The 238,524-nt window shown below is 30.0% G+C and overlaps 3 protein-coding genes and 1 long non-coding RNA gene across 6 annotated transcripts; all 4 read left to right on the top strand.

The window, feature by feature from the left end:
- The first annotated feature begins 25,213 nt into the window (after window positions 1–25,213).
- On the top strand, window positions 25,214–29,337 carry LOC147806993 (uncharacterized). Its single transcript, XR_015435431.1, has 2 exons — window positions 25,214–25,393; window positions 29,159–29,337. It is a non-coding gene; the product is annotated as an uncharacterized LOC147806993 (long non-coding RNA).
- A 17,448-nt stretch (window positions 29,338–46,785) lies between these two features.
- LOC122273621 (nose resistant to fluoxetine protein 6) lies at window positions 46,786–102,562 on the top strand. 3 transcript variants are annotated; one of them, XM_087167649.1, is made up of 16 exons: window positions 46,786–46,801; window positions 46,876–46,999; window positions 63,902–64,131; window positions 67,463–67,571; window positions 69,348–69,435; window positions 74,285–74,385; window positions 75,396–75,575; window positions 77,934–78,018; window positions 80,443–80,535; window positions 83,638–83,803; window positions 88,620–88,699; window positions 90,054–90,176; window positions 91,980–92,100; window positions 95,951–96,125; window positions 98,240–98,382; window positions 101,572–102,562. In XM_087167649.1, exons 3-16 carry the CDS (start codon window positions 64,036–64,038, stop codon window positions 101,887–101,889), a joined length of 1,878 nt encoding a protein of 625 aa, XP_087023775.1. In that variant the 5' UTR covers window positions 46,786–46,801; window positions 46,876–46,999; window positions 63,902–64,035; the 3' UTR covers window positions 101,890–102,562. The 3 variants fall into 3 exon arrangements, with proteins under 3 accessions (XP_087023775.1, XP_087023773.1, XP_087023774.1); XM_087167647.1 differs by lacking the exons at window positions 46,786–46,801; window positions 46,876–46,999 and adding an exon at window positions 51,772–52,245; XM_087167648.1 differs by lacking the exons at window positions 46,786–46,801; window positions 46,876–46,999; window positions 90,054–90,176 and adding an exon at window positions 51,835–52,245.
- Window positions 102,563–106,955: 4,393 nt separating this feature from the next.
- LOC147806992 (uncharacterized) lies at window positions 106,956–113,494 on the top strand. The gene is made up of 2 exons (XM_087168735.1): window positions 106,956–107,440; window positions 113,425–113,494. The coding sequence occupies exons 1-2, from the start codon at window positions 106,956–106,958 to the stop codon at window positions 113,492–113,494; spliced, it is 555 nt and encodes a 184-aa protein (XP_087024861.1).
- A 621-nt stretch (window positions 113,495–114,115) lies between these two features.
- LOC107436170 (nose resistant to fluoxetine protein 6) lies at window positions 114,116–169,740 on the top strand. The gene is made up of 15 exons (XM_087167646.1): window positions 114,116–114,503; window positions 119,016–119,245; window positions 124,644–124,752; window positions 125,710–125,797; window positions 131,608–131,708; window positions 132,623–132,802; window positions 135,125–135,209; window positions 137,896–137,988; window positions 139,389–139,554; window positions 143,293–143,372; window positions 145,192–145,314; window positions 150,444–150,564; window positions 153,997–154,171; window positions 159,368–159,510; window positions 168,937–169,740. The coding sequence occupies exons 1-15, from the start codon at window positions 114,185–114,187 to the stop codon at window positions 169,159–169,161; spliced, it is 2,238 nt and encodes a 745-aa protein (XP_087023772.1). The 5' UTR covers window positions 114,116–114,184; the 3' UTR covers window positions 169,162–169,740.
- The last annotated feature ends 68,784 nt before the right edge of the window (window positions 169,741–238,524 follow it).

Raw genomic sequence — 238,524 nt, 5'->3', positions numbered from 1 at the left:
TTAGAAATGTCTTAGATGTCACCATATAGGGAGCTTCTGGCATCCTATAAGATCATCAATGATTTGAGCAAGGCTCTGACACGCGTGCTTCGGATACGGAGATTAATCTCCGGCTAATGCCCTATAGTAATGTGTTAAATAATATTGCTTCCTCGCTTTATATAAGTTTATAATATTGTTTGTATTAAAATTGGTTTATAACTCTATATAAGTCAATAATGCTGATAATAAGCACCTCTGACATTTTACAATCCAATCATATTCTCTCTATGTGATGTTGGTGCAGAAAAATTGGCTGCTAGTCTCCAGGAAGACAACCTTAATTTTGTTCGCGAAGCAAACAAAAATGTAATTGCATGACAATTATCGGGGGTTGGCGAGCGGTAGAGAGCAGGGGGCGGAGCCCTCTAGTATATATATATATATATATATATATATATATATATATATATATATATATATATATATATATATATATATATATATATATATATATATATATATATATATATATATATATATATATATATATATATATATATATATATATATATATATATATATATATATACGCATAAGCCTTATGAAAGAGTATTATAAAATGCATAAATGTGAGATCGCATTTACTTAAGTCAAAATTCTAACTTGAAGCACCTACCTAACCAATGTTTCAAGTTTATCTAACTTGGCACCCTTGTTTTCGGAGTTAAGTGCAATATTAGAGAATAATAAACCTACAGCTTTTGCTATTCGCCACGTTGTTATGACGGAACCCAGCAGCTCTTTAAAAGGTATGCAGTGTTGTTAGCTGCTAATGAATTACAACCCTTTTCATTTCATATTTCATATATATATATATATATATATATATATATCAGAAACTTGGAAAGCTGATGAAAGAAACACTTTCAGCCCCCGATCTCCAAAATAATTCAGAAATTTCGTTTAAATCCTTGGGGAGAAAAATTTAAAACGCAGAATTTTCTTATTGGTTCAGCATTCGTTATTGTTATAAAATTTAGTAGTGAAAATTCTAGTTTTCTTTCACGAATATTTAAAAGGCAATATCGGAGATAATTGCAAGCTTCTCCAGTTGCTCAAAATAAAAGTTTAGTGCACATTTGTTATATTTTATTGTTTTTTATTCGTGACGTCAGGTAAGATCAATTCATGATCGCATATCACGAACTATACTATACTCACGAACTATAGGGGGCGTCGTTGTAGGAAACGAATACCTGCGATTTCTATATGAACAGTCATTTAGTTACTCTAGAGACGTCTTTAATGCAGCGTGTAGCATTGCAACGTTCCTTCTTTATTTTGACTTATTAAGTTCAAAGAAGAAAAATATTTGATATTCTTTCTTATGCAAACGAAAACAAAATGGTATCTCTTCTTTTTAGAGAAAGAACATCCAAAACACATCGGAAAAATATTTGTGCATAAACAGAAAAAAATATGTATATTCTTATAAGAGTTAAAACCTAATGATTAAACCTATACATAAGCCTCATAATTTTACAAAATTTAATTTTGTAAAAGAAATGTTTTACAACAACTTTTATCAAAAAATTTTAAGTTTCAATAGAAATCATTATTTAGAAACTAAAAAACGAAAAATAAGGATTGCTTACGAAACAAAACAAAAAAAATTCTTTTTTGACGCCATTTTTTAGTGCTACGAAAATTCGTCTTTGGGATTTGCCAAAAACAAAACAAGATGCAATTTCAGTTTTTGAGGAGCGAAATATTTTACCAAAAAAACGAAAATGTACCAATTCCCATGACATGAAACTTTATCTTAGTAAACGTACGTTTTAGAAACGTTATTTCATTTGGAATCAAGAAGTATGCATAAACTCATAATGTTATACCTTTTAATTTTTCAGAAAAAGTATTTTGAGAACAATTTTTATCTAAAACTCGTAAACTAAAAAACGTAAAACAAAAAATTCTTAGGATAAAAAAAAACGATTTTAAAAATTCCTCATATTGAAGTAAAAAACTTCTATATTGTTTATTTTTTTATTCTTATAATTCTTAATCAGACGTAAAAAACCAATCTGTAGAGAACTATCAAATATGAAAAAAAATAATTTACAAATAAATTTTTCATTATAAAAATCATAACACTCACCTTCTTTATAAATCCGGAGAATTCCAAATGAAATGTTCTTCGTTTTAAAATTTTATTCTCAAATAATATATACAAAGATTATCCCTTAATAACTTTTAGATAACATACCACACAGCAAAATTTTATAATTGTAAGATCTCGATATGAGTTTTAATATGTAGTTTAAAAACAGAATAGCTGAATTCTAGTTGAAATTATTCTTTCAAAACTGAAAAATTTTTAACAAGAAAACGATAAAAATGTATTAATAATCATCACAAATGACACTATTTCAAGTAATTTGGATGAATTTTTATTGTTGTTTTCCGAATTATAAAGATAAAAAAATACTATTCTATAACGAAGAAGAATATTCTACAACTATTACGGTTCTGAATTCACATTTATTCATTGCAATGAAGAAAGCAATGTTGACTTCACTTTGATTTGTAAAGAATTGAAGACAGAAAAAAAATTTCTTTCACCCTTATACACACATCTGTAACAGTATGCGATTCCGAAATCAGAAGTTATCAGTTGCAAGTTGGTTTATAATAGAAGTTAAGAATTATTGAGGAATTTTTCTTCAATTGTTTAGCGTGTTCTGTTCTGAAAGATTTACCAATATTCTGGAGAGTTTTTCCAAGTTCTTCGGCCTTTTCCTTAGGGAAATTTTGCTTCTTATTTGCTGCTGAAAATGACGTCTGATTCTGTCGATGATTTTGATGGAACTAAATGAAAAGTTAATAAATTAATGCTTGATATAAGGGCATACACGAGCGTTGCGATCGCGAATGATAAATGTGGATGACATATGTGGAGACATATATATTGAGATGCTTGTTTTTAAGGTTAACATAAGCATTAAATGTAGAAGCAAAATTCCCTTTAACTTAGATATATATTTTATTTTTTTACCGTCATTGAACAGCCGAAGCAATATTTTGGGTTTAAGACTACTAATATACCAATTCAGAAGACAAGGGAACTCCTGGATAAAGTTTTAGGAGAAATTTGCCCTCGTGGAGTACTTTTTGATGTAACTAACCCGCATTTGCGTTACACGGAGAGGAAAACCGGTTAGATGGTTAGCCTACCGGCAAGGGGACTTAAGCCAAGATCGGTCAACCCCTAATGATATTTTACGTCAGCACTGTGGTCGGTGCGAGCAATGTGCGGAATTCGTATCTACCAGCCTTCACTGGGATTCGAACCCGGGTTATTAGGAGGTGAACACTCTATCGCTTGTGCCACCAAAGATCTGATTTAACATTTAGGGTTGATATATATTTTACAATTTTCTGGTGAAAAATTTCTGAATTAAAAATACAGAAAGCGATTTTCTACAGCGTTAAGATCACGCCAACGAAACAATTCAGAGAAAAAAAAGAATTTCCTTTAAAATTTCAAATTTAAAAATTTATTTTTCAGGATTGATACAAGGGCTCCGTTTTCAGTACCGCCCAGGTTGCGTGAGCAAATTCCGTCTGCACAGAATAAATTAATTATGGCTTTTTGGAGTCAATAATAGTATGGTGATGTTTCACGGTTTCTCCCTAAAAGAATAAGTATTTTTTCTCCTTTAGTTCTGATTTCTAGAAAATGGAATTTCTTTAATTAAGATAATTTGGCGTCAATAAGAAAGAAGCAATTTTTTATGATCCACCTGCTACACGAATTAGTACTATCTTTGAATAATTTTACTTCTCAATACATAACTTAACATTCCTTTATTTAATTATTGTTGATTTTAAAATCATTTAGTTTTATAGATTCAGGACATTTATAGGACATTTTGATGGAACTATCCCGCATTTGAGTTACATAGAGAGGAAAACCCCGATAGCCTCCCATGTTTAGCCTCATGGCAAGTCGACTCTAATTCCTGATCCACCTATCTCTATGGATATTTTACGTCAGCACTCTTCTCGGTGCAAGCCGGGTGCGGAGTTCGTATCGACCAGCTATTCATGGGATTCGAACTCGGTTCACCACATTAAAAAATGAATGCCCTGTGTCATCACGGCTCACTTAGATATGGAATAATTGTGCCATTCTCAGAACTGTGGTGGCTCAGGGGATAGAACCCTCGCCTCTGAGGTTAACCGGGTTCGAATCCCAGCCATGCTGGTCGATACGAAAGTGTGATTTTATAAAAATATAATAATAATTTTATCCGAATCAGGTTTATTTTTTAATGTTTGCACTTATTTTGAGATGCTTATTTTTAAGCTAAACATAAGCATTAAACATAGAAGTAAATTTCACTTTCACTTAATATGATAATTACGTCGTTCGAATCAAGGAATGTTTTCTAATTGCTGCACTTTTTTTTGAGACGCTTATTTTTAAAGTTAGCATAAGCATATAATGTAGAAGTAAATTTTACTTTCTTTTAATGATATATAATAACTAAATCATTCGAAGTGAGTCTTTTTTTAATGTGTGTGTCTAATTATCATTTTACTTCTTTGTAAGTTTACTTTTTTGTATAATTTTTATTTATTTTATTATCTTATTTAATTTTCGTGATTCGCGATCGCAACGCTCGAGTACGCCCTCTATCGGGAGCCTGTAAATATCAGACATTAATTTATCACGTTTTCATTTAGTTCCATCAAATTCATCGGCCATGACGGACGCCATTTTCTTAGCAGCAAATAAAAATCAAAATTTCCCTAAGGAACAGCTGAAGAACTTCAAAAAACTAACCAGAACATGCCAAATATTGAAGCAGAACACGCCAAGCATTTGAAGAACAATTTCTCAATAAGTTTTACCTTTCTATTACCAACAACATAACTTACAATTTCATGATCACTTTCTGTTACAGATGTGTATATTACGGTAAAATATTTTTTTCTGTCTTCAATTCATTACAAATTAAAATGAAGTCAGCATTGCTTTCGTCATTACAATAAATAAATGTGAATTCAGAACGTCAAGAACTGCAATAGTTATAGAAATCTTCTTTGTTATAGAAGAGTATATATTTCTGTATCTATATAATTCGGAAAACAGCAATAAAGAATCAACCAAATTACTTGAAATAGTGTCATTTGTGCTGATGATTAATAAATTTTTTATCGTTTTCTTGGTAAGTATTTCTTAGTTTTGAAAGAATAGATAATTTCAACTAGAATTCAGCTGTTCTGTTTTTAAGCTACATATTCAAATTCATATCGAGATCTTACAATTATGAAATTTTGATATGTGGTATGTTATCTAAAAGTAATAAAGGGATAATCTATGTACATATTATTTGAAAATAAAACTTTCAAACGAAGAACATTTCATTTGGAACTCTGCGGATCTATGAAGAAGGTAAGTGTTATGATTTTTATAATAAAAAATTAGCTTGTAAAACTTTTTTTTTTCTTATTTGATGATAGTTCTCTACAGAATGGTTTCTTACGTCTGATTAAGAACTATAAGAAAAGAAACTATATGAAAGTTTTTATTTCATTGTAAAGAATTCTTAAAATCGTTTTTTATCCTAAGAATTCTTTATTTTCCGTTTTATAGTTTATAATTTTTTGATAAAAATTGCTGTCAAAATACTTTCTTTGAAAACATAAATGGTATAACATTACGTGTTTATGTATACTTCTTGCATATTCTAATGTTTCAAGTAATATGATTCAGAAAAGTATGAATAAAAATTCGGTACTTATGTATTAACGCCACAACAGCTACAGATTTGGCTGTTTTTAAGTGCCGCCAATCTACACCTAAAATTTTTGTGACAAATCATAAAACGAAACACTTTATTTAAAATCAAAGTAGTTTATCGGATTTCGGTGGACAATGGGCAAAATATTTCGCTCCAGAAAAAATAAAATTGCATCTTGTTCTATTTTTGGCAAATCCCAAAGACGCATTTTCGTAGCACTAAAAAATGGTAACAAAAATCGAAGAACAGATCATTTTGGAATTCTTCTGATTTATAAAGCAGGTGTAAAAGTGTGCACGTGAACATTAATTATTTTCTTATTGTATATTTAGTATTCCATGTTTTGGCAACAGCTGTTCTTGTGTACGATATAGATTTTGAGTTTTTAGAATAACGGTGTGTGTAAATTTTAATAAAGTATTGATTTGTTTTTCTTTTAAAAGTTGTTTCTTACATTATCAGAAGTGGGATAAACAGGCAACTGTAATTAATTTTGAGTTTTGAGTTTGAAATGGCATTTTTATCGCGACTTCGCAAAGATCAGTTACGTTACGTAGCTAATGAGTTATCTGAAGATGTTTCGTCTACTACGTTGAAAATCCCTGACTTGAGAAAGTTAATATTGAATAGCGAGAAATACGATGAAGAAATGGTTCGAGGAATGGTAGAAAATTTAGTTGAAGACGCCGAGCGCCTTCGTCAAGAGGAGAAAGAAAAAGCCGAGCGCCTTCGTCAAGAAGAGAAAGAAAAAGCCGAGCGCCAACATGCATATGCATTGGAAAAAGAAAAAGCCGATCGCCAACATGCATTGGAAAAAGAAAAAGCCGATCGCCAACATGCATTGGAAAAAGAAAAATCCGATCGGGAACATGAATTGGAACTCAAGAAGTTAGATATTGCTGCTAAAACTTCAGAAGTAGTCGAAACTGAAGTAATAACATCGTCGCCAAAAGTTGATTGGCAGTCACAACTGAGAAAGTTTTCTACGAGTAATGAGGATATCAGCCTTTATTTAGTACATTTCGAGAGAGTAATGAAAAGAGTACAAATGCCAAGTTCATTGTGGATGGCATGTTTAATTAACCAGTTACCAAGTGAAATTGTCCAAATGATAATGAGAGAACCAGAACAGTCAGAAAATTATGACTATGTTAAATCTCTTTTGCTTAAGTGCTACAGACTAAGTCCTGAAAAATTTAGACAACTTTCTTATTCTCATGAGAATACTGATGGAAAGTCATGGAAAGAATATTACCACGAGCTTGAAACGTATTTTAATGGGTGGACTGCAGGACTTAAAATAAGTAGTTTTGAAAGTTTAAAAGACCTGATCATCACAGATCGAATGAAAGCTCGGGTGCCGCCAGATATACGAGAACGTTACTTGGATCTGTGAACCCATATAATTTCACCCTATACATTAGCTGAAAAGGTAGATGAATTTATTGAACTCAAAGATGTTTTTAAGAATCATATTCAGCATAATAATAAATATAGTAACAATAAGTTTTTGAAAGAAGAAAATATCGCCAAGGGCAAACAAACAGAGCCAAGTCGAAGTACAACTAATAATCAAACTGTTTGCTACAATTGTTATGATACCGGCCATTTTGCCCGTGATTGTGTAAAGCCGAAACGTCCAAAGTTTTGTACTGCCTGCAAAACAGAAGGACATGGTACAAAGGAATGTCCAAGGAGAGCGTCTTTCCCATTAGTCAATGCAGTTTCGTTTTTACCCAGTTCCAGTAATAGTACAACATATACATATAGTACAACATATACAACATATACAACATATACATATACAACAACATATAGTACAAGAATATTATCATAGAAGAAGTAAATACTAGTGCTCTTATGGATACCGCTGCTGATATATCTATGTTAAAATATAGTTTTGCACAAACGCTTAATAAAAATATTCATAAAAATATAGTTACACGAGTTCGAGGTATTGGAGGTGTAAGGGAGTCACTAGGAATTATCATACTTAATGTGACTATAGACAGGGTAAAGCTGAAGGAAGTTCTGTTTTATGTAGTAACTGATGATACATTTGAAGGCCCGGATGTTCTCATCGGAAACGACATCATTGACTCACCCGAGATAATAATGGTTAGAAATCAAGGCAGGTCCAAGTTAGTTCACGTGGAAGAGCTGGATTTTTTGCATGATTTCCAGATTAATGAAATGCCTGATAGGGTTGTGTTGAAGACCCTCGAAAAGTGCGCGATTGAACCGCGTACAGTTCAAATGGTAACTGTCTTCAGTGCACGCAAATCTCAAAACGGATTTATTTCCTGCAGTGATTGAGATGGTCTATGCAAGGAAGTTACGTTTGCTATCCACGATGGTAAATCCCAAGTGCCCGTCGTGAATCCTAGTAGCGTAAAATTACAATTAAAGAAAAATCGTGTTATCTTGCGAGGAAATTTGGTATCTGAAAATAGTTACAATTCAATGGTTAAAGAAGATGCGGATTCAACCCCAGCCGTTTTATTAGCAAAAGAAATTGTGCGAAATCCTATCGATAGAGAATGTGTTAAAATTGGACCATCAATAAATAAAGAACAGCAGCAAATTTTATGCGATTTGTTAAATGAATTTAGGCTGTGTTTTGCTTTAAAACAAGATGAACTAGGATGCATTAATAATACTATAATGCGTATCATTGAGACACCAGGTAGTAAACCTGTTTCTCGTTCACCCTACCGAGCTTCGAACTACGAGAGACAAGTTTTAAGAGAAATCGTTCAAGAATTAAAAGATCAGGGTGTTACTCGTGACAGTTATTCTGAATACAGTAGTCCTGTTTTGCTTGTATCTAAGAAAACTGGTGATCATCGTATGGTAATTGATTACAGACATTTAAATTCACAAACTATTAAGGATAAATTTCCATTACCCTGCATCGATGATTTGCTTGAAAGACTGTCTGGTTTTAGTTTATTCTGCATCCTTGATGCATGTCAAGGATTTAATCAGATAGCAATGGATGAAGAATCCTCACGAAAGGCAGCTTTTACAACTCCTGATGGACATTATGAGCCTACACGTTTGTTTTTTGGCTTATCGAATGAACCACCTGTTTTCCAGCGAGCGATGTCATTAGTTTTGGGTGATTTGCTTTGGAACGGTGTATCGTGTTATATTGACGATATATTCTTTGGTTCGATCGGCTTTGATGATATGATAGTGAAGCTTCGACAAGTACTTGAAAAGTTGCTAAAAGCTGGGGTAACACTGAAGCTATCTAAATGTGAATTCGGAATGTCAGATATTGAGTATTTGGGATTTGTAATTGATAAAAATGGAATACGACCAGATCCAAGAAAACTTGCTGCCATTGCTGAATACCCCGCTCCTAAGACCAAAGATGAATTGCGTCGTTTTCTTGGCTTAACAAGTTTCTTTCGCCGATTTATAACACGATATGCTTCAATTGCTGAACCCCTCACAAGGATGCTAAAGAAAAATTCATCGTTCACATGCACTGATGATCAAAATGATGCTTTTGAAAACTTACGTTCTAAATTAGTATTCGCGATCGCAACGAACTATAGGGGGCGTTGTTGTATGAGACGCTTACCTGCGATTTCTATATGAACCGTCATTCAGTTACTCTGGAGACGTCGTTAATGTAGCGTGTAGCATTGCAACGTTCCTTCTTTAATGTGGCTTATTAAATTTAAAAAAGAAAAATGCTTGATCTTCTTTCTTATACAACCGAAAACAAAATGGTATCTCTTTTTATTAGAGAAGGAACATCCAAAACACATCGGAAAAATATTTGTACATTAACAGAAAAAAATATGTATATTCTTATAAGAGTTAAAACCTAATGCCCGAGAAATAGTATTACTACATTTAATGATATAACATGAAAGGCCCATTTAAACTTTACATTCTATAGTTTTAAGAATCATATTAGTTCAAAAATTAAAATGAACAAAAAGTATACATAAGCCTCATAATTTTATGAAATTTAATTTTGTAAACAACGTTTTTTGACAACAATTTTTATCAAAAAATTTCAAGTTTCAATAAAAATCATTATTTAGAAACTAAGAAACGTAAAATAAAGAATGCTGACGGAAAAAAAATCAATTCTTTTTTGTCGCCATTTTTAGTGCTACGAATATTCGTCTTTGGGATTTGCCAAAAACAAAACAAGATGCAATTTTATTTTTTCAGGAGGGAAATATTTTACCGAAAAAACGAAAATGTACCAATTCCCACAACATAAGACTTTATCTTGGTAAACGTACGTTTTGGAAATGTTATTTCATTTGGAATCTTATTTATCAGACTTCATATGGCGATATGATTGTTTTGAATCTATGCTAAACTCTATATCGGCTCATTTTTCACCGAAATCCGATTAACTATTTTGATTTTAAATAAAGTGTTTTATTTTATGAATTGTCGCAAAACTTTTAAGTGTAGATTAGCGGCTCATAAAAACCGCCAAATCTGTAGCGGCGGTGGCGTTAATACGGTAGTACCGAATTTTTATTCCATACTTTTCTGAATCATATTACTTCAAACATTGGAATATACAAGAAGTATACATAAACACATAATGTTATACCATTTAATTTTTCAAAAAAAGTATTTTGAGAACAATTTTTATCAAAAAATTATAAACTAAAAAACGGAAAATAAAGAATTCTTAGGATAAAAAAACGATTTTAAGAATTCTTTACATTGAAATAAAAACTTTCATATTGTTTCTTTTTTTATTATTCTTATAGTTCTTAATCAGACGTAAAAACCCATTCTGTAGTGTAGAGAACCATCATCAAATGAAAAAAAAAATATTTACAAGCAAATTGTTTTATTGTAAAAATCATTGCACTTACCTGATTTATGATTCCCGGAGAATTCCAAAATGATAAGTTCCTTGTTTGAAAACTTTATTCTCAAATAATAGATACATAGTTTATACCTTCATTACTTTTAGATAACATACTACACAGCAAAATTTTATAATTGATATGAATTTGAATATGTAGCTAAAAACAGAATAGCTGAATTCTAGTTGAACTTATTCCTTCAAAATTAAAAAAAACTTATCAAGAAAACGATTTAAATTAATTAAGAATCAGCAGAAATGGCACTATTTCAAGTAACTTGGATAATTTTTTATTGTTGTTTTCCGAATTATATGGATACAGAAATATATACTATTCTATAACTATTACAATTCTGTATGTTCTGAATTCATATTTATTCACTGGAATGACGAAAGCAATGTTGACTTCACTTTAATTCGTAATGAATTGAAGACAGAAGAAATGCATTTTACCTTAATACACACATCTGTAACAGTATCCGAAATCGGAAGTCATCAGTTGCAAGTTTGTTGATAATAGAAATTAAAAATTATTAAAGAATTTTTCTTCAAATGTTTGGCGTGTTCTGTTCCTGAAAGATTTACTAATATTCTGGAGATTTTTTTCAAGTTCTTCGGCCTTTTCCTTAGGGAAATTTTGTTTCCTATTTGCTGCTAAAAAATGGCGTCTGATTCAGTCAATGACTTTGATGGAACTAAATGAAAACGTGATAAATTAATGTCCGATATTTACAGGCTCCCGCTAGACGGCGTACTCGAGCGTTGTGATCGCGAATCGAGACCAGTGTTGAAACTATTTGATCCACGCGATGAAACTGAATTACACACTGATGCAAGCTCTGTTGGATTAGCTGGAATGCTCTTGCAACGAAATAAGTCTAGTGCTTTTCAGTTAGTTTATTCCGTAAGTCGCCGAACAACTCCTGAAGAGGAAAAGTATCATTCAAGTCGTTTAGAACTGATAGCTGCGGTATGGTCAATGACTAGACTTCGTCCTTTGTTGTTGGGTTTGCAATTTACATTATTTACTGATGATTTTGGTTCTCCGAGGCGAATCATTACAGACAGAGGGAGCTGCTTCACGTCCTCGGCGTTTGAAGGCTATTGTAAGCAATTAGGAATCAAGCATACATTAAATTCCAGTCAAAGACCACAAGCTAATGGACAAGTTGAACGCATCAATCGTATACTTATTCCAACTATATCTTCCAATGTCCAAACGGAATCTCACAAGGATTGGGATAAAATATTACCAGAAGTACAACGGTGTATTAACTGGTCTCCGAGTAAGTCGACTGGAAAACCTCCTTTTGAACTCTTGTATGGATACACGCCAGTAAAGCCTAGATATTTTCCTCAAGATCTACTACCAACATCAAATGACTACGTAAATCCAACAAAACTGCAAAGAGATGCCCAGGAACGTATTATCATTGCACAGGAAAAGATGAAAAGGAATAAGACGATTACCTGAACAAACTGCCTTATCTAACACTAAAACCCAAGTTAAGTACAGAGGTCCTTTAACAGTCATCAAAATATTACCATCCGACACTTATCTAGTCACTGATTTACGCGTAGTTGGACAAGGAAGAAGAAGGCAACATAATTATACGACTACCGCCCACGCTTCGCAAATGAAACTATTTCATCTGGTCAACGACGAAGATCTGTCTGATGATGGGGACAATATTACTGGAAGTAAGGAAAACTTCATTGCTTGTGAACCCATAAACGACAACAACAGTACAAATCAATGCAACGACGATCCAAATAAAAATTTAAGCCAAGATAACAGTAGACCAAAGAGATGTAAAAAAGTGCCGCATTACTTGAAGGATTATAAGTTGTTTTGAAGGGACGAGGTCGTCCAAAAGTCAGGATGGTCGAGTGTAAAAGTGTGCACGTGAACATTAATTATTTTCTTATTGCATATTTAGTATTCCATGTTTTGGCAACAGCAGTTCTTGTGTACGATATAGATTTTGAGTTTTTAGAATAACGGTGTGTGTAAATTTTAATAAAGTATTGATTTGTTTTTCTTTTAAAAGTTGTTTCTTACACAGGTAAGTGTTAATTTTTATAAAATAAAAAATTTTACTTTTAAATAGTTTTTTTCTCGATGATAGTTTTCTATAGAATGGTTTTCTACGTCCGATTATGAATCAAAAAAGAAAAAACATGAAAGTTGTTTATTTTAATATAAGGAATTTTTAGAATTGTTTTTTTTTTGTTTTGTATCGTAAGCATTCCTTACTTTACGTTTTTCAGTTTCTAAATAATGATTTTTATTAAAACTTAAAATTTTTTGATAAAATTACTTGTTAAAAAACTTTATTTACAAAATTAAATTACATAAAATTATGAAGCTTATGTATACTTTTTGCTTTATTTGAAGTGATTCTTAAAACTATGGAATGTAAAGTTTAAATAGGCCTTTCAGGTTATATCATTAAATTTAGTAAAACTATTTCTCAGGCATTAAGTTTTAACTCTAATAAGAAGATACATATTTTTTTCTGTTTATTTACAAATATTTTTCAGATGTGTTTTGGATGTTCCTTCTTTAAAAAGAAAAAGAGATACTATCTTGTTTTCGGTTGTATAAGAAAGGATATCAAGCATTTTTCTTTTTTAAATTTAATAAGCCACATTAAAGAAGGAACGTTACAATGCTACAAGCTACATTAAAGACGTCTCCAGAGTAACTGAATGACGGTTCATATAGAAATCGCAGGTATGCGTCTCATACAACAACGCCCCCTATAGTTCGTTGCAATCGCGAATACTTAAACAGTGTAGAAAATTATAATCTTGGCCACCGCGACATTATTTACTTTATTTCTAAAAGCTATGAGTGGCATCAGTTGACTTGTATATAATTTTCATGGAACGTTTGTGTTTTGTGCTTGTCGTTAGTTCTTACCTGTTTTATTTGTAATAAATGTTTTGTCCTAGTTAACTTTTAGTATTTTAGGGTAGACTATATTTGAGGGTGCCCCTTTGATTCCCGCCAAGTTGTGATCGCGATTGATCTCCAAGCTGGGTGATGTTGAAACCCAATCGAGATTCTGATTGGTTTAAATTTCAGCGTTATTTTTAAATGTTCAACGGTATATGTAATTTCCGAGGTCCGTTAGTTCTACGTTGGAAACAGACTGGTAAAGTATCGAAGGTATGTGGGCAGTCACAAAAAGGGACTTTAGGAAAAAATTTCACAGCTAATCCGTTACCACAGACGCCATTTTCGATTCTTTTTTTGCCGAATTTATTCGGCGATGGAGGTACACAGACATGATAAATTTAGACAGTATCTAATTGCTATTAGAATATTCTGTATACCTAAAACTGATGATATTCAAGCTTAATGAAGAAGTGAGTTGTTTTTTTTTTTTTTGTTTTTTTCCTTTTCTTTCTGTGCTTAGTCCATTAATTTTTGTTTCGATTCAAAATGCATTTTATTGGGTTTATTAATTTTGCTTATATTGGGTTATTTGCAATTTTATAAAGTTTTGGCTGATGTTTTGTTCAATTTTCTAATGTTTTATTGAAATATCATTATGTTTTGGCCGCCATTCCAGTTACCACGGTGTTCCGCGTAAACAGAAATGGTGCCAAGCATAAGTCACCAATTTCGCCAAGGGGCATCCTCAAGCATATTTTTACCGTTTTTTTGGACTAAGAACATGTGTAAATCTGAAAATACACATTCTTTCAGCAGCAATACTTGCAATACTTACTTAACTAAAGCATTTCCTGTGCATTATCCTTAGCAATGAAAACTTTGAACCCACTTATCTCAAAACATGTTTTTTTGAGTAGTGCCGCTATTGCAGCCCATGAGCGATATGATGTCACCGAGTTATTCTTTTAACAGTTGTCTGAAACCATGAGGTTATATTGTTTACAATTACCCATTTGAAAGGGTTTTCTTGTGAAACTTAATCATTTAAAATCAGCGGTAAGTAAAATACAAGAATACGTTATGCACTAAAAAGCAAAATTGTAAAGCCAAGTACTTATTCATTTCCTGAAACCATAAAAAAAATCGCCAAAATTGTTGACGCCATTGATTATTACGAACTCCAATTATGTATTCATTTATTATTTGTTGCGCTTCTAGGTGGTTTTAAGTTATTAGATTGATCAATGAGAATTTTGAAGTTCATCCTAAGCCTCCAAAAACAGGATTATTTATAGTATTATATGGCATTATGTTTTTATTACAACAGTACTTACATTGAAGGTCGATATTTGTATAGTTGATATTCGCACCTATTACCATAATATTACCATAGTACAAATTCAGATATATATTACACCCCAGTTTTTAAAAAGAATTTGTACGTCTATACATTGATGTTACTGACACTTTCTTATGCGTATCTTATTTTAATATAATTATAAATTTTAGCAACTGAATGCAACAAAAATGTGGTGGTTACTTTGGTGGCAGTGATTTTATCATTCGCATCAAATTCAGATATATATTACACCCCAGTTTTTAAAGAGAATTTGTACTTAAAAAATATTTTAATTGGCTATTTTCAACTCGAGAAGAAGGAGATCACTGATACACTGTCATATGTGACCTATGACTTCAGTGCCAGCTGATGGTTTATGAACAAGATGGCCTGCTAAAGTCAAACTTAGTCTCTTCACTTAAGTTAGAATGTTAATAAACGTGAAGTTAATTAAATACAACGCCGCATCGCACATCAAATTTGTTAATATATAATTATTTCTCTTCTGCGTCTTTTACTTAACTTAGATTTATTATTTTTATTTGTATTTCATTGTAAGTGTGATATATTTTTGCTTCGTGCACCTGGCAACTTCGATGCATAATTATTTTGTTTATGTTCTGCATTATTTCGTGACAGTCTTTGTGTTAAGTAGGAAATATCTAGTGAAAGAATTTAAAAGAACTTGCGAAAGAATCTTTGTAAAAGAAGATAGAACGTATCACTTAACAGAATGAATGCTTAGCTTTCTCGAAATAGAATGAAAAAAAACAGTAAATAACGTAAAAAAATGCCACGTTTCAACCACCAATCAGGATCGAGATAGCTACACTACGTCACTTCCAAGTATCTCATTGGGATGAAAAATATAGCTCTTAAGAAAAGCATGAATAAATATGACATTTATGGAATTTAATTAAGAATTTTGAACTAAATAAGCATATAATAAGACATATTAATGTATTTTGTAGTAAACAAACTGATACAGAATATAATATCTCATAAATTGGCTGAAATTAAAGCTAAGTTTCAGCTTTAAATTCATCATACTTTTATTATTTATTTTAGTTTTCATAGGTAAGATTTATTGCATAGTAAGGATAAATTAAATCAAGATTAATTTTATTTCAAGATTAATTAACACTTATTAATTATGATAAAATTATTAATTATTGTGCGTTTCTTCCTTTTTGATTTAGTTTCTTTAACTAGACTTGTTTTTACTCTACAGTATATTTAGTGAAATACTGTAAGTATTTACCTTAGCATTTTACAAACAAATTATTGCTAAACTTTTATTTTTTTATGTTCAAAGCTTATTTTGTACTTAATGTGCTTAAATATATTTGTTGTATTTTACTGAAAGTCCCGAAAATCTAAAATAAAGTTTCGGAAAACTGAAGGAAGATACAAAAATTAACCATTGAAATTGATATTGTAATTAAAATAAATCTTTATTGAAATTATATAAATGGATGCTAGATTTCTGCCAGGAAATATGAGATTTAAATAATAATTTATTTCAAATCTAATATTTTCTTTTTTACGCATATATTTGGAAAACATATTCAAGTCAAAAGTTACAGCTAGTAACTTTTGACTTAGGTACTAGGTAGATAGGTATTGGAAGGTAGGTACTTAATTTACGTCGGAACTAGAGCTGCACAATGGGCTATTGGTGTGGGTCTGGGAAACATCTGAGGATGATCTGAAAAGGTGATGTCACAATTTTGATCCTCTGCAGGGGGGGGGGGATTGACTCCTCCTCTTTGGTAGCCTGATAACCTGGGTGTTAAGTCGAGCACTTTACAACAGAACAGTTTAACGAGGACTGATACCGCACTACCTAGGTCTCTGCTCAGGTTAATCAAAGTGGTCATCCACCAGCTTACTGACCGCAGCCAGTGATACTTGACTTCGATGTTCTACTGAGAACAGTGTTTTTACGGTCAGCTTATTGCGGGACCAACTAGTGAAGGATATTAAAAGTGACACTTAAGAAACTGTAAGAATTATTCGATAAATAGGATTCAAAATATAAATTATATGTTTCTAGAAAGAAAAAATGCTAATACTATCCCACTTGCACTGTTAGAAATTTCTCGAAAAAAATGGTTAAATAACAATTTAATTTATTTTTATTTTACCATATTCAAACAAAACAGTGAAATAATCATATATAAGATGGTATTCAAACTGTTAACTGAGATAAAAGCCGTTCATTAACTGCTTCCACTTAATACTGTTAAACAACTAAAATTTCATCGCACCAACTAGGCTCACCTGAGGAAGCCACTAAGTTTTTGCAGATTGGTACATGTTATAGACTATAGGGCTAATCAGTCAATTTTATTACTGACAGGACGAGGATTCGAGTCCAAGAGTTGATACCAAAATATTTTCTAGATTCCCTTCAATACATAAAGATTTCCCATTGCTCTGCACTCCCCAGTTTGTTACCCTGGACTATTAGAAAACAGTACTCTTATTCATGAGCTTCATGGCAGCTCCATATCTATCTCTAATGTCCTGTTGAATTTCTTTTTCGTGATTTTAAAACCAAGATAACTGTAAAGGTTTAAAAAAACATATAGTTTTTTATTTATGGTCATTTAACCATACTAGTTGTAAATGGTTTCGAAACAGTATTGATGAAAATGGTCCTTATCAACAAATCAACAATAAATCAATGAAAAATATTTTTGCATGCACTTTGCTCTATCATTTATTCTATTTTCTTGTAGAAAACTGTTAATTTTTTTTCTTCAATTGTGTACTAAAAACTTACCAGTTATTAATTCCAGAGAATGTTAAAATCTTTTATCCCACTCAGTGTAATACCTTCAATTAAATACTTTCATATTTTAGAGTTTTATAATTTTTGAGATGAAAAACCAAACATTACATAATGTTGAACAGCCAAAATAGCATTGGTGTCTCTAAGGATTCTTCATAAAGAGAAAAAATATTTTAATTTAGATTCTTAAATAAACAGTATTTAAAAAAAATGACATACTTTAAATCAAAAATAAATTGTGTATATAAAAAGCTTCAAAAATACGCTGTAAATATGCTTATGAATTCCTTTCATAAAAAGGTGGAGTTGGTCTAGAGAATAAGAACATTTATTTTACTTAATTTCCAAGAACTCGTTTACTAGTGATAAGAATGATTTGAATTTCATGTTTACCTTGAAATAACTTTCAATATACATTTTTTTCTCGTTATCTGCAGCATTTTAAAATTCTGAGAATTCTAAGACAAGTCTTCATAAAGTATGACATATTTATTAAAATACCATTGAAAATAAATATTAACTTAAAACAAAGAAAGATGTTTTAAAATTCCTCAGAACACAATAAAGGTTTTTGTAAGGCACTGCATGTTTTTTTTTCCAATAAGCTGCCATGAACAGATATCTTCTTAGCAAAAACAACTTGTCGTTCGCGTAGAAATTTAATTTATAAACTCAAATTTTTTTGTTTTTTAATTTTTTTACTTAAAACGATCATTTTTTTTAATTTCAATTTAAGTGAAGTGCGTTAATGAACTGAATAAATTAAGCCTTAAAATAAAAAATAAAATATATAATGAAAACGACGATTTAAAGAAAATATATAATGAAAATGATCCTTTATCACATTACATTATATAACACACTTTTAAAATGCCTACACCTTTTTGTTTTGTTTTGATGTTTATACTTTTAATATTATAGTAATTTTTTTATTGTACTAGATGTGCAGTGGGTAACCAGTAATTACCCGGATCTGATCAAAATTTCATTACCCGGTTATACTCCGGTGAATAAATTTCACTACCCTGTATTAGATACCCGGACCTGGCATTTTTTACCGGGTGTACAGAGCCGGGTAAGATTAGTTTATGTTCGACACAACCATATTCATAATTAATAAAAACTATCCATAAAATAATTGTAGGTTTGTTAATCAATGTATTTCACCAATTTCTTAATAATCAAGCTGTAAAAACTGGTTCTGATACGACATGTACCTGAATTAAAATTTTGCACTCTTGTACAAAATTTAAATTCAGGGTAACATTATTTAAGTGAATATAGAACTCGATTAGAATATAGAACTCCAGTTAACTGTAATATCTTTACCTTTTAACCCACTTCAGATAGTCTAAATTTCAAATGATGTAAATTTCTTATTACTGTTAAAAAAAATAGTTTGAAACTTATATTTTTTTGAAGCCTTGAAATGCAGTCACAATTTTAATTCAGGCTCGAGTTGCAAATTAAATAGTTAAAAAAATTGGTCGGAATTTTGATTGACGATAAATTTTAATTCGCAAGAATATGCCAAAAGATTCTGCTCTTAGCGATAAGAACACGACTGAATGTCATACAGCACACAGTTTCAATTAAAATTATAGAGATCTAATTTATAATTTGATTGACGATAAATCAATATCGTTAATAATTTCGTGATAAATTTAACAGGTTGCACTCAAACTAACGATGGGAACTTGCATAATCGCCTTATCATCTCATAGGTATATTTTAAGAACTCTAGTTAATCTTGAAATCTTCGGAAATTTTATTAATAATAAACTGAATTTTTCGATAAAATGAAACTCTGTATTTAGCGATGGGAATATGATTGACGTTTGTAATGTCAAGCAACACAGAGTGGCAATTAGAAATGTTAAGTCCTAGCAAATTTATTTCGATGCATGCTGGTTTTGTGATTGAAAAATGAAATTTCTCCGTTTTCCTGTTTTATACTATTATGGCTAATCAGTTGGGGTTTTTTTTCAATAATGTTTTGAAGCGAGATTCAAATTTTCATATGAAATAATTTTCAAGTTAGTAAATTTCCATACACAATCGTGATACATATATTAGTACATATATGTGTGTACATATATATATATATATATATATATATATATATATATATATATATATATATATATATATCTATATATATATATATATATGTAGAATAAATGTGAAATGTAGAATAAAACAAAGAAAAATATAGACATATGGAAAAAAAAGGGGGGGGGAGATAATAAGTAAAAAAATAACAAACAACAGTTTTAAAAAAGAAAAAGAAAAGAGGAAAAAAAAGGATGAAATTTTATTTAAAAAACCGGGAAAATACCGGAAAAAAAGATATAATCTTTTCATCAGCCCACACGAAAGAACTCTGTTTTGCGGATATAATCGTGTGGGCTGATGAAAAAATTATATCTTTTTTTCCGGTTTTTTAAATAAAATTTCATCCTTTTTTTTTCTTCTTTTTTTTCTCTTTTTTTTTCAAAACTGTTGTTTGTTATTTTCCTACTTATTATTTCCCCCCCTTTTTTTTCTTCATACGTCTATAATTTTCTTTGTTTTATTCTACATTTTGAACTTATCTAATGAGTTCTGTTTACTTGCAGCTTAAGTGCAATAAATGAAACTTATTGTTTTTCTTAACTTTCTTCGTGTTTTCTTGTATTTATTTATATATATATATATATTATGACCACCCTGCTAATAACGTGTAGGACCACCTTTAGCCCTCAAAACTGCTAACACCCGCCGTGGCATTGATTCCACAAGGTGCTGATAGGTAGTCTGAGGTATCTGGTACCAAGCGCTCACCAACTGGTCCTGCAATTCCCTCACATCGCGAGGTGGTAGAGTGGCAGCACGAATTTGGTTTTCCAAGTAGGACCACAAATGCTCTATTGGATTAAGATCAGATGAATTTGGGGGCCAAGACATGACTTGAAAGTCACTGGAATGTTCCTCGAACGATTCGACCCTCCATGACGATTCGACCCTTATGACATAGTGCATTATACTGTTGGAAAACACCATCCCCCGCAGGAAAAAACTGTTGCCATGAAAGGGTGAACCTGGTCTGCAACTATGTTCAAGTAGTTTACAGACGTCAGGGATTGTTCTATGATGATTATGGGTCCTAATATGTCCCATGAAAACATTGTTCCTGGGCGAGAAACCATGAAAACCTGGGCGAGCCCATTGTTATAGATGGAGGGTGGTGATAATGTAATGGCTGTTCGGTGCATATATATATATATATATAGTATTAAGTGTTAAATCGAAAATGAGAGCGTATACTTGTATATTATATAAAAACAACTTTTTGATGAAAAATCGTCATGACTCAGTGGAGACAAATTACGTCTACATATGAAAGAATCGATAGATAGTTAAACTTTATTTTGCTCCCTGCCAGCAGAGATTGCCGAGCTGATATAAATTATACTTTGGTAGAAACTTATCAAGGCTCCATTAGAATCAGGCTAACCACGAGAGGTCTTTTGAGATTTTCACCTCTATTTTGTGCAAATACTGAATAGTTTCGTTTAAAAGAATTCTTTCCGACCAAGAATGCGACCTTGTTCCTTAAACAAGTGCTGTCGTGTCTTCTAGATTAAAAGCTAAGAAGTTGAAAATGAAAAAAAAACTGCATATCTACTGAGTGGATTGGTTTTCGATGGCGAAAATTCTTGAAGAGATAACCTAAGTTCTGAATAAAAATGAGAGTCGCGTAACTAATCATGATCGAGTGGTTTACCACGACCTAAAAAATACCCAAAACTGTTTTATAAAAATTTTCATAAATCAAAGTATGCCATTTTTGCCTGTAACTGCAAATTTATGTTGTGAATAATTTATTTGACTCAACAACTTAACCTAGATATTTTTCGTATTAAAACTACTAAAAATACTTTTATTTTGTTTCAGAAATACCTTTCGATGTAATCAAATAAATAAACATTTTGACCACAATCAACACTATTTGAAAGAATACTTTTTTTGAAATCAAAAATTACCGCACTCTCGCCAATTAACGCGATACATGCCTGTGAAAAACCAACTCCCCTAAAGTTGATCTCACGCTGACTCTGAACTTTTTTTGACCAGTTTTCGCACTAACAAGGTTAGTAAAATTTTATTCCAGCTTGTTTTAAATTGAGATTGCAAAAATATCATTTCATGAATATAAGCTTCATATATGCATATTTATTTTATCCTCTCAAACAAAATGTTCTCTAAAAAATTATTATATATTTAAAAGTATTAAAGTAAAGGTCACCCCTGAATGAAACACACTTAAAAGTAGATTTCAAAATTTACTTCAAACTACAAAGCTCGGATTTGTAAGAATAAATCAGTTATTTTTCTTATTTGTTTAAATTACTTGTCTGATTTATTTCTAAGTCTCAAAGGAAAACATTTTTCAGAATATTTCTTAATTTAAAAAAATTTTAAAACTTGGAAGTTTTTTCTGTAGCATAAAAAAGTTCATCGTCCTGATTTTTTATTTTTTACCACACACTTTCATTGCTTTTTTTTCTTTTCCTTTCGTGAATATTCGTATCCTAATGCCTTTCAATTCCTTCTATTATTTTACTCTTTGAAGTGCTTGTGTGAGATCAAAAAATAAAACCCTAGTCAAATACTATATTTATTAGAAAAAAATAAATTCCTCGCCAACTGAACTTGAGGCTTGGATTCTGAGAGCAAATATTTAATTTGATTTCTTTTGTTTTTAATGGCGAGAAAAAATAATCTAAAAGTAAGTACATTAATGATTTTCCCAAGTAGCACAGGGATATTGTAACAGCTTTAATCTACTTCGACCGACATTGTCAATATTGGCGAAAATCGAAATTGTATGTACGATATTGTACAATTCCCGTCGATTTCACATTAAAAGTCTGTTTGTAAAACTTTTCATTTTAAACTTTATTGCGTTCTTAAATCGAAATTAATCATTTAAAAGACAAAAAATGACGTCAAATAGTTATAATTCCAAAAAATAAATTTAAAATATAAATTTAGAGATATCCGAACAACACTCGGAAATATTTGATATCAATATTGCAATCGTGTTTTTGTCACGACATCGATTGTTTTCTCTAAATACTGAAATCTAGGATATTCCACTCGAAACCGCAACCGTAATCCGTTAAGATGCTGTTTATCACTGTCCGCTATGCCTGCGGTCTATTTATCTTTTGTCTTGTTATTTTTAAATCTAATTTCGTCTCATAAGATTTATATCTTAGCTCATAATGTAAGTGAAATGAAAGTGTTTCGATTAAGCGAGCCCGAAAACTCAAACCAGCTGTAGATGAATCTGAATTAATACACCTTGTTGAAGTGAGTGAATTCTCTGATCTTGGCAGGTATGTGCTGTTTTTAATATATATAATTATATATAGCAAGAATTACATCGATTTCCTCTTTTTTCATGTCCAGGCTGCTTAACTATTTAATTATATCACATTATTCAATTCTCATATTCGCAAACAGTGACGTAATTTTATAGTATGTTTGGAGGTGTTAAGCCTTCTGACATGCTTATGTTTATATTTTTTCCACACCTGCAACTTGTACGTTCGATAAAAAATATTTTTTTCTACACTAATTAAAAATTTAAGAGCTAAGCGAGCTAACAAATAGATCATATTTGCATATTTTTTAATTATTAATTTGTCATGGTAGATTGAAATGTTTTTTTTTTTTTTTTTCGAAATGTTAAATTGAAGATTTAGTATGTCTACTAGATTGATTTAATATGTCTACTGAAGATTTTATAAGATCTCTAATGTTACTGATAGTAAGAAGTTTTTTTTGCGCAACCGTACAAGTTTGTAGTTATATATATATATGTTTAATTATTATTTAATATTATGTTTAATGTAGTATTTAATTAATATATAATGTTTAAATTACAAAGCAAAAGAATTGTATCATGAAAGTTTTATATATCTACATCTTACTTACCGAACCGAATAGCTCATTAATCAATTAATGAATAATTTCGGAAGGGTTTTTGATATGTATATATATATTTGCCAGAATTATGCCAATTACCTATTGTTTTTAGTCCAAGTTTGTTAACTATTAAATTATATCACATTATTCAATTCTGATATTCCCAAAGACCTTGTTTAGGTACTTTTATTATTTGTTTTCTTTAATTGGTTCTGTGCATTATAACAATTTGTCTGCAAGACTTGAAATATGGCGAAAATTACCGTTATTTATTTTTTGACAGAAATTTACCCGTTATATTTGAGTTATGCATTTAAATAATAACTTTTTGACATGCTCAATATACGCCGATAGTATCGTAAATTGATGTATTTTTTCTGTTTTATTTCTGTCAGTTATTGATGTTGATTTTCACGTGGATTTTAAATATCCTGATAAACAACCTGTAAAATTGGAATCTTGTATTTGGGTACTTACTTTTTAAATCAATAATTCTGTCGGAATTTTATCAGTTATTGCTACTGATTTCTCCATAGTTTTTCTGATATTTTTATACAACAGTCTAATCCAGAAACGAAACACTCATTTGAGGCAACCGATTCGTGTGAATTTGTTGTCAATCTTTTTTTATTTTCGCCAAGTACTACTGCGGATTTAATGATTTGCAATTTTTTTATGTGATGATTAGTTACAAAAGAAGAAGGAAATAATTTCTGTTTTCCCCCACCTCCCAGCAAAATGCGAAAATGTTACATGTAATGTTATTTTAAAAAATTACATGTTCAATTTAAAGAAAGTAATATATAGGTATTTTTATTTTATAAACACGGCACTTTTGTTATTTTAAATTAGTAACATACATGTTTATTATTATGAAAAGTATCTTGCAGAAAGATATTAGTGCTAGAGAGTTTTGTCGCAGATAGCTCGAAAAAATTCTGCCTCAAGGATTCAGAGTATAACAGCTTTGGTTATACCTATCATTTCAATTAATGTTATTATAATGCTTTTTTAAATTTATTATTGTGTTTTTGTCGGAGATAATAGTAACTTCGGTAAGTCATGACAACTTCTTGGAATTATTGATGGAAAGTCAGGGATTTGAAAATCTAAAATGTCGCAGATACCCTGTACATATCAAAATGAAAAGCAATCCATTATCCATCCCAACTTTGCAACATATTTTAACTTATGTGATTCTTAAGTCAAATATGGCTGTGATAAGTGTTTTGATGGTATAGGTATTTCTCCGCACACAATTTATGCATAGAATTCGTGATAATTGGATTCGTAAACATACAATCTGATACTGCAATGTTTAATATGTTTATGCGAAGGCCATTGCTTTGGAAGCTTCTCATATACAAAGTAAAGAACTAATGCAAGAACTCTTTTAGAGAATAAAGTGACTGAAATAATAAATAATATATTATAAAAATGAAAAATTTAGATAATTACTTTCTTCAGCAATCCCATGTCAGTTTTACTTGTTTGGTCTTAATTAATGATAAAATATGAGATACATTTTGTAATGGTTATTAAAACATTATGTATGTATATATTTTTTTTCTTCTTTCAAGTATGTTATTTTGAAACCATCTGTGAAGGCTATCTATGCTCTTTTACTTCAGCACCATCTTGGAATTGGCGATGACGTATTGTAAATTAGAATGAAAAGGGAAACAGTGTTTTGAAAGCCTCTCAGCTGTTACAAACACCATCTTGGGTAATTTTATAGACATAGAATTTTAAAATTTGTAATAAGACTTTACTTTTTTATGAGTCATTATCTTGCACTAAAATGGATCAGTTATTCCTTAAATTAATTACCCTGGTCCTTCCTGTTTTATTTTGTTTAGTTTGTATTCTAAACTCTAATACTTTTACAGCATTGTATGTTTCAAAGGTTAGCCACTCTTAAAGTTTTGTAATGTTTTTCATGGCGTCTTTTCTCAACTACTAGCTATCAGGGTTTGTTGATTTAAATCAGCTTGATTCAAATCATGATTTAATACATGATTTAAATCAAATGATTTTTTTTAAATCATTTATTTTGAAAGTTAAAAAACAGTGTTTTAAATTATTGATACTTTTATTGTTTTCTTTTCTTAGTTTTAAAATTTATTTTAAATAAATTGCTGCATTAATTAATTTTAGTTATTGAAATTACTTTCTTTCTTGGTGTATGTTAAATTCCAACACATTTGAAATTACATTTTTAAAAATCTTTTTGATTCTTGAGATTGATTGGATAGCATTAAATGTGTACAGATTAAAGTACACATTTAATGCTGTCTTAATATAGACTTGCATAGCTGTAGAAAGTAATTAATAAACATGAATTTTTTAAAAATAAATGCAAATGTTAATTAAAATTCTACCTTTTGATTGAAAAAGCATGGAATTAAAATCTACATTATATTTCATTGGTGGAAAATGTCTATTTCTAAAGCTTGAGGTTATATTAGAAGGGAAAAAAAGGGGGCTGATGAATTCAGATGTTGTTTTTTCCTGAAATAGTGTCATTCTTCCCTTTTAAAGTCTATTTGAAGCAGTAGAGTTAACTGGTATTTTTTTCCTCATATGTTTATAGTATCTTTGACATTATCAGATTTTCTATAAAGAAATTTTGTGAAAAAAAAATTCCAATGAGTACATATTTTTAAAAAGAAATTTTTTTAGCTTAACTTATCTATTTTGATATAAGATTAAAAATGAATATTTTAATATAAAAATTATTAAATATTTATTTATTTATTGATGAATCTATCATATTAAAAATCAAGAGAAAAAAATCTCACTTTTTAAATAAAATTATGGTTTGCTAATTGAAACTTTGTTTTAATAGTTAAAGAACAGGGATCTGTGTCCAAGCCAAATTTATTACCACTTAGCGGTACCTTTACAAAATACTTCACTATATCTGAATCAGCACTGTGGTAAGCACATGTTAGATGTGGAATTCGTATTGACCCAGCCGGGTTCCAATCCCTGCCGATACTGGGATTGGAACCCGGATCACCTCATCGAAAGGTGACCAAATAATTTTTAAAAATTATTCAAAGAAAAACTTTTTTCCATCTATTATATTATAAAATATAATATTTTCCATATGTTATAAACTTACTCGTAAAGGGTCGTAAGGTTCTTACTGTAAACTTACTCTTATTCCATATGTTATAAACTTACTGAAAACACAAAAACTGCTCTGATTCTATACAAAAGAATTGTCAACCTAGGGGTTAGCATAAACGCTGCTAGTAGTACTTGCGTTATACTTATGTCCACTTTAATGTAATGTTAATGTTTTCAATATAACTATTTGTCTTTTAATTTAAAAATATTCGCGATCGCAACGCTCGAGTACGCCGTCTAGCGGGAGCCTGTAAATATCGGACATTAATTTATCACGTTTTCATTTAGTTCCATCAAAGTCATTGACTGAATCAGACGCCATTTTTTAGCAGCAAATAAGAAACAAAATTTCCCTAAGGAAAAGGCCGAAGAACTTGAAAAAAATCTCCAGAATATTAGTAAATCTTTCAGGAACAGAACACGCCAAACATTTGAAGAAAAATTCCTCAATAATTTTTAATTTCTATTATCAACAAACTTGCAACTGATGACTTCCGATTTCGGATACTGTTACAGATGTGTGTATTAAGGTAAAATGCATTTCTTCTGTCTTCAATTCATTACGAATTAAAGTGAAGTCAACATTGCTTTCGTCATTCCAGTGAATAAATATGAATTCAGAACATACAGAATTGTAATAGTTATAGCATATTCTTCTTCGTTATAGAATAGTATATATTTCTGTATCCATATAATTCGGAAAACAACAATAAAAAATTATCCAAGTTACTTGAAATAGTGCCATTTGTGCTGATTCTTAATTAATTTAAATCGTTTTCTTGGTAAGTATTTTTTAGTTTTGAAAGAATAAGTTCAACTAGAATTCAGCTATTCTGTTTTTAGCTACATATTCAAATTCATATCAATTATAAAATTTTGCTGTGTAGTATGTTATCTAAAAGTAATGAAGGTATAAACTATGTATCTATTATTTGAGAATAAAGTTTTCAAACAAGGAACTTATCATATTGGAATTCTCCGGGAATCATAACTCAGGTAAGTGCAATGATTTTTACAATAAAAAATTTGCTTGTAAATATTTTTTTTTTCATTTGATGATGGTTCTCTACAGAATGGTTTTTTACGTCTGATTAAGAACTATAAGAATAATAAAAAAAAGAAACAATATGAAAGTTTTTATTTCAATGTTAATAATTCTTAAAATCGTTTTTTTTATCCTAAGAATTCTTTATTTTCCGTTTTTTAGTTTATAATTTTTTGATAAAAATTGTTCTCAAAATACTTTTGAAAAATTAAATGGTATAACATTATGTGTTTATGTATACTTCTTGTATATTCCAATGTTTGAAATAATATGATTCAGAAAAGTATGGAATAAAAATTCGGTACTTACGACGCCACCGCCGCTACAGATTTGGCGGTTTTTAAGTGCCGCCAATCTACACTTAAAATTTTTGCGACAGTTCATAAAATAAAACACTTTATTTAAAATCAAAATAGTTAATTGGATTTCGGTGGAAAATGAGCCGATATAGAGTTTAGCTTAGATTCAAAACAATCATATCGCCATATGAACTCTGATGAATAAGATTCCAAATGAAATAACATTTCCAAAACGTACGTTTGCCAAGATAAAGTTTTATGTTGTGGGAATTGGTACATTTTCGTTTTTTCGGTAAAATATTTCCCTCCTGAAAAAATAAAATTGCATCTTGTTTTGTTTTTGGCAAATCCCAAAGACGAATATTCGTAGCACTAAAAATGGCGACAAAAAAGAATTGTTTTTTTGTTTTTGTTTCGTCAGCATTCTTTATTTTACGTTTCTTAGTTTCTAAATAATGATTTTTATTGAAACTTGAAATATTTTGATAAAAATTGTTGTCAAAAAACGTTGTTTACAAAATTAAATTTCGTAAAATTATGAGGCTTATGTATACTTTTTGTTCATTTTAATTTTTGAACTAATATGATTCTTAAAACTATAGAATGTAAAGTTTAAATGGGCCTTTCATGTTATATCATTAAATTTAGTAATACTATTTCTCGGGCATTAGGTTTTAACTCTTATAAGAATATACATATTTTTTTCTGTTAATGTACAAATATTTTTCCGATGTGTTTTGGATATTCCTTCTCTAATAAAAAGAGATACCATTTTGTTTTCGGTTGTACAAGAAAGAAGATCAAGCATTTTTCTTTTTTAAATTTAATAAGCCACATTAAAGAAGGAACGTTGCAATGCTACACGCTACATTAACGACGTCTCCAGAGTAACTGAATGACGGTTCATATGGAAATCGCAGGTAAGCGTCTCATACAACAACGCCCCCTATAGTTCGTTGCGATCGCGAATTAAAATTAACCCCAGTTCATGTCATGTCTTATTTTTTTTCAGCTGCTACCTTCAGACTGTTTGAAGAAACTAGCTGACTAGAAAAAGCTGAAAAATTTGGTGAAGTTCTTGCCACCGCCAACGACCGGGAAGGCAGGAAGACTAAGTTTGTCTCAACTGACAGTTTTGTTTTAGAAACAATTGATTGTATTAAAGAATATAATAAATTATAGAAATTAGTATATTATTCTTTACTGTTTAATAAAAACTATATTTCATTTACAGATTTGACAACCGTAGAGAATAGATAATAAGATAACCGAATAGATATTTTGGCAACACTTTAATGGACAAAGGCTATAAGTAAATTAAATCGCAGCTTATTCTGCCATGCTTACCCTTTTTTAAATCAGAAATCTGAGGAAGTGACTCCTGTTATTTTATTATGACAATATCAGTGTAAATATTGCTTTTTTTTCTTTTTAATCAGTTTTCTTAAAATCAAACCTGATGCTTTGAAGATAAGGAATTTTGTTTTCCATACATACTATTTAAGTAAAATACAGATTATATAGTACTAAAACGTCACAGCAAAAAAGTTTATCGTTTTAAATTAAACATATTGTAATTTTAATCTACATAGTAAAATATAGATGCTGTGAAAATTATTGCACAAATCACTTAAAATATTAAAATTATTTCTCAGTATAAATGGCTGCTTGTACCCTGAAAAAGAGAAGAAATATCTTAACAAAACTATTTACTTTCTAGCTTATTTTCTAGAATATTAGTAAAATATACCTGCCTACCCAAACTTATTAAATATTAATAACTAAGCTGCAGACTTTAAAATGCTATAAGTTTTGGTAATGTCAAATAATTTAATTTTAAACAAGCTAGAATGGTTTTGTTATCAGCTTTTTCCAGGTTACAAACAGGCATGAATATTTTCAAAAGCTAATTTTTACTTTCTCAAATAACGTAATTTTGGCGATTGTCGGCATTCCACAGCATTCGTTTTTTGAATATCGTGTTGACGATGTCGGTTGACATAGTACAGCGTTTGTAAATGCAGAGAGATGTCGATCGACGTTCCCCAACGTTTTTACAATATCGAACAATATTGTTTTGCAATATTGAATATACGTTATAAAAGGGGTCCATTTTTATATAGTACAATATTTCGTTACGATATTGTACAATGTTCAAAGCTAAGTTTTTACGATATCGTTTTTGTGAATTGTGCTACTTGGGTTATGCTGTTAACTTTCTGTGTAGTGTTTTATTCTAGGAATAAAATCTAATTAATTTTAATTAAAATATCGCTGTAATATACACTTTATTCTAAAAAATGAACGAAAGTACTGTTCAATAGAGATAAATTCTATTTAGCAATTATATTTTATTCTTAAAATCTTCTTATAGCGATGTAAATCAAGTAATGTGATAAAATAAAAAAGTAAATAATATTCCAACTTGTTTGAATATTATTTAATAAATAAAAAGCATTGATGCCAAATAAGATTAAAAATTTTTGATATAGTTGTTGCTTTTTGTGTAATGGATTACGCTTTGGTTCAAATTTTGTCGGCGTTAATTAAATAATAGCATTTTTTTGTCTGGAAAATAAAAGAATATTCTGTTTGATAGTGTTAAAAATCTCTTCAAGTATATTATAATTTTTAAATTTAAGTTATACGTCTCAAATCGCAAATATTATGCCAATTTTTCATCATTTATTCAATAAATAAATTCTATTGATGCTCAAAAGAGGTCAAAGTTTTAATTTATTACCTTTTAGTTTAGCAAATTAATTACCTCTCCAATTTGAGACATTCAATAATGATAATAATTCAGCTCATTATTAAACATGATCTTACGAAAGAGTTATTTTTCTGAATTCACAGAAACAGAAATTCTCAGAAATTTTAAAAATTTTAATGAAGCTGTTCCATTTATTTCATATGTCTGTTATTGTATGTTTAATTAAATATTACAAGAATTTTTGGATGACTTTCTTAATTTTCTAGACATTATTATTTGTTTAGAAAAACTTTTAATTGTTTGACTCGTTGAAAATAACATTAAACATTTATGTATTAAAATCGTTATTTAAATGAAAGCGTTTTGAGTTTAAACTTCATAAATTTGTAACTTTGTTTCATTAATTAGATTTTTTGGCGTTGAATTTAAGGAGTATGTCTTAATAGTTTTCATATTTGTTAAGAGATAATATAGCTGACTATAATAAATAAACATTGTGAATGATCATTTAATAGCAATTTGAAATAAAGAAAGATACATTTTAGTATTATTTCAAAAGATTTTATACCTAACTGCTGCACTTTTGTTTTATAACTTTCTGTTTTCAAATGTACTTATTTATATGAAGTAACCTAAAAAATAATAATTTTATCACTGTAAGCATACTTTTATATATGATCTTATGGGTCTAATTAAAATATTTGATTTTGACAATTTTTGCGGAATTTCTGAGAAATCTAATTAAATATCGAAAAAGTCCTTGTTTTCATTTAATTTCGTTGGAATCGATTATTGTTTTGAAATGTGCAGTGAAATTATTCTAAATAAAAATACAACACATCAGTAAAGGTTGCTCGTAAAAGCTGTGAAAGATGTTTGGCTTGTGCTTCTCAGATGCTTTACCAAATATGAATCCTGAGTTGATGATGGTACGCTGTTGGAATTTTCCTTCTAAAATTATGGTAAAATAACCATCAGCAGTCTGCCTATCCAATTAATCGTTAAGTTTACGTTAAAAAAACATTATTTATCTTTACGCTTTGAAACCGTTTAGAACTAGCATGGTAAAATAACCATGAATACAAAACTATGAGGTTATTTTACCGTTTATCAACTAGCAAGGTTTCAAAACCATAGGAAAGAAACTTAACTGGACATTGCAGATTGTTTAGCAGCTTTATGGTGCTGCCATCTATGCGTGAATGAGAGTACCGTGGTCTAATAGTTTGGAGACTCAAATTGAGGAATGCAGGGCGCTGGATACTCCTTACGTGTTGAAGGGAATGGAAGAAATATTATGGTCAACGTTGGACCATCGTTTTGCCGATCATGAGATTGATGGACTAACCCTCTCGGCTATAATATATAACCATCTGCAAGGAATTAAGTGACTTTATTAGATAGGCCTTGTTGGTGCGATGAACTTCTGGTTGATTAAATGTATTAGGTGAGTTAATGAATAGTTTTTCCCACAGTTAACGGTTTGGATATCATCTAATTTATGGTAATTTGACTGTTTTATTTGAATATAGTTAAATAGCAGTTAATTAAATTGTTATTTCGCTGTTTTTTCTAAGAAATTTCTAACAGTGTACTCTAATTAAATATCATAGCAAAAAAATATGCTAAAAAATTAAAACAAATAAGTCTCAATGCATTTCAATACATCTCAATGCATTTTCTGAGAATATTTAAAAGTCAAAATGAATTTCGATTTGAAGATGTCATATAAAATTCAATATCTTCCGATAAAGCATCCTTTTTGCTGCTAACCGCCACGTGACTCTTTTGAAAGTATCGAGATCGAAGCAATAAAAGTTATTGCTTTGGACCACCACTTGCATCTCCACCAAGCGAAATATGTGATAAATCTCACTTCCAAAACCACTGAAATAAAAATACTATTTGTACGTGATGATGTGTGATACTTTTCGATATACTGCATGAAATGTACTACATTTATACATCATATTATCAAATTACGGGCAAAGCAAGTAAGAATAAAAGATTTTTAGATTCACATGCCAGGTTTTAAAATCATGCAAACAATTAAGTATGCTGATATTCGCCAAAACATACTGGATAATATTGTTAAAATTAAGTACGCTAAGACATAGTAAAAAAGTTTACGAGAAGTGTCCGTATTACAATTTTGAAAGCAAAAATATTGTTTAAGAGTTAATATTACCCTTTAATTTTAGCTATTTTAGTTTTATCCCTATTAGGACAATAACGTAAATGAACGATTTGTTTACACATTTTACATGTTTTTTCTGATTGTGGCATTTTTATCATTAAAATTATTTCTTTTAAGAGGTGGGACATATTTTCCTCCTGAGTTATTTGGGATTCTTGTTTACGTTTGATTACAGAATTCTCTTTATTGGTTCGTAGTATAACTCTGAAAATGTTCTACCTTTAGAAAAGAATCAGTTATCACGGAGCTGTTTGTTTTGACCATCACCTACCTAATTACTAAATTTTAATATAGCTAATCTTTTAGTTAAGCCTGATCTACGCATTTATTATTCAGTCACTAACTACTAATTCATTAAGCGTCTCAAAATTGTTAATCTTTCTGAGTTGATGGTAGAAATCCCAATATGTTCTAATTCTACTCGCACACTGCAGATGATTTTCATTTCTTAACTTTCTAGCTGATAGAAAATTTTCCAAACATGCATACTTCTGGCGTCAGCTAGAGCTTTTTAAGAATAATATTCTTAACTTTTTTATATTCTTTGATAAACTAATAAATCCCCCCCCTGATTCATTCAAAGATTTAAATAAAATTTCAACTTTATATTGTTTATCAACATTTTTAATTTTAAACGGCCTTTCTAGAGAAATAAAAAGTAAATTCCAAGTTTCCGGCTTACTCGGTAGAGGAAGAATTAATGTTTTCATACTTTTTAGGGGAAATTCTAACGAATTAACATTCGCGTTTTGTCTATCCAAACCAGTATCGAATCTTCTACTTTCCATCTGAAGTTTTGATATTTCTAACTGAGCCTTCACATGCTATTTTTTTCTCCTCTTCCTAAAGCTGCATTTGAAATCAGAAACGATGTTTCTTCATGTACTGATTTTCTTTCTCCTTCGTTCAGCAATAGCTGTTATAATTAATATATTAATAGCTGTTTAAAGCTATCAAATCTTAATGATTCCCTTTTCTCTATTTACACAGAAACTGTTGAATTTAACGCTTCCACAACGAAAACTTTGTTTGTCGTATATCGCAAGGTCTCTTCTGTCAATACCAGCAAATCTTTGGTTCTATGACCTGGCCCCACCTTTTGTTCTAACTCATTAGCAACAACAACTAAATCTTCTTCTTTTGAACCTTTCATGTTGAACATATTTCATGTTTTAAACCAAATAATCAATTTTCAAATTTAATCAACTTCCTCTCTTCACTATAATATTAATGTTCCTATGTTTTCGTTCTCCTTAAGACAATATATCCTTTCATTTTTCAATAAATACCACTTTCCTCCACCTCAACTTTTTTTTCTTTCAAAGAGAGAAACATGTGGAGAAACATGTGAATGGATGCCACTAGTTGATTCATTGCTGTTTTGTGCGAAGCCGGAGAGGTGTATTAAGATCACCGTATTTTTTGAGTGCTGAATGTGAGAGGTGTATTAACTTCACGGTCGTAGTCGCTCCTCTGTTGCCGTTAGCAGTCGAGTAATCACAAGTATGCACGCCGACGTTGTGTGTGATCGAGATGAGACTGAGTAGCAACTGCGTGAGGAGGTGGATAATATTATATAATGGATAATATATAATGGATAGTTGTAATTTTGTAGTGGTAGATACGCTACAAAACATAAATCGTGTTATCCTTAGCGCTTGAAATGGAGCGTGTGATATATAATCTACCTTCTTGTCTTTAATTTGACTCAGACGCTTCGAAAGTGAAATTAAACTACACTTCGAATCAGCTTATTTGCTACGTAAAAAAAATTATTTAACAGTGGTTAAAAATATTAAATGATCAAATTACGAAAAACCAAGAATTGATTTCAGATACAATCGCACTCTCCTGGAGTTTTACCTCCTCTGCCTGCACTTCTCCACTGGTCAAGTGTGACATTACGAGGCATCACAATAGCATTCCTTTGCCTTGTCATTCCATGGATCAAAATCCTAACAAACTCACAGTTTGATCCTTCGTAGTTTCAAAAGTTTCCCATTAAGAATTGAGTTCTAACAAGCACAATGAATGAAGAAATCAACCAACAAAAGAGAATTAAGACAAAAAGAGAAAATAAGACGCAAAAATGTTTGAAGCAATATCCGAATCCTTGCCTTATGGATTAACTGAGTGGTACGCTAATTCCAAAATCAATATCTCGACTTATTTCAAAGTTATTTGAACAAGTTATTTTAAAAAATAGTTTTTTAAAAATATTAAATTTTAAAAACAATTTAGTCTCATATTTCGTTACATGAAGAGTATCTAGCTACTTAATGAAGATAAAAAAATATTTTAAGGATTAAGTATACATTAACATTGATTCAAAGTTCAGGAGCTTTAGAAATGTACTTTTAAAATAGTTACTCTCACTGTTTTTAGAAACACATTATCAACTTAAGTCATTCTTAACGTCTAAGCTTTAAAAGTATTTTTTAAACATTTATAGAGGTGTTAAGCAAATGTAAATATTTTTTATTTACTATTTTATTTGCTGAATGCAAGTCTGTTTTCACAATTTGTTCATATATTTTCAGAACTTTACTTTCATTTAACAATTAATTGCTTCTTAATGAATTTTTCACGAATGCTACAGAATATTTCCATTTGAAGAAAGCAAATAATCTCCATTGATTGCTTTGCGAATGTAAATCATTTTAGATATTTATTGCGCATAATTTTGATTTTGAATCTATATATATATATATATATATATATATATATATATATATATATAAATAAAAAAATGCAAGAAGACACGAAGAAAGTTAATTTTAATATTAATAAACTAATTACTTGGAATTCTAATGTTTCCAGGAGCATTTACTTAAATATCACTTTTACTGAAATGAACAGAATTAAAAGAATATGTAGTAATATTTATTTATCCAAAAAACAAATCGATAAACTCTTTCAAAATTTGATTAAAAACAATGGATACCCAACTAAAGTTATAAAATTTTATATAAAATCATTGAATTAATCGTATATTTTTGCGGATATATTTACTAAACATTTTCTTTGACAATTTATATAATTTTCCCATGTGTAAATCCATTTCGGGTAAATCCATTGCCAAAATTATTTGCTAAATAATTTCTTTGCTAAGTTGTATATTTTTTCCATGTGCAAATCCGTGGGTAAAATTATTTACTAAAAATTTCTTTATTAATTTACACAATTTTTCCATGTGCAAATCCATCTCGGGCAAATCCGTGGCTAAAATTATCTACTAAAATTTTTTTCTTTGTTAATTTTTCCATGTCGGGCAAATTCATTTCGGGTAAATCCGTGTTAAAATTATCTATTAAAATTTTTTTCTTTGAAAATTTATATAATTTTTTCATGAGCAAATCAATTTCGGGCAAATCCGTGGCTAAACCTATTTTCAAAACAGGCAATTTATGTTTTTTTTCTATTTTATATTTTTTCTTAAATAAACATCTATTTTTTAAAACTATTTACGGTCAACTTTTTTAAATTATCCAGTATAATATTGCCTTGTTCACATCCATTTCGGGCCCATCCTTGGTAACTAACAAATCAATGCACAGAATAACAAATCACTTCAGCAGCGCAGTATGAACGGCACTTTAAAACCCTCTAGTTACACTCAATTTGCGCTTTTGTTTTCATATTTTGTAATCTGGCAATCATGTTGCGAAATCATTTTTAAATCATTCTTGAAAAATTTCCCGTCCATGTAAGTACATCTGATTTCACTTATCGCTTTATAGTCTATGTTTTATACTGTTTTATTTTCTTTTTCTTTAATTTTATTTTCTGTTTTTGCATGTTCTAGTTATTACATGTGTTCTATTTTATTTAGTGTAATTTCTGTAAAAAAAATTTTTTAGTGCTCCTCACACTATTGTATTAATATATTTTGCTTTGGCTATATTGATACAATATCAGAAAGCAATACAATATCAGCTCTTTTTTGCGGATGTAATCGTGTGGGCTGATGAAAAGATTATATCTCTTTTTTTCCGGTTTTTTTAAATAAAATTTCTTCCTTTTTTTTTAAGCTGTTGTTTGTTATTTTTTTACTTATCATTTCCCCCCCCCTTTTTTTTTCGTATGTCTATAAATTTTCTTTGTTTAACCATCATTTTGAGCTTATATATATATATATATACATATATATATATATATATAAGCTCAAAATGAAGGTTAAACAAAGAAAATTTGTTTAATTGTCGTTGAAAATTGTCACGTCACAATAACGAAGGGGCGGGTTTCGTTATTGTGACGTGGCCAACAGCAAAAGCTGTAGGCTATGTTGCTATTGGCTGGACCTTGCACAAACATAAATAGCGTGGTGAGAACTCAAAGATAATTAAAAAAAACTGTAAATAATTAAATAATTATAATAAAATTATTAAAATAAATAATTATAATAAAATTATTAAAATAAATAATTATAATAAAATTATTAAAATAAATAATTATAATAAATAATATAATAATAATACTTTTTTTTAATCTGTAGTCAGTGCATAAACTAACTATATCCAAGTCGGCGTTTCCATATACCATCACATTAACAACCATCCTCAAAATTATGGGATTGAAGATGGTTTCGTCATAAATGATATAAGTGACGGTTACGGTTTAAGCAATTGTGGACAGTACAAATCCCAAAATGTAAATTTAAACTTAAATTTAGAATTGGTACAAAAGGTGGTTGACAAATTTAATCGGAAAGATATTGCAAAAAAGGTACAGCTTTGAAATTTTCCACTCTCAACGTAAAGTTGGTTTTGCTGATACAGATTCTTTTAAAACCGATAATTTGAGAAATAACTCTTTAACACTCTGACACTAATGCTACTAAAATGGAAAAGTTTGCAGTATATTGGTTTCTGAAAGTTTTTTTTAAAAAATTTTTAAAGGCTAGTAGGCTAATGAAATGTTGTCTCAAGAGTCATTACATCGACCCATGTTATGTCTACTCATTATGTCTGCCAAACTACACAGGAAGCAGTCAGAAGACGAAAACATTCCACTGCGATGGATATGCTCTGCCAGATTGTTATGTTCAGTCAGATCAATCTTCAGAGCACTATGGTTAAGTTTCAAAGCATGGTAGAAATGCCATAGAAATTGCCGAAGACTGGCAGATCACTTTACCGTTACTTGATTGCTACATGGAATGCACCAAAGAGGAGGCAAGTCTGAATTACAACACTGAAACTAAATTAAAAATGGATATTTTGAAACAATGATATTAAGAAAAATATTCCGCAAAGTGATTTAGAACGTGTTTCGTTGGCGCAGTAGTTTAAGTCGTCACTCACATCACTAGAGTAAAGTTTGGATACGTGATTTCGATCCTGAAAACTAACTAAACAACCAGCTTTTATATACTGTAAGGTGCCCGTTAAATCTATCGTGCCTGAATCTATAGTGAGCTCATCAGTTGTGGTATGGAAGTTTGAAGAGTGGAGTAACATCTCAGTTGCCGGGATCAAAATTAGATGGTAATCCTTTAAAAAATTTAATCCTAAAAATAAGGACTAGGTACTTGAATATGGTTGGGTGCTGTGTGTAATGCTTTCTAAAAGAATATGATGAAAAAGTGCAAAAAATCTAAATTTTTCGTAATGATTTCTTTTAGTTATAAGGAAGATAACTTAAAAGAAAGAAAGAAAAAGGTTTTTATAATTGGATTAAATTTTAAATTACATAAAAAATTCTATTCGGTTTTCTTTCCTTCGATTTTTATTTATAGTGTTAATTACAAATATCTGAATAAGATTAACTTATTCTCTGCTTAAGGGTTACTCGCGTGACCCTAAAGTTTAAAACTGATATTATACTAAACAAGCCTTTACGAAAAATTTTAATGTAAATTTAAATTCCTATCATCCAAAGCAAATTTTTAAGAATGAAAACCATATGTTACTTTTATTTAACTGAGATTCCGTATATCATTACGCGATTTATATATGAGATCAACTGATGCAAAAGGGAATGGTGGCCACAGGCAATTTATTTTATTACTTTTTCTGCGATATTAGAGCATGATAAAATGAAACACAGACATTCTATCATTGCGTCATAGGCTCAACTGTTTTATTTCAACACACGTCTTTTCAAGGAATTGACACTTCTTAATAAAAATTTTCCAACTTATAGGAAATTGGTCTCTTTAACTGCACAAATTTAAAAAAACAATTCTTCCTGGGGAGTTGTTTAGTTTCAAATCCTGCTAATTTCAATTCAAAAAGTTGTGAGTTAAGCACATTTTATCAGATTTCAATCAGTTTCAATTTGGATCTTTTCGTTTTTTGCTTTTGTTTTAATTTTATATTGGGATGACGTAATTGTAACGTAACGAGCAACAAGTTAAATTCGACTTTTATCTTAAGTGCAGGAGTCTAAGTGAGGTAAGCATTGTTTCTGACGCTTTAATTTAAAATTTTGAGAATTAAGTTGAAAGCTTACAATTAAGACGTATTTACTCTGATTGCTTCAATTCTAGAATGAATATTTTGCCGAAAGCTGAAGTATTTAATTATTATACTCATTTTATTGAAATATTGATCCTATATTAGAGATATAACTAAACTTGATATAACTAAGTAGTATGAGATGGGAAACCTTGGAACAATCCAAAATACCAAATAATTGCTCAGAATATGCCTGAATGCATTTGATTATAATTAAATTAAATAATGAAATTAAGAAATTTAATTAATTTGACCTACTAATTTTTTAAATATCTCATTTATCAATTATTTTCATGGTTAAATCTCCATAGTTTGCTCTTCTAAATGAAAAATTAGAATGAAAACAAAATTGTTAAACTCGCAAACACTTCATTTTAAAAATATTTGGCGGGTATCTTCAAAACTTTATGTTTTATTCCAGATAAAGCAAAGACGAGATGGTTTGATCAGATGTAGAATAAGAAAGGACACCAAAAGTAAGATTTGAAGAGCTCTGTACTAAACAACAGTATAACTTGTACACAAAATACCATTTAGGTATGCAACACGTATACGGAGAAAATCTTCAAGTGCATCCCTTCGACCAAAATTTCTACGTTTTTAAAGTAGTTAGCTGTTGCCGCATGGCAATACTTTGACTTCATTTCTAACTATTTTCAAGAGTAGGCCTCAGCACGGGTTACCATAAATATCCTTTAGTAGTCCAAACGTAATGACATATTTCGTATTTTCAGCCACTGCGCAGCTTAGTACCCCGAACGTAATGACATCTTCCTTATTTTTCATCAACTGCGCAGTTAACTTCGTCACATCGGACTACTAATTTGATCCGTGCTGAGGCCTTCCTTATTCTAGGAGGTGTTGGTTACATACTATAAAGATCGTAAGACAACAGAACAAAATGAATCTAAAAAAAAACTTCCTTTTCCTCAATGTGTCTAAATAGAAGTAGTATAAATAGGAGCAGTTAGCAGGAAGGGAGTACACATAATAATATTCTTAATTGCTCAAGTAATCTTTCATTCAAGTAACATCAGCTCATTTCCTGTAATTACGTAAAATTTGTATCATTTTGAAATTTGATCCTGTATAACAGCATAAAAAATATTTATTTTAAATTTTTTGTATTTTACAACAAAAATATAAAGTAACATAATATATTAATAAAAATTTCTTCCCTAAACTATTCATAATGGTTAAATAATTTATGAAACAATAAAAATATTTATAATATTTATTTAAATGAAGAAAATACTTTTTACTTTTTTTTTCACTTTTAAACTACACTTTTTTTACCTTGGTCAAAACCTTGGGTCAGAAATGTTTACTAAAGCACTCGAAATTTGAAACATTTAGGAAATATGTCAAAGTTTTTATGTGTGTGAGAAAAATGAGCAAAAAAATCATTATTTAGCAGTGAACATATTGCTTTGAATAGAATATGGAAAACAAAACATTAAAAGAGTATTTTTAAAATAAAGTTGTTGGTTTAACAGACCAAAACAGGGAAATGAAAAAAAGTATTCTTGAGATTTTAGAATTAAACATGCTTTATATGCAACTAAATGGAGCTTTATTGATGTTTAATTATACTGCTATGATTCCCTACTTTAAACTATGATTCCCTAATTTAATTTCCTAAAATATTAGCTTAGATAATTTTCTGTAAAAGTCGAAGATACAATATGAGTACACATAATATTATTTCTCACATTCATTTTGAGACTATTATAAAATAAATAATACACCTACGCAAAATTATTTGTACAAAATTATGTTACTCTTAACATAAAAAATCGGATGTTGTAGTATCAAAATATTTGTTTACTGTCAGCAGTATAATATTATTCATGAAATAAAGTGTATAGAGTCGAAAGCACATATTTTTCATTTAGTAACCTAAACACAAAATAGAAAGAGTTCTTTAATGACTTTCCGCCAAGTTTTTTTATTCATATTTTACACATTTATTTTTTTTAAACAAATATTTACTAACAAAATTGAAAATCACCTGTATAAGGAATAACTTAGGATTTTAGCAAATATTTACAATTTGCTAACAAGAGCGAACTTCTTTGAAAAAGCCTTTTACGATAACAACAACAAAAATGTTTTTTTAAATATATTTTTGAGCATTAAAAATTGCATTAATTTGAAGTTTGCAGTTTTTTAACTGTCCTATTTCTAGATAATATCATTAAAATTCACATAAAATCGCCAATCTAAGAATATTTTGTAAATATATTAATCATTAAAAAAGTGAAAGATTGCCTAGATTAGAATAATAATCCAATGTACTTAAGAAAAAATAGAAATTCGGGAATGAACAAAGTTTTACTCGAGATGAAAAAATAAAGGAGAGTTAATTTTACTTGTTATCGATACATAACGACAAACCTATATGAACATAACAGTTCAAATTGGAAATGATTCTTATCTCGTTTGAATTAAGATCTTACATTTTCGAAAATTTCAAAATAAAAGTTAAGATTTATATCTATCAACATCTATTTTCAATCTCTCCCGCTCCCTCTCTCTCTCTCTCTCCATCTTCTTCTTCTACTTTTTCTTCCCATACATTTGACATAAGTTTATAAGACAAAGATCTCGAGAGAAAGAAAGAAATGTAACTACCCTGTTCGAATTTTCATAAAATAATTAAGGTAAAGTAACGTCAAAAGTTTGTCCTTTCAATTAAAAGTAAGTTGGGAACATTTCTTTACCTTTACTCTTTTGAAATGGTTTAAACTGTTATATTGAAAAAACATAGATACAAAACTATATGGTTTTGTTTTACTACTAACATTGCTTTTAAACTGTAATAAGGAAATTTTATTAGACATTAGAGTTGCGTTATCTTAGATTTTTCTTTACGGTACAGACATTGGAGTTTGGTTGTTGTTGAGTTGTAATTTGTCACGCTAGCCATGGAATGTGGCTTAATTAGTTCATTTAGTGGGGCCATCTATCGTGAGTACTAGAGTAGTATCGGGGAATACTAGATTTTTTTTTGTGTTAAGCCGCTCTGCTTCTATGCGAAAATTAGAGTTTCGCATTCCAATAGTTCAGGATCACCAATTTGACGTTCAATTAATAATTCTAGAAATATTTATCGAATGTTAATTTTTTCATTGAATATTATTACCTACACATTTTAATATATATTCGCAATTGAAACTTTTAAAGTCTTATAGCTTTAGCAAAGTAAAAAGAAAAAAAATTCAAAGTAAAGCTGAGCACACAAAACAAGGACGATTTTTATAATATAGAGAAGATATTCAATGTGTAATGAAAAAACTCAATTTTTCCTCTCCCCATTTGAACGATTTGTTTCAATTTCGACAATCAATTTCTTCGTCCCTCAAATTAACTGTGGGCTAAACTTCATTGCAATTGGCTAAATTATTTAAGAGATTATACGAAACAGACAAACATTTAAGTTTTATGCAGTTCTCAAAAGCTGGACAACAATTCAGTTCAAATTTAATTCAAACTCAAAATTGTAGAATTAGTTTATAATTCTGTCTAGGAATAGGTATTAGCATAAATTATTACAAAAGATTTTATAAATAACTAAATGGGATTTATTTAATTATATAAATATTTTATTATATAATAAAATATAAAATAAATATTTTTATTCTAATAATAATTATATAATTTTTTTTAAATATTTTTTTTTCAGCCGAAAGGGTTTAACATTCATAATATCAACTGAACCAATGAGGCATCAAAAAATGCTATTGAAGAATATTTTTATTCTTACAAATAAAAATTGGTGCAGTATTACTTGATAATATCCTAATCAGATTGCAGCGAGGGATAAGATATTTTACTGTGTGAACGAATTTCAGAAAAAGCAATAAAGTATATACTTATCGGAAAAAAATTGCATTTAAAACAATACTATTATTTTAACAAAAAATAGATGAAAATAAGTACTTTAAACTTACTTACCTATACTTTTAAATAACTTTTCAAGTACTGTTTGATTAAACACTTCATTTGCATCAAAAATAGACAAATTAGAAATAGCAGGTGACATGTTTCAAATGCTCGAAATTAGATACCCATCTCCAAGACTTGCCATACATACCAAGCAGTATATACGGTAAGGTGACCCGGGGTAATTCACGATCACTCTGTGCCTGGGGTAAATAATGATCACTTAAGTTTCATTTTTAAAAAAATTATTTTTTTTAAATTTGAGACATGGACAAGAATGCTTGTACACTTTTCTAAAGCATAACTACATTTACTTAATAATAGTTTTTTGTTTCATCTGACAAAATAAGTATCTTTTAAACTGCTTTCTGTATTTTCCATTTCAAAGATGGATTTCATAATGAGCACATTTCTGCAAAGATCCCCTTCCTTCTCTGAGTAATAAATATTTTGAGTTACTTTCTTTTTCTTTGATATTAAAATAGTGTAAGCTTTTGTTTAATTGTTTCAAATCTACTGTAAACATTATAGTTGATTATAGGAAACTGTATCAAATGTTGCCCCCTACAGATGGGATAATTATTGATCACTGGGGTAATTCCTGATCATTGTCATTTCTTCTTATAAATAGCATAAAAAATAGCTAATTGTCTTTTCTTAAATAACAGCTCATATTTTTTTAAGTGGAACAACTATAAAACATATTTTAACTGTAATCAAAAAATTCGTTTTTAACTGTATACAAGACAAATGTGTTCTGATTTGCACCATTTCTAGTTTGTCTTACCTTGCTTCTATCTTAATTTTATGTGTGTACATTGTTAGAATAATTTTTAAGTTTATAAAATAGCCTAATAAATATAGTGAGAAATTATAAGCCTAAAAAGGATACTAAGCTTTTAGTAAGAAAAAATTTGTGAATTTCTTTTAATGATTGAAAATGAAAATTTCAGCGTGAGAGTTGCTGCCAGAGCTGTTGACATACTTTACTTAACTTTACACTTTTACTTAATGAAGTTAAAAAATCCAGCAAAAGTAACCCATGTGGGAACTCTTTCTTATATTCCATCAGAACATGAGAATGAGTTGGCTGCTTGCCTCAAACGTATGTCACAATGCAAAGATTTAATCTTTATTTGTGCTAATCTTTATATCTTTATTTTTAATCTTTAAAGTGTTAATCGTTATTTCTGCTTTTAAATAAATCTTTTTTAAAGTACTTAAACATATCTTTTTGGTTTATTTGTTTGATTTTGATGTCTTATTTGTTAATTAACATTGTACAATTATTTTTAAACAGCTCCTTTACTATAAAAAACTGGTGATCAGTAATTACCCCAGAAGTGATCGAGAATTACCCCAGAAATGATCAAGAGAAGGGGTAATTCCTGATCACTAAAAATTTAACTAGATATTCAAACAAAAGAAGGTAGCATAGGACTCATCTCATATAGCCTCAAACTTCCACTAAATATTGAAATTCTATCTTGAATAGTTTTTTCACGAAATAGATGTTTGCATTTTTTGATCAGGAATTACACCAGGTCACCCTACATTTCAAACTTCATATATTTCCATAATGCCAGCATTGCTTACAACCTGAGGTACCAATAATAGTATGGCGACTTTTTGCAGTCATCCATAATAATAAACAAGTATATTTTCTCCATTAATTTTACACTTTACAGCATGGCCATTTTTTATATTTCAATTATGACCTATTAAACTAAGTATCATTACCAAAATAAGTATCATTAATGTCGATAATAGTTTGTCCTCTTGTTTAGCGCTCTTAAAGGAATTAGTTCAATTTCTCCATTAATTTTGCTTTTTAGTACGAAACTTATTAGTTTACTTGAATTAGTAACTGTTACCAAAATTAATTATCTTTGAATCAATAGCAGTATTTATTACGTGTATCCGCAACGACTCAGTATCATTTCTCCATTAATTTTGATTTTCAGTACAAATTTTTTTTTATTTCAGTTACAGTAAATTCTAATGTCTATGGAAAACGATCCGGTTGATCATTCTTATAACCTGACATAATGAATAAAAAATGGCTAAGTAATGCAGTACGCGCAATAATCTATTTTTTTAGTAGAGTCATAAGCTAAATGTTTTCTGTATAATATTTGGCAAAGCTGAATAGTTTATAGTTTACTCTATAAAAATGGCTTCTGTTGAGTACGGCAAGAAATGTACCCTATTTCTTCCACTCCTATATTTTATTTAATCAAATCCTTAAAAGAAATACAAAATTTTCTACACATTTTGAAACATAAACTAGAGTTCTATTGTACAAGTTAAAAGTTATTGAAGATATAAGAAAACGCTTTTACCTAATTCTCCATAATACAAACATTATCTAATTCTTATTTCAAAACGTAACAGCTTCCACTAAACCAGTGAGAAAATTCCATTTTTTTAAATGTCTGAAATAACCATGTAATAATTTTAAGGCATAACAGATGAAGGTTCTAAGTTACTGAATTAGTGTCAATAAACTTTCAAGTTTCTACATTGACGGGAGAAGTAATCATCATAATAATTATAAAGTCATCGAGTATAATTTTTGAGCTCAACTGATGAAGTTTCAAAATTGATGAATTAAAGTAAATAAACTTTGAGAATACTACATTGACAGTAGAAATTAATCATAAAATACCCATGTAGTAATTTTAAAGCTTAATGGTTGAATATTCTAAAGTGCCTAAATTTGAGTAGATAAGCTTCGAAAATTCTTCGTTTACAGTAGGAAATAAACATCATGATCATTACAAAATCATCAAATAATAATTCAAGAGCTCAACTGATGAGGACTCAAAATTGTTAAAGTGGATTAAATAGTCAGATTTAGCAAATTTGCGTTAGATTTCGTACACACCCATACGTAAGATTCGAAGAAATTGAGCATGCGCACTTTGTTGCTATAATTTACCTAAACTTCTTAAATACTTTTTTCTGTCACAGAAGCTTCTTAAATTTAACAAGAGATAAGTTACTAGCATACGTTTTTAATTTCTTTATAAGTCCCAAAACATTCAAATTTATGTATCTAATACAGGAATTCAACTGCTCTAATGTTTCTAAAAACCAGTAAGTTAAAAACTCAAAGGCAGTGCGATATCATTTTAACTTTGCCCACAAAATTAAAATATTTACAATGGACGTGGATGATAGATTCAAAGTTGTGACATATGATTCAAAATGCTTTGCTCCACGTAAGACTGCGGTTCTATGAACAGAAAAAATTGGTAGCTTAAAGATTTAGAAGGAATGCAGCTTGTTATTCAGATTTGTGTTCGAAGATTTAAGTACAGTATTCGCTACAAGCTACAGGTAAGTAATTTCGTACAATGAGTATTTATAAATTTTTGATTAAATTAACAAAAATGAAATTATACTTTTTGTAGGAGTTGAAAGTTTAGCTAATTTGCTTAGGAAATTGAATTACCCAAACAGAATATTGATTTAGAAAGAATTTTGTGGAATTTAGCTTTTTTGTAAATGCATCATCACCAACGATTTTTAATTATGGTATGTATTTTTTACTCTAATATCTGTTGATATAATTTATCTAAACTTCTAAAATACTTTTATTTATCATAGAGTCTTCTTAAATTTACCATGCTTAAATTTAACAAGATAAGTTACTAGCATGCGTTTTTAATTTCTTTATGAGTCACAAAACATTCAAACTTATGTATCTAAGGCAGGAATTTAACTGCTCTAATGTTTTCAATTTTCTTAAGATTGCAACTCATTTCTCGCAAATAATATCTATTACTACTTTTTTTTCTTCTTAGTGCAGTAAAATTTTTCTGGGATTAACCACACATATTTTTCCAGAAAGACATAAATTGCTATTAAAAAAATAATTGTACTATTAGCATTAATTTCTATTTAAAAATTAGCAATGTGTTATTAGGATTTGTGATTATTACGTCATATGTATTAAAAAATTCATATGTATGTTACCTATGCCATTTTATTTTATTTTATAACAGGCTTTGAACAGCTGACATAATTCTGAGTTTACAACTATGAACGTACCTTGTAATTTTGAACCCAACCTAAAAGGCAAGATAACTTCTGGATTAAATAATAGGACAAACTAGCCTTCGCAAAGGGCATTTTGATGATACTAATCCCCCTTTGCTTTACATGGAGTGGAAAATCACAAAAATTTCTAAAGGTTCTAATGCATGAGACTTCTACCACTGAGGATATTTAACGTTGGCACTGTGGTCGTTACAAGCCAGGAGCAGAGTTCGCATCAACCAGCTATCGCTGGGGTTGGAACCTGGATTACCTCATTGGCAGACGAATACTCCATCTCCTGAGCCACCGAAGCTCTTTTACTTATGCTAGAAGAAAATCTTTCTTTACAAAGAGAACTGAAATTACGTGTTAAAAATTTATCTAGGATACATTCGTATTTCCCCCTGCTCACGAAAACTAATATCGCATCGCCAAAGAATCAAATGGTTTAGGTACGCGTAGAAAATTTTATGATAAGTAGTGATTTTCCCTGGATTGACTACGAGTTAGTCACCTTTTTTTTTTTCATTTAGCTTTTTATAAACAGCCGTCTTGTTATTTCCAAAATTTTAACTAATATAATGTGTGATTGCAAATAAATTACATGGCAACTTTGGCTGTTGTTGTGTACACATTTTCTTGAATTGAAAAAAGGCGATTTTTAGTCTTTTACTCCAATAAAATCTCACATTTATTTTTCCCAATCAGATATTTTGTTCCCTCTTTGATTAGGTATTACATTTATGTATTTATTTTATCAACTTATAATTTTTAAAACGGACCAACAATATTAGTTCTTTATTACAGGTAAAAAAAAATAGGGGAGAATTTTTTTTTGAGAACAAAAACTTCATTTGGTTTCAAAACAAAGCTCAATCACTATACTTTTCATTGTAAACATATAACAGTGTATTTTTGTTCTTTATAGGCTTTATAATTGATAATTTCGAACGGCGCAAGTTTATCAAGCTTAATCCTTTCGTTTTAGACAAAACGAATAAGACTCTTCTCTCAAAAATCCTAAAGATTGAAATAGTCAGCTGATTTATTGGAATCTAATAATTAAGAAAGACTGAGTTATTGTGTGGTAACAAATATTTTGTTTTTAAATTCAACTCACATATTTTTGTGAAAATCTTCTAAGCTGCTTATTCTTCATAGTTAATTCATCAGAAGGACATGGAAATTTACCATGGTTGAATGAACAAAGATTTCAGCATTTTGCGAATGCCATTTATGATAAAGATTTATTAATATAGATATATTTCATAAGTAAAATGGAGTAAAAGAATATATATATATATATATATATATATATATATATATATATATATATATATATATATATATATATATATATATATATATATATATATATATATATATATATATATATATATATATATATATATATATATATATATATACATATATATATATATATATATATATATATATATATATATATTGATCCTCAGATGTTAGCTGAATATCTGTCAAACTAATCTTTTCCTTTAATTTTTAATGCAAATGTATCTGACGAATGATTATCATGAAATTGTAGTCGAAAGTTAGAGGAAATTTCAGTTTTTCCATTTAGCATTTAGAGTATTTTTAGTTTCATGTAAAATTTGAAAGTCGGATTTTCATTTAAGTCATGTGATTCTAAAAAAATATTTTTCCTCTAAACTAACTGATAAAAAATTTTGCATTGCAAAATAGTATTCAGTATCCACCCTCCTATATGCATGCATGATGATACAAAACTAAAGGATCAAATTTCCAGAAGAACACTAAGAATTGTAATGGGGGTTTAGAAATTCAATCCTAACAAGCTTGTAAGGGCTGTTGCACAGATGTATTGATGAAGAAATATTCGTCGAAGCAAATCAATATTTAAAGACTATAATCAAGGAATTTCTTGATAATGATAATAAGTAATATCTGTAAGTAATAGATTTTTATAAGTAATATAAGTTTCAATAATGAAAGTAAAAAGTATTACATAAAAAAGACATATAAATGTAAAGTAGGATGATAATAAGTTTTAAAAAAATTGCAATAATATTTAAAAATATTCTTAAAATTATCTAGAAGTTTTTTTAATGAATTATTAAGCTTCAGATCGAAGCATTTTTACATACCCGTTAAAAAAAAATACAAAAAATGCATTGTATATTAAATTTTTAAATGTAAAAAATATGATAAAGTGTAAACCCTTTTTAAAATAATTAGATTTTCTTCTTTATTATAAGAGTTAATTAAACACCTCAACAAAAACTTCTCAAATATTTTTTTTCTTTTTTTTTCTTCTATTTTCATTAGAGTTTTTATGATCAGCTTTCATAATTTTCTTCTTTAATACTGAATGGAAATTATTAGCTATGATTTTTTTTAGGTCTCTTACAAAATATTTCACTTCCTCATTCTTAGATCTTTTTGTGAGATGTTTTCATTATTTTTTTATAATAGAACAAGTATAATCCATTGCATTAAATTTAAATAAGCATTTTTACTAATTATAAAGAGTTTGGCTTTATTTATCTATATGTAAACAAGGATTGCTTTTTCTAAATACTTTTTGTAATGAATGGTTTCGTAATAATAGTCATACAAGTACAAATTTTTAAGAACTTAAAATGTTATTACAATTGAAATCCTCAAGTTAACTATTTAAAACTAAAAATAAAATTCATCATAAAAAACTTGTATTTGTGATAGTTACGCGATTTTTTTGATGCATAATTTTTTTTTTTTTTTTTTTGAAATGTTTGAATTGTATTAAGAAATTGTTTCAATTTTGCACCAGCATGAAGTTGAATATTTTATTCCAAAAAAAGCTTCATGCAATAAGCATAAATTATTTGCATTGTTCATTTAGAATGTTTTTCTTTCTTTTTATTACCATTAGATTGATTTTTTCTTAATTATTGCTGGACTTCAACCCCTGTTCACTATCACTTGCCAAACCCCGAAACTGATGCAGTTCATTTCTAAGCTCATTTTGCAGTCTTTTCTCTTTAATCTCCTTAATACTTTAATATTTTATGCCGTTTATTTAAATTACATTAAAAGCTATGTCCTAAACTGGCTCGCCAATCCACAAAACTGTTGGCGCAATTCATTCTCTCTTTCTGCCTATCCAATCCGCTATGGTACGGATAACCAATGCTGGGATTAAAAAAAATAAAGATATTAGAATAGAGTTAAATTTGTGGAAAAAGTATTTTCAAATCAACTGCAACAATTAAAATATTGTTGAAATAAAGGGAATGCCTATAAAGACTATATTCCTTCCAATTAATCCCCAATTGATAAAGTCATATTGATGATAATTAGAGCCCGGATTTTGATGACCTAAAAAATCTCAATTAATGCCCTTAAAAAGTGCAAAAAACGCACTTATGAACGGCAAAAAATGCCCTTAAAAGTGCAAAAAATGCCCTTAAAATGTGAAAATTGCGCTAAAAATGCCTTATGACATGACTTAAATAGAAGTAAAAATATTGAACTAAAACAATGTTTTACTCTTTACAATTATTATGAGTCGTTTCAAAAAATATAAAGCAATGCAATACTTGTTCTACGTTCATTAAAGTTTGACAAATATGTTTTATATCCAAAAATAACAACAAAAAAAGGAAAATATATTGACTCCAAAACATTTTCATTTTGTATAGAAACTTAAATGAATATAACAACTTCCATCTCATAATATTACTAAATATCAGAATTACAGTGGATTATTAAATTTTTTTTTAATATTTTGAAATGCAAACGAGCGTCTCTTGTCTGAAAGCAAATTTTTATACCAGGAGAAGCTTCTTTCAACGTCTACTGATGTTATTAGTGCGTACTTGAAAAGGACGGTCACACTTACTGACAATTCTTCTTCAATTTGAAAAGATGTTGCTCCACCTGTTAATATCCTAGAGATGCACTATAAAAAAATTTACTACGATAAGGGAGGCACATACTTTACACCAAATTGGTTATCTATTAAGAGTTAACCCAAAGAATATTCTGTTACACTTCTTAATGTAAAACAGCTGCCAGCATTTTCTGTATTTGAAGCCGAGTAATTTTAATTAGCATTCGTTAAAATAGTTTTCTCATCATCACTGAAAATGTTTCATTTTCCTCGTTGTCCTAATCCTATGAAACAAAAACACTCCCAAATGTTTTTCTAAGTATTTACTTATCCCTTTGAATAAAGTAAAAGTAACTAAAAATAATAATTTTGTGGATTTCTCGATTATCCTTAAATAAGGAAAATGAAGCAAAATGAGGGCGTTTAGCTTAAAAAGGTTTGGCACATTATATGGAATATTACAAAGATGTTCCTTATAGGATTTAGATTTACGTTAGCGTTAACTCAGGAATGTAGGGACAGGAGTGTTAAGAACAATTAAATACCTGCATAATGTCTACTCTTTCCCACAATAGTAAATGTTTGGAATGTTTTATTTTTATACTAGTTTCCTTATGTTTTATACAAAACTCTGTTAGTCAGAACCTCTCAAATAGATCTGCTTTCTCAAGTGTTCTCGCAACAAAAACTTTTTGGGGAAAATCAGATTCTCCTGCCACAGATGAGTTTGAAAAAAGTGATTTTAATAGACCGTCGTTTGCTTCCCAACTTTTCAAACACTTTTCAAATAGCAATACAAGCAATCAGTGTAAAGATAGTCTAGTTATTTATTTTAACGAAGTTATTAATTTAAAGCCATGGGCATTAGAAAGTAAGTACATAGTTTTATTTCTATTTCTATCTTCCTAAGATTTTAATCTGGATCTATCTTTTATCTTATGTAAATTACTAAGCGCATTTTGCAAATAAACAACTGAAATATCAAGTGAGTGAGTAGTCTTAAGCATCAGCTCTAAACGTACAGTTTCCATAATTTCTGAATTTATTTCTCGCGTTTGCAAGAAAAAGCTGAAATGAATAAGTTATCTAAAATATTTTAAGAAGACAGAAAAGAACAAAGCTAAAAGCAAACATTTGATATAATAGCCAACATTGTTGGCCAACAAATGAAAATAATAGCCAACGAAGTTAAAAGCCAACATTGATTTGCTAACCTGATGTACCAAGCAAAAGAGCAGTCAAAAGCTTGAAAATGGGAAGGATGTCTGAAGTACCGCAGCCCACTTAAAGCTAGAAGACAGGGCTATATATACATTTTTAATTATGCCTAATTAACTTACATAAATTAAATAGTAATTAAGAACTGTTCATCGAAGTGAACAAATTGATTTACGCTGCTTACATAATAAGGTGAAACTATTTTTCAACTTTTTAATGATGTTTAAATTTTATAGAACTCTTAAACATATTCGAATTCTTGAATTAAAATACTTTCCTCGCATGAGTAGCAAAACACTGAAACAGACTGATTTAAAAATTAGGCTTAAATGTGAGGTTAAAAAATTGAATAGCTCATATCAATAAAAACTTGTCTATAAAATTATGCGTATTAATTTACACAGGTTACAGCTAGGTTCAGTTACAATTTAGAGCTTATATTTAAGTTTTATCTGTGCTTCATAATTCCCGCTAAATTCGGATGCTGTTTATCAATAAAGATCAATGAACTATGTTTTTTTTTTAAAGAAATTTCTTTATTTTTTCTCTTTAGATTTTTATTCTATTTACAAATTCATGTAAGAATAAAGATGTCATTAGTTATCGTAAAAATAAAGAGTATGTTGTATTTTATTGTATTAACGTAAATTGCGTTTTAAAGATCTAATTCCCGATTTAATTTAAACCTAATCACTTTGTTTGGTTACCATTTCAATTTCATCTAAAAGATTTGTTTTTTTAAATATTTAAAAAGCAATATTAGAGCTAATTGCTAGCTTACAACTCTATTTGTTCAAATAAAAGTTTAGTGCACATTTGTTATATTTTATTGTTTTTTATTTGCGACGTCAAGTAAGATCAATAATAAACGTGGATGACATATGTGGAGACATATATTTTGAGATGCTTGTTTTTAAGGTTTACATAAGCATTAAATATAGAAGCAAAATTCCCTTTAACTTAGATAGATATTTTATTTTATTACCGTCATTGTTACCTAATGACCCAATATTTTGGGTTTAAGACTTCTAATATACCAATTCGGAAGACAAGGGAACTCCTGGATCAAATTTTTTGAGAAATTTGCCTTCGTGGAGGATATTTTTATGAAACTAACCCGAATTTGCGTTACACGTTGAGGAAAACCGGTTAGATGGTTAGTCTGACGGCAAGGGGATTCTAAACCAAAATCCGTCAACCATTAATGATATTTTACGTCAGCACTGTGGTCGGTGCGATCCGTGTGTGGAATTCATATCGACCAGCCTTGAGATTCGAACCCGGGTCATTGGGAGGTGAACGTTCTATCATTTGTGCCACCTTGGCTCTGAATTAACATTTATGGTTGATATCTATTTTAAAATTTTCTGGTGAAAATTTTGTAATTAAAGATACAGAAAATACAATTTTCTACAGCGTTAAGAAAGTAAAATTCAAATAAGAAAAGAATTTTCCTTCAAAATTTAAAATTCCATTTAAAATTTTGAAACTTACTTTCCAGGATTGATGCAAGGGCTCCGTCTTCAGTATCGCCCAGGGTGCGAGAACAATTTCCGCCGGCATAAACTTCATTTAGCCTTATTATCAATAATAGTATGGCGAATCAATAATAGTATGGTGATGTTTAACGGTTTCGCTAAGAGAATAAATACTTTTTCTCCTATAATTCTGAGTTCTAGAACATAGATATTTTTTAATAAAGATATTAACTAATAGGAAAATTTTGCGTCAATAAGAAAGAAGCAATTTTTTATGATTCACCTCCATGAATTAGTACTATTTTTGAATAATTTTACTTATCAATACATAACTTAATATTCTTTATTTAATTACTGTTGATTTTCAAATTATTTAGTTTTATAGATTCAGGACATTTATACTACATTTTAATGGAACTAACCCGCATTTGCGTTATATAGAGAGGAAAACCGCGATAGCCTCCCATGGTGAGCCACATGGCAAGTGGACTCTAACTCATGATCCACCTATCTCTAAAGATATTTTAAGTCAGCACTGTGCTCGGTGCAAGCCGGGTGCGGAGTTCGTATCGACCACTCATCCATGGGATTCGATCTTGGTTCACCTCATTGGAAGGCGAATGCTCTATCCCCTGAGCCATTACGGCTCACTTAGATATAGAATAATTGCGCCATCTTCAGAGCTGTGCTGGCTCAGGGAATAGAGCATTCGCCTCTGAGGTGAACCGGGTTCGAATCCCAGGAGTGCTGGTCGATACGAATTCACCCGGCTCGCACCGCGCTGACTTAAATATTCTCAGTGGTAGACGGATCATGGGTTAGAGTCTCTTTGTTGTCAGACTAACCATGATAGATTTTCGCTGTTTTCCTCTCCATGTAACGAAAATTTGGGTTAGTTCCATCAAAAAATCCTACAAAGACAAAATGCTACCTTGATTCAGCAGTTCCCTTGTCTTCTGGATAGAATTCAAAATTACAAAGATACGGAAATGAACATTGGTAGTAGAAAGTCCTGAAACGGGTGGGAAGTTCAACGACGATTTTAAAATAAAATAAAATTATTTTATCCGGATAAGGCTTGTTTTTTAGTGTCTGCATTTAGTTTGAGATGCTTATTTTTAAGGTTCACATATGCATAAAATACAGAAGCATACTTCTCTTTCATTTAATGATATATGATAATTATGTCGTTCGAAGCAGGCTTCTTTTTTAATGTTCTCACTTATTTCGAGATGCTTAATTTTAAGGTATACATCAGCATTAAATATAGAAATAAATTTTACTTTCACTTAATGATTTATAATTCGCGATCGCAACGCTCGATTATTCCCTCTAGCGGGAGCCTGTAAATATCAGACATTAATTTATCACGTTTTCATTTAGTTCCATCAAAATCATTGGCAGAGTCAGACGCCATTTTCTTAGCAGCAAATAAAAATAAAAATTTCCCTAAGGAAAAGCCGAAAAACTTGAAAAAAATCTCCAGAATAATGAGATATCTTTCAGACCCAGAACACGCCGAACATTTGAAGAAAAATTTCTCAATAATTTTAAACTTCTATTATCAACAAACTTGCAACTGATAACTTCCAATTTCGCTATCACATGCTGTTACAGATGTGTATATTAAGGTAAAATGCATTTCTTCTGTTTTCAATTCAATACAAATTAAAGTGAAGTCAACATTGCTTTCGTCCTTCCAATAAATAAATGTGAATTCAGAACGCACAGAACTGTAATAGTTATAGAATAGTATATATTTCTGTATCCATATAATTCGGAAAACAACAATAAAAAATTATCCAAATTACTTGAAATAGTGCCATTTGTGTTGATTCTTAATTAATTTTTATCGTTTTCTGGGTAAGTATTTTTTAGTTTTGAGAGAATAATTTCAACTAGAATTCAGCTATTCTGTTTTTAGCTACATATTCAAATTCATATCAAGATCTTACAATTATAAAATTTTTCTGTGTAGTATGTTATCTAAAAGTAATGAAAGGATAATCTATGCATGTATTATTTGAAAATAAAATTTTCAAACAAAGAACATTTCATTCTACGGATTTATAAAACAAGTGAGTGTTATGATTTTTATAATAAAAAATTTGCTTCCAAATATTTTTTTTCTCATTTGATGATAGTTCTCTACAGAATGGTTTTTTACGTCTGATTAAGAACTATAAGAATAATAAAAAAAGAAACAATATGAAAGCTTTTATTTCATTGTGAAGAATTCTTAGAATTGTTTTTTAACCTAAGAATTCTTTATTTTCCGTTTTTTAGTTTATAATTTTTCGATAAAAAGTGTTGTCAAGAAACTTTTTTTGAAGAATTAAATGATATAACATTATGTGTTTATGTATACTTTTTATATATTCTAATGTTTGAAGTCATATGATTCAGAAAATTATGGAAAAAAAATTCAAAGTAGTAAATCGGATTTCGGTGGAAAATGGCCGATATAGAGTTTAGCATAGATTCAAAACAATCATATCACCATATGAACTCTGATAAATAAGATTCCAAATGAAATAACATTTCCAAAACGTACGTTTACCAAGATAAAGTTTCATGTCGTGGGAATTGGTACATTTTCGTTTTTTTCGGTAAAATATTTCGCTCCTGAAAAAATAAAATTGCATCTTGTTTTGTTTTTGGCAAATCCCAAAGACGAATTTTCGTAGCACTAAAAAATGGCGACAGAAAAGAATTGTTTTTTTGTTTTTGTTTCGTCAGAATTCTTTATTTTATGTTTTTTTAGTTTCTAAATAATGATTTTTATTGAAACTTGAAATTTTTTGATAAAAATTGTTGTCAAGAAACTTTTTTTTACAAAATTAAATCTCATAAAATTATGAGGCTTATGTATACTTTTTGTTCATTTTAATCTTTGAAGTAATATGATTCTTAAAACTATGGAATGTAAAGTTTAAATAGGCCTTTCATGTTATATCATTAAACTCAGTAAAATTATTTCTCGGGCATTAGGTTTTAACTCTTATAAGAATATACATATTTTTTACTGTTTATGTGCAAATATTTTTCCGATGTGCTTTGGATATTCCTTCTCTAATAAGAGTAGATACCATTTTATTTTCGTTTACATAAGAAAGGATATCAAACATTTTTCTTTTTTAAGTTTAATAAGCCACGGTAAAGAAGGAACGTTACAATGTTACACGCTACATTAAAGACGTCTCCAGAGTAAATTAATGACTATTCATATCGAAATCGCAGGTATTAGTCTCATACAACAACGCCGCCTATAGTTCGTTGCGATCGCGAATATTGGGATGCCTGCAGTGACGAAGTGTGGCTATCTCGATCCTCATTGATTTTTGAAGCATGGCATTTGTTAACATAAGCAACTGTTCTTTCCATTCTTCTTCGAGTAAGCCAAACCAGTCAAGTATCAATTCTCGTAAGTGACACATTCTATTTTCTTTCACAAAAATTCTTTCACAAATATTTCAATCCTTTCACTACATATTTCTTACTTAACACAGAGACTGGCATGAAGCCATGTGGAACATAAACAAACTAATTATGCATCGAAATTCTCTGATACGCAAAACAAAAAATATATCACGGTTACAATAAAAAACATCAGCAAATGATAAATCTAAGTTAAGTAGTAGTAATCGTAGTAGTAAGTTAAGTAGTAGTAGTAGTAAGTAATCTAATACGTAGACGAGAAGGAATTATATTTCAACAAATTCGATGGGCGATATGATTCTGTGTCTAATTAATTTCACGTTAGTTATTTAGTTTCACATTCTAACTTAAGTGGAGAAATTTAGCTGAACTTTAACACGCCATTTTGCTTATAAACTATCGGCTGGCACTGACGTCATAGTTCACATGGGTGGGTATCCGTAATCTTCATCTTCTGAAAGTGTGATTTTATCCGAATATAATAATAATTTTATCCAAATCAGGTTTATTTTTTAATGTTTGCAGTTATTTTGAGATGCTTATTTTTTAGTTTAACATAAGCATTAAATATATAAGTATATTTCACTTTCGTTTATTAAAATATAACTAGTGGACTGAGCCCCCTGCTCGCTAACGCTCGCCAACCCCCGAAAATTGGTACGCAATCTTATATGGTTTGCTCGCAAACCAAGCTCGCTTCGCTCGCTACTAACTTAGGTACATTGCAAATGCGCAAAATTCTAATAATTCAAAACAATCATTCAAATCCATATAACAACTTTTTTTTTAAAAAAAATTACATCTTTTTAGTAAATACTAAGTCATTAAAATAAATTTGAATTCAAATATATGACATGTAATTCGTTAAACCTATTAGAAATGTGCTATAGTATAATTCGTGATATAAATCAAAAATCGTCAAATGAATTTGTAATATATAAATTCGTGAAAAAAAAAGCGCTTTCGACAAAATACTAAAATAGAGATCAATTGACAAAGACTACTCACGTCTGCCTAGGTTAATAGTATGAGATTACCGCAGCTGATGCTCTCTGGTTATTTCAGTTTCCGCTTTTAAAAGCGCTACATGTTGAGCCACCTCAACTAGATTTGGCATGTGACATTTTTAGCGGCAATCATTGGTCGATTTTCTAGCGTTGTCATTAGGGAAATTGTAATGAGGTTTTTTCTGTTGCCGTGTAAGAGAAATAGTAGCGTACACAAAACAAAGCAAACGTTGCCTACGGCGGAAAAGAAACACAGCCAAAATTTGGGAGCCACGTAAGAGAATTATATATATTGGATAACTATGTCGTTAGAATCAAGGAATGTTTTCTAATTTCTGCACTTTTTTTAGATGCTTATTTTTAAAGTTAACATAAGCATTTAATGCAGAAGTAAATTTCACTTTCATTTAATGATATATAATAGTTGTATCATTCGAAGTAGGTCTTTTTTTAATGTATGCGCTTTTTAAATATCATATTACTTCTTTGTAAGATTACTTTTTTGGGAAAAATATACTTGAGGGTGCCCCTTGTCGAAATTGGCGACTTATGCTTGGCGCCAGATTTGTTGTCCGGAACGCCGCGGTAACAGGAATGGCGGCCAAAGCATGATGATATTTCAATGAAACATAGGAAAATTTAAAGAAAACTTTTTAAAATTGCAGTGAACACAATAGAGTCAAAATTAATAGACCCAATAAAATGCATGTTTAATCGAAACAAAAATTAATGGAGTTCTTCATTAAGCTTGAATATCTTCAGATTTTGGTGGGCAGAATTCTCTAATTGCAGTTAGGTACTGTCTAAACTTATCTTGCATTGAATCGCTGTACCTCCATCGCCACATAAATTCGGCAAAATATGAGTCGAAAATGGCGTCAGTGGTACCGGACTGGCGGTGACATTTTTTTCTGAAGTCTCTTTTAATAACTGCCCACAGACTAACTGCCTCAGAGTGGTTTACCGATAAGTGCACGAACCCGCTATCCGAAAGACAGTCGTACGACTTCCAGCAATCGGACATTATCGTTGTTCCGGGTAAGACATTTTGTTGAATTATACTCAACAAAGTTTTTTTTTACGATCTGCAACAACTTCAAAAAAGCACCTTCTACTCCCTCTTTCAACACCAACAACCACCCACTTTCCATCCACCCGTTTACCCCTATTGTATTTTCGTTTCCCAAATTTACTTTCGTCTATTTCTACAATCATGCCAGGTCCCCCAATCATTTCACGCTTTCTTGTACATATATCCACACAGACATCCCTACAAAAATTCTTCCAATCCGTTATAGTTTTGTCATTGTTAATATTGAGTTCCGTTTTAATAATTTCGCTATTAGCTTCATACGCCCACATCCAAGTAAAAGTTAAAATATCAATCATACTCAAATGACTCTCCTCAAACCACGATCCCTTTCTAATGGATCGTTTTATGTGGTGAGCATTTGAACCTTTCACACGACAAAGTCATCTGATCGATCTTTACGTTCAACCAGAGACATATCTTTCCCACAAACAGGACATTTATATCTATTACTAATTAAACCTTCATTCATACACCAGTCAATCACTGGTTTTTGTCCATTGTTATTCAAATCGTACAGAAACTTAAGATTTATCTTATTTACAGTATTCATTCTTAGTACCAGAAGCAAAAGTTACCTTACCAGCCGGTATCCAAAGTAGAACTAACGCATCTCTGAAATTACATTTAAAAATTCATTTAAAAACAACGCTAAACTCTAAACCAATCAGCATCATGATTAAAATCTAATCCAATCAGAATCACGATTGGTTTTCAACATCGCCCAGCTTGGCGATCAACCGCGATCACAACTTGGCGAGAATTTAAGGGGCACCCTCAAGTATAGTCTACCCACTTTTTTGTATAATTTTTATTCATTTTATTATCTTATTTAATTTTCGTGATACTTGAGCAGCGTGACACATATGATGTCACCGAGTTACTCTTTTAAAAGTTGTCTGAAACCATGTGGTTATATTGCTTACGATTAAGATTTTCAAAAAGTTTTCTTATGAAACATTTAAAACCAACGGTAAGTAAAATACAAGAATAATTTCCGTACTAAAAAGCAAAATTGTTGAAGACAAGTACTTATTCATTTCGTGAAGCCATAAAAAAGTCCCCAAAATTGTTGACGACATTGATTATTACCAATTCCAATTGTTTGTTCATTGATTATTTGTTGCTCTTCTCGGTGGCTTTTGGACTAGAAAGACTGAAACTTAGTATATAGTACCTATATTGCCCAAAAGCAGTCAAAATGACTGGATTGTAAAAGAATAAATAATGCGTAAAGAAATTTGTTTAAAGTTAATTTTCTATTTTTAATATTTAATTTTTAATATTTTTTATATTATTTACAGTTATATAACAAGTTATTAGTAAATATTAACAATAAAAAAATTATATGTTGTACAAAACTCAAAGAAATTGTGCAATCATATACATCATTATTTTTCTAATTGAAATTAAATGCAGTCAAAATGACTTCCTTAGGCAATCTAGTGTTAAGCTATTCGATCGATCAATGAGAATTTCGAAGTTCATCCTAAGCCTCCAAAAAAAGGATTATTTATAGTATTATATGGCATTATGTTTTTATTACTACAGTACCTACATTGAAGGTCGATAATTACATAGTTTGACATTAGCACCCATTACCATAATATTAGTGCTAATTACCAAAATTATTTATGTATCAATTACGTCATCAATTTTGGGGTAATAATTTACAAGCGGGGGCTCCTCATATTTTTGGTAATTTGCAAATAAACCAATATATATTATATACATATATAAACCAAGAACCAATCACATAAAGATAAACAAAAGTTGTGGTATCCTGAAGGTTACGTCATTGAAAGCTAAGACCTCAAAGTACATCATGGTAACCAGAAATGAGATTCTACAAAACTGAACAAAAATTATCGCCAAACCAAGGGCCCCCCGATTCTACTCTAGAGCCTTGGAATTAATAATTGTTTTAATTGCGTCGGTATATGCCTTAATAGTTTGTACATGAAACATAGTATTGATTAATACCAATTTATTATTAACTTTTCCCCCTCATGAAGGACGAGTTAGTTGTTTAATAATTATAAAACGGTTCTAAGTTTAGTCTTTGATTTAAATATGCAAACCATATAATGTTGCGGATATAATTCTGGATTACATTATAATAAAGTATTTATTTTCAATCTTTCAATTTGAAATAATAAAGCAGAAAGGAATATACTGTAGTGCATCAAGTCCAACAATACACAGCATCAAAATAATCAAAGTAAGAGAAGAAAAAGAGATGCAATAAACAAATATTTCAATACATTTAAAATAGTAGTGGTATGTTGTGAGTTTTGAAACATTTTGCTTCATAAAAATGCCTCGATAGCTCTTATGGCATTAAATCATGGGTTATTTCTTTAAATTGACAATAAGGAAATATTTTTCAGACAAACAATGATGTCATCCAAAAACAAAACCATTCATATTCTTGCTGAAACACCATGTTATATCATATCATTTATCTGTACAATGATAATGCACAGGCCAGTCATCATCTTCATCAGATTTATATTAATACTAGGAGGCTTCGCCCCCTGCTCGCTGGCGCTCACCAACCCCCGGAACTGCTTTCACAGTTCATTTCGGATTGCTTCGCAATCCAATGCTCGCTTTGCTCGCTCATTGGATACGTTCTTAACGTCTAGTTTTTGTATACTTTTTTGAATACTGAAGTTCCGAAAACTTTTCACTGTAGAAAATTCTAAACCTGTACATTTCAATATTAATTTGAAATTGCAAACAGTTCACATATTTTTCTTAATCACACTATTCTAAATTTCAGTTGTTGAGAAAAGTAACTATTGTAAGTTTTGTTTTAAAGTCTTTCCCACCAGAGAGCTAAAGCCATGTGTTGTAAAACAATATACGAAATAGTTGTCTGCCACTGAACGCCGGATGTAAAGCATCGGCTTTGATGAAGATAATTTTGTATTTTTAATTCTCTGAAGGGCGCCACCTTAATAATATGGAATTTGTAAAATAAATGTATATATTTTTGAGTGTTGATGAAGCCCATCATTTTGTGTTTTCATCAGTGTTCAGAAGCAGAACAACTATAAGTTTTTCATTTTATCACAAAAAAATAAAATGTATAAAAAACAAAGAAAAGCGTAAGAAAATGAGTATAGTCATAGAAAAAGTTAAAATTATAATATAGTATTTGTCAGTTAAAATAAAACTTTTTGTTTAAGTCATTGCTAACAATTCAAGTTTCTCCGAGGCAATTCTAAAGTATAAATTAAGGTAGTATTGTTAAGTTGAAACACAATATTGTTAGTTTTGATGTCAACAATACAATTCACTTTTTCACAAAAACGATTGTTTCCATTGTTAAGTTCAATGTCAACAATTCAAATTTTTCTGAGGCAACTCTTAACCTCTAAATATTATTTTTTTATGTACACATTTCTAAATGTCAGTATTCAGCCACAAAACAACTTAAAGTCCTCAAATTTAGCATGAAGTAGTAAAATGTAATGAAAGAGGGTCATAACAATAATGAAAGTAGAAGTAAAGTTAGTACTGTAAAATTAAAACAATATTTTTAATCAATGAGCCAAGTTCTTCAAGAAGCAGTTGTAGAAGTAGGTTGTTTATTTAAAACTTTTTATAGAATTTCTTTAAGAACACAATTGTTAATTTGGGCATTTGGCGATACAACACTTTTAGAATTGAAGGATTTGTTACGTCAAGCGCTCAGGTATCATAATTTTGATCTAGTTGCGTTTCTATGTCATTTTGATTTATGTTGCTAAGTTAACTTTCAAAAAATTCTATGGCTGGCAACAGCATTTTTATTTTTTAAGTTGTTTATTTTTATTTCTTTTAGAATTCGTTATTTTTTTAGCGAAATGTTTATTAACCTAACAGAATTCTTTGCCGACTGTTTTCTCTATGAATGAAGAAAATAAAGTAAGTATTTAACTGTTGTGAAAAGAATCTTATTTAGTTGTACGAAGTACTTCAGCCAAAATTAGGGAGCCACGTAAGAGAATTATATATATTAGATCAGAAACTCATCATTAAAAGGCAGAATGCTTTGGTGTTTTCAAAACAAAGCAAACGTTGCCACCGGCGGAAAAGAAATACAGCCAAAATTTGGGAGCCACGTAAGAGAATTATATATAATAGATTTTCGACACTGTAAAAAAATATATTTGACACTGCTTTTGATTTCATTTTTGATTATTTCTCGTAATTTAAAATATTTAGTGATTAAACTTTTAATGAGATTTTAGGTTCTAAAAATGTAATTATCAAAGGAAATCATGAAGCGCCAAACTTTTCTTGCAGTGCTGGATGCGTCAGGAAAAATATCGAGCAGTATTTTCAGTCTAACCGTGGTCGACTACGGATCTTTGGACGACTGCATCAAAGTAAGGGCAACTTCAAACGTCGAGGAAGAATTATTTAAAGGGAAGTTTTGTATGGTGCACTTGAATCATCCTCTTTTCCAAACACCAATCCGTAACCCATTAATTGGAAAAAGCTACGGTGAAGCATTCGGTGTACCTCCTGATTGGGTAAAATTTTGCTCATTATTTATTTAAAGTGAACTGTATTCATTAAAAATATAACTCAATTGACAGTTTTGTTAAATATTATGACAACGTTGATACTAGTTATTGTAATAACATTTTTTTAATATTATGAACAATTAATATTTATCATCAATTCTTGGTCTAGTCGTGGAGTGAAAAGCAGAGAAATTTAGGGAGAGTTTTTATCTCAACTTATGTAAAATTTGTTAACTTTGATACATCTTTTTTCAGAAAATGCTGAAATGATAATCGAAAAAAAATTTTATTCGTTATTTTTGTAATTTGAAACATTAGCGATTTCTTTCCGTTTTTTGAAATTTAAATTTTTTTATCTTGCAATTCATACAATACATCATGTAAACCATAATGCATTTAAATTATGTAATTAAATTGCGAAATAGAGATTAAAAAAAACATGTTAAACTGTAACTCGTTGCATGCACCGATGCTGAATAAGTTAAGGGTCCAGACAAGATCTTTTCACAAACCCAATTCTAGTATTAAACTTTCTTAAAGCGACAAATTGCATTGACCTAATTTAGTGTTCCAAAACAACGGAGATATGCAACAACACCACTAATAGGTGGAACAAATAAAAAATATAATACCATTCAGCATTGTCTGAGAAAATCTTAATCAAAATTATATCCTCGAACACACACTTGCAGAAAGCAACTGACTACCATTTATATCATTTCAGCTAGTACAGACAACAGAAAAAATAAAGCTGCGTCACATACAAGTTTATTTAGAAATTAATCCACATAATTATAACAGTCTACTGCTCCAAAAAGAAGCAAAAAGAGCAATAAGTAATTAAAAGCGAGGAATAAACAATTTCAAATTTGAAAAGGAACAATAAACAGTCAAGAAGTGATAAAGGACAGTTAGGATTACAGTCTGATCCCTGAAAGTTAATTATTGTTCTTCTTTTCAATATAATTTGTCTTTCCGGTGCCCTGGGAACTCCTTTTTAGTCCTTGATAGGTTAAAAATGGCTTGAACTCAAAATATGTACTTGGAAAATTCCGCATACATTGATAAAGAGTACCCCTATTTTTAATAGCTGTCATGGTCATTCACTAGTCTAAAGGAAGCAAATAAAAAATAAAAAGAATGAGCTTCATCTCTATTTTACTTTATTATTTTCTGTGCATAATAACAATTCTCTGAGAAATAAAAAATGCGTTTACTTACTCAGATTTTGAAGAACAGCTCTAAAAACTTTTTTTTATGTATAATGGATGTAAAAAACATTTTGCTCACCACTTCGTTGTACAAACGATGTATAACTTGGCATATGTTTACATACTATCGAAATTTATATCAGCTCTGATGTGATATTGTTCATCATGCATTCACTTATTTATTTAACACTTAAAAACTTTAATTTTTAGCTTAGTTTTGATTTAAGATAATATCTTATCAAATTGACAATTTTATTGTCAAACTAATACTCACAAAGACATTGTAACGCGTTGAACTAAATTTTAAATTTTGATACTTATTGCGAGTTGGTGGTAAATGGCGAATATCAGCATTATTATTTGAAAGTGAGATCTTGTTTGAGCATATTTTTTAAACGAGATTACTAACACAGATGTCTATAGATTTCTGGATTGCTGATACGGGAAAACCTAAACGCTAGAAACTCACCAAGCTCTGTTATTCACTCTAAGATTAGGCCTAACTGTAAGACTGTTCTTCGAAGGCTCTGTAATCACATAAAATTATGCTCTTCTCTTGAATAAAAGGATATTTTCATAACTGATGTATGTTCGCAACAGTTACTTATGTCTTTTAAGTCAAATTTAGCTTATCTTTAGCCAGCGCCCTCTATGTTTAATCTGAAAATGGAGCAAAACGTCAATATGGAGAAAAGCCACACTTTTCAGAAAATGAAAAAAACTTTTAGTCTAATTTTTTAATATTTAAAAACTTACTTTAATACTGCATTATTTGGGCCATACGCACGCAAAAACCAGCAGGTGATTTAAGGTTGAAAATTATGAGACCAACGAAACAGTGATAAATTCTAGTGTACTTCAACTTTTAACAACTTTTCTCTGCACAACTTTTCAACTTTTCTGATGCTTTGAATAAGCAATCTAGCTGAAAGGTACTAACGTTCTTTACATCATTAAAATACAATTTGCAATACGAAGGCTAAATACATCAACTAAATATGACCTGGCACACATACGTACAAAGCAAACAGCAGATTTCTTTTTCCACAAGGAAACATCCCATGCCCACAGCAAAAGCAATGGTTTTCCCCTCTTAAAAAAATATGAATAAGCTAGTTAACTTAAGTTAAACTAGTTAAGCGAGAAAGGTTAACTTGAATTCTTGAATAGTGCTGTTCGTATTCTATTGTTGCCAAGGCAGCTAGAACACGTTTCTTAATAATGAAATTCAATATGTTATGAATCGTAATTATGTATCATAAGCGATTGGTTAAGTTGGTATGTTGGTATCATTATTTGCGCTACTAGAGTTACGATGTTAAAAAAGATTATATTAAAACAAATTAAATTTAAGTAATGATCAAACCTGTATATAGATTGTCAGTATGAAGTCAGGCATTGATTTCAGTAAATGATGGAGAATGAGCGAAGCAATTCGAAACGAACTACGAAAGCTGATTTGATGACTGGCGAAGGATAACCAGTATATTCAATGAAAGGAAATTAATGGTGTAGTAAAAGATTATGTTAAAACAGATCAAATTAATGCGCAAATCTGCACTTAGACGGTGCAATCACGGTATTGGCTTCAGTAATTAATGAAGAGTGGGGGAAACAATTTGAAAAGAACTTCAAAAGCTGATCTGGCGTTTGGCGATTGATAGCAAACTGAAGGCAGTAAATTAAATGAAAAAAAAAATGCCGTCTAACTTTGTAAGCACTTACAGAAAATATTTAAAATCAAAGATTCTTAAATTTCTTGTGTCCCATTACTACAAATATGTCTATAATTGGAACTCATTGTTCGTGTGGATAAGAAAAGTCGAGCTCAAAATTGAAACGGCATAGACACTTAAAAACTAAGTACTTATCTTTAAATTGAGCGCATGTATATGATTAGATGTTGTTTTCAGATTTGAAAAAAAGTATTAAATCCAACATACCCATAATCATTTTTAAGCCCATTAAAACAACGTCTCCTTTGTAAAAAAGTTTTTCCATTGTTGTCAGGCATTTAGTGGCATTGAATTTTTCTTTGTCTTCACAACTAGTTTTTGAGACGTAAAAGTGTTTCAACTCATGGCTTACTACTGTTTGGCATTTATATAGCCTTGAATACTTTGTAGATTAGGCATGATCTTGAAAGTTACATGCCATTAAGATTTGCCTACCATGCGGGAATATGCATGCCATCTACCTGCACAGATGAAGATCTTCACAACGTCATCAATACTCGTAAGACATTACTTTATCATCTATTTCTACTGTTTCTTCAAAATCTATGTAATATATTTCTCTATTTATCACTAGAATTGACGGCAAGTTAAAACTCTATCCTGAAGTCATAATGTAGTTTTGTATGCAAAAGCCGAGAAATTTTTTTGAAGTTTTCTGCTTTCTTTTGTTTTGTTGTTTTTCTAAAGGTCTGGTTTCTTAGGACAAGCGCCTTATCTGGGCGTCAGCGGGACGTCAACGTCACGCTGACGCCAACAAAATACTGGTTTGTTAGCTCAAGGCCTGGTTTCTTAGAACTAGCGCCTTATCTGGTCGTCAGCAGAAAGTTGACGTAGAGCTGACGCCAAAAAAATACTTTTTTGTTAGCTCAGCGTGAGCCGTCGGTCCAACGCAGACATTATCTCTCATTACGCATGCGTTAATAACGTAAACAAATATTTATTTTGAATTTGTATTGATTTTGTGATTGTCGACCAGTGTTTTAGAGAACAAATAATGACTTTGTCCAAGAAAAAACACATTATAGCTGAGCTAAATGGAGAGTGCTATGTTTAATGAAGAAGCTATGTTTAATGTCAAAATCAAAATCTTGGCTGATTTTAATGTGCTGTTGGATGTTGTCCGCCATTGCTTCTGTGGTTAACGTGACGTTGTAATCCAACTGCAGTTGAGTTGGACGGCAATTGTAGTTCAAGATGAGCTTTCGATGACGTATACTATCAAACTCACAAATGGACCAATCAGAGGTTAGCGCTGATTTCCAGCTGACGGCGTCCTGTCCTAAGAAACCAGGCCTTAAGAAGTGCAATTGTTTCTGAAATTTTCCATTTCTTTGTCTTTTTTTCATGGGCAATGTTCAACATAAATGAATGCAGATTTTATTTGCATTTTCGTAATTAGCATATCGTATACTTTAACAGTTATTTAAACTAATATGTTTAGATTTAACTCTCAGATTAGATTAACTCTCAGATTTTCCATTTCTTTGTCTTTTTTTCATGGGCAATGTTCAACATAAATGAATGCAGATTTTATTTGCATTTTCACAATTAGCATATCGTATACCTTAACAGTTATTTAAACTAATATGTTTAGATTTAACTCTCAGATTAGATTAACTCTCAGATTAGATTAATTTAAAACATCAGCCTGCTTTATTACAAAAGTATTAAACTACGGTTGTGCACTCATCAGGTTTGTAATACTTTAATTTTAAATATTATTTTAAAAAATGATTGCTAAGCAACATTATTTATGTTCCCTTATAGATCTTAATTAAGTAACCAGGGAAATGTTTGGACATCTGAGGACACAATCGTAAGCAAACAGAATTAATTTTAGTGCATGTACTTTAAGTCGATAATTTCAACTGTTTCATGCAAAAGGAACAACAACTATTGCAAAATAATTATCGGAATGAGTGGCAGAAAACATGATCCCTTTACCCCTTGTAAAAAAAAAATTGTTACTCACAAAGAGTAAGCTTTTTCTACAATATTTATATTTCACTATGATTAACATGCAATTAATTTTCCAATTGCTGACTGAAACAAGAAGTTCATACAGTTATAAAAAAAAGATAGATTTTCTGCTTCATGCTACTATAATTAACTTGCAGTTAATTTTGTCAATTGTGGAATACTGACTATTTAAGTAATGTTATGTGTTATTGACAAAGATAAGACAAGCACTTCAGATAGTCATAAAAAACTAGTTAGATTTCTCTTTTATATGCTATTTCCTAAATTATAATTAACATGCAGTTAATTTTCTCAGTTGTGGAACCATTGGATTTAAATGCAATTCTCACAGACTGCCAAATTGAGGAACCTCTAAAAGTACCTATTTCAGCAATACTTTGTATGTAAGTAGAATATTTTGATAAAAATAGGATGCAAGTGTTCAAATTTTTTTACGTTAATGTGGCTAATATGTTATTTTTAAGAATAAAATACGGGGTATTCAGTGAAAATCCTTCTTAATCTGTATTTTAAAATAAACCTTGTCTAAAATGACGACAAAGAGTATTCTCATTAAAGATTTGAAATTATGTATGCGAAGATAAACAAAAGCCGCTACTGATATCTGAAAAATCACATTTTAGAAAGTTGGTTGTATGACACATAATGACATTTTCGATTGCTGGTTAAAACTTTAAAGTGTTTCCGATAGCTGTCTCTGAGCTTTTCTCTATTTATTCCGATGATCAAACATGTTTGAAACAACGAAACATGCTTATTACCACAACAACAGCAGCCTTCAACAGTCTTCGTTAGTCGTGATTAGGCAAATTTGGATAGGAATACTGTTTTTAATTCATTTCTGCTGCAAATTGAAACTGCCTGTCTGTGGCATATACAGTACTATTGAGTAAGGGTTTTTAGGGATTCAATCTCTCCTCCCGAAATGGAAACACTATTCCTAAGTTCGTTTTTTACCTCATTTATTGCGTTAACAGAATGTTTTAATATTAATTCTTATTTTCTAAATAAATAAAAACATTTAAATACTAAAAATAATAATAAATAAGCGAAATAATATAAAAATTGAGCAGCTCTTTTGCTCTGTTGTATTTTCCTTATTCTGTTATATTTTTGCTTCAGTTATATTTCTGTTCTGTTATATTTTTTACATCTACTTTGATTAGAGGGGGTAATAAAATAGAAACCTTTATATAATAAAATTTCAGTATTTAAACTTGTTACTTTCACATTTGTTGCGACTATATTTAAATTTTAGCAAAGAGTGGTTTTAAAACAGAGTATCAATCTGATGATTTTTGTTTAAAGAATTGTAGTTTGTTAATTGATTGAGCTACTGAAGTTACGAGAGCTTTTAAAATTGAAATAAGGATTTATAAAGCTTTACATTTCAGGTCTATTATGTCTTTACATTGCATGTGCATTAAAGTTATTTTCAGTATAAGTAAATTCATTTTCATTTAAAATAAATTAATTTTTAATTACAAATATTAGTTCTTTTATTTATAACTAATTATATTAAATAGTACTTAACAATTGTGTTACATTGGTTGTTTTAATTTAACGATTTTTAAATTAATAAATACTTATAATAATAGATTTAGTTCTACCTTGAACCTCTTACGCCGAAAAAGATTCCTGGCTACAGCTCTGCTGCTGAGGATACCTATCACGTTTTCTCGTGGATTGAGATCCGGGGAAAAAGTGGATCATTCCATGACATGCATCTTATTATCCAAAAAATCGTACTTGTGAAAATTATAACAGCCAATACAACTGAGACCAAAAATTATCAGTACAAATAGCAGTAAATGGACTTCTTGCATCGTTTATCATTTGATTACCTATATGTAATCAGTAGGAAAAGCTAATTAAGAAATCCTCTTATTTTCTCATATTTTGCCAATCAAGAACGCAAACTCGTCTGTTCCATCCCGATTGCTTTCTTTTGATTGCGGTGAACTTTAAACGCGGACTACTTTTCCCTACCTTCATATTGCAAATAGTTTGTAGGTTATAAAAAGCAAAACAATAGAAGAGAACTAAAGAAATATTCTCCAATGGACAGCAATGCAAAGGACCATTAATAATGTGAGGAGAATTTGACTATTGGGGAAAACTTAATGTGGTATTTCCTCCAGCACGTTTGAAGCCTGTCAATGACCAGAAAAGGCTACAAACAATTTTTCTAAAATTTGCTCAGAGAATTTGGTGGATCTAGTTTTGATTTTAAACGAGGACAACGATTCTCTTCTCATTGTAAAACATCTACTGAGATAGCTTTATAATGATAGAGTGAATGTCATGGAATGATCTATTTTTTAAAAATCTCATTCCCCATTTCAATGGTAGGCCCATTCAGTGTATGGAAGAATTGAACAGTGCAATCAAGGTATGGAATTGATGCTATCGTCCCAATACGTACATGGTATGCAATATCGTATATGTCAAATCATCTACAGTGCGCAAAATGAAAAATGGACTACCCTAAATTACATTTGTTCTAATGATTGGGTTTTCACGTTCTATGACTCGTTCAAGGGAAGCAAGACGTTTTCGATGTCGAAAAAAGGATTTTTTCAACCATATCGGCAAGCCATTTTTTCTTAATATTAAATACAGTTTAAAACTTTAAACTTTACATTTATGAAAACTACATATTAATATCATTCAATAACAATAAAAAGGAATTTAAAATGTTTATAAATTTAATTTTTATAAATATTTGAAAATTTAATGTATATATAATTTTTTTTTAACCAGACATAGCTTTCGGTACGCTCAAAAAATTTTCTACATGAAATATGAACAAAAAATTGGCATACACTCATGTAAATATGTTTGAAAAATCAGTTAAAATAGTTTGTTTCATAACATGTACAGAATATATTATATATAAGCAAAATAAATGTAGTATTTCTGAAAAAAATGCAAAATTTCGTTCAAATTTTGAAAAACTTCCCCTGTATAACGAAATTATAATGAAAAAACGAAACTTTATATAGTTAATTAAATGTAAATAAGGTATATGTACAAGCATAGAAATTTTCATAACTTTACTATGATTTGTTTTTTGTACGAGCGTACCGAAAGTTATGTCTGGAAGAAAGAGAGTAAAAAAAATTATATTTACATTAAATTTTCAAATATTTATAAAAATTAAATTTATAAGCATTTTAAATTCCTTTTTATTGTTATTGAATTATATTAATATGTAGATGTCATAAATGTAAAGTTTAAAGTTTTAAAATGTATTTAATATTAAGAAAAAATGGCTTGTCGATAAGGTTGAAAAAATCATTTTTTCGACATCGAAAACGTCTTGCTTCCCGTGAACGAGTCATAGAACGTGAAAACCTAATCATTAGAACAAATGTAATTTAGGGTAGTCCATTTTTCATTTTGCGCACTGTAGATGATTTGACATATACGATATTGCATACCATGTACGTATTGGGACGATAGCATCAATTCCATACCTTGATAGGGTGATTTCAGATATGCCAATTAGTGCAGACGATATTTTAACCTACAAAAATCAGACACACAAGAGCTCTTTCTATGAATAACAAAAAAATTTTGCGAATTTGAATTTATGACTCCCAAAGTATAGGGGTAATCACACTGTGGAAAATCAGGAAAGTGGTTCAAAATTTGGATCCCTTAATGGTAATTTTACTTTTTGCGTATTTCGCTATATCTCAAGAGCTTTTTAAGCGAATTGAAAATTTTGCCTACAGTTATAAAATTCATTCCTAAATATTCATAATTTTTAATTATTTTTTATTAATGGTCGAAAAAAATTTGATCTGTAAGGTGTACAAGTTTTTGCATCATTTTGAAGAGTATAATTTTACATGGTAAAATACAAAATTTGAGCGAAATCAGACAAATAGTTTCTGAGTAATCAAATTTTGAAAAAGTTCTATGTTTAAAATTTGATTTTTCAGGAATTTCTCGACCGATCGTGAATATCCAATCTTTAGATCAAAAGTTATTTATGGTGGTAATGATTTTTTTAACATGCATGTTTCTCTATCTTTGTTTTTCTTTCTGTCCAATTACAGCAGAAAATCAAGGCAATAGATCTTTCGATTTGTACCCAGATGTAGAAATTTCTGGCCCAAGAATGTCTTATTAATATACAAAAGTAGAACAGTAGAAGAAAACTAGATTGATTTTTAAAATTTGTTAAGTCAAACATACTATTTTAATTGATTTATGTATTATATTTTGAAGATACTTGATTGTATTTTAACTTAACAAATTGATTATCACTTTTATCATTATGAGCTTTTCTAAGCCGTTATCTGTTTTTTAAAATCATTTCGATGATCAGCACGTGTTTTTTTCAAACTAGTCCTTAGAAAGATTACTAATGATAAAATAAGATCCAAGAAAAAGTAAAACAAAATATTGAAGGAGGGACCCTAGTGAAAATTCGCAAAAATATTCTTATTTTTAAAGTAGATTTGTAAGCAAACTTTAAACTATTGTCTAATAATTTATGACGAAAGTATAATAATAGTGCTTTTAAAATATGTAATTGGATAATTGTAATAGCTTTAAAGAAATATTTTTATGACAGACTTTCATACATTTCTTTAATACATATTTTCTGAAGAATAGAAAAATGTATTTGAGGCGATCGACATTCAAAATTCTTTACAATGTGAGTTATCCAAACTGGATATAATATAGTAAGGATATGTAAGCATAATGTAATGCATTTTAGGCTGTTGTAAAATTATATTGCTCAATATGTTCGGGGCATGTGAATTTTCAATCAGAAATATCGCAAAATGAAAGGAGTCACTGAATGAATATCACTAAAAAGGGAGGGGGAAAATGAAAATCAGTTTTATTTGAAAACGCTTAAATATTTTTGAATTTCACTATATAAATAATTTATTAAATAAAGTAATATTTAATACCTCTATTCATGTTCGTTTTTATTTTTTGTTTTTTTAAAAACCACTCGCTTTGAAGACTGAAGATTTATATGGAGAGAACAGTCTTAAAAGAACAGGTTGAAAGGTTAATAAAAGTCTTGATGCATATGTATTTTTTCAATGTCCCTTATTTGATTGATATGTACTATAATCATTCATATGTTTAAATTAATATATAACTGAAATTTATATTCGGGCCTGTATTTCGTAAACTAATTATGCTCATATTTTATCATAGAAGAAAAATTTCATTCCTTATTAAACGTAATATTTTTCTTAGGATATTTTTTGGGACAGTGTTATTTGTTTGCATGTGTGGTACAATATTAGATTTAAGTGACCGTAAAATGAAAGAGAGTAAAAGGAAATATCCAGATGAAAGTAAGTTTTTACTTTAATGTTTTTTCTGTAAAATATTGTGAACTATCAATATAAACAGTTTATAGTGTATTAAGAAAAGATTCTAATGGTCTAATACATGAATTTTTAGATAATAATTAGGAAAAAGCACGAAAATTTCTCAATAAATTCATTAAAAACAAGAATAAATAACACAATTTGCAATAAAGGTTTGAAAGATTTGCTAAAAGAGCCCTCAAAATTTTAATAAATTTAAGATAAATTTTAACTTAAAAAAAAAACTCACTAGTTCACAAATCAAAATGGCCTTTTCACCACACAAATTTCAAATCTGTGGGCTGCACAGAGTTCTCCGAGTATTTCTTTATTACACAAATTTAAAATTCTGAAACTAATTATGAAATGTTATTTTTTTTTACTCCATCCTACTCCCTATACATTTTTCCTCCGAGTAATTTTCAATTTCCAAGTTTTATAATTCTTGCGTAGCAAACCCAAATGTAACACAAAGTTACAACAAAAAACTGACAAATTATTTGAGGAAAAAACACTTAAAAACTCAATAGTTTTCAAAGAAATTAGAATTTTAAAATAAATCTCAGGCTTATTTTATAAAACAATTACCCTTTCAGCAAGTTAAATTTCAACTCTTAATTAATATTTCTGTGGACTGTATAATAGCTCTAATTATTTAATTTTAAACTAAACGGTTATTAATTATCTAATTAATTCTTATATAAAAATTTTTTTCATAAGTCACTTATTTTTCACTCAACAAAACAAAATGTGAAGTTGAACATAAAGTTGAATGAAAAGAGATATATATTTAAACAACACGAATATATTTAAACAACGAATATATTTAAACATTCATATTTACGAATATATTTAAACAATATATACTATACTAGAAATAACTGATCCTCATTTCTTGCTTAAGTTCATGATAATTAAATATTAATCTATTTGTTACTTACTTTCTATGTACTTTTTACATGTTTGTACAATGAACTTTTATTCTTCTTTTACAGGCTTTACTAAGCGATTGCTGAAAGCTTTCTCTCTTTATACTAATACAGAAAAGTTATTCACAGAGAATTCCAAACAAGTGTCTCTGAATTACACTCAAGGATTTCGGGTGATTTTATCTTTCTTCATCTTGTGGGCACATCTTATTCTATTTCCGACTCCAGGGAAAGAAATACAATATAGTAAGAACATTATTGTTCATTTTTCAAATCCATCCTAAGAAAAAAAATTTTAAACTTATGTTGTTGAAAATAATGGGGGAGAGGAATTAATATTTATGTCAGTTCAAAAGAATTTTTTAAAAAAGCCTTTATATTATGAAAATTTTCTGTATAAAAAAAAACAATAGATGGTTGAGAGTTTGAACATAGTAAAAAGTACAAAGCAAAATCAGTAATCAGTTAAAGTTTTTGATATGTCCTAGCATTTATACATATTTCGATATTTTTAAAAAAAACTGGGTAACAAAGTCTAAAATTGATTATTTTACTAAAAAAAAATTTAAAAAAACGTGCTTATAAATCTTCTAAGAACTATTAAACTAAAAAAAAATTTCACTTTCAACAGTTTGGCTGAGGAAGAGGTTAACTTTCGATTTTCAAATTCGGAAAGACGTCATGACTTAAGTCATAGGAAAGTTTAATTCAAAATAAGTTTCAAAAACAACTATTATTATTTTATAACGTACACTAAAGATATGGTTTACACTTGACAATCAGAAAAAAAATTTCTACCGAAGTAAAGGTGAAAAGTTGCAAAACTTCGCATATAGGTTTAAGAAGAAGAATAAAAAAAAAAGGTCAAATAAAAATTAAATAGTGATAACAACACAAATATAGTAAAATAGATATATTTTTACGCTAAATAGAATGAGATTAAGTACGAGGGTAGAATGAATAATTTCAAAGTTATAATGGTATAAAAACTATAAGTACTTACAAAACGTTCAATGCTTGACTTGTGCTTATATACACACTTGAAGTTTCTATCTTAATAAATATAGTATTGTTTGCAATGCATTCTTTACGGTGAATAGAATGAACCCAAACACGTTTCAATGTGATGAATAGTTCATAAATTACAAAACTTATTGTGTGTTATAAATACCCTTTTTTCTGACTTGCACTTATTTATACTTTTCTTCTAAATTATTTGTCCTATTTACCCAAATTTGATTTAATTTAAAAAATATTTTGAATTTAATGCTTAACTTGTCTTTATAGTTACAAAGTAGTGCCAAAAACGTAAATAAGTACAAATCAATAATAACACTTTTTATAAATAAATCCCTCGCAACTTGTCATTTACTACTTCTACAGACATAACTTAGGTTACACCTATGATTGTAAAGAATATTAGTGCCTATGATTGTTACACCTATGATTGTAAAGAATATTAGTGCCTATGATTGTTACACCTATGATTGTAAAGAATATTAGTGCCTATGATTGTTACACCTATGATTGTAAAGAATATTAGTGCCTATGATTGTTACACCTATGATTGTAAAGAATATTAGTGCCTATGATTGTTACACCTATGATTGTAAAGAATATAGTCAGTATTTTCGAGAATTATGATTAAGATTACGGAAACTTTTCACAGCAACTAATAAGCTTTTGTAAAGCTGTGCGTAAAAATGTTTTCTTTTATAAATGATGGTTGTCTTTTCAAAATGTACTTTGATAAATCTGAAGGCAATAAGTAATAAAAAAATTATGTATTTGTGTCAGTACAGGGAAACAGTTTATAGAAGAACTAATGTGAAGGAGTCTAATCAATACCAATTCAGAGGGATTTAAAACAGTTTACAAATAATAATTATTCTGAATTGTGTGGGGACGTAAAGAAATGGAAGATTTGGAATAAGCGCCAATTCACCAAGTCTTATGAAATTAAATAAGAATTTGAATGATGACCTACGAAAAGGCTTTCTTATAAACTTATAAATACAATGAAATGCATTGACAATATACGTATAAGCAATAATAAATATATAGTTAAATTATAAATAGGCAATGAGGACGACAACTAAATGCATACAGTTTCTAATAGCCTTGAAAAAGATTTATTATTATTATAAACAAAAAAGGTAATTACGAGATAATTTGAAATCGGACTAAAAATTAGAAGAAGTAGAATTAGTAGCACCACATGACTTTGTTTAATGAGCAAACATGCAAATAAGTAAAAAGTGCGAAAAAATTTTAATACAAGAATTACAAATCTGTCACATTCCTTTATCAATTATTTGCCTTTTTATTTTACGCGATTTCGCCCCTATTCCTTTTATATATCATAAATATCGTTCAAATTGCTTTTTTTACAGTGTTAGAAGGTAGTTAAGAACAAATTAATAATAAAAGAAATAAAATGATGGGATATGAGAAGTTTTAAAAACATAGCTGCAAAAATGGTTTTAGAATAAGTTTTAATACTGTACTTTATCATTTTCCTATGATCAATGCTGAATCAAACATGTTCTTTTCAAAATATCTATGTAATATTATTTCAAAAATAATTTCTTTTTGTTTTCATAGAGAATTTGCATTTTATATATGAAGTTTTGGATCCCATTGTGGAAAATAATGGGGTAATTTTTGTGGATTGCTTCTTTGCTCTCAGGTACATAGCATGTATGGTATTCTTTACTATATTGTTATCCCTTCTTGCATTTCAATTAGTATTTACTTATTATTATACTGGGTGTCCGAAAAGTATGGACTTAGTCTAATATTTCCAGAAATATTGGATCAAAAATCAAAAAATGTATGCGGCAAATATTTTAGAAAGATGTATACTATGATGCTAAACCCGAACTTGCAAATTTAAGCTGTAGAGGAAGAGAGGATGCAACTTCAAAAGATTAAATTTAAAAAAAATTTTTGTAAATTTAGATTTTCCAGTAAAAATACCTTAAGTTGACTTATAAGTGTTTGTATTTTGATCCACAGGTCTATCTACAATCAACAAAACAATAAAAGAAATTTGTTACTAATTGTTAAAAACAGCTATTTCAAGAAATTCGAGTCAGATCAGACCTACAGACGAGTAACATCATTAAAATCGTACCAATTTCAAGTGAATTAATATAAGAAAGCAAAGCTAATTTACAACATTTAACTACGCTTCACTTCTGCAGGAGTCATTAGTCATTTTTTTAAAAAAAAATATACCCATCTCTTTCTTTCATGCATTTCCCAAGCGATTTGCACCTCATTTTTATTTCTGGCAATGGTATCGTCATACAAACATTTAAGTTAAGTGTAAGTATTTTCTTCTGGAAAATCCAAATCTGCAATTAAAAAAGCAGTAATTTTTACTCAAAATTCCAAAATTGCAACCCACACAACATCTAGGGAGTGAGATTGTGCGTTAAGTTCAATATCATTGAATAGAGCTTTGGAAAATGTATGACACTCATATTGCGTATTTCTCGAAATATTTAAACCGTTTCCATACTTTTCGGACATTCTGTGTGCACTATCTTGCAACAAGAGTTTAATCAACTGTAAAGGAATAATTGATTCACTTACATTGTATGGGTTGTGTCTCCACTAGAGACGATTACAACCTCTACATTTCAGCGCAAAAGGACAATCAAATTCATAAGCATCAGAGAACAATTTTCTGCTGAACCAAAGTACAGAACGAAGACAATTAAGGAAAGGTTTTTTTGTAATAAACCATTTAAAAAAGTTCTTTTTGGAAAGACAATCTGAGTGCCCTTAAGTATTGAGACTCTTAACAGGCCAGTTTATTTAGTTAACCCCGTTATCACCTTACCAATCCATGTTGTACTTTGTAAAATGGCAGCTAGCGTTATCGTTATGGAAGAAACATTGGCAAAACCAGCAAAGTTAACGAACACACTGTCGAACAAAATTGTGCAATAATTGTCGGTATTGAGATTACCACAAGTTTTAAATAAGGGTTCCAATCTATACCGATAGATTCATCCCCAGACCTTAGTGCCACATCCGTAGAAATATCCAAGTTTTAAATAGTGATGCTTTAAAATTAAGTATAGTAAATGTTAGATAGTACATACTTGTGTGTTATATAATTTTAGATATTGTATCGCTTAAGGAACTATCTACAAAAATCTTATTCTCTTCTTTTTTCTTGTAAATATTTTCATTTGTTTAAGAAAACCTTTTCACATCATACTGAATTTATTTCATCAAGGTTTTAATTAAATTGAAGATTTATGAATTTTTAATTGAAAAAGACCAAACCATTCATTTTCTATTTTAACTGAAATAGCCGTATTTAAACATCTACTTTAAAATTTATCGACTTTAACATTATTCAATTTAAGCGATATTTTATTGCATTGATAAGTCTGAAATCAAGTCTCTTTATCTTAATCATATTGACAAATAGATTATTCTCATTTTTAGTTGTTGTTCTTTTCAAAGGTCAATTATTTTCGTGAAAACTTTTCGATTAATTAATATTTCATTTTTCTTAAAAAAATAAAACAAATACGCATCACTTATTTTTATATGCAAAGTAAAAAAAAAACGTTAGTCGCTCATAAAAGGATTAAATATTTTCATGGAATTCGAACCTTTAAATAAAATAATTACTTATAGTCGGAATAAGCAAAAAACGCTTAACATTAACGATAAACATTATTTGGTCTGATTTACTGTTAAAATGCATTCAAATTATTTTTTCAATCTATTCAATATTATTTTTTCAAATATGAATATAAAATTCAAACAAATTTCAGGTCATGAGATGATAATAGAGATTAGGTTAGATAACAATCACGAGGTTTGCGACATTGTTAGGTTTCGTAATTTTCAATTCCATTGCTTCAATGTATAATTTGTTGAAAATATAAAGCGCTTCAAAATTGTATACAACTCCTGAGCTATTATTGCAACATCTGGATGGATCAGTGCAGAGATAGCATCTGTAAAAATACTTTTTAATCTTTACTTCTTAAGTAAAAATTATTTAATTTCAATTCAAAAATAAAGTGGTAGAACAATATATGTAAATTTCAATTGGGATTAACACTTTTCCATTATATTTTAGTGCCTTTTTGCTTAGCTATCTAGCATGGCAAGCAATTGAGCAATCAAAAGGACGTTTGAATGTTTTTGGAATAGTTGTATACAGGTATTTCAGGTATGTAAATTGAACATGAATATTTATCAATATTAAGTCATGTAGGTATATGAACTTATCTTGAATGAATGATATATCATTTTAAATAAATTAGTATTTCACAAACGGCAGGCACAGCTTGCTTCCATCATTCCGTTTGAAATATATCAGTAATTTAGTTCAGCTTAAGATGCCATATGTAATGGTTCAAGGAGAATACTGACACATTTTTTCACATATTTCACTGTTCTTAAAAGAGTAGCAAATATGTTACCTGACTTCTTTCCTTCTTTAGTAATTTACTATTTTTGACCGTTATTTTAAAATGATTAATTAAATCCCCAAATCGCAACGCTCTCCTATTCCCGTGGTTACTTCTCATTTATCGTTGCTTTTTCATTCATAAAAAGATACAAAAAAAAATTTTTTTTATAAAATATTTCCTCTGAATACCCGTTCTGTGTATGGGTGAAAAAAGAAGATAATCAATAAATCAGTACTAATTAAAATCAAGCACAAAACTAAAAGATATATACCGACACGATTAATGAACCTGAAATAATTCCTTTTTCTTTTAATTATTATTTGGTGCCCTTCAGTAACTTTATGTTATTATAATAATCAAAACACGACTTTAGAAATTCATCCCATCAAAATAAAGATTTAAGTGTATTCAATATTATATGGAATAATTCTGATTCTGGAGGCAAACTTTTGATTTTCAAAATTAATTGCAAGCAAACAATTTCCCCCGATATTTAGCGGTCGATAAATCCTATTGCCCCAGTATCTATATTAAAACTATACAGTATTAATGCACTTCTAATAGGTTCAATATACACTTATATAATACTTTGTACCTGTATTAATATACTTGGTATATATTACAAGCGTGCCAATTACCATAAAACCAAAATTAAGTGAGCACCATTGACGACAATACTATCATGGCGATTTTTGATGATTTCTCTGAACGATAAAGTTCGTTTTCTCCCATACTGTACTGTAGCAGATACTTATTTTTTTATTTTAACTATTACACATTACTAATATTAATTAAACATTGGTGTCAACAATATTAAAGCGTTTCGTTACGCATCTCCTAAACGAAATAGCAACATTTCCCATTTTGATTTTGATTTTTTTAGTACGTATCTTTTTCTTATTTCGGTTAATACTCTTTACCAAAACTAATGAATCATCATTCGCACCAGTGTTTGTACGGCCATTTTCATTTTTCAAATGACTCTACCGAGTAAACAAGCATTTCAAACGAATTTTAGGTTCAGGAATTAAATTTACTCTTTGCAGCCGTTGTCCAAATTTCAAGACGATAGCGCAAATAGTTCTGAAGTTATTAAAAAAAACACACGAGCTTTTCATATAATTATTTGCTTAGCCGTAGATGAATAATTTAACAATAACTTGTTAGAAGAAATCTTTTCTTTCTTGTTATTTGCTGCGCTGTAACACTTGCTCTCTGAAACTCTTGCTAACTGGAATATTTTGTCTGCTTGTCAGTTGGATTAGCGATTTCGCATAACGTGTTTACCTTAGAATTCAATCGTCGAATTCTTCAAGGTTTCATTTTATTTTTATTATTTTTAGCTTTTATGCGAGCTTCAGAGCGCATAGTTCCTTTTCCCAACTATTTTAGAAGTTCAAGTATGCTCTAAGTTTTTTTTTCTTTTAAAGTTTTTAATAAATAGTTTATTTTCGCAATTTAGTTTTATTTCATTATTCGATTGCTCATGTTAGTTTAATTCATGTTAGTTTTCCCCCACATTACTTTACATAATTATTATAATATTATGTAAGTGCATTTTGTTAATATGTTAATCGTATTGAATGATCAGATAGGTAATCACCTGTGCTGAATAATAATCAAGTATACTTTGTTTAAGCTTATTAATAGATTCTGTATTAATGATGAGAAATAATTTAATTATTATCTATTTATCACGTCACATAATATCATATAGGAATTCAAATTGAAAACAGCTTTTATACCTCTTGAGCAATTTTCTTCTTTATAGTTTGTATACCTTTTATATTTTTAAAAATTCCGATAACAATCTTAAGATTTATAACTGGCCACATGTAAACTTTCCCTCTCTTATTCTTTTTTCTATATTTATTCATTTTTCTTTTGTTACTTTTTATTTGAAGTCAAGGAACCTTATGAAATGAAGATCACGTGAGAGCTAAATTTTTCTTCAATAATGAATGAATATTTATTATTTAAAACAAAACAAAAGGAAGGAATATCACCAAAAATTGCGATAACTTTTGAACAAATTAGTACTAATATAACATTATATAATTTAGAACAAATAGTTCAATAAAGCTCGTCTTAAGTTCATAAATGAAAATGGCCCTTTCCACATCTCAAATTTTAACTTTGTAGTGGCTTTTCTGAGGAATGAAAAGAGGTTCACATGGTATTTTTTTTATTTCAAGTTTAACATTTAATAATTATTGAACATTACATTTTTGTTGTACATTTTCCATGTGCATTTTTCTATAAAGTTTTGCAATTTCAAGTTTTTAAGTTTTTCAATTTCGTGTAAAAAATCTAAATGTAACGTCAAATAAAAAATGTATAAAATGTTCGCGAAATATCACTTAAAACTGCAACAACTTCCAAACAAATTAGAATATAGAAAAAATTCAAGTTCATAAATAAAAATATCTCTTTCAAGACATCAAAATCCAATTCAGTAGTTTGGTTTCTGTGGCCTGCAAAGCAGCCCACCTGAACTTTTTTATCTCAATTTTAACAGTTTATTAGTTGATGTATCTCGAATGTCAATTTTTTTTTCATCATGCACCCTATTCATTTTTTTACAAATCAACGTAATTTCAAGTTTAGAAGTCTTATAGTTTTTTCATAACAAAACAAAATGTAACACAAAGCTAATCACATAAAAAACAGTGGCGTTGCTGCTTACTTTCCTTTAATATTGTGAGAAAAATATACATTTTTAGAAATCTCATTTAAAAATGTTTTATTTTTTCATTAAGTGTCACTGGACTTGAATTTTGTATTCAATAAGTTTGATAAAACAAATATTTATATTTTATTTAGTTATTTATTTTATTTTATTTGTATTTATTTTGCAGGTTGAATCTTCAAATAGCTGCAGCAGCGCTACTTTTTCTAATCCTGCCGATATTGAGTTCGGGTCCGATATGGAAATCTTCTTGGGAATCAGAATTTGAAAATTGTTACCAAAATGGTTGGAAAAATGTGATGCAAATTCAAAATTATGATGCCTTGAATGAAATCGTGAGTAAACGAGACGGTGGGCCGAGAAACACATTTTTTTTTAAAACAAATGCTGCTTTCAAAACTGCTGTTCTTGTTAGAAAGAGTTATTTATGAGGAATAAAAATCATCGGAGGCATCAGCAGATTCTGGAGACTGGTTTATTGAAAAACTAGGTGTAGTGTCACGATTTATAGCCAGATACGCAGCAATATTCGAATGCAAAGAAATCAGATACGAATTTATGTATGAGTCTGCAAATGGCAATCACGCAGAATTGAGTAATTAGGAGTAATTAGGGTGCTGATTTATCAAATTAACGTGACAACGACAAGCGTTAGAAGAATGCCAATAACTTTCCAATGTTTGTGTGATTTAAATTGTCGTCCATTACAAATTTGTATTACAGCGTGATCATGTATTCATTTGGTTATTATTTAATTTTCAATGATAAGGGCACTTTAACCTTATTCGCTGGTATGTTAGATAACCCTTTGACAATTATTTTTGAAGCGAACTATAAGTTTATTTCTATGTGCACTTCTGCACATTTAAATCCTTTGTATTTAATAAAGAAAATATATGACCGTGCCAGTCAACTCAACGTTTCGTGCAATTCGATAAAAGCTACGGAAAAGATTTATGAGTACCAAAGGAATGTGGATTCATTATGTCCGCATTTTTCTTCTTAAAAGGCCTGGTTTCTTAAGACAAGCGCCATATCTGGGCGTCAGCGTTAAGTTGATATTACCCTGACGCCAACAAAATACTGTTTTGTTAGCTCATCGGGAGCAGTCGGTCCAGCGCAGACATTATCTCGCATTGCGCATGCGTTAATAACGTATACAAATATTTATTTTAAACTAGCTTTACCCTGCGAACGTTGCAACGCTTTCAGTTTGAATTTTAATTTTGTATTTAAGTGTGTAAATGATATTTGCAATTATGATTTGAAATGAGAATTTTATTTAATGGAGAAAAAAACCAGTGATAGTTTCAGCACTTAATTCTCTAGGATATCGTTAGTCCGTTTTAAAACAGACATGTATGGTGATGCCAGGAACTATGAAGCATATTTTGGATGATGATATGAAATAAGTTTGGATCAATGGCGACTTCAGGTATTTCTGCTGATATGAGCTGACCAATTTGACATGGTGTGATTTTTTTCAATAAGCCAAATCAGAATGTGTGCATGTGGCAATCCTCTTTTTTGCCATTCCAACACCGTGTCTCTCCAAAAACATGACGCTTCACAATGAAATCAAGTAAAGATTTCAATCTTTGTTTGAACACACGTGCGGTAATATCCTGACGATCCGATGATGATTGTCCTGGTAACAACGGCTCTTAATTTAATCCCAAGCAGGATTGCATGTAAATGTACTAAATAAATCCGGTTAGTGCTTGAGCAGTGCGTAGTTGATTTGTGAACAGTCTTCTTTTCCGTTACTCTGCAGTTTCCAACGATCGGGCTTGAGTAGTCCGTAATTGATTCGTTAACAGTCTTCTTTCTTGTTGCTCAGACGTTTCTAAGGAACGGGCTAAAGCATTGTTTTCTCAATTAGTTTCAAGTTTTTTTTTCCCGTTGCTCCGATCTTTCTGAAACTCGGGTGTCCTCTTTTTGCGTTCTTGATATGTCGATCGACTAAGAGCGATTCGTTTAGGTGATATATTTTTGCAAATATTCTCTCTCAAGCAAAAAGAAATGTAAAAGTTGACAGTGGTCGCAAATTTGCTAAATCGAAAATTCACATATATATTTCAAATAATAAAAAGAGCAATAAAAATATCATAAATAAAAAATACAAAAATGATAAAATTCAAAACAAAAATCTATTTTTTAAATGAAATAAATAAAATGAATGTGAATTCGAAAACTTTGTAATAATAAACAATCTAATAGTTTTCAAATGTTAACTGTCATTAATGAAACCTTCAAAAACTATATTTAACTGCACTAACCTAAAATTGCATACTAAATATAAATAATTATATAAAACGTGAAATTTGCTTTTGCCTTTATTTTTATTAAACAGTTTTCACAATACTAAATCCGTGATACGACCAATAATTGGGTATAATATGAAAAAAGCACAACTACTTCCACTTACTAGGAATAACATTAACTTTTAGTTTAATTAATAAACTGAGTTTTAAATATGCTTACTAAATTCATAAACTTCGGTAAAACAACAATATAAATTATTTCCAAAGGAACTAGACTAATACAATTCCAACCTGGCGAGTAGCGACTTATAACAAGACACTTCGTTTGATGCTTTTACTTGTTGCTAGAAATCAGGTTCGCAGAAAATGCTGTTTACTAGTTAAATTTAGAAGGAATAACACGATCTGTGACGTAGGCTATAGTATACCCAATTAAGAAATCTATTCTCGTTGCTTTTACGTGCTTGTGCTCACCTTGCGTAAAGAATCTTGCGCTAATTATAGTTAAATATTAAAGTATATGTAATTTACTTTTCTAAATGAATAGAGCTATAAGATAGAAAATATCACTGTTGTTATCTTCAAGATAACTGAGAACTGAATCGTTCAGAAAAGCAAAATTTTAAACAATGGTTAACTTTTAACCAATCTAAAAATTGCATTTCGATTTTCGTTCATGCAGCTGGAACAGCTTTTTGCAGAATGTTCGAATGTCGACAGTGACCTTCCTCGTGCTTTAACTACCTGTATGCCAAGTTTCATAGCATTTGGTTGGTTGGTTTAGGAGTCTATAAAGGACAGACAGTAACACACTCATATATATATATATATATATATATATATATATATATATATATATATATATATATGTATATGTATATATATATATATATATATATATATATATATATATATATATATATATATATATATATATATATATATATATATATATATATATATATATATATATATATATATATATATATATATATATATATATATATATATATATATATATTAGTATTAAGGTGGTTATCGTCGACAAGTGTTTTAGAGAACAAATAATGACTTTGTCCAAGGAAAAACACATTATAGCTTAGCTGAATGAAGAAGAGGAGGAAGAAGCTATGTTTAATGTTAAAATCAAAAATTTGGTTGATTTCAATGTTCTGTTGGCTGTTGTCCGCCGTTGCTTCTATCGTTAACGTCACGTTGAAATCCAACTGCCCTTGATTTGGACGGCAGTTGTCGTTTAAGCAGAGCGCTCGATGACGTATGCTGTCAAACTCACTAATTGACCAATCAGAGGTAAGCGTTCGTTTCAAACTGACGCCGACCTGTCCTAAGAAACCAGGTCTTTTACACCTATTTTCTCATTCAAAAATTAAAAGTTTCTTCAAATAACTTTTGGGTATTGGAATGTCATAGCATTCTATTTCGAACATATATTGCTTACAAACTAATACATTATTATTCTTAATGGTTAGTAAATCAGTCTCTGACAACACATTTCTTGGTATTATGCATAAATAATAATGATAAGTGCTTGGATTTATTTATTTCAACTTGCTTATTTATTTTATTTTTTTACATCTGGAACATTTCAAGTGGGTGCTAAGGCCGAAGATAATATTTCATTAAAAAACAAACATTATTTTTTTCCTAATAATAGCAATTTCCCTCTATCTTACTACAACAATGATGTCCGAAAATTAAGTTCGAGGTTGGTTTTTCAAATGCAAGTGTGAACAGCAGGGTTGAAAATCGATAAAAAATCATGCGTTAGGATCCTAAAAATGTGAAAATGGGAAAGTAAATAAGTTGCAAAAAATGTTTTCCACAGTAACAATAAGGAACTTTATTGAAATATAGGTTTAAAACGCAATTGTACAAATGACCAAAATGTCAATGTTACACGGGATTGTCAGGGAAATTTTCGCCTTTAATATGGGGCTTGATCAAATCTGACAGCTATGTAGGATTGACAGCGTCTGCTCATGCTGAGGACTAGGTTACTAAGAAGCTCTTGAGAAAAAACTGTCCATTCCTATTACAGTGCTAATTGCAGCTGCTGAATTGTTGCTGACGGCTGGGGACGTGCTGCCAAGCGTCTCCCTAAGTGTCCCTCACGTGTTCAATCGGATTAAAATCCAGGAGCCTCACCGGCCATTCCATGCGTGCAATATCTTCACTCTCCAACAGTTCTGTGACAGCCACTGTACTATGAGGTGTAGCATTATCGTCCGTGAAGATTAACTCGACCCCATTATGCATCTGCCCAGTAGTTGTGTTTCTGGCACAACATTAAATGGCATCTCCGGTGGACTGGCGTTAATGGAAAACACCTTACTGGCCGTCATGCAAATAGACCACCCTTGTTTAGTCGCCTGACCACGGCAAAGCATATCGGGGTGTCTAGTATTTTGCTGTGAGGGCCAAGCGTTTTATCCTGATGTCAGCCGTCTGTGCCTTCTAGACTGTAGGATTATACATCGGTCGTCCGTTTCAATGGTTGGGCAAAGACGACCTCTACTAAACCTATATCAAAAAACTAAACTTATACAATATCAAAAAAATAATTTTTGTACTCACTCTAATCAAAATGTGCTATATTTTCCCCGGAATGAAATGCATTTAGAAAAAAAAAATATTTCTCATTTAAAAACTACATTCCACCATTTTTATTATACTTAAATATCCTAACAAGAACAAAAGCGATTTCAAAACAAAAGCGTAATTTTTGTCCTACCCAAAAAAACAAATATATCTTACTCTTTACTTTTACATTTACATTTTAACCTTCTTTATAGCGCAATTAGATATTTTTAGTGTTCTTTTGAAATTAACTTGTAATTTCTAAACAAAGTTTTGCTTTTTATTTCAGTGTATGGTGCATACTTGGTTTATTGCTAACATAATGCAGCATTTGGTAATTTCCCTTCCTTTGATGATTGCGATTTACAGGTAGAATTTTTACTCTAATTATCAGTATTTTTTATTTATGTTTCAAGAATTATTTTCAAGATAAGTACACTTTGCAAGTGCTGTAACATAAGATGTAAGCACCGAGGAAGAAACGAGAACTCGATTGAAATCTCTCAGATTACAGGCGGTAGATATAAGTGATTTTGCGCGAAAAGCAATACCTGCCATAAACTAATTATAGAATTCAAAGCACGCAATGATTTCCTTCCATAAATTAGTTTTCTACGTTTAATCTGGAACGCTCTATATAATCCAGGTGAAAAACCTACCTACTACAGTAGACCAGTAGCGTGCTGAAGTCAAAGGCCCACAGCAAAAGGGAGCATCCAATCATAGCCTTCTCCAAAGTGATTCGAAGCAAATAGGAGGTCCGAACAAAATTGCAGAGATAGATGAGAGTCTTTTTACATACTGCATAAACAACGGTATTTTAAAAAGTAAAGCCGGTACTTTTCAGACAGTTAAACTTTGATGTAGTACGTGACTTTAAACCCAGTATATTGCTGTAGTGAGAAAAGAAATCCCATTTAAAAAGTGATGATACGTTTACATTTGAACTAAGTGACTGTTTTCTTCTGCTTGGGACAACTATAGATTAAGATGCTCAATGGTGACTAATTAAATTTATTTTTCATGAACTCAATTAAAAAATACATTTTTATCGCTTTTTAATACCACTTTATTCAAATTTTTATCATAAAATTCCTTAAAATCCATTCAATATATGTAAATGGATTAATGAATCTTATGTAAAACTCTCGTCAAAGATAAAAAAAATCCGTAAAAAACCACTACCCAGACTATAGAGGATTAACTAGCTCTAAACTTTGTGGATCAAAAATTTGTTCTTTTACGGGTATGATCCAGCTTCTTTTATTATTATGTTTTAAATCAAAACTAACTTAATCCAGCAACAAAAAAGGAAAAACAGAGAATAATTTTAGAATTAAAATAAAGTAATATTTTTTATTTCAACTTTTTTTCCATTTCAAACCGCTACACATAAACTACTCTTCAACTCGTATGTGAAACGATGCAGTTAAAAACAAAATTTTACTTATGTATGTATTTCACTCACTGATTTCAAACTCAATTAATGACTTGAAATTTCTACTTCGTTGCTAAGATTTTAAAAAATTAAATGCTATTTTAAACCCTTAACGTAATTCCTCAATCAAGTTAGCAGCGTATATTATTCTGAGCACATGTCTCATGTGGCACTTAAAATATCTTGTGTTTTATTTCCTCTCTCTCTCTCTATCTTTGTTTTTCTTTTTACTGATAAAGTTACTTTGATTTCGTTCATCTGACTTACAAATGCATTTTTTTGTAGGTACCCCAAAGCTGGAATATTTATGGGGTTGCTTTTGTTTTTTGTACCATGTTTTTATTACGGCTATCAACTCCTTAAATTCCAATGTCCATTTCTGTCATTTAACTCAATCATATTAGTCCAGTAAGTTTAATGTTTTATTAATATTTTTAAATGACTTTTTTCAACCCTATGGGTTCTCGCTTGGTAATTAGTGTCAAACTTCCGTTACTAGAAAAAGCTCTCTCAAATATGAGAAAAGATAACGGAATGACGCCTTACTCACAAGACCACACCACCAAATCAATGTACCTGACATAATTCTAATGCAGTTTTCAATGACAAAACATTTCTTCTTTACAATACTCTGCAATCCAGTTTTCTTGACATTTCTTAATTGGTTTCCAAATTTTAAGAAAGTTTTCATTTTTCAAGTAATATTTAATCAATATATATTTAATCAGATTTTTATACCAATTTTTAAGATGATTTTCCAACATTTAATATTAGTATACAAAATGTAATTAAAGTATTTAATTGGTTAAAAAAATAAAGAACAACAATAAAATGTGTTCAATGAGAAAAAGTAAAGAGAGATTCTTTATCTAACTAAAGTTACAGAGCTGTAACAATAGCTTCAAAATTGTCTGAAAAAATGGATATTAGAAGAGAGAGAGATTGATCACTGTCGGATACTGCACTTAGCGAAGTTTCTCTTAAAGTATGCTTCCTTACTCCACGCCAGTGGTTATAATATTGCTACACTATTGATAGGTAGTGATAAAAAAATGAAATAGAGTGCAAATTATGTCAGATTTTATACTTAAGACGCATTTTGTCAAGGGTACAATTGTGATCAAAAGTTAACACTGAATAATGATAGCTAGTAATTTTTAGTCGGTAAAAGTAGCAAAAAGGTAGGATGACATTCTGTCCTAGTGGTACTTTGTTGGAAAATAAGTTATTTACGATAAACTGGAAGAATTTTATTTTTAAAAAAAGATTTAATTTTAAGAGGAAAGTATAAAAACAGAACGTACCCGAATTTAGAACATGCCAAGCATAGAGCTTAGAGCTGCAGCCTTAACAATTCCAGGCAGACCCGCTCTTCTTATATCAAAGCAGATTTTTCCTTCAAAAAAATAAATTCTCTGAACATCTTTTCTCAAAACCAACATCTCGTTCCGTCATTACTCTAACCTGAACCATTTTCTTTCATCTTTTCTGCGCGAACAAAGCTTTCCATCAAAAACTATCCTTACAGAGTCATTAGATGATGAACACAGATATTTTGTGAAAAGTCAGATTAAGTTAGCAAATGACTTTCTTATGTGTACGCGCATCAGAAGTGGATATATGTGCTCCTGTAGCCAGTTAGGATAACGATGTGATTTGTTTTATTTCTAACTATATCAGGGAAAAATATCCAATAACCTAAAAGTTCCAATTACTATTTCTGGTATGGCGCTAAAATAAAAATTCAATATTTATGTTTTAAACGCTACACTTCAATTTTGACCAAAAAGAGAAAAGGCGTTAATTTTTTTTATATATGGAAATTTATTTCCCCAAAAGCTAAGATGAGCGGTTTTAATTATTATTACTATTAATCTCGAGTATCTTAAAAAATATTTTTTGGAATGTGAAAAAAAAAATTTTGAAAGTTGTAAAATATTTTTTTATTATTATTATCAAAAATAGTTAGGGTTACAAACAACAAATTCGGAATTATATTATTAGACAATTTAAAAACATTTAGCTTTTGAAAACTCTCTACTTGAAGAGTTGTACTTATTTACAAAGAAATATTGGCTGCGTTTAGGCAATGAAGAAACAATATTTTATAAATAGTTATTTAAAATTATATATTTATTTTACCTACAAAAATGACTTACTCTTAAATTTACCAAAAGATAAGATAAATACCAATTTTTTTTCCTTTTTTAGCGTTATTGAAGAAGTAACACGAAAAACTTATTTATATCAATCGTTCCACCTTCCCGCCCAATTAATTGGAATGCTTTCTGGTTGGGTCTGTCTTAAATATGGAAAACAAAAGCTACCTAAAGTGAGTATAATATCATAAGGCACTTGTTAGGGCACTTTGTAAACACTGAGAGCAAAAACATTAACAGCAGCTGGTCATGAATGCCATTGATATTTATATAATAAGCGCTAAATATTCACTACTTATTTCATATACTATTTAAATTTAAATAAAATTTTAAAAACTATAACTTTTTTCGTAGAATTTCAGAACATCAGATTGTTGAAAAATAATGCATTTATAAGGAAAAAACTATCGAGGTTGTTTACGTAACATCTTTGAACTATCTTACATTTAACTTATAAGAATATGGCATTTTGTTACACATATATTTCATAAGAACACACAAAAATAAATTTAAATTTTTGAAAAATTAATTTAAGAATGGGTAACTAAATTTAAAATGCTTACAGTAATCTAATTTATATAAGAGTAATACTAGGTATCCGTGTGCTATGTTTTTGAACATGCATCAAAATACTAAATTGCGTTATCTTAAAATATTTTAAACAGCATTGTAGCTTATATATTGTTGTCATTTGTTGAATGTATAGTCAAGTAACCATCCTATTTAAGTTTTATACTATTATTTTCATCTGTCTAGGTACTATTATTTTTCATCTCCATTTATTCTTATATTCATTTTATTTGTTTTATTTCTTTATGTATGCTATACGTATATTTCCTAAGAACACACAAAAAAAACTTAAATTTTCGAAAAATTAATTTAAGGATGGGTAACTAAGTTTAAAATGCTTACTGTTATTTTTTATTTCTGTCATTTGTTAAATGTATAATCAAGTAACCGTCCTATTTAAATTTTATTCTCGTAATTTTATTTGTTAACAACAAGACACTATTATTTATTTTATTTATTTTATTTATTTATTTATTTATTTATTTATTTATTTATTTATTTATTTATTTATTTATTTTATTTTATTTATTTATTTATTTATTTATTTATTTATTTATTTATTTATTTATTTATTTTATTTTATTTATTTATTTATTTATTTATTTATTTATTTATTTATTTATTTATTTATTTATTTATTTATTTTATTTATTTATTTATTTTATTTATTTACTTTATTTATTTATTTTATTTATTTTATTCTATTTTATTTATTTATTTTTGAGTTATTGTCTTAGTTAATAGCTTGAATGTCCGAGATAGGAACTTTTGATTCCAAAAAATGGATTTTTAAAGTACACGTGGAATATTTTTCAATAATTTATGTGAATTTATATCACTAAACAGAATTATAAATTTACTCTTAAGCATTTTACTATGAATTACAATTAAGCTTTATTGTTGTCAGAGCTATAAATTTCGAACTCTGTCATGATCACACCTTTTGAGAATTGCCAATTACTAAAATAATCTGTCTTAATAAAGCTTATCAGGCGTATGTTTATTATAGTGCAGACAGCTTTATTTATTATTCAGGAATAAAATAATGTTTATTAAATTATATTACATACTTGAGGACAAACCGAAAGAAGTACGGCAATCATTGCTTTAAATTTATGTATTCAAAATGCTTGTCAGAAATGAAATTGAAAATATGTATACATTTGTTAATAAGCATATTGATGTTTATAACATTATGACTCACGATGAAATATAAAATTTCTTCAATTTTCGATAATTTATGTAAGCCTGCATATGTGTTCCTAGCAAGTATTAATTCGCACTTAAACTATGAGCTTATTGAACTTTAGGGTTTTTTTTCCTAATGGTTACTATTTCTTCTTTTTGTTTTAAATATTTTATGAAAATGCTGTTTCCATGAGAAAGCACGCTTTAATCTATGTTTAAATTTCAAGTTTTTTCTTTAGTGAGTTTTTCCGTTTTAATCTTTTTCATCAGTGAAATTTCAAACTTTCGATACTATGCCTGAACTACATAATACCGGTAAGAGGTGATTGTTTACAAACCACCCCATAAAAGTTGGAAAACTGCAAAAAAAAGAAGAAAAAAACATGATCTAAATCGGCGCTCCCGTTCTCGAGTAATTAGTGAACAAACTTTCAGACATTTCGCTTTTATATGCAGAGATAGATACTAAGTGTCAAAAAATACAAAATACTTACTGACCTCAAATAAAACTCAAAGGACTTCGAATCAAATAATTAAAACTCTATTACGTTTAATATAAAAGGAAGATTTATTAACTAAACAATAAAATTACAGCATCGCAGTTCCAAAAAAAAAAACAAAAAAAATCTCTTACTCTCTCAAAACTATTTACGTTCTAAACTTACCATGGCAACCACAAAAACTCTTCTCGTTGCCATCTTCAAACTGATATATAATAAGTAAGTTATTTTACAAAAAATACGATGCGCATAAGCACATAATATTTCACATCCTCCCACCTAAGTTAACAACATTAACAAAGTTAACTTACATAACTTAAAGATATCTTATGTTGAAATGACACTTTGCAAGAATTTGAAAAATTAAAGTTCTAAATCACTATGGAGTTCTTATAAATATAGTTTGTCAAGCCCTTTTAACAGCTTGTCCACTCCCTGTAAAATAAACGGCACATGTAAAAATACGTATCCAGCCCTTTGAATTGTCTTTCAAAATCACAGGACCAGCAAAGTCCACACCCGTTACTTGGAAAACAGATGCATCTTGAGCTCTCTCACTTGGTGGAGATGCAGTTTGTGGGTCTACAGGTTTGGCAGAAAAACGCTTGTTATAAATATATAGCCAGAATTACAACCGAATAGCCTCTGTGGATGCCAACATGCTTGCCGCTACCTGGCGTGAAATTAACTATCGACTTGATATTCTCCGTGCGACGAAGGGGGCACACATGGAAGTTCATTGACAAGGGTTATGAAACTTTTTTAGTCTATCTAACCATTTATGCTATTAATTTCTATCTATCTTTATTATTTTAGGAGTTATAAAACATCAAAATGGGTCCGGGAGTTTATAAACACCCTGTATTACGCAGACAGTTAAATAGTTAAAATCTTTCGAAAATATTTTTTTTTAGCTAAACGCAATTTAATCTGTATTAGGCGTATTATTAACTAATATCCACATATCATATCATGTTAAGAATGGTTTTTATTAATATTTTTGTAATAAGTGAAAGTCAGCATGCCATTCGTTTACTTTTCAAAATTCAATATTTTCCTCTCAACTCAAATTGAATCCAGAAATATATGGATATTGTGTGTCATTAGACCTAATTCACCAGACATATTTGAGCACTAATTTCTTAAAATAGTTCAGCTATTTAAAAAAAATTTTAAGTAAAATGTCTTTAGGAAGAAACGCACTTAAATCTTAAACTTTTTTCTTATGAAGAACGAAAATGTCCTAAGAACTAATAATCTGAAAATATGGCAAAAAATAAATAATAAAAAATACAGATTTTCATTTATAGCAAACTAAGCTCTGTTTTGCTTGAGACAAAAAAAAAAACTTACATTTAAGATTATATTTGACAGAAATCTTTATCGAAATCGGCCTGCCAAATTCCACTTTTATGATGAGTTGTAAGGTATTAAACAATAATGTAGGGATATCGTGTACTTGTACTGATTTATTCCATCAATAATTTCAAAATCCTTCTGAAATGTATTTACCAAAGTTGAATTTAGTTTAAAACTTTTGCTTATTACTGCATAACATCAAATTCGGCTTAAAAATTAAGCATTCTACTGCATAACATCAAATTCAGCCTAAAGCTTATGCTTACTTCTGCATAACGGATTAAAACTTTTGTGCAACTTAAAATTCGGATTAAAACTTTTGTTTACTACTGAATATCATTTTACATCAATTAAGTACAATGATTAATGATCCTTCATATGTCATTTAATTTTCCATTTTTCATAGACTTGGGTTATTACTGGATGGATTTTTTCTATACTGTGCTTCATCGCAGTCACAGGTTCAGTATTTTTACCCATAAAAGACTTGAGAATTATTACATTCTATAATATTGCTAGAATTCCTGTCATGGCTTTCATAACTAGCTGGATACTATACTCCTGTGAGGCTGGTCATGGAGGTACAAAATATTTTTTTATCATATATATAATTAAAAAAAGGAAAAAATTATGTACTTCTTGCTTATAACGCCAGAGCCGTTTGTACAAGCGTCTAGAAATTTCCGCCGCAAAGTGAGGGAAGGAATTTATGCCACCGATTTTCTGTAATTGAAATTAACGTTCGTGAATTTAAGATGAAATAGTTTCAAAGAAAATTCGGATTAAATAAAAACATTACTTTAACATTGTTGCCTTATATTATAGTAGTTCAAATAGGAAACGGCCTTTCTCTCTCTTAATTTATTGATTAATTAAATTATTTTTGTTATATTTGACGCGTGAGTTTTTTCAACTATTTTTTCAAGTTTGAGCTTATTAATTGAACATCTGAGAATAAAGTCAAAAAAAAATTTTCTAGAATGGATAAATAGACATTTTTGAAATTAAAAAAAAATTATAATAAATAAAGCACTTAAAACAGCAATAACTTTTAAACAAACTGGTATTTCAAAAGAAAAAAAAATTATGCAAAGTTCAAAAATGGAAAGATTTCCTTCATAACGAAACATTTTAATTCCGTCGCAAATTTTACGGGATGTAGATCGGCCGTTTCGTATTTTTTACGTGCGCGTTTCGCAGTTCACAATTCTCGAACTAATGATCCAATGTTAATTTTTTCTGTCTCTTCTGTGCATTCTTTTAGTCCCAATGTGATTCCAAGTTTTTAAGTCCAATAGTTTTTCCGCAACTCTTCTAAATGTAACGTAAAAAAAGCGTGAAAAAAATGGCGAAAAAAAATACTTATAATTACAATGACTTTCGAACAAATTGAAATTCGCCTGTCCTGTACCTTATACACTTTTCTACACGTTATAATAATTTCAAATTTTTAAGTCTTAAAAAAGTGTGGGAGAATAGCAAAAAAAAAGCATTTAATATTGCAGTGATTTTCGAACAAATTAGAACAAAGAAGCATGGTGCTATATTTATAAGCAAGTATGGCAATTTCGGCATGTTATATTTCTACGGGCTATGGAGCTTCTCTCTGGATATTTTTTACTACAAGTTTACCAGTTAATAATGCTCAAACTAACAATCGATTGGAGATTTTTTTCTGTCGTATTTCCTAAACATTTTTTGACACGCCGTCGAACTTTTTGCTGTTGCACTTAAGTCTTATAACTTCATCGCAACAGAACAAAATTAAATGTAAAATTGAACACCCACAATGGAAGAGGCGCAGTGCTCACAATTTTTTAACATAGTTCGAAAGTTTATGTATTAATGCATTTATATTGGTTCTGGCATTTTGTAGAAAATTCATTTTAATAAAATTTGCAAATATCCCTCACGTTGCGAATTTGTCCCATTAGGAATACTTTATATTGAAATTTTTCAAATTAATATTTCACAATAAATTATACATGTTTAATTCTCACTATATCTTTCCTTCCAAAAAGTTTTTTTATTTGCAGTTGTATTTTCAATGGAACAGAGATGTTACTTAGTTCGTAAAAAATTTTCAAATGGTGGATTTTAGACGTTTTACTCGTGACCAAGCAAATTAATTATTTTTCGTTCATAGAAGGATGCCATTCAAGTGTATTCTCGTTGCATTGTGCTGAAAAATTGAAAAATGCTTTATTAATTTTAGATAAAGAAATTTGGTTTTTAAAAATATTAAGTACAGCGCAGTAAGTAGGCCATCTGAATCGCAGCAACTAAAACAATATATTGAAAATTTAATTTAATTTTAAAAAAACATTCTTTTAACGCGGTAAAGGTGGTTTGACTAAAATAAAAAAGAATCAAAATCACTTTTTAAGTAAATTCTAAGCTAAAGATAATGGAAAACTTTTAAATTGTCTTTAAAAGGGATTTTTATCTATTTTTATTAGCAATTGGACATTTATCTATTATTATTAGCAATTGTTACCTTAAATTGAGATGCAAACGTATTAAAATTAATTTGAAAAATATACTAGAGGCCAATTTCATTTATTTGTACAAGTTTTAATTAATTTTCAATTATTCCGAATTTCTTATTCAGAATTTTTTGGATACTTTCTTTTTGTTTTGTTTTGTCGCACTGTACAAAACAAATTAATCTACCTTTTATAAATATTATTTATAGGTGTTGTCAACAAAATACTTTCTTCGAAGGCATTCCTTCCACTAAGTCGTATAAGTTATACCATTTACATAGTGCACCCTTTATATTTGATATTTAGGGATGCTATTAATGCTGAAAGACGCTACATGGATAGAATTTCCCAAGTAAGTTTGTTTTATATTTTCGCTCCAGAAAATGCGTAAATCTTTTGACATGGTTTTTGAATTCTCTTTCCCCAAGGAAAATAAAAAAGCCTCAATTTAAGGTGCCTTACACACTTGAAGGAAAATATAATTTAAACTGTATTCTCGCCGCAAGAATTATCTGGGTTGTAGAACGGACAAATAACTTAAATATTTTAAAGTTAAACTTTATGGAGAAAAAAATTTTTTTTGACGTATTTCCACCCAGATGAAAATTATCAAAACCAATGACATATTCTCTTTTTTTGCCATTTTTAATGAGTTCAGATCATGATTTATTGGCGTAAGTTTTTAAATATTAAAAACTATACCACAAACTCTTCTCATTTTTTGTTTCAAAATTATGGCTTTTTTCATATTGACATGTTGCTCCATTTTCAGAATAACATAGAGAGAGCTGGATAGACTAAACTTGATCTAACAGACTTGAAACTATATCTATATATCCATCTCTCTCTCTCTCTCTCTATATATATATATATATATATATATATAGAGAGAGAGAGAGAGAGAGAGAGCCGGCGAATATCCTCACACTCTAGAAATCCGTGTTGACCAGAAGAGCTATATCTGGCCTAGCGTTATCGTCCATTAAAATGAACTCAGGGCCAACTGCACTCCTTAAAAAGCAAACGTAGGGCTTCAAGACCTCATCCCTATACCTCATACCAGTCACAGAACCTCTGTCAAAGACATGGAGAGGTGAGCGGCCATCCAACATGATTCCTGCTTAGACCGTTAAATCTGCTCCGCCATAATGGTCGATTTCACAAACTTTAGAGGGTAGGTAGTGGATCCCTGGTTTTCTCCATACGAACGTACGGCGAGAATCGGTGTTTAAGCTGAACCGGGACTCATCAGTAAAGAAAACGGTCGCCCATTGATCCACACTCCAATCTCAAAGCTCTCTGAACCATACTGAACGGACTCTCCTATTCGTAGAAGTGAGCAGGACGCAAACAGCAGGTCTTCTCTCTCACGAAATCGTTTGGAAACAGTCGCCCTTGATACACACGGGATCATGTGGCTGCATACAAGTCACGAGAGAGCTGAGAAGCTGTAGTCCCTTTGTTACATCTCGCTATATTGGACAAATAGCGATATTCTCTGGAAATTGTGGCTCTTGGACGACCTTGCCCAGGCTTTCTCTCGATGAATCCAGAGTCCTGGAACTGTTTCCAAAAGTTTCATATGACGCTGGGTGTTGAATTGCACTCTCTAGAAATCTGAGATTGACTTGCTTTTATCCTCCCCACAATTCGCCACCTCTTTCCATCATCTGAAAGTTCGAGGTTGCTCATTTTTACTGTTACAATTTGAATTTAACCTATTGCTGCAAAGTAACACCGAGAAATTCATGGATGTGCGCTTGCGAACGAAATGTGTATTAACTTACGCACACTTATAAAGCCTGTTTCTTTACTGGCTTCTCCTACTTACACATGTACGCTTACGCATTTGATGTACAAGATTTGTATTCTTGTCTAGAAACAGTGGTTTTACATTCAGTTCCGTTCCTCTTATGAAATTCGATAAAATATGCAAATTCTCTTAATTTATTTCACCAGTGTATTATACAAATACAACATCTGGTGTATTACACTTTGACACTGCCAATTTTACCTGTGACAATATTCCAGGGCCTTTACTATGTTTAATATAAATGCAATATTTTGGTGAGTTGATCTTGGATCACTGGCAATTGTTATTCTTCTGAAAATGTTCCAGGACCTATTCTATGTATTACATAAATACAATATTTGGTGTGTTATTCTTACGAAACTGTTAATTGTAATACTTGCGACAACATTCCAGATCCTTACCTATGCCTTATATAAACACAATATTTCGTGTGTTACCTTTATGACACTGTCAATTGTAATTGTGACAATATTCCAGGGCATTTACTACGTATTATATGAATACAACTTTTAGTTTAAAATATGTCTTACTTTACTAATTCTGAAAATAACTAGTTTGAAAAAAGGATTTAAATGGCTTTCACAAGATGCAGACTTTTAGATGTTTCTGCTACCCTTGTGACATTAATTTGTTGAGTCATAAATAAACAACCAAAAAACTTAAATTGTAAAAAAACGGCGTTTGAATTATTCTGATATGATTATAATCTATAAAAAAAAATAGATATTGAGTTATTTCATTTCCTAAACAAAAATGGGGAAGTTTCTTATTTATATGGGTATAGGCCCATATTTAAATAAATTAACGTTTTAGAAGTCTTCCATGTCCAGAAGAAAATAAGTATTTTTGAACACCCTATGCTGAGAAAATCAATCAATAAGCTTGTAACTTGTATCGATTACTTAAGTTGTCATTTTTAACAATCGCATAAAATTGCGTAAAACTAGAGTAAATATTTATGGAGATATGGACATTTTTATATAATGTAGTAAATCGTATTTGGGAACCAATAAAAAGGTTTGAATTGAATATCTTGAAAATTTAAAACGTTTCAAGTAATTTTCTAAGTAGTTTTTCTATTTTTTTAAAGAAAGCTCATAACGATCAGGGGTTTCCCAAAATTGGGGATCATTGCCCAATTTTGATATGTAAAAGTATGTTTTCTTTCCTTATACCATCACATATCGATTTCCGGACTATTATTGTAAGGTATGATCATTTGTTATTAATTTTGCATTATGATACGAAATGAAATTTATGGAAAACCCCTGATCATTTTGAACATTGCTTTAAAAAGTGCAAGAACTACTTTGAAAATAGCATGAAACTTTTAAAATTTTTAGGATATTCAAATCTAACTTTTTTCATTAGCTCGCAAATGCGATTCACTACAAAATAAAGAAAAAAAAATTCTAAATAAAGTCTTATGATCTCACTTTATAGAATGATTTATTAGATAAATAAAAGTTTCAAATTTATAGGCACTAACTTTTTTAAAATTATGTATTTTGGTTTTTAAAAAAAAAATATCAGTAAAAGCTATTTCACTGCTTTTTACTTACTCATAAATTAACTCATAAAAAATATTTATTTAAGATAATAATAGGACATCGTACAAAACTGAATTCTTATCTTTATATGATTTATTAGTTCAATTTATTCAAAACGATTAACTCGGACTTCATATTGTTCCCATATTTATAAATTGTATTTTTTTTTCTTTTTCAGATTGGAGAATTCATATTTTTTTTTCTATTCTCAATATTCGCGGGCTTCCTCTTGTACATCATAATAGAAATTCCTTTTAATAAAATTATAAGTCTATTGACGAAAAATTTTAGAGTTTCAACACCACACAATGGCAGAAGGGAAGAACCTTTCAATAAAATTTATGATCCATTAAAGGAAAAAGCTAAAGGTTCAAAACCATCCAATGGCCCACTGGAGGAACCTTTCAATGAAACTAATGATCCATTGAAGGAAAGAGCTACAAGTTCAACACCGCCCTATGCGAGAGCTCAAATCGGAAACTGGTTAGGGTATTAAATTAAAAATAGAACATAAAATCACTAATGTACAACCATTTTAATTTCTGTATTGCAAATATTCAGCTCAGAAAAAAAACTAAAAAGCATCCGTTAATTCTCTAAACGGGTGAAAAATTTTATTAAAATAAAATTTTTCAAAATAAAATACTTCATGATGTTAGAACAGTTTTAACATTACGAAATGACATTTTTTGTAAATATATGCTTTCTTTATACATTTACATTGGCTAATGGCTGACTTAAAAAATTTACCTTGAATATTGGCATAGAATTTCTATGATTGTAGATTTATTACAAAAAGATTATATAAGACGCAAAACACACTATAAAATAATGTACTTTTAGAGAAATTCAAACCAATGCCACATAAAAGTTGTTTTTCCTTCAAACCTGATTTAAATCGTCCGTTTGTTGTCAATAGCGACAAGACGTTTTTTTGTGCGATGTTGTGAGTGTAAAAGAAAAAGACCTTGTTGCCTTCAGCAACTACAATATAGAAGTAAGTCGGCTTTGTGGTGAACTATGTAGTTTAAGAGTTTTATGCTGGACCAGAGATATATGTAGATACACAGAAGAAGAAAACTTTGCAGGAATGGAATTCGACAAAAATTTGTTTGGCCTCTTTGTAAAAATACGATTCGAAATGCATTAAACATTTATCAACTACTTGATTGATGCAACTTCTTTTCGTATTCTTCTTTCCTTTTATTTTTTCTCAAATATTAGAAATTTAAATAGTATTAAAACAAGTTATTTTTACATTTTAAATTTTTCAATGTTGCGAATACTCTAAAATAGTAAATGAAGTCATTTGCAAAGTAAAATGCAAAATTTCGTAATGCGTCACTTAACCTATTTTAATGATGGGTAAAAAGTATCACTACTTTTCACCCATCAGAATGCGATTTATCACTTTCAGTGACTTCATACTTTTTTTCAGCTTTGCAACCCAGTATCTCTTAGTTAAATCAATTGCAAAAATCACGTTTTGTTTACCAATTTGGTTCGAATTAACCTCATTGAGATAGAAAAATTCGCAGAGTTGTTCATACTAGTTCTTCTATTTCATCTTGCCTCTCTAATACTATACCCACTCTTTGTATTCAAGGAATAAATTTCTATATTTTATTTACTTATACCAGAGTTGGCCAAAAATGTAATCGATTACATTTTTTGATTACAGTAATCAATTACTTGTAATCATGATTACAATTTTCAAAAATTTTGATTACAGCTGTAATCATGATTACAATATTGATTACAGTAATCAATTACTTGTAATCGTGATTACAAAGTTTGATTACAGCTGTAATCATGATTACATAGTCGATTACAGTAATCAATTACTTGTAATCATGATTACAACTTTCAAAAAATTTTGATTACAGCTGTAATCATGATTACAATTTTGATTACAGTAATCAATTACTTGTAATCATGATGCCAAGTAATTGCGATTGCAAGTAATCACAACAAAAACGATTACGAGTAATTATGATTACAAGTAATCAAAATATAAGATTACATGTAATCATGATTACATGTAATTTGATTACATGTAATTATGATTACATGTAATCTAAATACACGATTACAAGACTATTGTATTCCTATAAATGATTATATTTTACAGTAGATAGTAGATTTTTGCACGTATTAACATGTACTGCATTTTGTACGTATTTGTATACGTACAAATAAATGTAACTAAAATGTATACACATATGATTTTATCTAGTGCATATGTTCAGACATTTTAGTTTCACACGCATGTACAGTCCGCAAAAAAAAAAGATATCACCCTGAATAACTTTCTTTCTAATCATCGGATTTTCACAAACTAAGTATCAATCTTAATGGTTTCTGGGGGTGACCTCAAATATGCTAATTAATTAGTGCTAACTATTAATTAAGTTACGAAATCAGACACAAAAACGTACTTTCTCTGAATAAACATATATTTTTTTTTACATATTTGGAATCTAGACACTTGAATTAGGGGGGGTAGACAAAATTTTAAAAAAATTGGGTGGTAAATTGGGTAGCAATAAAGGTTTATATATTTGGCGATAGTCCAGAAAACAGCCAAAAAAAGTCGCCTGCGCAAATGAATATTTTAAGATAACCCATTGACTAATTCAAAAGAGGAATGCTTAATTTTACTAGTTTGCTAAGCAACCAAAATCTGACCGTAAAAAAATTGAAATAAAGTTCTGTGATTGCTTTAAGAGGTTTTATTAATTATTAATAGAAAATATCTCGAAGTTTCTAGGCAATAGACAATTTTTAAGCTGATTTCTGCCCAAAAAGCAAAAAAAAAAATTTTTTTTTAATCCCCTTTGAAAAGAAAATTTGAATCGATTTATAAATTATTTATTACGTTCTGAGTTTTTAGTATTTAAACACATGAACTTTTCATCTGATATTATTTAGATTATGTTGTTTTTGCTATATTTATTCGAGGATTTCATACTAAAATCAAATTAACATAACTTATTATAGCTATATACAAAACTTTAGGGATTATCATTTTTGAAGGATGAAAAAGTGCTTGAAAAATAAAATGTAGATTGTATAGTAATTCTAATGCACATTCACAGAGTTTTCTATAATTTACGATATTTCTTTTTTCTATAACTCAAGGAATTGCTGAATGTTTTGTGGCATTTTAAAAACATTGAAATATGTTATGTTTAAGAATAAGATACTGAAATAATATGTTTCATATTGTATGATTAATTGTTTAAAAAATCACTTCATTCTGCTAGATATTTAGGTTACATGGTTTTCTTTGGATAAAGATGATTAGAAAATAGCATCCTCATGTTTCGATACATTCTGAAACTTACGTTCTCAAATTCACCATTAAGTGTCGCACAGCATATTCTTCAATTACGATAAGCTACATTTACCACCAAATACTGCTCCTATGATTATTTTTGTTTCCCTTATGTATATCTGATACTCTCTTTCTAAACAGAGCTTGTAAGATATTTAAGATACTGAAATAGGGGCACAAAAACTTAAAAGATAAAATATTTAATTTCATTAACTGAAAATATCTGGTCACAAAATTTTAATTTTTAAGTTAAATATAACTTTTACAATATTGATGCTCTTACGTTTTTAAAGACCACATGAATCCTGTTAAAATATTAAAATGCATATGTTTACTTTAACGAGTGTAAAATCCTTATCAAAATAATGATCAAGACTCAACTGTAAAACAGTATAATTGACAATAAAAAGTCAACTGGCATCAAAACATATGAAGAGGGTACTAAAAGTCGACAAGTTTCGAGCGTTCAAATATAATCGTCCATTCTCAAGACTTGTCAGGTTTGAATAACTTGTTACTTTTATTATTCTACGCTCAAAACATGTCTATTTTTACTATTATCTATTATTTTTTTAAATCAATGAAGTTTTTATATTTTCGATTCAGTTTCTTGGGATTATCCATTTAGTTACACAACATATTAAATCTTTATTACTGCTTTTACTATGCATGAACTTGACTCTGTTTTGAGTGATGTCAATCCAAAGAGATCCCCTGGTCCCGATAACATTCATGCTCATATGATTCTGCATCTTGGACCAAATGGCAAACTCAAATTATTGGATATAATTAATCAGTCATGGAAAAGAGGTCGTATACCACTTGACTGGAAAAAGGCGATTGTCATCCCAATAAGGAAGATGGACAAAGATGCTGGATCTCCTGAGAGTTATCGTCTCATCTCCTTGACTAGCATCCCGTGTAAAATAATGGAGAAAATGGTATTAAATAGGCTTATTTTTTATCTCGAAACAAACGACTTGCTCCCAAAAGAGCAGTACGGTTTTAGAAAAGGCCATAGTACGATTGACCAAATCTTATATTTTTGCCAGAGTGTAAGAGACGCTCAGAACATGCGGCCCACTAATCATACTGTGGCTGCATTCTTGGATTTAACAAAGGCTTTTGACCGAGTGTGGCGAAATAAGCTAATGATCAAGCTTTTTGATGACTTTAGAATTAGAGGTAACGCTCTCCCTTGGATTTCTGATTATTTAAGGGCCAGAACCATCAGAGTTAAATTCAATCAGACCCTCTCAAGAAATTTTAGACTCGGCCAGGGAGTCCCCTAGGGTTCCGTCTTGGGGCCCCTTCTCTTTTGCCTATTTTTTGCTGGCATCGAAAAGGTGATATCTAAGAGATGTAATGTTGGTATTTTCGCCGATGATGTCGTCCTCTGGCACTCTGGCGCTGACATTAAGACTATTGAAGACAATATCAACCTCACTCTAAAAGATGTGAGTGACTTTGCTCGAAAACACAAACTGGTTTTTAACTCATCTAAATCTGTTGTTAGTTTTTATACTACCAATAGGCACATATACAATTATAAACCTACTATTAGTTTTAACGGTCAAAATTTGCCTTACGAAAAGAATGCAAAACATTTGGGTTTTATTATGGACCAGGAGATTCTTGGGAATAAGCACATCGAACTGCTGGAATCGAGGTGTAGAAAGAGGTTAAATATCCTAAAATATATTTCTGGGCAAGACTGGGGAGCAGATGCTACAACTTTGAAATTAACATACACTGCACTTATTAGACCCATACTGGAATATGGGGCACCTATTTATTCCTGTGCTTCAGAGACAAACCTGAATAGATTAGAAAGAGTCCAAATTAGTGCTGCAAAAATTATTACAGGTTTGAGGCGTAGCTGTCCAGATAAAATTGTTCTGTTTGAATCTGACCTCCAACCGTTATACATGAGAAGGAACTCCAGTCTCAAGAAATACTACAATAAGCTCATCAGTTTTGGTGACCAGAACAGAACCTCTTACAATCTCAAAAATTGGAAAAATAGCCATAGACTGAAGAGAAACAGTCCCTTCTCTTTGGCTGTTTCAATTCATCTTGTAGACTTGCAATATCCCTGCTGAATTGAGCCTCACTCCTTGAGGTCATGTTTTAGCCCTGTTACTGATTTTTCAGGTATCCATTTCCATACGGAGCTGTTGTACCCGGCCTATAAAAGTAAAGACAACCCAGAATTTATGAGACAAATGGCTCTTGAAACTTTTAGCCAAATACCATCAGATGCTTTACAACTATACACAGATGGCAGCAAGAGCGACGAAGGTCATTCAGGTAGTGTGGTTTTTATTAAAACACCCACTAACACAATGAGTCTCAAAATTAGAAATTCTGAATTTTGCTCAGTTTTCAGATCTGAGCTTATTGCGATTGAAAATGGCCTGAGACATGTTGAGAATATTGCTGAGCCTGACTTTAAGCAAATATGGGTACTGACGGATAGCAAATCTTCAATCCAACACCTTAGCAACTGGAGGAATGTTGGAGACAGGGTTGCGGCTACAATTTTGGGGATGCTCTTCAGACTCTCTGCGGACTTTGGAGTACACTTTCAATGGATTCCATCACACGTTGGAATTAAAGGTAACGAGATGGCGGACTCACTGGCTCAAGATGCTTCTTTGGAACCTCTACAGCCAGATCTACCTTCCACTTTCAACGAGGCCTTTTCAGAGTGCAAAAAAATGTTTATGGACCTCTGGAGGGTTCCTCCTCCGCATAGTTGGTATTTCAGAAAACGACCTGGAAGTGTCTTGCTTTTTGAGGGACCTAGAAGCCAGCAGACTTGTTTATCTCGCTTTGCAAGTGGTCACTTGAGGTGTCTCTCGTATGTTCAGGGGCAAAAGACTTTTGGACTTTGCACTAAATGTAGGACTGCTCAGGCTTCGCCCGAGCATATTCTAAACTGTATCGATTTTAAGATCGACGGGGTTTTTTCAAAACCTCATCTGTTTTTAGACTTACTGGACAGTTTTGGACTTATGGAATTGGTCTAATTGGGATGGACCTCTTGGGGATTAGAAACAACACAACACATATTAAATTATTTCACTCGATATTAAAATAAGTTTTACATAAGTTAGAAGCACAGGTTCTTAGATTGAAAAAATTAATAATTCACTGCTTTGTGAAAAAATCAATGCAGTAAAATTTTTTTTGCTGCAAACCTTAACATTTTAATTCAAGGACATAAAAAAATTCCGTTTACAATTGAAATTTCAAAAGTCGAATGTGAAAATGGTATGTCCCCTAGCACCAGGAATTGAAATTAAATAGTTACAAGGACAACTATTTAAAACAAGTTAGCGTTCCTGTCCTACTCGAAGTTGTTTGAAAAGGTATTTTTTATATATCGATTTCAAAGTTTATTCTACATATATTTTAGGGTATACATTCAGAATATTCCGATAGAGTTTATTTTTACACCTTTATTTGCTTAAAATTATTAAATAATTTGCTTGAAATAAATTATTCAAGCTACATGATTTAATGCATTTATAGTATAATAGTAAACGGGGCTTCCATCGCATATCCTTAACCTTAATACCGTTATAAATGGAATAAGCTTAGATAAATAATAAAAGTTAATTTTCAAGGAATAATATGTTTCGATCAAACAGATTTCATTCTGGAAATAGCGAAATTATTGAGTAGATCCCTTGGAGCAATATAAGTCTTTAAAAAAAACTTGACTATAATTTTGAAAGGAACTTTACTTTAAAGAAAACCTAAATTAAAGTACTAAAAAAATTGATTAGTATATCAATGAGGAAATAATAAACTTAAAAGGGTAAAGAATAAGATTTTTAAAAATTTAAAACTGTAATTAAATAGTTGGTAAAATAGTTCTGCGAAACACTTCCGGAAATTTCTTTTAAGATTAAGACGATATAGGGTAAACCAACAAGTGAAGGAACACACCCCAGTGAAGGAACATTTCATAGATATTTTTTAAAAATACGATTTTAATCGTTTTGATTTCGATTGATTGGTAACAATAGCTTACTACCTAACAATAGGAAGTCATCTAACAATGCACTGAGTTACCTGGTCTTAGAGTCTTCTCTGGAAAAAGTTTTGAATTTGTTAGTATCTGTTCAACGCCTTCTTTCTTTGACAAATTATAAGGTCAGGGTTTGTAGTTATCCGTTTAAAGTACAATTAATTGCATATAATAATGTTTTTTTTTTCTCATTGTGAAAAAGAGAATTCAAAATATGGTTATTGCAGTTACGTTTTATTTATTTTGAGCATCATAACATAAGCAAGTACTGAAATTAGGGGGTGTTTATTAACTGGATTACCAAACGATGAAAAACCAATGAATAAACAAGTGTTCCTTAACTGGGATTTTTTCAAGTTAATGAAAATAAAAGAAAAATTTTAATTTTCTTGTACCTTTAGTCATATTATACATCAAAATTATGTTAAAAATACAAAAATCAACTTCTAACCAGTGAGGGAACAGACATGTTCCTTCACTGGGAATAGATTTCCCAGTGAATGAACAATATGTGTGAAATATGATTTTTCATGGATAATAAGTAACTTTGAGGTATAGAGGACATCCAAAATTCAGTTAAATGTTGTATGAATAGTTCCTATAACAATTTCATTTCAAAATGCAAATTTAATTACTAAATTTATTTAAAGAATTATAATAATAATTTATTTATTATTTATCTTTATAAATGTAGTGATTAGTTATTACATCATACCTTAGACACCTTGATAAACTATGTTTACTGACTAAATATAACAAATAAATATAATAATAAAAGCTTGAATCGAAAATTTCTTTGCAGGTTTTTGTGCCAATAATTAGCTAAATTATTATCTTATTGCGGTCCTTAATGTCCAGACTGGAACTGGTAGGAAAAATCCATTTAAAGACAATCATCCAGGTGAAAAATGGGTGAAGTTTTTTTAAGGTGACATCCACTGATAACTCAGTGCAATGCGAAGATAATTTCAAAAGGCAAAACTTTCCTTAGAGAATAATATTCGAAATACTGGTTTTAAGAACTTTAGAAGAATCTTTAGGAGGGAAGTAGCCCTGGCACCCTTTTAGAAAGTGATTGCATTTACAATGCGAACGAAACAAGAGTTGAATACTGCCCTTAAACGGGAAAAATCTTCTGCCCAAAAAATTTTAAGGATTTATATTCTAAAGTACCTAGGAAAGAAAAAAGTACCTCCATTGGTAGTTTTTCCTTACTGAAGAATTCTTTGAGATATTACAGAATCAGTCACTACTATATATTTCATTGGAAAAAGCGATTCATGAAATGAAACGATGACCGCAGCAACATTTTACAAATATATTGCAGATGTTTCTACCCATGGCTAATTAAAAATGTTATCAAATTCCCTATTTTGCTTCTTCTGGATAGATATAAATCTCATATCAATTTGAAACTGAGCAAGTTTTGTTCATCAAAACAAATTTTCTGGTTTAGTACCTAATTCATGGAACTCTCCCGTTAGATCTTGAAAACAAAAGAATTGTAAAACATATGCCGGGAAAATTTTACATCTATTTTTAAATAAGATTTTAAGGCATCAACTGATGAAGTTAAAATGCTTTTATGAAATGCGATATTTTTCCATTCGATGTAGAAAACGTTTACTTTAACAAATGCATGTGAGACAGACACCAAGAGTTAATGAGCAAGACAGCTTATTAACAAAACACATGCTTCGAGAGTAACGATGCTCTAATTCTTCAGAAGCTTGAGAAGGAAATCTCACAAGTTATGTTGCAAATTTTTAAAGGAACATTGACAGAAAAATTTAATCTCCCAAACATCCAATAGCCTGTGCTTTTCTCAATATTGAAGAATTTATTTCAAAAATAAAATTTGGTTAATCAAATTTTGGCACTGAAGCTGATACAACTAACATTGATAATGAAAGTATCTTGAAAACTGATTTTGAGATAAGCCCTCTTGAGGCATTGTTAGTTGCAAAAAAAAATTGGTTCCATAAGTAAATGGTAAGTACTGCTGAAGATCCACTAGATATAAGTCAATGGGAGATGGATTTTACTCAAATTTCGAAACTCCTTTTTCTCATTTATTATCCAGTGAGGAATTCTAGAAATGGTACTGGAAAAATCAAAAGAAATTTCGAAGATACATTTACATTGGCCAAAAATTTGGAAAAAAGAGGAAGGTTAAATCAAAAGAAAAAGAAATAAATTACTTTTTTGCATTAACTTCAGAAAAAGAACGAAAATTTAAAGAGATTGAAAGAGCTGGAAAAAAAAGTTAAAGCAGAAAGTATGACGAAGAGAAGAAAAATACTTAAAAAGATTTTAAAAAAAGCTTAAAAAATATAGGGAAAAGAGTAAACAAAAAAGTGATCTAATTATAATAGTAATAAAAACATCACCGGATTACACAATGATTACGCAGTGATAAACATTCATAATTTAGAACTGACTATTAAACTGTGAGAAAAAAACTGAAAAACATTTTTTTTTTAAATTATGTATTCAAACATATTTTACTTTCCATTCCATGACTGAAAAAAAAAACATTTTCCTCGTTAACTGTGATTATATGTTGTAATTCCAAAAAAAAATCTTGTTTTTACACATTTGTGTGGCCTATGGATTCCTAACGAGCATCAAACATTCTCTAAATTAACTGTTCATTCACTGGAAAATTTAGTGTTTATTCACTGGTAAGAACTGTTCCTTCACTTGGTTATCTTACTACTTATTATTTAAGCCACCAAAAGCTTAAAACAATATTATATAAGTTATCTAAATTTTTTTACATAATTTGTATTTAATAACAAATATGTCGACACCATCACTTAGCCAAAATTACAAATTTGAAATTTTTATGATTTTTTCTTAAAGGCAAGCTAAGCTTAAGTGTTCCTTCATTCGTTAATTTACCCTATAAGATGTTGAGAAATTTGCGATGTTGTGAGAGATACTAAAAAATGTTGACTACGTATTTTTATTAATATTTATAAGATATATATTCAAGAAATTGATAAATATATTATTCCAAATCTATGCATACGTATGTATATTATTGAAATTGTATCAGTTATTGAAAAACAAAATCAAAAAATAAAAAATAGTCATATTAAATAAGCACAATCTGGTGTATAATCATATTATCAGAAGATCATATCATATCCTATTTTATAAAACTAGACATTCCTTGAATAAAGTGTTTTTTATTCAAAATGTTTTATTCAAATTTCTTTACTAATTAGCAAAGAAATTATTAAGCGACTAAAAAGGAAACATTGTATTTTATAGTTAGAAATAAATATAAATAAAAAGATTAGCAAACGATTATTAGCGAAAAAAATATGAATGAAATTTTACACTACGCGCGCGAAGTCAAGTTCCTCGCAAGTTTATCATATTTTAATATTAATCGCCCCATTTAACCATTTCTTTATTGTCGTCAAATTATTTTTCTTAAAATAATTAATTTTAATTTTTCTCAGCTTCTAATAAATAAAAACAGTTGAAACTTTGGATTTTTCAATTGAAAAATATGTAGATTAATATGGTATAAAAAAATTCATACCTTATAATTCAAAATTTTTTCATCCTCAATTTAATTAAATAATAAAAACTAATTAATAATTATTAAAAATTAATTTTTTCATGAAATTATCTTTGAGTAAATGAGTTTTATGAGTGGGGGCAATTTTCTTTAAATTGCTTTATTAGTTTTAAAAATATGACTAGAAACGTGAAGAGTGAAATTAACATTAAGGGGTACGAACTTTGGATCGCTCTCCTGACCAAACTATGGGGACCATATTTCCCAGATTGCGGCTACCCCCTATATTTTGAAGGTTAAAAATCCAAATATGCAAAGAAAAATATATGTTTATTCGGAGAAAGTACGTTTTTGTGTCTGATTTCGTAACTTAATTACTAGTTAGCACTAATTAATTAGCATATTTGAAGTCACCCCCAGGAACCATTAAGATTGACACTTAGTTCGTGAAAATCCGATCATTAGAACAAAAGTTATTCAGGGTGATTCGTTTTTTTTTTTTGCGGACTGTACATAACTATTTCAATTAAAGATTTTTAGACTATTTAATTATTTCCGTTACTTCCTTTCTTTTTAAATCCAATTTTCCTTATCATTTTCCATTCATTTTCAAATCACTATTTGATATTTTAAGTTGACCTGCATTGGTCGTTTTCCAGCATATATCGTTCGTAATGAATGGATGGTCCCTTTAAAAACAATCGATCGAGATTCTACTGTAGCTTTACCGTGATTAGTTTTATCCTCACATTGAAAAATGTAAAGAACCGTCAATATAAAGTACTTATTAAGTTACTCCAGAAATGATTTGAAATTTAATCAAAGTGTGACGCATTGCGTATTTCCCGTCGTAGAAGTAAGTAGGAAAAAAATGATGATTCCTCTCCTAACTAAACGTTTTATTCATCAATAAAAAGGAAATTATGAGAGCTTAATTGTGATGAGAACATAACATAATTGTAACTGTGAACTGTGTGCAATTGTAATTAGAAAATAATTGTAACTGTGTAATGTTCACTGTGAACCGTGGTAAACGGCAAAAAATTTAACTACGCCATTGTGTATGAACGCTAGATTTGTTATTAACTTGAAATAAAGTAATCGTTCACATAATTTTTAGAGTTTATAAACACCAAATTTGGATTGGTATTACACCACAGTTTTTACAGTATAGATCCACTTGGTGGTGAATTTAAACTTGTTTGTTGATACATTGTCCTACTGTTATGCATTCGTAATACATTGAATGTTTCGTCTAAATATTTTTATACACTATAAGAAAATTTCGCGCATCTTATTATCGAAAAGGGAGGCACTTACTTTACGCCAAAATGGTGCTCCACTAAGCGTTAACCCAAAGAATGTTCTGTTACACTTCTTAGTGTAAAGCAGATGCTACCATTTTTTTGTACTTGAAGCTGATTAATTTTAAGTAGTATTCCTTAAAATAAGTCTTTTCATCAGCACTGATATTATTTCACACTTCGAAATTTATTTCTCTCATTAAATCCGGAAAAAAAGGAAAAAATTGTTGAAAGATTAACCTTTAATGCGTTTATAATATACTAATACGCAAAATATTCCATTTTCCTCGTTATATGTGTGTCCTTCTCCTATTAAACAAAAACACTCCTAAATGTTTTTTAAGTAATTTTTTATCCCTTTGAATAAAGCAAAAATAACTAAGAATAATAATTTTGTTGATTTCTCAATTATTCTTACATAAGGAAAAGGAAACAAAAAAAGGGCGTAAAACTTTAAAAGATTTGGCATACTAAATAGCATATTACAAAGATGTTCCTTATAGGATTTAAATTAACTTTAGCGTTAAATCAGGAATGTAGGGACAGAAGTGTTAGGAACAATTAAATATCTGCATAATGTCTACTCTTTCCCACAATAGTAAATGTTTGGAATGTTTTATTTTTATACTAATTTCTTTATGTTTTATACAAAACTCTGTTAGTCAGAACCTCTCAAATAGATCTGCTTTCTCAAGTGTTCTCGGCGCAAAAACTTTCTGTGAAAAATCAGATTCTCCTGCCACAGATGAGTTTGAAAAAAGTGATTTAAATAATGCGTCGTTTGTTTTCCTATTTTTCAAAAACTTTTTAAATAGCAATACAAGTAATCAGTGTAAAGATAGTCTCGTTATTTATTTGAACGAAGTTATTAATTTAAAGCCATGGGCAATAGAAAGTAAGTACATAGTTTTACTTCCATTTCTATCTTCCTGCGATTTTTATTTAGATTTATCTTTTATCTTTTGTAAAATACTAAGCGGATTTTGCAAACAAACGACTGTAATATCAAGTGAGTGAGTAGTCTTAAGCATCAGCTCTAAACGTACAGATTCTGTAATTTCTGAATAAAAAAAATTGTCTCGCGTGGTCAAGAAAAAGCTGAAATGAATAAGTTGGATAAAAGAACTTGTCAAAATCAATAAAAACTTGTCAATAAAAAATCAATAAAAAAAATATATAAAATTATACGCATTAATTTGCACAGGTTCAGTTATAACTTAGAGCTTATATTTTAGTTTTATTTGTGCTTTATAATTATCACGTTATAAGGATGCAGTTTATCAGTAAAGATCAATGAACTATGTTGTTGATTTTTTTAAGAAATTTCTTTATTTTTTTTTTCTTTAGATTTTTATTCATTTTACAAACTTCTGTAAGAATAAATATGTTATAAGCTATCGTAAAAATAAAGAGCATATTGTATTTTACTGTATTAACGTAAATTGCTTTTTAAAGGTCTGATTCCCGAATTAATTTGAACCCAATCACTTTATTTGGTTACCATTTCAATTTCATCTAAAAATTTTGTTTTTTTAACTTTGGTTACTAATTAACTTTTTTTTACTCTAAAATTTCCTCGACTGCTTTTTCGCTGAAGGGATTATTTAGGAATAGTACGAAAAGGTAATCTAATCATTTTTTACAATTATTTTTCATTATTTTAGTCGCATATGTTGACTGGATACATTTAATTGAAAGATTATAATAAAAATCCTGTTAATTAATTAACTTGTTTATCTATAATAATAAACGAAAAAGTTTTTTGCCTGTGAGTATTGAGTATAGTAAAGTGCGGCGTGCTCTCTGCTTTCGCTTATAGCACTGCGTTTCAATAGGTAAGGCTTAATTTAGCCTAATAAGATTTATTTGAGCTCTGAGGCTCTTCTTCAAATTCAACCAAAATCTCCAGATTTGACGTGTTTATTGTTTTGTTTAGGAGAATTTTTTTTTTTGCCTGTGTGTATGTCTGTATGTCAGGACGATAGCACAAACTCTTAACAATTTGTGCTATCAGAAACTTAGGAAGCGGGATAAAGAAATACTTTTAGCCCCTGATCTTCAAAACAATTCAAAAATTTCGTTTAAATCGTTAGGGTGAGAAATTTAAAAGGCAGAATTTTCTCATTGGCCTAGCTTCGTTATCGTTATAAAATTCAATAGAGAAGATTCTAGTTTTCCTTTACAAATATTTAAAAAATAATATCAGAGATGATTTCTAGCTTACAACTCTATTTGTTCAAAAAAATAGTTCAGTGCACGTTTGTAATATTATATTACTTTTTATTCGTGACGTCAGGTAAGATCAATGATAAACGCGGATGACATATGTAGCGACATATATTTTGAGATGCTTACTTTTAAGGTTAACCTAAGCATTAAATGTAGAAGCTAAATTTACTTTAACTTAGATGTATATTTTATTTTATAACCGTCGTTGAACAACCGACCCAATATTTTGGGCTTACGACAGCAATGTTCAACTTCATACCCTTGTAATTTTGAACCGAATGCAGAAGACAAAGGAACTCCTGTATCAAGTGTTTTGAAAAATTTGCCTTCGTGGAGGACTTTTTGCTCGAACAAACTCTCATTTGCGTTACATAGAGAGGAAAACCACGAAAGCTTCCGATGGTTATCCTCATGGCAAGTGAACTCTAACTCATTATCAACCTATCTCTGAGGATATTTTACGTCAGTACTGTGGTCGTATCGAGTCGGGTGCGGAATTAGTATTAACCAGCCATCCCTGGGATTCGAACTCGGTTCCCTTCATTGGAAGGCAAATTCTCTATCCCCTGAGCCATTACGGCTCACTTAGATATTGAATAATTGCGTGATCCTCAGAGGTGTGGTGGCTCAGGGGATGTAGCCTTCGCCTCTGAGGTGAACAGGGTTCGAAACCCACTCATGGCTGGTTGATACGAATTCCACACCCGGATCAAACCGACCACAGTGCTGACGTAAAATAGTCTCAGTGGCAGACGGATCATGGGTCAGAGTCTCCTTGCCTTCAGACTAACAATGGAAAATTTTCGTGGTTTTCCTCTCCGTGTAACGAAAATTTGGGTAAGTTCCATCAAAAGATCCTACAATGGCAGAAGCAGACTTGTTTTTAATAGTTTTAACTTATTTCGAGATGCTTAACTTTAAGATATACATAAGCATTAAATATAGAAGTAAATTTTACTTACACTTAATGCTTTTTAATAATGGGATACCTGCAGTGTCGTAGGTATATCGATACTCATTGATTGTTGAAACGTGGCATTTGTTAACATTAGCAACTGTTCTTTCCATTCCTTTTCGAGTAAGCAAAACCAGTCAAGTATCAATTTTCAAGTATAAATTTTGAGGTAATAGCTTACAAACGGGGCCCCCTCTAATTTTTGGTGACATGCAAATAAACAAATGTATATTATACAAATAAATAATCCAAGAACCAATCACGTAAGGAAAAACGAAAGTTGCAGTAACCCGAAGGTAACATTATTGAAAGCTAAGACCACAAAGTATATCATTGTATAAGAAATGAGATTCAAAAAAACTGAACAAAAATTATCGCCAAACCAAGGGTCTCCCGATTCTACACTAGAGCCTTGGAATTAATTATTGTTCTAATTGTGTCGGTATATGCCTTAATTTTTTGTACATAAAACATAGTATTGATTAATGCCAATTTACAATTTACTTTTTCCCCCTCACGAGGAACGAGTATTCAGCTATAGTTGCTTAATAATTATAAAACGGTTCTAAGTTTAGTCAGTGATTTAAATATGCAAACCATATAATATTGTGGCAATATTACAGGATTACTTTATAATAAAGTAATACCGCTTTTATTTTTAATCATATAATTTGAAATAATAAGGCAGAAAGGCATATACTGTAGTGCATCAAGTCCAACAATACACAACATCGAAATAATCGGTAAAAATATACTTGAAGATGCCCCATGGCAAAATTGGCGACTTATGTTTGGCGCCATTCCTGTTTGCGCGGAGCACCATGATAAAAGGAATGGCGGCCAAAACTTAATGATATTTCAATAAAACATTGGAAAATTTCAACAAAACATCGGCCAAAACTTTATTAAATTGCAATGAATAATAAGCAAAATTAATAGATCCAATAAAAGTATTTTGAATCGAAACAAAAATTAATGGAGTAAGCACAGAAAGAAAAGGGAAAAAAATACACTTCATCATTAAGCTTGAATATCCTCAGATTTAGGTGCACAGAATTCGCTAATAGCTGTTAGATACTGTCTAAATTTATCATGAATAGAATCGATGTACCTCCATCGCCACATAAATTCGGCGAAATAGGAATCGAAAATGGCGTCTGTGATACCGGTTAGTAGGCAAAAGTAACCTTACCAGCCGGTATCCAACGTAGAACTAACGGATCTCTGAAATTACATAAACAGTTGAACATTTAAAAATAACGCTAAAATCTAAACCAATTGGGTTTCAACATCGCCCAGCTTGGTGATCAACTACAATCACAACTTATCGAGAATCAAGGGGCACCCTCAAATATAGTCTACAAAAATAATCAAAGTAAGAAAAGAAAAAGCGATACAATAAAGAAATATTTCGATACATTTGAAATAGTAGTAGTGTGTTGTGAGTTTTCAAACATTTTGCTTCATAAAAATGCCTCGATAGCTCTTATGGCATTAAATCATGGGATAATTCTTTAAATTGACCATAAGGAAATATTTTTTAGACGAACAACAACTTAATAACTTTTATAATTTTGTACTCATGTCAACCACATACAAAACCATTGATTTTCGAGCTGAAAAACCATGTTATATCATATCATTTATCTGTCCAATAGTAATGCACTGGTAAGTCATCATTTTCATCAGATTTTCTGTAAATAAATATTTTTGGCACTGCTTTTGATTGCATTTTCGTTTATTTCTCGCTTAAATAGTAATTTAAAATATTTAGTAATTGAACTTTTGATGAGATTTTAGACAAAGGTTCTAAAAATGTAATTACGAATGGAAATTATGGATCACATAAAGTCTAAAAATATTAAATAAATAATTGACTAGCAAAAGCATGAATAAAAATAAAAATATTAAAAAATAGCGGGCTAGCAAAAGCATGAATAAAATAAAATAAGCACATAAAGAGTTAAACAATAAAATAAAAGCAGACGATAAAATTATATGACCTTTTTAGAACAACAAAGTTACTGTTTTTTTGGAAATTAGTTTTATTTTGGAATTTGAGTTTTCTTATAACAGGTTTTTTTAGTTTGTTTTATAATATTTTAACTATCCCGATTCGGATACTTCATATTTGTTACTGTTTGTGAATAAAAGTTTTCTATAAGAAACAGAACTGTTATTTATATAGCTTGATACGTTACAAGCACCAAACTTTTCTTGTAGTGCTGGATGCATCAGGAAAAATACCGAGCAGCATTTTCAGTATAACCATGGCCGACTACGGATCTTTGGACGACTGCATCAAAGTAAGGGCAACTTCAAACGACGGGGGAAAATTATTTAAAGGAAAGTTTTGTATGGTGCACTTAAAACATTCTCTTTTCCAAACACCAAACCGTAACCCATTAATTGGAAAAAGCTACGGTGAAGCATTCGGTGTACCTCCTAATTGGGTAAAATTTTGTTTATTCTTTATTTATAGTGAAATGTATTCAATAAAAATACAACTCAATTTACAGTTTCGTTAAACATTTTGACAACATTGATACTAGTTATTGTAATATCATTTTTTAATATTATGTACACTTAATATTTATCATCAATTCTTGGTTTATTCATGGCGTTTTCTGAATGAAAAGCAGAAAAATTTATGGGGAGTTTTTATCTCAACTTATGTAAAATTTGTTAACTTTGATGCATCTTTTTTCAGAAAATACTGAAACGATGATCGAAAAAAATTTTATTCGCTCTTCTTCTAATTTTGCACTTTTGCGATTTCTTTTCGTTTTTTAAAATTTAAATTTTTTAATCATACAATACGCACAGTACATCATATAAATTACAATTCATTTAAATTATATAATAAAATTACAAAATAGAGATAAAAAAAAACGTGCTAAACTACAACTAGTCGCATACACCGATACTTAATACGTTGAAGGTCCAGACAAGATCTTTTCACAAACCCAATTCTAGTATAAGACTTTCTTAAAGTGATAGATTGCATTGACCTAATTTAGCGTTCCAAAACAACGGAGATATGCAACAACAACAGCAATAATGGGTGGGACAAATAAAAACTACAATACCATTCAGCATTTTCTGAGAAATTCTAAATCAAAATTATCTCCTCGAACACGTACTTGCAAAAAGCAACTGACTACCATTTATATCATTTCAGCTAATGCAGACAACAGAAAAAATAAAGCTGCTTCACATACAAGTTAATTTAGAAATTAATCCATATAATTATAACAGTCCACTGATCGGAAAAGGAGCAAGTACAGCAATAAATAATTAAAAGTGAACAATAATCAATTTATAATTCGAAAAGGGACAATAAACAGTCAAAAAGTGGAAAAGGACCCTTAGGATTACAGTCTGATCCCTGAAAGTTCGTTATTGTTCTTCTTTCCAATATAATTTGTCTTTCTGATATCCTGGGAACTCCTTTCTAGTCCTTGAGATCTTAAAAATGGCTTGAATTCACAATGTGTACTTGGAAAATTCAACATACATTGGTAGAGAGTACTCCTATTTTGAACAGCAGTCATGGTCATTTACTAGCGTAGAGCTAAATTTTAAATTCTTATACCTATCGAGTGTCGGTTGTAAATGGCGAATATTAGCATTATTATTTGAAAGTGAGATCGTGCTTGAGCTTATTTTTTAAACGAGATTACTGGTCTCAATAAATTTCTCGGTTTCTGATGCTGGACAACCTAAACGGCAGAAAGTAAAACTCATCAAACTAGGCTTAACTCTAAGGCTGTTTCTCGAAGGCTCTGTAGTCACATAAAGTTATGCTTTTCTTGTGAATAAAAGGCTATTTTCATAACTGATGTGTGTTTGCATCAGAATTTTCTCACTAACATATTTAACACTTTAACCTTAATTTTTATCTTAGTTTCAGTCTGAGATAATATCTTATCAAATCGTCAATTTTCCTTTATATTTTATTGTCAAACTAATACTCTCAAAGACCTTGTAGAGCGTAGAGCTAAATTTTAAATTCTTATACCTATCGAGTGTCGGTTGTAAATGGCGAATATTAGCATTATTATTTGAAAGTGAGAGCGTGCTTGAGCTTATTTTTTAAACGAGATTACTGGTCTCTATAGATTTTTCGGTTTCTGATGCGGGACAACCTAAACGGCAGAAAGTAAAACTCATCAAACTAGGCTTAACTCTAAGGGCGCTTTTTCATTACACGACACGATAACGACAAAACGGATCCGATTGTCGGCGAACGACAGAGGGTCAAGTAAAATACATGGTCAGCAACGGAGCGCTTTTTCACTCACCGATACGATAACGATTATGTCGTATCCGACAAGGCGATATCGTTTGTCGGAATCGAATGTCGGTTAGGCAAGCAAATTTCTCCTCAAATCGTGGCGATTTTATTAGTTGTTGTGTATCTTTCCTGTTTTATCTCCTCTTTTGATATCATTATTTTATTCTTTTAATCAATTTTAATCTTTTATTAGATCATGTCAAATGTCAAATTTGAAAATAAAAGTTTTATATAATTTATTCTCATGTTTGGTTATAAATTTTTAATTTTATGAAGTTGCATTTTTTACATTATAGTGAGGTTGAAAGACTTAAACAATCATAAAAGTTTCATTGAAAATTTTTATAAATTCATTATATGCTTTAATGAAGAAATGGTATTTTGTATAATAGTAATGGTTTGATAAGAAGGTGAATAAAGACCATTATGTATTTCAAACAGAACTCGATCTAACTACTGGTTTCTGCTTGATTGAATAATAAAAAGTCTGCTCCCTGATTCAAGTGAAAAAATTTTTGAAACATGGTAGAGCGGCTTCATAAGATAAATTTGATAAAACTCATTTAAACAATCATCTAAAAAGATTATTCTAAATGAAACTAATATTTTAATTCGATTTAAAAAAAACTTTAATACTTTAAAACATTTAAAGAATTTAAGTAATGTTAAGTGATTACAGACCTAAGTTGGCGAATAGACGCCAACTCAAAAGCCATATAAAAATTATTTCTCATTAACATCATTCTTGTTCTTGGTTTCTCTCATTCGGACGTAATTAAAAAATTTATTTGGGACTTTTTGTAGCTTATGGAAAAGCACATAAAAATCTTCTTCAACATATCTTGCCTCATTTATTTCGTTCGTACTTACGTTGTTGCAGAAGTTGCGCCAATAAAGGCTGTAGATTAGCGGAACTTAAAAACCGCCAAATCTGTAGCTGCGGTGGCGTTAATACGTAAGTACCATTTCGTGCACCCAAAACCGCTTCTGCACTGCTAGCTTTTTTCTTCTAAAATAAAGTAAGAACTTTGAGACGACGATTATCGTCCGGCATATTTAAAGTTTGCAGAAAAAAATCACAGCAGAACACAAGCAACTGCTCACTTGTTGGGTCTTTGTGCCAACTAAATTAAATGAATGACAATTTACGATACTACAAATAATTTTATCAAAAAAATAACATATTTTATTTCCTAAGCATTTTCGAACACAACAACATTTATTATATATCTAACTCCGTTGCCAAAACGAATTCAAAACTAAAACTTATAATTTTTCAAAACACGTTCAAATAAATTATTTAAATTTTATGTCTCTACATACTCAAACTCAATACATTGAATGAACAAGAATTTCTACTTCTCGGACTAACGATATCGGACAAGTGAAAAAACAATTGCTTGAACGATCCGGCAAAGACATAGTCGTTCACACATTTGTCGTCCGATTTTGTCGGTATCGTGTCGTGTAATGAAAAAGCGCCCTAAGGCTGTTTCTCGAAGGCTCTCTAGTCACATACAGTTATGCTTTTCTTGTGAATAAAAGGCTATTTTCATAACTGATGTGTGTTTGCATCAGAATTTTCTCACTAACTTATTTAACACTTTAACCTTAATTTTTATCTTAGTTTCAGTCTGAGATAATATCTTATCAAATCGTCAATTTTCCTTTATATTTTATTGTCAAACTAATACTCACAAAGACATTGTAGAGCGTTGAGCTAAATTTTAAATTTTTATACCTATCGAGTGTCGGTTGTAAATGGCGAATATTAGCATTATTATTTGAAAGTGAGATCGTGCTTGAGCTTATTTTTTAAACGAGATTACTGGTCTCTATAGATTTCTCGGTTTCTGATACGGGACAACCTAAACGGCAGAAAGTAAAACTCATCAAACTAGGCTTAACTCTAAGGCTGTTTCTCGATGGCTCTGTAGTCACATAAAGTTATGCTTTTCTTGTGAATAAAAGGCTATTTTCATAACTGATGTGTGTTTGCATCAGTTACTTATGAATTTTAGGTCAAATTTAGCTTATCTTTGGCTAGCGCCCTCTATGTTTATTCTGAAAATGACGCAAAACGTCAATATGGAGAAAAGCCACAGTTCTCAGAAAAAGAAATCTTTTTATTCTAGTTTTTTTATATTTAAAAACTTACTTTAATACTGCATTACTTGAGCTACATGCACGTAAAAATCAATAGGGGATTAAAGGTTGAAAATTATGAGACCAACGAAGCAGTGATAATGCTACGATTCTGGGTACGCTATACTTCAACTTTTCTCTGTTGTTCGACAACTTCCCCTTTAAGATTGATGCATTGAATGAGCAATCCAGATGAAAGGCACTAACGTTCTTTGCATCATTAAAATACAATTTGCAATACCAAGACTGATAATGGTGCTAAATATATAAACTAAATATAACTTAGCACACATACTTACAAAAGAACTAACAATTTTTTTTTCCACAAGAAAACATCCCATATCCACAGTAAAAGCAATGATTTTCACCACGTAAAAAAACATGAATAAGCTAGATAACTTGAGTCAAACTAGTTAAGTGAGAAAAGTTAACTTGAATTCTTGAATACGGCTGTTCTTATTCTTTTGTTGAAAAGGCAAACTAGAACACGTTTCTTAATAACGAAATTCAATCGTAATTATGTATCGTAAGCGATTGGTTAAGTTGGTATGTTGGTATCATTACTTGCGTCACTGGAGTCGCGATGTTAAAAAAGGTTATGCTAAAACAGATTAAATCTAGGTAAAAAAATATATAGAGGTCATTGTATATTTGTATATAGATTGTCACTATCAAGCCAAGCATTGATTTCAGTAAATGATATAGAATGAGCGGAGCAATTCGAAACGAACTACGAAAACTGATTTTAAGACTGGCGACTGATATTGAGCAAAGAGCGGTAAATGAAATGAAAAGAAATTAATGGTGTAGTAAAAGATTATGTTAAAACAGATTTAAATTAATGCGCAAACCTGCACTTAGACGTTACAATCACGGTATTGGTTTCAGTTATTAATGAAGTGAGGACAAAACAATTTGAAAAGGACTTCAAAAGCTGATCTGGTGTTTGGCGACTGATAACAAACAGAAAGCAGTAAATTGAAATAAAAACAACAACATGGTGCCTACTTTGTAAACACATACAGAAAATAATTAAATTCAAAGATTCTTAAATTTTTTGTGTCCCATCACTACAAAAAGGTCTATAATGGGCACCCATTGTTCGTGTAGATAAGAAAAGTTGAGCTCAAAATTGAAACGGCATAGACACTTGAAAATTAAGTATTTATCTTTAAATTGCGAGTATGTAAATGGGTACATTTTGTTTTCAGATTTGAAAACATATTCAAAGTCATTTTTAAGCACAATAAAACAACAGCTCCCTTTGTAAAAAAGTTCTTCCATTGTTGCCAGACATTTAGTAGCATTGAATTTTTCTTTGTCTTCACAATTAATTTTCATGACGCGCAAATGTTTCAATTCATGGCTTATTACTGTTTGGTATTTATACAGCCTTGAATATTTTGCAGATTAGGCACCATATTGAAAGTCACATACCATTAAGATTTGCCTACCATGGGGGAATATGCTTGCCATCTACCTGCACTGATGAAGAAGTTGAGAACGTCATCAGTACTCGTAAGACATTACTTTATCATCTATTTCTGCTGTTTCTTCAAAATCTATAAAATATATTTCTCTTTTTATTATTAGAATTGACTGCAAATTAGAACTCTATCCTGATGCCATGCTGTCATTTTGTATGCACAAATCTTCTACTTAAGCCGAGAAACATTTTTGAAGTTTTCTTTTTTCTTTTGTTTTCTTGTTTTTCTTAGAAGTGCAATTCTTTCAGAAATATTCCATTTCTTTGTCTTTTTTAAGAGCAATGTCATTTTTAACATAAATGGATGTAGATTTTATTTGCATTTTTGTAATTAGCATATCGTATGCTTTGACACTTATTTAAACTAATGCATTTAGATTTAACTCTAAAACAGTCAAGTAGATGGATGTCGAGAAGCATTTCCTTTAGAAAAGTTGTGACCGTTTGAGTTGATAAGGCTAGCTTATCACCAGCTCCAAGACTGAGGGTTCGAAAGCCCATGTTGAATTTTACTCTACATGTCCAATGAGTGGCTCTGTGCTGCTGATAAAATGTAATATTACGCTGACTATTAAAGAAATATATTGAGTGAAAATCTCTATATATTTCCGTTTTTATTTTAATATTTTTTATTGCTGACAAAGTTTAAGCAAAAACGTCAGAAAAACACAAACATTTTCACAGATTTTCAACTTCACGCCGTTTTCGGTTATGTTTTTTTTTCTGGAATTAGCCAACAGTTAACTTTTTCAATTGTTAAGAAATATTTTTATTACTGATTAAAGTTAAACAAGAACGTCAGATAGGCATAAATAGTTACTTGATTTGCAGTTAATTTCCTCAATTGTGGAATAGTGACTATTTGTGAAATATTTTATGTTATTGACGAAGATCAAACAAGAACTTCAGATAATCGTAAAAAACTAGTTAGATTTCTCTTTTTGTTGCTATTTCTTTCGTTATAACTAACATACAGTTAATTTTCTCAGTTGTGGAACCATTGGATTTAGATGCCATTCTTACAGACTGCCAAATTGAGGAACCTCTAAAAGTACCTATTTCAGCAATACTTTGTATGTAAGTAAAATATTTTGATTAAAATAGGATGCAAATGCTCAAATTTTTTAACGTTAATGTGGCTAATATGTTATTTGCATGAATAAAATAAAGGGTATTCGGTGAGAATCACTCTTAATCTATATTTTAAAATAAAGCTTGTCTAAATAATGACAAAGAGTATTCACATCAGAGATTTAAGATTAATATATATGCGAAAATAAGTAAGAACCGCTACTGAAATCTGAAAAATCACATTTCAGAAAGTTGATTGTACGAAATACTAAGACATTTTTGATTGCTGGTTGAAACTTCAAAGCGTTTCTGATAGCTGTCTGTGAGCCTTTCTCTATTTATTCCGATGATCAAACAAGTTTGAAACAAAGAAACATGTTTCCTACAACAACACTCGTGATGAGTGAGATTTAAATAACGTTGCTGTTTTTAATTCATTTCTGCTGCAAATTGAAACTGCCCGTCTGTGGCATATACAGTATTATTGAGCGAGGGTTTTTAGGGGTTCAACCTCTCCTCACGAAATGGAAACACTTTTCATACGTTCGTTTTTTACCACGTTATTTATTATGTTAGCAGTTTTAATATTTGACGCCCGGTGGCGACTTTACACATTGTCGACTCCCGGGCACTTCTTTGGCACCGTATTTTGAAATTCGCCAATGCTACATTCGCCAAGTCGGGTTTCAAATTTTCTCGCGAAAATCTTCGCATATTAATTCGCGCATGTTTCACTTGCGACATACGATTTAAAAAAACTCATGAGTGAACATGAGGTGTGAGTAAATTTAGCAACTTTAAAAGTTTTTGCGTATTATCATTCTGTTTTTATTCGGACTTCCTGAAACACATATTTATTTCTTACTTTTTTATATCCTTTTTAGGATTAAGTTTTCTTTGTGGGTGTTGGATATATGAGTAGAATATAGCTTTATAATTATTTTTATAAATTTATTGCAAATAATATATGGTGTCTTTATCAAGCATGTGGACGCAATATTTAATAATGCAGCAGGGTTTTGTACCTTATTGTTTAGTTTTTAAAACCTTTAATTTAAGTAACTACGCAATTTATGAGTTTTAAGCATTTTCATTTTATATACGTGTAATGATGAGGAGATTGTTGCTGTCAGCTTTATACATGAATTTATTCTTTTTTACTTTTCTGACATTGATATCTATGATTAAATTTGATGTAATGATTCCCATTTGCAGTGCGAATAATATTTGCGTAGAAACAATTGTACTTAGATTTGACACTTTTTTGTAAATGTCATGTCCTAAACGATAAATTCCTTCATACGTATTAGCCAACTCCACAGCTTTGGTAGCCAGGACTTAAAAATTTGTAGCAGTTAAAGAATATTTATGAGGTGAACACAATTTTGATTAAGTAGCATCAACTTTTACATTCTCATATCATAACTCATATCATATAAAGACAATCTGTTTATTTATTTCTGATTCATTAAAGACAAGACATTGAGTCAAATAAGAGAATCTTAACAATTTTTAAATTTAATAATTTACTTTAAATAAAGAAAGTAGTTTTAAAGCAATATGGTTGAAAGGCTGAGGACTTACACTTTTCTCAAAAAAATTAATCGATGTTATGATAATAAAACAAAACTCTTGCGATCAGTTATCTCAACAAAAGTAAGATTTTTATTACCAAATAAGAAACAATTATTACCATTCTGCAAGGAACAAATAAAATAAAATAGGTCATACAGTTTTTAGACACACAGACTGCATGACAATCTAAGAATAAATGTTTGAACTTTTAAAGCAAATTACATACAATAAAAGCTATTGTGTGAAAAAAATTAAAAAACAAGTTGTTACAAATGAGACTATTATATGATTCCAGCAACTTAAAAATTCTTTTGGAATTTTAAAGACTAATGAATACTATTAAATAATAACAGAAAAGTTTTCAGTGTCTCTTTTGTCTCATTTTTGAAGCAGAATATAAATTAAAATACACATTTCACTTTTACTGATCCTGCTTTTCTCTGAATCGTTCTTATTAAAATAGATGAATCATGTTAAATTACGTTACATTAAGTTAGTAAATGTGTTTTCACACTTAGGAGGAAAAAAAGGCCTAATTTTAGATTGACAATAAATGTAATAATTTTCATAGTATTTTTTCCATATCTTATTTAGAAGCCCAAAAATTGAATAAAGAAATTATAAAATATATAGACCAATTGTTGAGTTATAGAATCTAATAAGCTAAAGTTGTTATAAAATTATGAATAAAAAGTTACAAGATGGATAAGTTATGAAATTAATGAAGCATAGAATGAAAGGATAAATATATATAGCAAAATATACGATAAAATTAATTGGGAAACAATTAAAACGAAGATGAGTAATTTCAGATATATACAAATAATAGTGATAGAAGCAAGAAAAATGGAACATATCGGAATTTTCCTTGACAAATTTAAGAAACATTAAAAAAAGTTGAGCAGTCACAACTTTAAGTTTTAATAAATATGATTTGATGTTATAAAAAATAAATTAACTATACGAAAATAGTAGTGAATATGTCATAGATTTGTTTCTTTATGTCATGGCTTTACTAAAAATATTTTTTCTCCTTGTCTTCATAATAGCACGTATTTTACAGAAAATATTTGAACAAATTTAATGAAAATATTTTCACATTTTTTTAAGGACTCTCTTATGAAGAAAATATTGTCAATCAAAAGTTGTTCAGTATAAAATATATGCAATTTTTTTAAGATATTGTAAGCATTTTGAAGAATACATATTTTTTCCAAAATAGAAACAATTGAAAAAACCTGGTAAAAATGAAAGAAATAAAAATAATTATTTTTCAAACTGCGTAAATTTTTTTTAATGCTTTTATCTTCAAAATATGTACTCTTAATAATGTGATGATTTATATAGGGGATTATTTTTTTAAACTTTGTTTATTAATTAAGATATTCAAGAGAAATTGATTATTCTGAAGATATAAATATTTTATTACTCCAGATTTTTATTTAATTTACAAGAAAAGTTTCTATTTGAAATTTTTTTTAACCGAAATACGTATGTAATTAACTGAAATAATTGTGTGTATGTAACTTTTTCTTTATAGAAGGACGAAGTATTTTGATCTCGTTATTTGAATTTTTCTAGTCTTAAACGAGGATAAAATTTTAACTTAATTCAGCAAGCAACTTTTAAAAATATCCATGAGCGCGAAGATTCGTTTATGACTTTTGCGAGTGCTGTATTGCGGCGAGCGTAGGGTTGCCTCTGAGTGAGGGTTACTAGATAAGGCGGTGAAACAGTTGACAAATAAAACCGCGGCGAGTGGAGGTGCCCGGGAGTCGACAATGTGTAAAGTCGCCGCCCGGTGGCTGAGCGGTAGAACTTCGCGCTGTCGTGCCACAGGTCACTGGTTCGATTCACGGGCCGGGAAAGGTTGACTCAGCCTTTCATACCTTCAATGGGTCGATAAATGAGTACCAAGCATGCTTGGGAACTAAGCACTGGGGGTTCCGCTTGGCTAACAACCTGACCGGAACATCTGCTCCTGCACCCCAGAGCCCAAGGTCAAGAAAATTGAGATGGGCACAGTAGGCCTTGGCTCTCTATGGACTGTAACGCCGCTGAGTTTTAGTTTAGTTTTAATATTTAAGCGACATCTTATTTTCCAATTAAAAATTCTTTTTTTTAAGTGCTAAATATAATAATAACAATGAAAAAGAAAAATAATATAAAAATTGAGAAGCTGTTTTGTTCTGTTATTTTTTCCTAGCGAATGTACATCTACTATACTTAGAATCTTTCTCTTTTTCTCCAATGGACAGCAATGTAAAGGATCATTAATAATGTGGGGAGATTTTGACTAAAACTTAAAGTGGTGTTTCCTTTAGGGCGTATGCAGCCTGCAAATGACCAGAAAAGGCTACAAACAATTTTTCTAACATTTGCCCAGGGAATTTGGTGGATCTAGGCTTGATTTTCAAACAGGTCAACGATTCCCGTCTCATTGTAAAACCTCCACTGAGATGGCTTTATAATGATCGATTGAATGTCATGGAATGATCTTTTTTCTTTTAAATCTCATTCCTATTGGGTTTGTTTAACGTTTAAGAATAGAATTAAGAAAATTAGGAAGAAAAAAAAGGTAAAGTAAAAAAAAATTATTAATGAACAAATTAAATGCTAAAAATAGAATATCCCTTTAGAAGGATATAAAATATTTAACTAAAATTACTGGCCAAACATAACAGGGAAGGTATTAAATTTTGCTTTGTTAAAGACTGGTTAGAGTTCTAAAGAAATTTACTAAAAAAAGGAATAAACATTATCTGGAAATGCTGAAAGGGAATGGATTGAAAATTAAAGTAAATTCATGAGACAGATAAAAAAAATGCAAATTACAAGTAAAACTCACCACATTTTTATTTCACACGTTCCATGACTTATTTAAAACATTAAAATTAGATATTTAACTTGTAAACACATTTCATACTTTATTTCTTCATTGACAAACGATAAATGTGCTAAATCAATTACGATGCAGAAAGATTGGGTATAACTTGCTCAAGAATGAAATTTTTTCGTATCACTCGTTGAATTACCCATGTGCATCCCCTAATGCACATCAGTGCATCAGGGTACACCACCACGCCAGTATATCATAATTCTTTCACCCAGGGAAAAAAGGAAGACTCCTGGAACTTACTACTAGGTGTTGCCATCACTTCAAGAAGGAATCTGTAGATACTCAGCCCAAATGCGTCGTCGAGGGGAAAAAGTCAGTTTATTTTCATGATGTATAGAGTGGGTGAGGCAGTTGTTGTAAGGTTGCCTGTGCGGGTGTTGGCTGCTTTTTTAAGATCTGTTCAAAGCATTTTCTTGCATTAATGTTAAACAAGGCTTAACATTTCCCCGTGTCCACGGCAGGCCCATTCAGTGTATGGAAGAATTGAACAGTACAATCAAAGTGTGAAACAGATGCTACTGTCCCAATATGTACATGGTATGCAATATCGTATATTTCATATCATGTACAGTGTGCAAAATAAAAAATGGACTACCCCAAATAACACTTGTTCCAATGATTGGATCGTCACACTCTACGACTCATCCTTAGGGGCGAAAGGGTGACTTCATTTATGCCAATTAACAAGTGCACACGATATTTTCAACTACAAATTGAACACACAAATGTTCTTTCTATGAATAAAAAAAATTTTGGCGAATTTTAGTTTATAACTCCCAAAATATAGAGGTTATCACACTCTGGAAAATCAGGAAAGTGGTTCAAAGTTTGTACCCCTTAATGCTAATTTTACTTTTTTGCGTATTTCGCTATATCTCGAAAACTTTTAAAACGAATTGAAATTTTTCCACACAATTATAAAATTCGTTTATCCAAAGATATTTCCTTGCAAACAATAACTTTTAGTAAATCTTTATAATTTTTAGTTATTTTTTAATAATCGTCGAATAAATTTGAACAGTAAGATAAATAATTTTTTGCATCATTTTGAAGAATATAATTTTACAAGGTAAAATACAAAATTTGAGTGAAATTAGTCAAATAGTTTATGATATTCAGGTGTATTTTTCATTCAAATAGGTATTCAAATAGGTGTATTCAAATAGTCAGGTGTATTTTTTCAATGTCCTTTATTTGACTGATTAATACTATAATCATTCATACGTTTTTATTAATATACAAACGAAATTGATATTCGGGTATGTATTTTATAAACTAATATGCTCATATTTTATCATAGAAGCAGAATTTCATTCATTATGAAACGTAATATTTTTCTTAGGATATTTTTTGGGACAGTGTTATTTGCTTGCATCTGTGGTACAGTATTAGATTTAAATGACCGTAAAATGAAAGAGAGTCATATGAAATATTCAGATGAAAGTAAGTTTTCACTTTAATGCTTTCTGTAAAAAATTGTGAACTATGAATATAAACTGTTTATAGTGTATTAAGAAAAGTGCAAGAATTGAAAAACTTATTGTAATGGTCTAATACATGGATTTTTAGATAATAAATAAGATAAAGCAAGTTCATTTCTCAATAAATTCATTAAAGTGGGGAATAAATAACACAATTCGCAATTAAAGTTCGAAAAATTTGCCAAAAGAGCACTCAAAATTTTAATAAATTTAAAATAAGTTTTAACTTTGAAAAAACTCACCTATTCACAAATAAAAATGGCCTTTCACCGCACAAATTTCAAATCTGTGGGCTGCACAGAGTCCCCATTGTATTTCTTTATTATGCAAATTTAACAATTTTAAACTCTCAAACTAATTATGAAATGCTATTTTTTTTATTTCATCTTACTCCCTGCACATTTTTCATCCTAAGTCTTACAATTCTTGCGCAGCAAAGCCAAATGTAACACAAAGTTATTACAAATATAAGAAAGTGCGAAATTATTTGAGTAAAAATACTTAAAAATTCAATAGTTTTCAAACAAATTAGAACTTTAAAATAAAGCTCAGGCTTATTTCATAAAGCAATGACCCTTTCAGCAAGATAAATTTCAACACTGTGCTTATATTTCTGTGGACTGTATAATAGCCCTAATTAGTAACTCACTTATTTTTTACACTTATTTTTTACGCAGCAAAACAAAATGTGAAGTTGAACATATTGTTGAATAAAAAGAGATATACGAATATATTTAAACAACATATACTATAAAGAAAGAACTGATCTTCTTTTCTTGCTTAAGTTCATGATTATAAAATATTAAACTACGTGTTACTTACTTTTTATGTACTTTTTACATGTTTGTACTATGAACTTTTATTCTTCTTTTACAGGCTTTACTAAACGATTGCTGAAAGCTTTCTCTCTTTATACTAATACAGTAGAGTTATTCACAGAGAATTCCAACCAAGCGTCTCTGAACTGCGCTCAAGGACTTCGGGTGATTTTGTGTTTCGTGATCTTGTGGGCACATCTTATAATGTTTCCGACTCCGGGGAAAGAAATACGTTATAGTAAGAATATTATTGTTTACTTTTCATATCCATACTAAGGAAAATTATTTTAAACTTTGGTTGTTGAAAGTTATGGAAAAAATTTATTTTTACAACAGAATTTTTTAAAAAATTCTTTATATTATAAACATTTTCTGTATAAAAAAAACACTTGATAGTTGAGAGTTTGAACATGGTGTAAAGTACAAACTAAAATTAGTATTCAATTAAAGATTTGAAATACCGTAGCAATATATTGATATTTTTTTTTTAAAAAAAGTCTGGGTAACAAAGTCTGAAACTGATTATTTTATAAAAAAAAATTTTAAATATCCTGTTTAATATTCTTCTTAGAGCTATGAAGCTAAAAAAAAAATCTTGCTTTCAACAGTTTGGCTGAGGAAGAGGTTAACAAATTTGAGGAGATTTTCAAATTTGGAAAGACATCATGACTTATGTCATAGGAAAGTTTAATTCAAAATAAGTTTCAAAAACGACTATTTTTATTTTATAAAGTACACTGAAGATATGGTTCACAATTGACATTCAGAAAAAAAAATGTGCCCAGCAGAAAGTCTTCCCTTAGTAAAAGTAAAAAGTTGCAAAACCTCGCATATTGGTTGAAGAGGAAGAGTAAAAAGAAAGGGTCAATTAGGTGACAAAAATTAAATAGTGCTAACAACACAAATATAGTAAAATCGATGTATTTTTACGCTAAATAGAATGAGATTAAGTATGAGGGTAGAACTAATAACTTCAAAGTAAGAGTGGTATAAAAACTAAAAGTACTTACAAATAGTACAATTCTTGACTTGTGCTTATGTAGAACACACTTGACGCTGCTATCTTAATAAATATAGTATTGTTTGCAATGAATTTTTTACGTTGAATTGAATGAAACCAAACACGATTCAATGTAATGAATAGTTCAGAAATTGCAGGACTTATTATGTATTAAAAATACCCTTTTTCTTGACTTGCACTTATTTATACTTTTCTTCTAAATTATTTGTCTCATTGAATCAAATATGATTTAACTTAAAAAAATATTTTGCATTCAGTGCTTCGCTTGTGCGGAAAGGTACAAAATAGTAATGCCAAAAATGTAAATAAGTACAAATCAAAAATAGTACTTTTAATAAATAAATCCCTCTCAACTTCTCAACTATTACTTCTACCGACATAAGTTAGGTTACACTTATGATTGTAAAGAATATTAGTACCAATAATCATTATTTTCGTAAATTATGATTAAGATCACGGAAAATCTTCACTGCCACAGATCAGCATTTGAAAAGCTATGCGTAGAAATGTTTTCTTTTACAAATGATGGTTGTCTTTTCAAAATGTATTTTGATAAATCTAAAGGCAATAAATAATAAAAGAATTATGTACTTGTGACAGTACAGCGAAACAGTTTATAGTAGAACCAATATGAGGGAGTCTTATCAATGCCAATTCAGAGGGATATAAAACAGTTTACAAATAAATATAATTCCGAATTGTGTGACAACGTAAAGCAATGGAAGATGTGGATTAAGTGTCACTTCACCAATTATTATGAAATGAAATAAAATTTTATGATGACCTACGAAAAGGCTTTCTTATAAACTTATAAATGCAACGAAATGCATTGGAAATATACGTATAAGAAATTATAAATATATAGTTAAATTTTAAATAGGTAACGAAGATGACAACTAAGTGCATACAGTATTTAACAGCGTTGAAAAAGATTTATTATTATTATTATAAACTTAAAAAAGGTAATTGCTAACTAGACGAGATAATTTGAAGTCAGACTAAAAATTAGAACAAGTATGATTAGTAGCACTTTGTTTATTGAGCAAACATACAAATAAGCAAAAATGACGAGAAAATTGCAATACAAGAAGTAGGTATTGTCAAGAATGACAAACCTGTCACATTCCTTTATCAACTATTTGCCTTTTTATTTTACGCAATTCCTCACCTATTCCTTTTATATATCATAAATATCGTTCAAATTCCTTTTTTTTTTTTACAGATTTTGAAGGTAGTTAAAAACAAATTAATAATAAGTTAAATAAAATGATGAAGTAGGAAAATTTTTAATATCATAATCATTTTTTTACAGATTTTGAAGGTAGTTAAAAACAAATTAATAATAAGTTAAATAAAATGATGAAGTAGGAAAATTTTTAAAAACATAGCTGCAAAAATTGTTTTAGAATAAGTTTTAATGCCCTTACCGTACTTTATCATTTTACTGTGATCAATGTTGAATAAAAAATGCCTTTTTTTTCAAAATTCAAAGTAACTGAATAATATTATTTTAAAAATAATTTCCTTTTGTTTTTATAGAGAATTTTCATTTTGTATATGAAGTTTTAGATCCCATTGTGGAAAATAATGGGGTGATTTTTGTGGATTGCTTCTTTACTCTCAGGTACATGGCATGTATGGTATTCTTTACTATATTGTTATCCCTTCTTGCATTTCAATTAGTATTAACTTATTATTATACTGGGTGTCCGAAAAGTATGGACTTAGCCTAGTATGTCCAGAAGTACTGTATCAAAAATCGAAAAATATGTGTGGCAAGTATTTTAAAAAGATGTATACAGTGATGCTAAACCAGAACTTTCAAATTTAAGCTATGGAGGATGAGAGGATGCAACTTCGAAAGATTAAATGAGAATTTTTTATTGCAGATTTGGATTTTCCAGTAAAAATACCTTAATTTGACTTACAAGTGTTTGCAGTTTGATCCACATGCAGTTATACAATCAACAAAATAATAAAACAAATCTGTTACTAATTGCTTAAAAAAACACCTATTTCAAGAAGTTAGAGTCAGATCAGACCTTCAGACTGGTAAGATCGTTAAAATCGCACCAATTTCAAGTGAATTAATATAAGAAAGTAAAACTAATTTACTACATTTAATTACGCTCCTCTTCTGCAGGAGTCATTAGTCATTTTTTGAAAGATATAAAAGAAAGCATCTTTTTTTTTCGTGCATTTCCCAAGTGATTTGTACCTAATTTTTATTTTTGGCAATTATGCCGTCATTTCAGTTAATGTAAGTATTCCTTTCTGTAAAATCCAAATCTGCAATAAAAAAACAGTAATGTTCACTTAAGATTCCAAAGTTGCAACCCACACAACATCTAGGGATCGAGGTTGTGAGTTAAGTTCAATATCATTGAATAGAGCTTTCGAAAATGCATGACTCACATATTGCTTATTTCTCGAGATATTTAAACCGTCTCCATACTTTTTGGACATTCTGTGTACACTATCTTGCAATAAGAGTTTAATTACCATTAAAGGAATATTTTATTTACTATCTACAAAAATCCATTCTCTTCTCTTTTCTTGTAAATACTTTCCATTGTTTGAGAAAACCATTTCACATCATACTAAATTTAGTTAATCAAAGTTTTAATTAAATTGATGATACAAACTAAGGTAAACAACGTTTAGGAGCACAAAAATATTGTCTGATGAAGGTTGCGCTGAAGGTTGATAAATCTGTTGCACTGATGAAGGATGCCTTTTGAGCGTCCAAAACAGCTGTCTGCATTTATAAATATTTTTGTGCTCCTAAACGTTGTTTACCTTAGTTTGTATTTTAGCACAAAGGGTGCCCACTTGTGTATTTAAATTGATAATGTTTGAATTTTTAATTAAATTGAAAAATTGAAAAAGACCAAACTATTTATTTTCTACTTTAACTGAAATATCTATAAAATCTTGCTGACTTTAGGCATCTACTTTAAAATGTATCGACTTTAACATTATTAAATTGAAGCAATATTTTATTGCATTGATAAGTCTGAAATCAAGTCTCTTTATCTTAATGATATTAACAAATAGATTATTCTAATTTTTATTTGTTGTTTTTTTTCAAAGGTCAATTATTTTCGCGGAAATTATTCGATTAATTAATATTTCATTTTTCTTGAAAAAATCAATTATTTCATCACTTATTTTTATATGGCAAAGTAAAAAGAAAACCGTTAGTCGCACATAAAAGAATTAAATATTTTCACGGAATTCGAACCTTTAAGTAAAATAATTACGTATAGTCGGATTAAGCAAAAACCGCTTAACATTAACCATAAACATTATTTGGTCTTACTGTTAAAATGTATTCAATTTGATATATTTTTTCTAATATGAAATTAAAATGGAAAAAAATTTCAGGTCGTGCGATGATAATAGAGATTAGATTAGATAACAAGCACGAGGTTTGCGACATTGTTAGGTTTCACAATTTTCATTTCCATTGTTTCAATGTAAAATTTGTTGAAATTATATAGCGCTTCAAAAGTGTATACAACTTCTGCGCTATTATTGTAACGTCTGGATGCATCCGTGAAGAGACAGCATCACTGAAAATACTTTCTAATCTTAACTTCTTAATTAAAAAATATTTAATTTCAATTCAAAACTAAAGGCCTGGTTTCTTAGGACAGGACGCCGTCAGCTGGAAATCAGCGCTAACCTCTGATTGGTCCATTTGTGAGTTGGATAGTATACGTCATCGAACGCTTATCTTGAACTTCAATTGCCGTCCAACTCAACTGCAGTTGGATTACAGCGTGACGTTAACCACAGAAGCAATGGCGGACAACATCCAACAGCACATTGAAATCAGCCAAGATTTTGATTGTGACATTAAACATAGCTTCTTCATTAAACATAGCACTCTTCATTTAGCTCAGCTATAATGTGTTTTTTCTTGAACAAAGTCATTATTTGTTCTCTAAAACACTGGTCGACAATAACAAAATCAATACAAATTCAAAATAAATATTTGTTTACGTTATTAACGCATGCGCAATGAGAGATAATGTCTGCGTTGGACCGACTGCTCACGCTGAGCTAACAAAAAAGTATTTTTTTGGCGTCAGATCTACGTCAACTTTCCGCTGACGCCCAGATAAGGCGTTAGTTCTAAGAAACCAGGCCTTGAGCTAACAAACCAGTATTTTGTTGGCGTCAGCGTGACGTTGACGTCCCGCTGACGCCCAGATAAGGCGCTTGTCCTAAGAAACCAGACCTTAACTGATAGAACAGTATATGTGAATTTCAATTGAGATTAACACATTTCCATTATATTTTAGTGCCTTTTTGCTTAGCTATCATACATGGCGAGCAATTGAGCAATCAAAAGGACATTTGAATGTTTTTAGAATTGTTTTACACAGGTATTGCAGGTATGTAAATTGAACCAGAATATTTATCAATATTGAATCATGTACGTATATGAACTTATCATGTACGTATATGAACTTATGCACGTATATGAACTTATGTACGTATATGAACTTATCTTGAATGAATGATATATCATTTTAAATAAATAAGTATTTCACAAGCGACTGGCACATCTTGTTTCCATCATTCTGTTTGAAATATATTAGTAATTTTGTTCAGCTTTAGATACGAAATGTAATGGTTCGAAGGGAATACTGATATATTTTTTCACATATTTCACTGTTCTTAAAGGAGTAGCAAATGTGTTACCTGTCTTTTTTTCTTTCTTTAGTAATTTACTATTTTTAAATGTTATTTTAAGATGATAAATTAAATCCCCTTCTCGCTCCACTCTCCAATTCCCTTGGTTGCTTCGCATTTATCGTTGCTTTTTTCCCTCATAAAAAGTTACAAAAAATTTTTGTTTTTAATAAAGTATTTCAGTTGAATACCCGTTCTGTGTATGGGTAAAAAAGAAGATAATCAATAAATCAGTACTAATTGAAATCAGACACAAAACTAAAAGATATATACCGACACAATTAATGATGCTGAAATAATTCAATTTTCTTTTAATTGTTAATCGTGGCCCTTCAGTAACTTTATGTTATTAGAATAATCAAAACCCGACTTTAGAAGTTCATCCCATCAAAATAAAGATTTAAGTGTATTCAATATTATTTGGCATAATTCTGTTTCTCGAGGCAAACTTTTCAAAATTAACCGCAATGAATTTCCCCCGATATTTAGCTGTCGTTAAATCCTATTGGCCCAGTATCTACATTAAAACAGTACAGTATTAATGCACTTCTAATAGGTTCAATATGCACTTATATAATGCTTTGTACCTGTATTAATATATTTGGCATATATTATAAGCATGCCAATTACCATAAAGCCAAAATTAAGTGAGCGCCATTGACGACAATACTATCATGGCGATTTTTAATGATTTCTCTGAACGAAAAAGTACCTTTTCTCCCATACTGTACTTTTTAGAAGATACTTATTTTTTTATTTTAATTAATACACATTACTAATATTAATTCAACACTGGTGTCAACAATAGTAGGGAGTTTCTTTACGCATCTCCTAAACGAAATAGTAACATTTCCCTATTTGATTTTGATTTTTTAGTACGTATCTTTTTCTTATTTCAGTTAATACCCATTATCAAAACAGCGGCGTTGATGCTTACTTTCTTTTAATATTGTGAGAAAATTATAAATCGTTAGAAGTCTTATTAAAAATGTTTTTTTTTTCATTAAGTGTCACTGCATTTGAATTTGGAATTCAGTAATTTTTATAAAACAAATATATATTTTTTATTTATTTTATGTTATTTGTATTTATTTTGCAGGTTGACTCTTCAAGTAGCTACCTTAGCGCTACTTTATCTAATCTTGCCGATATTGAGTTCGGGTCCGATTTGGAAATCTTCTTGGGAATCTGAACTTGAAAATTGTTACCACAATGGTTGGAAAAATGTGCTGCAAATTCAAAATTATGATCCCTTGAATGAAATCGTGAGTAAACGGTGGGAAGAGAAACACTTTTTTTTTAAAAAAATTACTTCTCTCAAAATTGCTGTTTTTATTAGAAGGAGTTATTTAAGAGGAATAAGAATCTTTGGAGGCATGAGTAGATTCTGGAGACTGGTTAAATGAAAAAATAGGTGTAGTGTCACGATTTATAGCCAGATATTCAACAGTATTCGAATACAAAGAAGGCAGATACGAATTTATGTATGAGTGAAAATGGCAATCAAGCAGAATTGGGTGATTAGGAGTAATTAGGGCGCTGATCTATCAAATTAACATGGCAACAACAAGCGTTAGAAGAATGCCAATAACTTTTCAATGTTTACGTGGTTTAAATTGTCGTCCATTACAAATTTGTATTACAACGTGATCATGTATTCGTTTAGTTATTATTAAATTTTCGATGATTCCTTAACCTAATTCGCTTTAAATGAAATCTTCATTTTCAAAAATCATTCTCTCTCTCGCTGCTCATTTTTTATTTTCGAACCACACGATGTGTGATGAAATTTATTTGTCCTGGTATGTTAGATCACCCTTTGACAATTATTTTTTTAACAATCTATATGTTTATTTCTATGTGCACGCTTCTGCGCATTTAAATCCATTGTATTTAAAAAAAGAAAATATATAACAGTGCCAGTCAACTCAACGTTGCGTGCAATTTGATAAAAGCTACGGATAAGATTTATGAGTACCAATGGAATAAGGGTTCATCATGTCAGCATTTTTCTTCTTGCACCTATTTTCTCATTCAAAGATTAAAAACTTTCTTCGAATAACTTTTGAGTAGTGGAATGTCATAACATTCTATGTCTAACATATATTGCTTACAAACTAATACATTATTATTCTTAATGGTTAGTAAATCAGTCTCTGGCAACGAAGTTCTTGGTATTATGCGTAAATAATAAAACTAAATAGCGCTTGTATTTATTTTTTTTTAGTTTGGAACATTTTAAGTGGGTACTAAGGCCGAAGATAATATTTCATTAAGAAACAAACATTATTTTGTTCCTAATCGTACCATTTCCCTCTGTCTTACTATACCGATGTCCAAGAATTAAGTTCGAGGTTGGTTTTTCAAAAGCAAGTTTAAACAGCAGGTTTGAAAATCGATAAAAAATCATGCCATAGGATCCTCAAGATGTAAGAATATGGAAAAGTAAACAACTTGCAAAAAATATAATCCACAGTAACAATAAGGAACTTAATTGAAATATTGGTTGAAAACACAATTGTACAAATGACCAAAATGTCAATGTTACACGGGATTGTCAAGGAAATTCCAGCCTCTAGTATGGAGTTTGATTAAATCTGACTGCATATGCAGGATTGACAGCGTCTGCTCATGCTGAGGACCAGATTGTTAAGAAGCTCTTGAGAAATCGCTGCCCATTCCTGTTGCAGTGCTAATCGCAATTGCTGAATTGTTGTTGGCGGCTGGGGACGTGCTGCCAAGCGTCTCCCTAGAGCAGAGGTCGCCAAAGTGGTCTATATAGACCACCAGGGGTCTATTTAACAAAAGCGGGGGTCGATCTGAGACAGGGGGGCAAATGGGGATCGATCCGAATCGGAAGAGTCGATTGTGGGTCGGAAAAAAAAACAGTTCTCAATACGCAAATCACACATACCTAATTAAGTATGTAAAATTTGTGAATTTTTTTATAATTGACTCAATATCAGTTTCTTTATGAAACATAAATTAATAAACGTATATTTATTGGGGTGAAACAAGTATGTACGTACCACTCCGCAGTGGCACGAACTCAGCGCTGTTTATAAGTCATATGCATATGTGCGCTTGTCCAAATGTCGCGTGTGACGAGCATTGACGTTACAAATGCAAATATCATTCGCAGTTTCAGCTATCTTTTCAAACTGTGTTGAATATTTGCAGTGTCATTATTAAAACTTTTATAGTTTTGCATAATTAGTTATTGTTTCGATAAAACCATTCGTTTGGTTTTGATATCAATTTTAATTATTAATGCACAAAAAAGAAGGTAAGAAATAATATGGATTAGTACAGCCCGCGACAAAACTATAGCACACTTTGTATTTTTTTACGAAAATTACAAAAGTGACCAATTTTGACGAAAATTAAAATTGACCAATTTTGAACCCAATATAGCGAACCTTGCAAAAAAACACCAGGCACACCCATCTCATTGATCAAAAAGCAGTAAATCTTTAGTTACTTTACTTATTATATCTACTTATGCATAATTACTTATTATTTAATAATAAGGTATTTAAATTTTAAACATTTATTACTTTAATAAATGCTTAATATCATAAAATAAATGTACAAGCACAGTATCTCATAGAGTTTTATTTTAATAAGCAGAAAATTACTTTTGTGGGGATCGATGAAGATTTCAAAAAATTATACAGGGGTCGATGATCAAAAAAGTTTGGCGACCCCTGTCCTAGAGTGTCCCTCACTAGTTCAATCGGATTAAAATCCAGGAACCTCACCGGCCTCCCCCCCATACGTGCAATATCTTCCCTCTCCAACAGTTCTGTAACAGCCACTGTACGATGAGGTTTAACATTATCATTCGTGAAGATGAACTCGACCTCATTGTGAATCTGCCCAGTTGTGTTGTTGGCACCACATTAAATGTGGCGTCCCCAGTGAACTGACGTTAATGGAAAACACAGTACTGGCAGTCGTGCAAATAGAACACCCTTGTTCAGTCTCCTGGTCACGGTAAAACACATCGGGGTGTCCAGTATTTTGCTAGCCTATTAGCTTAGATTGCCTATCAATTTCTCCTGCTGTCAGCCGTCTGTGCTTTCTAGACTGTAGGATTATCCATCGGTCTCCCGATGATCCTGGTTGTGTTCGACTTCTACTAAACCTCCGGACAGCTGTTCCTGTCCTCTGAAATGTGTTTCAAGCTCATGAAATGAAGCTGTGGACGATCCCGAATCACTCAGCCCCACTGGTCGCACTTCGACCTTCTTCCAATTTTTCCAATTATTCGAAATCGCGTCAACTCCTCCAGATGTCGTCTTCTGCGATTTTCTGTTGTTCATAAACAATAAATTAACTTCGTTTTTACTGATGTATACCGTGCAATACCATTCACATAAGTACTGAGCTTCCACCACCAGCTCGTTTTATTTCCTTACACCATGGCCCAAGGTGCATAGATGCACATTTTTTGCTTTACCTTACAGTGATTGGTCTTCTCGATGATTAATTTTCATACGTTTTAAATGCTTGTTTTGTTGTTTTGCTAGTTTTTCCACTTCGTTCATAATTTTTACACACCAGTGTTTTAGAACGGCAATATCAAAAAAAGTAATTTTGCTGCTCACGCTAAGAAAAATGTGCTATATTGCTCCTAGAATCAAATGCATTCAGAAATAAAAAATCATTTCTAATTTAAAAGACACATCGCACTATTTTTATTATACTTAAGTATACTAACAAGAACAAAAGCAATTTCAAAACAAAAGAGTATTTTTGCCCTACCCGAAAAAAACAAATATATCTTACTCTTTCTAAATGTAATAATAATATATTTTACTCCTATAACAAATATATCTTACTCTTCCTAATTACATTTAGAAATGCATTGCAATGCATTTCTAGAAATGCAAATGCAATACATTTACATTTTAACCTTCTTTATCACTCAATTGGGTATTTTTAGTGTACTTTTGAAATTAACTTGTAATTTCTAAACAAAGTTTCGATTTTTATTTCAGTGTTTGGTGCATACTTGGTTCATGGCTAACACGATGCAGCATTTGGTAATTTCCCTTCCTTTGATGATTGCGATTTACAGGTAGAATTTTTACTTCAGTTATCAACCTTTTTCATTTATATTTCAAGATTTATTTTCAAGATAAGTACACTTTGCAATTGCTGCAACATAAGATGTAAGCAGCGAGGAAGAAACGAGAACTCGATTGAAATCTGTCAGATTACTATTGAGAAGAAGAAAATGAAAATTATAAAACAATGGGATCACGTCACATGACGTCACACGTCATTTACAATCTGGTGGTAAATATAAGTGATTTTGAGCGAAAAACAAGATCTGCCGTTAACTAACCATCGAATTCGAAGCCCACAATGATTTTCTTCTACAAATGAGTTTTCTACGATCAGTCTGGAACGCTCTATATCAGTTACTCTATATTACCAACTGGCGACCCGCGAACTAAAATATATTAGTTGTAATTTTTTTTGCGGACAATTTTCGTAAAAAATCTGTATGGGTTTTAAATACTCTTCTTTCCCTTTAAAAGAAATTTTAAAAAAAACTTATTACTTCGTTTCTGTGAAATTTAACATACCAACGGTGCAAAAAAAAAATTTCCAGGATTTATTGCGTCCAAGAAAATATTTATTATTATTTGTGGTTCATTACTTTTGCTTTGAACAACTTGACAAAAATCTGACAGTTATATTTAATGTTCCTTCAATCACAAAAGTGTCATATATAAAATTTTGTCAAAATTGCGGCCCGCCATTTGACTGGTGTTTATAATTGTGGCCCCCGGCCTCATGTAAGTTGGAAACCCCTGCTCTATATAATCCAGGTGAAAAACCTACCTACTGCAGTAGGCCAGTAGCGTGCTGAAGGCAAAGGCCCGCAGCAAAAGGGGGCATCCAGTCATAGCCTTCTACAACATCATTCAAAACAAATAAGAGTTACGAACAAAATTGTAGAGATAGATGAGAGTCCCTTTACATAGTGCAAAAACCAAGTCTGTCGTATTCTTCCAGACAAATGGACATTTGGGCGACTATGACAAAGCTCTTCATTGTATTTTTTTAGTATATATTACTGAAGTTAACAGCACATGGCCGCACAAGGCATAAATGGATAAATAGTTTCTCATCAACATTTATAACGTGAATTGAATGATAAGTATACTTACCACAGCCTCTTAAAAAGTATACCTGGTACTTTTCAGATCGTTAAACTTTGATGTACCTGGCTTTAAACCCAGTATATTGCTATAGTGAGAAAAGTGATCCCATTTAAAAAATGATGATAAGTTTACGTTTGAACTGAGTGGATGCTTTCCTCTGCTAGGGACAATTATAGATTAAGATGCTGACTAGTAACAAATTTAAATTATTGTTCATGAACCCATTTAAAAAGTACATTTTTATTGCTTTTTAACAATTACTTTCTTCAAAATTTTATCATAAAATTCCTTAAAATCCATTTAATATGCGAAAATCGATTAATAAAACTAATCTAAAACACTCGTCAAAAATTAGAAAAATTCCGTGAAAAACTACTCCCCAGACTATAGAGGTCAAACTAGCTCTAAACCTCATAGATTAAAAAATTATACTTTTACGTGTATGGTCTAGCTTCTTTTATTATTATTTTTAAAATCAGAAATAACTTAACCCAGCAACAAAAAAGTAAAGCAATGAAAAACTTTTATAATTAAAATAAAGTAATACTTTTTGTTAAAATACAATTAATTTTTTTTCCTTTTTAAACCGCTACACAAAAACCAATCTTCAACTCGTATGTGAAACAATATAGTTAAAAACAAAATTTTACTTATGTTACTCATTGATTTTGCTAGCAAACTCAATTTTGTTCATCTGACTTACAAATGCCTTATATTTTGTAGGTACCGCAAAGCTGGAATATTTATGGGGTTGCTATTGTTTTTTGTACCATGTTTTTATTACGGCTATCAACTCCTTAAACGCCAATATCCATTTCTGTCATTTAACTCACTCATATTAGTCCAGTAAGTCTAGTGTTTTATTAATATTTTTAAGTAAAGTTTTCCAAAGCTATGGGTTCTCGCTTGGTAACTACTGTCAAACTTTCGTTACTAGAAAAAGATCTCTCAAATATGAGAAAAGATAACGGAATGACACCTTACTCACAAGACCTCTCCACCAATTTCATGTACCTGACGTAATTCTAATGCAGTTTTCAATGACAAAACCTTCCTCCTTTACAAAAACTGGACTGCAATACAGTTTTCTTGACATTTCTTAATTGGTTCTAAATTTTAAGAAAGTTTTAGTTTTTCAAGTAATATTTTTAAAAAAATTTCGAATCAGATTTTTATACCAATTTTTAAGATGATTTCCCAACATTTAATATTAGTATACAAAATGTATAGTTAAAATCTGGTTAAAAAAAGAACAACAAGAAAATGTGTCCAATGAGGAAAAGTACTCGCGAGTTTCTTTATCTAATTAAAGTTACAGAGCTGGGACAACAGCTTCAAAATTGTCAGAAAAAATAGATATTAGAGGAGAGAGAGATTGATCACTCTCGGTTACTGCACTTAGCGAAGTTTCTCTCAAAGTGCGCTTTCTTACTCCGTGTTTGAAGCTCGTTCCTTGCAATTAAGAGCTTTATTTTAATTACATTGTAAATATGTTGTCTTTAATTATATTGTTACTTAAACGATCATAAACTGACACGATTTAAAATAAGAAACTGAGTAAACAGCATCCGTTAAAGTCTCTTTGTAGTACAAACTCAGGTTGATTTTATGGATCTCAAACCCCGAATTCCCAATCTTAATGGAAATCTCTTCGGTGGTAATCTCCAAAAGAATTCTTCAGATGATTACATTTGATTTCTAAGACTGACTGGGATGTCCTCTTGGAATGATGAATCCGCATCATTTTGAAGCTTTCATCTTTGGAATTGCTTGTAGAATCAGAGACATCGGAGGTTAGACATCCGGAGAAGATTTCATGAATCTGATTTACTGTAAAGATGGATCCAATGTTCATTTGGGTAAAAACTAAACTGAATTAGTTTTTACAGATTGTTCAGGAATCTTTATAACTAAGTCTAATCAATATCTTGTTTCGGTTGAATTTGATATGGAGTTCAGTCAGCATATGTTGTCTGTGATTTCTTAGCTTTTTCTTCCTCTGCCTTTAAGAATTCTGTCAGACAGGAAGTTAGCAACCATGGGAGCTTAGGATCAGTCTAGGTTGTTTATTCTGATTCTGATGGAGTCGTTATTTCTATTTATATGTCCTAGAGTTCATCTATTATTCATTTTAATTTGAAAAATTCCTTGCGAGTGCAAGGATCACTCATTCCTATATTTCTGAATGATATATCCAATAAAAAAACAGCATTTTTTTAGCTGGATAGCACTGTGGTTCGCATTAGGCGTGAGGCATGAAGGATAAACCTCACTCCCGTGAGCACTTTGTTGATACAGCATGATGTTCAAAATTTGGTCACATCACGCTTTTATTCAAATGGTATGATCATTTTTTTGGGTCTAGTAACAGTAATTAGCTGCATTTCTTAAAGTTGCCAGTTCTTTAAATGTCTCAGTTCTTTTTGCAAAATTTCGGCTGTAAATAACGTCTTAGCAAAAAAAAACTGGCATTCATTCAAAAAATTGGAATATTTGTTTAACAAGAGCAAAAATAACTCTTTGAAAGTAGAACTATAAAAAATTTTAAAATTTAATTATTTCCCGTAATATGTGGTTGCCAACGTTATTTCTGCGTATGTATAGTAAATACATTAAGCAGTTAAAATTAATTATAAAAGTACAGAAAAATTAATGTGCAGCCATAATTTGTGCCTTTTACCATATTGTGCGTAGTACCACATGGTAAGTCTACATGAAAATGGTTGTATCGATTCTTTCCAGTAAATTTTGGTTTTATCCAATCAGAGCAGTACCTACACGTCATAACTTTCAAACTACGTTAAATATCTGTGCAGTACCTCATGTCCTGAATAAATTTACTGTGCTGAATATTAACACATTGAAAAAAAGTATAATGTTTAAGCATTATTTTTGCAACGAAACTTGTGTTGTAAATGTGCTTTTATTATTACAGTAAAAAAAATCTCAAAATCGTTAAAACTTGAACACTCCAAAAACAATCTACCAACTCAAAATTATTAAGTAACTTCATTTTTGGCAATGAAAAAAAAAAGTTGTACGGCATCACGCATTAGGCTTAGCGGAGAAAAGAGAAAAAGAGCAGTTGTTGTTGTTGTTGTTGTTGTTGCAGTTGTAGTTCATTTACGTCGCCCTAGAGCTGCACAATGGGCTATTGGCGACGGTCTGGGAAGCATCCCTGAGGATGATCCGAAGACATGCCATCACAATTTTGATCCTCTGCAGAGGGGATGGCATCTCCGCTTCGGTAGCCCGACGACCTGCACGCGAAGTCGAGCACTTTACGGTAGAACAGTTTAACGAGGATCAATACCGCACACCCTCGGTCCCTACGCGGACTGATCCAAGTGGTCACCCAACAGCACACTGACCGCAGCCAGTGATGCTTGACTTCGGTGATCTGCTGGGAACCGTCTCTTAACGATCAGTCCACTGCTGGACGAGAAAAAGAGTAAAACCAGGGAATAAAATTAAATATAGCTTATCTAAAAAAATGTGTTTTCACGTTGAATCTATAGAGATCATGTTCGAGATGGTAGGACAAATAGTTTAGAAGTTATAATGATTTTTATGCGAGAAAAGTACACTATTTGACTTTTACTAATAAATCTAGTTGGTGTCAAAATAGTTCAAGGAACTGGATTCACGGAGATGTCATTATCTGTGTATGAGGATATCCCACTGCACAATCTTGCTTCCAGATATATTTAATAAAATCATAAATCATCAGGAATTTTGGTGAACTATTCAAACACCAGTAATTTCTATCTGTAGATTAGCATAACTAAGGATACTACATCGAAAATAGAAACTTCTTATGTAGCAAGAAGGGTTTTTTAGTTCCACTCCAGAGAATAGAAAATTAGTTTCACGCCAGTGGTTATAATATTGCTACACTATTGATAGGTAGTGATAAAAAAAATGAGATAGTGTAATTAGTGTATTAAGTTAGATATTATACTTAAGACGCATTTCGTCAAGGATATAATTGTGATCAAAAGTTAACACTGAATAATGATAGCTAGTATTTAGTCGGTAAAAGTAGCAAAAAGGAAGGATGACATTCTGTTCTAGTAGTACTTTGTTCGAAAAAAAGTTATTTACGATAAACAGGAACAATTTTGTTTAAAAAAAAAATATTTAATTTTATGAGGAAAGTATAAAAACAGATCGTACCCGAATTTAAAGCATAGCCAAAGATCGAGCATAGATCAACAGCCTTAACAATTCTAGTCGGACAATCTGTTCTTATATCAAAGCAACTTTTGTTTCAAAAATAAATCTTCTGGTCATTTTTTCCCCAAAACAAACATTTCGTTTCTTCATTACTCTAACATGAACCATTTTCTTTCATCTTTTTAATGACTCGCGTAAGCAAAGCTTTCCTGCCAAAACTGTCGTTGCAGAATCATTAGATGATAGACACAGATTTTGAAAAGTCAGATTAAGTTTGTCAAGTTTGTAAGTTTGACTTTCTTATGTGTACGCGCATCAGAAGGGGATATAAGTGGTCCTACAGTCAGATAGGACAACGATATGATTTGTTTAATTTGTAACTATATCAAAGAAAAATACCATTTCATTTAACATTTTTATCGGCTTAGGTCAGAGCTTAGTTTGAGGAAGAGTACAAAAATTATTCAGTACTTTTCAGTTAGCCAGGAGGAAATGAAAAGTTTCCAAAAAACTTAGACCTGCGATTACTTATTTTATATTTTTTTTCTTTCTATTTATTTTTTAAGCACATAAAAATTAAATAAAATAAAAAATTTAAAAAATATATCGTTGAATTTTTTGCATCCAGTTAACCTAAAAGTTCTACTTACTATTTTTGGTATAGTGCTAAAATAAAAAAAGCAATATTCAAGTATTTAAGTTTCAAATGCTACTCTTTAATCTTGACCAAAAAACGATAACTTTATTTTATACACTAGGAGGCTTCGCCCCCTGCTCGCTGGCACTCGCCAACCCTCGGAACTGCTTTCGCAGTTTATTTCTTAATGTCTTCTAATGAATTTCTTAACGTCTAGCTTTTGTATACTTTTTTGAACACTGAAGTTCCGAAAGCTTTTCACTATAGAAAATTCTAAACCGGTGCATTTCAATATTAATTTGAAATTGAAAACAGTTCGCATATTTTTCTTAATCACACTATTCTAAATTTCAGTTGTTGAGAAAAGTAACTTTTGTTTTAAAGTCTTTCCCACCAGAGGGCTAAAACCATGTGTTGTAAGACAATATGAAATAATACTGAACGCCAGATGTAAAGCATCGGCTTCGATGAAGATAATTTTGCGAGAATGTTTTTGATAATTCGGTGAGAATTCACCCGATTAGACATATGATACTCACTACGTGCTCTTGCTCGCCGAAGCCTATCAATTAAAACGTATTAGCGTTTTATATAATATAGATTAGCCATATGATGCTCACTACGTGCTCTTGCGCGCCGAATCCAATCAATTAAAAATGAAAACTGTTGCCAACGCGAGAAAAGAAATATCACCGGTTTTATTGATACATACGTACGTATTAGCGTTTTATATAATAAGATAGATGGAAATTTATTACGCCAAAAGCGTTTTTGACTATTATTACTATGAGCGTTTTTGACTATTATTACTATTAATCTCGGGTTTCTTAAAAATTATTTTTTGGAATGCGAAAAATATTTTTTGAAGGTTGAGAAGGATTTTTTATTATTATTATTAAAAATAGTAGGGGTAACAAACAGCCAAATTCTAATTTATATGAATATTAGACAATTCCAAGACATTTAGCTTTTGTAAACTGTCTTCTTTAAGAGGTGTACTTATTTTCAAAGAAATATTGGTCTGCGTTTAGGCAATAAGGAAATAATATTTCATAAATAACTATTTAAATTCATATATATATTTTACATGCAAAAATGACTTACTCTTAAACATATAAAAAAAAGATTAGATAAATACCAATTATTTTTCCTTTTTTTTCAGTGTTGTTGATGAAGCAATAACACTACTTTATTCAAATCAATCTTACCACCTCCCCGCCCATATGATTGGGATGCTCTCTGGTTGGGTCTGTCTTAAATATGGAAAGAAAAAGCTACCTAAGGTGAGTTTTGTCTTAAGCACTTTGCACAAACTGAGAACAAAAACATTAACAGCAGCTGGTTCTGAATGTCATTGATAATTATATTATAAGCGCCAAATATTCACTACTTATTTAATATACTATTTAAATTTAAATAAAATTTTCAAAACTATAACTTTTTTTGAGGAATTTCAGGACATCAGATTGTTGAACAATAAATCATTTGTAAGGAGAAAACTATCGGAGTTGTTTGTGTAATATTTTTGAGCTATCCTGCATTTCACTTATAAGAACATGGCATTTTGTTACACATACATTTCATAAGAACACACAAAGAAACTTAAATTTTTGAAAAATTAATTTAAGGATGGATAACTAAATTTAAAATGCTTACTGTAATTTCATTTTTGTTTAAAGTAATACTGAGTATCCGTGTGTTACGTTTTTGGACATGCATCGAAATACTAAATTGCTTTAACTAAAAATATTTTACACAGTATCGTAACTTATTTATTGTTGTCATTTGTTGAATGTTTAGTCACGTAACCACTGTGTTTTTGCTTTTGCTTAAGTTTATAATTTTGTGACGTCAGCTTGCCAGAGGTGTAGCAATCTATTATTGCTATATATATTTTATTTTAATTTTCGAAAATAAAACGAAAATATTTATAATTTTTTATTATTTTATTATTTATACAATTAGTGTTTTTATACTATTTACAGATAAAATCGTATTTAACTAATATTGATTAAAATCTTGGTTTTTTATGATTAAGCAATGAAAAGTACAATGTGACTTACAGCTACAGAATTTCGGCCAAGAAAGTAACTCTCTTACCAATTCATCTTTGAACAAATTTTAGGAATATGTACATTATACTAGCTATCTCTAGCTAAATTTATCTTCTAACACACTATGCGAATCAAACGGAACCTCTTAACTGTTTCGGTTTAATTGTTTTAGTTTGCCTCATAAGTGAATTTTCGAAGCAAAGAAAGAGGTTTTACCAGTTCTATTACCTAACAAGCTCTGCTTTGAGTATGTTTGAGAAGAAGAGAACATCTTCGCATGCTTAAAAACCAGTTTTTGTTTATATTCAGAGCTTAGATGAGGCCTTAATGAAGAAAATGTTTACGCACTCAGTTAACAGTTAACTTAGCTACGTAACAAATATAAAATTTGACTAATTGTCCATTGACTTCAATTTATGCTGGCGTAAACCTTACAGGGGGTGGTCAACTTGACTGTTTTCACCCGTAGTGACATTGTTCCTATCTTTGATTAATATTATCATTGTTTATTGTCTATTATTTGACTCAAGATACATTTCAGAGTGCCCATTGGCAAAAAATAAACTTAAATTGGTCTATCTATGATAATAAAATAAAATGTTTGTTTATGTGTGCGTCTGTCTCATAACTCCAGAGCCGTTCGTTCTTTCGTGCTGAAATTTGAACAAAGGATAAATGAGGCAATCTTAGCCTAAAAATTGACAACTAGATTGTTCAGAAAAACATTTTAAAAAAATGGAATTTTCCTTTTTGTTTCTAAACAATTACGATAGTACCATTGATAGAAACTGCAGGCAAGCTTAAAGATAGTCTCAGTGATGTTTTTGTTGCTTATAACTCTCATGAAAAATGGAGTTCAGACTTCAAGCTCTTAGATATTCATTAGCTGAATACCCGTTCCTCGTATGAGATGGAAAAAAAGTAAGCAATAAACTTATCATTTTTTTCTTTTGAATTAAAATAGAAAATAAATAAATTTCGACTTACATTTCCCTGACAAACATTTCTTCAATAAACAACATATAGGAAAGCCAGTTTTCTTTTGGCAGGAAAGAGAGTATATTTCTCAGACAGTTAAATAGTTAAAATCTTTTGAAAATAATTTTCTTAGCTAAACGCAATTAAATCTGTATTAGGCGTATTATTAGCTAATATCCACATATCATATAATGTTGAAAATGGTTTTTATTATTATTTTTTTAATCGGTAATCAGCATGCCTTTCATTTACTTTTCAAAATTCATTGTTTCCCTATCAACTCAAATTGAATCGGGAAATATATGAAGTTAGAATATTGTGTGCTATTTGACCTAATTCACCTAACATATTTGAGCACTAATTTCTTAAAATATATTCAGCTATTTACAAAAATTGTTAAAGTAAAATTTATTCAGTAAGAAACGTACTTAAATTTGAAACTCTGAAGAACAAAAATATCCTAAAAGCTGATAATCTGAAAATAAATAAGAAGAAACACAATATTCAACAGACAAAAAATAAGTAATGAAAAATACAGATTTTTATTTGTAGCAAACTAAGCTCTGTTTTGTTTGAGATAAAAAAAAATTTAACTTAATATAATATTTGACAGAAATCTTTATCAAAATCGGCCTGCCAAATTCTACTTTAATCATAAGTTATGAGGTATTACACAATAATTTAGTGATATCGTGTATTTAGTATTGATTTATTCCATCAATAGACACAAAAATTTCAAAATCCTTTTGAAATTTATTTATCAAAGTTAAATGTAGTTTACAACTTTTGCTAATTACTGCATAACATCAAATTCGGGTTGAAATTTTTGCATAACGTCAAATTTAACTTAAAGCTTTTGCTTACTGCTGCATAACATCAAATTCGGCTTACAAGTTTCGCATTCTACTGCATAACATCAAATTCGGCTAAAAACTTTTTCATTCTACTGCATGACATCAAATTCGGCTTAAAACTTTTTCATTCTACTGCATGACATCAAATTCGGCTTAAAACTTTTTCATTCTACTGCATAACATCAAATTTGGCTTAAAACTTTTGGATTCTACTACATAACATCAAATTAGGGTTAAAACTTTTGAAATCTACTGCATAACATCAAATTCGGCTTAAAATTTTTTTATTCTACTGCATAACATCAAATTCAGCTTAAAACTTTCGCATTCTACTGCATAACATCAAATTAGGCTTAAAATTTTTGCTTCCTACTGCATAACATCTCATTCGGATCAAAATTTTTACATAACGACAAATTTAGCTTAAAGCTTTTGCTTACTATTGCATATCATCAAATTCGGATTAAAACTTTTGCATTCTACTGCTTAACATCAAATTCAGCTTAAACCTTTCGCATTCTACTGCATAACATCAAATTCAGCTTAAAACTTTTGCTTACTACTGCATAACATCTCATTCGGATTAAAATTTTTGCATAACGACAAATTCAGCTTAAAGCTTTTGCTTACTGCTGCATAACATCTAATTCGGCTTAAACCTTTTGCATTCTACAGCATAGCTTCAAATTCAGCTTAAAGCTTATGCTTACTGCTGCATAACATCAAATTCGGATTATAACTTCTGTTTACTACTGCATATCATTTTACATCAATTAAGTACAATGATTAATGTTCCTGTATATGTAATTTTATTTTCCATTGTTCATAGATTTGGGTTATTACTGGATGGATTTTTTCTATCCTGTGCTTCATCGCAGTCACAGGTGCAGTATTTTTACCGATAAAAGACTTGAGAATTATTACATTCTATAACATTGGTAGAATTTCTGCCATGGCTTTTATAACTAGTTGGATACTATACTCCTGTGAGGCTGGTCATGGAGGTAATATATATTTTTTTTATCATATGTATAATAAAAAAAGGAAAAAAAATGTGTGGGTGATTCTTTTTAAACATGACAATTCAGACCAAAATATTTCTTCAAATTTGAAGTCTTCAAAACAATCTAAATTTTTTTTGTATACTTTTTTATGTACACTTATTAATATCTTACAGACAGCAGTGTAGTTTATTGACATTTGCTCGAGAAAAAAAATTAAATAGAAATTCACTAAATCCTGAATGACGGGAAAATGACATATTAGCTTAGAAGTTTAAAAAGCAGTCATTTTAAGTTAATAGTAAGTAATTCAACTTAAGCCCTTATGTTAGATGAACCACAAATTGCTTAAATTAATTCTTTTTATCCACTGTAGATAGAATCACAAAAAAAATTTTGCTGATATGTACGGAATAAAATTGTGTATAATAATCAATTATTAAATAAATAAATAACTTTGATTACATCCCCAAGCATATTACAATCATACATAAACTTGTATTAAGTTAATATTTTGCTTTCCCTCCTTACAGTATTAGTTAAAAAAAATTCTGGCAACACTTCAATGTCCTGGCATTCATAAGCCAGAAAAATGACAACCTGGATAATGAAAAATTCACCAATTTATAGCATATAACTTTACTTTAATTTAATATTTTGGCCTAAGGCGTTTATATTCTGCAGAAAACAACAGGATTTCTTAAAATAACTCACATAAATCTATGTAGTTTATGTTATTACTTATTTCAAGAAGCCAGGGAAATGACAACACAAAAGCCTACTCACCTTGAAAAAATTTTTGAAATAGATTTCGAAATAGAAAATTGGTTCTTTATTCATGCAACAAGACATGTTCATGTAGGAGGGTATCTAATCAATCTATTAACGTAAGATATTGATTGCTGGCTCTATCTTTTTTGGTTATAAACCACTAAATAAAAGTAGCCAGGAAAATGACAGATTTTCTTGGGACAAGCAAATTATTGACAGAAAAAAATTAATTTAAACGAAGTTTTTGCAAATAATACCCTCTGCGTATATTCTAGAAATGCTTACACCGGTTGAGATAAAAAAAATTAGATAATGAAAAATTTACAGGAAGTTTTTAAACTAGTTATTATTGGAAACACTGTTTGGGACATGCCAGGAAAATGACATTCTGAAGTTCAATTAAATTTTTTAACTATACAAAACAGTCAATGCTAGTGAAAAGTCATTTTAAAATGCTAACAGCAATGCTATTGATTAGTAATTTTAAAAAAAAGTTCTTTAAGCATTATAGTATTAGATCTTGGAGCAAGGGACAATAAATTGTCATATTTCGTAAGAATCACCCATGTACGTCTTGCTTATAACTCCAGAGCCGCTTATGCAAACGTCTAGAAATCTTCACAGCAAATTAAGGGAAGGAATTTATGCCACCAATTTTCTAAAATACACTTACAAATTTCAGTTTGTTCGCTCGAGAGAAATGCTTAAAAAATGAATTTTTCTTAGTGGTTTGGCATTAGCCATTACTATAAACTGGAGACAATTTTTTTTTTCAAACATTTGAAAGACAGCACCTGTGGTGTTTGCTGAGATGAAAGCTGTATTTAATCAAAAACGGAATTCATTGTTCCTTTTTTACTCTTTTTATTTCTTTATGTAAGATAAGCTCAAGGATAAGCGTAAATTACGGCGTCAAAACAGTATTTTTAAAGTTATCTGAAACAATATGTGTATTTTATTTAGAGCTGCCACTTAATACAAAATCGGTCGAATAGCTTCTAAATTACTACATTTTAAAAAAGTCGTATATCTAAAACTTTATTTCTCAAGAACTATTTAGCCGATTTGGTTACAAATTTCTATTTTTTCCATTTAAAATTGCATTTTTTAACATAACGTGCAAATGTGTATATCTTGCAATTAATTTTTTTTTAACTATTGCAAAATATAATAAATTAGTATTACATTTATTTTTACTACACAGAAATCAAAAGAATAAGAAGATGCGTAGAAACATGCGCAAGAACATGCATGATGAAATGAAAAAAATGTAACATTCGGTAATTAGCATGAGAATCTTTAACTGGTAAATTTGTAGTAAAAACTATCATATGGACAGCTCTACAGACAGCATAAATGAAATACAGAGATGAAAATTGACGGGATAAAAGGGCCATATTTGTTTAGAAACTCAACACGAGGTTTTTTTTTTCTTTCGAAATTCAAATTTGTTTAAAAGTTATTGAAATTTTTTCTGACTTTCTGACTTTACGTTGCATTTTGTTTAGCGGTGCAATGGCTATAAAACTTAAAAACTTGAAATTATGATGGATAAAGAAAAATGTACAGGAAGTATGGCCGAATGAAAAAAGCTAACATTTGAGAATTGTTAAAATTGTTGAAAAAAATATCAAGCGAGATGATCTGCTACCCGGTAAAATATAATAAGCTACGAAATTTGACATGCTGAAAAAGCCATATTTTCGTTGACAATAATGCATAACTCTTTCTATATATATTTTTTTTTCCTTTTTTCAATTTTCTTTTTTTTTGTTACTTTTGACGCGAAAATGCCATCAAGAAGCCAAGAAGTTAAAAAATTTTTCATGCTGGAGCATACAAGTTGAACATCTCGAGAAAAAGGCAAAACATTTTTTCTAGAATGCGTAAATAGTCAGTTTTGACATCAAAACGAAAAAAAGAAAAACAACCGCAACTAAAAGCACTTAAAATAGAACAACTTTTAAACAAACTGCTATTTCATATCGAAACATTTTAACTTTGCTGTTTTTAAGCGGGCTGCAGATCAGGTGTTTTGTACTTTTTACGTACAAGTTACACAATTCTCGAATTCGTGATCGAATTTTAATTTATTTCCATCTCTTTTCTGCATTTTTCTAGATTCAGTGTGATTTTAAATTTGATAGTTTTTGCACAAATCTTCAAAATGTAACGTAAAAAAAAGAGTGAAAAAACTGACGATAAAAAAAACACTTATAATTTCAATAAACTTTCGAGCCATTAATAACAAAGCCATTTATATTGCAGTAATTTTCGAACAAATTAAAAAAACGAAGCATGGTGCTATATTTAAAAGCAAGTATGGCAATTTCAGCGAGTTAAATTTCTACGGGCTATGGAGTCTCTAGTGATAATTTTTACTGCAACTTTTCCAGTTAATAATGTCCAAACTAACAATCAATTGGATTTTTGTATCTGTCGTATTTTCTAAGCATTTTTCGACACGCCGTCGTACTTTTTGCTGAAAAAAGTACAGAAAAAAATGAAACATAAAATTTAACATAGAATCGAACTATCTCTTCTGTGCTTTCTTATAGACCCAGTGTGATTTCAAGTTTTTAAGTCAGATAGTTTTTCCAGAACTCTTCTAAATGCAACGTAAAAAGAAAAGCGTGGAAAAACTGACGAGAAAAAAACACTTATAATTACAATGACTTTCGAACAAATTTAAATTCGTCCATCCTGCACCCTACATACTTTTATAAACGTTATGGAAATTTTAAATTTTTAAGTCCTAAAAAAGTGAGGAAAATAGCAAGAAAAGCATTTAATATTGCAGTAACTTTCGAACAAATTAAAATAAAGAAGTATGGTGCTATATTTATAAGCAAGTATGGCAATTTCAAATTTCTACCGGCTCTGGAGCTTCACTCTTGATATTGTTTACTACAAGTTAACCAGTTATTAATGCTCAAACTAACAATCAATTGGATATTGTTTTCTGTCGTATTTCCTAAGCATTTTTCGACACGCCGCCGTTACACGCCTGTTTGCTTTTACACTTAAGTCTTATAACTTCATCGCAACAGAACAGAATGAAACGTAAAATTGTGAGCACTGCGCCTCTCCCACAGTGGAAAGGCGCAGTGCTCACAATTTTTCAACATAGTTAGAAAGTTTGTATATTAATGCATTTATTTTGGTTCTGGCATTTTGCAAAAATGCCTTTTAATAAAATTTGCAAGTATCCCACACGTTGCAAATTTGTCCCACTGGGGATACTTTATACTTTAATTTTTCAAATTAATATTCCTCAATTTTTAACTCCGACTATATCTTTGCTTCCAAAATTTTTTTTATTTGCAGTTGTATCTTCAATAGAACAGAGATGTTACGCAGTTAATAAAAAATTTCAAATGGTGGATTATAGACGTTTTACTCGTGACCAAGCAAATTAATTATTTTTCTTTAATAAAAAGATGCCGTTCAACTGTATACTCGTTGCATTGTGCTGGAAAATTGAAAAATACTTTATTAATTTTAGATAAAGATACTTGGTTTTTCAAAAATATTAAATATAACTCAGTAAATAAACCATCTGAATCACAGCAACTGAAACCAATATATTGAAATTTTAATTAATTTCAAAAAAACAGTATTTCTTTTAACACGGTAAAAAGGGTTTGACCAAAATAACAATTAATTAATCCTTAAATGGGCCCTTTATTTCTAGTAAAGGTAAATAAAAGTATTTTTTGAATTGAAATTGTTTTAAGAACTGTAATTGATATAAAAAAAAGCTCATTTAGTTTATAAAAATGCCATTTTTTTGGCGCTAAATATATTTAACATGACCTATTAGGAACTTACTGATTTTTATTTTTATTTATTTATAAAATAAATTCCTTAAATGCTAAAAACTTCAAAAGGAATTATGTATTTTATAACTTTTATACGTTTTTTAAAAGTGACAAATGGTTACCAATTTTATTCAAACTCACTTCAAGAAAGCTGAAGTTATTGAAAAATGGAAACCTAAATTAAAAGTGGTGAAACGTGTGGTAAGTATACTTACCACGGCCTTCAAAAGGGTTAAAGTCGCTTTTTAAGTTCTAAGCTAAAGAAAGTAGAAAACTTTTAAATTGTCTTTAAAAGGGATTTTAATCTATTTTTATTACCAATTGGATATTAAAATTGTTACCTTAAATTCAGTTGCAAACGTACTAAAATTAATTTGAAAAATATAATAGTGGCCAATTTCATTTATTTGTACGAGTTTTAATTCATTTTCAATTATTCTGAATTTCTTATTCTGCATTCCGAAATTAAAACAATACTTTATTATAGTGTTTTATAATATTATCAGTGCTTTTTTCACATTTTAATTTTTTGGGAACTTTGTTTCTGTTTTGTTTTGTCGCACTGTACAAAACAAATTAATCTACTTTTTATAAATATTATTTATAGGTGTTGTCAACAAAATACTTTCTTCGAAGGCATTCCTTCCACTAAGTCGTATAAGTTATACCATTTACATAGTGCACCCTTTATATTTGATATTTAGGGATGCTATTAATGCTGAAAGATATTACATGGATAGAATTTCCCAAGTAAGTTTGCTTTATATTCTTGCACCAGAAAATGTGTTTAGCATGGTTTTTAAAATCTCTTTCTCCAAGGAAAATAAAAAAGCCACAATTTAAGTCACACTTGAAGGAAAATATAATTTAAACTGTATTCTCGCTGTGAGAATTTTCTGGGCTGTAGAACGGACAAATAACTGAAATATTTTAAAGTTAAACTTTTTGAAAAACACCAATTTCTTACATTTTTCCACCCAGATGAAAATTATCAAAACCATATCATGTTCACTTTTTTTTGCAATTTCTTATGAGTTCAGCTCATGAATAAAGTTGTTAAATATTAAAAAATTAAACCACAAATGCTTCTCAATTTTTTTTTCAGAATTGTGGCTTTTTTTCCATATTGACATTATAGCTTTTATATATATATATATATATATATATATATATATATATATATATATATATATATATATATATATATATATATATATATATATATATATATATATATATATATATATATATATATATATATATATATATATATATATATATTAATATATATTAATATATATATATAAAAATAGTGAGGAGGATATATATATAATGCTATTTGTGTTATCTTCAAAATGAAGATAAAACAAAGTAAAATTACAGACCAATGAAAAAAAGGGGGAGGGAAGAAAATTAATAATAAAAATAACAAAAACTGGAGAAAGAAAATCCGAGAAAAAGGGATAGAATTCTTTTAAAAAATCCGGAAAATGAAAGATATAATCCTTTCATCAGCCCACACGATTACATTCGCAAGAAAGAGTGCTTTCTACTATTGTATCAATACAGCCAAAGCAAAATATATCAATACAATAGTGTGAGGAGCACTCAACAAATTTTACAAAAATTACAACAAATAAAATAGAACACAATGAGTATATATATGTATATATATATATATATATATATATATATATATATATATATATATATATATATATATATATATATATATATATATATATATATATATATATATATATATATATATATATATATATATATATATATATATATATATATATATATATATAAATATATATATATATATATATATTAAAGACAAGCGTACTAATCGAGGTAAACGGGGTTCAAGAAGTAATAGAAACTCTCTTAATAGTGACAAATTAAATATAAAATTTCTTTCTAATATGGAAAATGACTTTAATAAACAATATAGCATTAAACCAATTAAAGATTTTGTCTTCTCCCTTAAGAATTATGAAATATATAAGTTCCACGATCTTATTATTAACTTTTCTTTCATTAATTTACATTTCAAAATTCTCTGTTTCGATCTTATAAAAGCCAAAATGAGCAAAATTTTGCCTAATAAAAAGAAAAGTTTGGATAATTTATATTTCGTTATTAACTTTCAAAATCCTATTTTCGATAAGATCAAATTTCACAAAATTTTTGAAAATTTTAAAGCTTTATTTCCATTAAAAGATTTTAACATTATTAAAAGTTTTAAATATAACAAATCTCTTGGTAGAACCATATTTAACTATAATAATATAAGCAAAAATATAGGGAGTATTAATATATCCGATTATGAATGTCACTGTGAGGAGGATAAATATTTTGATTTTGTTGATAAACATCATAAACATATTATTACTGGTAATTTAAATATTATAGAAAACTTGGAACTTAGGAGTTTAATGATAAAAGGCACAAAGTTTAGACCCATTTACCGTATATCAATCAATAAGATTCTAAAATACTTTCTTAATGATCTCAATAGTTTTTGTTTAAAGATATCAAATAGATTCTCTTTACCTTTAGGTATGCTAACAGAATGGAAATGGGGAGTTTATTATTACTTTAAAAACATTATTTTCAATAATAAGGATAATTTAAATAAGTATAACAATTCAACAAATTTTTCTCTTCGATTTGTTCAATCAATTAAGCAACTTCAAAAAAATTTTGTAATTACTCCCATAGACAAAGCTAACAATAATTATGCTATATTCTGTAAAAAATTCTATGCTGAACTTTTAAATACGGAATTAAAAAATAGTAAAAATTTTGAACTTAGTAATTTCAATAATAATATTGTCATTAAAAAAATTTTAGCTTTTTACAAGAGATTAAAAATTAAAATTAGCAATATACAATTTCCTTACTTAATTATCAGTCCTAAATTTCATAAAATTCCAGTAAAATTTAGAACTATCACATGTGGGTCTAATACTTATTTAACTACACCTGGCACCCTTTTCTCTAACTACTTAAATAAGATTATTAACTATATTACAAAAGAAGGTTTCTCTTGGATTGTCACTAATAATCAACCGATTTTAGATTTCATTAAACATAATAAAATTAATTCTATTGCGACTTTTGATTTCCAGGATCTTTTCAATAGCATTCCCCTTTCTAAACTAAAAGATGTCCTTTTGAATTATTACCATGATTTTAAAAATATCCTTTGTTGCGATTTTGATTATTGGGAAATTCTGATTAATCTTTGTCTTTTTAATAATTGTCTTTACAATGGAAGGGATATTTTTCTTCAAATTAATGGAATAACACAGGGATCTAATTCTTCATCTCTCTTAGCTAACTTATTTTTGCATTATTATGAAAAAAATTTTACTCTTAGTATTAAATTTGTTTTTAGATATATTGTTGATTTAATTATCTTTAATTTCCTAGATTTTACTGTTTTATTGAGTGATATATACACTGAGGAATTAATCTTACTTCGTAATCATGATGATAATATTAATTTCAATTTTTTGGATTTGGGTATTATGAAGATTGAAAATATCTGCTTTGTTGATTTATACGATGAAAGAAATGATTTTAATTTTAATATTAACAAACTAGTTACTTGGAATTCTAATGTTCTATTTAATGTTCTATTAATTCATCTATTTAAATACCACTTTTAATGAAATGAACAGAATTAAAAGAATATGTAGTAATATTTATTTATCCAAAAAACAAATCGATAAACTCTTTCAAAATCTGATAAAAAACAATGGATACCCAACTAATGTAATAAAATTATATATAAAATCATTGAATTAATCGTATATTTTGGTGGATATATTTATTAAACATTTTTTTGTTAATTTTTATGATTTTCCCATGTGCAAATCCATTTCAGGTAAATCTATTGCCAAAATTATTTCTTTGTTAATTTGTATAATTTTTCCATGTGCAAATCCATTTCGGGCAAATCCGTGGATAAAATTGTTTGCTAAAAATTTCTTTATTAATTTATACAATTTTCCATGTGCAAATCCATTTCGGGCAAATCCGTGGCTAAAATTATCTACTAAGGTTTTTTCTTTGTTAATTTTTCCATGTGCAAATCCGTGTCAAAATTATCTATTGAAAGAATTTTTTCTTTGATAATTTAAATAATTTTTCTATGTGCTAATCCATATCGTCCAAATCCAAGGCTAAAATTATCTGCAAAACAGGCAATTTATGTTTCTCTTTTCTATTTTGTGCTTTTTCTTAAATGGACATCTATCTTCTAAAACTATTTATGATAAATTTTTAAAATTATCCAGTATAATATTACCTTGCGCACATCCATTTCGGGCCCATCCTTGGTAACTAACAAATCAAAACTCAGAATAACAAATCACTTCAACAGTGCAGTAAGTACGACACTTTAAAACCCTCTTGTTACACTCAATTTGCGCTTTTGTTTTCATCTTTTGTTTTCATATTTTGTAATCTGGCAATCTTTCTGCGAAAACATTTTTAAATCATTCTTGAAAAATATCCGTCCATGTAAGTTGAACTGATTTTGCTGCTCGCTTTATAGTCCCCCCTTTTTAATGTTTTTTATTTTATTTTATTATCTGTTTTTACATGTTATTTTTACTTATTTCATTTGTTGTAATTTTTTAAAAAATTTTTTTGAGTGCTCCTCACACTATTGTATTAATTTATTTTGTTTTGGCTTTATTGATACAATATCAGGAAGCACTCTGATTTGCGGATATAATCGTGTGGGCTGAAGAAAAGATTATATCCTTTTTTTTCCGGTTTTTTAATTAACATTTCATGATTTTTTTTTAATTTTTTCTTTTTATTTATTATTATTATTATTTTTAATAAACTGTTGTTTGTTATTCTTTACTTATTATTCCCCCCCCCCTTTTTTTTCATATGTCTATTAGTTTTCTTTGTTTTATTCTTCGTTATGAACTTATATACTTATATATATATATATATATATATATATATATATATATATATATATATATATATATATATATATATATATATATATATGTATATATATATATATATATTTGTGGAATAACACAAATACCAAATTAATGGAATACCACAAGGATCTAATTATTCATCTCTCTTAGCTAGCTTATTTTTGCATTATTATGAAAAAAATTATACTCTGAGTATTAAATTTGTTTTTAGATATATTGATGACTTAGTTATCTTTAATTTCCAAGATTTTACTGTTTTATTGAGTGATATATACACTGAGGAATTAATCTTACTTCGTAATCATGATGATAATATTAATTTCAATTTTTTGGATTTGGGTATTATGAAGATTGAAAATATCTGCTTTGTTGATTTATACGATGAAAGAAATGATTTTAATATTAATAAACTAGTTACTTGGAATTCTAATGTTTCTAGGAGCATCTATTTAAATACCACTTTTAATGAAATGAACAGAATTAAAAGAATATGTAGTAATATTTATTTATCCAAAAAACAAATCGATAAACTCTTTCAAAATCTGATAAAAAAACAATGGATACCCAACTAATGTAATAAAATTTTATATAAAATCATTGAATTAATCGTATATTTTGGTGGATATATTTACTAAACATTTTTTTTTTTTAAATTTTATGATCTTCCCATGTGAAAATCCATTTCTGGCCAAAATTCATTGCCAAAATTATTTACTAAATAATTTCTTTGCCAGCCTTGCATTTCAATGCCAGCCTAAAAAATTTTTGCATATCAGACAATTTAAATAAGGTAGCATGAGTTTCAAAATTTTCAAACCAAGAATTTATATTTTCGTGTTTTTCTCCTTTAAAAATAGGAGTAACTGCTTCAACATCAGCGAAATTAACTATTAATTTAGTTTCAGGTTCTCTATTATTTAAATCATTAATAGAATTTTGACTATAGGATGCCATATCTTTATCAGTATAAACATGAGTTTGTATTTCTTTATCAACATACATTTTAGTATTTAAACTAGCTTGTGTAAATTGACTTACACAATTTTTAATTGGTAAATGTGATTCAAAATCCGTTTGAGTTTGTTTACATTGAAATTGTTTAGTTTCCTCCTCATCTTCAGAGGGATTTTCAATTACTAAAGAATTTTTTAAAAAATTGAAATCGCATAAACAAGTTAAAATGTGTTTGGCAATTTCATCTTTATTTCCTTCACTGGAAATATTTAAAATGTCTGAAATTTTGACTAAGTCCGAAAAATTGAAAGTATTACAAATTTCTTGTAGTTTGTTTGAAAATTCTTCATCGTTTGGTTCAAAAGAAAATTCAGAAAAATTTAAAATTTTGTTACGGTTTAATCTAGAAAAATCATTTGGAAACAAAAGTTTAAATAATAACTTAATTTTGTTTGCCGTCACTAATTTAATTGACGTTTGAATCACATTTATTTCCTTTAAAAGCATTTTAGATGCACAATAATACAATACTATATCATAATGTTATATATAAAAAAAAATATATAAACACAAGAAATACAAGCTAAATCTTAATAATACTCTATTCCATTATTCAAAATAAAATATTTAAATTACTACTCATATCCAATATTACTAAAATATTTAAGCATAACATTGAGACAGATTAAAAAATGAGAGAGGAAAAAAAATATATCTACAGTCAATCCTTTTCATTTGACCTTCATCCATTTTTCGTTGACGAGAGACACAAAATATATCACTTTTTTTTTTCTTTCGCGCACTTAAATCGTAGCAATTCATGAATATTCATGATTAAAATTCGTGCACATTCTCTTTTGTTTTCCCTTTTTTAGAAAACAATTCTTGTAAGAGACTAATTCATATTTGAACCAAAGTGAAATTTCTTTTTGAGCACTAATGAACATCAGAACTCAATGGATGGGACACTGTAGGGTCATCGGATGGGATACTTTCACTGGTTTCAGGGGGACACTCTCCAGCATTCCAGGCGCGACGAGGTACCAGTAGTACGGGTGGAAAATCGCCATCCTTCCTTCCTTCAACGTTTTTTTCACTGCCGATTTTTTTCTCCTCCGGGGTTGATGGAAAATTTCAACGTAGCAGTCAGCCGGTCCAAAGATTTCCTCAGCAAGCAACTATGCTGCCGACTTGTAATAACAGGGCTCCAACCCTGTTATTAGTGTTGTATTTAGCTTGAAATAATTGCAGTCATAAGTCATCAGACGTTCTAAACAGGTTTATTAAATGTAGGCTGGCATTGCTAACAGTGGACGTCCAAGTTCCCTACGGGAGGGGAATGGACAAGACTCCGGACAATTCCGGCACAGCTTATCAGGATCACATTATGATGAAAAGGACACGCAAAACTATGCGCTCTTACGTTTTATACCAACATAGATTTGAAGTAAAAAGGCACATTCGTACATTCCTTGTATCCTTACGCATTAAGGAAAATCATTTCTGCTTCCTTATATGGAATTGAAAAAGGGCACGATTCTATAAATAACTCTTCCTTTGAAATATAAATCTATTTATATTTCAATGGTATGTTTTCAGCCTTGAATTCCCAAAATAGAATCTCTCGACGTTTATTCTTTAACAAAGACATTTAATGAAAACGAAAGAGTTTTAATTCTTTTATTAATACAAAAGTATTTATTATTTTTGTATTACATCCCCCCCAAAAAAAATTTTTGGCAAGTCAAAAAAAAAAAATTTTAGAATACTTTAAATTTAAAATTTTTAGGTTGGTACGAGTGTTTCTTTTTCCCTACTACAAACATCTTTTCAATTATGAGAAGAAAAAATATTATTTACAATGACAAAAATATGAAAAACATGATTATGCATTTTATCTATTTAGTAACTAAACAGAAAGAAGAATTAAACATATTCACAAAACTAATCTACTAAAATTTTCAAAAAAAAATTTTCACACAAAAACATACAAAACTTTTATGCAAAACAAACTGGACAACAAGTGTCATTTATTCAGAATTTAAGATTCTGTGTGGTTAATAGGGGTTATTTACTTTATGAAAATCTGTATTCCCCGTTAAAATGGAGGAAAACAGAATTTCATGAAGCACAGGGAAAATGAGAGATCCAGATTGGACAATATAAAAATAGTTTATAAAAATTTTTCTCACCTTACTGAGAAAAAAAAAGTTCAACTTGCATCGCCCTCACATCAAAATGATGTAAAGGTAAACATCTCCACACGTGATTCGGATCTCTCAAAAATATAGGGTTTACTTCTTCCTTTGAAGAAAGTAAAAAAAAATTCTTTTCCTTTGGACTCTATTCATGATTTAATTTCAACATTTGTGGGTTGTGATATTTCCTAAGCTTTGATACATGTACTATTTCAAAATTTTGTTTACTCAGCATATTCTTTTTATTTATTTTGTAATTAGTTTCTGAAATTTTTTGAAGAATTTTATACGGTCCACTAAAAGGAGGTGACAACTTCCTCGTATTAGGATAAGTAAATTCTTCAAACATAACTAATTCATCAGTTTTAAAATCTATATCTAAAAATCTAGGATCATAATAGATTTTATTTCTTTCATGATATTCTTTAGTTCTTCGAATTGCTATTTTTTTAGTTTCCTCAACAGGTGGATAGAATCCTTCATTTAAGGGATTTTCATAGGGGAGTCTACCATGCATGAGGTATGCAGGTGGAAATTTTGTAACAGAATGTGGAGTGAAGTTATAAGTATTAACTATATCTTTTAACATAGTAGGCCAGGGAGTTTTAGTAGGTTTTTCATTGATTTTACATTTTGAACTCGTAATTATTGTTTGACCAAGGCGTTCTACCTTGCCATTAGATTGCGGATGATGTGCAGTTGTCAATAATTGTTGAATTTTATTATGCTTCAAAAATTTTTTAAATTGAGAAGAAGTAAAGGCAGCGTTTCTATCACTCAACAAGGAATTAGGAATTTGATTTTGAAACATTTGATGTAAAAAATTTGTATAGGTTTCTGAGCTAATGGATTTTGATGCAAAAGCCCAAATGTATCTTGTGAGGTGGTCAATAATTAAAGAAAGAGAAAGAAATAATTGATTCTGAAAAATAATAAAAATATTTAATTATGGAAAAATGTTTCATGAGGATTAATCTAATTGGGAAGGAACTAATTGATTTTGAAAAATAATAAAAATATTTAATAATGGAAAGATGTTTCATGAGGATTAATCTAATTGGGAAGGAAATAATTAATTTTGAAAAATAAGTTTCTGCTTTGATTTTAGCTCATTTGCTTGCCATATTATTAAACATAAATTTTGCGTGCTACTTATGTGGTACAGTCAATTGTAACTCTTGTTACAATATAACAGGGTCTTAACTATGCATTATATAAATACAATATTTGGTGTGTTACGCTTCTGGCATTGCCAATTTTAATACTTGTGACAAAATTCCAGGTATTTTACTATGTATTAAATAAATGTAATATTTTGGTGAGGCATTATCAATTTTTATTGTGACATTATCAATTGTTATTCTCTTAAAAATGTTCCAGCACCTTTACTATGTATTATATGAATACAATATTTGGTGCGTTATTCCTGTGACACTGTCAACTGTAATACTTGTGACAATATTCCAGGTTGCACTATGTTCTATACGAATACAACTTTCAGTTTAAAATATGTCTTACTTTACTAAATCTGAAAATAACTAGTTTCTAAAAAGAATTTAAATGGTTTTCATAAAATCCAGACTCTTAGATGTTTCTGCTACCTTTGTGAAAAATAATTTGTTAAGTAATAAATAAACAACGAAAATACTTAAATAGTTAAAAAAAGTCGTTTGAATTACGTTGACATGAAAAAATAGATATGAAAAAAAGGAAAAAATTGATCTGTAAAAAATAGATAAAGAGTTATTTCATTTCATAAATACAAATGAGGAAGTTTTTTGTTTAAATGGGGCATAGGCCCAAATTTGAATAAAGTCTTATACTCTCACTATTTAGCATGATTTATGACATATTTACTCATATCGAAATAAAAGTTTCAAATTCATAAGCACTAACTTCTTTAAATGATGTATTTTAAAAATTATTACTTTTTAGAAAATTTAAATTCGCTTCTTTACCTGATTCATTTGTTCACTTTATTTTAAACAATGAACTTAGATTTCTTATTTTTCCTACAGTTATAAATTGTTCTTCTTTTTCAGATTGGAGAGTTCGTATTTTTTTTTCCGTTCGCTATAATTTTGGGCTTTCTCCAGTACATCATATTGGAAATTCCTTCCAATAAAATTATAAGTCTATTGAAAGAAAAATTTAGAAGTTCAACACCACACAAAGGCAGAAGGGAAGAACCTTTCAATAAAATTTATGATCCATTAAAGGAAAGAGTTACAAGTTCAACATCACCTAATGGCAGAACCTTTCAATAAAATTTAAGATGAATTAAAAGGAAGAACCAATGGCTCAACACCACCCAATGACACAATAGAAGGACCTTTTAATAAAATTTATCAATCATTGAAGGAAAGAGCTACAAGTTCAACACCGCCCGAAGCGAGAGCTCAAATCGGAAACTATATAGGGTTTAAAATAAAAATAGAGCATAAAATCGCCCTTTTAATTTCTGTATTGCAAATATTCAGGTCAGGAAAAAAACTAAGAAGCATCCGTCAGAAATCTGAACGGGTGATAAATTTTATTAAAATGCTTCATGATGTTAGAACAATATTGACATTACACGATGACTTTTTTTGTAAACATATGCTTTATTTACACTTTCATTGGCTAATGGCTGAGTTCAAAATTTACCTTGAATACTGGCATAGAGTTTCTCTAATTGCAGATTTACTGAAAAAGATTCTGTAAAAAAATAAAATACGATAAAATAATGTACTTTTAGAGAAATTCATACCAACGCCACATAAAATTGTATTTCCTTCAAACCTGATTTAAATCATCAGTTTGTTGTCAATAGCAACAAGACGTTTTTCTGTGCGACGTTGCGAGTGATACTCGACCTTAAAAAAATATCAGTGTAGGGTATACCGGGCAAATGTATACCGGGAAGAGGCCCTTGACCTTAAAAAAGCATCAGTGTAGGGTATTCCGCGCAAATGTATACCGGGCGGTGGCCCTTGACCTTAAAAAAACATCAGTGTAGGGTATACCGGGCAATGGCCCTAGACCTTAAAAAACATCAGTGTAGGGTATACCGGGCAAATGTATACCGGGCAATGGCACTTGACCTTAAAAAACTATTGCCCGGTATACATTTGTCCGGTATACCCTACACTGATGTTTTTTTAAGATCAAGGACCACTGCCCGGTATACATTTGCCCGATACTCCAAACACTGATGCTTCTTCTAATCTATCGTCAGTATGTACTAAAATATCGAATAAATGTAGTTATATCCACAAATAAATTAATATCAAATCGGATGTAATAAATATTTCGGACATTCATCAAAGCGACTATGTGATTGTCATCATTCACTGGTGAAAGTCAACAACCAACGATTTCGGTCATTCACAGTAGCATGCTCATCATTTACATAATAACCTCATCAGGACGTTTATTTTATACTTTGCTTAAATATCATCCGGCATTATATATAATGCCTAGGCAAAGTATGTAATGCTTCTCATATTTCATACTTGCCTAAAAACGTCAGGCATTATATATAATGCCGGCATTTCATATTTTGCCGGTCACATATATATATTTTACTGATATATATGAATATATGGATAACAGGGGAACCAAAACAGGGAAATGAAAAAAATATATTTTTAGAATTAAACAGGACTTATAAAGAAATAAATACCTAATTTATTTTAATAACTATGATTGCCTTACTTAATTTCCTAAAATAGTATCTTAGTTAACTGTCTATAATAGCTGAAGATACATTATGAGTTCACGTTATAATTTTTCTCTCATACATTTCTCACATACAATGTCTCACATACATTTTGACACTATTATAAAATAAATAATAAACGTGAGCAAAGTTATTTGCACAAAATTATGTTATTCCTTTTAACATAGAGAAACCGGATGTTGTAATATCGAAATATCTGTTTATATTTGTTGTATAATATTATTCATGAAATAAAGTGTATAGAGTCGAAAGCACATATTTTTCATTTGAAAACCTAAGCATAAAATAGAAAGATTTCTTTAATGACTTTCCGCCAAATTTTTTTATTAATATTTACACATTTATTTATTTTTTTAAGCGAATATTCACTAACAAAATTAAGAAACATAAAGAAAGTAATAAGTATGAATGCTTAAAAGATTATTTTATAACTTTAGAGACCTTAAGTTCATGCAATTTTTCATACTTAGCAATAAGATTTAAAGCTCAGAAGATCAACAAAAATTACGGAAGAAAACAAGTATTTTTGAATACCCTATGCTGGAAAATCAAGCAATAAACTTGTATTTTATATTGATCACTTTAGTTCTTGTTTTTAATAATTGCATTAAATTTCGTAAATCTAGAGTAAATATTTATGGAGATATGTACATTTTTTATTAAGAAAAACAAACTGTTCTTTGCTATAACTTTATAAATACTCAATGGAATCAAACAAAATTTTAGGAGCAATTTAAAATTAATTACAAAATTATTTATTTAAAAAATATTTTTAAAAATTTACTAAAAACTGCACAAGATATAGGTTTTTAAGGTAGTTCTTTTATACTGCAGAACGGAAAAAATTTAAAAGAAAAGCACATTTTTCTATTTCGTAATGAATCGTATTTGGCAACTAATGAAAAATGTTATTTGAATACCTTGTAAATTTAAAACGTTTGAAGCAATTTTCTAAGTAGTTTTTGTACTTTTTAAGAGAAAGCTCAAAATGATCAGGGGTTTTCTTGAAATTTCATTTTGTACTATTAAACAAGATTTATTAAAATGAGATCGACATCGTGGGGGATCGTTCCTCATAAAAGAATGTTTACTTTTGAGTGTTTTCTTTCCATATACCACCACATTTTGGCTTCCGAACGATTATTGCAAAGTATTTTCATTTGCTATTAATTTTGTTTTATGATGCAAAATAAAATCTGTGGAAAATCCCTGATCGTTTTAAATACTCAGAAATTGCTTAAAACTTTTTAAATTTTTAAGATATTCAAAACAATTTTTTCTCATCAGTTTGCAAATACGACTCAGTAGAAAATAATGAAAAAAAGAATTTTTAATTTTTTCCCCGCATGCGCAGCATAAAAGAACTACCTTAAAAACTTATATCTTGTGCCGGTTTTAACGATTTTTTTTTAATTTTAAATACATAATTTTGTAATTAATTTTAATTACTAAAAATAATTTGTTTGATCCCATTGAATATTTATAAAGTCATAGCCAAAAAAAGCTTAAAGCAAAGCTTAAGGCAAAAGAATTAATTTTTATGAAAATGCTCATATCTCCACAAATAGTTCTACCTAGGACTTTACTAAATTTTATGCGGTTATTAAAAATAACAACTAAATTAATCGATACAAGTTACGAGCTTATTTCTTGATTTTCTAGCATAGGGTGTTCAAAAATACTTATCTTCTTTCGTAATTCACTGATGGTCTCCCAAGAATCTGAAAGCTTCAAATCTTATTGCTAAGTATGAAAAATTGAAATGAACTAAACATCTCTAAAGTAATAAAATAATTCTTCAGGTATTTTTTTGAGAAATTGAGAAAAATGTCTTCAACTCTAAGTGTCTCTACTATTTTCTGTAGGGTAGTGTACTTATGTAATATTTGAAACGCCCCAATATTAAAATTTCAGAGGAGACCTGAAAAATTTGTAATTAAAATAACGAAAAGCTGCTGACTTTTCTTGGCATTTGCCGGAAACATAGCAATTCGTTTTGTTTTAATAATTTCAAAGCTATTTTATTTTCCCTTGAAGGAGTGACAACGATGTAAATTTGTATGGTAGTAGTAATAGTCCTTTATTTCGATAGCACCTGAGCTCGAACAATGAGCTGTCGGCGATGGTTTGGGAAAAATCCTTGAAGATGAGCCCAAGACAAAGCATCATAATTTTGATTCTCTGCAGAGCAAATGTCTCCTCCGCTTTGGTATCCTCGTGAATAACATGTGAAATCGAGCACTTTTGGATAACGCAGTTTAACGATCGATGACCTATACCGCACACCCTCAGTCCCTTAGAAATCTAATTAAAGTGGTCATCCAACAGCTCACTGACCACTGCCAATGAAGCTTGACTTCCGTGATCAGCTGAGAACTAACGATCAATCCACTGCGTGATAAATCTCTTATGCATCATGAAAATATCAAACAATGTAGGCAATTCTGTTTCATTCGTAAGACGAATTAAAGTAATAAAAAAGGTTTGCTCACCACTATTTGAGATCATGTATTATAAAAATATCAAAATATGATGCGCAAGCATTTTTATTAGAATAGCAATAATACAGGATAACCTGTGTTCGTTTCCTTTCTTGGAATTTTTTTTCATTTCTCGGATCCATATAGCTATTTTTTGTTTTTGTGTTATGAAAAAAAATTACCATTTTCTGAACGATTTACATTTAAGTAACGTGAGGGTATTGTTCAAAACAATATTCAAAGAACGATAATTTTTTTCATTTAGTTCTCGTGCAGGCACCTAACATACAGTACAATGCAAAAGCAAGGGTTGTTAATTGCTGGCAAGCCTTTTTTGTCCAATTTTGTCCTACTGTTTAACATACTATTTTCACTCTTTGATTACGAAAATGAATGGTTGCTTCCCAAGGCTTCAGATTAGTACTAACTATATAGGTACTTAGTATAGACTATCTTTCTATTAATGCCAAAAAAATTTGTAGCAGAAACATTCAAGCACGACGTCAGGTGCTGCAGATCGTTACAGCATTTGCAGATTATTTTAATTTCAGATTATTAAGAAAAATTGCGAAAAAACCATCAAGACTTCTTTTTAAACCTTCTCTAAATTTGTTCTAATCAAAATTGTAAGCCTAAATTGAGAGAACACAGCAAATAGAAAATAAAACTTTTTTTCCGTTAATTGATTACAGACTTATGTTTACAGACCTTGATGCCAGGCTGTAAGGACATATTCCATTTTTTTAGTATCAATTTTTATTCAATATAAGTGAAGGTGACGGAAAGTCTTTATGCATAATTTTCAAATATTTTGAAAATTTTGTTAAATTAAGTTGAATTTTTGCAATGATAATCTTTGTCTAACTGCGTTGGGTTTGCTGACAAATTTGGATTTATCAAGATTTACTCCATAAATTTGGCTACCTGGTAAACAAAGTTGACTTTAACTATTTATTGAAGTTCCAGGTATATTTATCATTTTATTTAACCAAACTTTTCAAAACAATAGACCTGTCACAGCAAACAATATGGCTTGAACAATAATTATTTTATGAGATGTTCTCAAAGCTCAACTAAAAAAAAAAAAGTTCGCTACATTGGAATGATTTCGCTTCGGCAAAAGCTAACTGTGAAAAATAACTTTTTTACCATTTTTTAGTTAACAAGTTGTCATGTCTGTTGCTTTATTTCATTGTGAGCGCGAATTTTTCAATATTACCAATTTCAACCTAGTTAAAGCTCTCTAATTTGCTCTGGAGCTCTATACTGGAGGACAACACAAATTTTTTTTAGCTTTTCTTAAAAACTCAAGGAGAGGTTAGCAAAAATTTCTCGCCAATATAAATTTCAATCAATTACTTACTATACATTGCTTAAAATTTCTTAGTTCTGCATGATAATAAAAAATTCGATCACATTTTCACCACTACAAGAGAGTTTATCACCAACCGAAATTTCAATCAATTTCTAATACAACCAAACTAACAAACAGAAATCTGAAATGTAAAAGAAAAAAAGAGTAAAATAGAAAAAAGCTTTTAAAAATCTCGTTTCTCGCGTGAACTATAAAAGAGAAAATAATTTTATATCTGCCAACATTAAACAGGAAACATGAAGTGCACTTTCGAAACAGTTTTTTGTAACTTCTGAAATTCAACCAAGTTTTTTGTTTTAAATTCGGCAAAAAAAAAATTTCTCTTTTTAGTTTTTCTGATTAACAGGGTTTTTATAAGCTTTTTATCACTTTTACAATAAATAAACTGTTTCGATTGTAAAGAAAAGTATTCCTACTTTTATTTCAACGAAGCATAGGAGAAGTTACTATTGATTTCATGTAACTGGATATTTTTAGAATGATTGATGACATAAAAAAATTAGGACAGACAGCCCCGCAGTTATTAATCTGGTTACTGTTGTGCTTCTTTAGATCTTAGTGCTTTTCAATTATTTGAAAGTATCCAGTTACTTTGCCTCATTTTTTCCTTCTTCATCCTTATCTTATACGAACGTAAACTAATGATATAAGTAAACAGTAACAACGTAACAGTAGTAACTTGAGCAGTAGAAAAGGTTGATTAGCTTTTATTTTGAATATCTTATGTTGATTGATTAAAAAATGTACAGCAAATTTTAATAGATTGTGTGCATAAATGTTTGTTTCTGTTTACGTGAAGTTTTTCAAGTTAAAAAATGGATGCAGTGATGAATAAAATGGTTGAGAAAATTTGAGGTTGGTTAGATATTTAATTTTAAAGTCGGGTGAGACATTGTTACTTTTTTAAAGATATTATGAGTCAATATAATCTGTTACCAATTCAAATCAAAATAGGAATGTTTTATCTGATAGCAAAATATTGTGGATAAGTTTTCCTTTCAACCAATAGGGTTTAATTTTTTAATTGATGGTAGATATAAATATAGGCTACTCATAATATGCAACAATGAAAAGTAATAATTAAAATTAATCTGACACTCAACATATTGAAAAATTATGAACGTTGAATGTAATTTGTGAAAATAACACTCTTGTGTGCTGCTCTTGAAGTACACTGATGTCCATAAATTAAGGATAATGTCCATAAATTAAAGATAATGTCCATAAATAAAGATAATTTAGAATCATATGGAAATTGAACTCAGAAGTAAAATTTTCACCTGTAAAATCATCATACACATTTTCCAGAATAATATGCAAATTACAGAAAGCCACCAGATAACGCCAATAGTGCGTCACAATGACGAGAGTGTAAGAGAGAGGTAAATAAGGAATGGTGGCAAAGAAATAAAATTATTCGCAAGTGTTCTGTAAGTCATTCAGAGACACAACCGAATATTTATGACACAAAGGTCATACATAAATTTTTTACGTGGTAGAATTATCGGCTGTGTGAAATGTGAGCGTACTCAGAAATATCCGAGGAAATTGGAATTGCACAAAGTGTCATCCCTAAACTTTGGCAACTATATCAAGATGATGAAAATGTCAGTAGACGTTGCAGTACAGTTCGCTTCCTAGTTACAACCAAAAATGAAAATCGGTATTTGGCAGTATCTGCCAAAAGAAGCAGACGGAGCACAGCCTCCGACTTGTGTCGTCAGCCACGGGCACTACAGTTTCAACCCAAATTATGTGCTGACGTTTGGAATATTCTTAAAAAAAATTCGAAAAACTAACTAATATTGAATGACACAATTTAGAAATAACTATTTTTTTCTTATTGTGAGTTCAAAAATCGGCACGTTCATAACAAAAGTTTATTTAAATAAAAAGAAGAATAAAAAGGGAATAAGAATAATTTTTAGTACACAATCTTAAACATAAACGAAATGGGAATTCAAAGCCAAAATAACTACTTTCTGATTTTAAATGGGAAGCTTAAGGAAGATTTCGTACATTACACGAGGCAAAAAATATTTCTTATTAAAAAAGATCTACTTCGACAGAGGCATTGACAAGAGATTAACGACATATCTTCAGCTGTCGTTATTGGATTTTCAATAGTCCTCCAAAACCCAAATTCACCTACAATCCTAGTCAATACTTTCATGACTTTCCACAAAAGATATTAAGGCTGTCGTGTTTCCGGCTGTCTATGTCTTCTGCAAAAAAAGGAGCCATTTCCTTAGCATGTCACGCTAGAAAAAAAAAAGATTTTTATTTGCTTCATCATGATGGATGCTTTGTATTAGTTACTGAACGCAATTGCATGAATGCGGTGAGCCAGGATTTTGTTCTGTTGTTTATTTCTCTCAGACATTTTATTTTTATCCATTTTGTCTGGCTTGATTTTTTGAAACCTTTGTAGAAATCAAAGAAAAAAATAAACATCTTTTGTTCAAGGCAAGCAAGTGTTAGTAACATTTTTAAAACTAAACAACATACTAATAAGCATTTTCCAATATGTTCCTTAACCAGTTAAACATGGAATTATATTTCGGAAATCCCTCTGGGTGTGGAATTAAAATCAAGCAGTGACGTGACTAATCCAGGGCAAATAGTCCCATTATTAATTTATAAAAAACTTACGAAGATTTTAAATGGTTATAACATATAAGGGAGAATAGAGTAAAACCGTGTACCTCAAGTTTAGCAAAATTAGTTCTGTTTCCTAGCGAACAAATTCTGAATTATACTTTACTATATGCCTGTTTTACCTCATCTCTTCGAGATGAGGTAAAATAGGCATAGATTTAAGAAACAGGTGTATCTATGCGTAAAAATTATCCAAGTGCGCATGGCCAATTGATAATTGAGCATGTAGTAGCCTATTTTTAGTAAAGTAGCTGCATAGAGCTACTTGAGGAAGTTTAATCAAAGTATAGCGCAAATAATTCAATATAAGCTCATTATAGCAGTGTTTGTCGAGAAGAGGGATCTACCATATCGGCGTGTTATTGTTGATTAACACGCGTTGTTCACTTTTAGAACAGCATAGAATAGTTAGACTTTTTCCAAAAAAAAATAATATATAAAAAAGTAGCACAGCCATGACTTTTCGAGAATGATCTATTGTATACAACAAAATATCTTGATTAAATCAGACAGTTTCTAGGTCAAACAATTTAACTCCAACGGGCCTTCGAATCATAGCAGACCTGCATTACCCAACCTTCTCTATATAGAAGTGTGTTTTTGGCCCAAGATAAAGCAAATGATGATTAATAATTTATAACTAAAGATAGTAAAAGCCTATTTTATTCTTCACAAAAACCAGCTAAGATTTGCCACCAGTTTTTCTCTTTTTTCATCGTACTTTCAGGCCTGCTTCAAGCATTTTAAAATCTAGGAAGAGAGAGCTTTTGGATGGAATGTTTCGGACTCTAGTATTCAAATCAAGAACATCTAGGACTCTGCCACGTAGTGCAATGGAACAGTATTGGCCCCCCTAATTGTTTTCGCAGTATTTATTTAATTTAGTGAGAACAAATAACCGGGCTTCTTAAGTAGAAATTCTGAAAAACCCAGTAAACTGTATTTTTTTACCTCTTTCCATTTCCTTCTTTAATTCAATTCATTTTTCAAATAATCGGTCATTTATTTCACTCATAATAGGTCATTAACAGAAAAAGAGTGATAAATTTTTAATTAAATTTTGATTTTTCAAACTATTAAATTACAAGAGCGTTGTTTCATTAATATTAATATATCTGTTTGAAAATTTCATTTAATGCAGATATATTTTGAAAATATCGTCGCAGATATATTTTATATATTTGAAAATAATATAAATTTTACAGATCATTTGGTGAATTTAACGAACGAATAACGAAATACGTTTTTCTAAAAATATTTCAAATCCCTTCCGGAGAAAGAATGAGCTTCTGGAAAAGAAAGAGCTTCCGTGACTCAAACAAAAGCTGTTGTTCAACTTTTACCAGACAAGTAAACGTTGTATTTTATGTTCAAGATTATATGTCTTTTGATATGATTTCTTGAAAACGTTGGAAAATCCCGAGAGAAGCTGATGTTTCAGTTGTCTTATTTATTCCTCTTTTTCCTGCATGAAAAATATTTAAGAGATTGCTGCCCACTGAAATGTGTAGACTTTTATCTCATAAGAGAGTATGAAAGAGAATTTCTGTTTCCTCAGTCAGCTTTCTTTGTTACTCATTCGATTTTCCAAACAAATACATTTACATAAATCAAATGCATTATTAACGCTTCGATAAATGTAATAAATAAAATAAGAACTTCGATATCAAGAATAGAACAAAGAGCATTTACAAAAACTATTTGTTTAGAAAATTTCAAGTAAAACATCGAATGAATATTTCGTCGAAACCATTAAATGAACATTTCGATAAAAAAATAGTATACGAGGGTTGCTATTTATATTTCTGGCCTAATAATGAAGAAACAAATATGAAGGATCGAAATTGGTTTTATTGGTTTTCAAAATATTCTCCATGATGATCAATACACTTTTGCATGCGTTTGAACCAATTTTCAAAGCAATTTTTCCAGTCCGATTGAGGTAACTCCAAAACATGGCTTTTGAATGCATCAACCGCTTCTTCGGGGGTCGAAAATCGTTGTCCACGTAATTTATTTTTGATGTGTGGGAATAAGAAGAAGTCATTGGGTGCCAAATCAGGGCTGTACGGCGGATGACCCATCAGTTCGATCTTTCGCTCCGTCAGAAATGCCTTTGTTTGAGTCGATGTGTGAGAGCTCGCATTGTCATGATGAAGAATGATTCGCCTGCTCTTCTGCTTTTTTCGAATTTCTCCGATGACTTCTGGCAAACAAATGGTCGTGTACCATTCAGAATTGACCGTCCTGCGTTGCTCTAACGCCACTGTTGCCACATGACCGTTAATGCCGAAGAAACAGGCAATCATTTGTTTCGATGTGCTTCTTCCTCGAACAACTTTTGTTGGTTTTGCCTCGTCTTGGAAGACCCATACAGTTGATTGCTGTTTTGTTTCCGGCTGATATGCATAGATCCATGATTCATCACCTGTGTAGATGTTATACACAGCCTTTGATGTACCTTGAACGTATTTTTCCAACATTTCCTTGCACCAATTGACACGAGCCTTTTTTTGAGCGTTTGTCAGATTATGCGGGATCCAACGCGAACAAATTTTTTTTACGCTCAAATGTTCATGCAATATTTTATTGATGCTAGTCATACTAATGTCCAAAGACACCTCTATCTCACGGTATATTACATGACGATCTTGCTTTATCAGTTCACGCACAGCATCGATCTTTTCTGGCACAACAACGGATTTTGGACGACCTGCACGGGATTCGTCCTGGATCGAACATCGACCACGATTAAATTCGTTATACCAATTTTTTACAGTGCTGTAGGATGGCGCTTTATCGCTGAATAAAAAATTAAGTTCATCGAAGCACTCTTGTCTTGACAATCCACGTTGAAAGTTATGAAAAATAATGGCACGAAAATGTTCGTGATTCAATTCTATTTTTTGAAAGAGAAGAACTTTTCAATTTACTGTCAACAACACAAATGAAGTTATAATGGTAAATCGTCTGCTGAATTTATGTTTAAAAATATCAAACTTTCGATTAAAATCGTCCGCGATTGCCTAGCAACACTTACTGTTGCCAAGGCCTGAAATATAAATAGCAACCCTCGTATGACGAAAAACATTTCCAAATCTTTGAAACTACCGAAACATGTCTTTAACTCACTAAAACTTTGATCAAAATATTATATAAATGAAATACATTTCATGTTCAAATATCTTTTCAATTCCTCCTCCTAAGATTGAATTTTTTTAAAATCAAATTTAAAATAGTTGCATTTTTTAACCAAAATTGCACCTCAGATTGTGAAAAGCAAATTCCAACAACAAGAACGAAATTCAAAAATTGCATTTATTTATAAAATATGTTTTTTATAATAAATGAAGATGAAAAAAAGAGTTGCATAAATATGTGAGGGAATACTAAATATGATACACTTTTTGCAAAGTTAAGATTAGAACATATCAATAATTATTACGTTCAATATTTTATTATCTAATGTACGTTTGATCAATGTGAGTCATTAGGGATCGGTCAAATTTGCAAAACTTAAAAGCTCCTCGATTGTTTTTAAAAAGAATTTCTAAGAAATGGACTAAACCTGAAAAAAGTTGTTCTAATATGTGATCACGTCAAAATCATGTGATCATGTCCATTTTCTTAAACACAGTTTGAGCTATTTACAGAATAAAAAGCTCAGCGACGATTAGTGTTTTCCAAACATCCAAAGTTAAGTTAAGAAAATATAACAAAATAACAAAGCCAATTTTTTGTGTAAAAAAAAATTTGTTTCATTACGAACATTAAATTCAGTGACGAGTTAAAACTTTCGGAAGCCGCTTCCATGCCACCATTTCTTATTCCGAATAAAAGGCAGGCCTTTTAATTTTTAATCACTTACTTAAATTTATATACAGTGAGCAAAAAAACGGACCACCCTGAATTACTTTTGATCTAATGATTGGATGTTTACATTCTAGTATTAAGATTACTTAATGGTTTGAGGGGGTGACCTCAAATATTCTAATTAATTAACGCAGACGATATTTTAAATTACGAAATTAAACACAAAAGCGTACTTTGTCTGAATAAGCATGCCTTTTTTTTTCAACGGATTCGGATTTTCGATCTGGAAAATATGGTGCCGATAGTTTGGACAAGAGATTGATCTTAGGTTGTGACACTTTATTGTTAATTTTATTTTTTGTGTATTTCGTTTTATTTCAAGAACTTTTTAAGCGAAATGCAAAAATTTTACATACAATTATAAAATAAGTTTATCCAAAGATAATACCATGCAAAAAGTAACTTTTAGTAAATATTTATTATTTGATAATAATAATAATCGAAACATTTCAGAATCGTAAAGTATACAATTTTTTACAACATTTTGAAGAATGTAATTTGACATAACGGAATATAAAGCTTGATCGAAATCGGTCAAATGTTCCTAAGAAATTTAATTTTAACAATATGATTTTTTTAATTTGATTTCTCAGGAGCTATTTTGCCGATTATGTTAAAATTTTGTATTTCGCCATTTAAAATGCCATTCTTTAAAATGATGCAGAAATTTTATACCGTTCTGTTCAAACTATTTTTGATCACTATAAAATAAAATAATGATAATGAATTTGATCAATATAAAATAAAATAATGATAATGAATTTTATCACTATAAAATAAAATAATAAAAATAAATAAAATATTTACTAAAAGTTATATTTTGTATTAAATTATCTTCGGATAAACGAATTTTATAATTGTGTTCAAAAAATTTTCAATTCGCTTGCAATGTTCTGGAGATATAGAGAAATACGCAAAAAGTAAAATTAACATCAAGAGGTCCAAAATATTGGGATGTTTTCCTAGCAAAACTATGGGAACCATATTTCCCAGAATACCCCTATATTTCGGAGGTCTGAAATAGGAATCTGTCGAAAAAAGATTTGTAAGTACTGATTTTGTAACTTAAAATATAGTCTGAGCTAATTAATTAGCATATTTCACCCCCTTGAATCTTTAAGATTGAGTCCTAGAATGTGAAGATTCAATCATGAGATCTAAAGTTATTCAGGGTGGTCAGTTTTTAATTTATTGCACTGTACATTACTATTTTATAATTGCAAAATTTTAAATTTTGGTGTTCGGAGGCACAACGTATTCTTTGTTCTTTCTTGCATTCTTGACATCCTAATTCAAACATAAACTCGCAAAATGAATAAAAATGTAAGAAAATAAAGAAAAGCAAAGCTGGCCAATTTTGGTTGATAAAAGGGCATATCTCTCTCGTGTAATTATGAAGCACCATTAAGACTAGAATATAGCCCTAAATGAGTATTGAACCTACACGAATTATTAAGCATAACTGGAACAAAAATGCATAACGTTTGCTTGTTGATGTGAACTGTTCGCAGTTAACATTTCATTTCTTCCCAACATATAACTCAATTTGCTTCGCTGAGAAAGTAACTTTCATTCATAAATTCGTAAACATGTACGTTTAAGCGTTCATGTTTTATTGTTTCATTCTGCCTTAAAAATTCAATTCTTTTTTTTTTTTACTCAGAAAATAAATAAAGTTTCTTCTGACACCGTGTAAGACAAATGGAATATGTATGTAGATAATGTTTCCTTTGTAAGAGGTATAAACTTACGAAATTTTGGAAATTTCGTAAACATATTGTTTTAGATTTTCTTCAGAATTTATGGCTAAATGCGTTTTCATTTAATTTTTTTTTTCAAATTTTAGTTGTTAGTTAAATAACAATCGTTTACACAACGCAATGTCTGTTATAAACAAACTATGATAATTTAATTTTTTTGTCGCGTCTATGACATAGCCGAATCAAATGTTTCCATGAGTCTTGATTACTGCTTCTGCGATTTGCTAGATGCTATCGTCATAAAGGTCAATCAATGACGGCAAGACTCCTATTTCTCTCAGATTAGCACTCATTGCTGGACACTCAAAGATGTGGCATGGGGTCAGCTGTGTATCTGGGCAGTTTTCACAATTCCCATATACTTTCCGGCCCTCTCTGCCGATCTTCATGCCTCTGTGGTGATTGGTTCTCAACATGGCTATAGTTTTTGTTGTGGATCTATCTGCATTTATATTACAAATCGTGTGTTTCGTTGGAATTGATTTTTCTCTTAGTTTAGATTTAGCAATTGCATTTGCATCTTGGATGGAAACGCTACAGACATTAATGTTGAGATTTCTGGCTTCCTTAACTAATTTATCTGCATTTTCATTGCCTGCAATGTCAACGTGTGCTGGTATCCACTGAGGAGTACAGGTTCTGCTATAATTTAATGTTACTGTAATTTAAGAGCCAGAATAACTACTCACTTTTTTATTGGTGTAGATATTTATCATTATCCATTCGTTAGCATATAGTTTACATAAAATATATCTTCGATGGCAAAAATGCATTAATCTAACTAACGATGGGGGACTCAATCAAAAACGATATGAAACGCCTGAGGAGGTTATGTAAAAATGACACTGAGAAAAAAGAAACCATCTACAATCTTCAGTGCGAACAAGGATAAAAATTTCCTTTGTCGAGTTCTTAAGTCCATCCCCAAGTTGTACACAAGTGCGAATGAATATTCTGTTACGTTTTAAATATTATTTTTTTGTTATAAAATTGTCTATAAATTATCATAATATACGATTATAACAATTAGATCTCATGTATTTAATATGTTTTGATACCATCTCATATAAGGACACTTCCAGATTTGGCAGATTCGTACACGTTTTTACTTTTTGTGATATCACAGTGGTGGTTGATCCCTAAAGACCCAAATTGGTCGCATATACTAGTAATGAACATTCTAGTAATGATGTAATATACTATAGTAATGATGTAATATACCAGTAATGATGTAATATGCTAGTAATGATGTAATATACTAGTAATGATGTAATATACTAGTAATGATGTAATATATCAGTAATGATGTAATATACTAGTAATGATGTAACATACTAGTAATGATGTAACATACTAGTAATGATGTAATATACTAGCAATGATGTAATAGTAATGAACATCATAATAGTTGTTACTTTCTAATCTTAGTTTTAAAATGAGTGTCTGTTATAATGGAAATTTACCCCTATATATACAGCAAAATCCAGAAAAAACTAATTCATACACTAGATTATTAACATAAATATTAAAAATTCATCTTCGCAATAGCTAAAGTGTTAAAACAAAAGTTCAACAAAAACTTTTCATTTAGTGCTGAGAAAAATGACTTAATTTTTGAAATTTTCAGGAAGCATCGTTAAATGTAAACGATGAATGGTTTATTTTCTGGATTCTTGACTGTTTTAATCTACTCCTGTAATTAATTATGCAAACATACCTTTTGTGTGCGGGAAAATAATGATATTGCAATCTCGAGGAAAAATCGTTAAGAAGTTTATTCATTTATAAGTTTATTTTTATTGTTTGCATTTTGTGTATCACTCATATGAGTATAATTTTATTCAAAATGATTTTTCATGCAAATAGGAAACTATAAAATTAAGTAATTTAAAGGAAGAGAAAAATTAAATGCCGGAAGAATTTCAATTTTTGTATCAGACTTAGTGATTCTTCTGCGTATGTTTAGATCAGCATCTTATCATTAGTAATTTTTTCTAGTTAATAGTATTCTATTAAAATCCCTAGCAAACACCCAATTATCCTCAAAATTACAGTTTTGGTATATTAGTTTTTTGCTTTGTTTAGAATTTCATTTGCTACAAAATGTTTTTATGGCAAGGCTAAGCTACATTTCTTTTAATAACATTTTCCTTGATAATTTGGGTGCTATGTTTGGAATAAGATAAGAACACGGTTTGAAGAATATAACGGAATAAAGTATTACAAACAATGTGAAATGCAATGAAACAATTCATAAAAAGCTTTAAGATATTTTTTCTTACTGTTTGACCCAAACTAAACAGAAAAAAGTAAAACAAAAATATTTTTTCTGCTTAATATCTTGATGTGTTTTTTTTCATTGTTATAAATTAAACTCTAACATAACTACGTCATTCTCACTAGCTTACAGCCTATTTAATAAAAAAATTGCCTAATTTTGAAATTACGTAATTTTGACTTCTTAGAATAACTAAATGCGCAACAACATGTCATTATTGTATTAAAAGTATGAAACTGTAGTGTATCTACCACTACAAAAATATAATTCCAATTCTCTAGTATATAAGACATGTTAACTCGATTCTATGGTGGGGTACCTTTTCATAGATGAAGGTTGACGTTGTCGATACCTACTTTCCCCACATTGGTGACCTTCGGGCGTGGTGTGAACACGCATACCTTGGCAGAAACGCCCACTGCGATTTGAACACGCCTACTTCGATTGATGGTCCACATTGAACAGTTGACTTGCAACTTGTGACTGCGACAACATCCCATCAAGCTGTTGCTACTCAGTCTCGATCACATGTCGGCTTGCATACACTCGACTGCTAATAGCAACACAGGATCAACCACGACCGTCAACTTAATACAGCTCTCGCGATTAGCAAACAAAAAAAAGTACGGTGATCTTAATACAGCTCTCCCTGCTTCTCACAAAACAGCAATGAATCAACTAGTGGTATCCGTCCATCGAATTCTATCACAGATATAATTCTGGTGGGGGAGTACTGCAGCGTATCTACCACTATAAAAATATAATTCCAATTCTCTAGTATATAAGACACGTTAACTCGATTCTATGGTGCGGTACCTTTTCATAGATGAAGGTTGACATGGTCGATATCTACTTTCCCAACAAAACAATATAAGTTAAAAGAAAAGCGAAAATAAAAATAGCAGATCAGTCGCAATCATACTTCATCGTTCAAGCCACTCAACAAAATGACAGCAGCTTACCCAGGTGATCACCAGCAGCCAATCAAAATCGCAAGGAAAAGAGTAGTGCTACTATATTTATCTATGCATCCAGGGCTTTAAGTGGGGCTAGTATGGATGTATTCTCACTGAACCCATTCAACTTCCAAGGAACGAAATATGTATTGGTTACAAATTTAATTCATCTAATGCTATTTATTATGACTTTAGATACACCTCTCTGAGTTGTAATAAATGACTTCTTAATAAGTTATTAAATTTGCCCACACTAATCCCGAGTAGTCAGTGTGAACGAAAACAATCATTTTTAGAAAAAGTTACTAGGAAAATACTAAACAGCTTAATGAATTCAGATATGAACCAGAATGCAGGTAAGCGTTAGAAATATTGTTAAAAAATATTTCATGAGTAAAAAATTATACTAATTATGGTTTTTTGACAAATTTGTAAGAATTCACACTTACTCCTTTCTTCTCTGCCATTAATTAAAATTCGAATATGCTAATGTAGAATAAAAGAATGCACGCTTTATTGTATTTCAGTCATGAATTTAATCGGAAACATTGTTAACCAATATTAAAAATTTTAAAAAAACGATATATGCTTATTATCCCGTTTCATCAACAATAAGCTAAATTCATTTTGGTGACTGACAAATTTATTTTCTCAGAGTAATTGATCTTAAAGAAGCAGACAAAATACTAACATAACTTAAGTCCAATTAAAAGATTGAATTTGACTTGTATACTTGTGACTAACTCATGAAGAATCGTGTCGCATTTAGGCACACTGACCTTTATGAAAAATTTCGAAAGAAATACACACTTTCGCACTGCCTTTATATTAAGGAATTTCGCGCCAAATTCATTTTGTTGGACAAATATTCTTTATGCCCTTCACAGAGAAGCTGGCGATAGTTTTCAGATTTGGCTAATATTCGGGATAAAACGTAAGTACCACCAAATACATTCTGACCATAAAACAAAGCAATTTTTTTATTATATTTTACTTTTTCAAAAAAGATAGAAAGTCTATTGCAATTTTTTTTTTCAATTATTGACAATATGTCTACAAAGTAAGATTTTTCTCAAATCAGAAATTTTTTCCTTATTTTGCACAATCTTGTTTTACACAATAGTAAATTTATTAGTTTTTTTTCTGTGCATGAATTTCTTTTATTAGATTTACAAGTTCTAGTTTATTTCCTATAAAAAGGTAAAACGATTTGCAAGAAAATATATTTTTTGCTTCATTCTTATTTGCTTCCAGATACTGGAATCGTGGAAAGATTTGTTTCCACTTTAAAAATTGTTGCCCCCAGTTCATTTCCCCATGTGAGTGAAATTACTGTTTTACTTTTAAAGCTGCAATGATAAAAATACAACATTTGTAAAAAAGTCGTTGTGTGTGTCTCATTTACGATTTATTCAACATTGTTGTTTTTCTTGCGTTATTTTTATGACTATTAATTTTTTTTCTCTAAATATTGAAAAGAAATTTTTATGAATTTATCTTCTCTGTCGTTTAGGAAAGAACCCTTTCTAAAGTCCCAAAAGATGTTAAATATCAACATTTGTTAAGATATATAAGATAATGAAAACAACATCGATAAAAGCAGTTATATTTGAATTGACCCTTTGAATTAATTAAAAATACATGTAAGCTATATTTATAAGCAAAAGAAATTGAAATTCTTATTATTTTCTAAATAACCAGTAACTTAATTATTAATAAAATAAGAAACCACTTAAATCCCTTTTGTAACGGAAAAAAACGAGTAATATTAAAAAATATAATTCTTATGCCTCAAAAAATATGCAATTATTTACTTTTCTCGAAGAATGAGTATACAACTAGTATGCATATATAAACCAAACTTGCAAGTGTTAGTAGTCGACTATCAACTCTTCTCGGTTTCCTCCGGCAATCAAAGAGGTTTTGATGATTTCAGTCCTCCTTCAGGGGTAATTCGTTAAATTTCGGCATTGCGTTTGTTTTGTCCTGGTTTAAATATTAATGTGCAACTTTTAATATTTATATTTTTTTTCTCTTGAAATTTAACGGATTTACAGTCGACCAGTACGGAATATACTGTATATATGCTACGGTTTAGGTTATAAATCTAGTTTTGGGTAAAGTGATAAATTATGCACCTTAATCAAATTAACCTGTTACTATTAATAATTTCTTATGAAGTTTAGTCATTGGGATTATTAGACATAATGTATTAGAACTTCTACTCAAGCATAACTTTTATATAACTTAGGGCTGTATAATATAAATCTTTTCGTTTTTGAGATTAGAAGAGTTAGAAAAAAGGACTGAGGGAAGTAAGGATTTTTACTTATGTTTTTATTTAAAATTAGCTTAAAAAGTTTAATTTCTTTCTTTTCATATATCATCATTTCTATTCATAAATGACAATTTTCGTAATCTTAAGTTCATACATTTTAATGTTACATTTTAATATTTTTTCATTGTTACAAAATAGGGCTATTATTAATAATTTCTTATGAAGTTTAGTCATTGGGATTATTAGACATAATGTGTTAAAACTTTAACTCAAACATAATTTTTATACAGCTTTGGGATGCATAATATAAATCTTTTCGTTTTTGAGATTAGAAGAGTTAGAAAAATGGACTACCGGAAGTACGGATTTTTACTTATGTTTTTATTTAAAATTAGCTTTAAAAGTTTAATTTCTTCATTTTCATATATCATCATTTCTATTCATAAATGATAACTTTCGTAATCTTAAGTTCATAAATTTTAATATTGCTACAAAATAGGGCTATTATTAATAATCGCTGCTAATATTCGAGTGATACACCCAAAAAACCGATACTTAATACCGTAATTTGATCCGAAATTATTTCAGTGATGTTTTGTTTGTTTTTTAAGTTGATGTGATGTTTTGTTAATATTGATGAAGTTTTTAAGGCCTACACTGATGATGGAAATATAGTGATGTTTTTTTTAAGACCTACACTAATTTTTTAAGGTTAAGAGCCACTGTCCGTGCACATTTACCCGGTACAACCTAGATTAAGGATTTTTAAGGTTAAGTGTCTTAAAAACAAAAAAGTAAGAAGAATTTTGAAAAATCTTAACCGTCTAGCACAAAATATTCGTACAACTAATGAACAATGCTTTTAAAAAGTGGGTATCTGCATTGAAAGTAAACAAGTAACTGACATTGTCAAGCTGTTTGCGATGGAAATTACCATTAGGCTTGCGTATTTGAATTCTCAGTTGAAAATTATAACTTTGCTTAAACTTCATTGGTAATTATTAATAACATCCGGTAAATGTGATAAATTCCAAAAGATTGGCCTTTTAAACGGACTTACCGGCAATAATTATTGATAACTGATCAATTATTTTGATCTTAACAAATATATGAGAGAATTTTTTTTTGTACTAGCTCCAAAAAAATTTAGTACAAAGATGTAATACACATGACTGCATAGAGTTTACTCAAAATTAAGAAGAGTATAGTCAAAGTTAAAACACAAAATAAATCAATTCAAATCTGTCCATTTTAGAATTTAAAGCAAGTTGCAGAATTTTTATTCCGAAGTCAAACATTTCTAAAACTATTTATTCACTTTACGTTCCATTTCCTTTTCAATATATCCAGAGCTGAATTTTTCTCGCATGAATGAGAAATTAAGAAAAGAATCTCTAAAATAAAAAGAAAAAAGAAAACTTTAAAGAAAAATGCAAGATGCAGCGGAAATTACTAAGAGAAAATTTCAAAAGTTAAATAACTGAAAAAACGAAATAAATTCAAATAGAACGTAAACAACAAATATGGTACAAAAAGAAATTCTGAAAACCCAATTAATATTTTTACTTTAAAATAGAATTAGGAACACGAATCTTGCAATCAAGGGAAACTATAACGTGGTAATTGTTTCTGTAAGATTTCATGCTTAATGACGTGATTAATTTTCTTTTTTGGAAAAAGGATTTTACAAATTTTTTTACAAAGTTTAAAAATTATATCGACTCAATTATTTCGTTAATAAATTTTACTTTAAAAATCATATTAATATGAATAGAAATGTTTCAGGGAAAGGTTTTGACGAAATTTTAACTCAGATTTTTAATTTTTTTCAATTTATTTTAATCTAATAATAAATAAACAGAAAGTTTGCATTTGATAAAATTATAAAAATACAATTTATAAATTTTTAAAAGGAAATAGTTTGCACACTTAAAAAAAATATGGTGGAAACCACAAAAATATGGTAAAATGTACCGTGTTTCTGGCTTTATGGGAACTATGGTAATTTTTATCGAAATGCTTTGGTTATGATTTCAGTAAAATCAAGAATGTTTTATAACCTGTGATAAAATTTGGAAAATGGGGTAAAATCTGGTAACTTTATCATGATGCGGTATAAAAATTATTTATTCGGTTAAATTTACTTTTTGGTTTTTTATTTTTTACTAAATGCGCCGTAATAAGAACTATAATTTTGAAAACCAGAATTTCTAGAAAACCATTGCCATATGAACTAAAAAATTACCACATGAGCGGATATTCTGATTTTATTAGCCAGAATTGTGTTTTGTTTTTTTTTCACCAGAATTGTCATTACCGGTAGTTTTACCAGAATTGTTTTCTCCGTGTACTTAAATTCCATAGACTTGAAACCTTTTTCGAGACATATTAATGTTACATATCATAATTACTGTCTTTAAGAAATTTTATTTTTTGAATAAATTTGATGTTACCTAACAAACAAAAAAGTTTGCATTCCTTTTTCTGTGATGCTAAACTAAATCCCGAAGACTATTAATCTGCAAATCCTCGTTATAGTTTAAGCTTCCTTATAAATATTATAAGAGAAAATCTTAACAAAGCTACAATTATGTTTATTCATATTAAGTAATTTTAAGTACTAAATACAAAATCTCAGACACAACTGAACCATCTTTATTTTCCACATTGTATTTTCCACTTATAATTGAAAATTTTATTTTTAAATGGCTATATTCAATAACAATTATTAAATGCTTTATTTGAAATAAGATGCTTAAATCTGGAGAGAGAAAAATATGTAAGAATAACTTAAATGTTCAAACCGAATAGAAAAATACTATTTTTCCTTAGTACTATACTATTTTATTTTCCTACCCATTTTTTATTCTTATACGACATTTATTTTTTATTGTCACGTGAATTAACCAAAAATAGAACATTCAGACAAGTGCAAAGATAATTTTGTTTGCTAGTCCATACGACATCTTTGACATTAAACCAAAAAACGATGTTCTACTATTCAAATTTTGTTCAATTTGCAAACTATACCGTTGCAAGTTGGTTATAAATTATTTACAAATAATTTATAACCGAATAAAAAAAAATTGTTTCTTTTTCTTGTATTTCTTTCATTGTTCTGCATTTCTTGTGCTTTCTTACACAAATTTTATTCTTCGGAATTCCTTTTACTCTTCTGTATTTCGTGTATTACCCATATTTCATGTATTCTTCTGTATTTCTTATATTCTCCTGTATTCTTTTCGCAGTCCTGTATCCTTTATATTCTCTTTCATTCCCTAAATTCTCTATTCTTAATATTTTGTATTGTCTTGATGCCAGATATGGTTTGTTGTTGCAATTTTGGAAAAAAAAAAGTTTCCGAAGTTTCCCCTTCCTCCATTTCATAAACGTGTTACTTAAGCATATATTTAAAATTAATTTTATTTCATGAAATATAAATCTCTGAAAAAGGTATATCATTTAAAACCAAGAAAAAGAACAAACTTTTGAATCGAACAATATTTTAAATGAAACATTTTCCGATTTATCTTATAAATCGGAAATAATAAACCTCTTTTTTGACTTAAATATGAAACAACACTTCTGGGATTGTGAATGATTATACATCAATATTTCGTAATTTATATCATAACATAAATCTAATATCAACTAACATCTTACAGAAAATGAGAACAGAGGATGTGTTTATATTTTAACTCTAGGGAATAACAAACTTCAAGTTTCATCTACAGACATTCCATCCAGAATTCCATTAAATTCCCTTTTACATACCTTCCTTATTTGGATAAATACATTTAGTGATCTTTTCGATGCTAAATATGCGTGTGTGCGCAAACATTGCATTTCTTTGAAGTATCACTTAGCATCTTCTTAAGATCTTCAAGAGAAAGGAGTTCTTCTTTGCTTCATTAGACTGAGAACACTTAAGCTTTGAAGTGATTGTCGCAATAAGGGTAATGGAATATAAATATTGGAACAATCATTATTTATTCAATGAAGCTCTATTGCCTTTTTAATCCATGCAATATTGAGAGCTCTTCATCGAATTTAAGAATCTAAACTATTTTTAGAATCTCTTTAAGCTTAAATAATTTAAAAGAAAAACGCATTGTTTAAAATAAATAAATCTAACATTTAGTTTTCATCGCAGAAAAATTGTGGATAAAATAAATATTCGTCGAAACTTTCGAAGTTGCAGCTTTATCATTTTTAAATGTAGGAGAGTTCTTTTTATATTTCAGAACGCTGTACTTAAGTCCAAAAGATTCATTTTTCTTTCTTTATCTTACAGTCATTTTTGTTACAGTCTATTTTATAACATTTTTTACTGTAACGAAATTGATTAAATATACGACGCAGTACGTAATAAACACAATCAAAGAATTGCAATCCAAAACTTTATCTGATGTCGTGGCTTATAATTTAATTATTTCATCAATAAACACAAAACATTGCATCGCCCTTTTTTTTTCTTTTTTTTGTCGTATGCCTGTTTAGGCAGTGGGTGTGTGATTGTTCCTGTTTTTCAGTGGCGCCATCTGTGGCCAGGAATTCGACTTCTGCCACTCCATTCACACAACCACAACCCGTTTATAGGGCGGATCACATTCACACACAAAGGAGAAAGGACATAGAACACACAGAGAGAAAGAAAGAAACATCCATGCCTTGCCCGGGATTCGAACCCAGGACCTTTCTGATGCAAGGACAGTTCCCTGCCCCCTATGCATCGCCCTTAATACATGCATCTAAAACTCATCAAAAGAGAGCCAATAAATTTGAACTGAATGATAGATGAAAGACAAACTCAAACCGAACTCGCCACCAAGTCATTTCTTTCCTTTCAAACTTTTTCATTTTTACAATATTTAAATAAACTTAATAGGATAAGGACCCTTGATTTTAATATTATTTCCACAAAGGTAAAGAAATCAGAAATTAAAACATTGTTTCATGGCTAATTATGTGACATTATATGTTATATCGAGATGCTGCTGTATTTAAAAATAGTTCTTCGAAATCATCCTGCTTCTTCAAATGGCATTCTACATTCATTCGCATAGCCCATAGAGGAATTCTTTTTAATAGGAGACACTCTTTTTAAAATTAGAACATCAATTATTATGGTGATCATTATTATTTCGTTTTAAAAATTAGAACATCAATTATTATGGTGAAATTTATTATTTCGTTTTACGTTCTTGCATCGTCGGAATGCTTTATCAAATGACTATCCACTATTCACACTCATGACCCATTAATTAAAATTTTCTTAATTTAAGACACTTTTTCAAAATATTAGACCATCAATTGTTATGATGATCATTATCATTAAATTTTATGTTATGTGATCGATGTACACCAGAGAGCCATTACATTATGACCACCCTCCATCTATAATAATAGGCTCGACCAGGTTTTCATGGTTTCTCGCCCAGGAACAATGTTTTCATGGGGCACATTAGGACCCATAATCCTCATAGAACAATCCCTGACGTCTGTAAGCTACTTGAACATATTTACAGACCAGGTTCACTCCTTCATGGCAACAGTTTTTCTTGCGGGGGATGGTGTTTACCAGCAGGATAATGCACCATGTCATAAGGGTCGAATCGTCGAGGAACATTCCAGTGACTTTCAAGTCATGTCTTGGCCCCCAAATTCACCTGACCTTAATCCAATAGAGCATTTGTGGTCCTACTTGAAAACCAAATTCGTGCTGCCATGCTACCCCCTCTCAATGTGAGGGAATAGCAGAACCAGTTGATGAGCGCTTGGTACCAGATACCTCAGACTACCTATCAGCACCTTGTGGAATCAATGCCATGGCGGGTGCTAGCAGTTTTGAGGGCTAAAGGTGGTCCTACATATTATTTAGCGGGGTGGTCATAATGTAATGGCTCTTCGGTGTAAGTCATTAGAGATCGACTAAATTTGCTAAACTCAAAAGCATGATGTAGTATGATTTCTAAAAAAGAAAATTTCAACAAATCTGCCAAATCTTTAAATAGTGTTCTACTAGAATAGCACTAAAATATATTAAATACCTGAGCTCTCTCTTACAAATTATCAATTAAAATGTATGATTATGTACAATGTATAATCATGCACTGTTAATAAATAATCATGTACCAAAAAGTCCTCCACAAAGGCAAATTACTCCCAATGCTTGATCCAGAAGTTTCCTTGTCTTCTGCATTTGGTTCAAAATTACACGGGTATAAAGTTGAACAGTGATAGTCGTAAACTCTAAAATTATGTTCGGCAGTTCACTGATGGTTATTAAATAATATAAAATAAAATACTTTAAGTTGGAAAAATATCACGTTTTATCGTAAAATGACGATATTTTAGACGTGAATCTAGACATTAAAATTCCCATTCAAAAAGGTTAGTTGAGATAAAATAGAAGTTCTTTTTTATTTTGATACTAAAAAACCGTGTGTGCACATGTGAGTCTCAAATTTTATAAAATAAATTCTTGAATATTTAAAGAGATATTAAATTATTTTTAAACTACATCTTATTCAAAATGGCCTTTTTCTACAACTTTTACAAAATAGTTTTGATTACTAGAAATGCTGGCCTCAAAAATGATTTAGAGAAAAAAAAAATTACATAATTTGTTTTTCCACTCTACACAGCCAGCTTAAATTTTGGCAGGATCAATACAGTGGCAAATATAGACACAAGCAACATCTCCATTCGGAGCTCCAAAAAATCGCTAATAAAAGCGTTAAATATCTATTTGTTCTATCCAATTCTTAATAAAAACAGCATGTAACACCCCAAGGCATCCCTGGTGAGTCTTTTCCGGCCTCTGGGAGGCCCCTTTTTCCGTTTTCAAGTTTTAGATTTTCGATGTTCCATTGATTTAGGCTTAGAGTGTCAGATCGCCATTTTAACATGTAATCCACTGCAAGTGATAATCATTGCTATCTTTGGCTTAAATTTTCAATAACTTATCGACTCTTTTTCAAATTTAAAGCACTTCATTTCAATCCTCCATGCGATTCTCTTTTCAAATATATTAACTTTTTATTTTCCTGTGGTCTGGTACTCTAATTATCAGTATCTTTAAATTTTTTGACGCTCCTAGGTATAGGCTATCGCTATGTTAAATCATTATTTTGAAAACTCTGACTTTGGACACTCAAATTTTTATCTTAGCGTTTTTATTTCTATCTAAATTTTTTATATGTTGTTCCCGCAAATGTTTTCAATTGTCCGCCACCCTGTGTTTAATTTTTCACCCATCTTTTGACTTTATATTAAATTTCAAAGAGACATCACTTTCCCATGTTAATGGTGTTCTATTCCCCATAACAAAATGTAAACAATCTCTATGATCGCAAACACAGTTAAGTGCTTTAAATCACGCCATATCCATAATTCTTTAATCAATTAAATTTATAATCGACATTATTCGTTTTAATAGCTTTTCCTATTCCACGCTGTTTTTAAGTTAATACCAGAGTCATTGTTTACAAACCTTTATTATATTGATTCTATCATACATTTGCTGTCTTAGTTCATTTTCATTTCTTTTTACATAGATTAGGGCCATTTTATTTATCTCTAATTATCTCTAAGTGTTTTTTTTTTATAATTATGTATTATTATATTATTGTCAATATCGTCTCCGATTGCTTTATTTTGATTTTTCTTTGCATTTTTACAATGTTTTTTCTCAAATAACAAAGCTCAAGTTAGATTTACATCCTCATATATAGCTTAAGGCCATCCAGCAATATTTTGCATCAGCCTACCAGAAGATTTTGGATATTAACAACCAATGGAATACCCAGGTCAACTCATCAACAGTAGTACTTATTAGTACTTCGGTTTGTTTACTCTCACCATTTTTAAGCACTTAGAAATTGTTTGTTAACATAGCAATGGCCTATCCTCTCTTTATTAGTACATTTATTGATATAACTTTTCCAGGCGTAGTACCAGTTGTTATCTAGTGTTTCATCTTATCTATTTAGCACTAAATTTGATATATAGTTAACTGTCTTAAATTATCATATATGTTTCTAGTTAAATTTTCATTAGGCAACTTTTAGTACTTGTATGCCATCGCCAGTGTATCCATTAATGAATGGTCATTCTGCTTCAACCAATCAAGTTTCCTCTCTCTACCTAGCGCCGCCTTCCTTGTTTCCTACATTCTATCAGGTTTTCAGCACATCTAATACGCATTTATCCTCCCACACCTCTTTTCTCTGGCGGTGACATACTTATCAATGGAGCATCGGTTCTCAATTAACTTCTACTCTAGGTTTTCTCAGGGGCCAGGTTTTGACTCACCATCGCCACTCCTTTTAATTTGTATTTTTACATTAACTAGCGTTTTTAAAGCCCTCTATTTACCCTTTCTGCTTACATATTGACTACCTTCTTTCATGGCTAATTCACAAGTTACAGATAATTTTCAATATCCTGCAAGATCAACAAGATCCCAACGCAGAGTTACACAAAACTTTCAAAGAGTTGACTATAATATCTCACTCACAGAAACTCCTTCCAGATCAAAAAATTCTCATCGAAAAGATAATAAAACCATACAATGTCCTGATACTAATACATCATTTTCAGTAATCGTTGATCTCACTTCTGTCTATGAACATACTTCTCCGGGAACCAACGACTGCATCATCAGTGATACTCCAACTTCTACCAACAAAAATACCTCCATGTCACAGACTAAAACGGATATAGAACGCCTTCTACAAATAATAGAGAAAAACATCCACTACAGCAATCATAAGAAAATATTCCTTCCGCAAGAACCACGATCTGCTTGTATCAACGCAATTCAACAAATAAGGAAGATAACTTCGGAACAAGAAACTCATGACTTGATAAACTCTAGAAACTTCCAAACATCTTTGGACAAGAAAATTGACTACATACGAATAAAACTTGATGACTTTTCATTAAATGTTCACTCCTCAAACCCACTAAATAAAATTGAAGAGAATCTAAAGACCATCAACGCAAGACTCGAAAAATTAGAAAATGCCACCTTTATCAATGCTAATGTTCCACGAGTAATAATACCACCAAAACCAATAATAGTAAAATCACATGAAGACTGCTCCACAACTGATATTGTGGAAAGGCTGATTCAGGAAGAACCTAAACTGCCCGTGAAAAAAGTCTATAGAAGCAGCAAGATGCTAGAACTAAAGTTTCATAACAATCAACATAAAGAAACGGTCCTCTCAACCTTACAAAAGACAGGCATCCAATATCACGACAAAGACGTAAAGTTGTTCTCTCTAATTCTTCTTAACACACCTGTCACATTCACAGAAACTGAGATTATTGACTTGATAAAAATCAATGGCGATTTCGACCCTACCTATGATATCATCAAACTATCCAAAGAAATCCCACATAAAAGAGATAATTCTAAGAGACACATCATCATAAGAGTCAACAGAAAACTCTCCATCAAGCTTTTGAATCTTAATTATTTCTACGCTGGTCTACAACGTTGCACAATTAAAAAAAGACTGGTTTTATTAAGGTGCAGAAAGTGCCAGACAATAGGTCATCACCAAAACACATGTACTGAGTCATACTGTTATTGTGAGAAGTGCGGATACAAAGGTCATAATATCGAAAATTGCACAGAAAAAGAAGAATTCTGCATAAACTGTCACTCATCCAACCTAGACTCCAATTTAAATCTGGACTGTAATCACAGAGCCTCCTCACCTTCCTGCCCAACTTACTTGCACGAACTAAAAGAGCTACGTCAATCCAATCAAGTCTATACACATCCCTACTAAAAAGACATATATATATTTGTTTATTAAGATTTCTCTATATCTAGTAATACTTTCATCTCTATTAGTTTTTTTTTAAACGCTATTTTTTTTTCTTTCTTTCTTATTAATTTATTTGATTCATTTCTTTTCAATTATTTCCTATTTCACATGTATTTTTTTTGTTCGTCTTATTTCTCTTTAAATTCCACACTTTCAGTAAAAAAAAAAAAAAAAAAAAAATATTTTTTTAAATATCATGTTATATAGGCTGGAGTGGAGCTGGATTAGTGGCCAAGTCTTGGGCTATATGGTTAAGGGTTTTTCATAACCTAGGTACATGCCCAGGGCTTGGAGGAAAGAAAAAAAAAAGTGGCAAATATAAAATATTTTGCCGGCTTTGTACCATTACAATGAGAGTTAAATATTTTTTGAAAATTAATTTAACTATGTCATGATTTAAAAGTAGTTTGCTTTTTTTTAAATCTTATGAATTAATTTTCTCTCGCAGTTTCATTCACCCTGCTTGCAAACAACATCGGTGAGAGGAAAATTCGAACCACATAACCTATAACAGTGATATCTCAGTCAGAAAAAGTGTTTACTGCTAGAAAATGCGCATAAAAGAAAGTTTTCAAAATTCAGACTGCCACTTCTTCCATACATTTGAATCCGATAAGAACTCAGACTTCTTAGAAACATGTTTTAGTTTTATGCCTGAAAGAAATCAGAAGATTTTTTTCTCTCTTTTTTTTCAATATCGCGATAGGCCATTTATGTCAACAAGCACCCCCTGCGGCTGTTTCAAATACTGATATCAAATAGTTGGAAATATTTGAGCATGTGTGCATCAGAAATATTTAAATTTGCTAGTACTATTTAACTATTTTTATAAAAAGAAATCCTGATATATTTTTTGTACAAAAAGATGTAAAACTGTAAAATAGATGCTACAATTAAATCAAAATTACTGTGGCATAAACAACCAAAAGTAGTAATACGGTCCACAGTTTAATTTTTAAATAATAAATTTCTTCTTTCAAAATTTTCTTACTCGAATTTTTATGGTACATAGCATTTTTAGCTTATGGAACTTAGCATTTTTTAAACTTTTTAGGAAATATTAACACTCTACATTAAATTTAATTTGTAATTGTTCTTGTAATTAGTAAACTTAACAAACATTCTTTGTTTTTTCTGACTTTTGGCTGAAAATATAGGCAAACATTCTGCTTTCACTAAAAAAAAATTTGGATTAATTTAATAAGAAGTATCAAATTAATATTCACAGGGGTTGGGCAAAATAATAGAAACATTTCTATACTAACACATTTTATCATATTTCTCAATAAATTTTTTTAAGAAATGTTTATGTTATGTGATTTCTCATACATATAAATAAAGTTCAAAGCTTTCAGAGGTTTAAGGGACCAGCAATGAAATACGAACAAGTTATTTAACACCCTATGCAACAAAATAAAGCGATAAGGTTGTTACGCTGATTGTCATATGAAATAACTGCACGAAATTTCGTGAACCTAGCTGAAATATTCATGGCGAAAAGGACATTTTTATTTTAAAAAATTGCTTTTTTGGTCTTATTTCTTCTTATTGTGCAGGAATATTCAAGAAAATTTTTAAAAAATTAGAGTAATTTTTAATTAATAATAAAATATCATTTTAAAAATTTTAAAAGGTTTTTAAAAATTGAGCAATGCACACAATTTCAAACTGCGCATGTACGGAAAACAATTTAAAAAGATTTTCATAATTTTGTTTTGATTCGTATTTGATAGCTTATGAAAAAAGTTCCTGATCAATTGATTAAATTTTCAGATTTTGAAAATTTGAAAAGTTTCTCGTAATCTTCTAAATAATTTTTGTTAATTTGAAACGAAAGCTTTGAATGGTGAAAGGTTTTCCACAAATTAATTTTGTATTATTAAACAAGATTTATTAAAATTGACATCGGTATGATATATGACCACACCTTGTTACATAATGTTTAATTTCACATATTTTAATTCCTAATGCCATCTAATTTTGTTGTGCAGACCATCATTTCAGGGTATTATCATTTATTATGAAATTTTGCTTCATGATACAAAATAAATTTGGGGAAAAGCCCTTATCAATTAGAGCTTTCAATAAAAAAAAGAATTTATAAAAAAAAGCTGCTTAGAAATTTGCTGAAAACTTTTTACATTTTCACGATATTCAAATCGGACTTTTTTCATAAATTACGAAATAGAATTCTAAACAGAATTAATTTTTAGAAAATGTTATGTTTTTTGCTCATGTGCAGTATAAAAAGATTACTTTAAATACTCATATCTTGCGCATTTTTTATCGATTTTTTTTTAATATTTTAAAATGATATTTTTGTTATTAATTAAAAATTATTCTAAACATTTTGTTTAATTTCATTGAACATTTCTGCATAATAAGAAAGCATAAATCAAAAAAATTTGTCTTTATGAAAATGCTCATATTTCCATGAATATTTAAGCTAGGTTTTCGAAATTTTGTGCTGTTATTTCATATGATAATCAACGTAATTGACATATTGCTTATTTGCGGGATTTTTCGGCATAATGTGTTCAAAAACATTCTTTTTTGTTCGTAATTTATTGCCAGACCCTCAAACCTCTGAAAGCATTACACATTATTGATATGTACGAGAAATCGCAAGACTTAAACAGTTCGAAAGTTTTAAAATAATTCTCCTCTACTTCTTGCGAAATATGAAAAGATGACTTAGTATAGACTTATTTTATCCTTTCTCTGTACATTAGTATGCACTAAATTAGAAAATTTATTAAAATTCTTGCCTGTTCTCTTCTATTTTTGTGTGACATTTATCTTTTCTTCACGCTAAAGTAACGCGCGTGGGCAACTGCAGACTATACTCTTTTTTTATTATTCTTGTTTTACATTTTGCATCATATCTGGTATCTGATAAGCGCATATCAGATACTCATCATATACTCATCATTCGCATCATATCAGACATCATATATTTGATTTTCAAAATAGTTCTTATTATCATACCTTTATTAAAAACTGCAAAATCGGACAAATTATTTTATTTCATGCTTTAAGGCAGTGTTTCCCAAAGTGTGGTACGCGTACCCCCAGGGGTACTTGAACAACTTAGCAGGGGTACGCGTTCTTTTGCGAAATATCTTGCAACAAACGAAAATTTCAAAACATTTAAGTTAAAAAAAAAGCTAGCCATGAAAACTTACGATTAAGTATTGGCTATTTATTGCAGAGATAATAGTGGAGTCAACAGCCAGTTGTGATTTTTAACTATATTCTCCATTCTAAATAAACATATTTTTTTAAAATACATTCATTTTTTTATTAGTGGTACACAGCGTTACGAAAAATTTAGAAAGGGTACACAAAATTCATAAGTTTGGGAAACACTGCTTTAAGGTATCATGATTAAATTGCCAAATTTTACCACATTTACCAAATATTATTCCATTTTATAAAATCCTATTTTATTATTCGATTTACAAAAACCGAGCTTCTTGGTGTTCCCAGTAATCCAGAAACACGGTAGGTTTTATCATATTCTGGTAGTTGTGTCCGTGCTTTTTTCTCACAGAGTTTAAAACAGGACTAACTTGGTAGTGGGTGAAGTGAGCTTAACGAACGAAAAAAAAACGAATGAAAAACGAATGATTCAAGAGTGTGTAGTAATCTAAGGGAATAGGTGAGCATCGGCTAGTAGGGGGTAGAGTCCACTAGTTTATTATAAACCGTTATTTTTTTCTGATTCTGGTAAAATGATTCTGGTACACCAATAAAAAGGAAAAGAATTTTTAAAATGTTGCTTGTGATATTATATCAAAAGAAATAAATTATCATTTTTAAAATAGATTCTAAAATGAATGCTTAATATCAGTTTAAAATGATTTTATTAAAAAAGAGATAGAGTTTATATGCTTAGAAATTTTCATAAAATTTATGAAGTTCCTTGCAAAGGAAAAAAAATGAAATAAATATGATTTTTTACCACCACATTTGAGAGTACAGTTTTCACAACTTTTGCGGAAAACTTTTCTTCTTTAAAATTCAAGTGATGCATTGGAAACCGAAACAAGTTTTTGCAATTTTCAAATGTCGTGAGAAAAAAAATGAATAGCTCGATTGCAATAGATAAGTATTTTTCTTTCCGAACTAGTTTAAAATCTACTATAAATATATACTTTTCCTTTTTCCGAAAAATCTAAATTCATTAAATTGTGTAAACATGCTTTGCTTGATATTTTAAATATTTTATTTATTGGAAAAAATCACAAATATATGAAATGAAATATTATTTATGAAAGATAAATATATTAATGCATAGCACTAGAAAATTATATTTTAGATAAAATATTTTAAAGAAATTTTCTATTACATTTATAATTAACAAATCTAACTGTTTTTCTCGAAATCAGCAAAATATAGTCTTCCACTTTTATTAATTATTGAAAGAAAGTTTTACAGTATGGCATTTTTTGAACAATATAACCAATTTTATTGCAATTTAAATGCATACCCTCTGAAAAAAATTAATCATAATGTTAATTTATTTTATCAATTAAACAATGAAATTGTTTAATAACATTTTAAATTTAAAGTTAATCGATATGAATAGATAATATAATCGTTAAACAAAAATAAGTATCATGAACTTAAAGGTGCCAAAACCACTCTCCTGTATAAACTATTGGAACTATATTCTCTAGAATGCGGATTCAGACTATTATTTATTGCATTTTCAGTGTCCTAAATCCATATCAGTTGGGGGAAAACGCATGTTATGCATAGAGAAAGAATATTTTGAATTAAAGTTAAAATATATTTTGCACAAATATTGTAGCATGTTTAGGGTTAGCCTATCGAACTCTTTGCGGTTGTATGTCTACATTCAACCACCAACGCTTTTTTACCGTTCCAAACATGTCTTTTCTCCTCCACAGTAAAGAACCATACTGCTTTCACTTTATTGAGCAATATTGTTACTTAAAACCAAACTTTGGTGATCAGAAAAATACCTTACAAATTGTTGTTAAGTGTACACTGAGAAAAAAAATATGGTCAAGGCTGCCAGGATATGGTAAAATTTATAGTGTACGTAATAATTATACGTTATAATTACGTAATAAATTTATAGTGTATGCAATTTATAGTGGTCTGGTAATTTCAACCGAAGCACTTTAGTAATGATTTTGGTAAAATTAACAATAAAATATAATTTCGCAGTATGTGTTAAAAATTTTATAAATTTGGTAATTTTGTTATGATACCTTACAGCAAGGCATAAAATCCATTTATTCGGTAAGATTTACTATTCAGTTATATATTTTTTACTAAATACAAAAGAATATGATCTATAATTTGGAAAACCAGAATTTAGGGTAAACTTAAAGGAAAAATTACCAAAAAAATGGTTTAAATATCGTATATTTTGGTTTTATTAACCAAAATTAAGGATCCTTTTTAACCAGAAATGTCAGAACGGTTATACAGTACTGTAATGTTTCTAGAATTTTTTTCTCCGAGTATTTTTTCATGAGTGGTCTCCTAATTTTAAATATCGTCTATATAAGTCAATTAGAAAATTTAAGGTTATCCTTATGAACCATCAAGATTGTATGTTACTACGGTGAAATACAATCAGATGATCAAAAACTATTAAGGTCAAAGTGCTCCGTTTTTTTAACTTTTTATTTTTAGCACTATACAAATATAATACTCACTAAACAAATATAATACGTGCTTATGAGATTACAAGTATTTTCCATTTTTCTTCATATAAATGCGAAGATATGATTATAAAAGCCAAGTATATAAATATGGACCCTCTTAATATCCCATATTACAAGAACAATAGTTTGTTCAAAATGATTTTTAGTTAATAGCTTAGTTCATCAATTGGGGGATAGTAGAAAATGATTTTCAGTTAATAGTTATACAGGGGTTTGTGTTTTTAGAGTTGTGGATCCTGAAGTAACAGTAAGATTTAGGCATTGTAGTGTTAATGAAACTTTCATTAGTGCAATGGTAATAAGTAATATGGTCCAACGACTTTTCTACGTTGTTTATAGATCGCAAAAAATGTACTTAAGAAGCAAACTTAAGTTAATGTTACCGTAATTTGAAAACGTCATTAAAAATCAGAATTATTTCCCACTTTTTTATTAAAATATGTATTAGTGCCGCGAGCAGTACAAGAGGCAAAGATGCTGCTTTAAAGTTGCAGCGAAATTCTTTGGATCTTAATTCCATATTGATTTATGCAATGGTTTACAATCGGAGGGGCTTTCTCATTTTTGGCGATTTGCAAATAAACGAAAATGTGTGTAAATAAACCAAGAACCAATCACATAAAGGTGACAAAAGTTGCCGTTACCCGACGATGACGTCATTGAAAGCAAAGATCGCAAAGTATATCATGGTAGCCAGAAATAAGATTTCAACAAAACTGAACAAAAATTGTCGTAAACCAAAGGGTCCTAATTTTGCACTAAAGCCATGGTTCATAGGGTTAATATCCAAAAAACGAAAAAGAAAAGTACAATAAAAAATAGCCTCGTGTGTTCATTGATACAAGTGTGGTAATGAACTATCAAAAACTGTTACAACCAGATAGTATCTACTCTAAAAGAGAGGAAAACTGGTCGAAAACATAAGAGAACATATATCAAACATTAATTTAAGAGAAAAATTTATTAATCTTCTCATTAAACTGTTGCTTTTAAAAATATGTATTTGATTTAATCAATACACCGGCTACTATATGTCTAAAAAGTTGATGCATACCATCTTCTCTCAAGATGACTTCATAAAGAGGACTATTTCGCTTTAAAGGTTGGACCTGAAATTGCATGCGTTAAATGTAGGAAGTTAAATGTATTTTTAAAAAAACTAATAAATGCATCCAGCAGACTATCGTGTTTATTTTTCAAAAAGACAAATTTTTGCAATTGTTATAACTCTTTGTAATATTGCAATTATTTTTTTAAATTTGTCATTTTTTCACCACGTTTTGGGAAAATCGACAATATCCCTCACAAAATAATTAATGAAGAAACGTCCTTTTTACTTATTGTAGACCTTTCATTATTAAAGATTTACAATGCATTAAAATATTTAATCAATAAAATTATTTTAATGGTAATTTAATAAATAAAAATTACAAAATTTAATTTCGTATCAAGGAAATATGAAACAAAAAAATATAGCAAGAAATTTTTCTCAAGAATTATTATCTCCATGGGCAATTATTCATTTAGCCGACCGGCCTGTGTAGGGGGCAGGGAACTGCCCTTGCATCAGAAAGGTTCTGGGTTCGAATCCCGGGCAAGGCATGGATGTTTCTTTCTCTCCATCTGTGTTCTATGTCCTTTCTCCTTTGTGTGTGAATGTGACCCGCCCTATAAACGGGTTGTGGTAGTGTGACGTGGGCGACGCTGCTCCGCCGCCGTGGCTTCGCCACAGGTGCCCACTGGGTAACGAAGAGAGAGTTAGCAGTTCTGGCACTTTCTGTGGCCAATGGACAATAGTTCCAAGTGCCCGCCATTAAAAAAAAATTATTCAATTTTTTAGCATTTCTCTCCCATCCTTATTATTTTTCCACCATTATTATTTCATTAGCATATTTATTCCATCATCGGTAAATAATTCGGTATCATTACATTGGCATTGAATTTTCGATGAATGTCCTACACTATAATGTCTTGTTTTATTTCAGAAACATTTTATAGTGCCTCTATAGTGCCTCGCTTTCTCAATTTGATTTTTGAAAAAATATTTTGAAAATTTAAGATTAATTGAAGTGAAAAAATATTTTGGAATTTTTCACTTTAGCATATACTAATTCCATAATTTTTTTTTCTCACTGAATGACAAGTTTATTTTGTGTAATCGATTCAAGTAGAATAAAGAATTTTATGCTTCCACATACATCACCTCTTCCGAATGATCTATCAAAATATTTCCGAATGATGTTGCAAGGTATTTCCGAATGATCTAGCAAAGTATTTCTAAACGATCAATCAAAGTATTTCACAATGATCTTGCAAGTTACTTTCAAATGATCTAGAAAAGTTGTTACATTTTCCATAAACTTGTATTTAGGTTACGTTTAAGACAGATAGCTTTGTTTTTCGTCATATATTTTAAGTAAGCATTTTTAAAAATTTAACTGTATAGTAGTAATAATTATAAAAATCTTTATATTATTCCGTAATATACATGTAAATTACATATGTTTTGTATAAACTTTGATAGAGAAACAATGCTCGCATGAATAACAGAGCTGTAGAACTATTCCCGGGAGAAATTCAAATTTCGAGCATTGCAAATTCTTTAAATATTTCTTATTTCTGCGAATTTCTTGTATTCTTACAGAGGAACTATATCGATGATTGCCATATCGATCCTATATCGAAGACTATACCGATGGTAAATATTCTAACAATTTGTTATGTTCATGATCATGCATTAAATTATAATTATCACCCCAAAAAATGCATTTGCAATTGGATCAGAAGACTTGACTAGCAAGGGAAACTAGGGAAGTGTGACTCGCCAATTTTGAAATAAACTAGTGGGATGTATGCCTTATGAGGAACAATTTTAGGGGGCAACATTCGTTTCGGCCCATAGAATGTCCTGTGAGAGATAAAAAATAATTCAATATATGGAAAAATCGGTATTTTATTGCTTCAATGCAGACTATTAGTTATTGTAATTGTCTCATAATCCAATTAATTTGTAATTAATTGGATAATTAATTATTTTTTAATTAATAAATTAATCGGAAATTATTAATTAATTAATTGATTTGCAATTACATACTCCAATTAATTTGGAAAGTTTTTAAAAAAAAAAAATTTAAAAGAAGTTGATGTCAATTTTTTTTTTTTTTTTTTAAATTAACCTAACAGGTTTTTCTGAAAAACTGCAGATGCATAAAATTTTCAAAATCAATTTTAACAATAAATATGCATTATATAGTACGTGAAAGTAATTAATTATCCAATTAATTACAAATTAATTGGAGTATGAGACAATTACAATAACTAATAGTCTGCATTGAAGTAATAAAATACTGATTTTTCCATATATTGAATTATTTTTTATCTCTCATAGGACCTTCTATGGGCCGAAACGAATGTTGCCCCCTAAAATTATTCTTCATAAGGCATACATCCCACTAGTTTATTTCAAAATTGGCGAGTCACACTTCCCTAGTTTCCCTTGTAAGAATTTACCATTTCGGCCTGCTTCACTGTCACGTGTATGCCTGCATGTATGCCCTTTTTTTGGGGGGGGGGAGGGGGTTAAGGAATGATAAATTTGCTTTCATTAACTTTCATACTCTCTCAGCTCTTACCTTTAAATTTGTTCATTTCTTCTTCTGATACCTCAAATCATGAAGTTTCATTTTAATTCTGAAATTTTGGAAAATAAGGATTTTTTTCTTTGTTTTCTGATTCTTTCAGACCTTGCACCAGAAAAACACATTGAATAATTTCACATTTTGTTCTATAAAAATATTTAAAAAAAGTTTACTTTTTTTTTCAAGAACATTTAAAATATTACTTCTCGATGTTTCAGAATCGATATTTTGCATTAAATTTTAAGTGTTAAAAAGCTTCAAGTATTATTTTCTTCAATTTTCCTTATTTTTATCACATATTTATTTAGACAAAAGGAAAAATTACTCAATTCCTTCTTTTCTGTCACGTGCGGAGCTGCTTTTCAGTGTAAATTTAACTGTTTATTTCTCAAGCGAGAAATTATTTTATTTCACTAAAGAATTAGAAAAATAAGAACAGCTAATTAATTTATCTAATAGTAGTTGATTAAATGGCCAAAGGACAATTTCTTGACTTAAAATTTATCTTTGAAAAAACAGTTTCATCTGTAGATCCTACTGAGTCAATCAGAACTGCAATATTTGAAACACTGTCGCCATTCAATAGAATCAAATTTCATAAGAACTATTTGAAGTTCACTTAATTTAAACCTATAACTGTCAAATGTTAAAGATGATATTAACAGAAAAATAGAGGATATTTTTTTATACATTTAGTTTTCAATTTTCATGGAATGTTCTTTTTCTCAAAGCAGCCCTCGATTGCTATCCGCCTAATATTTTATTGTTTATTTAATACTATTCACTTTATTCAAAGTTCACCATCATGCATGTGACAAATTTACTGAATATACTCGCCATTAAATACATAAATTATTTATTTGGTTTAATATTGTAGTTATTCAACAATGAACTTTAACTTTTAAGCCATATTTTGTTCAATATACTGTCATTTTGTAAAAGTAATTTTTAAGAGATTCTGACAGAATGTATTCCGTTAAAATATTGCGTGTATCGAAATATCAACATTATCTAAGGGGGTTCATTTAAAAAAAAAAAAAAGGAAGTCCTGTACTGTTATATATATATATATATCGATACACTTAGCATTTTCTTTATTAACTGCTTTTAACATAAAGAATTCAAAGCATGTGAAATCAATCAAAAATAAATATATTCAATTTTACTTATTATTAAAAACAAATAGGAACATGCTTATTTTTAAACAATCACAATAATGCCCGGATTAAAGGTTCATCTAAGATAATTTGAAGTAAGTTTACAAAAATTTTTGGAAATGGTTTCAAATTATAAGACATACAAATAAATAATTATCTGAAATTCCTCAAGGACAAATACATCAAAAGCTCTAAAAGCACAGTACAAAAACATTTTTTTAATCTTAAACTCTTAAGACTTTAAATGTATTGTAGGGTAAACTAACCAGTGAAGGAACACTTAAGCTTCGCTTGCCTTTTAAAAAATCATATTAATTTCAAAATTCGTAATTTCAGTTAAATGACAGTGTCAACATATTTGTTACTAATTGCAAACTATGCAAAAAAATTGTAGAGAACTTACATAATATTGTTTTAAAGTTTTGGAGGTTCAAATAACAAGTAGTAAGAAGACCCAGTGAAGAAACAGCTCTACCCAGTGAAGCAACACAAAATTGCCCAGTAAAGGAACACTTAATTTTGGTTATTTTTTAATGCTCTTTATGAATTTTTTAGGCATACAAATACATAAAAACAAGACTATTTGTGAAATTATAACATACAAGTACTTGTAAAATGCTAACTTTTTTCTGTAATCATGAACTAGAAATTAAAGTGATGTTAAATACAAAATAAATAAAAAAAATCATTCTTTCTTATAATTTGACAGTCAAATCTAAATCATTATGTCATCCGATGCTGTTTATTATCATTATTATTTTATCACCTTTTTGTTTCTCTTTTTCCTCTTATTTCTTGAAGCTTTTTTTCTTTTTCAAGTATTTTTTTCTTTCTTTTTCTTTTCCATGTTCTCTTGTTTTAACTTTTTTTAGATCTTTCAGCCTCTTGAAATTTTTGCCATTTCTCTGAAATTAGTGAAAAAGGTAATTTATTCGTTTTTCTTCTTATTTGACCTTTCTTTTTATCATCAATATTTGGCCAATGTAAATGGTTCTTCCAAACTTTTTCTGATTTTTCAGCAACATTTCTAGAATGCCTTTCTCGAAAATAGACGGGGGAAAGGTGTCTTGAAGTTTGAGGCTAATCCATCTCTTGTTGACTTATATCTAGAGGATCTTTAGAAGTACTGATTTTACTTCTAGAATCATTTCTTTTTTCAACTAAGAGAGGATTAGCATGAGGACTCATTTCAAATTCGATATCTAAGATGCATTCATTATCAATACTAGCTTCAGTTCCTAAGTTTGAATTAACCAAGTGGTCTTCTTTTAATACGTACTTCTTCCATATTGAAAAAAGTACAGGCTCTTGGATATTTTCGATATTAGACTCTTCAGTCAATGCTGCGTTAAAAATTTGCACCATATCTTGAGGGATTTTCCTCTCAAGCTTCTGAAGAAATTGAGTACCGTTTCTGTTTAACTCTGTTTTTTGTTGAGGAGCTTGCTTCTAAATTCTAACATTGTAAAGTAGTTTCTATAAATTATATAATCACGTTGCTATCCTATAATGATAGCATATTAGGAGTTCTTGGTGCAAAAGCCAGCGAAAAAATGTTCTATTCAAATTTTTATGATTATATTTAATTAGTTTTCGATTTGTAAACATAGTTTATTAAGTTACCTAACATTTGATGTAACTACACACCCCATTAATAAATATAAATTTAAAAAATTTTCATACATTTAGCTATTAAATTAAAATTTTGAACTGAAATTATTTCAGGAATTATTCATACAATTTTTAGCAAAATTTCGGTTGTCCTCTATATAGCAGAATTACTTATCATGTCATATTTATATAGCAAAATTACTGTCATGTAAAATCATATTTCAAGCATTACTGTTATTCCCAGTAAAGGAACATGCCTGTTTCTTCACTGGTTAAAATTTGTATTTTGTCTTTTAAACGGAATTTTGATGTATAATATGACTAAACGTACAAGAAAATTAAAAAATTTCTTTTATTTTCATTAACTGGGAAATGAACCCAGTAAAGAAACACTTGTTCCTTCACTGGTTTTTCATCGTTTGGTGATCCAGTGAAGGAACACCCCCTTATCTCAGTACTTGATTATGCTATGGTGCTTTAAAAAAAATAAAACGTAACTTCAATAACTATATTTTGAATTTTGTTTTTCACAGTGAGAAAAATAAGACTACTACATGCAATTAATTCCACTTCAAGCAATTAAATACAAACACTCACCTTATAATTTTTTCAATGAAACAAGGTGTTGCAGAGATAATAACTGATTCAAAAAATTTTCCAGAGAAGTCTATTTGACCAGGTAATCCAAAATATTGCTAGATGACTTCCTATTGTTTGGCAGTAAGCTATTGTTACCAATCAATCTAAAAAAAAACTTTCAAATTCTTATTTTTAATCATTATATATGAAATGTTCCTTCACTGGGTAGTGTTCCTTCACTGGTTGGTTTACCCTATAAAGGATTTTAGCTAGCTGGTTTGGAAGACAAAACTTAAGAGTTTTGTTTAGTTGATTAAAACTTTACTTTTATTAAAAAGTTTTCTTGCAATCCCCTCAAGAAGGTATGGTACAATTTACACTTTTAGGAAAGAAAACATATATATTAGAGTTAAAATGGAATGAGATTTTAATTAGAACGTACTGTAACAACTTAATCACATTTGTCATATTTGAGAAAGATTTTTTCCGTTTGTGTAACTTGAAACATTAAACTTAATAATGATTGCAATTAATTTCCCTACCTTCTTCCTCTAAATAATCCTTATTAAAATATGAAACGGTCATTCCCTCGTTTTTTTGTGTCAAATTTTTAATCCTCAATGAATTAATAGCGCCAACGTATATGATCAATAGGGATTACTTAAATATTAAGATTAAGTGTTCTTATCCTAATATGAAGAACTGAAAGGTATATCTTACGAAGTTTGAAAAGAAAATCACTATATCTTTCTTGACAATCCAAAATGGCTCTAAAATTTTTCACAGTAAGTTTGTGATCTTTATTTATAAAAATGACATGACTATAAATATGTGACAGTTACCAGATTTTTTGGGCCTCCTAATTCATACAAACGTATTATGAAGACCTTAAATATATATTGATTACGGGATTACGTGAATTTCATTTGCTTATTAAACTTCATTTTAATGTTTGACTTCAGCAAATTGAAACAAACAAATGCTTATAAATTTTGTTTTAAATATTTTTGAACAAAACACAAACCTACAAATCCCTGCATAAAACTTAAAACAAAATACAAAACCTGGAAGTAAACAAAAAGAGTTCGCACAAATACAGTTTAACTCGACTTAAAGTGTTCACTGTTTTGTAAATAAATGCTGTTTGTTATTTTTGCTTAACGAAATTATCTATTTTTGATTATCTGACCGATTTTTCTGCGCGTCAGTAAAATTGAATTTATTAATAAAAAATGTAAAAAGAATGATAAAAACAATTAAATTATAATCCCTATAACCAGAACTATTTAAAAGAATTATATGAAAAGCATTTTTTTTTTCTGTTTATGCTCTGTAAAAAAAATTGGGCCTATCTTAGTATCAAAACCGGTGCCAAAAATTTTACACCAAAATGTGGTATAGTGAAACGCCAAAAGTAGTTCTTATTGCTGTTGCTGACGTATGCCTAGAGGGGGTGCGATTGTTCTTGTCTTCCAGTGGCGCCATCTATGGCCAAGAATTCGACTTCTGCCACACCATACGTCGCACCCGTTTATAGGGCGGACCCATTCATACATTCATTCATTAATCCACAGATCGTAATTTTGACCTGAATCAGGGAACGATCGATCTCCAATCCAGAGCCCCCAGAGGTATTGATTTGTTATGGGAACATGGGGACTTTTGCGACTCGACAGATTTAACGTGCACCAGTCTTCGGCCAGCGGGGTTTGAAACCACGAGCTCTCGGACATGGGCCCAGCTCCCTACCGAACAGGCTATCCCGGCCTCATTGCAATCAACTGGAATACCCTATTGCATTTCTTAAGGTATGCCATAAGGGACACCATATTTGGTCTTCAGTGACTAAAACGCATATTATTTAATCATATAATACAGATAAGAGTCATAGAATAAGAACTAATATGTTAGACTAAATACAATCAATAATTCTTGAAATAAAACTAGTTCATAATTTAATGCAGCGTAAATAAAGCATTTAAAAAAAGTTCAAACCAGGTTTAATAACAAGGCGGATAAAAATAAAATAATTAAAGTTCTATAATATAACTGACAGACATATTTGTTTCCCTAATGGCAATATAATTATCTTAATTAATCAACTAAAAGCGTACGTGGCTTTTGTTGTATCTGCGAATGCAAGACAGCGAGACGACGACAAACTTTCTCCTTTTAGGGTTTGATTATAAATTATCTACCGTTGCTCTGTTTATTGTTTATTGATATACAACATACATTTGCAGGCTTGTGTGCTCAATTAAGGCTTATAAATCTTTGTCAAGTAGAAGAACAGATAGAACACAGTATAGAGAAGGACATCACAAAGAATACATCCAGGGTTACGGCGGGATTCGAACCCGCCACCTCCACGCTTAGCAGAGCGTTTGGCGGGCGATACCGGTCGTCCAGGGAGGCGCCTACTGTTGATCGAGGACGTGGGTAAGTTTGTGCAAGAATTCTCCATTATTAATGTTTAAATTTAAACACGCCCTTTTTTCTATAATGTATATCACCCGATTTGGTGTTAACTTAAAGTATTCGTTTACTTCATTTTCGAAGCTTTACAACTCCAAATTCGGATGGGTATGACTCCGTAGTTTTTACGCAATGTGTATTTTAGAGTACTGTGTGCAAAATGTAAGATAACTGTATTAAAATATATTTTTAACTGCATACTATATTTACTATATAAAACGTAATAAACGTAATCACCTAATATATAAAAAATAATATAAATTTTTGAAAGCAAAATAACTGTAATTTAAAAAGTTACATTATGCGTATACCATAAAAAACTGTTGTGCTGTACCTCTCCTAATATTCTGTTGAAAAACTCCGAAAATTGTGGGAATGAATACATTATTTTCAGTTATTGCAATCTGCATGATTCAGTGGGTCTGCTTCAGATACATTAGTATACTAATGTTTACTTATAAAAAAGTTCTTAATAAAATCATCCATAGATACTTGCACCACCTTATTACGCAATTCTGCTTTTAGTGTTTGTTAAAGATACGCAAAGCAATAGGTACTCTCTGCTAAGCTGTGGACCACCTTAAACTTTTCAGAACTTTGCTGCAGAAAATTTTTTCACTTTTCAGTCAGTAAGTAATTTACTTAATCAATTTTTTCGGAAATAAAACCTTATAATACTTATATTTTAAAACGAAACTGAGGTGCATAGGTACCAAAATATCATTCGCAAGATAAAATACAAATAGATTTGCTGGTCGAAACAAAATTAGAAAGTGTGTGCTTGTGTTTCCCAGAATCAGATTTGTACCTTGGGCCAGTCCAAGGTATGAAAATAAACAAAAAATTAAAAAAAATATGTTTTTAGTAGAACTTTTGAAATATCCCATTATATGACGTTTATAATCCCCGTGATTTACTTAACTAGTGCAGGCTATTTTAAAACTTTATTAAAAAATAAGTTTTAAATGCATGAATATACAACTTTGATCTAAAAGACAAGAACTGAAAATGATACCGAAATATCCACTAGTTCAAAACACTGCACCAAGGAGTGCCTTGCACTGTACTAAGTTATACTAATTGCTCTTGATTGCACTTTAAAAAATTCTTAGCTGATATCATACACAAAACAAACAGTATACATGCACAATACATACACAAACAGTATAAATACACAAACAGTATAAATACACAAACAGTATACATGCACTAACAGTATACATACGCAAACAGTATACATACACAAAAAATACTATATTGATAATCATAAGTATGATGCAATTTCCCTCAAAATGTAGAATTTATATGAAACAAAACATTCTGCATAAAGAAAAATTAAAATTGATTCCAGGTACAAAATCCTCCTCTTGAGATATTAGCTAATCAAGCTTCAATATGTATTTTAAAAAATATCTCACTACAAAAGAAGTTATTTAATAGGTGGCACACATTTAATAAAATACACAAAAATAAACATTTTTAATAAAAATACACATGCACCAGAAATTAATTAAGACATCGAGTTCACTTTTTTTTTAAATCCCATGGCTAAATTTTTAATTAAATAACATTTGTCTTAGAAAGCGCATGAAAAGAAAAACAGTTTTGTGTTTTTCTTTATTTTTCAGAACAAAGTGAACCAAGATTTTTCCGTGATTGTGTTTTATTCAAAAAAATCTTAAACCAATAGTTTTTATTTTAATTTTCTGGGTCCTTTATGTTAATTTTTTTTCTTCTTTTATCGATCTGATAAAGTAAAAACAAAAACATTTCATTTAAATTATTCATTATGAAAGAAACTTGCTTTTATACTCCTCTTCAGATTTACCGTGAGATATAATAATTGCTTTAATAGGAAATATTTTAAAAAATTTGCGTGTTTTTTGCATTTTTAAAAAAACTTTTACTTTTTTTAAAAAAATCAATAAGCAAATTGAGACATCCCCATTTCAGACAGTCATGAAAATTTTTCCCATTTGAAACATCGTGAGGAGGGGGGGATGTTGCTGCATATATACATCACACTAGTCTAAATTGGAATACATATAAGTGAAATATTATTTCTTATGTATTTTTTCTAGCTTAGTAGAATGAGATTAAACACAGGTCGATAGTCTTAATATTTCAAACGTTGCGACGAATTTATTGTATAAATAGTACTATTTTCGAATTGTACTTCATTTGAAGCAAACTTTTTTAAATTCAAAATAATTTATTTTATAGTTGGTTGATTGTCGTGTTATAGACATGGAAAATAAATCTTATTATATAAAACGCTAATACGTACGTATGTATGTATCAATAAAACCGATGATATTTCTTTCTCGCGCTGGCAACAGTTTTCATTTTTAATTGATTGGATTCGGCGCGCAAGAGCACGTAGTGAGCAACCAGATAACAATAACCAGAGTGAGCATTATCAGGTTGTTCAATTCAGATTCATGCACTAAAAACATGACAATATTTAATTTAAGCTCAATTAGGAATTAATTAATTAATTGAAGTGAGAATGCTTTAAAAGGCCGCTGTTGAATTGATATTTCTCTACTGGGAGCTACCTAAACGTCTAAAAAACGTCTAAGTGTTTGTATTGAATGCATTGAATTTTTTTACATTTCGCGCTTATTTATGCATTGAATTTTCACGCTTTAAAATGCAGAATATTAGTGAAGCAATATTTGATAATTTATTTTGCTAATATGTTTCTTATTTAGCTAATGTTTTGATTTTTTCACCATGTGCAATCTAAATAGCTAATATACTTTTTTAAAAGCCAATAAGAACATTGATAGAATTCTTCTAAACTGCTGTTTGTAGAAAATGCAACACCATGAAGGAATCATCAGAATCAAATGAAATTCGCAGCAAATGTCAATTATAGGATATTATGCAAATTAATAAAGTTTCAGAGCCATCGCGCGTGCGTGGCGCGCGCAGCGCCCTCTGAATTGATGCTGAAAGCGTATAAATAAAGTGCTGTAGCGGGACGTTGAAAATAGTCTATGATTATTTGTTAGTGGCAAACGTTTAGTGAGACCTGAGTATGCCTCCACGACGGAAGAATAAGAAATTCAAGCAACTTACGGAGTTTGAACGAGGGAGGATAATCGGCCTTCGAGAAGGAGGATTTTCCTATCGCGCAATAGCAGCTCGTATGCAGCGGAACAGTTCCACAGTGATGCGAGTTTGGAAGCAGTGGACCGACGAGCACCGAACAACTCGAAAAACAGGCACTGGACGACAGAAGGTGACGTCAGAGCGCGATGATCGACACCTGCTCCGCATGGCGGTGAATGATCGCACAGCTTCCTCCAGGCAGCTGGCAGCACATTGGTCTACTGCTACAGGTGTACAATTGTCGGCTTCGTCAATTCGTCGTCGTCTGCTGCGCCGTGGATTGCGTGCAAGGGTGCCATTATACAGGATTCCCCTCACGGCGGATCATCGACGGCTGCGTCGGCAGTGGGCTCTTGAGCACAGAGACTGGCGAGCTGATTGGCACCAAGTTGTCTTTTCAGATGAATCACGCTTCAATTTGTGGACCCATGATGGCCGTGTTCGTGTTAGACGTTATGCCGGTCAACGCTGCCTTCCTGAGTGTATTATTGAACGACATAGTGGTCGAACACCCGGAGTTATGGTCTGGGGTGCGATTTCGTATCATGGACGATCCAATTTGATACGAATTGAGGGTAATCTCAATAGCAACAGATACGTCCGTGAAGTGCTACAGCCCGAAGTCGTTCCTTTCCTTCAAGCCATCCCTGGAGCTATCTTTCAGCAGGATAATGCACGCCCACATGTTGCGCGGACTGTTAGAGACTTCTGTTCAGCACAACGCATGCAACTTCTTCTTTGGCCTGCTTATTCGCCGGATATGTCGCCTATTGAGCACGTGTGGGATATGGTTGGTCGGCGTCTCACTCGTGATCCGCGTCCTGCAGTTTCCAAAGACGAACTTTGGTTGCGCATACAAGCGATATGGAATTCTCTTCCTCAAGCAGATATTCAACATCTGTTTGACTCCATGACACGTCGTATAGCAGCACTTATTGCAGCGCGTGGTGGCTGCACCAAATACTGATTTCGGACGCTTAATTTGTTTCTTTTGTTTTGAAAATTTCATCATTTATTTGTATCAGTACAAGTCGTTTCTGCATTAAATTTCATTTGATTCTGATGATTCTTTCATGGTGTTGCATTTTCTACAAACAGCAGTTTACATAAGTACAATACTATGTCTTTGATGATAAAATACTATGTCTTTGATGATAATATATTATGTCTTCGTGCTAGAACATTGTGTTCATTGGCGAGCGAGCGCAGCGAGCCATGGTTCACGGCGTGAACCACATAGGATTGCGTAGCAATTCTCGGGGGTTGGCGAGCGTTAGCGAGCAGGGGGCGGAGCCTCCTAGTCCATAATAAATCAATAAGACACTATCTAGGACCGAAGGTCCTATCAACTGCTTCAGCAATATCAAGGCAAATGTCCAAATAAAGATCATCTTGTGGGGATCACTACTCTGTTGCAAGATGGACAAAATGGCAGGACCGGAGAAAAGATGTTGAGGGGACAGTTCCGAGTTGTGCAACTTAAACAAAATACTGCAACTTTGTCCATCTTTTTGGATTTTCATCTCTCTCAAGTAGCGTGTTCTGAATCTAATCCATATATAACATTAACTAACCTAATTCATAAAAAGGGATTGCCGGAGTCTCAGAAAGGTTGGACTTCTCTGGGATCCTCTTGGTCTGGCGTCTTACCTTCGACCAATCCGACTTGGGAGACCCTACCAGTAGCAACACTACTACCGCTGGCACAGCTCTGAGGTTCATAGGCACACGTAAGTCAAGTCGCTGCACTACGACAAAGTAAAATTTATTCTATCAACACGACTTTTATTGTATTCAATTTAACATGAAAATTTAGACCAGAAAATGTATCTTGTGCGTTTAGATAACCACTAGATAGCAGTGTGAAAATTATGCATACGTGCAAATCAGCAGTAATATTTTTCGTAACTGCATAGAAACTCATGCAACTTTTGAAACTGTTCGTCCTACTAACTCGTGCTTAGTCTCATTAGATTTAAAATTGAGAAATACATTCGAAACATTGCCTCACTTGTTTAGATAGGTGTCTCACTTGCTAGAATGGTAGGTGCGCAAATAGGTACAAGTACGAAACATACCTTTTTATCCATTTAATTCTTCCAAACTATTTGCTTCAACAACTCAAAATTCAATTCATTCGATTTACCGTTAAATATACATCGAAAACAATACCTCATAATGTGTCCAAATAAACAACCGTAAGTTTCACCCCCTCTTTTTCACCCTCCCCCCAAAACCCGCTGCGAGAGACCGTGAACCTTATTATAACTTACTATGAGATAGGTACTTAACAGTTTGTTTAGGTTTTAAATTTTTTTTTCTTTTTGATATCTTAGTTTTCTCAATTTGTGAGCCATGCTTACCATATGCGACCATTTATCAGTACAGGTAAAGTTAAAAGGTGCGCGACTTTATTATTTAAAAAAAAGAAAACAATTTAAGGGAAATAATCTTAAAAATTATCCCCATATTCCTTTTTTACCATACTGTGTGCGTACATCTCATTTATTAATATATTTGAACAAAAAATAAAGCCGGATGAACACTCAAGAGCCGCTTTTTTTTTCGTTGAAAAAAAAGTCTGTTTCTCACTAGATGAAACCAAAAAAAAATTAGACTATTCTTTCTTAGATATAGAACACATTGTGGATAGACTAGGAGATTAACGACATATATTGTGTCTGACTTTATGGGGTTTTTACAACAATTTTTCTAATAACTCTTTGTTCATCAAAGATTTTCCTCTATTGGACATTATGATGTTAATTCTAGTTGATGTTTAGTGAAAGAATTTTTAGTATTATCAGAATAATAAGAGATGCATTTAATTGCTGTTCTTAGAACACACGAATTTAAAAAATACAAACTAGATATAAAACTGAAAAATTACTACAAAAAAGTATATGAACCATAAGAGTTTTCAAATTTTTCTTGCATATGCTTACATAAAATGTTGCATAAATGCAGAGGCAACATTAAAATCAAGCGTTTTACTTGAAAAATTGATTTACAATATTTTAAAAAATCGTTATATTATTTCAAAGTCTACAAATTTGCATATACCTAAGCAATTTAAATAAAAAGTTAAAAACCAAAAATAAGTTTAAATGTATGCAAGTCAGCAAAATGGCAAAAACAGCACTTCAACAGGGGACACACTGTCTGCTTACACACTGGAGCCTTTTTGTAGTTATTGATTAAACCAAAAGCTAACTATGCCCCGAGGCCCCATAGTGGAAAAACTAAATAAGAAAATGCAATACCTCAACAATTCAAATATTGAAATGAAGATGTGAGGTGTAAATCTGATGATATATATTTATAAATGGGTCATTCTCACGAAAACTGTCATTTTTCAGTTCATAAAATCCCAAAAAAGTAAAGTGAATAAAAAGCTATGAAACTTTTTATATTAATAGAAATATGTAATGGTATGTATGTGTAAAAATGTGTAAAGTATATATCCTATAAATTATACTTAATATTTAAAATAATTAATTTTTTAAATAATTAATTTATAATTAATTAATTTTTAATAATTTATTAATTAATTTAATAAATAAATTAATTAATTTAATAAATTAATTTATAAATTTTTTAATTTATTTTTCAAATTAATTAATAAGTAAATTAATTATTTTCACTATTTAAAAAGTGAGGGAATGACACTAATAGTGAGGGAATGATATTTTATTTTAATACATGTTTTTATCTAAGTTACATCTACCTAAAGTTTGAAAATGATAACATACTAAGTATATCTAATATTTATTATAATTTAGTCTTATATATTTAATAGTTTTTACAGGTTTGGGAAATAAAATTGGCTGGCACGATTGAACAAAAAAAAATTTTATAATATACTCCTCTTGAATCATTCCCTCACTTCAGCGTCATTCCCTCACTTTATACACTAGTGAGGGAATGACGAATTCAATAAAATTTAAAAATAACAGTTAGGCCTAATTAATTTCTGAAGTCAATCACATACAATTATATTCATACAAGAAAGCAACATATAATTATCCACTTTCTCTAAGAAGTTGTATTTTATTTTACTTTAAAAAATGACATGAGGGAATGACAAATGTAAAAAATTTTACCTGGTTTGATTCATTCAAATTTATTCCACAACAAAGCTTCTTTAAGTTGAAGATGGAAACATACTGCAATTTTGTTCTATGATGCCAGTTGTTAACTTCTGAAGTTTTTATTAAAATATTTTTATTCTAAGAAGATTGCAGGTGATAAGAACATTGTTGTGAGGGAATGACGCGAAACATTGGGGACAAAGTTTAAAATAGTGCTGTGTTAATATTTTTATCAGAAATTAAATTTAAAATTGATTTTCTGAATTCTATATTTCAGTATTCTGAAATAAAAAACACGAATTTGTAAAAAAAAAAAAAAAAATATTTATTTCAGGAACAATTTTTTTCTTTTTTTAAATCAGCAGTGGGGACAAGTGAGGGAATGACATATTGGTATATTTTAATTACCTAAAATAAATAAAAAATGAAAATTTATAATTTTATTTTTATTCTTTTGTTAGCTTGCATTCTGAAGGACACTTTCCCTGATTTTTTTTTTTCGTAAGCTGTAAAACAAACGTAAAATATACTGGGGGCATGAAAATGACTGTTTTTGTGAGAATGACCCATATATTTTGATCGGCTCATTTTTGTAAATACTGTGGCGTAACTACCACTATAAATATTAAATATTAATTCACTAGTATATAAGGCATGTTAACTTGAATCCATCTTGAGGTACCTTTTGGTAGATGAAGGTTGACATAGTCTATAATTAACTCCCCACATTGGTGACCTGCGGACGGGATGTGAAATCGCCAATATGATGGATGGTCCACATTAAACAGTTCATTTGCTTAATGTATATTGCGTATATAGCGAATTTATAGCGAATTGCTATAAAAACACACACAAAAAATACTGAGCGAAGTGCTATAAAAATTAAGAAAAAAATAAAATGAGCAAGTGATTCTCACGAAACATGACAACTCACTGTCCCTTGCTCCAAGATCTAATAGCATAATACTAAAAGAACTGTTTTTTAGAACAAATTAATAAATAGCATTGCTGTTAGCCTTTTAAAATGACTTTGCACTAGCATTGACTGCTTTGTATACTTAAAAAATTTAATTGAATATCAAAATGTCATTTTCCTGGCATGTCCCAAACAATATTTCCAACTAGGAGGCTTCGCCCCCTGCTCGCTGGCGCTCACCAACCCCCGGAACTGCTTTCGCAGTTCATTTCGGATTGCTTCGCAATCCGATGCTCGCTTTGCTAGCTCATTGGATACGTTCTTAACGTCTAGTTTTTGTATACTTTTTTGAATACTGAAGTTCCGAAAACTTTTCATTGTTGAAAATTCTAAACCTGTACATTTCAATATTAATTTGAAATTGCAAACAGTTCACATATTTTTCTTAATCACACTATTCTAAATTTCAGTTGTTGCGAAAAGTAACTATTGTAAGTTTTGTTTTAAAGTCTTTCCCACCAGAGAGCTAAAGTCATGTGTTGTAAAACAATATGAAATAGTAGTCTGCCACTGAACGCCGGATGTAAAGCATCGGCTTTGATGAAGATAATTTTGTATTTTTAATTCTCTGAAGGGCGCCACCGTAATAATATGGAATTTGTAAAATAAATGTATATATTTTTGATTGTTGATGAAGCCCATCATTTTGTGTTTTCATCAGTGTTCGGAAGCAGAACAACTATAAGTTTTTTATTTTATCACAAAAATATAAAATGTATAAAAAACAAAGAAAAGAGTAAGAAAATGAGTATAGTCATAGAAAAAGTTAAAATTATAATGTAGTATTTGTCAGTTAAAATAATACTTTTTGTTTGAGTCATTGCTAACAATTCAAATTTCTCCAAGGCATTTCTAAAGTATGAATTAAGGTAGTATTGTTAAGTTGAAACACAATATTTTTAGTTTTGATGTCAACAATACAATTCAATTTTTCACAAAAACGATTGTTTCCATTGTTAAGTTCAATGTCAACAATTCAAATTTTTCTGAGGCAACTCTTAACCTCTAAATATTTTTTTTTTATGTACACATTTCTAAATGTCAGTATTAGACCACAAAACAACTTAAAGTCCTCAAATTTAGCATGAAGTTGTAAAATGTAATGAAAGAGGGTCATAGCAATAATGAAAGTAGAAGTAAAGTTAGTACTGTAAAATTAAAACAATATTTTTAATCAATGAGCCAAGTTCTTCAAGAAGCAGTTGTAGAAGTAGGTTGTTTATTTAAAACTTTTTAGAGAAATTCTTTAAAAACACAATTGTTAATTTGGGCATTTGCCGATACAACACTTATAAAATTGAAGGATTTGTTACGTCAAGCGCTCAGGTATCATGATTTTGATCTAGTTGCGCTTCTATGTCATTTTGATTTATGTTGCTAAGTTAACTTTCAAAAAATTCTATGGCTGGCAACAGCATTTTTATTTTTTAAGTTGTTTATTTTTATTTCTTTTAGAATTCGCAATCGCAACGAACTATAGGGGGCGTTGTTGTATGAGACGCATACCTGCGATTTCTATATGAACCGTCATTCAGTTACTCTGGAGACGTCGTTAATGTAGCGTGTAGCATTGCAACGTTCCTTCTTTAATGTGGCTTATTAAATTTAAAAAAGAAAAATGCTTGATCTTCTTTCTTGTACAACCGAAAACAAAATGGTATCTCTTTTTATTAGAGAAGGAACATCCAAAACACATCGGAAAAATATTTGTACATTAACAGAAAAAAATATGTATATTCTTATAAGAGTTAAAACCTAATGCCCGAGAAATAGTATTACTAAATTTAATGATATAACATGAAAGGCCCATTTAAACTTTACATTCTATAGTTTTAAGAATCATTTAGTTCAAAAATTAAAATGAACAAAAAGTATACATAAGCCTCATAATTTTATGAAATTTAATTTTGTAAACAACGTTTTTTGACAACAATTTTTATCAAAAAATTTCAAGTTTCAATAAAAATCATTATTTAGAAACTAAGAAACGTAAAATAAAGAATGCTGACGAAACAAAAACAAAAAAAAAAACAATTCTTTTTTGTCACCATTTTTAGTGCTACGAATATTCGTCTTTGGGATTTGCCAAAAACAAAACAAGATGCAATTTTATTTTTTCAGGAGGGAAATATTTTACCGAAAAAACGAAAATGTACCAATTCCCACAACATAAAACTTTATCTTGGTAAACGTACGTTTTGGAAATGTTATTTCATTTGGAATCTTATTTATCAGAGTTCATATGGCGATATGATTGTTTTGAATCTATGCTGAACTCTATATCGGCTCATTTTCCACCGAAATCCGATTGACTATTTTGATTTTAAATAAAGTGTTTTATTTTATGAATTGTCGCAAAAATTTTAAGTGTAGATTAGCGGCACTTAAAAACCGCCAAATCTGTAGCGGCGGTGGCGTTAATACTTAAGTACCGAATTTTTATTCCATACTTTTCTGAATGATATTACTTCAAACATTGGAATATACAAGAAGTATACATAAACGCATAATGTTATACCATTTAATTTTTCAAAAAAAGTATTTTGAGAACAATTTTTATCAAAAAATTCTAAACTAAAAAACGGAAAATAAAGAATTCTTAGGATAAAAAAACGATTTTAAGAATTCTTTACATTGAAATAAAAACTTTCATATTGTTTCTTTTTTTATTATTCTTATAGTTCTTAATCAGACGTAAAAAACCATTCTGTAGAGAACCATCATCAAATGAAAAAAAAAATATTTACAAGCAAATTTTTTATTGTAAAAATCATTGCACTTACCTGATTTATAATTCCCGGAGAATTCCAAAATGATAAGTTCCTTGTTTGAAAACTTTATTCTTAAATAATAGATACATAGTTTATCCCTTCATTACTTTTAGATAACATACTACACAGCAAAATTTTATAATTGATATAAATTTGAGTATGTAGCTAAAAACAGAATAGCTGAATTCTAGTTGAACTTATTCTTTCAAAATTAAAAAAAACTTACCAAGAAAACGATTTAAATTAATTAAGAATTAGCACAAATGGCACTATTTCAAGTAACTTGGATAATTTTTTATTGTTTTTTTCCGAGTTATATGGATACAGAAATATATACTATTCTATAACGAAGAAGAATATGTTATAACTATTACAATTCTGTATGTTCTGAATTCATATTTATTCACTGGAATGACGAAAGCAATGTTGACTTCACTTTAATTCGTAATGAATTGAAGACAGAAGAAATGCATTTTACCTTAATACACACATCTGTAACAGTATCCGAAATCGGAAGTCATCAGTTGCAAGTTTGTTGATAGTAGAAATTAAAAATTATTGAGGAATTTTTCTTCAAATGTTTGGAGTGTTCTGTTCCTGAAAGATTTACTAATATTCTGGAGATTTTTTTTCAAGTTCTTCGGCCTTTTCCTTAGGGAAATTTTGTTTCTTATTTGCTGCTAAAATATGGCGTCTGATTCAGTCAATGACTTTGATGGAACTAAATGAAAACGTGATAAATTAATGTCCGATATTTACAGGCTCCCGCTAGACGGCGTACTCGAGCGTTGCGATCGCGAATTCGTTATTTTTTTAGCGAAATGTTTTTTAACCTAGCAGAATTCTTTGCCGACTGTTTTCTCTATGAATGAAGAAAATAAAGTAAATATTTAACTGTTGTGAAAAGAATCTTATTTAAATATTTGGGAGCCACGTAAGAGAATTATATATATTAGATCAGAAACACATCATTAAAAGGCAGAATGCTTTGGTGTTTTCAAAACAAAGCAAACGTTGCCACCGGCGGAAAAGAAATAGAGTCAAAATTTGGGAGCCACGTAAGAGAATTATATATAAAAGATAATAACTAGTTTCAAAACTTCCAAAATCTAAATTTTTTTTATCTTATCCCATGTAAGCATTTCTAGAATATACGCAGAGGGTATTGTTCACTGAAACTTCGTTTAAAATAATTTTTTTTGTCAATAATTTGTTTGTCCCTTGAAAATCTGTCGTTTTCCTGGCTACTTTTATTTAGTGATTTATAACCAAAATAGATGGCGGCAGGAATCAATATCTTATGTTAATAGATTGATTAGATACCCTCCCATCTGAACATATCTTGTTGCATGAATAAAGAACCAATTTTCTGGCTCAAAATCTATTTCAAAACATTTTTCAAGGTGAGTAGGTTTTTGTGTTGTCATTTTCCTGGCTTCTTGAAATCATTTATAACATAAACTACATAGATTTATCTGAGTTATTTTAAGAAATCCTGTTGTTTTCCGCAGAATATAAACGTCTTAGGTCAAAATATTAAATTAAGGTAAAGCTATATGCTATAAAATGGCAAATTTGTCATTATCCTGGCTGTCATTTTCCTGGCTTATGAATGCCAAGACACTGAAGTGTTATCGGAAATTCTTTCTAACTGCTAATACTGTAAAGAGGGAAAGCAAATATTAACCTAATACCAAGTTTATGTATGATAGTAATATGCTTGAGTGTAATCAAAGTTACTTATTTATCTAGTGATTGATTATTATACACAATTTTATTCTGTACACATCAGCAACAAAAAATGTTTTGATTCTTCCTACAGTGGATAAAAAGAATTAATTTGAGTAATTTATGGTCCATCTAACATAAAGGCTTAATTTGAGTTACTCACTATTAACTTAAAATGACTGTGTTTTTTTTAACTTCTAAGGTAATATGTCATTTTCCTAGCATTCAAGATTTGGTGAATTTCTATTTTATTTTTTTTCTCGAGCAAATGTCAATAAACTACACTGCTGTCTATAAGATATTAATAAGTGTAGCTAAAGAAGAATACAAAAAAAAATTTAGATTATTTTGAAGTCTTTAAATTTGAAGAAATTTTTTGGTCCGAATTGTCATGCTTCGTGAGAATCACCCATAAATAAATAAACTGCAAAAATCAACTAGTGGTATTCATTCATCGAATTCTATCACAAATAAAATTCTGGAAGGGTAGTAATGTGGCGTAACTACCACTATAAATATTAAATAACGAATCACTAGTATATAAGACATGTTAACTTGAATCCATCTTGAGGTACCTTTTGGTAGATGAAGGTTGGCATAGTCTATTAAATTCCCCTCAATACTGTGGCAGTTTTTAAATAACCATGCCATCCCAGCTCCACTCCAAGTCCATGTATTGAACCCCATTTTTCACTTTGAATCGGTTCCCAACCAACCTATCAACATAGAGATCAAATAAGTTATTGCTGGGTACTAAGCTTGGACTATAGAGTGGGTGCGATGATGTTCCATTGCAGCTGTAGGAAAACGTCGGAGTAATGGACGAAGAGGTGAATGATGCAATTTAATGCTTTCTCAAAGACACAGCGGGAAGCTGATATGGCATGGGCATAAAAGAATCTTACAAACTGAAAGGGTAAATTTTTCAACTTTCAAAAATAAATCAAATTGTTTTTATCTATAAGAATAATTAAATGGTGGATTTTTTATTTCAAAATGAGAAAGCTTCTTTTTATGTCTATCTAAAAATAATATCAAACAGTTTAAGTATTTATACACCGAAGAGTCATTACATTATGACCACCATCCATCTATAACAATGGGCTTGCCCAGGTTTTCATAATTTCTCACCCAGGAAAAATGTTTTCATGGGGCACATTAGGACCCATAATCCTCATAGAACAATCCCTGACGTCTGTAAGCTACTTAAGCATAGTTGCAGACCAGGTTCACCCATTCATGGCAACAGTTTTTTCTGCTGGGGATGGTGTTAACCAATAGGATAATGCACCATGTCATAAGAGTCGAATCGTCATGGATTGGTTCGAGGAACATTCCAATGACTTTCAAGTCATGTCTTGGCCCCCAAATTCACCTGACCTTAATCCAATAGAGCCTTTGTGGTCCTACTTGGAAAACCAAATTCGTTCTGTCACGCTACCCCCTCGCAATGTTAGAGAATTACAGGACCAGTTGGTGAGCGCTTGTTCCCAGTTACCTCAGACTACCAATCAGCACCTTGTGGAGTCAGTGCCACGGCGGGTGCTAGCAGTTTTGAGGGCTGAAGGTGGTCCTACATGTTATTAGCAAGGTGGTCATAATGCAGTGGCTCTTCGGTGTATATTATTACCTTATGAGTTGATCATAAGAGGATAGTAGAATATTCTTTTTTTTTTTAAATGTTTCTTCATTTTTCGAGTTCGCTTATTTTTAAATTCGATTAAAGAAATCGATCAAAATAAATGTCTGGCCTCAAAAAAATTTTGACTACTTTTGTATTCGTAAGAATCACTATACGATTCACTATAAAGAGAAAATAATAATACGAATAAATGTGAAAGAAGGCTATTTTGTGGTGCCTCAAATTGATATTATTTGAGTTTCATGTATGGCATTTAAAGAATATAGGATCATCTTTTTAAAGATGTTCCATCTCAAAATGGCTTTTTTGTTATTTGATAAATAAAAAAATATTAAAAAATTGTAATATCCAAGTCCTTTTTGGAATAGTTTGACAATAGTATACTTTTCCCAAAATTTTTCCTGAAATAGTATGGGTTCAAAAAAGAAGGAAGAGCAATTTCCGATGGGTATATTTATCTCAAAGCTTTTCGTTCTTTCATTTTACTATGAATTCGCAGAATAGTTATAGTTAAATATCAGGTTATAGGAAGACTGAATCTAAAAATGGGAACTATTTTATTACGCGTCCATCCACTTTAAAACTACTTCTCTTTTCGAGTTTCAGTTCATCGGATTTATTTTTATTACTACTAAAATGTTAATCAAATTTATTTTTATTACTCCTGAAATATAAAAATGCAGGATGGTCCGTAATGATCCTTCCTATTTTTATAAAACTCTCTCAAAAAATAATAAAGTAAGGACTTTATATATTAAGGGTTCACAAACTAGTACAAAAGGAAGTAAAACACGTACTCAAATACTGGCCAATCACTATGAAGATCAGTAGGTGAAGAAGAAAGATTAATTCACTTGAGTAGGAAGCTTAAAGGCAGTTCCTAGAGTAAATTATTCCATCCCCCACTAGTTAAATAAAATGGTTTTTGATTACTTTAATCCCTGCTTTGCCCTTCTTAGCAATAATAATGACTAATCGGAAATTGAAAAAGTTCTTTTTTCTTAAATGCTTAAATATGACTTTGAAACATCTAAGATTTCATAAATTTTACTTCATTTTTTACAAAAATTTACATCAAGGATAAACAGCATAATAATTCATAAAAAAAACGCAATATACGATTCATGTCTTCAACAAATTCCTTTTAAATCTCTAAAAATCATGTTTTTCCATAAAAACTCGAGTCGTATTTTTGAATAGCATTTTGCAATGCTAACATTAAATGTCATGAATTCGCCTGAGCTACTAAAATCTCCTCTTTCAAAATTTTGTTACTGCTCCGCTTCGGAGGGTGGGACGTAAAAATTGTTAAACTATTACTGATGCCAATGATACTTGAAACCTAGCATTAACTGCATTGCTTCCAGTGTACTCTGAGAACTATCATTAGACAACGTTCTTAAATCAAGTAGACATCCTCCTCAAATTGAACTTATTCCAAAATCTACAGGACTATCTGAGCTTCGGCAAACTCAACTTGATGCTATATTTGGACAATTTTCGGACATATTTTATTCTGATGATGACAATATTGGACTATGTCAGTATGTGGAATTCTAAATGGATTTGCAACATGACAAGACTATCCGTTGTCGTCCATATCGCCTTACAGAGCCAGATCACCAGTTTTGGAACACTCAAATTCAAAAATGGTTGAAACAAAGAATTTGTCGTCCTTCTAACTCGGCTTACGCCGCCCCTGCTTTCATCGTTGAGCAGCCCTTCCGCAAAAGTACTCCAAGATTTCTCACGCATTATCAACTCCATCACCAAGATTGATCCGCACCCAATCGACCAGATGGAAAATGTGATTCCATGAATTATAGGAAAACGCTTTAATTCTAAAATGGACGTAAAATCATCATTTAACAACATTCGCGTCAGAGAATCTGATATCTACAAAATTGGTTTTGTTTCCGCTAACGGACATAACGAATTTCTTCGAATTCCATTTGGTGTCGCTAACGACCCATCTACGATGACAGCAACACTTTTTGCCTCTCTCGCAACGCATGCAGTGACTGACGCACTATATCACAACATCATGCTTCGATATGGACAGCCCAGCATGTATTCATCAGACAGAGAAACTGTGTTTACAGCTACTTTCAAAAAAATAAAAATTATCTTAAATTTAAACATCTAGATGGAAGCACCAGAACCGCTCATATCATTATCAATTGCGAATAAATCCAATAATAATACTCGGTTCCACTCGAATCAGTTATAAGTATGAAATTTTGAATATCAGTAATTTTATGGGCTTAATTCAAAGTAGTAAGTACTTTGTAAACCTACTTCGAATAACTAAACTCAATTTTCCTGATGTATTTAGTTAGTCAATTTATATTTTAATGTTTTTCTTTTAAACAATAATTATTAAAGAATTAATGGAAATAGGAATGGTATACCTGCAAGTGACGTTGTGTGGGTTTTTCGATTCTCATTAGTTGTTGAAGCGTGCGTTTGTTTACATTAACAATTGTTCTTTCCATACTATTTCGAGTAAGCCAAGCCCTTCAAGTATCAATACTCTTAAATGACGCATTTTATATTCTTAGACAAAGATTTTTTCACAGAGATTTCAATTCTCTTCACATACTTATATTTCTTATTTAACGCAATGACAGGCATGAAGCCATGTAGAACATAAAGTTGGCAGGTACACAAAACAAAAATATAACATGATTACAACAAAATACATAAACAAATAACAAATCTAAGTTAAGTATAGGACCTACAGGCGAAAAAGAATTATATTTCAAGAAATTCTATGTGTGATTAGGCAATGTATTTATTTAACTTTACGTTAATTAACTTATGTTAGTTAACGAATATTAATTCACTTTACATTGATTAACATTCTAACTTATGTGGAGAAACTTAGCTCAAATTTAACACACCATTTTGGCGCTGACGTCATAGATCACATGTGTGGGTATTTGCAATCCTCTAATTCTTCTTGAAGTGCAAGTTGTTGTATAGAAATAGTTTTTAAATCATACGTGGTGATCAGTAATGACTACTGCCGTTAAATTTTAATGATTTTAATCTGTTTGATTTGAATAGTGTTTAACACTTTTTTTCCATTCTTTCTTACCTTTAAAATAACTTTGTGTGCATCTTTTTTACAAGACTTTAAATATATATCAAAAGTGACCATTTCAAAACACCCTGTAAAGAATTTGAAAATTAATTTTAATACAAAATGAGAACGCATACTTGTCCCCGAGACATTGTTCTTAATGCCATTTTTACTTAATTTTTTTTTACTTCTCCAGAAAAATCTATACTATTCAATAATATTATTACTCACTGAGTTTTGTTTTTCAGACATAAAAAAATGGTCTCATTAAATTATGCCGTACTGCATTTAAAATTATTTAGTTCCTTCGATTTTTATTCATACATTTTGCAAAAAGTATAATTTGATTTGTGAGGATTTGATTTCCTTTTTCTTCCCCTTCTCTTCCTTTTGGAACAGTTACAATCAGTTCTTTTCTTCTAAAAATACAATCATATTTCAAGAATATGTTTTGCGAAGAGATCGAGCTGACAAAAAATAATCTTAGTTCTTTGCGAAGATACAACTTTCTCGAGGTGAGGGGGAGAAGGGAGTCAGAAGAAATTGTATTTATGCTGCTGTCTGTGTTTTTTTGCACCCGAGGGAGAGGAGTCCACAACACATACTAAAACTCCTGACAAGTTCGGTGTTTTCTGTCATTTCCATTTTTTTTTATTCTTTTTTACTATAAAAGGAATACACATATTTTTTTGAACTCGTACGTATTCAGACTTTTTATCTTTTTAAGAGCGAAATGGCGTTCCTATTTTCTCTGTCGAGAGCAATAACATTATAGCTTAAAATAACAAATTTTTTTTGCATTTAAGTAAAAATCTGCAAAATATTTCTTCGAGAGTACAAATCAACGATGAGAACTGTAAAAAATCATTATTGTTGAAGATGTAATATGATATGAGATTTTTATTATATTGTATCCTCATCAGTACATTATTACTCTGTTTAGTATGCTTACTACTGAAATGGGCAATCTTTTAAAACTTATATTTAAAGAAAAAATTATGAATAAACTTTTTGAAACTAATTTTTTATTTTCCGAATAAAGGAAATAAATAATTTTCTTATTATAGATTTGATTACTATGAATTTATAGGTTTAATTAAGCATGTAAGTGCATAATTTAAGGAACACATATTAAGATTTATTATTATCGAATAATTAATAAGAAATTTGATATGATATTTATGAAATATGTATATATATATATATATATATATATATATATATATATATATACCTCAAAAAATAAGCTTTTAAAAAGAAGAAAAGAGGCATGTTTGAAAGAGATTTAGAGTTTAAAGCATTACACTGTTTTTAAAGACAAACACTTTCGATATTATTTTAAGGATGCTTTTGAGATATTTTTTTGTATGAAAATAATAAAAAGCTAGCCGCGAAGCCTATCTAACATTTATTCGAAACGGTGAGAATCTACCTGTTGGCTTTGTTACACATCAGTAGGTCTTCCTCAGTCACTATGGCAACGGATTCCAGAAGATCCTTAAAAGGCGTTAAACTATTTTCAGAAATATCTTCCATTTATATCCCTTAGTCACAATCCATTTTTAAAAGTTCATTTATCCTTTCGAAAATCCCCTACCGGAAAAACAGTTTCGAAAAGAACTTAAAGTTTTCAGCTACTGTAATCATCTTTTAATGTTCTCAGGAAAGAACAACTTGAAGAACTACACTTTTATTGTCGCTTCGAGCTAGTATTTAACTCAGGTATGTTGATTAGAAAGTTATTGCTTGATGATTATTAGTAGATAGACTCTTTTATTTTTTTTAATAAAACAAAGAAAAAATGCCTTAAATACCTTGCAAAATAAACTCCAAAAAGAACACATTTGCGCAAGATAATTTGTAACTTAGTCATTAGTGTTGATCATAAGTTCGAAATCATTAAGCGCTTTAAAATTCATGCCCTTGCCAAATTGCTTTAAAAGAACGATTTTGAAAAGAAACCATCTGGTGCTTTGAACACAAATTTATAAAGAAAATGGCTTGCTTATTTGTTTCATTTATACTTAATTTCTATCAATACTTTAGATACAAAGAGAAAAAGTTGTTTAGAGTTTAATCAAAATTGATCTCATGATTACGTGGCTATTTTGAAATGAAGCTTTGATAAATGAAACTAGAATTTGGTGTCAATTCTACATTTCATTTTTCGGAATTTAATCACATTTGAATGTGAGAAAATTGGTAGAAAATCTAAATTTAATTATTTATATTTTTGATTAAAATTTATTTTAATGCTGAACATGCGATTATAACAATTCTAAATATTTCTCGGTAAGTTGCGTTAGTTTTACTGTGAAATTTTAAGTCATTAAGTTAATTATTTAATTTATTAAATAAGTTGAGTTAATTTATTTTCAAGATTACTTAACTTATTTTGAATGAAAAACCTTCTCTTCTTCTTCCCTTACTTCTTCTTCTACTTTCTTGACACGACCACCCTTTGTCGCCCAAGGCTTTCTTCAAGATCTTTTACCATTCTGCTTTCTTTAATATCAAGGTTTTCCACTTTTTCACTTTGTCTCTGTCGAAGTCTTCATTAATAGAGTCAACCTATCTAGTCTGGGCCTGCCTCTGGTTCGTGTTCATATCTATTTATAATGAAAAACTCTGGATATTACGGAAAATATCTGCAGACTTATCAAATGAATAATCCAATGAAAATTATTCTAAAATGCAATAATGTTAAGAGTTTTAATGATTTTACATTATTTCAATGTAAAGAAGGTAGAATTTGTTTTTTTTCCTCAGTTACATTGGTTCTATTTTTTTTTAATGAATTTGTTTTTACTTCAGTTTTCTCACTATGTCTGTTTCATTCCGACGTAATTAAATAAGTTATAAAAATTTAATTTATTTCACTTAGGTAACATTGAAACTGTTGGAGTATATTTTTTCCTTATAGAGTGAAATACTAATTTTACTTTCGAAAATAATTAACAGAATATTTAAATTCTAGTTTATTTTGAGTTTTACATAATGAAATTTTTTGATTGCGTACATACATTTTTCTGCAGTATTTTATTCCTATATTCTCAAATAATACATTGAGTATATGCAAATTATGTTTACCTTTGACAAGAAAAAAGTTCGTTAAAAATTATAACTTTGACAAACTACATTGCTTGTATTATATGAATGTGCTATACACCGAAGAGCCATTACATTATGATCCCTCTCCATCTATAACAATGGGCTCTCCCAGGCTTTCATGGTTTCTCGCCCAGGAACAGTGTTTTCATGGGGCACATTAGGGCCCATAATCCTCATAGAACAATCCCTGAGGTCTGTAAAGTGCTTGAACATAGTTGCAGACCAGGTTCACCCATTCATGGCAACAGTTTTTCCTGCGGGGGATGGTGTTTACCAACAGGATAATGCACCATGTCATAAGGATCGAATCGGCATGGATTGGTTCGAGGAACACTCTAGTGACTTTCAAGTCATGTTTTGGCCCCCAAATTCACCTGACCTTAATCCAATAGAGCATTTGTGGTCCTATTTGAAAAACCAAATTCGTGCTGCCACGCTACCCCCTCGCAATGTGAGGGAATTGCAGGACCAGTTGGTGAGCGCTTGATAGCAGATACCTCAGACTACCTATCAGCACCTTGTGAAATCAATGCCACGGAGGATGTTAGCAGTTTTGATGGCTAAAGGTGGTCCTACATGTTATTAGCAGAGTGGTCAGAATGTAATGGCTCTTTGGTGTATATGTTGGACAAGGTTTTCCAACAAGAAATGTCCATTTTCTGAAACTTGAGCTAGGTCTAATTTTTCTTGCACGCATTTTAAGATACAGTCTTTTTTTAACACTTGTATCAAGCTCGATTTCTTAAACGTGCTCTTTGAAAAATGTTCATTTTTTTTCCAAACTGTGTCATTTTCCTTCCTGCGCATTATGAATAATGCCCAAAATAATAAATTTATTATCAAATCAATATGTATCAGGAAGGATGAGTAAAGTGCAAGGTTACAAATTTATTTGTTTTATTGTCTGATTTTCGGAGATAAAATCAGTTTGTAAATACAGGAAAAATATTTTTTTCCCAAATAAATTGATTTACGTCATTTCATCATCGAACAATTTTTTTTATTGGACGTTTAAAACATTTTTTTATCAATGTAGTAGATATTTTTGTAAAATATGCTTACGGAACTTATCGGCAATCGAGAAAATGGAACATTAGGTCAAGGTTTCTTCTAAAAAGGGTTGGACTAATAATACTATAGTGCGTGAATACATCAATATCTGTTATCTTGGCATGCATATTTTAATCTTGTGTTACTGATTAAATTTAAAATACTTTAAGATCAACAAAAATTCTGCATAAATAAACATCTTCTAATATATTTATGTTCTTTAAAATGAATATTTGTATTTCATTTTAATGTTTTATCAATTGATAAAAGTCTGATTTAATATTTACTATGAAAATCATTGTAAGGTATTTGGTAAAAAAATCCTTTATGTTTCTTCTTTTAATTTTGATTGAAAAAATATTGTAGTATTTTCAAAACGAAATTAATTTCTAAATTCAATGCAATTAATATGATTTTTGATTTAAAAATTAAGAGTCATATTTTTACGTGTACCTATACAATAAAGTTTTGTGAAAAAAAATATTTTTTGAAAGTTTCTTACTACTGTTTCTACATAATTTTGAATTTCTTATGCTCATAATTACAGGATGTTACAAGATTACTTACAATAACAGGATCTAAAATAATTACAGGTTATTTTAGAAAAATCCTTTATGCTGTTTTAAATTGGATTATTCTGTTTTAAGTTAATTAGAAAAATACTAAAAGTGAATTAATAAGCTAAAATTGAATTTTATTCTAAATTAAATTAAGTTAAAATGAGTTTTGACCTAAACGTTGAGAACTATATTTTCACACGTAACTCCTACATAATTATGTGAAAATTATTATAGTGTATAATTGACGATTTTAAGCATAATTTTTTCTTTCAAAGTTGAAAATTACTGTTATGTAGAAAGTTATACTTTTTACATGCTAGTGAAGTTTGATTAAGACTCAGTATCAAACGGAGCGTTCGAGAAATCATTTTAAAAAAGGATTCTAACCAACGTTTTTGAAATAATTGAAGTCAAAAAGTTTTTTTTTTCTTTCGGCGATTGATTCATTATGTTTTGATGGTTATCAATTTGTTTTGACAAGTCTTCTAATTTTGCAGATTTCAAATTATTAAGTTACTAAGGGGAAGTAGTATTTTTTTTTGGGGGGGCGGGTAATTGGTATAAAGCAATCGACAGCAAAAGCATAAAGAATTTCGATGATCCTGAATTGTGCTAAAAGGCTAATATCTCTTCAGGAGCGCAACAGTTTAAAAGTATGTTATATATTGCAGATTTTACTTGTTGAAAACTTTTAAACTAAAAATAGAGACAATGTATAATCGTTATTTCAAACAAAATTTGAACTGAATTTTTCAACTGAAAATCCTTTTATCCATAACAGTTTGTCCGCCTACTAGTTTTTATAGTATATATATATATATATATATATATATATATATACAGTAAAACTTGTGTCAGTTGACCACTTGTGGTGCATTGTTTTAGTGGTCAACCTATAGAGGGGGTGGGTCATTGTTTACTTTTTCGTTTCCTATATCATAATGCTATATATTTATTTTTTTTTTTACTTGACATAAAAATTTTATTCAGAAAATATGCAAATCGATATCTTAAGAAATGTGTTTAAACCTGAATGAACTTCAATTTGATACATATAATTCTAATATTAAACTAATTTTTTTTTAAAAATTATTTCGTTAGTTATGCATGCAAAGTGTTTAATAAATATAATTTCTTAAAATATCAGAACACGAAAACATGTATTTTGAAAACCTTAACAAAATAAAATTATTTGAACACTTTAAAATTTATTTACTACACTTAAAGATCAAAGACCATAAATAAAGGATCAAAGCATATTTCAGAGCATTCGTTTATTCAAATGCTCATTATTGCAACTGGAAGAGCAACTTTTCAACTAACACACCTGTTTTCAATGAACGGAGGAAAGAAATGGTCAAAAGCTGACCCCTTACAGTTTTCCCTGATGGTCAACTCACGAAAGGGTTTAGATTAGCTTTTTACACTATTTCACCAAACAAGTGAAATTTTAACATACATTGCCAAAATGACAGAAAATTTTCTGAATATTTTTTTTCTGGCCAACTTATGAGGGTTTTAGAATAGAATTTCATAATACTCCTAGACAAAATTGGCTTATTTCAGTGGTCAACATGCAAGATAGACAGGTGGTCAAGTTACAAAGGTTTTGCTTCTTTATATTATATAGGAAAAATTCCGTTCTTGATAATTGAGGTCAACTTATGCAGGTGCCCAACTTACAAGGGTGGTCAACTTGGCAGGTTTCACTGTATATATATATATATATATATATATATATATATATATATATATATATATATATATATATATATATATATATATATATATATATATATATATATATATATATATATATATATATATATATATATATATATATATATATATATATATATATATATATATATATATATATATATATATATATATATACGGACGTATATAAGGGGTGTCCATGGGGTCCAGACCCCCCCCCTAAGCTTGAGTTCTTTTTAATATCCATATTTCCAAATATCGCATAGAACTTCCTATAATATAAGTCTTGCCTCGAAAAATAATTTTTTAAGAAATATGTGGAAAAATTTTTTCGTTTGTACCTTACAAGAGCTGAAGAATCCCTGGCTTTACATGTTTCATTGAGCGAAAGAAACGAAAGTTTCATCGAGATAGCTCTCCATCCACTCTGTCCTTCTCAACCCGCGAGCAAAATGGAACGGATGACGGCGCTGGTTGTAATTTCGGCATTTCGCCTTGCGTAGACAGATTGAAAGCGGTTCAAAACGAAACTCTTTCCTCGTGTACTTTTACTCTACATGCAGATAAGGATAATTGATATTGAATAAATAAAAAGTATTCAATAATATGAAACGTACTACTCAACAATCTCTCTTGTTTTTTTTTTCTAAAAACGAAAGACCCCGTGAAGTTCCAACAAATGACAGTGGCATTGGGTAACTGTCTAGGAACTATAAAATCCGTAATCAATTTCTTCCGAAAATCTCCACTACGGGATGGTCAATTAAAGAAAATTGCCGATGAAAACAACTTTGAACAGTCCACCCTTATCGGTCTTTGTGAAACACGTTGGACCGAAAGACGTGTAGCTGTCGAAAGGTTCGCAGAAATGCTACCCCGTTGCACGTGCAACGCTTGAAACACTTCAAAGCACTGGTAGTTTCGACATGGCCACACATGCTTTTCAGCTGCAGACAGCTGTGGACGATAGCCAATTTATAGTATCTTTGGTCATACTCAGAAAAGTGTTTTCGTATACTGTAAATTTGATTAAGGTGATGCAGAAGGTGAATGTTGATTTAATCGCCACTTGCAGTTATGCGAAAACTGTCAGAACAACCATAGAAAGCATTAGAAACGAGACACAATTCTCCATATTTTTTGAGGAAGCGAAGAGAACGAGCTCGAACGAAATAGTTGTCCCAAGAATGGCCTCAAGAGCGTCCCAACGCAGCAATGCACCTAGAGAAACTGTCAAAATTTACTAATGGTATGACTTAATTACTTAAATTACCGAAATGTGTTTTATCCGTTTATAGACCATGTGGTAACCGAACTAGATGCTCGTTTCAAATCACATGAAGCCGCTATAGAAGGCATTCAACTGCTTCTACCCGAGAAAACTAAAACTG

The sequence above is a fragment of the Parasteatoda tepidariorum genome, chromosome 7 (genome assembly GCF_982258835.1).
Source record: "Parasteatoda tepidariorum strain Cologne lab strain chromosome 7, Ptep-v5.0, whole genome shotgun sequence".
NCBI lineage: Eukaryota > Metazoa > Arthropoda > Arachnida > Araneae > Theridiidae > Parasteatoda > Parasteatoda tepidariorum.
This window is presented reverse-complemented; position numbering and strand designations above follow the sequence as displayed.

Bases quoted from the DNA above. Each gene is read 5' to 3' on its own strand.
- LOC122273621 (XM_087167647.1), top strand. From the start codon at position 51,927: ATGTCTACTCTTTCCCACAATAGTAAATGTTTGGAATGTTTTATTTTT. The intron at 52,246-63,901 runs GTAAGTACATAG...CTTTTCTTGCAG, and splicing joins AAAGCCATGGGCATTAGAAA to TGCTGGATGCGTCAGGAAAA. The intron at 78,019-80,442 runs GTACATAGCATG...ATTATATTTTAG, and splicing joins GATTGCTTCTTTGCTCTCAG to TGCCTTTTTGCTTAGCTATC.
- LOC147806992 (XM_087168735.1), top strand. From the start codon at position 106,956: ATGGCTCTTGAAACTTTTAGCCAAATACCATCAGATGCTTTACAACTA. The intron at 107,441-113,424 runs GTGCAAAAAAAT...CATAATTTTTAG, and splicing joins TTCAACGAGGCCTTTTCAGA to AGTTTATAAACACCAAATTT.
- LOC107436170 (XM_087167646.1), top strand. From the start codon at position 114,185: ATGTCTACTCTTTCCCACAATAGTAAATGTTTGGAATGTTTTATTTTT. The intron at 131,709-132,622 runs GTAAGTTTTCAC...CTTCTTTTACAG, and splicing joins TATGAAATATTCAGATGAAA to GCTTTACTAAACGATTGCTG. The intron at 139,555-143,292 runs GTGAGTAAACGG...TTTTTATTTCAG, and splicing joins ATGATCCCTTGAATGAAATC to TGTTTGGTGCATACTTGGTT.